The 247,703-nt window shown below is 41.3% G+C and overlaps 7 protein-coding genes across 11 annotated transcripts; 2 read left to right on the top strand and 5 right to left on the bottom strand.

The window, feature by feature from the left end:
• Positions 1–8,956: 8,956 nt before the first annotated feature.
• On the bottom strand, positions 8,957–53,317 carry trim44 (tripartite motif containing 44). Its single transcript, XM_083972953.1, has 6 exons — positions 53,083–53,317; positions 51,557–52,233; positions 49,470–49,547; positions 41,175–41,471; positions 34,543–34,565; positions 8,957–11,395 (listed from the first exon to the last, which is right to left on the bottom strand). Exons 2-6 carry the CDS (start codon positions 52,214–52,216, stop codon positions 11,320–11,322), a joined length of 1,134 nt encoding a protein of 377 aa, XP_083829079.1. The 5' UTR covers positions 52,217–52,233; positions 53,083–53,317; the 3' UTR covers positions 8,957–11,319.
• A 58-nt stretch (positions 53,318–53,375) lies between these two features.
• pamr1b (peptidase domain containing associated with muscle regeneration 1b) lies at positions 53,376–115,252 on the top strand. Of its 4 annotated transcripts, XM_083973275.1 has the most exons (15): positions 53,376–53,483; positions 61,100–61,298; positions 100,250–100,426; positions 102,221–102,346; positions 102,866–102,980; positions 105,597–105,814; positions 106,627–106,734; positions 108,928–109,098; positions 109,284–109,475; positions 109,676–110,560; positions 110,656–110,832; positions 111,681–111,747; positions 111,891–112,120; positions 113,600–113,958; positions 114,226–115,252. In XM_083973275.1, exons 3-15 carry the CDS (start codon positions 100,297–100,299, stop codon positions 114,805–114,807), a joined length of 3,360 nt encoding a protein of 1,119 aa, XP_083829401.1. In that variant the 5' UTR covers positions 53,376–53,483; positions 61,100–61,298; positions 100,250–100,296; the 3' UTR covers positions 114,808–115,252. The 4 variants fall into 4 exon arrangements, with proteins under 4 accessions (XP_083829401.1, XP_083829400.1, XP_083829399.1 ...); XM_083973274.1 differs by lacking the exons at positions 53,376–53,483; positions 61,100–61,298 and adding an exon at positions 66,105–66,202; XM_083973273.1 differs by lacking the exons at positions 53,376–53,483; positions 61,100–61,298 and adding an exon at positions 92,800–93,013.
• Positions 75,968–77,815, bottom strand: fjx1 (four-jointed box kinase 1). The gene has a single exon (XM_083972971.1). It carries the CDS (start codon positions 77,395–77,397, stop codon positions 76,114–76,116), a length of 1,284 nt encoding a protein of 427 aa, XP_083829097.1. The 5' UTR covers positions 77,398–77,815; the 3' UTR covers positions 75,968–76,113.
• A 22,387-nt stretch (positions 115,253–137,639) lies between the features above and the next one.
• Positions 137,640–148,426, top strand: LOC310986743 (excitatory amino acid transporter 2-like; the record flags this gene model as incomplete). The annotated part of the gene is made up of 11 exons (XM_083972803.1): positions 137,640–137,677; positions 140,135–140,274; positions 142,170–142,322; positions 142,668–142,918; positions 143,072–143,219; positions 143,703–143,829; positions 144,522–144,755; positions 144,886–145,080; positions 145,997–146,131; positions 146,264–146,528; positions 148,355–148,426. The coding sequence occupies 11 exons, from the start codon at positions 137,640–137,642 to the stop codon at positions 148,424–148,426; spliced, it is 1,758 nt and encodes a 585-aa protein (XP_083828929.1).
• Positions 148,427–154,628: 6,202 nt separating this feature from the next.
• Positions 154,629–169,132, bottom strand: LOC310986745 (uncharacterized protein). Its single transcript, XM_083972805.1, has 8 exons — positions 168,750–169,132; positions 158,603–158,768; positions 158,059–158,192; positions 157,885–157,932; positions 156,483–156,908; positions 155,728–155,805; positions 155,476–155,554; positions 154,629–155,264 (listed from the first exon to the last, which is right to left on the bottom strand). Exons 1-8 carry the CDS (start codon positions 168,811–168,813, stop codon positions 155,051–155,053), a joined length of 1,209 nt encoding a protein of 402 aa, XP_083828931.1. The 5' UTR covers positions 168,814–169,132; the 3' UTR covers positions 154,629–155,050.
• A 6,877-nt stretch (positions 169,133–176,009) lies between these two features.
• pdhx (pyruvate dehydrogenase complex component X) lies at positions 176,010–204,663 on the bottom strand. The gene is made up of 11 exons (XM_083972804.1): positions 204,294–204,663; positions 200,750–200,833; positions 198,303–198,403; positions 191,976–192,184; positions 190,492–190,590; positions 185,471–185,636; positions 184,663–184,810; positions 182,800–182,858; positions 181,328–181,486; positions 177,934–177,998; positions 176,010–177,007 (listed from the first exon to the last, which is right to left on the bottom strand). The coding sequence occupies exons 1-11, from the start codon at positions 204,427–204,429 to the stop codon at positions 176,752–176,754; spliced, it is 1,482 nt and encodes a 493-aa protein (XP_083828930.1). The 5' UTR covers positions 204,430–204,663; the 3' UTR covers positions 176,010–176,751.
• A 5,960-nt stretch (positions 204,664–210,623) lies between these two features.
• On the bottom strand, positions 210,624–218,187 carry ehf (ets homologous factor). Of its 2 annotated transcripts, none has more exons than XM_083972806.1 (9): positions 218,064–218,187; positions 215,266–215,380; positions 214,506–214,763; positions 213,349–213,393; positions 213,203–213,247; positions 213,063–213,116; positions 212,876–212,920; positions 212,586–212,781; positions 210,624–211,218 (listed from the first exon to the last, which is right to left on the bottom strand). In XM_083972806.1, exons 2-9 carry the CDS (start codon positions 215,339–215,341, stop codon positions 211,119–211,121), a joined length of 819 nt encoding a protein of 272 aa, XP_083828932.1. In that variant the 5' UTR covers positions 215,342–215,380; positions 218,064–218,187; the 3' UTR covers positions 210,624–211,118. The 2 variants fall into 2 exon arrangements, with proteins under 2 accessions (XP_083828932.1, XP_083828933.1); XM_083972807.1 differs by having other exon boundaries at positions 213,203–213,244.
• Between the last annotated feature and the right edge of the window lie 29,516 nt (positions 218,188–247,703).

Here is a 247,703-nt window from a genome sequence, read left to right as displayed (position 1 = left end):
GAGGAAAACAGAAGGAGAGACGAGAGCATCAGGGCCAGGAGGTCGTGTGATGGAGTGAGGCCACGATGAAAAGAGGCACCAGTGCTCCCAGCAGGCTCGGCCTGTTTCATGGCAGTCATTTTGATTTGGCCCACTGCTCACACCCGCAGGCTGCCTTCATTTAGTGGACCACCAACTGTCGCAGGTGTTTTTTTTTTATGGGCCAAAGTGGGCCACTCATTCCCTGCCTCCCCGCCATGCCCTGGCCCTATTCTGCATTTTTCATCAGACTGCTCCGTGCTCCAGGCTATATTTGTGTTAGATAAAAAGCCCCAGATTTGCAGGAGGGTAACATTGAAGGTAACCTTGAGAATATTACAGCAGTGCTGCGAGTCTACGGGATGCCAGAATGAAGGAATATACTTAACAGCAGTGTGTGAGTGACATGCGTGAGCTATTGAAGTGTGAATTAGAATAGAAGGAGCAGTGAACAGTATTTGAGAACAAAAGAAAGTTGGCGCAAACAGGGAGAAAAAAAAAGGTTCATACTTGAGATTCAGGAGTCAAGTGCATAAATATAGATGGGTGTTTAAAAAGGTGGTTAGAAGGAAAGGAAGCATGAAATATCTTAACTAAACTCAAAGTTATGGGTGTTAAGAGAGATTTTGTCAAGGGCATGACAGACTGCATCATGTGTGGAGATCAAAAAACTGTTCAAGAGGCTAAGACGGGTGGATGGCGAGAGGTAGCAGCACTGTAAGCTGTCGAAAAGGTTTCCACAAAGGCCAGGAGTGGAAGAAATTGTTTGAGTCCGGGTGCAGCTAGACCATGAAGATTTACCATGAGAGGAGGAAGTTGGGGTCGTAGGGGTAAGAGGTTGCAGAGAGAGTGGGCTTACCAGTCGGGAGGGACCAGTAAGATCAGCAAGACTCAGGGATAATAAGCAACAGTGCCATGGGGTTATAACTCATGCCTGGTTGCCCTAGGCTCTGATTGGAGCAGCACGGAGATGGGAGGGTAGGGAAAATGAGGGGAACGGAGAGAGGCCGGTAGGGGAGCTTGCAGAGAACCGGGCCTTTGATCACAGGGTGAAGAATTACCAGCTCAGTGCCGACTGCTGCTTGGACCCCAGCCTCAAAGCACCATGGGAAATGTTCACGTTCAAAAAATCAACCCCTTTCTCTCTGCACATCTCTGATTCCTTTATTGGCACACACACACACACACGGACAAAAATCCACACACATAGCCAACACATTGACAGACAAACACACACACACACACAAATAAATCGCTCTGTTCTCTTGCCTTGCCTTAGGCGACCTCTCATTAGAGTCAGTACTGTGGAGCTATGGGACTGTGACACACAGTAACACATGGGTGTCACCAGTCTGCACACACACACACACACACACGCACACATACAAACACAAGCACGCACAACTGCACACACATATATGTCAGCCAGTACTGACACACTGAGACTGCAAAAGAGGGCGGCCGTCAGACGCATCTAAACAATAGCAAGTAGAAAAGTGGAGCATAGTTGAAATATAGGACATCTTTTGAAGTGTGAAGATAACAGACTAAATATGTCTCCGACTGACTGACATGGAGGCAGCCATTCATATTCAAAACACGGAAGAAACGCAACAGGATTCACCTATAAATGAGTCCCCTGACAATCACAGGACATGGCAACAAAACACACTGCACAAGATCTTGAGAATCCACGAGCAGCAGTAGAAAGTTTCCATGCAGTATTCGGTTATGTATCTGCCTGCCCTCTTGAGTTTGCCTGAAGCTTAGCCTGCTGGCTGGTACAGAGGTATATGTGTGTGCATGCATGCGTGCGTGTGTGTGTGTGTGTGGGTGAGCCGATGGGGGTTTCCTGCCTGCTGTTAAGAGGGAAGGAAATGTGAACGTGGAATGAGCATAGCTTTGATCGCTTTTAATCCTCAAAGGAGGGATGGGGGGGGGGCTCAGCACGTCGGCAGGGGAAAGCCAAATCCAGCATTTAGGAAAAAGGGGGAGTGTCTGTGCATGTTTGTGCGTTGTACAGTGCTAATACAATGGCTTAGCTACACACACTCAAAGTGGATTATTTAAGCACTTGAGGTGTTTGTGATTTGGGAAGAAATTTGGGATGGTATCCATCCTCAGTGACATCTGATGGGATGACTAACTGCCCACTTAATTGCCTTTAAGACCCAGCGTGTTCTCTAAATGCCAAAGGGTGGGGGGGCCAGAAAGTGCTGACCTCTATCTTTGTTTCCCCTGTGGATAATTTAATTGAGAAAGTCTGATTAAATACCATTGCTTGGTGGCGCTGCGACTGACCTTATGAGAACAATTAACAAGACTGCATGCTCATTCAATCCGACCGCCATTTTATTATCTTAATGGCGACCTATATATCATGGTTAAAGTCAATCCCCCCCTATTCACCAAGTTGTGGCCTATGAGCATTGCGAGGAGGGCACGTGGGTTAAGTGGCCATTCTAATTGGTCAGCCAGATGCACGTAACATCATCACAGGAAGCTGAAAGTAGGCGGCTAACACAGGCTTTCATTGTACCCACTCATTATTCTGCTCAGTCATACGCAAAGCTTTCATGAGGAAAAGACTGTGTGTACAGTGAGACTGTGACTCAAGTGCAGTGTGGATAAACAGATACTGGCTGTCAGAGACAAGCTGGTTGTTTCTTTGCCTCCATGTTATCAGATAGGGCTCACAGCGAGCGTGTTCGCTTGCCATCTTTTTTGCCCATTATCTGCCATGCAGGGCCCATGGAAATAGAGTGGCTTCGTCTGATGTGATACATTTTCAGAGACTGACCTTTGTTGGTGGAGTCTTCTCAGGGTTGCTTGTACATGAGAGAGGAGGCAGAAAAAACATTCACAGATTGTGCATTTTTTGGTATTCCACCCACAGGTAGAGATCACAAGGCCACTCAGGAACAGTCCGAGCTACCATGGGACAGCTCTAGCTCTCACTTCATAGTCCTGCTGTATACTGTGAGACCCTGTGGGCCACTCAGAGGGGTGGTTAAAATTGGAACACATTCATCTCAATCCCCTGCCTGCCACAGCGCTAATGGATGTTAGCCTGTTTTGGAGAGACAATGAAATCGAAGAAAGACAGGATTTGGGGCTCCTGCGGTGTACGTGGACACGAGTGAAAAACCGCAAACAGGTTTAATCCCCTCGTCCTGCTGTGTGTATTATACATGATTTGAATTCAACAACAGCCTTGAAAGTAAAGCTCGTTGTCTCAGTAGCCCTGATGTGTCATTGTGCTGCTATCAATTTGGAGAGTGGAATTACTCGTTAACTCTGCTCCATCTCCACACTGTCTTCCATTTGTTACTACAAAAACCTGATGCATCAATAATGCTAAAGGATGATTGAATACAGCCTGCTGTGCTACCTGCAGAAATGTGCCGGCTTCAAGCTGGTGAGGTAAATTGAATAAAACCCGGTTCTTGAATGCAATAACACCTGCATTTATGCTTTTTCGGTTTTTCCTGCAACCTCATCTGACATTTTCCATCTGCAACAGCATCCCGATGCGGGTGCAGAATCCGCCTCATGCCTTGTTTACGGTTTGTTACTTCTCCACTTTCCATGCCTTTCCAACTGCACCTCAGTTCACACACCATTTATTATGTGTCTCTCTGCCTGTAATGTAATATAGCTCTGTCTTTTGCTGCAGAAAAATGCCAACCCCCGAGACCACACCTATTGTTTCCCTTTAAAAAAGAAGAGAGAAGCAACAACACAAACATTACACAGAAATATCCAGTTTGACAATTTTCCTGCACCACTTTAGGAGAAATCCATCAAAAAATTGCACGTCTCCCTGGGTAAACACACAAAGAAATCACCATTTCTCATTTGTTGCTTCTCATTTCTCTCATTGTGGCTTACATTTTTGTCAAAACGTAGTGAACAAATGTCTATTGGGAGTTTACGGCCTGCCCTACACTACCAACCGTCCAGAAATACAAAAAAAAAACATTGTATCGATCGTAGTCTCTTAGCAACACTATCATGAGCGATGTCTGGATTTCTATGCAGAGGAAGTGTTGATGTTGCTGCAGAGGCAAAAGGTTCAGTCTTGCTTCTCTCTCTGAATAGAGGTCATTAGCAAAGCTGCCACACCCGCAAGTGTAGCTCTGTACTGTACAGTATGTGCAAGGCGCCCGTGTATTTACAGCCACAGACGTGACAGAGACATCAACAGGAAACGGTAAAGTGAGACATGTTAGTTTGTGTGGTTATGGCAGAGAGACGGCCGGAAAGCTTCAAATGAATTCATGTTGTAATTCTACACAACTTCCAATTCAGAGGATGTTTTAGTTGAGAGAAAAACTTTTGTTGTGGGAGAGAGTTATTTTTGGGGGGCTGAAATACATGAAAGAGTGCATGTTTAGTTACAGTAATATCTTATCATCACTGCATCGAATTAGGATCTGATATTTAAGCTGCTTGTCATCTTGATTAAGCACTCACCATGGGGAGTCTGCAGAAGAAACATTTTTGTGTAGGCGGGAAGTACAAGGACACACTAATACAACATGTCAGTAAGAAACTACATGGATAAAATCTTGTTTTCTGTACAAACATTTTCCTGGTATTGACATCCGTGCATATATCTGCTTTCTAAACATGCTTTTCTTTTCCCTGTCTAAGCCATTAGGCCTGATAAAGAAATGAATACACATAGTAGTGTATAGCAATTTATGCATTACAGTGTATTTCCTGTTTGTTTTTCAACATTAAATGTGCTGCACATCTATTTCCGAAAATGTAACAGACATTTATGAGAGAAGTATTAGAGCACATTGTGCAAACAAATCTGATCTTACAAATCAGTATGTTCATGTTACACAATAAAAGCCTTATCATAGTTTTAAAATCACTATCGCATTTGCTTGGAAATTGCTCACATTAACTTCAAAGACCAAAGTGGCTGATTTGTGCAAAGATAACTACTAGAATTCCTGGCTTTATAGGCTGCCTTTTCTTTTCTTTTCTTTTCAATGTTTGATTACTCAGTGTAACCCATGAGCACTGGCTAATGAGGGCACACCCACAAAAACCACAGCCTGGATAGTGGCTGCATAAACAGCCATTGTACGCTAACAGGCCGCAAAACTGAGTCATGTTGAGCAAACAGTGTACCAAACTGGTTTCAAACCTTTTGATCTAACTCAATACCATGCAACACTTCTACATACCTGACTTTTTGCAACCTTGAGATGAAGAACCATCTATGCCTCTCGGTCTCTCTTTCTCTCTCTGGGTGGGTGTTTGGCAGATTCATCCCGTCTCGCTGAACAAGAACATGCACATTTGAGTGTGTTATTCCACATCGCAGGGGTGTTTAGAATTGTATAGCAGACTGTGAAATACAGCCAATTGTTTCTTTCTGTTTCGATAATGGTAAGGACATTATACCCTGTAATTTTACATTTGCATATTTAATTTTAAAGACAAGTATCCCAGAGTTACCTCTTAGTTATAATGAAGTGTGAGTGATAAAATAATAGCTTCATACATTCTCACTAAGCCTGGCAGCAGCTAAAGCAACACCTTTTATGTTATGCTTCATTAATCACTGGGAGGAAATTGTCCTCTCTATCCGACCCATGCAAAGTATTTAGCGGCAGCGGGCAGCTGTGTCGAAGCCCCAGAGGAACCGAATCCAGTCCTAAAGCCAGAGTGCTGGTCAAGGGCAAAGTTAGGCACATTCTTAATACCTTGTTATTTGAGGACGTGTCCCAGTTGGCCACGGTGGGGTTCAATCCTAGGCCCTTCTTACTGTGAAGACACTGCTAACCATGGAACTACTGCCAGGTCTCATTCACATCGCAGGAAAGTGAAACTGTGCCAGTATCCCAACTCGCCAGCAGCCTCATCCACATAGAATACATTTCAGCACACACACACACACACACACACACACACACACACACACACACACACACACACACACACACACACACACACACACACACACACACACACACACACACATATATATACAGTATGTATATATATATGTGTGTGTGTGCATTTCTTTTTTTGTTTTTCATAAATCAAACTGCAACATTTTGGGGTGTTTTATATATATATATGGTCGATTTATTTCACTGCTTTCCCTCCGATGCTGCTTTCGATTTATTTAGGATAATTTGCTGTGTAGAATCTACAGTCTTTCCCAGAACAGCCCTGATGAATGGGGGCCACTGACACGAAGCTACTAACTGCAAGAAAGCTATTTGTACAACAGCAGGCATTTAAGTCTGCCACTCTTGTGCATTTGGGTCTACAAATTATGCAAAGTGCTGCCATTTGATCTCGCTGTATCAGGGTGAAGAGAAACAATGGAAATGAACGGATAATGCAGTATCCCTGTTGTAATTTAAAGGTCATCACGGTATTGTACAAATTGTTTCCCAGGCACTGGTGAAGCACACGGCCAAAAAAACAAAAACAGACATATGGCACATTTATACAGCATGTGTGGTAAAGCAAACCTGATGAAAACAGCAGTACAAGTTCTGTCCCTGATAAAACTGCTAATACTATCCATCTCATCAAACATGGAAGCATGTATCTAATCTCGCAGCCTTGGGGCAGACCTTGAGGCCATACGGCCGCACCCCTTCCTCTTCTCAGGCCAGGCCAGAGCAATTACTACTGCTGCTTCACACACAGACCTGTGTCACCAACGCAATTAACAAGCTCGGGAGGAGCCTGGGCAACCAGAAAGAGACAGACTGTGTACACAGCATGAATGATGAGAGGCATGAGCAGGGATGGAGAGCGAGGAAGAGACGGGACAGAAAACAAGAGTGGATCAAGTGAGGTTGCCATGGTTTTTTAGGGAACAGCCAGCGTGGGTGGATGTCAAAGTTTTGGGAACCATAGAAAGTTGTACTTCACCTCTATGAAACAGTACATCTTATTTGGATGTCATATACACTCAAATACTTTTGTGTCAACAAAATGTAATATTTGGTGTGTGATATTACATTATGGACATAACATTATTTTCACTTCCACGTACCTCTGGGCAGATTTTGCAGAGCCAGTCTGCAGAGTGCTATATTTTGCCGCCCACTTCTCTACATTCTCCATTCATCCTTGTTGTGAGGATGATTCATCACATCTATGACAGAGGGAGCATAATGTGTTACAGCTCACAAAAAATGAAGAGCAGTGGGTGTTATCTGGGCTGGATGTTCATTTTATTAAGGCACGTTCCATTATCAGCTGGAGGAAACCAAGCATCCCGGTTCCTTTCCACCGCATCCAAACCACCGTGATCCCCATCTCTATTACCTTGCATGTGACCAGTTTCATGTCTCCCCATTGCAGACTTAATTCTAAACTCTAATCCTCATTCTAAACCTTGCTATGAGCCTGCTCATCTGTTGCTCTTTTGATCGCAACATCCCCTCAGCCTCCTTTTCCCTTCCCACTCTACAGTTTCCTCACTTGTCCACGTAGGAACGTTCAGACAGGAAAAGATTGCACAGAGGTTAGAGACAGAAGACCTAAGATGTCTTGCCTGACTCTGGGATGTAAGAGTGATGGGAAGCTGTCGAGAGGAGAGATGGATTCCCCGGCCCGTCTCGTCTCCACCCAGTCATTGTTCATGAGCTGGGGCTGCCAGACAGCTGTCTGTACCTGCCACCTCTGACAGATGCCTGCTGTCAGTCAGCCTGAGATGGTCCACAATCTGTGCCGCCGCAATCTGGATCTCACATGAGCCAAAAGTCGACAACAGAGAAGAAATTTCTTTTTTCTTCATATTTTGTATTCTTTGGCTTTAGCCTTTTGTTGAACATTGTAAATGAAATGGAGACAAGCTGGAGGTGGGTGTGCAGATTGTGACTAAAAATGTAAAAAGAGGGGGGAAACCAATCACAAAATGTCACTTTTTGTTGCATGTGCCTTTCTACTGATTTGTTTCTTTGCTGATATATATTTTTCCACACCTCAACGGCAAACAAATTGGAAAGCCAAGTAAGTCACCACATGGGATGAAAATGTCAAATTCAAAAGGTAACATCTATCTTAAAGTCTTTATACCACTATGAGTGGTGTCAGGTATTGTAATAGTCATCTCTGGATTCAGCAAGTGGTAGATCCCCAAGCAAACGGTGGAAAATGTAAAAATTTGGGGCTATTGTTCCTCGATTGTTGCCTATTTTCTTATTTTTATGCGTGTGCATGAGTGTGTGTGTGTTTGTGTGTGCAGAGACTAAGAGGAAAGATGAATAAGAAGGCACATTTAATGTGAGACAAGCAATACATTCCCTTGAATGGTACAAGAACATGCAATCTGAGCGAGGGCGGAGGTGTGGGTCTCTGCAAATAAACTGTCATTTTTCACAAGCTAATGCGCATCCTCACAAATACTTAGTACCACACACATACAGATACTCACATGCGCGCATGCACACACACACACCATATGTCTTAGGGAAATATGTTAGGTCTGTTATTAGAGCATTTTCCTATTTCTCTTGCAGCCGCTGCATGCTAATAAACAGAATCATTAAAGCATGTCATAGTGGGCTGATGGGTGGTGGAGCCGTTCCATTACTGTGAAACCACAGCCTCCAACTGTCTTTTAAATGATGGCGAAGAGAAATAGGCTCTATTAAAGGCAGCAATCAAAGCCGCATCACCACTAGCAAGCATGTCACGTAGCTAATTCAATCTCACAACCCATGAAGCAATTAATTCATGTCAATACAAATATACAAATAGTCTCTTTTTTGCCCATCTGTAAAGCTGAGGTCTGTTTATTTGCACATCTTTGTGCCCCTGTGTGAACCTGAGAAGAGAAGAGCAGGTGTAATTGGGTGTGGAGAAAAAAAAGGGAACCTTGTGGTCTCCCTGGCTAAATGAAATCAGACAATCTTCTCCTCTCCATTTCCTCCCAAGACAACAGGCACATTGTAGTTCCCCCCGCCTGCCTACCCCCTGCCCCCCATCCTCCCTCAGGTTTGTTATTATCTCTTTGATCAAGCTGGACTCCATGCGACAGATGATGGCATAATGATTATTTGCAGAAACCGGCTTCTTTTCGATAGCCCGGGAGCTGGTACTTGGCTATGCCCATTGCAGCTAGCTTAAATCAATTTAGTCCCAGCCGCACTAAAACATACACAAGGAAAAAAAAAATCTCTAAAGGGGTTTGAGTGCTCTGGTGCTTGGTCAGTCAGCAGTAGCTTAGAAAACGTTGAGGATCAATGCCTCCTGCGGTAAATCATTAAGCCCCATTATTTCTGTAAAGGGAAACTCACGAGAGAATGCAAACCCCAGATGTGTTACCACCCAGATAGCAATGACCACGGGCTAAATGAGTTTCTCTGGGTCAATATCTCAATGTGGAGGCAGTGGACATGCTGAGGAAGCATTCTTGGCTTGATGAAGCAGCTCAGGTGGAGAACAGGGTCTGGGACCAGCGTGTGCGCCGCATGGAGTGAATCTGAGAGGGAAAATGATAAAGAAAAATGAGTGGGGGTGAGACAAAGGCTTTCTGATTGTGGCTGCGAGTTGATGAAAAGTGGGTTCTGGCTCGTCGGGGTCCGTAGGCGTGAAACCAGTCTGCATTTAAATGCATCTTTAGAGAAGCACAGAACCTAAAGAGTTCTGCTGCTCCATCACCCCCCTTTGTTCCCAAACCTCCTATTCCCAGTCCTATCTGGAGGGGTTGTTGCTTTGAATTTTGATGAAAGAAAACCCGAATTCTTCTCCTTCCTGAATTCCCTCTTTACGCCACTTCATCTCCCCTCCTGTCTCCATTCATCGTCACATGCCTTTAAGGTTTTCTGATAATAGCATCTTAGGTGACTGATGGTTTTCAGGTGTTTGTAGTGTTTTGCAAAAGACAGATAATGCAGGAGTTGTTCTTAAAGTAGAAATATGAATTTTATCTTCAGCATACAATCTAAAAAAACAAAAAAAAACAGGCTGTTTATTTATAGATTTAAGAAAAAGTAGACAAATAAAAACAAAAAGAAAACATCAGACAGTCAGACTCCTGTCTGCTGTTACACTGGAATAACGAATGAGCTGTTTGGAGTTTTTTTCAATAGGCTGTTGACACACCAACATTTCCCTTGGGCAGGTATACAAGTCTCAGTGCATCTTAGTGCAGTGGAACAGTAGAAGTCATGTTGTTGTCAAACATGCCCCGTGTGTAATGGGTGACACAGTTTGCGATTTTAAATTTAAGGCAAACAGAATCAATCAAATTGCTGACAGAGACAGACTTGTGCTGGTACATCATATATACAAGCTATCACTGAGTAGGTCAAGGTAGAAAGTGCATATGCTCCTCCGGACGGTAATCCGTCATAATGCTGCAGATTGGCCAGGGAGTAATGAGCCTTTACATTACAGTACACAGGGAGCTGATACTGCGGAGTGCTATTTTGCACAGTCAAATTACAGTTCGATTTTCACCTAACAAAGACTCAGCAACATTCACCAATCAATAGGTGTCAAAATGTCCCCCGCTTCTGATAATAGATCTGACAAGCACAAAACGAAGTGTGCCAAATCTACAAGCATAAAGAGTCAGTGGGTAAGGCAGGGGATGTAGCGGAAGGCAACAAGATGATGGAAAGCATCAGAGACAACATAAAAGTAGCTAGAGACACTTAAGATTTCCTTCTCCTCCTCCTTTTTTTTTTTAAACAATAAAAATACCATACCCAGAACACCTCTTGTAATATATTCTCTCTAAGATGTAAGGCATTGAGGCGTCTGACAAATGTTCCCTTTCTATGTCTGCGTCCACAGTGTTTGTCAAAACAACAGAAGCAGAATGATATTCCGAATAAATGAAGAGTAAAGCGCACCATGTCACAGAATTTCCCATTCTTGACATCTGTTGGGCTTAACAGATGCTGCGCTCGGCTGCCTACCCGGGCTTTCTCTCTGAGTCAGCCAGGCTCACCAGTAAGCCAAGGATCTGACTGGCTGTGAAAATTGAGCCTGATGGTAATTGATTGCACATAACTTGTGTGCTTCAATTAAAGAAAGTTAGTAGCGAGTGAGGAATTAAAAAAGTTTGAGAGCAGAGAAGACGTGGCCATCCATATTTGTCGCAGCAGCCTCCTTCAAGGTCAGTTCACTGCCAGCGGGCACCGGGAGGGGAGGAGGTGGTAAAAAAGAAAAAAAGAAAAAAAGGGGAGTGGGGGTGGCTGACAGAGTGAGGGGCCAGCCTGACAGCTCGACGGGGCTGATGGCTCGCTGAAACAGACACTGGAGGACGGCTGGGGGCAGATAGTCTGGGGTCGGCTGGTATCAGGGGGCGTGGTCCATGGACGGTCCAGAATCATTGTCGTCAAAGTCCAGAGGGTCTGCCCTTGGCTCTGGAAGCCTGAAAGAGAGAAGAGACAGAGACCATTTTTCACTCCTTCCTTTCACAAACATCTGCATGATGCCACACAAAACATCACACACACACACTGTCATTTTGGAAATATAATAAACCTCTGTGAAATGTAATCAGCTTCAATCAAGCTACGCCTTAAGTAGAAATCATCCGTTCTGTCGGTTTTATATTAGCGGCTCTGCGGTGACAGAGACAAAGTGGTAGCTAAATTGCAGGGACCTGTAGCAATCCGAGCCGGGCTGATAGATTCATTTTCACTGGAGACAGTCTACACTAATCATATGCTCTAATTGGACAATGTCGTAAGGGTGATAGAGCACTACTCCTCCCTCAGAAGCAACTCTTGTCTAACTTCTCTTATTCCCCTCCTCCATATTTCTCATTACAATTTTCCCACTGAAACTTTAGCTCCACATCCATCCTCAAAAGACTGTATGTCAGCGTTTTGCAAATACACTCTGACTGTACGGGGATGCTGTTCAATTCAACGAGATTCAATGTGCTTTAAAGCTATGCCATTTAATTTTGCCATTCAAATGTGTCTTTTAAAACAATCACTTTCTATGACCTTGGACAGTTCGTTTGCATTTCTAAAATAAATTTACTGTCATCTATCAAAGTGAAACTCAAAAAAGAGATTATTCCACATAAATCGCGGATGTCATACAGTTTTACAGAGCACAAAATTGAGAAAGGACAAATTAAGCGCTATGACAGCCTGTCTGGGTTTTTTTGTTGTTCAAAATGATATTAAGGACTTTTCTACTTCAGGGTCAGATTCAATGTAATCATTACAAAAATAAGCAGTATGTGTATGCTGGTCTTTAAGCACCATTGTCTGACGCTGATATGATTAGTTATGTGTGTATTTGGTTATGAACCTCAGTATTGGGAGGTATAGGATCTCTGATTCATCCATACTGTTCAGTCAAAGTAATCATAGATATTGGGGTACAGCATCTGGGGACCATGATGGTAACATTTTTCTTTTAATCCAGACTGAAATATCTGACATTAAAATTATACAAACAATATACCTAAAAATGAAAGGTTTACAAACCAACTGTATTAAGTCTTGATAGGTTGGTGGGACTTGATGTGAATAGAGAAACACCTTGAACCTTTAAGCACACATACTCTTGTTGTATAAAAAGTAAACTTCTGATTGAAAACAATATCTATATTAATTTCTGTGTAGTTTCTCTGGGTCAATATCTATAGTTACCATTTTCTCCACTCCAAAGAATCCAGATTAACCTGTTGATTTCATGTGTGCTATCTGATGATATTCCATGTGTGAGGGGGAGGGGTTTCTATCTCTTATCTCTCATCCCCATCCATCTCTTGCCTCTCACACTCCTCTCACACACTTGCTTCAAACAGAACTCCACCTCTGACGTCTCACTTTCCCAGCTCATGTCACAGGCGTCACAATCTTTGACAAAAAATCCTACACATTGGGTGAGCGGGCGGCGATATCTTTCCAGAGCACTTGCTTCTCAACTATTCCTGTCTGACACACTTCTGCTGGCAGAAACAAAGAGCTGCTTCCTCTCTCCCTTCCTCCTGCACCTCCTCCCGGAGCACATCACCAGGAAACACAAAACTCGCAACAGGGCATCTCATCAAAGAGCTGCCACGATTGTGAGCGCACGTGGATGTGTATTGTGTACTATAGGACAAGTGTGTGTGTGTGTGTGTGTGTAGACCTGTGAGCCGGAGACTTGTTAGCCTTTGGTGTTTCACATTGATGGAGTAACTCCAAAAATGCTTAGTGGTCAAGCTATAAACAACACTTTTAGTGGCAACAACGGAATCGCACATATACACACACCCTGGCATCAAGTGTAAACTCACTGGCTGCCAAAAGAAATGATAATGCTTGACAGTGAGTGTACACAGGCGCACACACACACACACACACACACACACACACACACACACACACACACACACACACACACACACACACACACACACACACACACACACACACACACACACACACACACACACACACACACACACACACACACACCTAAACGCACAGGGTCAGTGGCTGTATAGTTTTATTATCTGCCAGATTAATTATTCAGAAGTGTTGTTCCCATTCACATTCTTGGCAAAGTTACCACATGCACTTTCATCCACCACACAAATTTTTACTCGGTATACAAATTGTCTGCAGCATCACACAGGCTGTTCACTCTTTGTTGTCAGCACAGCAACACTAAAGGCCGCGCTGAGCTAAGCCCCTGCTCCCTCCTGTCTGAGACCGGTGTTTGGGGGTAAAACGTTGGCAGACTTATTTGTATAAGGCAATTTCATCTTGCATCTCCAGTCAACCAAAACAGTCACCCTGCTCTTCGTAAAGAAAGTAATTACAAATATATTCATATGGCACAAAGCAAGGCCTCTACGAGGGAGGCAAATGAACTATTTATATTCAGACGGTCCTTGCTAAGCCTTAGGACACATGGATGTAATAACTTATTTATTCCAGCCGCAGGAAAAAGGCCATTACTTGAGAGAGGGAGAGAGAGAGAGAGAGAGAGAGAGAGAGAGAGAGAGAGAGGCAGAGAGAGAATGGAAATGAATGGGAGAGAAAAGACAGAGTGGAGCTTCAACTTGCAACAAAATGTCAGTGAGTAAGTGATAAATTCCCAAGTTAAAGTCCTTGCTTTGTTCTCTTTTTCTGTCTGTTCATCTTCCCTGGCCTAAGTAAAAGATCACTTTGCAATGTGTGTATATGTGTGTGTGTGCATGTGTGCGTCCAACGACTGGGTTCTTTCCGTCCATGACTTATTCATAAGCTTTAATGCAGTCGATGTATTATTGATCAGGACCGATCATTGCCTCCTCCCCTTGGTGTGACCATGGTCTGCGGACAGGGGGATGAGCTGGGATGCCTGCTGCAGAGCTGGCTGTCTGGGCTCCGGTGAAACACACTGGCTGTGCAAATGGGTGATGGATGGACAACAGCCTTGGTGTGGGGGAAATTTGGAGCCTTGCGCGTGTGTGTGTGTGTGAGGGAGAAAGTGGAGGAGATAAGAGTTTAGATAGGGCTGATAGAGCAGAACAAGGCTAATCTTACTAATGTATCCTCTCTGAGTGAGAAAGAAAAGTTTCTCCAATAGCCCTAAAATGAACCCATCGCTCAAGGGAGAAAACCTCTGGCTCCCCGGGAGGAAAACAGAAGGTGGGAGTGTGCGTGATGCCGCCGAGACTTTGACTTTTGTCTCTCTCATTCCATTCCCGTTTTGGCCTCAACCCCATGGAGCTCTCTGAGAGATAAAGGAGGGAGGGGTCCTCGCCCTGATTAAGTTTGAATTCCCTGCTCTTGGCAGAGAAGCTGCAGGACTCCTAAGTCATCATCTGGAAACACTCCCATCGCGCTGTGGCAGCCTTGCGAGCTTGAACCAGCCTCATTGCCGTATGAATAATCATACTGCAGTGGCTGGGATATGCTGAATGGGTATGCGCGTGTGTGTGTGTGTGGAAAAAAGATGGAGAGAGGGGGGAAAGAGGAGCTCAAATGCAAACTGGGGCTTGCTGATAGGGGAGTGAGGTTCTTCTTGATTAAGCAAACAGGTTGAATGAGAATAAGGTTGTGTACATAGCACTGGTGGCAATCATCCGCAGGGGAAAGTAAGTATTGCAATTTACATTTCCAAACAGTGGTGATGCCATCTAAGCGCACTCCATCACGGAAGATGGCAGGGCCCATTTCTCAAGCCCCGGGGGCCTATGAGGGTTGGTCTAATGAGAGAGGATCCTTAATGGTTATTGATAGAGCCCACGAGGACAGACTCTTACCCTTACTCTCCAGCGAAGCAGTGCACTCTGCCACAACTTAATGAAGTAAAACTTGTCGCTTCTGCAGGATGATTTAACACTACAAACAGCTTTGCGATTTGAGATGACTGTGATATGGAAAAATAGATTAAATAAAGAAGTGAGAGGGGGATAGAAAGGAGAGTGGAGTTAGTTGATGGCATAAGGAAGGGAGAGTCAGTGAAAAAAAAACCTGTGGCAATCAAATGTAGAGAGAGAGAGAGAGAGAAGACATATGATGGAACATGTTGAACAGTTAACCATCTCTGTGCTAATGCTCTGCTGGATATAATTGGCTGCTGTTCTGGAAAGGTTTACATCCATCTCTCTCTCTGTCTCTCACCATCTTGTCTGCCTTCTTCCATTCATCTATCTATTGATTTACGGTCGTTGCTTTCATCTGAGAGCCCTGTCTGGGGAGGTGTAATTTTGAAATATCCCATGCACACACCTTTTCATTAAGAGCACCCCTGTGATCTTTTCTGACATCTCAGATGATCATGCCAACTAGCATGTGAGATATGGACGCATGCTAATGAGTAGAAATGAGAAGGAAAAACTGAAGAGGGAAATAGGAGTGACTTGAGGAGGTGGAGAAAGGCTTAAAGAGGGTAAAGACAGCTTATCAGAGCTTCGTGAGGCCGGAGAAAGGACAGAATATGGAGGAGAGCAGAAGTGACATCATATTGATTTGGGATTGTTGTTGATAGTGCGAACGCCATGACTACTACTCCATTTTTCAAGCTGCTCCTATTAAAGCTCCATGACCTGATAAAATGTTGTTGTTTTATCTCCGGCTCAAATAACAAATAACTGTTTGTCGTATGACCCTTACTTTGAAAATGTGCAAACTGTGAACAATGTCCTGTAGCACCAGCTTCCTTTGTAAATATATCTATACAAATATTACAAAACACGAAGACTTTAATTGAAAAATAAGTCATTGATCATTGAATCTTCCATAAAAACATTTTATTTTATGAAAGAAAAGTCGCTTAAAGTTGATCACTTACATAAAAACAATTGATCCCTTTTAGTAGTTTTAATTAGATAATAAATAATATTGTAAACTGTCCTTCCTGTAAGTGATAGATGCTGAACCTGTTTCCCTTTAGGTGCCAAACACTTGTTGTAATCTAATCTTCAACACAGCACCTAATATGTTTACGGTACAGTTGGGTTTTCCTCTATTCATATTCAACCATGAAGTCACTGTGTGAAGAAACACTCTCAGGTCTCATTGTTAAATTGGATAAAGCATAAAAAATATTCTCCTAAGCACACTTCTCCAAAAATGTCCATGCCAATACAGTGTAGATTCTCATTGTAGATTTTGACAGCATATCTCATAATATTATCTCTGTCACGTTGTAGAAATCTTGGTGGTGCAAAGGCACAGTTAACACAATGGGGCAACATCTTGTGGATTCTCATTGTTCAAATTTGCGTGGAGTAAAGCTGCCCTATGCTAACAAAACATTCAAAGCATCCATACTGTTGTCTTGTCTTGTTTGTGGCTCATCATTCTGTGCAGTGGCAAAATATTCAAAACCTGCGAAAAAGAAACAAAAGCTCTTTGCCCTGACTCTTGTGATACTTCGCTTGTTAGCGGATATTTTAAGAATTGACTATTTTAAAATCAAAGCGATGGCTTTCAAAGCGCCTCTGCGTCAGCCCCATGCTACATCACAGACCTTTTGACTGCATATGAGTTGCACAAATTGTGATCATTAGACAAAGCCTGTCTGGTATTTTCAAAGTAGACTGACAACTAAAGGTAACAATCATCTGCACTCACCAGCTTTGAGCCGTCAGAACAAAGAACCACAGGAGAGAAGACCTCCGAAGAGGTTGGTAAAATATTTCAAATCACATCTATATTACCTTTTTTTCCCTCCTTGTTTATTATGTAAATTGTTAACGATGATTGTTTTTCATGTATTTTTTTTGTTCCTTTTATCCAACCACGTTGTATTTGTATTTTAAGACACCTTCTGTTTAATAACACCATGTTCTCCAGCTAAAAGTGTTTCTGTCCTGCCATGAGGGAAAGAGAAATCATGAGGTGTGACAGCCTGTATTGAGGAGTGAGGACTCTATTGAGATTCTGTGGTGAGAAGCTGCTATGTGGGCGCAGGTGCAACCAGCTGTGCAGGTGTTGAGGGTGTTTTATGACTGTTTCGGCGTGTTGCTTTAAAAACTGCCGACACACAGAATCCATATTTGACGCAATGATGCAATTCGATTTGATTATGTGACAGTCAATGTCAGAAAATGACACATAAATAGGTGACGCGCAGATGGAGGTTGGATGGAGGACACTCTCCGGCAAACACAGCTGGTATTATGTTTGGTGTTTGTTTGCAGTAGAAAATGCTGAGATTTGCTCAGATTTATGTTTACCAGCTTAATAATTCGCCCGGGGGTTTTAAATGCAAAACTAAAAACTAGATAGCTGTCCAGAACTCCAGATCTCCTTAAGCAAAAAACTGTATCCATGTCTAATGTTATCTAATGCAGTCACACACATACACACACCACTCTGCAAAGCCTACATGTTGGAATCCATGATAATAGTGATGTGTGCCTCGAGTCTAAGAAAACAACCACAACACTGCACTTCCTCCGTGAGACGGGAAAGAAAATCTACACGGGTGTCAGAGCTCCCTGGGCGTTTTAATGATAAATCTGTAAAATCTCTTCATAGCCCACGTCTGTGCAGCAACTCTGGTTGCATCCGCATCCGCACAAGCTTTGGTTTTGTTTACACAGTGATTTATTGGACTAAGGACACTGTTTTCCCCAGGAAATATAACTGTCTATGCTTATGATATCCAGGCTGACCACAGCTGCCTGCAAACACAATGAGAAAAGGAAAAAAAAAATACTGTTATGATTTAATATCTGAAACGACAGCCTGATAAAGCCCAGAAAAGTCTTCTTCTTCTTCTGTATTCGTTATGAAGTAAAGCAGGAGACGTTTGGAACATTTAATCTCATTTTGGGATTCTGCTTAAATAGGAACAAATCAACAATCTCAGTTCAGATCTACATGTAATGAATAATTGACTGTATCTTAATGCCTGAGAATTAGTGGGAGAGAGTCTAACAAACTGCCTGATCAAAGCAAGAGCCTACCATCCTACTGTACTATATGCAATCTGAGATGACTGAGTAATTGCTACCAACAGTGACAGTCTGCCTCTTTCAGAGTCACTAGTCTATTCATACTGTTCACTGGGACTGTCTTCCCCTGAAAAACAATGCAACACCCTGTGGTGTTTCCATGCTGTTCCAAAGACTTAATCAGTTCATGGAGGAAGCTTAGAGACAAGGCACAACAACAGGCAATGCATCATGGTACAGGGGACAGAGAGCTAGGGGCTGTTTCATATGACCCTTTGTGCGCGCCGCAGCTTATTCATCAGAGCAAAATGAGAGCGGCGCGGACAAATCCGTCTTATCATCCACCAGATGTATCGCCTCAAGTAGAGCCATTCAGACTCATGTTCATGCATGCCATTATTTTAAAATGTACATCAGGAAGTGCGGCGCGCACCACTCCAATCTAAGATTGCGTGCAGTCAACTCACTATATGATGCATGTATTATGCCGAAGATGCCTACAGTACATGCGCACCGCGCACAGTGAGCTGGAAAGGTCAGTGATGCGGAATAAAACAGTATGCCAATGCTCAGCCAATCAGAATAATCACACAGGTTTTTTTTTTCTTCCTCTGTGCTGCAGCAGGTGTGAGCTGTTGGATGAATATGGTTATCCCTTCATGAACTAATTCCTCCCTCACTTCGACACAGGTACTTCCTGTTAATCATACAGAGGAATTAATGCAGAGCCATTCAGATAAGAGCATTAGACCACTGTAAAGACTCAATCTTACATTGGCTCATTTAGTGATTTTACAGTTTCCGTGGCCATGGGGGCAGTGGAGGAATTAATTGAGGAGAACTGCTGCAATCCCATCAGTGCGATGCACAAAAATAAAACTGCTCATTAGAGCGGATGTGAAATTAACATTAACCTGAACATGAACGCAAGCATCCCTGTTGTCACCTGCTTTAGATAAATGACTGCGTGGACCACCATGAGGGGGAAAATGCACCGTAACACTTCCACTATAAGCTCCTCTTCACTGGGATGCAATCTGCCAATTAACAATTGCCCAGGACTGCACCCTCCCTTTGCAGGCACAGGTCTTTGTCTTTTCATTTTCCAGAGTCACTATGCCATTGGTCACAAATTAAATGGCAATGAATGACGTTAAGTAGATCCCTTAGAGGGAAAGCATTGAGGAGATAATGGAATCACCTTAATGCTTCCCCACTGTATAGGGGAGAGAGGACAGACATGACGTAGTCGGCGAACAGCAGATTTGATTTTTCAGCAAGTTAAGCTGTGTTGTTTTCTGCTGCTGTTCCTCATCTGACATACTTACTGTTATTCATTTTTGAAAACCAGAAATAAACCCAAAGGAGTGCTCATGAAACAAGATTAATGGCTGACTGTGGTCTAATACTACCACCTACTCGGTGAGAGAAAATGCTATTGTGTGGTGTTTGACTGTGGAAGGGACAACACCCAATCCTGAAATGGTGCAGCTCAAAATTAACAACCAGAAGTAACACCATCTGTTAATAACTGGGACTAAAATATTCATTGCCAAAGATTCAGTATGGTTCGGCAAAACTGCTAAAAGCTTCATTTCTTAACTGTAAGTCATCTAAAGTATGAAAGAAAACTTCTAACAACACTTCTGTTCCCAGCGACTGTGATAGAAAAACCCTGAGCAAAAAAATCAAGAACTCTTACAAAGCATGTGTTATGTTTGACCAATGCGATGGTAACTGCCGTATTACACAGCTACCTGCAACCTACACCTGAGCTACACTGGACTTTCTCTTGTACAGGCCAGGTACAGCACACAAATATTTCTGCTGACCAGCTGACTTGGGACATACAGTCCAATAATGAATAAATAAAACAACTTTTTCTATTTGTGTCAATATGACTTTTACTAAGAGAATCTTTACTGTGTTGTTATTTAACTAGTTTGATTTCATCCCATTCACAAGATCTATTGTGTGGTTGACCCTGAGGATACTAATATAAAAGTGGATTTTATTTAAAAAAACAACAACAACAACATACTCTCTCAAATCCAAATCCCACTCCTTAAATGTGTAGAAAATCTTCTTTGGTCAAAGCTAATAACCAGCTTGGTCAGTTATCTATCTGAGATCACTCACATCGGGCATTCTCACCGTATCTCAGGCGCACCACGTCGATCCTGCTTCATTATACAGGTCCCAGTTCTGGGGTATCTGATACTTGCCAAGGAGAGCAAAACTTCATTTTCCTGCATTTTTTTTCTTTAGAAAAGATGCACATTTGAAATGCAGACTATGTCTTAGGCTTAAATTGAAATTTTTGTTGTATCTAATACGCGTTTGAAGTTTGAATCTCAAGCCCAAAAGAGTGAGAGAAGGAGGAAAAAAAAAACGCACTGTGGAGATAAACTTTTATCTGTCCTTCGGAAAGCAGCACAGCATCAGCTTACAGGTAATGAATAGTGAGCGCCTATGCTGTCCTCCACTCTTCTTTTACTTAAGACTTCTTACAGTCTTCGCTCCCTATTCCCTCTTCTGGAACTTCAGCTCGGCTGTAGTTTTATTCCTCGGTCTATAGTCTGTGTGCCTCATTATCATGTCGCTCATCATACTTTCCTACTGTTGTAGTTTTAACTTTTTCCTTCACATCTCTCCCTTCATTCATCCACACCTGTAATGCCGCCCCCTCTCTGTCCCTCTCTACCCTTCATCATCTCCTCTGACACCATCGATCCAGAGTTACTGAGGGGAGTCCTTCCTAGCCTGAGCTGTACAGTCTGTCATGTGACCACTGAGCTGGCTCTGTCCCAGGGCCAGCCAGCCATTATGAAGACTGACTGGTCACAGCAGTGCCCACACACTTGGCAGGCTGGCAGAGCTGCCCCCTGTTGCCTCTTTCAAACAACTCCGTTCTCTAACAGCAGAACGCCGGCGCCACGTTAAATCAGTCAACCGCCCAGGTGCCCAGACGAGCTGTCCCGGAAAGCGGACGGCTGAAAAATTTTCAAAATTAAAAGCCTGTTTACACGTACACTTAGAGTAATGATAGTTACTCCTCCTCTGTCTGCGCCCTCCTCTGTCAGAGACCAAGGGATGTCAGAGACGCATATGGCCGGAGAAAAGGAGGAGGAGAGGAAAAGAAGGGTTCACAAAAAAATGTGTGGGTCTATGAGACAGAGAAAAACAGGCAGTTGGAGAACAGACTGGCTATTAGGCAAAGCCTTCTGTCACATGAAAACTCCCCCTCCCCTGCGTCCAGGCCCTGTCATCCAAGCCCTCAGTGTGAAGGACGCCCAGACAGACAGCCCAGAAAACCTGGGCTCCAGACTGTCACAACTCTCATCTCGCCTGATAAAAGTCTCATATGCCTCATCCATCGTTCCCTGCGTCTTCCTCTGCAGAATGTTAAACACACTGGAATAAAGGACCTCCCTCAGGGTGCAGCATGAAGATCTTCCTCTTGCAGCAAACAAAAAGATGAACCGTTATGATCTCTTACAGCAAAAGCAACTTTAAAAGAAAGAGTGCATGGAAATTGTGTACTACAAGGCAAATGTATTAGACATTCCAGACGGTGCTGGAAAAAAAAACTGAAACTAGTTTACGCTTTATAAGTGTGAGCTGAAATTCGTTTTTGTGTTCCTAAAGAAGCAGCACGGTTTGACGTACCACTGCAAAGCGGTGAGATGCAGTCATCGGCCTCGACAGCTCCCCAGTGCTGCCTGACTAATAAACTCTCATGCGTACTAATGCATCCTGTAAAACATCAGTCATAAAAACCTGCCTTCTCCTGATGATAACAGAGTCCCATATCGGAGATTTCATCATCAGGAAACTGGAAGCAATCAGTTTTTTTTTTTTTTTTTTTTAGAAAAAGAAATCCTGAGGCATGTCTATCCTTTGGAAATCAAATTGATCTTTATCTGTAACCACAGGTGAATACATCAGTTGATTTATCTCTAATTAAAACATGCAAATGTGTCTGTATGTGGACAACATTTGCCAAGATTAAAAGCAGTGATAGTTGGCCATTTACAAAAATCGACCAAACCACGAAACTCAGACATGCAAACGGGACCCCAATCGGAAAAAAAGCAATTAATTTTTCGCTCTCATCCTTCCCTTCACAGACCCACGCTGGATTAAGGTGATTTTGTAAAGTGCATGCTAAATCTCCCATTAGAATACCAGGGCAGTTAAATCCTGACCATCTCCTCATTCCTCTCTCGCCAATACTATAAATCTACATGGTGACAGGGCTTGTCGTGAGGCTGCTGAATTAAACATGCCACCCTTTGCCACACTCCTCCTTCCTCTCACTGGGAGAATAACTGAGCAGAGGGACAGACTGTGGGCTGGGAGAGGGAGAGCGCCCTGACAACTGCTCCCACTGAGGCTTCAGACACTTCCTGTGACGTTGTTGCTGTGCCGTGTCCAGCTCCAGCTGTGGAGGGGAGATGTGTGTGTTTGTGTGTGTGTGTGTGTGTGTCTGTTCACTAAAGCTGTTTCTGTGCTGACAACTCATACCTAGGGCCACAGGTTTGATAAGGCACTGATTCATTGCCCCTTGGTTCAGCCTGCCACTATCATCCTCCTACATCTCCACCAAGCTGAAATCAGACCTGCAATTTCACCTGAAGGGTAATGCACTCTGATGTGTGTTATGTGCGCGCGCGTGTGTGTGTGTGTGTGTGCATGTTTAGAGGAGGGTAGGAGGATGGCATCTATGTGTAAAAGCATCTTTCACTCCGTTTATAGAGGAGGCTGTAAATAGACCAAATTTTTCCTCCATTTTCTCCTTTCCACTAATTATCTTAATCATGCAAGTGTGTGTGTGTGTGCGCGTGTGTGATTGTGTGTGTGGTGTTTACATGTGGTTTTCGGATGAATAATGACTGTTTATACACGATGTGACATCTTTTGAGCGCTTTTCCATGTGTGTGCAGGAGCATTGCATGCATGATAGGGTGTGAGGCTAAGTCTCTACAGATCCAATATGACAATCTGCCTTGTGGATAGAACACAGAGAGAGGAAGTGTGCGTCTGAGGGAGGGAGACAGCGGGAGGAAGGGAGGGAGAGCATGCAAAGAGTTTTGAGAGGACCCATTTTGTAAATAGATATATAATTCCCTGACAAGATGCAGGACGGGGAAGGAGGGAGCATTAATTACACTTTCTGTACAGTGTGTCACATCAGCCGCACTCAGGATAAATAATGGTGTTCTCAAAAGTAAACAAAACCCACGAGCACCCGCTGACTGCCTACGGCGCGCAACATGTCCATTTAGTTTCCTAGGTGGATGAAGAGACATTTGTTGATCATGATAGTCCAGCTGTGGAACGTTCAGTCCAGACAAGCAGGTCAAAAAATAAGTAAAAGGTCATCAGTGATTAGGATTGGCTATACATTTCACATTTTAACTGATACTGTATGCAACAGTACCTGTTTTCAGTACTTTTTCATGTCTATGTGTGGTAACTGAAGTTATTTTGTTCACAAAAAATCAGTTAAATCTTGTGAATTTTGAATATTTTTTGTTATGGTTCGGTGTAAATAAGCTAAGTTGGCATAATGAGGGGTCTTCCTTAATGGAAATAGTGCGATCTGTGTTTAAAACTTCAGAGTGTGCAGGGAGAGGAGTGACTGTTCACAGACAGTAGAGTCCTCCACTATCTCACAGACAAGAGGGTGTGTTAGGTACCAAAATGTGGTACTGTTTGATTTGACATGAATCGATACTCAAATCCTACTCATCCATCCCTATCAGCAGTGATGGGAATAACAGCGCTACTTTTTTCCAGTAACAAGTAATCCAAAAAGTTACTGTTTTCCCCGCTATAACGCTGTTGCCATTACTGACAATAAAATCTGACGTTACTCACCGTTACTTGATTCAAGAAGAAGTAAAGTCACAAAATGAAATACACCTATTTAAGTGTACTTTTTTTTCAGTCCATCAACTAGTTGGAAAAAAAGTCATTTATCTGGAACTAACCAACTCGCTCAGTATTCCTGCGCACAGGCAGGCACCACTACGTCGCGGATAAGATAAACCAAATCCAGATAAACGGGAGGTTACGGTTGGTTAGGGGAGGCGAGTCCAAGTAATTTGACATATTTGAGCATTTTATAAAAAAGAAACGCAATAGTTACTTTTCCTGGTAATTAGTTACTTTTATAATGAGGTAATTCAGTTACTAACTCAGTTACTTTTTGTGGAAAGTAACTAGTAACTATAACTAATTACTTTTTAAAGTAACATGCCCAACACTGCCTATCAGTGACTGTATCTATCTATTGTTCAGATGGGAATGTGGCTCACCATTCATGCCAGTGCTCCAGCTACTGTATATTCAGTCACACTAGAGCTGATCTGTTGGTCGTTCCACCACTTTTAGTCCACAAAAGTTGGTATTACATCAGCTGGAGTAGTAATGGTCGTGCACAGAGCACTCACTGTCCCCAGAGGATGAACTCTATAGATTTTTGTGATGCCATGACTTTTTGAGAGGGACTAAAAATGTCTTGACAGCTCTTTCATGGACCGCTTTGAGATTTGGTTCAGACATTCAATGGTTCCCTGCTGATAAATTCATTGAAGTCACAGCTTTGGTGATGCCTTAACGTTTTTTTTTCTTTCTCCAGAGCTCTCATCAAGTCAGAAATGTAACTTTCATTTCCCATCAGTCTTGGCTGCACTTTGTGTTTGGTGCTCATTAGCAAATGTTAGGCATGTTAACAGGCTTAATTAAGACAGCAGACATGGTAAACATCTGCATACTAGTAGCACTGTGTCTCTCCCAAACTGTACTTCCTCTCTCACTTTACTCTGGCTTTCTTTTTGTCTTCTCACTTCTTTCGGATTATAATTGCATATGTGCATAAATACTCCTTGACATCCACACATACCAACACACAGACCCGCACACACACACACAGACACATGCAAACTCCCACCAGAAGTATCTGTTTTCAGAGGTGGGGGGGGGGGGGGGGGGGGGAGAGAGTGAGCTGTAATTAACACATTTGGATTTATTATTTCTGATACCAATTCCTTGCAGCTTCTCTCACAAACCGCAGAGACTTCTGTGACAATGTGATTATGAGACAGGACAGCCAGAGAAATATGGGTGGGTAATTTAATGAGCAGGTGCAGAGAGAAGGAATTAACAAGACAGGCTCGGAGAAAAAGAATTTGCAGCGCGTAGAAACATCATTCTGTATTCATAAATAATGAAGGAGATAATGACACATCAACACAGTTTATGACGTGACATAAAAATGACATGCTCCGCCTCAATTTACTGTCACTGAGTCAGTATGGGAATGCATGACCTGAAAACCTGAGTATGGTTTCCCCAGTCTAAGTGACTCAGTATGATGTTGAACAGTGAGCTACACGTTAGATAGCGCAAGGTTATCAGGAAGGGTATTTGTTGAGGCAGATACAACAAAATATGGACCACTGGAAGAGATAAAAACGCTCATACGAGAAAGCTTGGTGAAGTTTACCATCCTATTGTTGCTGTCTTGTGCACTGGAGCCTTCTGAAATATTATTTGCCACGCTCTCTTTCATTTTTCATGCCTTTCTCTTCTGTGTTACCAACCTACCCAGGAAGCTTACTGTAGTTTCCCTCTTTTCAACTCCCCCTCCTTTTCTTTTCTTTTTTTTTTCTCTTTTCTCTTCAGCAGTCACCCCACATCTTCCACGCTGGAGTGGAAATACATCTCTACAGGCTACACCTTATGCTCATCTCGTCTCAGCCTGCTTACACTGTACCTGTGCTCAGTTTCATTTCCTATTCACTAATAGGCACGGCGTCCCGTTAATAGTTTCCTTTCTTACCACTATTTTGTTCTTTGACTGTCTTTATAACTACTAGCTCAGAATGATGTTAAAACACAAATGTCTATTATTTTAAGTTGCTCAAAGTCCCTCTGGATAAGAGCATCAGCCAGATATCTGAAATATGAATTGCAAAGGTTGTCAACCCATTACTTTGTGTTAAATCTAGACTTTTTTTCATACTTAAAGGCAAAGTTCAACAAATATGAATATTTTAAGAGTCCTGTGGTGCTCCTTGTTAAATTGTTAAATCTCTCTCTTTCAATGTCAGCAGAACAAAACTGACAATCATTCCTTTTCTCAAGGTATAAAGACTCTATGCTGACAGTGATCTCTGGAAAAAAAAAAAGCAACTCAGTCAGTACAGACAAACACACTTCCTGACAAATGTGCACATGGACATACACACAAAAGACAATGTGTGTGTGAGCAACAACACAGCTTTGCACACATACAGCGAAAACAAAAGCAGAATGGCAAAGGAAAGGTATGTGGGACAGAGATGTATTTTACACACTTCCATTAACAATCCATTATTCATAGGTATTACAGGCTCAGAGCATCAACACAAACACAGTCCTAACCCGGTTCTGCTGCACTATAGCCACGGATGCATCACAGACACTTAATGCCGAGTCTCTGCTCTCTGGGATTACAGACAACACACACAGCACTCGGCACTGCTATAATATCTATCTACACAGCAGATCAATACCGAAGCACTCTTAAAGCTCTGGTCAAAACTCTATACATTGTGTCCCAGGCCCTCACAGGGCTACACTTTAGGAAATGGACAACTAAAAAAAAAAAAAAATCTAGCAGCAGTAGCAATGCAGCTTTGGTAAAACTTTAAAATTCTGAAACACATCAGGCTTATCAGGTGGAAATCCCACTGCAGTCAAATCCAATATCAAAAGGAGGAGTTTCTGTTTGAAAATGCACCTGTCATGTCTGTCTCGCTAAGATACATTTTTACCTGTCTGGTCTTTTTCGCGTCTTGACAGCCAGTATACAGTCATGATTCATACTCATCACTTGAACAGGATATTCAATTAGACAGCTTCCATTTCCCCACTTGCTCTTTGAACCATCGTATTGCACTGGAAGGTAACTGTACAGATGGAATTTGGAAATCCCCCGCACGCAAAAGTAATATAGATGGGTAGTGCCAAAGCGACGCTAACTCTAAGTCAGGCGCATTTTTTGTCGGTAAATTAGCTTATTTGTATTCAGGAGAAGTTTCGGGAGAAACAAATAACTGCCATTAGTCATCACAGGAGACTAAGTTAACTGACATGCACGCACGCACACACACACACACACACACACACACACACACACACACACACACACACACACACACACACACACACACACACACACACACACACACACACACACACACACACACACACACACACACACACACACACACACACACACACACACACACACACACACACACACACACACACACACACACACACACACACACACACACACTTTCCCTTTTACCACCTCTGCACACACTCTACTCCCTTACTCCCTATTCTTCCAAATAGTGTTTAATGTCAGCCCACACATATAGACACAGACACACACACACACGGATGACATTTTGAAAAAGTGGACGAATGTTGAGTATGTAGCATGAATTATGCATGCATATAGTCTCTTATCATCTAAATGCATGTCTCTCTATTTGTCAGTTTGGTTTGTGTGTGCTTTGCATTCATTTGGGACCTCAGATCCACCCCTTAGGGAATGGTGACGGCCAAGAGACGGGAAAGATGGGAGAGGGAGAAGGATAGAGAGACTAAGACAGAGAGAGGGAGGTAGAGGTCTATCAATAAAGAGGTATTAGATGCATCTGGCTAAAACATTCTAAGTTATAAAACGGGAGGGGGCATGTTGACACAACAAACACAGAAACACACACAGAGTGGCACAAAGGCAAGAGGCCCTGCAGAGGCTACTTGCATGGGATGTAAATGTTTCATTAGAGGAAATGCAGCTCCCTCCCTGGCCTCATCTCTGGGCTCTGCCCCGTGTCCTTTGACCACACAAGCCTGACACCTCCCTGCTTCACTCACCCCATCTATCTGACCCAGTGAAGGGCGAGCAGCTCAGACAGACAGATAAGCTTCGTCCCCAAAAGACCCGCCTTGCTTTACTGTCAGCCTCCCTTCTCCTAGGTTTGTGTGGTCATGCGGCTGTCCACTGTGATTGAGGGTGGTCTGCAGCCTTCTCTAGGTGGAGTGGCTGATTTCCCCCTATTGTTCCCTTCTGCCAGAGAGCATGAAATTATGAGATTTTACAAGCATGGACATGACACAACTCAAAATGGCGGAGGGCATGTGCACAACTCTCATGCTTTTAAAACATATCTGCATGGTTTAGACAATTGGTATAGGAACCAGCCGTCAAAAATAGCACACATCACAAAATGACAGAAGCCCCTGAAGTGGAGAAAGAAAAGATTTTACAATTTGTGCTACTTCCAACTGTTATTCCTTATTTCCAGCATTCAGATGATATGCCTGACACTACAAATTGACATCAAAGGATCAGGTGCAGATGTGTGATGTTACCACACAGTACCATTTTAAATTCAAAACAGTTTTTTTTTCTTCCTCTTTTGAATCACCAGTGAAAAACACCCAGGACAATTACCATATAAAATGTTCATTGAACTAATATGTGGGAGCCTGTGCATGTGTCTACATGGTGAATACAATGATAGTGCAAACCGCCCTTGTTCTGAACTTGCGCTGGCTGGGACACTCTTCCATTAAACCAGCTGTAGTACCTTAAAAACGACCATCCTATGTATTTTTGTCTCTGTTTTGGTCCCCACCAAGTCTTAAATACAAAAGATGCAATACACCCCATTGTTAAACATTAATGATTGTGGTACACTGAACTACAACAATGAAGTTGTGGGCTGGAAAACAAAACAATGAGCTAAAGATGCAGGCAGACTTGAGTTAATCACAGTGACACAATCACATGATATATGGTTAAAATAAATATACTGATTATAGGGTCTCTAAAGTTAAAATAAATAGACATCATAATAGACGTCAATAAAACTCACAATGCAAATGTGCGAAAAAAAGTTCTAGTCATCAGTAGCATCCTTAGTTAAACACATATAATCACTTGTGTGCATCATTACTATGTTTAATGAACTCACTTTAAGTCATTCAATTTCTTTTTCAGGATTTGAAAACTTCCCTGATTTAGTGTATATAGGGTATAAATATAGGGTATGTATGTGTGTGTACACATATAACTGCAAAAGAATAGGGAAGGGAAAAAAAGACAGGATAAGCAGCTTGCCAGCAGTGTGTGTGTCCGTGTATGTGTGTGTTGTGGGCCATGCATGCATGATAAAGTAGCAGAGCATGGGACAGGGGCTCCTGAGATACAGTAGAGATGTGAGTGATTGGAGCAATGAATAAGGGGGGGACCCTGCATTGTAATTAGAATTACTCCCTAGCGGGTTTTACCATTTTAGTGTGATTACACATGTGATTTATATGCTCAGGAAGCATCAATCGCTCTTGCTAAGCAAACTTGCCAAATGTTGCAAAGCCTTTCCTTATTCAGATGGTTTTCCTCACTGTAGATTTACTAATCATGAAGTGGTTTTGATTAAAGCTGAGCTGAGAAGCCCCCCACCAGCATGTTATCAGATTTGATTTTGTTTGGTTGCAGTCTCAATGAGAGTTACTAAATCTTCCAATTTACACGCATTGGTTATCTCTGCCATTCTATTTCCATTATTTCTCGTGTGTGCATTTTGCCGTTTTTCAACCATTCTCCCATACACCCTGGTACAGTTTACCCCTTTTTTTCAAGGTGGTATGTTTTTATACATTAAGCCCTGGGGTTTCATGGACTTCTATGCTCGTATTTCTTCCATCGTCTGTTTCTATCTTCAAATAAAATAGACCTCATATAGATAAACAGGCAGCTTTTTAATACATAGTATGACGCAGGAACAAGGAACAGAGTTAGCTGGTGTAATACTTTCATAGACATGCCCTGTAAAATCTAGACTTAAAGGGATAGTTCAATATTTTGGCAAATTGGCTCACTGCCATAATTCCTAAAGTCTTAGGAGTAGGTTCATTACCTTTAATTGTCGGTGCAAGCTGATTTTAGAACGGCGGAGCAGAGTGGCAATGGAACGGAACGTTACGAGACAGAGTTGTTTTCGAGGCAAATGAAGAGACTGCTTGTCGAAAAACAGCAATTTTGCATTAATTTACCTTGAGAACAACTATGTCTCGTAACGTTCTGTTATTATCTCATAGCATGGTGAATGTGCAGGTCACAACTTGTCCATGAGAGCGTTTTGGAGATGTTGTATTGTGTATTTGATAAGTTTGATGAGGGAAGTCCAAAAAGTTCATGAGCCTCCGTAGCGGAGCTCTGAGCAGCTCGTGGCTCTGCTCCACCGTCCTAAAAATAGCTTGCACCAAAAATTAAAGGTAACGAACCTACTCCTAAAACTATAGGGATTATAGCAATGGGCCAATTTGCCAAAATGTTGAACTATTCCTTTAATTCATTAGTTCGTTCATCTGTGCATTTAGGCACTTATGCATTCATAAATCTACCCAGCAGTTTGACGTGTACTGCATGCACATATAACTTTATCCTTATATACAGTACATATCTCTCTTTGACAGGTTTTTGAAAAAAACATGTCATCACTCTCCGTTACAACATTCTTTGTTCTTGCACCATTTTCAAAACAATGATAGCCTGGTATCAAAAGCTTCTACCCACTCTACAAATAGATAATCTTTCTTTCAATATTGCTGCCCAAAATGTGTAGACAAGATGGAAACAGTATGAGATAACGGGCACAGAGTTTTTACCATTGTACAGTGTTCATGTATTTCTTTCAAAATCTCTAGAATAGAAGGCAGTGACTTGAATCAAAATGAGAAGTCAGACGATCAGTGATGACAAACAAGTGTTGAGCAGTTTTTCTTCCCCCACTATTTTCCCTAGAAACGTCTCCTTTTTAGGGTTCTTGTCTTCATTGCTACGCTCTCTATGATCAAAATGACAGGGTATGAAAAAACAAGGGGAAGCTCACTGTAGGAGGCAAGGTAAACAACAAGCTGCATCTCCAACCAGGACCTAACATCAAACTGACACCATTTCAAAAAATACTTTGAATCACTGCTTTTGGATCATGCTATATCAAAGTTGACGGATCCCTAAATAATTTAAATTCCTCTGGTGAGAAAGAGAAAATGTCAAAACATAATGGATAGTCAAGGTTGATCCTATTGTTGTTCCTATGTTACCACAGATGTTAATGCTGCTCCAAATACAGTATGTGGCGTATAAGACAATCAAATTGGTTCTCCAAATCGACGGATGATGAATCTGAGAATGATGACTGTCAGCTATGACTGAGACTCCTGTCATAATAATCATACAGATAAGAGTGAGGAACTTTATAATGACCCTGTGAGCAAAAGTCCCAAGTTAAAGTGCTTTAGTTGTAGAATCTAAAAGATGGAGAAATACTCCTACACGTCTAGTACAAACAAATCTTCTAAAGTCCTGACACAAGAACAAATTTAGATCAAATTGTAGTGGAATTCCTTAGTGTGTGACTTCTTTTTTTCTCATTGACTGCCTCACTGTCTTTCCTTCTTATGCACCAGATCTCAGGAGACGACATAAAAGTGGCTTTCTGGAATTAAAACGTTACTGCAACCCCCCCCCCCCCCCCCGTCTTCTTATGTGTGTGGGGGTGGGGGTTATACATAAGCCAACAGTCACAGGCAGTCAGAGATGCTTTCCCGCTGTAATGATCAATCAGTGGCTATGGTGACTATTGATGTGGCTCTATGACATCATTGAGGGCTCATATTGCAAAATGTAAGGGCAGACAAATTGGCAGGCTTCAAGAAAGAAAGAATATTACTTGAATTGTTGATTTTAACAATTTCTACTCAAATTAAATTTACAAATCAGAAACACAGAATTATGATAACATGTGTTCTAGAATAGCTTATATGGCATCATTAGGCATATTAGTATGTGTATGTAAACGCACATCATTTTCAAAGAGGCTGACTTGCCAATTAGGATGGTTCACACACGTTAACAGATAACAAATATGTAGATGTGATGTAGGAAGTGGGGTTGCGAGGGAGGTGAGGGGGTTAAACCAGGGAGATGAGGGTGAAATTTGCAGTGCCTCACAAAGATTTGGGGCAAGAAGGTGCGACGTCTGGGCTGAGGGGAGCAAAGCAAGATTTGCATTCAGGGGAGGACACATCTTGGCAGGCTTGGGGTACCTGTGTTAAGAGGCTTGGGGAGAGGCGGGGATTGTATTGATGAGGAAGTCCAGGAAAGATGCGTGTGGGTGCAGGATTGTGCTCCTGTGGGGATGCTCTGTCTATGGCAGCGATATGGGGCTCAGACAGCGGATTAGTGTTTCTGCTCCATAATCAATTTGCTGTCTGGATCCCATTGCACATAACCCTAAACATCCACTCCTCCTCCTGATCCTTGTTTCCTCCTTCTGCTCCCTATTTCTACCTCCACCAATTTCGCTTTATTTCTCTTCCTCCCTGTTCGCCCCTTTGTTTGCTTCACCTTCAAACTCTAATTTGTCTCTATCGCTCGACCAATATAATAAACTCAGCATGAAGCCGTCCAGAATACACCTTCCTTGTCTTTTTCCCCTACTACCCTCTCAGAGCCTTCCCTTTTCCTTGTATTTATTTCCAAAATGTGTGTCATTTTCCACAAGCCACAGTGGACTCTGCACCCACTGCATTTAAGAGCAATATGAGGGGGCTTCTGAGTAATTATATCAGTGAGTGTGCGAGTGTGAGAGTGTGCAGACATGTAGAGGTTACCCTTGGCCAAGGACAAACTATTAGCTTCATTTCACCCTTGGGTCCAAGCTTGCTGCCATCTGCTCCAGAGCTTAGGGGTCATAATACTGGTTGACCAATCAATAATACATTACATGTTGGCACAGAGCGCCGGCCCTGGTTATGACTTTCTTTGCTTATTAAAAGTAAGGCACTCTGGAGTGGAAATACTGTGTATTTCCCAGTAGCAAGCGATGTCACAGTATAAAAAGTACAAAGTGAAATTAAAAATGAAATTTCTGTTCTGCAGAAAACAAACATGTTGGCCGTCAACACTGACTGTTTTTGTATTCCGCCTTCATTTTAAATAAAGTCTTGGAGAAAATAAGGTTATTTTCTCCGAGGACAGATGTGCTGGCATTTGCTCAAGGTGTCTGTTCCTCAGTTTGTGTGTGTGTGACATGTATATGAATATATGTGTGTGTGTGTGTGTGTGTGTGTGTGTGTGTGTGTGTGTGTGTGTGTGTGTGTGTGTGTGTGTGTGTGTGTGTGTGTGTGTCTGTGTGTGTGTCTGGGGAGGGGAGGAGTACTTTGAGATGAAAGCCCAGTGAGACAGCTTAGGGGAGACGCAGAGACAGCAGGTGGTGCTAGGTGCTCCTGTTGCGGGTGAAAGAGGCAGAGAGGTTTTTTTTTGTGTGTCAACAGATCAATAAGTGTGAGACTGGGAGACGACTATCCATTTCAAATTGTCTGACACAGACAGAGATAAAAGGTGAAAGATGTAGTCTCTGCAAAAAGAATGACAAACCCACTGTAATAGTGGCCGAAAACTAATACGGCTGCATCTGTCCAGTCGGGTTTCTCACTCTCCATTACACACGCCTCCAGGCTTTGGAACAGAAGAAATGTAAATACTGTGGCTCAATCAGTAGCCAAGACTTGACCCCACTAACGACACAACAGCTTGGCTTAGCGCGCGTGCACGCATTTATACAGTATGCACGCATACAAAGGCATACACGCACGTGCACGTGCACGTGCACGCAGCTCCACTGTCAGCCACTGTCCACGGCGCTCTTATTGGAGCAGGAAGACTGTCACCGCTTCTGATTCCAGCAGGCACACATAGATGAGAGCTACTAATTGCCTTGCTGGGGCACCGACGTGACTCGCATGTCACCAGGTTGGCTTAGAGGCCAGGGAGGGTGTGATGTGCATAGGTGGCTGTGGAGCATGTAGGTTGTTTGAGGGTAAAAGGTCCAAGTATAAGAGTGGTAAAAAAAAAAAAAGACATGGGAAGTGTGTATGTGTTTTTGTGTGCTTTTTATGCAAGATGAACACTTGTCAGCCTCGTGCTGGTTGATGGCGCTAGGACCTGAGAGAGGAGGCTTTGGAGGGTCCTTAGTTGCAGCTAAACTATCCTGCTATAAAAAGGTGAACATGAATCACAGTGGCAGTCTTACCTTGGCCTGGCTTCAATGTCGTGCTGAAAATGATGAGAAAAGAGAGAGAGAGAGAGAGAGAGAGAGAGAAAGAGAAAAAAGAGAGAGAGAGAGAGACAATAAAACATTTAAAAATCTTTGCACAGGTGTTGTGGATAACAAAAAAAAGGCAAACAACATTATTTACATCAACTTGGTCCACAGCTGTTGTGGGCTCTAAATCTGACCAATTAATTTTCACTTTCATCCGCCAGTTGTGCTCATGTTTATTCATGAGCTTTCAAAGAAGCAGTCTGGAACAAAGCAGCAAATGAGCTGCAAACACCATTCACATGCCGTCTTTATCGTTTCATTTTGAGTGGGACGCAAAAGATTTTTCAATGTCAAAATGATGGACATGACTCACTGACTGCCAGCACGAAGCGCTCTGACAGTCACTGAAAGCTACAGGTTCATTCATGTGCCAAATGCAAAAATTACTATTATTCTTTTAAATCATATTTCAAATCCTGTCAGTTCCTGAGAGATGTAATTACACCATTTCACAAGGCTTGCCCGTGACATTTGAATTATAGCTAGGAATTTTCTCATAGACCTGTAAACTCCTCACTTCGCATATCAAACACACAGCTCAGGTACACGTGTATAACACTTGAAATTGCCGTTACATACTAATGCCAAAGCACTCGCTATACCTTTCCTAATCTTAGTTGGTCTGTTTTCAGTCAAGAGCACCTTCAGCTTCTTCTGTTACCTTTCATTTTCTGCCTAGCACAGACTTCACTGTTCACTTCTACTGGACCTTAACTAACCAGTGCTAGGATGGCTGAGACAGAAAGGAATCTCCATGCTGTGCTCCTGGGCAGCACAGCAGATGAGAGGAGAGCTGATGAGTGGAAGCTGTGGAGTGCTGACTGGCTGTCTGCCTCACTGACTAAGATTTGGCTCTAAATTTAATTAGCCTCAGATCTGGACAAATACGCGATTTCAAATATTGGAACTCGGTGAGATTTTTCTTGATTTACCTTGTCATACACTTCAGTAGACTCGAAAGTCAATTTGTGAAATCAGGGTGCAAAACTGACAATCACCAAAGAAGCTCTTGAGTGGCTGCTGAAAGACTCACTCTACACAAAGCACACACCTGCAAACTTCTCTTCCACTGTTGCCCGTAGGTAAATTGGACAGTAGCAAATTTTACATTGAATTATATTCATATGAAAAAACAACAATGTTGAGTAAATGAGTTGCAGGTAAAACTGAGAGTGCACTAACAGAATCAACTAAATGTGAGAAAATGCAATGCTTTAGAGACATATTTATGTATTTATGTGTAACAATGGCATTGTAATATTCTCATCAATATTATGCTTCCGCTGAATCAACTACCCTATTCTGTCATTCATATTAGCAGGGTAGAATTCCTGGTGTTCAGATTGAGCGTAATAAACAGTGTACATATTTGTTCAGCATCAATTTAGCAGCATACCACATCGGCCAAATTTCATTTGGTTGATGATGCCGTATAAGTAAATGTTGAATTAGTTATGCATTCTCAATTTCTTTGATATTTATTTTGATTGCATTATATTACGGCAATGAAAAAAATGTTATGCTGTTATTTGTGTACTTTGTTTTCATTTGGTCTAATTAAGGAGTTTTCGTAGAGCCACTGCCCAGAAAGCTAAAAGAAATATGCTGCGAAAAAGAAGTTGACAGGCGGCTATAGAGCTTTGTAATCACCAGTTTGCAACACTGTAGAGAGAAGTCAGGCCTCGAGGGGCGAATAGTACCAGTTTCACAATTTCCTATCTTATTCACATGGATATGGACAGTTCAATAAATACCTGAACTGAACACACATAAAAAAATGGTATTTCAAGGCTAAACACAGTTACCAGGCTACCTGTCAACAGGCGCCAACTAAAACTGTTATATTTATGAATAATTTAGAATATCAATTTCATAGCACGATGCTCTTGAACTGTTTGAATGAGAACAATTTTTCTAAACGGTGTTGTCAACTTAACAGCTCAACAGAGGAGTGTCATTCACAATTGAATTAAGGTTAATTAAAATTTGTAATACACTCATCTTAATGTGTTTTTTGTCCGGCTTCTTTGGTGCAGGGTGTACATTTTAAATGATATTTTCAACATTGTGGAGCCTCATTTTTGGTAAATGACAGGAACAAAAAAGCTTTGTAACTTTTCCACTGCTGAGCAGGAACAGTACACCCAGCAACCACCACACTGCTGTATGTAATCAAACTGGGCATTTGTCTGTATCAAACTACATCTAAGTGCTTGTTTTTGCTATTGACATACTGACAGGTTCATGCTGTTATACGTGTCTGACAACAATGTCAGAACTTACAAGAACAAACACTTTAGTAACAAGTTGATGCCGAATTACTGAAAATTCTGCCTGTGCCTGTTTTTCTACAGCACAATACCATTTACTGGTGAAGGTAATTTAGATATAAAACTGATGAGGGCAGTAAGATAACCCTAAAGCACTATGTCTGGCTTTAGTCTGAGATAAAATTTGAGGAGAAGGCAATACACAATGTCTATAACATGTGGTACAAGTTATAAACCAAAGACCAAAAGCAGTACAAACAGTGCCAGACAGCATTAAAGGAGGAAACACCACAAACTTATCAAAGCACCCCAAAGACAAGCTTCTAGATCAATAACACAAACTAAATAACTGATCGACTGCTATTCTGTGAGGTTGAAAAAAAAAAAAAACCTTTTATGAATGGAGTTCTACCAGAGTGATACAACGGGTGTGTCTTATTAGACAAGGCTTTTAGTCTTTGACAAAAAAGGTTGTATCTCTGTAGAGAGCAGATCCATAATGATGCCAGGCACTTACAATAAACAATATGAACCTGTCAATTGCAAAAATAAGCACTTTTAGGTGATGCACTTTGATGAACAAGCACATCGCAGCAGCCATTCATCGAGCTGCAAAGATTGCTGTCCCTTACAGTCATTTATACCTAAAAACATGAGAAATGAGGCCGAGGTTTTAAACTCCTTGGAGTTATCCCCAGGAAATGGGGTTGCAATTAGCACATGTGGTGAATTATTGATAAATTATCTATTTGTACTTTTTTTTTAAAGGTATGAGATTAGACTATTCCCCAGCATACATTTATAAACTGCATGGAAAAAGGCAGAGTGCTTTCAAGGCCTGTCTCAGAGCAGTTCATTGGTGACCTGGGTCATGAGTCAGGGTTGGGTCAGCGGTAGAGACTTGCAGTGCCTGACTAATGAGGCATCTAGGCTTTGTTTTCATGCCATGAGGGCTTTATAGCTTAAACAGTGTTGAGCCTCCGCCTCCATGTTTCTAAACATAATCACTGACTGAGGGAACCTCACAGAACCTCTTCAGCCATACATGGGAAAATATCATCCGATACAATTTCACAGTAAGTCATGCAGACATAAGTGGGCTGGATGCACAAAGGGCACAAGTTCACTGTTGTTCAACTGCTGTTGCTTGGCTCTCTGTTTGTCTTTTGTACAATTATTATTATTATTCAGTTCATGCATCTCCTTCATATGTTTTTCATATGTGTTATATACTCAGTATTACCATCAGGGATGTATTGATTGTAAAATTCTAGGCCAATACCGATGGCCTACCGCTTGCAGTTTTTAATGGGAATGTGAAGAGTTTTTTAAGTTGAATGTTTTTTAATACATCTCCCCTTGCTCACTGGTTAAAGCTTTATTTTCCACCCCGATGACACTGTTCATTGTGTTTGGGTATATGTCTACACTTGCGTATTCCCGTGCCTAAATTAAAAGAAAGATAGGAGAATGATAACAGGGCTGGGGGTATTTTTTTTGCTTTGACCTTCATTAATAAGACTCACCTCAATTATGCAGTTTATTCTTTGGGAGGAGTTTAAAAGGATGGGTATTATTCAGGTGAGAAGTATTTCACACAGTGTAGCTATTCCACCCCGCAGGCTCTCTGCTACATGGCTGCAGTGCACTAGATTGATGTGCTTACAAAGGCAGCAATCGCTTCTCTGACTTGGCTCTGAAGCTGCTAGTGTTTCTTTTCTTGTAGAAAGTTGGAATAAAAGCACTACTTCTAAAAAAGTGCTGGAGGCTATAACTGTTGCTCTCTAGCAAACAGGATTAGATTGCGCTTTAGAGGAGAAGAAGTAAACACATCCCACAAACAGCAAACAGGGTCAACACATTCAAATGTGTATTTCCATTTGAACAAAGTTGAAGGTATTGGCTACGTTTCCAGTGTTTTATATCATGGCTTCATCCATGGATTTCAAATCCTCTACACTTCTTCTCTATGCTACAGAGAATAACTTTCAACACAGCTTTTGCTGGTAGCGGCCTGTGGTGCAGAAACAAGAGATGAACTGATTAACGGATCAACACAAAATTAATCTTTGCAAATATGAGCAGTGCAATACAATGTTTATTGCTTTTAAATACTTATTTTACCGTTATTGGAAAAACAAACATTATCTCAGCTCCGTTTGAGATTTTTTTTTTTAATTATGGAACTTCTTACAGACTATATTTATAAATACTCTGGCCTTGTATCACAAACATAAGTGTAGTAATGAGGGCAAGTGAAGGACTTTAGTTCAATGTGCCATTTGTGACCACAGCCACTATGAGGCAGACAGTGACAGAGAGAGTAAACAAGTAGAAGGAGAATGTCTGAGTCAGTTATTCTATTCATCTAAACTGTGTCCAACAAAAATGACTGCAGGAGTTGGTGGGTTCGAGAGAACTCCTCTCTGCTGGTAGTCATTCACTTCATACTGTTTCACTGGACCACATATTACTATACACTTCTGTCCAACTTGCCTCAAATTATGTGTATGCACATAATCACAATCAGACACACTTAAGTGTATTACTGCATAAGCACCCTCTCTACTCCTACACACATTTCTCCTGTGACCATGCATCTCCAAATAGCACTACCCATAATTGTATTACTCAATATAGTAATATACTATGTTACGTAATCCGGCAATAAGTAACACACGAGAACAAATAGGGTAACCGCTGGCAATCATTTAGGGCCTTAATGAACCTGGCTCACCATGGATTCATTTCTCAGCTAGAAAAACAATCCGCGACAATAACATTACTTCCACTGCACAGCATCACGCTCAAGAACACTCAGGCCTCCTTTTCTTAATTGTGGTGACTAAAGAATGGCAAGTAGCAAATACACCACTGGGATCTTTTATTTCAAAAAGGCTAAAAAAAAAAAAGCCGGCCCTTCAGTGTTGAAATGAGAAACGAGGGAGCGATACGCTACAGAATATAAAGTTATGTAAGTGCACTTCTTCTTCTCGTACATGCAAAAACAATAAACATAACTGCACACATGCTCTGGTGTGAACGTAACTTTGACTGGCAGGCTAATTTATAAAAAGAAAAGGAACCGTGCACCCAGCTGGCTGTGTTCATAGCTGGAAAATACCGTGGCCGGAGGAGAAACATAGTTGCTTCATCAGCATAGTAGCTCGGGATTTATTTGGATGCAGCTACCTGTAACACACCGACACAGGTGAGTGTAGGAAAAGAAAACTGCATCTCTATACATAAAAATAATGCATGCCTGGATAAGTACAGCATTTGAACCTAGAACAAAAGCTGTCTATGATGGCACCTGTTTACCATATTTGTTTTTGCCGTACTGACTGCACAGCCGGTGCCACAGTCATTAGGGAGATAATAGTTTAAGTGGAAGGCCTGGGATCAAGCCTCCATGGCACCCAGCCCTTTCAAACAAGCACCCCAGGCCACATCACAACCCGACCAGGACAGACTGAGATGCCACTGCTGAGCTGACTATCCTATGCTGTAAATAACTATTCACACCAGGCATCATATAGTCGGTGACACGCGATCAACAGCAATACAGCTTTGTATCCGGCTGGACAATTGTTTCTAATTGTTTATTGACGGGAGCAATAGCGCATGGTTTTAAACGGCTGCCCTCAGTCACAACGTTGGCACCAAACTGCTGCGTTCAAAGTTCAGATTGATTAATTATTGACCCTGCTTGCTTGTGTTCTCAGCTCTAACCAGACCTCGTGATGTAACGTGACGCTGTCGTTCAGCGGGTCAGTTTAGCTTGGATGCATTTGTTTTTCATATATTTTTGGCAGCTGCTTCCAATCCTGGTTCACAAGACGCTGTGAGTTTAAACTAACTACTCAGGTGGATCCAGTATAATTTGCAGACAAATTTTTGATAGTTTAAAAAGTCTACCTTAAACATACATTGTAAGTAGGATGGACAATGGACATCCCATTCATTTCTTCCACAAAGAAATCACCTCAGATTCAGAGGGTCATATTTGAACACCCTTGACTACATCAGATCGGCATAGTTTACTGAATTATGTAAAGAGTATGAGAATATGAAGATGAAACTTTGTGTTCTAAGTATCCAAAAGCTTCAAATATCACACTAAATAAATGATGGCACGCTGAATGTCAGTCACACTGGGCTTCTGTGACATTATCCGCTTGCTAACCTTTCTACCTGCACTTTACTGCGAGGCAGGCTCAAAGTGCTGATTGTATATAACCTGCAAGAAGCAGAATAAGGAATGATGGATGGAAGGAAGGTTCTTCTCACCAGCGCTCTGTGAAGTGATGCAGGAGCTGCTACGAGGACCTCCGCCACTGCAGCCGGACCTATTTCCTGCGCCTCGGCTTGTTCCAGCAGGCAGAGCTGGTGCGTGATGTTGGCCATCTCCTCCTGCAGCCGCTCCGTTTGGACAGTGATCTCTGCGATTTTCTCGGCGGCGGACGCCGTCAGGAACGCCTCCTTGAGGTCGACCAGGTGAAGGGTCCTCTTCTCCTCCAGGCGCACCAGATTGCGGAGCTCGTCGAACTGGCTGTTCACGTAGTCCTCCAGCTCCTCTGTGGACATCTATGACACATGGAGACAGAGACAGACAGGAGGGGAAGTGACTGGGTGGATTTATGAGTGAGGAGAGAGATAATGTCCTGCCATTTCAAATTCATCTGAGTGAATTATTTCATTATAGGTATGAATCACTGAGATTGATCAATAACACAGAGGTATATAGATATACATCACCAGGTCACTACAAAAGTTAAAATATGAGATAAGAAAATTGGAAATGAATTTAACATCCAGTGATGAAATATAGAGTTACATCGAGAACCACAGAGAAGAGGCAGAATCTTCTATTTTTCACTTTGACATATGAATATAATTTCAGGAAACCCACTGGCCTCTGTCATGCAATAGCTAATTGATAGCTTGAAGCAGATCCCCTAAACACAAACTCCATGCATCCCATCTGCAGATAGAGACCTCAGAGGCTCCTTCTACCACAGCAAGCCATCTGTTTGGCTTTCAAGGCAAGCGAACTGCTCACTGAGATACCCTTTTAATTCCTCTCCCTGTTCCCCCGATGAGGCTCTTTAAATATGACTCATTACGTTAAAACACCTCAATAAACAGACGCCGCCCTTCAATCCTTCCCACTGAGATGGCTCCACCTCCAGCGCAGATGCTGTCGTGAGGTAGAACACCCCCAAAGTCCCTTGTCATGATCTCTGCTCCTGAATATGTTATAATCACTTCAATCTACGAACATCAGCTGCTCGCTCTCTCTCTCTTCCCCTGGGCAGAATTTCACTTTCTTCCTTTCCGTCTATTTTATCTTGTTTCCCCTCAGCCTCCCTCTCTCTCTACTGAAGCAAGGAATCATCAGTCTTCACTGAGGTTGGCAGAACTGAGGCCCCTAGGGGCCCAAAGTTTTATCGTGTTTTTGCCATTTCTGCACAAGCAATCAGATTCTCCAAATTGCCCATTAAACCAAGCGCGAGGAGTAACATTTTTAATTTACTTTCTTTGTATGAGCAGAGAAAAAAACATGCTCATTGTTCATTGTAAAATAGACAGAGGGATTTAGGTAAGATCTAATTGGAAAGTTATTTTCTCTTTTCTGCAGCACAAAAATCAATGCCCTGAATACATGTATGATGGAGGATGAACAATGGATCACAATTGGGTTTGAAGAGCAACAGGTTCCGTATCTTGTTCAAATACACAAATGAAATCTGCAAATGTGGAAGATTGAAGAGCTTGAAATGACACTTTTCGAATCTATCTTTCTAGGCCTCTGGGATGAAATTCTTATACTTTAATATACAGAGCAATAGATGGAAGTACTTTGGATATAATAAATCCATACGAAATTACACTACAGGCTGATTAAATCTTCTAGAAGACTCATCATTTCAAAACGTGAGCAGTGAGCACTTAAAAAACACATTAAGAGATGAGAAGGCATTTACTACTTCATTTTGTGCATGGACTAGAATTTAATGCTGAAGCTGTTGCTCATTTTTTGACAGGGGTGAAAATTCATCACGGGTGAAATAGGTGACAAACACCCAAGGAATTTTGCTTTTGCTCTTTCCAGCTATTGAAACTTGGTAGATTAAAAGTCGGAACTTAGATATGGCATTTATGAAATGACGTTGCAATTTCTATAACAAAAAAAACAAAACAAGATGATTTCAATTGAGCTCATTTTCAGATAAACTCAGCTAAGGTACACAAATCACTGTTTTCGTCAAAAGACGTTTGTTTGCTTGTTTTGACATCTCTGATGTCTTACTCATGGACGCAATGTAATATCAGCAAATTAAATTAAAAAGTTCATTGATAAAGGTTGGCATCTGCAAGACTTAACAATTACAGGATAACAATTACAGGATAATCAATAAGTCAAAGTGACTGTATTGTTCTGTATTTTCTTGTCGGCATAGAACAAGAATAAGAGAGTGAATTCATGCAGCTTCTGAACTAAGAAATGTCATTTTGCAAAATAAGGAGTTCCTAAACTATATGTATACTTAATGTACTATGTATAAGTATCTGTTCAGTAAAGGCAAAACAACCTAAGTTAAAATATGTGGGAGGCTACAACACTTGTGAAAACCAATGAATACGTCTTTGTGGTACTTTCAGCGGATAAAGAAAAGCAGTTGGCATAAATCTTAAAGAACAATGCTTCCCAAAAGCAAAGCTAGGACATGAAAAGGGCAGCCAGAGGCCTATAACACGTATCATCTTTAGTGTCTTATCTGTCATTAATCTGACACATTCCATCACCACATCTCACAATCTCCAGGACCTCCTGCCCCTACATCGTGTGCCTGTGGCCTCGGTGGCAGATGGGAGCCGTGATCCTGGATCAGTGCTCTTTGTGTTTGTCGAAGCAGGATCCCTCTGCCCTTGGACCTCTCACTCAGTCACAGAGTTTCTCTGAGAATTTGTCCTGCTAGCAAGGAAGAAGCATTCATGCGTGCTAATCTTCATTTGCATTGCTGCAAGCTGAGGCCATGAAATGAGGCCTCTGGAGAGACAACGGCACACGGCTTACAAGGGCAGAGTTGGGGTAGAGACGAGGGATGAGAGAGAGAGAGAGAGAGAGAGAGAGAGAGAGAGAGAGAGAGAGCACAGAGGTAGGACATCAGGCCAGAAGATTAAGAAAGCTCATTTCTTTTTCAAGCAAATGGATGACGTTAGAAAAAGTCAGTCATGTCTCTAACATGCTTTGTGTTACTACTATACAACCTTTCTTATCTCAGAAAATGCTAGCAAAAAAAAATAAAAAAATACAGACCTCAAATATACAACATAATCTGCAGTCATTCCAAACCAATATGATTATTTCTACAAAAAACGGGAACAAGAACTTTCATTTCATTTCTTTATGAAAAGTTGGGATGGAAAAAAACAGTGAAAATGTTTCCTAAATAAACTGGAATCTGTCCCTTACTAAAAATAGAAAACTTCTTCTACATCCACCATTACATCACATACTGTAGCAAAACACACAAATGCAATTACCTCCACACACTTCTTTACTGTTTGCCTGGCTAGGAAATATTGTGCAAAATCTAGTTCAAAGCTGGACCATGATAAACCACTGTAAACAAATTACATCACACGTCCTTTTCGCATTCTGCCTAGTGTCAGCTGGTTTTAGCCCTGTGTTTGCTTCCCTCCTACTCTCTATTTGCACATATACAGTATTTTATTACAGGCAAATTCCCAATAAAGCTGTTCTCATTTAAGTGTGTTTAATTGTTCTGTTTCTGTTGTCAGAAAATGGAACAAGTATGAAATAGTAGCAGAAAAGCAGCCTATATTAAGACTACATGTAAACTTTACCTTTGCCTTTACCAAACTTCTGCTACGTTCCAAATTTTATACTTGCAACACTATTTAACAGACAGACCTCTGAAGACAGAGGGCTGTGTGCTGTGATTTTGTCTATTATCTATCAGTAAAATAATTGTTCAGAGATAAACACTGAAGCACTGTGCACAGGATCCAAAATAGTTTCAATTAGCAGCATTTCCTCAAAAAGTGATACTGACCTTTACTCTCTTCAACTGCAGCAGTACAAAGTCTCATTTCCTTGCTCCCATTTGCAAAGTTAAAGCTACCACCTTACATATTAGTGCAGCCTCAATATTTCCTGTAACTATTTTGGTGGCCAAGAACCCTTTATTTCTTAGCAGGCCTTTATTGCTAAGGTGACATGTTGCAGTAAACATATTGTCTCATTTTATGTTGCTGCTCTTTCTGTTGTTTACATGCAATTCAGATCTGCCTTTTTTTTTTTTAGATTAGCATTGACCGATGGCTCCCTCTTCTCCCCCTCTCCTGCACTCCCTTGCTCAGTTTGTCTTAATGTGTACTTATTCCTCTGCCTCATTTAGTAATAATAGTACATGGAATGAAAGTAGTTTATTGCAATCCAGCCAAAGAAAAGCTACAGAAGCAAAAGAGCCAAAGCCCTTGGGAAAGAAAACAGATCAATGTATTACTTTGGTGATATCTTCACTCTAAAAGAGAAAATAAAAGAAACCTGAAAGGAGACGACAATAAATATCAAAGTAGCCTCAGCTTTTAATCTTAACCTTTTTAATGACACATATAGGCCCATCAACACAAAAGCGCAAATGATCGACGGATGTATTTTAACTTCTATTTAACTCAGTTTTAACAAATACCACATTATTTGAAATTACGGTATAAGATAATATTATGCCTCATTGATACAATGGTCCATTGACCTTAAATTGAACTATTTCTCTCAATTGTACCACCCTGGTGCTTCACAGAAACAATATCTTTTTTTCTTTTAAATATGGAGATACAGGGGAAAATGTTTTATCTAACTTTGATGCCTCTGAAGAAGAGAGAGTTCAAAAGCTTCACTTCCTTTGAACATTCTTCCCACCAAAACAGACTCATTTCTGCCACTTGTCTCGGGTCTGTTGTGCGTGGTGTTTTTTTTTCTGAAAACAATTAATAGAACATTAGGAGTAAATGGATCTGAACTTGAAGTTGTCCTTGCCCTTAGCATTAGTGGCCCTGTTCCAAGTGAACACTACTCTTTCTCTCCCACGCTCTCTTTTATCTCCCCCAGAAATTAGATTCTCCAATTTGGCCTCTAACACAAAACAGTAATATAGAGAAAGTTAATTTGAAAAACACCAGGTCTTCAAAAGTCATATTAAGTAATATAAAAAAGGGGGGTTGTAAGATAAGTAAAAAAAAAAAAAGAAGAAAAATTAGACAGAATGTCTTTAGTTTTATAATAGCAGCATTTCAATATCCAGCACCTTTGTATTGGTTTTGAGTGAAGCAATGTCATCCAAGCAACTTTGTGGGAGAATGATACCTATAATTCAATTAAAATGCTGTGAGCAGCAATAGAAAAGGAACGACAGCCTTAAAGAGCAATAGAGGGGGGAGGGGGGGGGGGGGGGGGGACGTGAAGGCAGGCGGTGGGAGAAAGGGATGAAGGTAGAGGACAAGAAAAAGCAGGATGAATGAACCTAACAGCGGCGGCCAAGTCTTTTCATGCTTCTCCCGTCTGTTCCTCAGCCTCGGCTCCCTAAGACAGCTTTAATGTGTCTGCTGCTCTTGTAGATTTTATGAGGCGAGGAAAATGGATGTAGCCACTGCACACATGTACACAGTTGTGAGTGGGTCGACATTGCTGTGCTGCCTCCAGATATCGGACTCCTCTCTCTGTGAGGCTGCGAAGAGAGGCTCTCCGCAGGACGACACCCCGCGTGGTGGAAAGTGGGTAAATAAAACATGAGAGTGGGAATAAATATGCTGACTACCTGCTGTCCGGGTCTGAAGCCACAACATATCTTCATATATCCTCTCCAGCTCTCTCACGATAAGTAACGCCAGCTGCCTGGCTGACAGGCAGCCATCTAGGCCCCTCATGTTACGTTACGCCTCTGGTTATCCATTAATATGTATGCAGCTTCATCACTGCTTTTTGCATTATATTCCATTCTCCTGTGGAGAACGGAGATATGAGCTTTGAGAGATTAAAATCCCCACACCTGCGGCAAAGTATATAATTAAACGGGCTAGATTTAATAAGCAAACAGCAGCTAAGAGTTAAATCTTTTCATCCACCTCTCACCTCCTTACAGACAGTTGCTCACACCTCTGCCTCTCTGAAGTCCTTTAGGATGTCAGTACCATGCAATTTAACCTCCTCCAACTTCCACTGTCTATCTCTTTCTCTTTTAGCCTCTGTCTTTCTCTCTCACACACACTCACAACTTTTCCTCACCAGGAGCAGTCACTCTGATGGTTGCCTGTCATGCATAATAAGAGACGCTGACATTTGAGAGTGCAGAGAGGACACGCCGACAAATCCACATAATGGTTTCTAACGCAGTGCCCCGTGAGTGAGCAGGTAAGTGGTTTTTCGCCAAACACACTGCAGCTCTACAGTGGAGTTGCACAAGACTAAATGTCCAAGAAGTCCTCAGGGAAGCATTGATATTTCAGTATGATAATGGACATTATAGTCATTCAAATTAACCTCCTGCTTTATAACAGTGTGCTTGAGTCACACATCTGCAGGTGCTGAGGAATAAAATCCTGTGTGCCACTGTTATCTGTCAGGTTCAAAGACGGTTATAGAAACAGAACATAAAGCAGAAGAGGAGCTGCAAGGGTGGCTGAGAGAGCAGGTGCAACCAATGTCAACTGCAAATAGCCAAGACCTAGCTGTAGATTCTGCTGTCCTGTTGCTAACTCTCTCAATGCACAATACATAACGGTCTCTGGTCAGGTTTCATTTTCTGTGGTAAAACATGTCGCCACTATGGCATCTGTAATGGAAATACAGGCACTATTTTCAAGGTTGACTTGACATGAAAATTCAGTTTGAGTTGCTTTTGTTTTGGCTGATGACTGTAGCGACTCTGTGTGAAATACACTAGGCGCCCTTTCTCCTCGGACCGCAACCTGGTGAAGGTTAGAGAAAAGGGTTGAAATGAGGTTGTGAGAGTACGGCTTCGGCCTGTGGTGCTTATTTCAAGATTTCGTTTCATGCGACTGACTGAGACAGTCTGATTGGCACAAAGGAAAAAAAAAAAATCAATGTCACTTCCCCATCCCTGATTAACTACCATCACATGCTCCTGCACCACTGCCATCAGTATAAAACTGAGGTTTACCTCAGCAGCATGAGTGTAGGGGTGTGGGTGGATTTAAAAGGTGCACACAAGAAGTGAAAAATCTATTGCCAAAACAAAAACAACAGTAATGTAATAAATACCAGTGTTGTGAATGTTATTAATATTGATTCATTACTAAAAATATGACAATTTGTGAAGGTGTAATGGAGATTTGCATTGTACTGGGTTACACTTTATCGAAAAGTGTTTTATTTCTTCATAATTTATTTATACGTAGAAGAATATTAGAAACTGTTTACAATTTAACACGGTGTATAATACACTTTATCTACTTAGAGTGAATACAAGGAGTTTTTTTGCCAACTTAAGTTCAACAAGGGTTTAAAAGCAGCTAGAGGGTATTGAGTATTCAGTATTCCTCTCTATTTTATACATGACACAGTCACTTTCAAAACAGAAACCCCTGCCTTAGCACAGAAGTGCTGAGTCAAGAAAGTGACATCAACTGAAGCCTGAAAATGACATGACTCAGTGATCACACAATGATGCCATCACTCCTGTGCTTCAAACGGTATTATGTTTGCAGAAACCCAATACGCAAGATCTGTGATCTGTGAATGGGGTGGCATGAAAAATATATGGATTGAAATAATTGGCTCTCGTGTTTACTACCCAGTGCCTTTATGACATAATCTCTTTCTAATCCCTCTTTATCTCATTCTAGACTGCTGTGTCTCCACCGCCGCAGCGTCTATACCGCTGCAGTGCTTACTGCTATACACACTGAATTAGAAATGAGTAATTGTTCTTTTTTTCCCCCTCTGCTATGGCTCCCCACGGTTTGAAACTGGGTTCAATCAAGGTTTGTTTTTAAAACCTTACCAGGAACCTACAAAAGCTAATAAGGAGGGTCATTAAAGTAAAATAAAACAAATGGCGTATGAAGCCACTGAAAATTATTTTATACATATATACTGCCCTTGCTATCCCCTGTTGGTATATTTTGAAAAAAACAAAAATAAAAAACATCTCTGTGAAATGTGCTATTTGCAGCCAATGCAGCTAAACTGGTGGCAGCTTGCTACACATGTTCAGTTGCTCAAATGCAAAAAGGGAACATCTGGACACATCACTGGGAGATATCCTTTAAAAGAAAATCCTCAGTAAATTTAATCAAACCACATGGCGCAATCACACAATGAAAAGCAATGCAATATGCTACACTGTCACTCCTCGCAATGAGGTCAGCTCATCTTTTGTTGCTGCAGTGGAAATCTCATTTCATTTGATAAGAGTTAGTGGGAGCTCATTACTAAATGAGAACAGTTGAGTGCAACTCTTGTGGGAGTCACTGTCTTGCTTGTGTAGGTATTTCCACTCCCCTCTCTGTTCTAAATGCAGGAGTTTGACTCACCTCAGGGTTGGTCCACTTGGTCTTGATCTTCTCAGCCATCTGCTGTGTACAGCCCAGAAGGTCGTAACCCTGCCTGCTCTACAGGTGGAGCAGACAAACAACCAATAAACACAACTGAGTGTTCCATTACATAGGGCATCAAGTCAGATTACTCCTGTTTTTTTTTAGTGGCACAAAGGTACACTCACAGTTTGTTAGTTACTTGCTGTTAATGATTTTATATAGATATTATATATACTTTATAATTAATAGCAAGTAATGCTTATAATCAGAGATGTTCTATATTCTTTGTTATAACAGAGACGTTGTCATAATGAATGCTTAGTTTATGGCTCTACACCAGTGGTCACCAACCTTTTTAAGACCTGACCTCAGCCTTGGTGACAGGCTAGATCTAACCTATTGAAGCGTTGAGAGTAAACAACGGTTCAGATGTATTTGAGGCATTTTATCAAGCCTAACTGTAACACTTCGGTCTAGCTTTCAATTTGATGTCACCAAGAACTGTAAGGCCATCCCTGTCTTGTTAATATTTTCACATCATAACCTTCAGTGCATCACAAAAATTAACCCTCAAACCCTCAGTGAAACAACCACTCTCTGTGCAGCATGATCGACTCTGTGTGTTCCTCTGTGCAGCTTTTCTTATCTAATTTGTTACTTTAATGCAGCACCTGTCCGGTACACTGAAAAAAAAAAAAATCTGGATTGAAAGAGCAAGCCGAACATCAATCGGGCATAATGTGTTGCTGCGCTTATTTCTGTGGTATTTTCGAGAGCGACAGGGACAGTCTCCAAGATCAATGGGCTGGCGACCACTGCTCTACACAAAGACAGGCTCGGCACATTGGTAAAAAAAAACGTTTTGGGGATCACACTTTTATAAGACACAAGAAAGGCACAGTACATTTCTGACGGGTCATCAATCAATCATAGGGTTAAATTTGACATCATTAATGCTCAATGCGGTGAACTTTGTTGGGAAATCATATCACTGACTGCTCCCAGTGATAAAGGATTTCTTTCACATGAATACGCTGGCACAGGAAGCAGGATAAAAGCTAAAGTAGGTTTAGAGTAAATAATGTGGCCTCCGGCTGGGTGTGTCCGTTTGTGTGGGTGTGTGACCCCTTTTGTTTCCCGTCAATCCATATGCGGCCATGATGTAAGAGTAAACCAGTGTAGTGTGCTGCTCTACTTTCGTTGTCCACTAACACACATGTACAGTCAGAGAACCATTAGGGTTGTTACTACAGTAGCTAAATGTGCCAGCATTCAAATGAGGCTTTCTCTGACATTTTCTGTTACAGTTGATTTTAATGTTAACAAACAAAACCCCCTTGACTGCTCAAAATATTTAATCCAAAACTACGCTAAGTCCTGGTTTCTGATAATATCGTGGCCCTGTTAATTGGCCCTCTGTGCAATAAAGCAGTCCGGAGGTGTTCAGTGAGCTGATGGTATCTGACTCAAAACGGTATTATAATCATCACAAATGCTCTGCTCTGCAGAACTGAGCCCTTAGTGATGATTCTCCAAATCCGGCACAACATTAACCCAGTTTGCTGGACCAACTGCAGTGCTGCGCTGAATGACTGGTGACTCACAGGACCCATTACAGACACCTGCAGCAGAGAGCCATCAAGGAAATGAAGGGAAGGGCGCAGCCGTAATTGGTGCAGAGCCAAACGGACATTTAGGAGTTATTCATTATCTTTAATTTCCCTTTCACAGTTTTCATAGGAATTATTTATGTGGCTCCATAATTGAATCGATTTATTAATGATGTCATGTGGGTGATCATGAGACATTGTTATGTTTAAATTATTACACCAAGCTTTTAAGAGCCTTGGTGAGTTGACTTAAAGAACACAGGGCCTACAGCTATTAGCATACTACTTTCTGCTGAATTTGAAATACAAACCAAAGAGGTGACGCTCTGAATGCATTATGTTATACACTACAGTGCTGCAGATGTTGTCGAGCATGCCACGGTGATATATAGAATATCAGAGAGGGCATACAGTAAATCAAAGAGCATTAGTCTACTATATATAAACCTGTCATGTTCTGATGGTGTGACTCACCTTCTGCCACACATAGGCTTCGTGTAGAGTAATGATCTCATGATCCTTGTGCTCGCCCTGCACGGCACACACCACGCAGATTATCTTCTCATCTGGTTTACAGTAGAGGGAGCCTTCCTGCCCGTGCTCCTTGCAGCGCAGTCTCTCCACCGTCACAGTGTCCCTCTTTCCAGCCTCTCCAGCCTCTCCAGCAGCCATGGCCTCCTGCCCTGCCTCTGCACCCTCAGCTCCATCACCCGGCACAGCTGCCAGCGGCAGACCGTTCTGGGCTCCCTCCCTCAGCTCAGCAGCATCAGCATCCTCATCTCCATCAGCCACTGCCACTCCAAGCGGTGCCATCTCCTGATTTGCGCCCATTCCAGCTGCCCTCTCGGCATCGTCGGCCTCATCCTCGGCTCCGCTTCCAACTCTGGAGTCTCTGCTGGTGCCAGGCCCATTAGCTTGTGTTCCCTCATGGTTATAAGGCATTAGCGGATGATGTGTCCTGCTGGCATGTCTCTCAGCGTGCACAGGGCAGAAGGCAAAGCTGCAGGCGTGGCACACTTGTGTGGCTGGTTGGGCCTCGTCAGGCTCGCACTCATCACATGAACCGTCCATCTGTGGCAGCTCCTCCTGTTTCGCCCCCATGGCTCCTTCCTGCGGTTCCCCTTTGTGGTCCATGGCGGCGGATAATAATTCTTGGGATCAGAGAGAAAGTAAGTTATAGGAGACACACAGAGCTGAGGACAAAGTATTAATAGCTGTGACCTTTGGTGAACCGCTCTCATATTTGCACGGGGGGAAAGTCCAAGATCCTCAGGACTAATCCCATCTGATATAGTATTCCCACAACAGATGATATATGGAGGGAGCCAAAGTCCACAGGAAACAACATTCGGGGGAACATTATCACACATGCAATACACACACAGACAAATAAATGCATCATTCTGCAAGGGCAACAAACACGCAGACCCCATCTGCAGTCACTGAACTGTCTTTGTGTGCAAACACACTGGCTGTGTTTACTGACTCACAAAGAGAAGGCGCTGAGTGTGTACGCCTGCACCCTCAGCGTGACCAAACACTCACGCTCTCCTCCTCTCACCTCTCCCTCTGTGTCGTCAGGCCCTGACCTTTTCAAGTTTTGTTCTGTCTTAGTCTTTTTCCTCTCTCCACCTCCTCCATTCAGTCCACTCTGCAGGACTGAGAACGAGGGAATAACAGGAGATCGTGGTGCACACACACACACACACACAGACACATAAAGAAGTCTCTTTTTTCTCTTCACTTTCTCTTTCACCTCGGAGCCTTCCTCTCCTGAGCTTCTGTTTGTGTACTTCTCCCACTGCTGACATAAACAACCACCACAAAAAGTGCTGTAATGCAGAGAAAACTCCCCCTCTTCCCCATTTTCACCACCCTCTCTCTGCTCTTTCTCTCTCCCGTCTCTGCTTCTCACCTTCACACAAACACACACAGGCATTTTCTCCCTCTTCCTATGGGGCTGAACAGTTTGCAACTCACTGCAGTCAGTGTGTACTTACTCGTCTGTGTCTTCCTCTCCCTCTCCCTCTCTGCTTTCTCTGGATCTGGGGGCTTGTTTCGAGATAATGCAGAGTCAGTGGAGGAATTAGCTTGACGGCTAGCTTTCCTTAGCACAGCCGCTTTTTGCCTTGATTTCTATTATGGGGCTGTCGACTGATCAACTTTGACTTTACAGCACAAGAGAGGCTTCAGCTCCAATCCAACTGCGTTTACTTCCTTGTTTTCATCAGCTGCTCTCTGCCTTTTTTCTACTTCCTGCTTGTCGGGTCCTGTGTGTGTGTGCGACTGTGCGTGTGTGTGTGTGTGTGTATGAGATCGACAGAGACACACAGAGGCTGGAGAGAGATAAAACTCGTTTAACAAGCACAACAGAGACTGTGAAACTCCAAACCGGAGACAGGTACTAGACGCATAAACACAAAGACACACACGACTTGTGAAAGCTAGGGTAGTTCAGCATGTTTTAAGCTAGCGCTGCTCATTTATACAGGAGTTGTTTAAGTGGTACGTACGTTGATGTGACGCTATGTATGTACGTAACTTACCTCAAACTAAGCAAATGTATAATGGCATTGGTTCAACAATTCAGAGGAATAAACGGTGCGAATGTTTAGCTAATGGTGTAGCATTTTAGCTAACGTTAGCTTAATATCTTACCATTAAAAAGGGTTAGGATGCAATTCAAACGAATAATGCCCTCTCAAAACCTGTTGAAGAGCAGTTTCCTTTGAGGTAAATTAACCCACTGTTAAGAGTGCTTTAATCCTGTTATAAAGAGCCAAGGAGAGATTATTCACAGAAACTTGATGGGGGAAAGCCTTTAGCTACCAAAGGTATAATTTGAACCTTCCTAATGAAGAACAAGAAATAAGAATGGATAGAGTTTTTCTTTTTTTTCTTTTTTCTTTTTGCATTTTAAAGTCATCAAATGACGTGTCTTTGGATTATAAAACACAAAAAACATTAGAATTTAATTTTATGGGTTGCTAAGGAGAAGGCATGTGTCCCTGTTGACCATAATCACTTTTTCATTGAATTTAAAACAAATAACGAATTGCAATTAACCTTTTTTTATGGTTTAACCAAAACAACACAAAAATCATTATCATGTCCCCCAGTTTTGTTCAAACCCATAACAACAACAACTTTTCTTATATTTATTGTGAGATTGACATTGTCAAGCTGAGCTCAACCTTTCAACTCCATGATAGTTTTGTTTAGGAAAAAACTAACAACCTTCAACCCTGTAACAACATGCAACAAAACACACTGTTAGGGGACTGTCATTGTTACATGTTTTCTTTCTTCTTTTTTTTTCTCCAAAAATCAGACAACCCAATTCAGAGAATCACCCATAAAATAACCACTTTCACTGGAATAATAAAGCTGTGGTCGTCTGAACACTGTAGACATTTTACAAGGGCTTATTATTTTACTGTATTTTCCAATATTTCATTCAGTGTACAAAGTGTAAGCTCCCTGTCTTTAAGTGTTCCATTTGGTTCTATTATGATAAATGAAATCAAATGAATCCACCTTTCATCACTATGCAGATCGACCTTTGCTGGAAACACAGGGCCGCTCTGGTTGTTTTCTCCTCTTCTCTTTGTTTATTCGATTAATTCAAAATAGAGCAACGGTTAATGGCCCATAAAGGTGCAACAAAGGAAAAATAATAATTACAAATTGATTAATAAAAAAAAAAAAAAAGAAAATCAGGTTGTTGGAAAAAGGCCATTAGGAGTTTGTGTATTCGCTGGCCTTGCCTCTGGTTTGTTGTTGGTCAGTTTACTTTCTGCTGTTTTATTTTGGTAATTATTTCAGTATATCTTTTTTATCTTTGAAGATTGAACAAACATTGTCTCTGCCAGTGGAAATAGCTTTTAAGGTTCCCTGTAAACATTACAAAAGAAGCGTGGTCAGTAGTCAGAGACCTGATGTGACTAACAATTTGCCCCTGCAACAGAGATTTGAAACTTCTCCCGAAAGTACAAAATATTCAAACGTCCAAATTTCTTCTCTGTTTGAAAACTGTGACTTCACTCAGTGATCCAAACATAATTATCCATGCAGACATTGTAGCGCCATAACCCATAAAAGCAATATGTGATGCCTGAGAATGAGATGAAACTTGCATGTTGTTGTGGAGGATACGGTAACTTGAAAATACAAGCAAAATAGGGAAGCAGATATAAAAGCAGATTATTTTATTGACCATCAGTTTATATGAAATTACAACGGATTGAGTGACAACTACCAGATCATAGGAAGATGTGTTTATTATGAATACAGGAAGAGCAAGCAAATTGCGGATTTTAGCACTGGTGTTAATGGGGAGTTTCTAATTATACTGACTGCATTCCCCTTCTGTTCACATCCTTAACCTCCATAAACAAGCACTGAGAGACAATGGAGCAGGATGAGCGGATGAGAGGTCTGGAGAGGGAGAGAGACAGGGAGATGAGGAAAAACAAGCTGTTCTCTGTAGAGAGATCTAAAGAGGCTATTGAGCTGGGCTTCACACAAGCAGTATTTGGCAAATAGTGGTTGACTGTTACTCCGATTTCAATGGCATGCCATAAATAATCAGGAAAAAAAAATATTCCAAATAAGCCCCCGGCATCCACTTGATATGGATGTTGATGCTGTGTTGCCAAATATTTTTGAGCTGTTTTAAAGTGGTTTAGTCTTATGTAAAGATTGCCACCAGAAGATATGTACCATAGGACTATAAACAGAGAGGAAAAAACTGTGAATACATTGGCAAAATCAAATTTGCCTTGGCATGAGCCTCGCTTATGTCATGCTGATGTAATGATTCAAACTAAAACTGTGTTTCCAGAGGGCGTTTAATAGTAACAGATGTTTAATTTTGGTTGGAGTTGTAGATGAGAGTGAGCACAAACGGTTTCACCTCACACATCGCAGAAGGATCACACTCAAATATTGCTACCACTTTTCATAACCAGGGCAAAGTTAAATGGTCACCTGACTTTTAAAGTCTTTCACTGCATTCAGCTCTGCTGAACAGCAAGAGACAGCAGCATCTTGCACTCGACATAAAACTGAAAACAATTAACAGGCTCATTGACTTGCAATTCATTAGAATAAGCACTCAATATAAATCCAATATGTGGCTACTGATAGGAATTATTCTTTCTCTGCCCAGGGATTGTAGGGAAACAAAATGTGACAGGCAATAGGAGCTAAATTTGTTTACCCAAATTGTGTTTCTGCGGCTCAGAGAAGCCTTTGCATGGAAGCTGGCAACATAAAGAACATCAAGCTCTCAGAAATGCCCGCCAAGAGTTAAGGGGGGAGCTTTGGCAGACGAGCACAGTAGACGGAAAACACTTACCTAATGCCTCAGATTTAACATTGTTTTATTGGCATGAGGTCAGTTGTTGGTCTCAAGATAAAATGTCCTTCAGTGCAACAGCACCAGTCTGTCAGAGGGACAGTGCTTGGAGGAGTGAGCATCTCTCCCCACTTATCTGTTGATATTTTATCCTGTCTCCCAGTTCCTAATTTGCCCTCTGGATCATTCTCGGGATGATCTTGACTTTTCCACCACTCGCTCACTTGTCAGCTTTTCACAGCCGTGCAACACAAAACAATCAATATGTTGTTTTGTGTGGTTATTTGTGGATTCCTGAAGCCCATCCCATGAAGTAGGACTGGAGGGATAAACTTTGCTGAATAAAACTTTAAATACCACCAACCTGATCTGGATAGAAGTAAAGAGAGACACATCTGGACTTGCAGTTACCAATGGAATTAGTGATGCTGCTTTGTGAGATGGGCTGTTGGTGCTGCACATGCTTAATATTGTGTGTGTGTGTGTGTGTGTGTGTGTGTGTGTGTGTAGGGCAAGTCAGGGGAAGGACAGCTGTCAAGACTGATCAGCGGCAGTAAAGAGTTAGATGCAGGTGAGAGGAAGTTGAGTTTGTGCAAGGAGAGCACATAATATGAAGGACAGAGATGAAGGGCTTTGTCATTCAAAAAGTTTTCTCATCTAAAACCATCACCTTCAATCTGAAAGGGGAAAATATATTGTTATTATCATTATTAATTACTTGAAGCAATTATGCCAGTCAAGATACATGTAGCTACAAGTTTTGAGACTGTCAGGCATTAGCAAAAACTAATTAGGCTAAATGTAATGTAACAGTCCTTTGTTTAAAGACACCGTTCATGATAATGATGCTGTGGCGTTGCCTTACTTGCATTATACTGCCAATATGTTGTCTTTTCTCATTGATATCAATGAGGTGTCAAATTACTTAAGACAATTAAAGGTTTCAAGTTGACCTCTCCCAAATTTATTTCTTTTCAAACATTAGTACTAAGAATTCAAAAAGTCCTCTTGCTCCAGAGATGTTTTTTATTTTTTTTTTTACTGATCATTAAGTCATCTTCTTTGTCAGTCTTTCAACCCTACTTTAACCTGTAATGTCTGTCGTACAACCAAGGCCATCCATTTCAAAATGGAATAGGAATCTCACTTTCATATTTTTTTTAAAAATGGGCCCTGTATCATAGATACGCACAGAATGCATTGTGATATGGATCACCCAAAGTACCAACTCGTCACGGTCTACTGCCAAAGGGATATCTAGACTAAGCTCTCTTTCTCCACGTTGTCTTCTTCTTGTCGCTCTCTCTCTAATCGAGTAGGAGAAAAGCATATTCCGAGACGAGTGCTCCCTCAAGAAAACAGAAATACTCATGTTAGCGAGAGAGAGTGGTGACTGACAATAATACCCCTTCCCACAGTATTGGTGCGTCAGTCTCAGTTTAGGTTTGAAAAATTTTAAAAAGCCTATGTGGTTTCACACTTCTACAATTTGTGCACCCTTTTTTTCCTGAATTAAAGGAATTTTGCTGGTTCTTGTTTCTCCTATAGTGGGATTGTGGGTCTGGGGTTACGGTGTTAATGTAGTCAAAGTCCTTCATAAGAATGAAATGGGGTCAGTGTGCGTGTTTGTGCATTCATTACCGAATTTCTGACATTCGAAACAATATCGCCCTTCATAGATAATGGTACCACATTAGTCACAATCTTCTCTTAACCTCTCTAAGGCTATTAAGAGTTACAAAATCTCTTTATGGCTCTGTCCTCCATTCCCTAGAAACACAGAATCAATACCTAGCTTCGAGGCTGCAGCCTTCCATCAATACGTCATTTAATCAATAATCCCATGAGAGAGCCGCCTCACGTCTATTTTTGTAAACCCAGGTTCAGTTTAGACTGGATTGCTAGAAATGAGCAGTTAGAGTAAATCTGCAGGTTATCTGAACCAAACTGATGAATTATGACACATTCACTAAACTGATCACAAATACGTCAGTGGTGATTTTGTACTAAACTGACACAGAAAAAGATCAACAGTATGCATTTTTCTATTTTGCAGGTAAGATACTCACATTTTGTGGATATTTTTCATTCTTTTTTTTCCCACTGCCTTTTTAAACACAATATATTTCATGTGCACTTAAGTGCTTTTCATTTCTCAGCAAATTGAAACTTGAAGCTGTGTGACTTTTCTCAGGCACTGGAGTGTGAAATCAGATGGACAGACAGACATCAAGTGGGGCCAAACACACAAAGCAGATGAACCAGTAAAGCACCGTTGCTGGCTTGGCATACATTCTCTCTCTTACCCTTGTTTGATCCAAATACTGCTCTTATCAGCCTCTTACACACACACTCTGTGAACACGGTAACTGTCTTACACCGCTAGTTGTCGGGCAGTGATGTGCAACCGGCAGTTTCCATTGAGGGGCTCACGGTCCACTTCTGCTCAGAGCTGCAGAAACAGGGTGTCAGGGGGGCGACGGTAATAACGTTGTTCGGAATCAAACATCCAGCTCAGCTAATATGACAAGTTTGAATTCTCTCTGCACAGTTCAGTGTGCGGACGCAATTAAGCTTAGGCTTGTATTCCTCAAGCAATTTGAAATGTATCATACCTCGGTAGTCCTTTCATTCATTCCTTACACATGGGAGAAAATTTCAGGCAGTATTGATGGATTGCTATTTTTTTTTATTATTTGTTTTGAACATATAGCTTGGGTTAGAAAATGGCAGGCAACAGGGCACAGCTGCACCATTTTCTCCTCTCTTTTTATACGAATGGCTGGTTTATTTATATTTGTTTTATACAACTGAAATGGTGTATGGTATAATGTTCAAAAGCAACACTGTGACTGAATCAATAAATCATTACCACATGTTTCCAGACAAAAGAAGTGAAATGTCCCGCTTTACACCAAACAGCAGTATAGATTTTTAATGTAGAACAGGAATTGCCTTTCATTACTATCCAAAGAAAAATAGATATTGTTGTTTTTAAAGGTATTAAATAATGTATTTCTTAGGTCATTCTATAAAGGACTGTATAAGTAAAATTACACCAGTGTAATAACTTATACCATATACTGTATAACCATATTACCATCATATAGTATTTGTTTAGTAATATCCATTTTGACAGAGCATATTGTGCCTGGGATTATTTCATTAAATCTCTTTTTTCATAGTTTCATAGTTCACCCTATTCCCAAAGTACTGAACTCTGATGTCACCTGATTAATTCCTGATTAACTGCAGCTCCTAAACCAGAAGTAGGTTTTTGTGTCATATTTGTGGTTCTTTTATGTCACCGGGCACATGGGCATATAGGCTCTTATTTAATATTAATTTTATCTATCTATCTATCTATCTATCTATCTATCTATCTATCTATCTATCTATCTATCTATCTATCTATCTATCTATCTATCTATCTATCTATCTATCTATCTATCTATCTATCTATCTATCTATCTATCTATCTATCTATCTATCTATCTATCTATCTATCTATCTTTTATCTCAGTGTGTGACCATTCTTGAACACAGTGTTGGACTGTTGGAAACTGGCACAGAGCTGCATGTAGTCTTGTAAGTATGAATGTAGAGCACAGCAGTCCAAATATGAATATGTGATGGCACAAAAAAAACCTGCAACACTGAAGTAATGTCTCTTTTTATCTAAAATTTACATTTCTGGACTGAACCACTGATAGTTTACATGTTTAGCCAGGTCTTTCTGTGTATAATGATGTGATCTGGCTTCTACCAGCTGTCACTGAAATAGTACAGAGCACAGGTGCTCATAGTGTGAGCAGGCAGAGCATGCAAAACATTGCAAATCATGACACTAAAGATGCGGTGCACCTCTGAATTTCCAATTGCCAATTTTAGGTGGATACCAAAGGGCACATCACAGAGGCCATGGGGACAGAAACCTCTTACACCACAGTAAATGTTGCTTTATTGGTACAAAGCTGTACACATTCAGTATGCAGCGCTCCAGCATGGAAGTAAAAGCCTTTGTGCTGACAAGTCTTTATTATTTTCCGTAGTTTGTAACTAAATGTTACAGCAGATTTAACTTAAGTCACATGGGGATGTTCCTAAATACATTTTCCAATTTGTCTAGACTTTTCTGACTAAGGTTAACAAAAGTTTCTCTGTCTCATAAAGTGACTCGGTCCTAATCTGCTTAAGATCTGTTGGATACAGTTTGACACTGTCCTTCCCTTCTGAGACAGAGAAAACACAATGGGACGTTTGTCCACAACTGTTATGTCTTGATGTGCTCAGTCTTCCCTCTACATCTGTGCTTCATCAGTGCCAAACAAGTGTGTACATGCCACTGAGTCTGAGTTTGGATCATCAAAACTTCCCCAGTTCCTTGGAAATAGTATCCAATTTTTTTGCTGTTTCCGTAGATAGGTAAATATATATATGGCCGTAAAGTGAAATGAACATCAAATATACCTCACATATAAGCATACTCATACTTGGCTTTCACACACAAACCTATGAATAACAGACTTTTTTTCATGCATGCTTGGCCACAGCTGGACCACTAACTTACATGAGATCATAGCCGAGGAAACAGAGCAGATCATTGGTACTTTATAACAATGACGTTCACTGTTTTCCTCTGTGCTTCCTCTCTGCAGGCCTCTAAATGTGGGCGCTGGGTCACAATGCTCCTCTGTGCCCCCTGACATATGGATTCCTGGCACTGACGGCGTCCTGGAAAGTTCTCGTTGCCAAAAGCCTTCCAAGCCTCCGAGTCCCCGCATGGCATCCTCTGTGGCTCATGGTAGATTGTGGAGGACTCCGCTTACAAAACCCTGAAAGAGACACAGCTCCAAGGTGAGTGTGTTTAGTGAGATAGGGAGCGAAAAAGGAGAGAGACACTTTTGAATACTTTAAAAAAACTGGCTGCCAAACAAACCAGACCTTCACAATTTGGGAGTGTTCTGATGATGATTGAAGGGTTTCCGCATGCTCCTTGTTAGGAAAAGAAATTGGAAACACATTTCACAAAGAAAGCTGCCAACGAAAAGCAAAGCCTCTCACATCACAAACCTCTTATTATCTTTTCAAGTTGAAGCGGACCTTCTAAGTTTTACTTGTGTCCTCTGATCAGAGTCGAGCATTCCTCTCAAGGTAACACTGCAGCTGTCTGTCAAAAGGTGGGAAAATGAACCTTATTTCTGTTCCCTGTTAGAGTGGAAAATTGGGGGATGGGGGGATGAGATGAGGGAGCATGAGTGCGTTTGGCTCAATCGCTGTGGTAATTACAGATTTAAAGGCGAAAAAAGAATCACACAATGTTCACTCAAACAGCAATGCCCCAGGCTTACAAAATGGAGTAGAGTCTTTTGTGTGCATGCATTGCTGGTGTGACTGACGGAGTGCTGAGAAAGAAGAAGAAAGGGAGACAGGGAAGGCGAGCGAGGAAGAGGGAAGAGCAGGTTGATGGTGGTGGGGGGCAAAGAAGGGTAATGTGGAGGGGAGAGAAAAAACTTGAGTGAAAGGATGAAGATTGAATTTCGCCTTCTCAGACGAGAACACTGCCTGCGAGCAAACAAAGGGATGAAAAGTTGACCTGCTGCTGTTCTCTGACTGACGGTTGGACAGTCCCCCATCTTCCTGATGCTGGCCCCTCCTCTTTTTCCTCCCTGAAAGTCCCACACTGCCGGTGTCCAACATCTCCTCCTAAAACAATTATAAGACTGCCAGAGGGGGGACATAGCACTGAGTCAGCAAATAAACTGAAGACTACCTGTCTTTGAGCATGGAAGCAGCTTGGGAAAAGGATATAGGGGTGAACGGGGGAAAAAAGAGTTGGGAGTATAGGAAGAATGGATGAATCATTGTTTTTAAAATGGAAATCTAATGACGAGTAAGCTCCTTATTAATTTTGCTGATACTGGGTCTGTTTGTGTGTGCGCCCATGTATGCTTGTTTGTCCCCTGTCTTTGCGGGAATACAACACTAGTCACTGTAAAAGCAGATTATGAGATTAAGTGGCGTGCCTCTGGGAAATAATGAAAAAAAAAAAGTGGTAGATAAATGAATACAGTAATGGCGCTAGAAGGAACTCATTCTTAATTTCACTTTTGTGTATTGTGTGTGTCTGTGGAGGGGGGTGGGGGCTTTGTGTTGTGTTGAATACGAATGAAACGTGTTGTTTGGATATGCATCTCTGCGTGATATGCTACAGTGCATTGCCACATGTGATCTAGCGGGGGCAGAGGGGTTACCGTCACTTTGTAATGGCTTTACTGAGAGCAGGGAAATGAATCACTAAATCAGTAGGATTAATAATCGGCTCTGGGTGGGAAATAACCTGCAGAGAATCACAATGACTTTGCTTTTATCTCCTGTGCTTACAGAAGTGCCTGTCCCGCTCAAGATTGCCTTGCAAGTACATCACATAATCCCATGGGATTAAATTGTTTTTACATGGAACATGTGTAGCATTGCAGTGGAAGAATTTGTAAAGCATATATAAAATCAAGGCTTTGATGTGAACCACTGCAGGGCCAACTATATGCTTTTTTTTTCTCTTACTTCCGCCATTTCTACCCCCCCTCTCCCCGCCTCCTTCCACCCTCCTATCCGGTTCCTTCTGTGTGTTTAGAAATAGGATCTTATACCCTAAATTGAAAATGGGACTGCTCCACAGCACTCAACACATGGCAGCAGATGTGTGGCAGTATGTGAGAAGGGGGCAGGGCAGGAGGTAAAAAAATGAGACAGAGGTGGAGGCAGAGAAAAGGACTGGTAGGAGGGGGAAAGAGAAAGATGACAAAGGTAAAAGGAGAGAGCGAGAGAGAGGGAGGGGATGAACAGACAGGAGTACAGAATAGCAAGAAAGATGAGAGAAAGAGGAGGGAAGAGGAATGGAGAGGAGTTTAGAGGCTCTCAAACACTTTGCACTCCCAGCACAGCAGATGCCACATTCTGTCTGGCACAGTGATCTGTGGGCCTGCTCTATTTATACCCTCACTGTGTCACTTCAGGGCCAGCACAACACTCGCTACGCACGCACGCACATACGCACACACACGCACGCACACACACGCACACACATTCACACACACATCTAGTATAAGACTTTTGCAGAAGCTCTTTTGCAGTGACTGAAATCAGGCAGGTTAGAGAGGCTCCCTGCAAAGAGTAAAGATAGAAAACTATGGGGGCATACACAGAGACAAAATGGGAACATGAACTGTAAGGTTGCATTAAAGAGTAGACAGAACCCTTTACTGTTTGCATACTTTATTGTGCAGCAGATTTAATTTTAAACAGACTTCATTTAACTTTTAATGACACTCCATGACAAATTTTAGGCAAGTTTATAAGAACATCAAATCTATTATCTTATTTATTAAAGCAGACATTTTTGCAGCAGTTACAACTTAAATTCGTCTTGGGTCAAAGGACCATTAAGACACTTGTGTTGACTTGAAGCCACTCCAGCGTTGTCTTGGCTTCAGGTCATTGTCGCGCTGAAAGGTAAACTCCATTCTCAGGTCACTGGACCTCTTTGTATTTGGCCAACCCAAGGAATAGTCGTGCTGGTTCCAAGCTGTCCCTTTTACAATTACCACTGTGCTCCTGGGAACACTTAAAGAAAGCTATAGAAAGTGTTTTAAACCCTTGCCCTGATCTATACCAGACCACAGAGGTCTACAGAGAGTTCCCTGGCTTGGTTTTTGGCCTTATATGTGGTGTAAATTATGGGGCCACACAGCTATGTGCCTCTATAAACAATGTCCAATCAGCTCAGTTTGCCACAGGTGTACCGCAGTCCAGAACAGATTTCTTGTTGCTCACAGTGTGGAGTACCACAGAGGTTTCATTTTTCATTAATATGCAAAAACATATTTCACTTTGTGAGAAGTTATAGAGTAGAGATTGATGGACAAAATGTAATAGATTGAAGTTTAGTCTACAACACAATTAAGTGTAGAAAAAAAGAAGAAATTTGAATACTCTCTGCAGTCACTATGCAGTTGAGTCCAAAACTCTGATCACTTTCCTTCTCAGTGATTTTTAATGTTTTAATTTGAAATATGCCGAGTGTGTATAAAAGTTCACACAAGTCCATGTCAAAAAAGTAAAAAATCTTAAATGCAAGTGCCGACATTCCAGAAGATTTCATTAGATAAAGATGCAGGTTGCTTCTCAGTAATGCCCGACTGGTTTTAGTTGGCAAGCGAGACCATGAGAAAGGGGAGAGTGAACAAGCAGTGGTCTGATTAAGCAGCGGGAGAACTGGCGCCTTTTGGATTGCCTTGGTTACTGGGAATAACAGCCACAAGTTACATCACCTTACCACCTTAAAGTGATAGTTTGCGTTATTTTACATTTTTGTGAGATCCTGATTCATCGCCAACGTATCGTCTTTGGCACATTTTTGGAAAAGTAGACCAGATGAAACCTGTGCAGATGCTGCTGTGGACAGGGTCAGCAGGGAATTTCTTTGCCACTGTTTTTTTTTTTTTCCAAACTGGGAGCACACAGATTTGAACCTGCAGCTGGTCATACATAACTACCACTCACAACCCTGTGTCGTATAGCACAAATCCCTTTAACAGCAAATAGAGCTGGGGAAGTTAATGATGGGAAAAGTTTGTGAGTGTTCAGACAGTAAAGGAATGGCAGACAGGATGAGAAAAAGGAAATGAGACAGTTTGTATATTTAAACCCACAGCAACAAATACAGCTCTGTGTATCCTCTCTTCCATAAAAGTGAGTCGTGAACTTTTGGCTCTACGGTGTGAAGATCTAAAAATTGTATATGAATTGTGATATGTTGATCTCGGGTTATTACTCTCATGTGGGCTGAAGGAAAGCTTGATAGCATGCACAGCTTTAATTTAATCAGCAGCGTACTGTAGAGATAGGCAAGGTGTCTTCTCTCACGCTATGTGTGATCTCATCTGTAAAGCTATGTTGCATTGTTAAGAGGCAGCACCCCTGCATGTTAAATGGCCCTTGTTTGTAATCAATCACCCCAAATGTTACAGAAGCAAAGCAAGGTTCATTACACATCCGGCTCAGAGAAACAATACCACTCCACACATCCATCAACCCCACACACCGTGGGCCCCTTGCAGTGTAACACTAGCCGGTTGTGGGTTGTATAGGTGCGGTCATAACACCAAAATACAAACACTCCCACGCAGATGCACACACGCTCATGCTATTTTGTGTGACCTATGAAGTTATATGCAAAGGCACACAAACAAATTCTAATCGCACAGACGGAGGTGGCATTTAGGAACAAGGGGGAATATTTTATCCAGGCACAATAAGAAAAGCTTGGAGGCAATCTTCAAAGGGTCACCTTTGATATTATGAAAAATGAAAGGCTAAATCATGTCTGTAATAGCTCTCTGTGTCTTTCAACGTGTGAGAGTCAAACTTTCAAGACGCCACCACCCATATCTAGTCATGTAAAAAAAAAAAAGTAAAAAAAAGGCTCAGATTACTTTTTGTGTAACTGTGTGCAAACTAGTGACTGGAGCAATCTAACCGTCCACAGGCACAGAGGGAAGAGGGCCGTGCATATGTGTGCCCCACTGAGCACAGGAAAGAACAACAACAAACGCTTCCTCCTCTTTGAAGTGGACCCTATCACCTTCTCACGCTCCACTCCCCCCTCCCCTCCACTGTCCATCAGCAAGCCATAAATCCTGCCTCTCATCTGCCGATGTGCCTCTGAAGTTCAGGAATGCTTGCGTGGGATTTGAGGCCCGGTGAGTTATGGGAACACCTGGGAGGGGTAAAGGGAGGGGTGAGGGGAGGGCACAGAAAGAGAAGGACAGGGGGGATCATTCAGGCTTCCTAATATCTATGAAGGGCAACATGTTGACAGCCAACAAGGCAGATGGATTAGTTCGGGTGGTCAACTATCTGAGGTGTGGGTAACACAGCCTTTGATTCATGGAAGAAGCATGGAATACAAGCCCGCTGACGACGTGGCAGCGCCCACACACACCTATTGTTTTTACAAGATGGGAATATCCTAGCGTGTAATGCGGGCTTGCGTGTTCAGCGGCTACTTCAGACAGAAAGAAACATCAGAGAATTTAGGGATGGCAGAGGCGGGGATGTTTTTGAGAAGACTGAGGGTTATAAAAACAGAACATGGCCGGGGTCGTGGCCAAGCCTGACTCTGTTGTTCCTGCACAGCGAGCTTGCATTCTTTAACCCTGCACACTCAAAGTCATGCGTCTGCCTGGCCCTAGCCTAGTCACTACTTTGCCCTCCATTTGTTTGTGTGTCAGTGAGCAGAGGTTTGTTTCTATCTGTCTACCAGATGTCTGTGTCCTTGGATCACTTAAGGTCTCCTGCGACATGTTGTGCACCTGTACTGTACAGTGTGTTATGGCCACTGCGTTCGTCATTGATTAATCTTTCATTTATTTATTTGAGATCAGTCAGAACACTGCTAAAAAAAGTTTGTCTCCCACAAATCTCACAATTTTTATATTTGTGAATCATTACTACTCTTAATTTGTGAATCAATATTCAAACCCTTAGCACAAGACCAATGGATTTTTTTTTTTTTTTACATAAGCTTCTTGCAGGTATCATCTCTGAGACAACAGAAGTGTATCATACAGTACTTCCACATGTTATCCAGATAGACTTCACAAATGAACACCGCCTTTTTGATTTTTGAAGCCTAAATCCAGTCACCAGAAATGAAAACCTAACGTTAAGCTTTAAACAAACTACACCGCTCGCATGTCTTCGGAGGCACCATGGCTAAACTTTCATGCCTTAGTTTGAGTAAGTGCTTACCTCTTTTACAAAAACCTTTCTTCTGACAAAGTTTAGTTGTAGTTTGCACCCAGTACCCTCTTAAACTATTCAAATGCTCACTCAAAGCTACTGCACCCCACTTTGACATGTGGAAAAATTTAAACTTCCACAGGCAGGCTGTGTCTGTCATTTCAGGGTTGCTGTGTTTAAGTTGTGATTGGATAATCACTTATTGATGAAGGGATGTAGAGAATGAGGAAAATTGGTGGCAATTAATTTTCTGTAGCCCAAAAAGAATCTACTAATCATTTCAGTGTGTGTGTTCTTGTGTGTGTGTCTGGACTGGAACCATGAAAATGACATTACTATTGCTCCCTGTTACTTCTCCATGACAGGCAAAGTAGGAGGAACATAAAAGTCAACACACAAATGAATAAATCACTTTGTTGCACTCTCTTTGCCCTTGCCGGAGATGTCTGTTTTCTGTCTTAGTGCATCTCATAGCCAGTATTTATACCTTTCCATTACCTGATGGGAGGCAATATATTTTGCGATTAAATGGGCTCATATACAGTAGCTGATCTCAATGACACATTTGAAAGCTCAAGTGTCCAATAAACCCCCTCTATTCTCTTTAAGGATAAATGATATGGAATAAATGAGGTGGTTCAAAAATCGAAGTGGGTGAAGAAAAAAATGAAAGGAAACAAAATGAGAGAAAAGATATAGAAAAGAAAAAGATATTCCCCTTGTGGTAGACAGTGGTATATTACAAGGGCTTGTGGAACCTTAAAAAGATTTAGCCTCCCTTTCAGTGGCATTGATTTTGCAGAAGATGTCTTTGTAACTAGCCCGGATGATTTGCCCCCTCCATGCAATCAATCAATGCCTAGGGGATTTCACAATGGCAATATTTGCACAGGCCAAATAGATGTGAAGAATCAGAATGTGCATGGGAAATTAAGGAAAAAAGTGCGAGGGGAAAAAAAGAGAGGTGAAAAGAAAACGAGACAAGGACAGGAGCCATATCACTAAATCAAAGCCTCTTTGTTTTGTTGCCTTCAGCATCACTGATTCATAAAAATGATATGGCTCTCTGAATTTCCTGTAACCCCACCTTGTCTGTCAAGTGCTTTTTTAAAAATTGTTTAGAGTGGATATTCAAACCTCCCACATTCTTCTGCATTTCAGATGTGTTGCCAACGGATGTGTGCTGTCCAAAAGTATAAGGTTAAAACACAAAGGTTTGCTGCTTGAATTGCCTCTTAACCTGGGAGGAAGTGAACCACTACACCCTGTATTGTTTCCCCTTTGGTTGTTGTAATGCAAGGGTGTCATGAAGTTCTAGACACTAAGTCTCACCCTGCAGTCATGTCAGAGCACAGTATAATTGCTGTGGCTGCTGGTGCGGGAGGCCTGGGCGTCTCAGACTTGTTATTTGAGATGAGTCAGGTTACAGGTGTGAAAGGAAAGGAATGTCTTTCAAGTGTTCATAACATATAATTAAATTTATCCACATCTATTTTCTATCTATAAAATAGGAGCAAAACAAATGTGTCTGATCTTTTTAGTTCCCCCTTTTATTGTTTTTGCTCTTCTCAGTTTAGTCTCTGCCATATTCCCTGTCTTTGTCAGCCATTCTGTTGACCTGTTTGGGTGGAAGCTGACTTATATCATAGGAAAGTGTTAACGGATACCTTTTTCCCCTAGATGGCACTTTCATTACTAATAAAAGTTTCTCACCATGCACCAACATCAGCCTTCATTGTGGTGCATTGCTACACACGCCAGAAAGTGTTGTTGATTAGTGAAATACTCTGACTGTAGAATGTGTGTTGTGCTGACGTTGTGTGCATCTATTTCTTTATTTGGATCCGAAATATTGCTCCAGTAGTCAAAAACTCACCAGGATACCTTCAAGTAAAGTTTCTGCAGGCACAGACAGTGTTCCACAGTTAAAAGTGAGAGATTTTTTCTGATAAAAACGTGCGCCGCAAATCCACAGAAACTTGATTATTTTAGGATAATTCAGTGTAACAATGCCATCGAGAGATATTGTTGTCAAGGACAGAAAGGATAATAGTATCTGAGATTACCTGGCTTGCAGTGCTGCCAAGATTTCCAGTCTAAGTTTATAAAAATCTGAAGTAGTATAGCCATGAAATCACATAGGCTTCATTAGGTTATATGTATATAATTTTTATACATTGCCCCATTCCTCTGTATCCCATACTCTGCAGTCCCATCTCACCTTCACTAAGGCACGTCCGGTCTTCTTCAAATGGCTATGATACTGCAGAGTCAGCCATAAACCCCCCTAATATTTGTCTCTAGTGAGCTCTTCCATCTTCCACCCTCTAAAGAGTGAGGCCAGCACCTGGACTCAACCCAAAACGACTGCCTGCCTCTTAGAACCGTCTTCATCGCCGCATGCCTGAGTGCACTGCTCTTCTATCTTTGCTCCTGTTGACTTATCTGCTGATTGACCATCATGACATTTTCTCACAGTTAGCTTTAATCATTTCACTGTAACAGTGTACCATTATGGAACATTAAGGCATGCAGGAGCATTTGTGTGGTACAACAGCCAACGATGGCGGCACACAGTGCAATTTACATAGAAATGACCAAATTACTGATACCCAGTGCAGCCATTGGGTGCTATAATTCAAAAATACTACTGCAAGTAACCACATACGCAGGTCCTTGACAGGGTACAGCCTCCAGCCAACACTAACATTCAGAAAGCAAGTGGTCAGCCAGCAGGAAGGAATGTGCTGTTTCAGCAGGTTGTAGGTATTTTGTCATCACCAGTATCACACGTCCTCTTGCCCTTCTGTGTATCGATTCTCTCTGCACTTCAGGCATGGAGAGGACAAAGCTCTTATGACACAGCCCACTGAAAAAAAAGCGATAAACCCAAAACTCCGTTGCGCCAGCAAGTATGGCAAAAACTGACATTTTAATGCCGTTGAATAGGAGAAGGGTTTTTTAAATGCTAATTTTGAATCTAATTAATTAAATACATACAGATATAAAAGTTTTACAGTAGCCTGCTAAGTGGTGCAGCATTTGCATACACCCTTTCAGAATCAGAAGTCGTCCTTTCATCCTCGTTAGGTGCACATAACCATATGTCCAGCCAGTTAATTTGGACCGATCAAATGGCATTGGGGCTGATTCATAATCTGCCCTCATGACATTTGCATATAAATATCTTAATTATGACTGCAGTCTCAGCTAGGTGCAGGTGGCAGTGAGAGAGAACACATTCAACAGTAAAATGATAGATTATCTCCCCATGAATGTGATCAGTGATTCTTCCAAACAAAAAAAGATCCGGGGAAAAAAAACAAACAAAAAAAACTGTCATTTCCATAAGCATACTAATTCACATTTACATAGAGATGAACCCACATGCAAATGAGTGAAAAGGCATGTTCTTGAAACAGGTCCCCTGTACTGATGAATCAACAGGCATAGGGGAATATCAAAATCCATCAAGCATGTCAATCAAATGCTGTGCAACATTTCAGTTCAAGTAAGGAAGGGGGAAAAGCAAGGCAAAAACACTTGAACACAACAAGGTCCTTACGAGGGAGCTAATGTCATGCCTGAGTAATCCTAGATTAAATAAACAAAAGAGAGTTTTCAAGACGTGCTAGAATGCTGGAATAGCGCACACGCTGAATTTAGCTCTCTGACAAACATTTCATTTGGAGCTTTGACTTACAAATAGGAATTTTTTGTTGTTGATGTGGGGCCATCATTATACAGTTGAGTTAAGAAAAGTCTCTTTCATTCTGAATTAGAGCTATAGACCTACTCTCTTTGTGCTCAAAAATGCAAACGTTTTACATGAAATCAAACGAGGCTTATGACTTTCTGCAGGCTGTGGTCTGACATTTCGGAGACAGAGCTTGAGGGACGAAGCATAACAAATAGGATGGAATTAAGTGGGGAAATTAATCAGGATTTATTTTTATGTATGCAATGACTGGCATGAAGCAAATCGTATTAAGGGAAAATAGAGGGAATCCAAACTGAGGTTAAACAGTTCTTGTTTCAAAAACAGTTTAATGGATTATATGCAGATTTCTGTGTCTATTTGTATACATGCCATAGGCTATATTATTGCTCCATATCTAATAATATCATGAAATTATATAATGAGGTATTCAAAAATGCCTGTATTAGCCATAATATTTCGGCCAACATTAACTACATCAAGCATCTGACTCACTGGATGTCATGGTAGACTGGGAAAAAAATATGAAATAAACTGGCACAATGAAAGTAACAGACTTCTGTGATGGAAAGGGACAAGGAGGATGTAATCTGTTCCATAATCTGCAAGCCTGGCAGCCCTGAGCGCGTAGACAACAGCTGGACAGATGTATTAGTCTGTTCCCTGTGTTTGATGTGCTGTGGCAGAGCCCTGCAAAAAACAATTCCTCACTCAAGGATGCAGGTTTATTGGCTGAAGACATTGCCCATCCGAGTCTTAGTTTTAGATGGTCACACACGTGCGCACACACAAACACACATCTTATCATGTCACCTTCTCTTTTTATTTGACTTTTTTTTCTCTAATTTTTTTTAACATCTTTATTCACTCATTTATCAAACACTTGCATGCTATCGCTGATGACTTTAAACATAAATCCATTTGGCAGTGATTAACAGGGCTTGGTGTCCCTTGTGATGTTTTTCGGTGCACAGACTTGTTAAACACACAGCGTGTGATGAAATATGGCTGCATACGACAAATCCAAAGCTCACACCTATGGATAGTCACCAACTGAGAGTGTAGCTTTTTTTGAACATCAGCTTTATTGGTAAAGGAAGAGGAAAGGACAGGACATCTTTAGATTTAACTCAGTCTTTGTGGACATACACATGCTGATCGAAACAGAGGAGGCCAGTACACTTAACACATTCTCTCTCCTTATTAGCTGTGGTATGTGCATCCCCCCTTCTTACCAGCCTCTGTTACTCATTACCTTCTACTTTGTCTTGAGAAAGAATGCCCAGAGGCCCTGACCTTGTTCTTACAACCTCCGTTTGGACAAAGCCAGGCTTTATGCCAGCTCTCCAGGCACACCACAGCCTGGATGCGCAGCCCTTACCACTGCCAAACCCCTTCCAGTTGTTGCCCCGGCCCCCCCAGTTTACCCTTCATGGCCCGTATGCACTCAGCTGTGACTAAGTGACTCTCCCCCCAGTGTGTACCGTGTTTCATAATGAAATCATTCAGTCATGTGCAGGAAGTTCCCTGCGCTGTGTAGCCATGAAAGAATGCTGGTTATGTCCGTCCCCTCACACATGGCAGGTCCGTTGGAAAGGGACAGTCAAAGTCAGTCAGTCAAGCCTCATGTCTGGCAAAACACCCAGTTTTACTTTTAGTATGTTTTAATATTTAAAATAATGAAAACTATGTTTGGTGCAATTTCGCAACTGTTTGGTGATTTTACAAAGTACCTAAAGAGTTTTACATGGAAATGTATTTGTTTTTGGTTGTTTTTTTGATGAGATTTAGATGAGTCTGTCTAGTCAATACGACGCTATAACAGCCTATTTGCTTACCTTATTATAAGCTAACAGGCTGTTATAAAGCTGTAAACAGGGGACATAATTAGCCTGTTTCTGTTGGAATGAAACTAGATATCCACCTGCAAGCACATTTAAAAACTAATTAACAGGTGAAAACTCAGTTTCATAAGCAGGTAGATAACAACAAGCAGCTCTTACTGTTTGTGTGCTGAATTAATTGTGTGTGCAAACAGTTAGTTCCTGAAGTCTTGTCGTCACCATGATGTTGCTGGGCAACCAGGAAAGACTTTGAGATATTACCCCAGCCAATAAATAGTCATCAGGCTCACAAACCAGATTAATTTTTGTATTTAATTATTTGTGTGGATTAAAGAAACATGTTAGATTTGTGAGTTGAGTGGTAGGAATACTTCACCATCCATGGGCAGAGCCAGCTGTTTCCAGTCTCTAAGATAACCAAGTAGCCTTGTTTTGATCAGGCAAACATAAAAATGACTTTGATTTCTCATCTAACTCTTATCAAGAGAGCTCTAATAACTGTTTTATTTTAACATAACCTCCAAATGATCCTGGCTTAATTATAGTTTTTAAAATATATGAGCAGAGCCAACTTTGACAAGAGTTTATGTACACAGCTGGGACTCCTTACTCTTCCCCTGCAATGTGTCCATGGAGATGAGCCTCCCTCAGCTCCGCTGGAATGTTTGCAATGTGAACAAAGAAGAAGATCAGCTCGAGTACCTGGGGTCCGTGCCGGGGCCTGCTGCGGGCCCCTGGCTGTACGGCTGTCTAAGCTTGTGATTCAGTGTGCTGGCACATAAAATGAGCACATCTTGAAGAAGCCACAACGCTGGCATGTATGACTGGTGCAACAAGCAAGGACAAGTTGCCTTCATTAGACCATGTCTCAGAGGTATGTGTGTGTGTGTGTATGAAGATTTGGTTCCCTCCGGGTGAGAAAAAAAAAAGGGGGGGACTTGAAGGAATTTGTGTTATGATCTGAAATGAACCGGGCGAGAGAGCAGAGGAACATATGCAAACAGTTAAAAGGGTGATTCAACAACCCCTTTGATATCCGCCATTAGTGTGATTACAGCTGGCATGGTCCCTGGTTAAAAATTACTTTCTTGTGCAAAGGAATCCACGAAAAAACTCATTAGGAAAATGAAACTTTCATTTTCCATTTAGCTAACAAATGAAGTTGACAGTGATGTTAACAGCGGAGACAGATGCACGACAGGAAGAGGGAGATGTGGGTGAATTACAGAGGGAGGGAGAGCACGTGAGGCAGGAAAGGAGGAAGGGCTGTGAGTCTGGTTTAGACATGCAGACCCTAGTTTAGCATTGTGTTTAATCCCTGGTGTCTGCAGCGGCCTGTCGTAAATCTTTTTGCAGGGTTTGACATTAACAGACATGCTAAGAGCACCATGTCCAGCTGCAGGTTCGGTCTATGCAAACCCCCATGAATCACACATATTCATATACTAACCTTACACCCACAAACCAGCACATTAACATGACCTGCTTTTCCCTATACAACAGCCAGTGCACATATTGATCCCCAAGTCCCTATTACAGCCGCATCAGGCAGTTACTCTGGAAAAAGCCTCCAGTTACACCTGCTTCAACGTCTGCTGCTCATCTGCGACTATGTAGCGCCTTAGCTGCGAGAAGAACAAATCACTGACAGATGCATACGCGGTGCAATCCATTAAACGAAGTGCGACTACAAATCGAGCCACTATTTGTACAGGTTACACTCATTCTCTCATCCCACTCTCTGTGGAGTGGTACAAACAGTTGTGGTGTGACCTGGAAAGGGCTGTGTGATTAGAAAAAAATGATATAAAAGAAACCAGGTGAGGTGCAGGATAGTCAAAGGCTGGAAAGAATTAGCCTTGAAAACTTTGATCACAGACTTTCTTTGTGATGTTATATGTCTAGAACCATAAATGAGACACAGAGCTGGTCCCCGGGTGGAACTAATAAGAAAAGGGCGCTTCCAAAAGGGTCAAATTAAACACAGATGTCAAGAGAAAGAGTAAGACACAACTGAACTCCAGAGAATGTATCTCCACTTTTTCTTTCTTACCTTTCACAATTACTTATTCAACCTTGAAGCGGTTGCAAACCGGACTCCACTCTGAGAGCACAGTTCTCATTAACTGTGGGTTCGGCTTCTCAGACACCCACTAAGGGACTTCCTTTACTTTTCATCTGAACAGACTGAGCCAATAAGCCATCCAGCCCAGGCTGTACAAAGACTGTTTATATTACAAGTGTGACAAATATTCTGCAATCTGCCGTTTGGGTCTAAAAAAAGGATGAAGTGTTGATATAGCAAGGGAACAGTAAAACCCTTTTCAGAAAATGTCAAATTATGTCAGTTGTCTCCTTCAGTTCATCATTCTGGGTGAGATTGTAAAGGGGATTAGAGATTGCTGTGGTATCGTGCCTGTGGCTGACAGAATGGCTCCTGGGGAACAGTGTGCCAGAACAAAATATTTCTATAGCACAATGAAAGGCTGTGTAATGGGCATGTAAGGGCCTTGAGAAATCCCAGTGCTCCATACATGGGTAAATATTTGATGCACTCTTAACAAGGCAGTTTAGTGCAAACGGCATGTAAAACACAGTCTGACAACAGTTCAATTATATTACAGTGTATTTATCAAAAAGGACACGAGATTTTGGAATGTTACAACGCACGTTAAATTAGTGGAGCATCAAATATCCAAAACAGATTGCCAGGTAATATTTACAAAATACCTACAACATGTACAATGGGCATGATACACCGATGACTTTAAGGCTGAATATGCAATGCAAACACAATTACAAGAGTGCAGGTACTGCTATGACAATGTACTGTGCAAATGATCCTCTATAAAAAAGCGAGCCAGATGTCAACAGAAATACAGTATTCAAGAGTCAACTTATGTTAAGGCTTAGGAGTTTGTCATTAGGATTACTCAACACAAGGCAAAGATCCAAACACACACACATGAAAGGCTGCATTATCATACCCTATAGTCACAAATAGCCTAACTGTTTAATATTGATTCTTATTCAGGTGAGCATCAGTGGAGTGAAGTAAGAGGATAAACTGGCCTTAATCATTCCTCTGTGAGGCATACAGTGAAAATATGTGCAGGAGCTTATAAACGTGTGAAATTTACGTATTCATAAAGTAGGCAACACATTCTATTCACAAGAGGTAGTTCAGCTGGATATTCAAGACAGTTCTGTGTAATGCGCATCAGTTTGGCACAGGTGTGCCAATCGCGTTTGCAGAGCTCATTATACTGTGCAGACAACAAATCCATCACCAGTGCGTGCTGAACGTTCACAGCTGGCTGTACTTGCCTTTGCAATGCAAAATGTGTTTGTATAATCTGTCTATCCTGTCCTGGAGAACACCGGCGTGCTCATCTGAGAGAAATCCTAATTCCAGGGACAAAGGCTCGCTGTCTCTGTAGAGCTCCAGCAGCCTTTTCCTGGAGTCTCTGCGCCTGTGCAGCTCCGCCACGCGCTGCGTGGTCCTTTTTCTGAACACACACACGGAGCTAAGCACCGTATTGTGATATTTCTCCCACATGTTTAAGACCCGAAACCCGTGCACGAGTCCGGCCTCGTTATCGATGAACACAAGGTCACCATGAGACGTTTTAAGGAGGTTGTTTGTGTCCCTCTCCATTACGCGCGAGTCCCACTGCAGGCTGAACAGATTGCTGACGAGCCTGTCGAAGTTTGCAGTCAGGTAGTCGAATATGATCAGGTCTGTCCACTGCATTAGCTCCAACAGCTCCGCCGTCGTCTTGTTCCGGAGCTCTCCGAGCACAGGATGCAGCCCGCTGCTCTCCTGTCGGAGCGGTGCAGGTGTGACCACCCCGGTCAGGTTGGAGACCCACTCGGTGAGAGAAACCACGGCTCGGTCACTCCACTGTAAACCATCTATCCGCGTCCTCACAGCCGCCCATTGCTCACTGTCGCTGTTCAGCTGTGACAATATTAAAGGTGGCAGGTTTGTGATGCCCAATAAACTGGCAAGGTAATATGTCAAAGTTTCTCCTTGCACCTGATCCGCGTTTATCCCGTAACGCACACACGCTTTGCTCCCGTCTGCAAAAGTGGCGAGCTGATTGGATATCCTACCGCATCCAGGCTCCAGCTTCACTATCCGGTATGTCCGGGCTCTCTGTCGCCAATCCTGAGCATATTCCTCCGTGAAGCCCGCAGGGAGGAGATCTTCCAGCCATTCGCCCCAAAATATCCCATCCTCCACCGGGGAGCCTAACTTGACCGGGCCCTCCCGCCGCGTTGACCTCTTGTTATCCCCATTCATATGGTAATCTCGACTTCCTGCAGAGACAGTTTGATCGGTGAGGTTGTGAGCCTCGAGTCTGCCCCCCAAGTGGGGTCTTTGTGGCGCCGGGACAGCGAGCAATGCCCGGAAAGTTTTGGCGGAGAGGTCTACTGGGAGACCTTGGTGAAAAGCCCCTCCGCTCGGTATTGAGAACCTCCGTTTGTGCCGCTCCAAACGGCTCTCCAGTGCGCTCCAGACGTAGAAAACACTTCCAAGGGCGCACAGGAAGAGCAGAGCGAACAAGTTTGCTGAAACAGCCCTCATGCTGAAGACCACCTCTCCTCTCGGAGACCCACAGAGCTCCAGTAGATTAAATTAATAGACAGAAAGAAGCAAATTTCTTGAACCCACAGTTGGAGCTGGAGAGGCTGTGCGCCCCGTGTCCCGTCCACCCCCCGAAGCCCGAGGCTGAGGCTCACAGGAGGACTGCTTGAGATCACAGGATGAAGCGGGGCTCCGAAACAGTGTGAATCTCATCTCCCGTCCTGTTCAGATGTCTGGTCATATCCCCTCCTCTGCGGGAAACAGAGAGAGAGCGTTTCGTAGCGCCACAGCAGATATCCCTCTACTGAGCGTTCTCCATTGCAGCCCACTGGCGTCGTAGGGGCTTTCTGTCCCCGCACACCCCACCGTGTCTCATCCTCCTTTCTCTCTCTCTTCACCGTACGCAGGGTGAGTTTGATTTGTGGTTGTGTCGGTTCGCAGAGAGACACTAGGCGGTGAGCCACGTGACTCCAGTCCCGAGATGGTGGGCGGATCGTGGGAAGGGGGGTTCAGAGAGGAGCGGAGCAAGTGCACCGCACCGCGTTGTGTGTGTGTGTGTGTGTGTGTGTGTGTGTGTGTGTGTGTGTCTGATGAGAGAGGATTGCGTGCTGCTGGCATATACAACCATTATGATAATTGATACCTTAGGCAGGAATACTTTGGAAATAATGTCAGCATTTTAAACAAATTATATTTCTTGCCTGTGTACAAAGCCGGGTATCCATGTCAGAGGGGAAGGGATGAATGGAGGGTGACCCTGCTTGAACTACATTTTTCTACATGTGTGCTAATTTTCCCAATATAAGATCATTATGCATTACAGGAAGCATCACAGCCTAGTTTTTACAGTTTTGACTGTGTGTGGGATGCAGCACATTGGATTTGAGATGAAAGTATAACTGTGGGGTTATAGTGCTTACTTTCAGCTATGACACAGGAGTAGGCTAGTTCATGCTTTCCAATTTTAGGACACTGAGGAGTGATCCAAAACATACAGACAATGCAACCATTTATCCCAAATAATGGGAATATTGTTCCTGGCCAAGTCAGTCAGCTGACATCTGTCTAACTGGTCATGTGTTTCACTGCTTAAAATCACACTGTGGGCGAACAGCTCCTGAAACAAGCAAGAACTTGGGATAGTTACAGCAGGACATGAGGGAGTTTATCTATTATAGACTTCATCCTGTCCCTAAATTGAAACAGACGCAACTAATTATGTGATTATTTTAATTTTGTTCATTTTAATTTGTATGCTTGCATGTTATGGGTCCACCAAATTTGAGGGAGGCCTACTAGTTTTAAATACTATTCTCTCTGATGTTGGTGTAAGGCTTAAAATTCAAGATCCACATAGTCTTTCTTTCAACCATTTGTTTCACCAAACAGCCATGGCAGAGTGGTACAAGTGCCTTGTTTCAGTATTTTTTACTCATGCTGCTATTTTGTATTCATAAAGACCACAGTTAGCTTAGTTCCTGCTGCTAAGTATTTGATCATTTCCCTGCAAACACCTGAGGCTCAGCAAAGTCAACCCCTGCTTGTTTCATCCCTTTTGTTAAACCAAATGTAACATGCATGCACACAAACTCCTTTATACTCATTAAGTTATTCCTCATTAGCATCTGCTTGCACTCTTTACCATTCGCCTCGTGTTTTCACACTTTGTATCTTGAACCTTCGCTTCCTAATCAAATTAATTGGGTCATTTTTATTGCAACATACTGGCATGCTAAATTGCCTGAGTCGAAAAGACAGTCACAGACAAGAATACTCAATTACACCCAGTAAACTAGAGGTCCACAAATTTATGCTTTGAACGCCCAGAGCGCTGACACTGTCATCTCCATGTTGATATTCATGTTATTTTATAGCTCGCAGAGAGAACTGCACAAAACCCATCCACACTAGTTTGTCTGATAACATGCAGAAATAGAGGAGAGATGACTTCCCGCAGACAGGCAGGTGAAATGATTCTGATGTGGTCGTATTGCTCATGTAGCCTTCACTTCTGCTTTGTCAGATTGGATCTTTTAGGGTTTTCTTTTTTGTGTGCCATCAGCAGAATAATTTGTTCAATTCCCCGCCTGTGTTTTGATTCTGAAAATGCAGATTGACAGCAGTGGCAGTGCAGAGGGAAAGAAAAATCTCCGGGTTGTGTACGAGTTGAGAGGCATTTTTTTTTACAAGTCCTCCAAAAATCTCCAGAAATGGTTTGTGTAGCGGTGCATGGCTGAGCATGTTTTTCTAACGCGGCAGACAAAAGAGTGAGTCCTTGTGGAGGCGGAGTTTTACCATATGCTGCTTAAAACAAATTAGGTTTTGCAAATTGCATGCCGTGTTTTATCTCGCAGAGATGCAGATAGTCAGGCTTCCTAAATACTTACAAGGGAAGCATGGAAACAAACTTTTGTATTTATTATCATCTCATTGCTCAGTTTTTTTTTTCTCTAGGGGTGTTCCAAAAAATTTGGTTCACCCTTATGTAGTGGCTTTGCTTTCACTTTAAAGCTAGACTTAAAACTTGTGGTGTCTAGACATGGGAAATGAAGACGGCTTAAGTGCATTGCTGGAATTCTCTCTGATGTGTGTTGCTTTTTAGGAGTAACTGTACTGACCTGCTCAGTCTGTGGTGGTGTCTCTTTCTCTGAGCGCAAGTGTGGGCATGTTCACATATCAAACCTATCTGTTTCTCGCCATGTGTTATCTGCAGGTCAGCCAGCCCCTGAGTCCCCCCCCCCCCACCCCCCAACTCCACCAGATCCACCCCACCCCTTTGACTGCTGCATTCCTCCCTGTGCTTTCCTCATAAATCCCACAGCAGTCCCGGGAGGGCTGTAACACGTAAAGCTTTCCTCCACCGGTCATGGCTGTCTGTGGTCAAGCGCTGCAGTGACACGGGAGAGGCCCGGCCCGTCTGTCATTCTGTCCACAGCGACACAGTACACCCCGTCACTGGCCGTCTGACCACGACGCAGCTGTGATACAATCTCGGTGTCTCCGTGTGGTGCCCGTCTGCCCCGTTGCAGATGGACAAATGGACGCAGAGGTATAGACCGTTAAGGGATGGGGGACGGAAGAGGAGAAAGTGCAGTGGGCTTTCTGTCACATCCCTCGTAGTCTAAGGTTAATTCACGCTGAGCAATAACTCATAGGTCCCCTGACACTCTGCAGCACTCTGTTTCCTGGACTGAATAATGAATGTGCAGGGCTTCCATTAGCGTTGAAAGCTACGATTATTTCACAGGGCCTGACAATTACTCATGCTGAGGGACTCAGGGACAGGGCGGGGGAGATCCATTGGGATGAATTCATCGTCCCCTGGTTTGTGGGTGTGATAAAGATATCTGTAAGTCTGTGTGAGTTCTTTGGACATGTTTGTGTGCTTGTATGTGTTTATGCTCTAAAAAAAAAAAGAAGTGAGTGGAGCAGGTTATAAGAAGGGGAAATGGTGATTTAATTTGGTATTCTAGCGGTGAGGATATATGCACACTGAACTGTCAATACCTGCCTTGAATACAGGAATTGGGATATTGCCATCTGCTCAACAAACCTAGCATGCACTCCTCACTACACAGAACACTAAAATGTCGCTGCGGTAAACTTGCAGTGTTGCGGATGTACCATTACAATAAATACTCCAGAGACAGACCAGACATTTCTTTTAACTACTGGTGACAGAGACACAATCTTGTCGGCACTTATCGCAGCACTAGCTCTCCGGAATAGGGCATAAATTGCATAAAATGGACTTTACAGGCGGTACACTCGTTTCTTTGGCTTCTATTAGCAGGCAGATATTGCTGCCGTTGATTGTGAGACGTTAGACAGTTTCACCCTCAATCGTAGTATTTCCAGGGTGACGCAGTTTTTTAAAAAGCCCTGCTGGCTTTATCTATAGACAAAAAGCGGGGGCCTCAGAGGCAGGGAGAAGAAACAGCAGCCTATGAGGAAATCAAAAAACGAAGCCGTTGCTACAAGCAGAGATCCGCTGCACTGCAAAGACCTGAGCATGGCACCGAGCCACCAAACTGCTGCCCTTTTTCCACCATTCACTGCGGTTTCATTAGCCTGTCTTTGCCAATTTCCTGATATGCAGGTTCTTTGGTTTTTTTTTAGCCTCAACTGGTCGGTTGCAATTTGCTAATGAACGGGTAATTGTTAATGAATGCCGTATAACTGGAGAAAAGGCAGGAGGCCTGGCTTATTGATATACTGTACACCTTATTTCCATCTGGTTTCCATGCAGCAGCAGTTAGATAGAGGGGGTTTGAACCAGCAGAGGAGTGGGCCATTGAAATTCAGTGCTACACAAGGGAGACCCTCTTAGAAGAGTGAAATCGGGAGGGGAGGAAGGAGATGTACTGTCGAGCCACTCGATTAAAGAATCAGTGTCCAATCTCCTGGATTACACCCCCTGACCTGCAACACCAAATCCCCTATTAAATAAGTCAAGAATTGAATTCTTTTTACTTTCCCATCTGTTAACTGGCTTATTGACTCAAGTGTGCTCAGTGCTTTGTGGTGAGGCTCGCCTTTAAATTGGCTAAAGGGAGAGCTTAAGAACATCTGATCATTATTAGGAAAGTCATGACATTCAAAGCCCGAGTGTATGTTTTTCCAGATGAAATACGCCGCGTGCTGTGGATTTGCCACAGCGCTCGTAGGGGGGTCACACGGTCAGTTAAGATTAGAGATGGTGGTTGAATGTCCTCCTAACGTTTCAGCGAGAAATTTAGCAGCTTCAAGTTTAATGGGCGAGCAGCGTGAAGTGCTTGCCCTCATCACACCACGCTGGATTGAATCTTCTGCATGCGAGGAGGGAGCGCTGCGGTTTACATGAATCTTCTTTCTCAGCTCGTCCACGCCCTTTTCCAGATTTCAAAACCAGTTTGAGCAACCACTAATGAAAAACATTTAGCTTTTTCAGCATGTTGTGCTAGAGTTAACATTGAAGCTTTGGGAAATTTGCTGTGTAGATTGTAAATGTAGTGGTGTGAATGAAGACACTCTGTATTTCTCATGGCTAAATCCAGATTAACAGGCCAGTGCGGTGCAATATTATTATCTGCCCGTCATATGCGATGCACTGCAAACACATATTAGTCGACTTTAAGCTATAGCATCCTTCTTTTTACTTTTATTTGGCTTTGATGCTTCAAAGCCTTAAATGCTGCTTGGATGTAAGATGGACATTAGTTGGAGAAAGAAATGCAATATGCCAACAGAGAGCAGTTCACAGCTTGCCAGCAGTAATTATCAGCCTATGTGAGCTGCCCATATAGTACATTGATTAAATTTAAATGGTTGATTACACATTTAAAACATCTTTAACAGAAAAAAAACAGCTAGAGGCTTCTGAAAATGCCTCTGTTATTTTAACCCCTCACATTTCTTCCTGCTACTTTAACCCCATTTTACAGCTGCTCAGCTGCAGTAATAGCTGGTGTTGGAGGGTGAAGGGAGGGAAAAGGGCAGAACCCTGGACACGAGAGTGACCCCCTTGGCATCTTGACCTTTTCCTACCCATGAGCCTGGTGTGTTGACAGGACCCTGGTGGGGGAAGGGTAAACAAACGAGCCACATGGAAAAGACTTCTAGGCAACCGCTGCAAGTCAAACAAAAATTCAGAAAACCTCAGTTTACTTAGAACTCACTCCAGTTGAGCAGGCAGCACAGAGTGTTTGCATTCCTTGGACCTTGTGAAAAGTAACCAAGCTCAACCTGATTTAAAGAATTGTCAGGATTTGTAAAAGTTTTACTTAGTTTTACTTCCTTTACTCATATATTTGAATCTTCATTTGTCGGAACTAAATATCAACATCCTGCTTGTCTTCTCGGGCCAAAACTCAGCTCAGTTGAGTTTACATGTAAGATTTCAGCATTTAAAAGCCCGAGAGAAGCGGCTCAGTGCTGTGGCCATTTGATATCGGCTTTATATCACAGGAAGTCGACTAGAGAGTGAAAGTCTGATCATTTATGTCCGTGGCCTTGTGGAACAAGCATTTTCTGCGGGCCTTGATGTTGAGTGTATTTTACTTTTCCATGCTTCACTGGTCCATGGAATCTCTAATGTGGCAGATAGACACTCACCACTGATAGATTTGCGTCCCTTGGGACAGGTTTGTATCACTGTTGGCTGTCAGCGCATACATTATGCCGTTTAAGCAAGAATGATCACTGCTATTAACAACAAAGCAGGTCCAATTGAATAATTTAAGTAGTCGGTAGTGGCAGTGGCTCATCGCTGATAAAAGAAGGGAGTGGAGAATTGATCAAACAGCCAGCCCTCACCCAGCTATGAGAATATAAATAATAAAATGAGATCAGAGGGATTAGTCGTGGTGCCCTGTTCCAGTCCAGTGCTTACTACTTACATTCCTCTCCCACTGAGATTCTCGCTGTGGACAATTTGATTCCACTTTGCCCCTCACAATGGCAAATCGATATGTTCCATAAGAGATGGAAGTGGGAAGGATGGGGAGTGGCTTCTGTGGAATCCTAGAAAGTGATGTGCTGCAGTGCATGATTAAAGAAAAGAAAAGAAAAGAAAAGAAAGAAACTTCATATTTTCACCTCGATCTGAACAGGTTTTTGTGTCTTGGCCACAGTAAAAAGTCATCTTCTTATCCACATCAGACCTGTTTAATAAGTCTTCAGAAGCTGCTTAAGATTCATCTCATGTCTCTTTTGAAAGGCGTTTCATGGATTGGTAGGCTCTGACTCCCTCTAGAGGGAGTAAGGGTCCACAACAGAGGATAAACAACATGTTTCCCCCCTCTAAACATTCCCAATCACTTAAAATATAGATTTTTTTTGGAATTCCTATAGCTTCCACCGAGTTTCAGTGATCAAGTTTGAGAACACAAAATGTTTTTTGTTCTTTAATTAATATTAGTAGACAGATTGGTTGTTAAAGTCCAAACCCAGGCTTCTTGTTCCAAATGAGATTTGTTGGCAATCTGTACTCACTGATGAAATATGCAACTATACTTCTGTGTGAATGTTCATTTATTGTATGAATCACTGATCTGTCAGTATCATATTCCGCAAACAATTTCAACCACATCCACCTCTGTAATCCAGCCTGCAGAGTTATGGCAGAGGGTATTCATGTTTAAAATGTTAAAATGTTTTTTTAACGGTCATACTTATGTATGTAGGTCTCTCCCAGTTACTGATGGGAGGATGAAAATATGTATTTGCATCTCCAGATGAAGGCGGAGGTCTCCGTGTTCACCCCCCAGTTCTGTCTTGAGCTGCGTGCACTGTAGGAGGTTAGACATCAGTATGAGCAATGCATGATGTAACAGATCTGTAAGGGTAAAAATTTATAAGAGATGGAAACATCCTCAGCTATCAGGAGGATTTATCAGTTACTTGAGACCGTGATGCTATTTCTGGCAAATGTCTTTAAGTATCTTGGCATAACAGGTTTTGATCTTTGATAAGATTATTATTTTTTCAGCTTTGTGGATATTTTACTTGAGGATTGATCCCAGATAAGTGACCACTGCCCTCTTCCCTTTGACTATTACTAATTTAGTCCAGGCCTTTCAACATCATGGCTTTGACACTGAAAGGTTTGGAATATGAACCATGAATCTCTGAAGATCAAAGTGTTTTTTTATTTTTTATTTTTGTTAAATTAACTTTATCTTTGATGAAGTAATGAAATGCCAACAAAAATGGCAAGCTCAGAGCCAGTAATGTTGATACTGAGAGTGCATTTTTAATTTTTTAAGAAATGGTTAACAATTTAAAGGGCTTCAGAACAGTCTCTGTTCTTATTTAGTTTAATTTTCTGGTCCCTTTTTTGTCCTAATTGCCCCTTCTTTCTGAGTCTTTCATGGACTCAGGCACACACGCACAACTACACACACACACACACACACACACACACACACACACACACACATGGAAATGTTACAGCAAAATGCTCTTACATGAAGTGTTTCCTTTGAGAAGGGATGGAAACTGCTACTAAAACTTACTCAAAATGTGTTGTTTGATATCTGACAAAAGACGTTTGTTACATTCAACACAATATGCACATACTTTCCTCCTACCACAATTACATTCTGGATGCTTTCAACCTCCTGTGACATCTTGGTTTGGTGTATCTTTCCTCACTTTACCAGACATTTATGCCTTTTCATTATTTGCCACAAGAGGCCACTATGCACATGTCATCTCCCCTTTGTAGAACTTTGCTTTAAAGAACATTTAGAGCTGTTTTATGTCAGCTTTGCTTTTACTGTCTGAGCAAAGATAAAGGCGAAACATGCTACTAAAACTAAAGCGACAGGGGGTGGGAGAGGAAAGAAAATGAAAAACAACACATGACAACAAAGAACATAAACTAATGCAATCCAATACAACAGCTCTGCCATGAATGTTTTTCTTTTTAAAAGTTCATACATTTTCAGTGTTTACTATCAGAGCAGTGATAATCCTGCTTAGACTGTAGTTGGTAGTCGTGTAAGAGGAAAATAAAATACAAAGAGTTTTTTTAGGTCATCTTTATGACTGAATTAATGTTATATTCAAAACAGGATCACATGGACGCATATTTGAGTTTCTCGTAAACCACGATTATTATGCAAGTATGTAGATGTTGCAAGAGTTTGGGTTTTAACTCATACTCATGTCATTGGTGATTTTAAATCCAATACACATGTCATGTTGTTACTAATAAAGGACATACAGTATAAAAACAGTAATGTATTTGATATTGTCCTTGTTCTATCCCATTTAATTGCACTCAGTCATGCTACGTGGTCAGGCTTAATATTTTGCATGACAGAAGAAGAATAACACCCTAGATCCAGTGTTATTATGATGGCTGCAGAGCAACAAACCCTCCCATGAAACTAAATCCAAAATTAATGTGACTATAAATACGCCAGATCAAGCATCGGGAGGTTGGAGCGCCACGTCCACGCCCTACATCCTGACATGCAGCACAATGAGCATGATCCTCTCTCCTTGTTTGTTTTCCCCTTAAAGCCTCATTAACTGACTCTGTTCTATAAAACTGTGAGTTCTCCGAGTCAAGTGTTCCATTCCTCACACATAACGTCCCGGAGAACAAGTTGAGATCACCGGCTCCTGGCTGGACACTCCTCAAGACCTATAACCAAGAGAAATGAATAACACAACACAGAGATCAGAGAGGAGAGGTTGCTCTCAAGCAGCAAAATTGCAGGGGTGAGGGGGAATTGGAGCATGGAGGTGAAGTGCTGTACAAAGTTGGGTTTCTGTTAATGGGCTTTGGGGTGGCTGTTTTCTACTCTAAAGTAGCTTAGTGGTTCCAATTTTGGTCTCTTATACTGACCTCACTAAGCCCAATTTTCTCATTCTTTTTTCCTCCTTTCTCCCCACCTCTTCTCTATCTCTCTGACCAAATTATTTCCACCACTGTGGCACAGCCTCGGTTCTCCCCTGTGTATAATGATAGGAAGGATAAACTACAAAAAAGAAAAAGATCAAAACAGAAACCTTGTTGCCATGGAGCACCCCACAACAAACTCTCTGTGTGAGACGCTTGGTCTGGTTCATTGCCCGCGTGACTATCTCTCAGTCCAAATGACACAACGACAAGGGTCAGTTTATGATAAACACAAATGAAGGGAAGGAAATGCAATTACCCAACAAACAATCTCATGTCAGAGACCTCATGACTCCCTGTTGGAATCAGAAGTAGATGGAAAGTCTCCTTCCTCCTGCATACCATACTTTTCCTCTGTGTCTTCTTCCATGTCCTTCTGAGGTTTCCATTATGACTGTGACATTTTTTTTATTTATTTTCTTGCCCAGTGTGGTTCTGTCTCCAGAGCAGGGAGCTTTGTCAGCAATTACTCAAGGAGCTTCCAAAGCTACTGAAACCAGCTCCAGTTCCACAATTTAATTTTCAGAGTTTGTAGCTACGCTTATAGACCTCACAGCTGGAGTCTACAGTCTTCCTATTAACTTGCATGGGCTAGATGAGATTTATGGTCTTCAGAGCTGTTGGGATGACGGCATGAGACTATTCTGAGACAAATCCCTCTCACAGCATTGAAAGAGAAGGTGACTTTGTTCAAACACATTGTGGTCAGTTTCTGATTTATCTTCAAAGAAAGGTCACTTGTTTTATTAGACAACTATTGAAATAAGTAATTGGGCTCTCTGTGTTCAAGCTTTTGAGTCAAGCAGTTGAAAACCAAAGTAACATGTGTACTGTAGTAATGTTTCTGAAGTTTGCAAACATTTGGCTGATTTTACATTGAGCTCAGCATGGATTCACGTGAAAAGCTGAGCTGGCAGATATTTTGCATATGCTGTAATTTGGACGAGGCCGCTTCCTATTAAAACTTTGCCTGGCAATCATCAGCTATGGTCTGATTCAGAAAAAGAAAAAAAAACTTCAAAGTTCCAGATAGAGATTTTCAGGCGGTTTACATTATACTGACACTACATGCTGTGCAGACTGATTGCACTGTATAGGGTGTTCCTGGTAGGTACTGTACATATGGGCAAGTTCATGCTGCCTGCTGGATATTATATGGGTGTTGAACTCACCAGGTCACACATGCTCAGATATGCATACCATTTCACTTGCATCCTATCTATAGATGCCCTTGAGAGTGCTATAATAATCTTTACTTTAATGTGGCTCCTTGATGTTGCCATCTCCTGCAGATGGACTTTTTGCTGTGGGATTAACAGGCTGTAATATGATGTGAAATCCAAGTCATTGTCATCTCCAGCCAGGGCAGCCATAGCTGCATAGCTTCACTGGGTGGGGACCCAGAAGGACAGATTTAGAGCATCATACAAAGTCAAATGTATTTGACCTGATTTACTTTATACATTTAGGTAAATCAAACACAGGCAGGGACAATTTAGAGTGTGGCTTAAAAGCAAAGAGCAAGGACATGTAAGCCAAACTATGTTAGATATCTCTGAATTGATTACTTGAATATACTATGCATTGAGAAATGCTTTGAAGTATTTGGAGTTAGGTGGGTTGTTGCAAAAATGTAATGCAATTCTAGAGGCACTGCATCTCTTTTAATTTAGCCTGACATACCTATAGGCATATAGATAATGTCTTGCAGAAGTCTGATCATCATATGTAAACAAGACCGTTCAGAGTGACTTATATGCTTAAGTCAATTTTAATGTATACTGTACATCTTTTATCATATTCAGGCTCATTTGGACTCATTTTCTGTTTCATATTATATTGTGTAATTATCACCATGTCTATCTCGCCTCTTTTTCATTTCTCTTGCTCTTTCAAGTAATAAAGAAAATGACTGGTGAGGTAAAAGGACAGACATGCCTCCGCTCCTCTTAAGGGACACATAATTATGCATAAACACAGTGGCTGAGTGCAGAGCAAGTAGTTAACCTTAAAAAGAGTTCATAAAAACAAGCTGTCTTCATGAGTGGAGTGCTCTCTTTAGAGTGCTGCACATAAATGAGAGCATTTTTGCCGTCCAGTTTGACACTTCCTTGCACTATTAAGTTACTAAACTGCACATCGTCATGGCACTCTGCTGCAAATCTGGCAACAACAGTTGTCTTTGGCTTTGAAAAAAAAAAAAAAAAAGCTGCTGCAGGCATCTGTCTTACCTGTGAAAGCAGACGGCCTAGTTTCCATCCGCTGCACCTAATGGAGACGGCAGGTTGTGCCATGATAGAGTGAGACCATTAACTTTTTTGGGGAAAAAAAGAGCTCACATGTTTACTCTGTGTCCACTGTGTAACCATAGAAATGGAATGAATGTGTTGCCATGATTAGATGGTGTATTGAAACCACATGGCTCCATCGTCAGACACCTTCATTCCCCTTTCTGTAAGAACCCTGGGATTTCAGAGACAACACAAACAAGTCAAAGCTATTAATAATGAGCTGATCAGACAACGTTTTGTAGCTACTTGCTTTTATAAATAGCCTCCGAAATACTTTCTGTAACGAATGTGCAGTCAACAGTGGATTCATTCTTGCTCGCCGTTAAGTGTAATGGCTCCTACTGTAGGTAATTTGTTTTGCCCCTGCAATACCACTCCCCTCATGTACTAGGTAATGAGATTTTACTGTGCACTGTGGGCAGGGGGGCCATTCTTTTTGACCAACCACAGTCACTGTGGTGCCAAATGAGAAAGCTCTATAATGCAGCCAATGATGAACATGATCTGTGGGTCATGAGAAAATGTTTCCCTTTGGGATAATGTGGCCACTATAACAGTAACATGATGGATGAAGGTCTCAGCAGGATTCTGTTTGTGTGGCAAGGTAACCAAAAGTACACTCTCCCATAGAGCAAAAATACTGATGATAATAACATAAGAGAATCGAGTTATATATTGAATCCAACATGCTACGACCTTTGTTAGACATCACATGCATTCATATAATTTGGTCACTTTAATTTTTTGAAACCAATGGTGAAAAATTGCAGCCAACGAGGACACTGTGATCACAAATCCTGGTATCCTCGTCCTTTGTGATTTTTATGCATGCTTGAGATTTTTCTTACCCAACCCCAGTATAATCACTGTGTAGTTGTGCAGATTTACATAGCTGTGGGGCTTCAAAGATGAACAACTCTCTCACTGTCTTCTTTACTGTATAATGGTCACTTTCATGACTTGTGGTTCCCATCAAAGAAAGAATCCCACTGGACACATTTTCTGGAGGTCAGGCTACTTAGGCTCAAAGTTCTATTTAGTTAAACTTAGTTGCTCTCTCCACAGGAAATAGTGCGTTAGTACTCAGTTATTTCAGACATGAATATCTTAAAGAATATTTCACAAATAGACCAAAAAATATACAAAGATGTGCACAGAAAGCCAAGTAGACATCTTTGGGTGTTAAAGGGTGCTGGAAAGGATGTTATCTCAAAAGAGATTAGTCTTCAAGCGATTATTGAATAAAGGGGGATACCCCTAGCATTTGGTAAGGAACCATAGACAAGATCATTTCTGACTGCGACTGCCTTGTGTGGAGAAATGGCATTACAAGATGACATTCCTTGGAGGAACGCAGTGGCCAAGAAGGAGCATAAGGCTGATTGAATATGATTGAAAACCACACTCAGAAGTTACTCTGAAGCCAAGCCTTAGTGAATTTGATGGGTAGCCAATGTAGACTGATGAGGAGCGAGAGGAGTGACACATGCCCTGTTGGGTTGATCAAAGACCAGATGGGCAGCTGCATTCTGGACTGCTTGAATAGGTTTCACTGTGCAAGAAAGGGAACCCATGCACCTGAAGGCTGTTGCAATCTCAGATGATTAATTGGGAGCTTGTTCAAGACACTGCGTAGAAGAAAATCAACAAACGCAACGCTGAAATTATATAAATAGTGAGACAATGTGTAAAAAGACACCAAAGGATGCATGCAGTCTACACTGTGTAGACTGCAGCTGCTGTTCCTCTGAAAATACTAAAGCATTGTCCGCATTAACCTTTAGTCTTGGGTTTCACATAATAAACTATTAGGCATCTGGACAAACAGTAGAGAGGTGGTGAAAGGTGACTAGAAGCTGCAGCATGGCAGGCAATATTTCCTTTCCCCCTCTCTCCTGCTTGTTTTTTTCTTTTTTTCCCCCCATATCTTCATAATAAACCCTTGATTTCAGTCTGTTTTTCTGTTTCCCTACCAAACACATGCACAGGCTGGAGAACTGTCTGCTCATGTGCCCCTTCTATGGTCTAAGTCCTGCTGTTTTAGGAAACTGCCAGGGATATTTGATTCTCCTGCTCTCAGTCGTTTGATCTGTAGTCCCTTTTAGCTCTTGCATGCAGCTCTGAGTCCCAGTGGGCAAAGAATAACAAATGAATTAATTCCAGTGATGCATCCAGCTGAAATAAAACACACCCAGGAGATCATACGAAATAGCAAAAGGAAAAAAAAAAAAGTATCTTGAGCAACTGTGTTTTCCCTGGCTACTTCTCTGTTGTTTTTGTAATGTCTTCAAGTTTGAAAGCAGGTTTGCAATCAAGAGTAAAACTATTTAAAGTAATTTACTCCTACTCTAATTTTGTTGCAATTTGTTTATGTAGAGCATGTGAATGAATCTATGACAGTTCAGTTTATGTCTGATGGAAGTTAGGAGAACAGAGTCATCAGGAAAACACAATATTTTGTTGATACCATATTTGTATATAATGTTGCAAAGTGGTTACAGGAATGTAAATACACTTTGGGAAGAGTATTTGCTTTCTGTGGAAGATGGTGATGAGAGGACTGATGTCAAGTCCAAATTTGGTGTATTCTTAACTGTCATTGACAGTGTAATGGCTGAACCGAAATTAGATGTTTTGGCCCATTAAGGAGTTTTGCTTTGAGTCACCAGCTGTGCCCATGCACCCTTACTGTTAAGTCACAAAGCACAATTCCTACTGCTTAGCAACCTTGACGAGATGTAACCGTCTTTCACAAAAAGATGAGGTTTTAACCGTTGGTTTATCATGAGGTGTTCTTGTGAATTCTTGGGCTTTCTGTTGCCATATTATTACAGAATAGGTTGGGCTTTAACAGGCAAGGCAAGGCCATTTTATTTGTATAGTTTGTCTCAAAGGATCCACTTATTGGAGCCTTTGTTTCCCAGGACAAGAGGGCCACCATTGAAGGAGCCTTCAACATCAGACGGCCTAGCATGGCTCAGTCCTTTTTACAAAATACCTGTAGTGAAGAAAAAGTCTGGCACATGTTGTTTTGCTGGTGTGAGCGCATAATCTGGCGTGCAGTTTTAACTATTTTTCATTATTTGTCCTAAGCTAGAAGTCTTTTTACTGTGCCAATATTTTTCACATATTGCAAAATATCAGAGTATTACTTTATATCTTCTAACGACCTCTCTCAGATTGCTATTGTTAAGCACACAATGCCTTCTCAGACTTCACACATCTGCTGTTTTCCAGCTTAGCTAGGTGTGAACTTGAATAACACTGACCTCAAGATTTTTAAGACAATGAATCCATAAGTAATGAAACACACATAAATTCTATCACCACATCGTTGGCACCAAAAGTGTGGCTGGCACATTTCGCCAAACATAAACTGATTGTTACGCGCTTTCCCTCATTGTGTGTTTATGCCTGTATGTGCGTGAGTGTGAATGTCTGTGTGTTCATGTGTGTGTGTGTGTGTGTGTGTGTGACACCATAATGAGTTAAGCATAAAGTGCTGGAGCCTGCTTTCATTCAAGAGTGGTGACGTCGTCCTCTGAGCGGACTGAGGGGAGTTTTGGGAGACCACTGCAAGTGGAACTCCTTGCGAGGCTGGGCTGTAACTTGAAGCCAAAGAAAAGTTAGAGAGAGAGAAAGAGAGAGAGAGAAGCTGAAGGAGGAAGGCAGAGAGAGAGGGAGAAATGGAGGGCGGGGGAGGGAAGGACTGAAGGGCCGAGAGAAGGTGATGTCAGCTGAGTTCAGAAAGTAAACAGAGTTCCAGACTGCAGCATGCTGTCTGCGGGACGGGAACTGCAGCTGGGGCAAACCCACGGGGGCACCAACACAGTCCCCTGGACCATCACCTTTATCTCTGGGAAGGAGGGCTGGTTCCTCTTCATCTCCCTCTTCATCCTCATCTCCTTACCCCAAGCGAGAACCTGGCCTTATGGTAAGACACTGACAAAGACTTTACCTTCACTGATCTTATTTTTCCTCCCTCACCGTACCTCACCTCCTCTTGGTTTATGTCCTTTGTTCTCAAAAAGCCGGCATCAGCACTCTCTCTCCATCCCCTCTTCCCTTCTATCGTTTAAGAGCATAACAGCACTCAGCAAGGCTTGTGAAAGAAGACCCACAGAGAAGCAGTGATGTAAAAACCTTTCCTCTTACAGAGGCAGCAAAGAGAAACAGCACTGACAAGTTTGTGCAGCCTTTGTCTTTACAACTTTTATTCTTATAACACAGAGTATGTGATTGTCCCATGTGGATTTTTTTTATTGTCCCATAAAAGAAGATACTCATGATCTTCACACTTTTTTCATCTCATAGCAGTTGTACTTTGTCTTTGTGAAATCAAAGTGAGGTTGTTTTTGTTCTCTTTAAAAAAAGAAAAACCTTGGATGCTGCCACACATTCCTTAAGGTAAAATGAGGCGGTTGGAGTCCTAATGGGGCTGTTGAATCTTGGCACATAGTCCCATTTGTGCCTAAGTGTTGTGGGTGAACTCGCTAACAAATCAACATTAACTCTGCCTGTTTACCCTTAGTGACCACTTGATCTCACAGGAGGAAGACATGAGTCATGTTTGAGTCGATCACGTTGACTGTGGTAATGTGTATACCATACCCCATCTCCAAGACTCCCAACCCAACCTCTGCCCTCTGTCTGATTTCCCTCCGCACGGTTACCACATCATGTAGTAATACCTTCAATTTGTAATGGTGGTGAATGTGGAGAAGTGTTGGGTAGAGTACAGCTGTGTTAAAGTTCCGGCAGATTTACTTACTTACGTTGTCAGCTGAGTTACTCTCAGCACAGCTTGTTTTGTTGTACTGTATAATCAGCTGATGATAGATCTTTTCCACGGCACAACCTAAAATACTTTACATTTTCAAAGCCTATAGCGAAGGTGTTTATATGCAAATCCTACCTTTATGGAAATGTCTGTTTTTGTGTGTGCCTGTGTTCATATCCATTTGTGCATGTTTGAGGCTTTTTTCTTTTTTGACCCATGTAAGGTTTCCTGTTCATGCTCCCCCACCGACATGACTCCGGAGATCCTCTGGTCTTCTGACACTCTCTTCATGGTGTATTTAACTTAAGTCCACAGGGAAGCAGTCGGAGAATGATATTAGAGTGGAGAAAGTGAAATCTTGGCACAGAGTTTTGTTACGAGTAAAAAAAAAACATGGCCACATTAGGAAAAACGAGTGTATCAGACACCGGACCCAGCCGTCCATTCCAAGTTCAGTGGCTATATCTTGAAAACAAGTGTGCACAGCTCAGACTCCTGTTTGACCTACATAATGTGTCTGTGTATGGACAATTTGTGGATAGGATATTTCAATGGGTTTGTGGTTTCCTACCGGATGAAGGTTTATTTAAAGCAATCTGCAGGACGGACACTTGGGAGCAGTGCTTGGGGTTGGACTGCACTCAGATACGCGCTGCCCACAGAGCTCCCCTGGGAGTTTCCCTCTTCCATGATGGCTAAATCACTTCAACCTCAAAATACCAGACAGCTGCTGTGGGCAGTAGGCAGTAGCCCATACGTGTGCACGTATGCACTCACTGCTGCTGTAAAAACAACTATGTTTCCATGATACACAGCATGAAATAAGCACCATGTAGTCAGGAGGAAACTATTCATTCAGTACTGGACTAAAACTTGTTATTTTCATCACTTTCTTTCCAAACATTTTCTCACATGGGTTGTCACTTCATTACAGCAGAGAACAAGTATGATCTAATGTGTGACAATGGCCAAATACAAGTGAAATTGTCTGACTTACTGGATACCACCAGGGATAAGTGAAAAATGTGTTTATTGTGTAATTTGAGTGAGCTGAACGTGAAAGAAAAACTTTTTGAAAAATATGAAAAATATTTACTTGCTTGCAGCCATGGCTTATTTCTTTCATTGATATATTTTTGATCATACCTCTCCAGTAGCCCAGCCTCAAAAACATGAACATTGTTGTCAGACCATTAGCCACTTAGTAATACGCTTGCACCATTGGTTGTCCAGCCAACTATTTGCATTTCCTCTCTGGTTATTTGGCCTAAACAAGTAGTGTTGCCAACTCAATCACTTTGTTGCTACATCTACTGACTTTTCAGACACCTTCAGCAAAGTTTTCAAAAAAAAAGTATCCTCTGGACGAACCTCACCTATTTCCCTATGAAGATAGTCACCAGAATTCCCCCCATGAGTGCGTCAGTGGACTTTCCCTCCACTGGCACACCTTACTGTGCTGACCACAGGGCAGCTGACGTGAATGAGATTCCAACTTTCTCTCAGAGTGATCATTTTACAAGTAAATATAACCAAAAACAATGCAGCTGTTGTTTCTGGTGACTCTGTTAGATGTGACCGCTGGTTAACAGTGTTAATGAGATGCATTTAAGTCAGCATTTCATACTTATTCCATTGGCTATCAATATAAACAGGAAAAAACAGAGTAGCACAGAGTAGGAGAGCTGCACACAGATAAAGGGCTGAAACTGGCCAACACTAGGATGCAAATAGCCTGTGATGCAGTCCAGCCATATACTCAACTCTGAGCATATTGAACTAATCCCAGAATTCTCGCTGGAATCCACTGCATTGTATGTGCCTGTCCAGCTTTGTTTGGAGTTAAAAATAGCTTGGTGCTGTCAAACAAGACAATATACAAGCTGATAAGATACAGTGTCTGAGCAGTGAGCGAGACAAAGACAAGCCAGGAGAATAATTGGTTTAAATGCCACAGACAGCAGTGTGCACGGCTGCATTTCTGATAACACATGGATATCAAATTAGAGCCTAATTTCACAAGTTATCTGAGAGTCTGAAGGCAGCGCTTGGATGTGAATGTGAACTTGGTCAGAAGCGGTTGCTGACAAAAAATCATAACAAACAAAAAAGCAGATGTCGACCTTTGGGATTTATTCTGAGCTGAGTTCAGAGGAAGTTTCCTCCTGAAAATGATGACAGTGAATGAAGTGGCTGGAGCTGATGCAGGCTTATGAGGCACATGCAAGGTCAAATTCAGCTCCTGCAGCACATTTTGAATGCATATCTGCAAGCTTGATATTTGAAAAGTACATTAATAAAACAGAAAAGAAAAAAATAACAACGATAATGTGGATGTTTCCTGTGCTCAGCAGAAGCCAGGGTTTGTTGTGACTCTTCTTCTACAGGTTATAGTGGGTCAGCAGGGTAATAAGGTCAGACTCTAGGTCACAAGATCTGAATTGCCATGACGACCTCTGTATCCAAGGTGATAATTATGTCCATTAGCCACATCAATGGTTTGCAGCCGAGATGTGGCCTTTACTAAACTGGACCTGCGGCTTTTTCTGATTACAAGGAAGCAGTTTGTGACACATTGTGGTGTCCAACAAGCAGAGCAGCGGGGTGTCTGTTAGGATGTTTGACTTTCATGTCTATGGCTTCTTGACATTCATGTTGAGGTGTACATGTAAGAGCACAACATCTGGAATGGAAAAAAGGACATACCACTTACATAAGACCAGAAAAGCCAAAAACCCACACAAAACTCTGCACGCTTAGATACAAAATCAAGGGGAGGGGGGAGAAAAAAAAGAAAAGAAACGTTTGTGATCTGCTGTTAAATTGTTTTTGTGGCTTAGTGCCAGTGCTCTCTCTCTCTATTTCTCTCTTTCCCCCTCTTTTTCACACACACATACACACACACACACACACACTACAAGAAGTTATGTGTGCTCTGTGGAAATATGTAGACACAGTCACATACCAAAAACACCGAAACGAGACAGGTTAGATAGTTGGATAGGAAGGGTGCTAGACAGAAATGAGGCGCAATAGAGAAGCAAACTTTGTTATCGGATAAGAGAGTCACCTTTCTGACAACTGTCAACACTTCCAGCTTGTGATTAAGTATACAGGCCAGGGGCACACAGCGCAAACTGAAGTTTTGTGTTAAATTGCAGGTTTGTGAAACAGAAGATAATGATAATAATGATGATGTGTGACATGAGCACGGCGGTGTCATTTTCCTCTCTCGCATTCAAATAGTTTTCACAGTGCCTGTGCTTTCAGAATTTTATTTTTAACACAACATTGTGCATCTCGTAACTTCTGCGCAAACGCCCCTTCGCTTATGGGTTTGGGCCTGTGCATGTGCATTCCCACCACACCTGTTCGAAATTTCCCCAAACTGCTGTAAAATCCCACGAGAAATCGGCCCTGTCCAGTCTGTAGTTACCTGCAGGTACAGATGTGTGCTCACAGATGTGTGTGTGTGTGTTTTTATTTTTTATTTTTATATGGCAGTAAACTTTATACTCGAAGAAATGAATAAACTGCTCGGATGTGAGCCAGAGCACTGTTATGTAAAATAGATCCTCAGTTGCGTTGTGTGTTGTGAGTCAGTAAACACTCATTAAGGAGTGGAGATACTAGTCCAGCAAAATAGAGATGCATTCCAACATGCACACAGCACTGGGGGAGAAACCTCTGAGTCACGCTTCAGAGAAGAACATAACAGCTTTATCAGCAGAACACGAGGTCAGCAAAAATCTGTACACTGTGTTTAAAGAGGCAAAAAGCTGGTGCTTGTGTTTATTTACCTCTACAAGGAGCATAGAAAAAATAAGCTTATGGCAATCTGAAAACTAATCCTATCACATACTGGAGGCATGTGCTGTCATGTCACTGACTGTCTGAGGTCCAACTAAAGATCACTCTCCAGCCTTGCCTATTCCACTCTGAATCATCTTCTTGAGTGTGCTGAGGGCAACCACAGGAAGTCACTTCTCTGTCTAAGGAGTAGACACACAGCAGCGATCCATGTAATGGCAATACCAGACCGGCACGTAAAGTCTCTTGACCCTTTCATGTTTATGTCCTATAAATCAGCTTTCACAGTCTCTGCGGCCAGCGTCCTTAACAGGCCTCAGCGAGGAAGCAGGCAAGCTGTCCCGTAAGGACTGAAGTCCGGTCAGCACCTCTTAATCCTCCATGTGGCAGGCATCACACCTTTTAAAACACTGTTTTCATCCTGCACTAATGGTCACAGCAGCACAAAGAGTGGCAGCAGTTTACAGGCTGAGGAGTAAACTTGGCTAGAAACACTGTTGACAGTGGCCTTAGTCCATCCAGAGTCTCTTGTTTGACATTCAAGTCCGACTTGTGTAATTTCGGTCATAATGCAATCATAACAGACGTAGTTGTTTGAAGGGCAGTTGCTTCCAACTACATTTTAATGCATGTGAGTGAAAGCAGAACAGTCAGGCTACTGTAACAATTACGAACTTTATAAACAAAATAATCCCCAGAGTCGTTGCATTGATTTAAATATTATTATTATTATTTCCTAAAAGGGCCCTCCTCAGTGGATTGCGACTTTTGATAATTGATTTTTACTGACATTACAGAAAAAGAAGATTATAGGCTTTTATGTACTTTGAAAAAAAAATACTAACATGATTGTATTTATGCCTATTTGTACTTTCCTCACAGCACGGTGCATAATACCAACCAGTCTTTGCCCTGTGTCTTCCTTTTTTGTCAAAACAGACTAAACACGCACGCCATGCCCATGCTGTGGATTTTTGTGGTTCTCACTCGTGGTCAAAGTAAATCCACAAAAATGACAATCTGAATAGAAACCATGAACTTCTCTTTTTCTCTCTCTCCCACATGGAGACAGACCAAACTAAACAAAAGACAACTTTAATTTCAATAACAAAGCCAAGAGGTCGTAAGTTTACTTTCATTTTTAACTGGGGGAATCTATCACTGCTGGGTAGCGTGACAGGCTGGTCACCGTTTAAGCGACTAAATAGGCCAGTGACTTGATATCAGTCCTGAGATCTACCACAGGGCCATGGCAAAAAGAGAGCAGAATGACACCCTTGTTGTTACAGACATGCTGCATCTGGTTTGAGGTCAGTGCGAACAAATCAAGCTGAGTCCATTTTTTATCAAAACAGTAGATGACCCTATACGGGAATCATAAAACAGCCTGCTGCAGCTTTGTGAAGCACAAACCGTGTCCTTAAATAACCTGTATTAAAGTTGACCTAGTGGCATTCCAAAACCCACCTCTCTGTTTGATAAATGAATGTGTATGTCATATTTCTAGGACGAATAGCTGAGGTGAAGGCCAGATTGAATCTGGACCGAGATACAATTTATGATATCATTAATGTGGAAGGGCGTCAGGACGACTCCGTCTTCATTCCAAGACATCTGTTCTTCCTCTCTCTCGCTGACCGTCTGCAAACTACCACTGCTTGTGTGTGTGTGTCAGTGCATTTGTGTGCGCGTCTGTGTTTTAAATTCTTGGTTTCACCAAACTAATATAAACAGTGAATAAATCTAGTGTGCAACTACGCCTTTACAAATAAAACCAGCATGCAAGTGTGTCTGTGTGTTTTCAGCGGGGAGCCAGCAGGAACAATAAATGGTGGGATTCGAGCATTGAAGGCAGAGAAGTTATTATGATTGCAGGGCTGGTGGGAGGGTACGGACAATCTGCTGCAACGATATGGTGCCAAGTTTAAAGTGCAGCTTGTGTTAGTTCTCTGTTCACATCTGCCACAAGAGAATTTCCACTTGTCTGTTTCAGCTTTTAAATCCACTGTTACATAATCATAACCACTCAGACTCAAAGGTCCCTGAATCACTGGTTTCCAGTCCAATCAAACATTGTATTTATTGGGCAGAGACTTAACAAAGAAGAAGGCCAGTGTTTACACTCTTAGTTTGCACAGCTTTTTCTGATTAATGATTTTAATTTTGTTTTCCTTGACGGTGACTTTACTATTGTGGCATCTCATCTGAAGTAAAATAGTATGAGAGCAGAGAACACAGAGGAGGTAAGTAAACGACTGGGAAAATTGCGGTCTTTTAAAGTGGAGCTTGCAGCCATATGGTGGTGAAAATAACCAGAGAGCACAGCAAAGAGCAGCAGCTTGGATAAACACTGAATTGGCCAGAATCCTTCCACTGTTGTTCAGGCGTCTGCTGACCATAACCCATGTCTTCTCACATTTTCCCACAAGGCCCAATGTTTCATTTGATATACTCTCTTGACTCATCCTCCTCCCTGTCTCTCTCCGCTTATGTAATAATGCTTTGATAAATAAACATTTCCTGGTTGCTTCGTTGTGTGATATTACTGAGTTGTTGACTGCAACCTCTTGTCTTCTTTAGATTACAGGCACTTGTACAACCACTGCCCGGGCCCAGAGTGGAACGTTATGTGCAGGGGCTGCTGCGAGTATGACGTGATCCGGTGTAAATGCCCACTTCAGGGGACTCCAGTGGGCTATGCCGTGCCCTGCTGTCGGAACGCCATCAATGAGTGCGATCCCTGCATCATCCATCCAGGTAGACACTGTCGATATGGACATAATTACTCCAGTTTGATAACATTGGAACGTACTCTTATACTCTACCAAAGGAAGAAGTTCTTGGAACTGAGTATTATCTGTTGAAATTATCCATATCATTTTATTTACCTATCAATCAGTCAGTATATCAAACTTTATTTCTCGAGCACCTTTCATACAAAAAAGCCCTGAATGCTTTACATGGTAAAATAATAAACAAAAAAGGACATTTACACACATACACATACATGCGCATTTGCACACACACACACACACACACACGCACACGCACACGCACACGCACACGCACACGCACGCACACGCACACGCACACGCACACGCACACGCACACGCACACACACACACACACACACACACACACACACACACACACACACACACACACACACACACACTTTACTTTTAAAGTAAAATTAAAACACAACAGAATTAAAAACACAGCCTTATAAAGTCATAATACAAACACTGCTGGAAATTCATACTGAGTGAGGAAAAACAGATTTTCGAGTTCATCTCTTTAGTGCAGCCTGACGCAATGCAAAGGTTTAGTTGACTGTAATTGTAATTTGATTTTCATACCTCTAACGGTATTAATCATTTATTGGTCTTATTGCTTACATCTGCGCTTCATGATTTTCTCTTACAGTAATGTGTTTTCCAAGGATTTAAATCAATGTTAATGATGATGATATCATTTGTGCAATACTAAGGCCTGCCTATCAGCTGCACAGCTGTTTGTATTGTAGCACGACAAACACTAAGATGGAAAGACTGAAAATAAGTTCTGTTTTTGTGTCTGATCTAATTTGTTTCTGGGCCAACTTCACATTGGCACCCTTTCTAGACTTACTGGCAGAATCCTCTTGTTTTGGCAGAGTGCTGGAGTGTATGAACACACTTGGAACTTTGATTTGTGAATGAAGTGGTTGTGAAGCTGTGTGTGTGTGAGTGTGTGTGTGTGTGTTTGTTCTCTGAGATAAGCACATCAATGTCTGTGTAACATGTATGCAAAGTTCAGGAGGCCACAAACCAGAGATGTCTGCACATGTGTACTGCAGCTTACACACATACCATTTACTCATAGAAGGATGTCATGTTTTCCTCTCAGCTTGAATGTGGTCATGTTTTCCTTTATTGGAGAAAAACATCTGTTGAGAGTTAAATGCATACCTGTACATTTAGTTTTACTGTTAAACAAAAAAAAAAAGCAGTCCATCCTCTGCAAATGAACATGAATCATCTTCCTGCCCCTTCTGCTACAGTGAAAAATGATCTTAATGAGATTACCAACCAAAGAAAACACATATTAAATCAACATCGTCCCAACTTTGACAACTCTTTTAAAAGATTTAAAGAGACAGTTCAGGTTATTTGACCTGGGGTTGTGTGAGGTAGTCCGGCACAGTAAGTGTGTCACCTGCAGTATATTTAGGTCAGTGCGCCACGATTTACGAGAGACGACCGGAAGCACAGGCACAGAGCGGTTACATTTTTAAAAGACCTTCACCAAAACAATCCATTTTCCAATAAGACTATTTTCAGCACTTCATCTTCCCATGAAAACAAAGAGAAATTTTGCTCTTTCTGATTCACTCAGCTGATCTGCGGCTGTGGTGTAAGTCTTGTCCTTAGGAATACGGACGTTCAGCGGCAGAGAATGATGAAGCACCAAAGTACAGTGCTGTCCCTTTGATGGGGGCTGTTTGTGTACTTTGTATTCAGTCTGACTCCTGCTTTCCTGTAATATTTCTCCCGGCTCTGTTTCTTTCAGGTTGCAGTGTATTTGAGAACTGTAAGCGCTGCAACAATGGGACATGGGGCCCAAGGGATGACTTCTTCATTAGTGGCCAATACTGCGCCGAGTGTCGACCCGGCTGGTCTGATGGAGATTGCCTGAGTGGGTCTCTTCATTCTCCTTATTACAAATCCTACATGGCTTCATTATAGATGTTTGTATGTTTCCCCTATACTGTGTACATGTGTTTTGCTTTCCTGTTTATTTAACTTCTGTGCCAACTGGGAAAGCTGCTGCATGCCCAGGGGCCGTTATAGCCAAGATTCAGGAACCCCATAAAACAATTTAATATATAACAGTTGGACGTCGACTATAGCTTTCTCAATATGCAAATGCTCCACCAAAGGCTACAAGAGGCATACATTTAATTAAAAGGCTGCTGAATGTCTTTGTTGCTCCTGTGTGTATTGTGTTCACACTTCTTTATGCTGTTGAGAACAACATGGGGCTTTTAAAGAGTCTTTGGAAAGTCAAGTGTAATTACTTTTGGTTTAAATGGCATCACAAACAGCTGAATGACCCCCAGAATAATAATTAAGCTGTAATTAACATCCTCTGAAATTTAAGTGGCAACCTATTTCTACACAACTTTCCAAAATGGAATTCCTCATGTGTTTTCAGAGTGTGGGGGAGTGATCCGTAAACGACAGGGCCACTTGGTGCTGGAGAGTTATCCCAACAATGCTCGGTGTGAGTGGACCATACAGGTGGACCGTCCCTTTACCATCGAACTCAGGTAAAATCATCAGGGTCCTGAGTTTCTTGTAAGATTAATAATAAGCAAAGCATGTTAGTACGTTAAGGATAACCAACTTTATTAGGATTCATCCTCTCGGGGATCATGAATACTAATACAACATTTCAAAGCAATCTATGCAGAATTATAACCAAGACCTAAGTGCTGGATCGACCGAGAAAAAGACATTACCATAGAAAAAGCCACTCTAGTACTTATGAGGCTAAAAGAGAAAAGGGTCGACTGCAGACAAGTTATTCTGAATAATTCACAGACGTTGCTGTCAACAGTTTTCATTGGAGCTATTTTCTACTGAGGAATCTATTTTAAATTATGGACAAGTTCTTAATTTCAGCCAAAACGTAAAAAGACAATAGTTGATGCGGATACACAGCTTACAGAAAAACGCAGATAGGTTAAATGTGTACAATAAAGAATACAGCAAAACTTTGTCTTAATAAAGTCCAAGTCAGCACAGTTTAATCTGGCAATATTAATGCTTGAGTTTTTGCAATCCTCATTGTCCATCTGCAATAGTTATTAAAAGCCCAGCTCGTTGAAGTCATATTTTCCCTCTGTTCAGATATTTCTGCAAGATGTATGTTGGGGACCGGTGGCAAGTCTACAACAGAATTTGGAAACCACACAATCTCTTTTTTGAGGAAAGTTATTACTTTTCAGTCCTGTGATAGCTTTCTATTTCTGTAATGTTCTCCATTACACAAAACACATTTTATAGATGAGCATTTGTGCAGGGCTTTAACAGACCAAAAGCTCCATACAGTCAGATTCAGACAGAGCATGCAGTGCATATGGCAGTGGTTTGTTGTGTGCATAAAAGACATTTAACGATTCCATGTGTTCAATATGTTTTTTTTTTCTATAAAGCTTTGCATTAAACTTAGCAACCGTGAACTGTGACATACGCTAGACTGCAACTCCAAATCTATTCTGTCAGGACAAATGCCAATATAGGCACAGCTAATGTTTAAATGTCATATTTTATATACTTAGTATGTGGCATAAATCCAAGAAAGCCTCTAAATGAAATAGCGCTGCTGTGCTCAGAGATAGACTAATGGAAAGTTATACCTTTGTGCCACTGGGGAATTCCTGGCAGGCTTCTCTTGTATATTTCTGTCTTTAACTACTGTTGCTCACTGTACACTCTCATCACAAGCAACATATTTACTGAATTACAACTGGCATTAATTATTTGGAGCTGCTTCAGGCCACCATTAAGCATTTCCGTAAATCCCATTAGTCTAAGCTTCCCTGACCCAAGGGTCTATGATAAAGGATAAAATTAGAGGATTTGGGTGCATGCCATTGTCCTATACAAAGTTCAACAGTCCTTCATGTCTGTTCCAATGTTCGGCTGGGGAGATTACATCTGAAATGGCCCAGGAGGGGGAACGAAGACTCCTTTGTGTTTTTTCCTAACACAGCTGGCAGTCATCTCAATGTCACACTCACTGCAACCAAACCAAACAGCTCATGAATTGAAAGTGTCTATTTTAATGTCCTCTAAAAGTCATTATAGTCACATATGTAAACAGGCCACAACTTCTGGATGTCCTGACTGTTGAAAGCACACAAAGGATGTTTTGGAAACGTTACCTAGAAGTTTTGCACCAGGAATCCTCGGCCCTCTTACTACTTGTTTTGGAAACAAGATTGTGCAATCAACATGTTCAGTAGGAGTAATGAATATATTTAATAGACATTTACCGGCCGCAGATCTGAAATAACGAGAATCCTGTTTATAGACTGGGATTAGCAGTGCTGTTTATCAACATTTTTTATTGCCAGGGTAGGTTACATAAATGTAATGGCAGTCACATGTGCTCATAGGCTGTTTGATAGGCACACTGAGAGTGTTATGGGTAGCTCACCTATTATGGGAGTGAGATATTTTTTAAGAAGTTCCCAAAGCTTGCTAAAGTCAAAACTCCAAAGATAGGAATCTGTCTTTGGTTTATTTTTGTCTTTTCCATTTTATTTTGGCTGCCAAGTGAACTTGATACTGGGTATTTCATCTTTGCTTGTATAATGTTGGAACAGAGTTGGTAAGTACAGTAATTATAGGATCTTACTTGTCTATACCTGCCTTAGCCATGATCTCAGGTGTTTTTCTTCTTTACTGCTGTAAATGAATTAGCTCCCATGAGTCTTTGTTGCACTGAAAGCAGAAGAAAAAAGAAGAAATGTAAATCTTTGACTCCTATAACTGCTGTGGTAAAAAATGAGACACATTTCACACAACATTAAGAACCGTAATCCGTGTAATAGTGGGCAAATCACCTTTAGCAGCTGTTAATATATTCAGTTGCTGTCATTACTGTTCATTACTTGTTTGCTGGCTGGAGATTTTAAAGCTTCAGTGCCATGGTGCCAGGGTTGATGTGGCACTGCCAGGGAACACAGGTGCTCTCATAATCCAGTAAAACATACCCAACCCTTTTCCTACAAAGAGTCTATTGTTACTTTTCTTCTCTTCTCTATCACATTCATAAAACGGGTCAGGATAAAAAGTAGTATACTGTACAATTAGGGAATGTTTTAGTTTGTGACTGCTTTTTCTTTTTTTGTTTATGCTCTTCTTCATATCAACAGGTTTATGATGCTCAGTCTGGAGCATCACCATTCTTGTCGTTATGACTACGTGGAAGTCCGAGATGGCGACAACATCAACTCAGGTGTTATTGGACGATTTTGTGGAAACAACAGACCTGCCCCTATCCACAGCTCTGGCAACAGTTTGCACATACTCTTTGTGTCTGATGGTTACAAGAACTTTGATGGATTCTTTGCCATTTTTCAAGAAAGCTCGGGTAGGTCAGACTCCTGCATCAGGTCACAGCAATGACAAAAGTACCACTAATATCCATAATAAATCTTTTTTAGTTCCACACTTGCGAGGATCTGACGCATTCCATACCCCTAATCTCACCCCCGTTGTTGCTTTATAGAGTACACCTCATCTCATAAAGGTATAATCAATGAACAAAGGGGCCTTTTGGGGTCTAGGCGCCAACAGATGCAAACAGTAGACGAAAGAAGTTTCCACACCTCCTTATTTCCACTGGTCAGACTCCAGTGTAAAAATATATAAGCTTTGGCTTTGACTGACACCTTCACAATTTGGCAAATGCCTAAATGGGCCGTTGAAAAAAATGAGGTCTGACCAACATGTCCGCACTTTCCAGAAATGTCCTCATTCTCAAGGTTTAAAACTTACAAGCGGACATGCACACACGCACACACACACATACGTACGCACACACACACACACACACACACACACACACACACACACACACACACACACACACACACACACACACACACACACACACACACACACACACACACACACACACACACACACACACACACACACACACACACACACACACACACACACACTTTACCAGTGGCAAAGCCAGAACTAGTAAAAGTAAACAGAGGCTTTCTGTGTGAAATGACATTTAAATGGCACCAGCTTGACTATGAATCCCTTAATATAGTTTGGTGTGAACAGCCATTCCCTTTGGCATACAGATAATGTCATTCTATTGCTGATAATACATTAATTTTTTTCTTTTTCTTTTTGCACCCTAATACCTTACACGTGCGGTCACAGCTTGCAGTTCCTCTCCTTGCCTACATGATGGGACTTGTATCCTGGACACTTCTTACACGTACCACTGTGCCTGTCTGGCTGGCTACACAGGCAAGAGGTGTGAAAATGGTGAGTTTGTAACATGACTACATCCCTACAGTGTGATCATCCTTGAAAAATACTGATATTATATATTTTAGGGAAAAATCTAAGTGAGGAAAGACAAAATCTTCCATCTCACATGAAGTATCAGAGAGACATGCATAATTCTATTGACACTTACGAAATCCCATAATTATTTTATTAGGTTTCTTCTGAAATCAGACACACCTAGTTACAGTAAACTTACTGAGAATTGACTTCTTCCTGTTGTTGCTATCCGGAGATTGTCGGTGATTCACTGTCACGAGGGAGGGGTCTGTGGTTTGGACTGAGTTCAGGCCAGCTGCCTCCTTGTCCATAGTCAGCTCCATCTTTGGTTTGGGCCAGTCACCTTTCAAGAAATATTAACAAATTTTCAGCAGAAGGGCTGCAAATCCAGATTACCACCCAAACAAATATGTTTGCATGACATTGTGTTTTTTGAAAATACTTTACCCTACCCTAAAATGCCCTACTCACAGTACACCCTCTGCAAGATCCTGCAACCCCATTCACTGTTTTTGTTTTTCAGATGGTGTCGTTTTTACTGCTAAATTTCAGTCTATGAAACCAATGGTGAAGCAATTCTACTTCTATAACACAAGGCAGCTTTTCCATTGGAGTAGGCACCCCCCAATAAAAAGACAGGCGTTTCATTCCACACAGTGTGCATTCATTCATATTCCCATGAGGAATCCTCAGATGTTAATTTTAATGGAAAAGAGCTGGAATAACACTAATCTCTCAGATTTTGAAGGGGAAACATAGAAACATTTTTGCAGCCAATGGAGAATTTTAAGTACAAACCTGACATCAACTGTATTTTATATCTGCACTAATCAACCTGTCATCTGCTGTAAGGCTGTGTTAAATCTCATTGGGTATGGGAGAATGTGACATATTATTGCAGAAACTCACAATAGGAAATAGGTTGTCTTTTTTTTTTCTTGCTCCGGCACAGTTTAATCGATTTTTGAGTCTAATCTGTTTTGGAGTGCATTATTCAGCGTACAGTAGGTTCCAGTGCATTTATGAAAGGAATGAAGATTCACTTACAGCATGTGTGTGATGAACACAGTGTTAGCATTCCTCCATAATAAGCCCAGACTCATCTCATTCTGTCTGTGGACACAATCTGACATGGAAGATGGATCATTTAGCAAAACACAAGAATGCGTACATCACCTCAGGGTGCTTCTTTTTTTTTCTTTTTCTTTTTCTTTTTGAACAAAACAAACACATTCAAAAGAGGTCAGCTACAGTTGACTTTTCCACTATTGGTTAGCCAAGAGCATTCTCCATTGCCTAAGGGACTAAAGGTTGGAAATGCCGTAAGGCCCAAATGCCAGATTATAGGGAGGGTTCCATGGTTTTGGACCCATAAAACCACAAACATTACATTTCATAGATCTGACCTAATTCAAAGTCAACAACACAGAAAAACCCCTGAGGGACCATGTCACATGCTGTAATAGTATGATGAATGTGGTGTTAATATGTGTGTTTGAGCTTCTGCTAACTAACACATTTGTGAGCACACTTGCAGTTTGTCTTCAGTATAGAAATACATGCTTCATTCACAAAATACTAAAGCAATTACACAATAAATTCCCCATTTGTGACATAGATAGTTTTTTTTTGCACTAGGTTGTCATATAACAGAGTTACACATGGTATTCCACAACCACATAACCAATCTTTACTATCCCACTTCATAAAACCCACTTTTACAGCACTGGAAAATTGAACAGTTTGACTAAAGCTCTTTTATTGCATCTATTTCTTCCTCATTTACAAGCAGTGTGTGAAAGTCTTGCTGTGACCTGTTCACACTTTACCACAATTGGTGAAATTATTCATTAATAGGCCTCAAAGGTATCAGGCAGTGCGTTTAAAGCTCAGGACATCTTTAAATCTAGAGTAATGAGTGTGAGAGCTGAGACTAGTTTGTGGGTTACCTGTCTGACCTACGAACGCCAGAAGGCATTGAATTCATTGAGGGTCTATTTGTGTGGTCTTTTGCAGCAGAGAGGGACAATAAACTGATGTGAAGGAAATACTAGACATGCCTCCTAAATCTTCTACGCATCCTGATCTTGTAATTCAGCCCCCCCAAAAAAAAGAAAGAAAGGAAAATAGTGCAACCTGTGTTCATACATACACGCCTGTCTTTCCACTCAGTGCTGGGATGCCGCCGGCCTCCTGTGCCTACCCATGGATCCACCGAGGGTGTGTTTCACTACTCAGGGGCACGGATCACTTTCCGCTGTGATCCTGGGTTTGAGCTGCGGGGCTATCGTACTGCCATCTGCCTGAGTGATGGTACTTGGAGTGCACCTGCCCCAGAGTGTGGTAAGGCAATGATGCGAATTGTTGTTTTTTCTATCACATAATAATAACTTGTGTTTTGGGAAAGTTATATGTGTCTCATTTGCTTGTATTTGGATGCCATTTACATATGCTGCTCATGAGATGGCAACGATTGTGGAAAATGTCTTTTCAGCATCTAAACGTCTGATTTTCTTTCCGGTTTCCAGTGCCAGCGGAAAGAGTCTGTTCCCTACCTCCCAAGCCAGCACATGGGAATCACTTCTTGGTTTATGGACCTAATGACGTCCTGATTGCGCTACAGTACCTGTGCGACCAGCCCTATGAACTCAGTGGGATCTCCCAGAGAACTTGTCTTCCTAACAACACTTGGAGCGGGATTCCTCCTGTTTGCACCAAAGGTCAGACTCTGGAATTGCTGTTATTCCAGAAAATAAAACTGTTAAGTCTTTTGCAAATAGTTTATTTAGATTTTGCCTTAATGATGGTATCAGTTTTTAATGGATCATCAATGCCTTGAGACATCGAGCCACGGGACAACTTTGAACAAAAAGCTATCTGACAATTCAGCAACAATCTTTTTTTTTCTCTCTACTCACAGTGAACAACACTCTCACTGAAGCAGATAAGGAAAACAACAAAGCAAAAAGCACCGAAAGTGGCCAAGAAACCAAAACATACAGTGACAAAGATATCAACACACCTAAAGAGAAGAGTCAAGAGAACACTGCTGGAGAAAAAGAAAGTCCTAAAGGGAAAGATATAAACACTGAGCATGAGAATACAACAACAGTTGACAGGGAAGATAAATACACTGGGACCATTCCAGAAAAACCTGTGGCTGAGGATAGGAATGAAGAGGAAATAAATACTCCATCAGAGAAACCTGGTGGAAGCACCAAAGATAAAGTGGATAGTAAAGACACAGATAACAGCCTGAACACAGTTGAAAAGAAAGAACCAGAGGCTGTAACGCCACCTGAGAAAAAAGAAGACAGTCCAGACATAAACGTGGGCACAGGAAAGACTGATATCACAGAGATAGTTGTGATAAAAGACAAAGGGCAAGAAGAGCAGGGAAGAAAAGAGGGTCAGGTGAATGGAAAAAGGGATCCAGACAAAGTGGGCCCTAATGATACCAAGCTGAGGACTGTCATATCTGAGGGTGAAAACACAGTAGAGATATTTGAACTGGAAATGACAAAAAATAACACTGTTACATATGATACAAAGGACACAAAGAAAGAAAATAATACCATTGGTTCTCCAGAGCCTGGGAGGAAAATCATTCCCACTAGAGTCAACATTACACAGTACATCCTGTACAGGGGGGGAGGTGAAGACGACGGGAAACCAAAGGAAAAAGCAACAATTGAAGAGGATAAGACAGAGAAGGATCCTGCTGAGAAAACAGAGGAGGAGTTGGAGAGAGAGAAAGAGGAGAAAGACAAAGAAAAGGAGAAAGAAGTGAACCAAAGCTTCAGTGGTAAGAAGCTTATTTAGAAAAAACTAATTAAAATGCACAGTACCCCAACTTTTCCCTGCCGTTTACCTCACCTACCGTCTGTTCCCCTCCTGCAGAGAAAAGCTGCCCTCCTCTCCCGCGACTCTACCACGGCTACCACCAGGTGGTGCCAGGGTTGGAGCCTCAAACAGTGGAGTTCTTCTGTAACCACTCTTATGCTCTCAGTGGTGATACCCGACGTAGCTGCCAGCCAGATGGTACCTGGAGTGGCAAACAACCCCTCTGTATCCGAGGTACTGCCATCTGTTTTGTCACTGATTCTTTAATTTGCTTAATTACTAATGAGCATATTAGCTGGCTGCTGGGAGACCTGTGGAAGCAACCTGCATTATAACATCCCACCAGCCTTTTTTTCTTTTTCTTTTTCTTTTTTTTTAGCTAATATGTATAAAGTTCTTAAGCACTAAATGTTAAATAAATGCTAAATGCTAATGTTAAATGGTGGAGAGTAAAACCTTCTTGCAGTACAGTAATCCATCAAGCCTGGGGCTGTAAATATTAATTAGTTCTTAATGGATTTTGGCCTGTCTGCACTGCAGCTCAGTGTGCCAAAATGTAAGTGGTTGAACCGTCTATTAGCTTGAATTTAACAACTAGGGATGAAGCAGCCAAGGGTTTTTTTTTCAACCTGGCAACCCAAAAGTCGAACTTTTTTAAGGTAAACAGCTTTTATAGATGACGTCTTAAAGATTATGTCAAACTTTGGCAAAATGCTCTCTCTCTCTCTGAATGTGTGAAGAAACAAGCAAACAGTTTGACCTTGTTTCCAGTTTATGCTAAACTAAGCGTACAGAAATCAAAGTGGTACCAAAGTAATTCTTGGCAAGAAAGCAAATACACAAATGTCAAACTAATCATTATTAAAGCCATTATTGGCAGTGTCTAAAACCCTTGTAAAGTAGCATATGTCTTACAAGACAGGACAGTAGTATCATTAAATACATTTTACAATTCCCCTCAGTCAAGTCACAGTTCCACTCTTTCTGTTTCTTGAATTTCCAGTAGCTCCATTCAGAACACATGAGATTTAATGTGTATAATGTTCTGTATGTGTATGTTCATATGTATGTTATATTTGCAGCATGTCGGGAGCCCAAAGTGTCAGAACTGGTTAAACAAAGAGTTATGCCCCCTCAGACACCATCCAGGTAAGTTTACAAATGCATATAGAAAGTTCCAAGTGGCTGAATAACTCCTCTGTGTTTCTTTTTCTACACTCACATTCAAAAGAATGTACTCAACCTAAGGGGTATGTCTACTGTGCACACCCCTGGTTTCTTCTTTTCCTCAGAAAGACACCCGTGCATAAGTTCTACTCCTCTTTGCTGGGCCGACAGCTCCAGTCTGACGGCCCCACCAAGGGCCCCCCTGTACTCCCCCAGTTGTCACCGGGCTTCCACCACCTTTACACACACATTGAGTATGAGTGTGCCTCTCAGTTCTACCAGCACTCCGGCAGTTCTCGTCGCACTTGTTTAAAAACAGGAAAATGGAGTGGGCGCCATGTCTCCTGTTCACCAGGTGAGGGCAGCAGAGGACTATTACTTAAATGACTACTGCGAGTAACAGCAGGATAAACATGCTGACACTTATTTCAATTAACATCCGCATATCTACAGTGAGATGTAGATACAACATTAATGTCCATTATGGAGACATAAAGCAGCGCCCTCCACACATATACTCACTGCCTCTAATTGCTGAGACTGAGTAATACCATGTCAGCTTCTTCACCCGTCTCTTAGGAATTCTTACTAAGCCACAGAGCTGTAGCTCACTCATTACTAAGTGAAAGTCCCATTAGCCGTCTAGTACAGCAGAGATATGAGACTGAGGGAAGAGTTCAAAGCACAAGCATCTTTGATAATAGAAGAGATTTTGTCCTGGCTATACCACATGTCTCCTCTTTATTCATGAACAGCAACAGCACCTCTGGTCAAAGGTTTAAACACAGTGGTGGCAAAGATTCTCACAGATGATGAAATAGTTACATCATCAATGTATCATTGATTCCTCTGTGACGGCCCTTGTTGACAAAGCAGCCATTCATGCATGGAAAGATTCACTCAAGTAACTTGATGATACAGGATATCCTTGTAGGGGAACCAAGTAGACAGGTGGAGTTGGTCATACTTGTTCGACATATTTGGAGCATGAGTTCTCAGTTTACATTAGCCTTCATTTGTTGGTTTCTCTAAAAAAAGCAAATTAATGATACTGCTTATTATACTGTGTCTGAATTGAGTCTACACTCTATCAAGAAATGTTACATAAATATCATCCCATAAAACCAGCAGTCTGCATAAGCTTGTTTTGCTCAGATTGTTATACATCTAGTATTTTACCACCAGGACTTATAGCTCAAGGTGAGAGACACTTGCATCTCTGAGTGGAATGAAATAAAACTGGACCAGCCACTTTAATTAACATATATAGGAATCATTGAATGGACTCATCATGAAAAGACGTTGTGTCTGTAGGCAACTTTAATAAAGGAGCTTTGGACAATCTCTAAACAATTGCAGTAGAGTCGTCACATTCTAGCTGCTCATAGTATTAAGGGACAAAGTAGCAAAGGCATCTTAGAAGTAAAAAAAAGTCTGTTTATTCATGGCTGTACTTAAAAGGGATAAGACGTTCAAATCCTCCCTCTGTACATTTTATGCACATTTTGTGGAGGGTAAGTAAACGAATATACTATGTCTATGCTGATGGACCATTTAGAGATTTTCTTTAAAAAATGATTCAGTGCACTAAGGCTTCCTTCATGAATTAGAGACTCTCGCATTTGACATCTTTGCCACTGCTTAGCATTTTGGCAAACCATCTTTAAAATAGCAGCTTATGTGCAACTTTAAAATAGAAGCTCAACAATTCATAGACAATCTCCCAGCAGTAAATGTTGACACAGTCTCAGTTCAAGTCTAAGTCTCTTTCCTATCATCCTGCCCTCCCCTTCATCACGGTCTCCCTCTCATCCTGTCACCTCCTCTTTGGCAGTGTGTGGGAAGCATCCCACCTTTGACCCAGAGAGGCCAGAAGAGGCTCACTGGCCTTGGCTGGCAGCCATCTACCGCCGTTCCACCAACGGCATAGAGACCAAGGTGACCAAGGCAGACAGCCTGGCAGGGTCCCTGAAGAAGGATGGCCGAGCAGGAACTGGCAACCACGATGAGGCTTCTGACTGGCAGCTGGTGTGCAGCGGGGCTCTGGTGAACCAGCGGAGCGTGGTGGTGGCAGCTCACTGTGTGACAGAGCTGGGGAAGGTGTATCCTCTGGATGCAGCAAAGATCAAGGTGGTGGTGGGGAAGCATTATCGTGATGATCGCAGGCAAAGTAAAGGTCTCCAGCACCTGAGGGTAAGCTACTATACTGGATGTCTCCCTATTAGTTTACTGATGAAGGCAGTTTATGATATATACAACATATATGACAAATCCAAACTACAGTATACAGCCCACATTTTACATTTTATCTATAGCAAACACTATAGCTAAGTAATGTAAAAGCAGGCTAAAACACGCAGAATATTTCCTGGTTCAATAGTTAGTCCTTCCTCACATTTTCAGCTTGTTTTCTTATATTCCTCTTTATCAAACATATAAGTCAGTGTCTTTCATTTTTAGGTTGCCTCCATCGCAGTTCATCCAAACTATGACCCCAATATTCTGGACTCTGACATGGCTGTGGTCAAGTTATTGGACAAAGCGAGGGTTGGGGAGAAGGTGCTGCCCCTCTGCCTCTCAGAAAGCCAGGCAGAAGAGGTGACCTCTGGACAGGGACTTGTAACAGGCTGGTCTCCGCTGCCTGATTCAAGTTTAGGCGGCGATGAGAGAGCGAGGGTCGGGGTGGTTCAACTCGCCGACATAGTCCCGTGTGAGCAGCAGTATGCTCGTAACGGCGTGCCAGTCAGTGTCACAGACAATATGCTCTGTGCCAGCCAGAAGCCTGACTACGGATCCTCTAACATATGTCCGTCTGATACCGGGGGAATCCTCGTCCTCTCTGCCACAACTGACAAACGAGCCACCAGCAATCAAAATCCCTCTCTCGGCTTTGCACAGGGGCAGGGGGAGAGCAAAGGGCTGTGGAGGCTGCTGGGACTGGTGAGCTTTGGTTATGACCAAGGGGAGTGTGACCCCGACCTCTACACAGTCTACACACATGTAGCCAACTTCAAAGACTGGATAGGGAATAATATGAAATAAAAATCTACTGTCTGACTCACCTTTTACCTACTTCAAAAATATTTAAAAGCCTTTGTATCGTATTGTCCTCTCCCTTATGTTTGTCTGCTTTCAATCTTTTTGTCCTCTCTAAGCTTTTTTTTTTTTTTTCATGCACAAGGGCATTTTCTTACATAATGCAGAAGCAACACTGGACAATGCAGTGCTCTAACTGAAGGGGGTGCTAACACATCAGATGTGCCGGGCATCAACCTTTTATCAGAAGACTTTAACTCCTCTTTTCAGGTCCCTCAGCCTGAGGTTACAGACTTGAAAGTGACCAGAAAACCATGTCAGTCCTCTGGTGGACTCTGGTTTGTATTGTAACTCATTGGTCTGTATATATGTTGTAATGTACTGAGTTATTCTATCAATTCATACGACTCCAGAGATGTATATATTGTATTGAAATACTGAAAAATGAAGACGTTTGTAATTAAAGAAAATATGGGGGTAAAATCTTGTCATGAGTGTGATTGATTTTCATTATAGTGAGAAACTTAGCATGTACAAATACTTTTACTGAGATGGGAACAAAATTGAATCGTGAGATGTGATGTGTGATGTGAAAAGACACACCTTATATTTGCTCCATGGTGCGCACAGTGGGTTTGCGCTGTGAAGCAAATGAATCCAGGTCAGATCAGTACCGCCAGAGACCATAAGCGGAGCATGTTACTCACAGATCAATTCTCTCTGCTGTGCTCAAATTAAATCAATTACTTTCATTCTGACCCTCTTCCATTATTCAGAAGAGAGTTTACATAGTAGCTGTGCAGGTTGTATCAACTTCCAAAAGGGGGCAATAAAGAATAATTTCACTATGATTAGCAGTGTCACTAGAGATGCTGGGCTCTGATTGTTGGTCCATTCATTCTTCATTTCAAAATAGCTGAAATTATAAATAGCTTTATGTGAGCAATTAAGGAAGACAAAACACAGTACAATAAAACAAAAGTGAAACAATTACATACACTAACCCAGAGAAGACACCCTATGAAGATGTAAGTCAGCAAGCCTCAAGCAGGAAAGTAAAAACCTTAACATATGTGAAGGCAAATCATGGACCCATGGAAAAACATTGGCATTGTTAGCTGTCATATCTCTGATGGGTCAATTATGTTTCTATCTCTGCAGATAGGGTTAAGCGACAGAATGGGACCAAATCAAGTGTGTAAGAAAGAGAAAAGCAAGGGTGTAATTGTTCAGATCCATGTGGTGGATAAAAAACAGCAGTTTTCAAGGACCATGCTTACAAATATTTTTTAGTTTTGGTGTAGTTACAGGGCTGTCTCTAGCAATCCAGCGGCACACTGCAATTTTTGTGTCACAATTCCATGTTTTACATTTTTCTGCTCACCGCTTCACATAATGCTGAAAGTTCTCTATCATTTTTATCATAACTATAACTGGTGGAGATTGTAAAAAGAAAAAAAGCATTACATGACACCAGACATGTCATTAAGATAGCAATGATGGTCTTAAGAGCTTTTAAAGCCATCACAGTTAAGGGCAACTACATTAAGGAAAGGTACACATTTCTATGTAGGCTACTGTAAATTGCGGCTGTGCTCACACTCAACTGAAGCCTTTCGTCAGTGCATCTGAAAACCCACAGTGCTCTGTCGATAATATTTTATCCCCAAAGTAAACCGATGTAAACTCATGTCTCTTGTGAAGTCTTTCTTCAGAGAAAACCTGTCTAGATCAGTCTCCCCTGGGCAAACAGCTGGTCTGTGACTTTTTTAAAAGATATGCCACAAAACGTATCACATTACACCTGTCACTCATAAATATTCCATTCAGTTTCAAACTGTGATTTATTTCTAAAAGCATGACTTGGACTGCGCCCAGAATATATAATACATTTCTTTAAAAACCTTATGAGCCTGAGCATAGCCTGAGGTCATGCTCAACATTTTCCCTGATCTAATGTTCTTACCAGAGGCAATCCGCACTGTCAGAGCCTTCGACTGGGAGAGCAGTATTTTCAAGATTCAAATTTTAACGTAGCATTTTGCAAAGCGTTATTTTTTGTTTTTATTGTACTTCCTCCAATTAATTGTCAATCGTTTCTTCTAAAGCCTATTTCACTTTATAATGTTACTTCCAAACATTGTTTTGTGTTTCTTATAATTTCTTCAATAAGCACCTTGTAAGATGTGATTCATAAAGTGCCTTAGAATATAATTGTTCTTTTTCTTTGCTTCATATTATTATTGCAAAGAGATCCAAGCACTTATAATAATTAGTGTCACTAATATCAGATAGGAATGCATTGAAATTCAACTGCTACAGTGGCTTTTTTCATTCCACAGGAACAATATCTATCAAAGACTTTCTGTCTTTCCTTTACCCATTTACTAAGGTTGAACAACAGCATAGATTTGTTTCCCAGAGGAGAGTCCTGTCCACTCAGTCTGGGAGACTGTCTTGTTCACAGGCCCCAGTTAGCTCACAGGGCATCATCAATAGAAACATGGGCAGCACTTAACCGAAAGCTGACTGGCCTGGGAATAGAGATGTAACCCTGAGCAAAGTACCTGGATAATGATGAGAAAATGCAACCATGAGAACTCCATAGTTGATGCTGGAGAGGCGGAGGGGCAAAATACTTAACACCAGACTTACACAAAAATGTTTAGGTTTGATTCCAGTTTCCCAGTTCGGCTGATGGGCCCTCTGTGCTTTGTTCTCAGTGTGAGGAGAGAAAAGCCCTTTGAACTAAAATAACTTGGCACCAAGGATCTGCACACAACTCTGTATTCTAGTCCGAAATCACAAAGTGTGACTGCTAATGCAATTCCCATTTACATTCAAGGGATACATGTGGTATTATTGTAATTAGTCACTCATTTTTAAGACAAAGTTGGGCACTGTTTAAATTTTACTTCAGTGGGGGTAAGTGGTGCATTTTAAGCTAAACTATTTTAAGCTATGGATTGATACACATTTGCTGCGCTAGTAAAGTAATCTGCAGTTCCAATACTTATTGTATTGAAGTAGCATGTCACCCATGCAGCGCATGGCATAGAAAAAGCAATGTATTGTATATCAAGCATTTATTATAAAAGCATGCTTCCACTCAAACAGATCAATTCATATATAATGTTTATCTTTTGCTGTGATGAGTGAATAATAAATGATAGATTATCATAAACTACATTGTTTAAGCATGTCCATACATTTACATTTTTAGTGGCTTTAGCAACCTGCCATGCATGCTGCCTCCATAAAATTCCTATTGTAGCCCTTGAATACAGAGTATGGACCTAAACAGAGCAGTGCATCATTCAGTCATTACCTGCCATATATGACAGTATAAAATGGAAGACAGTCATTTAAACACATCTACACAGCTCTGAATAAATATACAACACACTCATGTTTCAACATACAAAGCAATTTTGCAGTATCGATGCAAAGCCCCAGCTGTGTTTTCATCTATATGCAGGCGTGGGGCTGAATTGCACAGCCAGAAGTGGCAGTATGATTTATTATAGATGTGATTGTCTAACTCCGACAGCAGCTGAAGAAAGCCTGCATGAAATCCGGCTGCTGCTACTGAACTGAGAAAGAGTGTGTTTATTTGAGAGAAAGATAGAGCGATAGAATCTTTGGGCATGAATGCAAAAATAGACAGGGAGTGAATGAAAGACACAACGGGAAATAATGTGTTTAGTGTATGTGCATGTGCAGGTGTTGTTCCCTCGTTTGGATAGCCAATAATGTTCTCTCTACTTGAGTTCATCTTGTAAACATGTACCATTCCCCAGCACCAAAACCAATCTTTCAAATATACAAGGCTTAGCACACACTTCAATACTTGCATTAACCTCCTCCCCCCAGGGTAATGTCCCCGCCTCCCTCGGGTATTACTGAAGACTTGCCAGCTTTATTGGACCTGAACATCCTCGTAACACATTTCTATTGCACATTTTCTCCTTAGAGGTCATCGCCACTGCCCCAAGCCCTAAGGGGTATTGGGGCAGGTGCAAATTCAGATAATTTTTTATGCTGATATAGCTTTTTAAAATACATCAAATTTCACAAAATTATCAGAACTAATATCTGTGCAGAGAGACATGTAGACCTGCCAAGCACCAACACATCTACACAGCCTGCATGTTACATTTCTTGAGCCAAAGGAATGGACCCCACACATTTGCTTCCCTGTTTTATCTGTAATCTGTTTGTGTCACTCAGAGGACACAGCCAATGAAAGGGTGAGATAAAACATCAACAACTTGCAAATCCAATGAGTAAAACAGGTAAGTAGGCTACCTTGGTAAAGGTGAGGTAACTTGTTACTGCCCCTGCTCCTTGCTACTTCCCTTTAGTCTACTTGCCAGCCCATAGGCCCCATTGTGAACCCGGAAATGTTGAGTACCCCAAAGTTTTATGTTAGAAATATATAGTATGGGTCCCCAGTATTCAGAAACTGCCGGATGCTAACTTATATATATTGGGCAATTAGCACAATTGACATAATTAGCATAAATTAGCATATTTTGCCTATATGGGCAATATTTCAACAAAATTCACTTGGCTGATCTGGGCAATATTGGAGTGGTTTTAGGGGTTATTGATGATGCTGAATCCATTTCTGACATTTTCAAAATTCAAAATGGCTGTCTAAACCGGAAGTGACCAGATTTTAACCGCCAGTGGGCTGATTTTGATGGATTTCACTTGGTCACTTCCATGAATTATGGTTTTATCAAGCCTAGTTGTATCTTGTTCTATGGGACAAAAGTAGCCACATATATTTTCCTATGGAAATGTATTTATTTGATGTCATATCGTGAATAAATCATCAAAAAGTAGAGTACATGTTTAATAAAAGTTTTTTGTATTGCAAATTGTTCTATTCTTCTTGTCTCACACTAAGCTATTGAGTTTTAGTAACCTCTGCACATTGACTCAAGGCCTGTGTTCTATGCAAAACAAAACTCCAACTGTTCTCTGATAAATATAAATAATACTATAGTATTATTGTAAGACAATGCATATTTTAGGAATACTATGCTCATTGAGATAAAAATAAAAAGTTAATCAGTGAAATTTAATGTGTTTTTAATATGTTGCAACCATCCCTGATCCGTGTTGCAACTGGTTTGGGGTCAGTTGCAACGTCTAAATTCTTCTATTCAAATGAATATTGTGATTGATATGTCCTTTGTAACCATCTTTAAATTGTATGGCTAATTAGCAGACACATCAAAGTTTGGTGAGCTTAGTCCAAATAGTCTCTGAGTAACTGAGAAAAATGTGAATAGTGTTGCAACTGTCCCCAGTCCCCCCTACTTGTTGTAATAAGTACATTGTAGGTTAACAGGTGGAAAATTAGTAGAATGAAATAGGAAAGTGCAGTGTTTCCTCAACATACATTGCTGCTGCTGTAATTTCATCTGAGGCTTTTAATTTGAAATGACAGATACGGGAGGAGGAGTAGATGGCGGAGAGAGGTAGGGGAGAAAAAGAAAGATGCGAGATAGTTTTATATAACCTTAACTGAAAAATAAGAGGGAAGTGATGTACAATCCCAAAAAAGGGACTGCATATTATGTATCACTACTCATAATGATGACTTACAAGTTTCGCCTTGTTTTCTTTCTTCAAGTGGTGTGACCTGATTACCTGAAACTAGTTTGCATTGCTGAATATCAGGGACGTACAGTGTATGCACTCATACTCAAACGTTATTTGTTACTATTATTTTGTAGATCTATACAGAAATGATGGGCTATCACCTTTGTTTTTTATACTGCTGAGATGTTAGGGACTTATTTTTAATTCCTACTAAAAATGTATGAACTTGAAAATCTGATGTATGGACAATGCATTTTGAAGGAAATCTTACTCTGACACTCAGGATTTATTGATACAAATCAGTATGCAGTCAGACTTTTAGCAAACTTACCTTGGCATCTCAATGTCCACCACCAACTCCACTTTTTTTGCTGAGTTATACTGTATGTATAACTGTGATTAAGACTTTTGAGGGAAACATGAGGTGCTGAAACAGCACACCCCATGCTTCATTGAACTCTTCAAATTTAAAAAGGGAACTGGTGGGCAGAGACTAGCCAATCGACTTTGTAAGTATATTACAGTTTTTGGAGGAATCCTCACCTGCCAACACACTATGGCATAACTTATAAAGACCAACGTATTTCACTGCCTGTCTGACTTGTACCTTTTTAAATTCTTATTTTAACTGATCTTTTCCATCTCTGTCTCATTAGTCATCAGAAGTGACTGCATGGTGCTGCCTTGTCATCAAAGGCCTTCCCACTGTTGGTGACAACCCAAAGACATGTTTTGTAAGTACAACACAAAGAATATACCCAGTGCTAATACAGACATCAATCAAAGATATATCTCACAGTTCTTCTACCTATATTTAATAATATAGTTATTCCTGTACTGTATCATAAATCATTTTGTTTCAAATTTTGTGTGTAAATTTCTAAATACTTCCAGTTCTGATAACAAAGTGTTTTACTATATTATGTGTGTGTGTTTTTTTTTTGCAGGACACAGCAAGAGATGAGGCCCTAGTATCAGACACAGTTGGTGTACTGACTTGTCTGAAGAAGAAGACAGGTCAGCACCCCTTGCTTAGGAAGAAGACAGTCCTAAGATGGTATACACCTCCAGCCCATTTTCACGACCATCATCTTTGATGAAGGAATTATCATGGACAATATCAGGCAGTTTGCCTGGACGCTTTGGCAGATACATTCAGGTTCTTTTAAACTGTACTCAACTCAGGTAAAGTAATAAATCAAGTGAGGTTGTAAAAGATGGTGCATGTGCAGACTCGTATTTTGAAAACCTGCTATACTGCCCTTACAAGCGTAAGTTACATTCAAAAGGTTATAAATGAGCCTCAACATTTTGAAATAAAGTGAATGCAGAAATTAAGTGTTAATGCAAGACACTCAAGTAATTGTTACTCATATCATTTTAAGTTCAGTTTACTCAATTATTTTAAAGAAGTCAAGAGTTTCTCTCTCATATCTTTATCACTCAGAGTCACAAGTGAGGCATATAGAGGAATCAGTGCCAAGTCACTACAGACTTGTGTGAAAATGTTCCCATGCTCCCTTGTTTTGACTTGCATTGATCTTATGCTTGGTGCTCCTATTCATTATTAAAGGAAGTCAGAGAGGCTAAAATGAAGTTATGTGACATCATAGAAGATTAGAGAAATACTATAGAATAATATCCATAGAAGTCATTGATTGGGCTCACAATCTGTGGACAGAGCCACAAAATAAAGGTCAGAAAAAATGTCAAAGATCATGAGAACCCACAGCACACAACCCTTGTAGTTGCCGTTGGTTAGGAAATCCGGATCTCCACGGCTCACCTCCTTTTGGTCTTGCATCCATTTATTGTAGCCCAAATCAGTGTGCGTGAAAGAGAGAGTGGGTGTGAGAGAGACACAGAGAGAAAGCGAGAGGGGTACGGTAGGCTATAGGCTGCGTCTTCAACCAACGGGAGTTGGCATTCCCATGCAGAACAGACAAAGAGGGGGGAAACGGGCGGAGGTGGGTGGGGGAGTAAAGCGGTGAGGAGTGAGGTGAGGCAGAGCTCATTCAGTGGAATCGTTGAGCGGCGGAGCTACTCGGATTTTACTGAGAGAATCCCTCCGATCGGTCTGTGAAGCGCTCCTGTCCTGGACCGCTGTGCGCCCTGCATCTCGCTGTGGCTCACCCCCACCTCTGAAGCGGATGAGACAAGACCCGGCAAGGGAAGAAGACCAAAAACTTTTTTCATCGTGCTTATCAACAAAGGTGAGATGCTCTTTGTTTTTTGTTTTGTTTCCATTTTTAATTTAAGCCTGCAAACAAGGAGAGATGCCTACACGCTTCTGCATGGTGGATGATGAGAACAAGAACTAAACTCATCTTAATTCTGGATGTGTTTTAATTTTTTTCATTGACAATCTCGAGTTTTCATGGAAGTTGAAATTATTTGTTTAATTGAGAAATAACCGCAGGTGCAACAGGGTTCTATATGTATTGGTGATCAATTTCAAAATTCAAATCGAACAGCTGTTTGCTAATCCCCCTTAAATCACCGATTGACCCCCCCCTCCCTTTTGTGCAACATTTCTGCTCTTTCTCAGCGATTAAGACATGAAAGTGACAGCCTGCAGTGAAAAGTCCCGGCAATAGTCAAGCGACGCACACTACATCACATTAAAACGGCTGAATGATGATAAATAAATAAACACCTACATTTACTCACGCCTTTCTTCGCGTTTTACAAATGACAGTTTGAGGCGTGCAAGCATCAAAAAGTGCATTGCTTTGCTGCAGGATAAATCAACTGAGTTCAATTATGCCCTGTCAGTTTCAGTCAGATCACAGGCATGTTGGTTAAAACAGCAGTAGTAGGCACAACTTTAGTGACAGTACTGAATGCATAAGCTTTTTTTATTTTACTATTTCATTACTATTATTTTTTAATTATTTTTCTTTTGCGTCTTGACACCAGGTGCTAATGTACCTGTGTTGATTGGTGAACTGTTACCACTTTACTTTTGTTTTGTGATTTTGATGCTAAATTTGTCAACACCTTGTTGAGCTGACAGAATGGCTTAATTTGCTGTAATAATTTTTGTTTGAATCTGCCCCATCAGATTTACTAAGAAATAATATAGCTTTGTGGACTTGTTTTACTCTGATTGAGAATACCTGAACACTGGTGAATTGTGTTTTCTACTGGTTGGTTTGTCTCTCCAGGAAAATGTTTGAAGATAACCTATAAGCTTAGCTGAACCTAATTGTGTCTATCTCCTGCTGAAAGCTCTACATAATGGGAGGGCCTCACTTTTGCATGCTCCCTGGAAAGACTGAATGTTCACTCCCTTACAATCGCCACCCACCTCTTGAACCAATCGTTGCACACCACCATGCATGCATGCACACGCACACACACATACACAAGCACAGTTATCCAATAGGACCACCAACGTCACCATGGAAACCAACTATCTTGGCAGCATCACTATTACTCTTGGCTTGTCACTTGAAAAACGTGTGCGTCAAACACGGGGTGTTTGTGGGTTCCTCTGTCAACAGCATGTTGATGGTTGCAACCTGGAGAGATGGTGGTGCATCTCCTGGGTTCAAATGAGCGTATATCCTATATGTTTTTTGTTTTGTTTTTTTCCTCATGGGCGCGTTGTCTTCCACTGGTGGTCGTGGTGAAAGGAACGGAACTGGCAGCTCCGTGTGCGCTGTGCAGAGATGTGATCTGAAGAGAGGCCTTGGGCTTCTGTGTAATTGCTGGGAGAATCTGTAAAGGAACGTGTCCATGCAGTTAATATGTTTTGTCCTTTCTCCCCCCCAAGGCTGCTCTCTACTGTACTGTGCTACTGTGGCATTTTCTGCTTTACATGAATGGACATAACAGACATTCAAGGCAAGCTCACACATGCTGAAAGGGAATATAAGTCATTTGATATGAATCTGGGAGAGTGGGTGTTTTCTTTTGCATGTGTTAGCCTGTATGCTGCCATCTCAAGTGGTTCATATGATTCAGTGTATTACATATTCCAATGTACATGCATATATTTAGCATTTGTCTGAAATTTCTGAGAAGACTGGAGTAGAGACCGGGGTGGTGAAGTGAACAAAAAGATGTATTCACTTACAAAACACGAAGGCAGGAAACAGACGAATACACCAGGAGAAACAAGTCACAGGTGGGGAAATCAACACAGGTGAGGCACATGAGGGTGAGCACATGAAGACAAGACAGGAACTTTAAAATTAAACAGGAAATAAGGACAAACCATTACAACATTCACTTAAGATTATGGCCCATTCATACTTTTTTACCTGCATTTGTGAAAAACAACTATTTCCCTGGATGTTCACATTTTCCGTGGGACATATATTCTATGTAATATAATTTATTCTGTCTGGTGAAAATAATGACAACATTGTATGAGATTGAATTTAATTGATTAGATGTGTGAGATCACATCAGCATTGTCTGATGGTGACGATAAATTTCAAGCAAAGTAAAGATAAACCGATGTTGAAGTCTGATGTTAAGTTAAGACACCACCAACCTTTCTGAGCGTAAATGTACAGTACACACACACACACACACACACACACACACACACACACATGCACACAAATAACATACAGAGGCACTCACACGACCAGACAAGACCCTGCAGCATCGCCCATCTCCCACTGGATTTGAATCGAGTCAAAATCATATTTCTCAGAATCTGGTATGTTAACCATCTGTGAAGCTGTTACTTTAATTAGGGTAGACATTGCCTTGGGTACTCAGGGCGGAGTAGATATTTACAAGAACATGTGTGTTTGTTCCTTTATGTTTGGTGTAGGCTGCTCTACTGTGAGGTACAAACACACACACACACACACACACGCTCATTGGCATAGGGGGAGGGTATGGCTGTGTAGATATGCAAGCCAGGGGTAAATAATATGAAGAGGAAAAGGAAGTAACAGCACTGGTAAAAGAAAAAAAAAGATCAATATGCTGACTAACTGATAGCCTCTTTATTGACTCTGAAAATTGATCGATCTTAGCAGTTTTGTGGATTGATTATGCTGTGCTTGAGAACTATTAAGAAAATCCACCAAATGGATTTATGTGGGATACTCATTTGATGACTGGGAGTGGTAGACCAGATGGCAAATGAGCCATCACCAGTAAGCAGGCGAGATGATTAAAAGAAAATTGCATTAACACTGCAGATTGTGCAGAATCGTATAGGGTGTTGAGAGAGTGCGGTTTTAGTTTTCATATTGAGAATTTATTATATATGTACACACATGAGTCCAGAGAATTTAGAAAGCAACGAGACTGCAGATGGGGCTTGACTATTTCCTTTTTGCTTTTGTGTTTTGTTCATAACAACAAAATTCAAGAGCAGTGAGGAAGCACTTCAGGTTCTGCCAGATAAACTGACATTTTACACTGCCAGACGTGTTAGAGCAGGAGAGTAAGTTGAATACGTGGGAGTGACAAAGAGAGACAAAGACAAGGAGGACACATTGTAAAAATATTGGTGTCTTTCTGTGGATAAAAAAAGAGATAGATGGCCAAAAGATGGAGTGAGTGAGCAGAGTAGAAGGTGGAGGAGTGTCTCAAAAAGAGCTGCTCAAGCAGCCTGAGGATGCAACATATGTTACCTGTCTGGTGGTGGCCAAGCCAAGCCTCTCCTTCTCCCTTCTGCTTGGGGCGGCTGCGGAGAGAGTGAGAGGGCGATAAAGATGGAGTGAGAAAAAAATAGGCGGAGAATAGGCTGGGAGAAGTGGAATGAAAGCAAAGGGAAGAGGAAAGAAGAGTAGAACTTGGTAAAAGAGGGAGGACAGGGTACAGGTGAAACAGACATCAGAATACGGCAGGGGAGACATCTAGAGCAATATGTTTGTGTGTCCCTGTGCATGTTTGTGTGTCTGTGGTTGTGTATCTCCATTCATGGGGCTTCTCTGTGGCCTTGCTGGCAGTCTGCGGTATGTGGTGCTTGAGTAATCCTCCTGGGAACACGCTGAAGCTGCCAAAGTGCCATCTAGCTCCTCTTTTCACTCTTTACCACCCTCATGCTCGTCTATCTCTGTCTCTCTCTTTTCTCACTTTCTCAATACTCCTCTTTTTCTTCTCTTTGCTGTTCCTTTCATTTCGGTCTTTCCTAATTACCTTAATGTCTTCCAATTCTGTTTAATTCTGCGCTTGATTTTCCCTGTGTTTCTCTACCTGCCCTTTGCTTTTCGGGCATTGAATTGTGATTTGCGTCCTCCTCATCACGATATTCCTCATGTGAATCTTCCCTACGAGAGATTCATGCTCTTTTTTTTTCTTTTTCTTTTGCAGTCTTGTAGTCCTGCCTATAGAATCAGTGTTTCTGCTCTCAAAGATCTGAACAGAGTGAGGCCTTTCCCATGGGTTGACCAAACAAAGAGCCTGGCTCCCTTCACTTCTGTATGACTGCACAGGAACAGAAACAGAGGCATTCACTGAGCGAGTCTGCTGCTGGGCGGCAAAATGATAGGTCTCTGCTGGCCATGGTCAAGGCATGTCTTCAGTTATGCTGTGAAACAGAAGCAATTGTCAAACTGCCTGAATAATCTGCTTATATCTGCAAGGGAAGGAATACAACCTCCAAAAGTGGAGCCATGTGTTCATGAACAGTTTTCAACAATCAATCTCCATTTTTGATTACATCTTATTTATAAGGTGTCCATTTTCAGGTCTATTTGATATGAGAATTATCCTGTCTACTTTCATGAATACAGACAAATTCAATCAAGTTGTTGTGCTTCATAAGGAAAAAAACTGATTTCAAAAATTTGAAATAAGATTTTATACAATATTCTCGTAGTTTATCAGGTGTGAAAGTGTAATAAGGAGTTTACAAATTGCTGTCTACAAACAAAGACCACATGAGAAATGTTTTGTTTGGTCACATCTGAAAGATACAGGTCAAAGCTCGAGGTCAGTTCATCCCACGTGTGAATGAACAACCTGACACTTCCAGTTGAAGAAATGTAAACTAAATCTAAGAGCTAATGTGTAAGTCCATTATATCCTGAAATCCCTGCACACATTTTTCAATTACTAATGATTTTATTTTCAAATTTCTTTTCTCCCGAATTACGCAGATTTAGTGTTTTTTCTGCATTAATAATTGGATATTGGACATTAACATACTGGCTTTGGGGTGGGGGCCCGGAGGGGACTGAGTCAGTGTTTACTGGTACAGTGAAGGCCTCATCCCACCCACCGTTTCACCACTGCCACCGTCCTTCCTCCGAAAAACCACCCACATCCCATTGGCACCTGCTACGTCGGAATTCAGGTCAGCAGGGGGAGTCACACGAAATCGCGCCGAGAGCGACTGGTAAAGAGAAGAAGGGGATGGACAGGGGGGGTCTCATTTTTGTTTTGTTTCTTTTTTCTCTCTTTCTCTCTCTCTTTCTTGGCACTAAAGACCATGCCACTGAAAACAATCAGCCCATTGTGTGACAACAAAAGAAACATAATTAAAGCGCTAAATCATTCGTTCAAAACAAATAGAAGACTTCATCTGGAGAACTGTCACAAGATTCAGTCTGACAGATTCACACTGGTTATCAGATGGAGGCACTCTGGTTTATGACATTGCTCTGTGAACCATATGCCTCCACACACAAACAATGATATCTTCATATAAAACAATGAAACCGTTTAATAGTTAGATTTCACTGAAATTCTAGACAGATATTCACTAAAGCTCTTAATGTTTGACAGAATACTGGAGCACTTGACCTTAAACAAACAAAAGAACATTCAAAACATACTTGACATGTTAATGAGAGTTGTGTTTATGTAACTGCTGTCAAAGTTTGGAAAATTTAATTGTGTCCTGCAGGACCCCCCCACACCCCACCCCCACCCCTCTTTACTAGGGTTAAGCTTTTATGACAGTTTCAGAATGAGGATAATGGAAGGATCAGCAAATGGGGAATAAAGAGAAAGCGGATATAAAACAAGGATTTGATGATGCTTAGAGTTTCCATATGGTGACAAAGATGTGCCTGGATATTATATTCTACTGCTGTCCAAAGCTGAGTGGGAAAACAGACAAAAAACAAACAAACAAACAGAACAACCAACTAAAGACAACAAAGTTTGAATTTAAATAAAACCACTTCACTATCCCTCCCCATCTCACCCACCTTCCTCTTCCTCTGCCCCTTTTTACTCTTCCACAAATCCTCAATTAGGTGCGTAATGGACCTCTGAGGCAGGTTTGTGTGCTTCTTTGTTCAGCTCTGGGGGATCGGCCGGCAATAATGTTCCTCTTGAGTATGTAAATGGCCTGAGCTGTGGGAGCGCAGTGCGGAGCTGCCACTTGTCCGCTTAATCGTGGAGAGCTCAATCACTTTCGGACATTTTGGGGGAACTAAAACAGGGCATGCATGAGAACTTCAGCACCAAATACAATGCCCACACTCGGAGGAGTAACCTCAGCACCCACGTCCACCTCCTTCCGGAATAACCCCCCCTTTTTTTTGCTCTCCCTCACTCTCTCTCTTGAATCCCTCAGGACCCTTTACCCTCACCCCACTGCCCACCTCTCCCTCAAAACGGCCAGTGCCCCCTCTCTCCTCCTACTCCAAACAAGCCCGACCAATCTTCCCTCTTCATATGTGCTGCTCCCCACTGCTCGGCCTATCCCATCCCGACCAGCCCAGCTGACAGACCCTACAGTCTGGTTTTGTTTACCTCACCCACTTGTCCAGCGGAACACACAACAATCCCCTTCATTGCCTGTTTGTCAGCCCCCTTTTCAGAACTAAAAGGGGAGAAAGAGAGGAGGGAGGAGGGGGACTTGGGGGGGTGGTGGTTACAAAAACAAAAACGGAGGAAACAATTAAATTGCCCCTCCTCCCGATGAACCCTGTGCTTGCGGTTTCCCAGCTCTAGATTCTGTGAACTAACTTGGAGGCCTGTAAAGTGGCCCATTATTCTGGTAAGGGTGGCGTGTTCCAAGAGCGGCTTGCCTCAATGGCTGATGAACACAGAGAGGGTTCTGTTAGAGGGTTTTGGCTCACCACATTATGCACTGGTTAATTAGGAGCTCTATCTATCTATCTATCTATCTATCTATCTATCTATCTATCTATCTATCTATCTATCTATCTATCTATCTATCTATCTATCTATCTATCTATCTATCTATCTATCTATCTATCTATCTATCATCTATCTATCTATCTATCTATCTATCTATCTATCTATCTATCTATCTATCTATCTATCTATCTATCTATCTATCTATCTATCTATCTATCTATCTATCTATCTATCTATCTATCTATCCATTCAGACAGTATACAGAAACTTATGTATACTATCTTTAAGTGTTTCTTTGTAGTGATTGTACCTTTAAAATGCAGTATGTTTGAATCCCTATAACATGTTGCATGTTGGACATGATCCGGCTTGTTCATATGGATCCTGACATCACTAGGAATCCCAGTTCCTCTCATGGTATGAGGATTACAGTGGGCCGGGATTTCGGGGAATTTGTGTTGTATGCCTTAAATCTCGACTGAAGGGGGTTTACCATTCTCTGAGCAGTGTGCTCTGGGGATTTGGTCACGACTGGGATCAAACTGTGGAGACATGTGGAAAATACGTTTGCCTACAGCCTCTGATAGTGATTGACTGTGACTATAGGCAGGCTGTCATAATTAGGCAGCTATAAAAAAGCCCAAGCGGGTGTGTTTTCGCTCTGAATGGCATTCCAGTGCTGCGTGCGACTGAAGAAATATTTACATAGTTCCACAAAGTATGCAGTGAATAATGACAGGGAAAGAAAAACAATGAACTGAGGAACAGCAGGGGTCCCCATGTGGGATTTCACGTATAGCAGTACTCAGTAATAGACAAATGGGTAGCTCTTATTTTCACAGCATTTCAGGGATATGGAAAAAATCACTGTGTACATGTGGCTCCGTAAGAACAGTGTCTGTGAAATGGTCCTGAAAGGAAAGCAGGCTTACAGTGTGTAAATGCTTCAAGTCTTACTTCAGCTTACCGCACAGACTCAAGTTCTAAGAGGGCAAAAAGTTAATTGTTTAAAGACATAACAGATGGATTTCTTTGGTCAACTTACTGTTATCTGCAGGTTTGCTTTGTCATATTTTCACTTCATGCACCGTTGAATTTGTTTGATTTGAACTAACTTGTGTGGGCTGCTCTCAAACAGCTGGGCCAACACCCAGGTCTGATTTTTCATACTTTTTCACATCTGCTACCGCCGAAAATGTGTTGTCTGACATACTAAGCAGCTGAAGGCAGTTTTTTAGATGACACAATGTTGTACTAGCAATGATGCGTTTCGAGGGAGAGAAAGAGAGAGAGAAGATAGACAGAGAGTGTGTGAGAGAGAGAGAGAGAGAGAGAGTGAGTGAGTGCATGTAATGAGGATGAGAGATGGAGTGAACACACACACAGACACACACTCAAACAAAATGAGATACTGACAGCTCTGTCACACTCTCCTGCTTCCCTGATATGCTTCCCCACTGTATTGTGGTCATCCTTGATGTTACTGTTTTCCTTAGTGCAGATACACAGACAAGTCGGAACAGGATCAAATTATAAATGAATGTGTATGAATGCATAATCACAATAGAGTGTGTGTCTACATGTTTCAGCTAGTGTTCACAGTAATAAGCATAGCATGACACAGTTGGTATATACCATATGGCACCATATGTAGAAACCATAGCTGCTAAAGTCCTTGATTCAAGAATTACTGTATGAAATTAGTTGCATGCATTTCTAGGAATTTCTGGTTGTATAAATAGCAGTTAGTACAGTGTAAACCTACTGCATTTTTAGCACTTTCGTCTATGGTGAACTGTAATGAATATAGCTCATTAGTTATTATGAAATATGTTTACATTACACTTTCACGTACAGTACAGTATATTTAAATATCTGTAAATGTGCCACTGAAACATTTTTAACCACATGAGATGGACAGGATATAATACACTCAATGAAAAATGTATATTGAATTGCAGCCGTTCGGAATTAGTGAGTAATGTGTATGCATGTGCGTCCGTGCGTGTGTGTGCAGTCCTCCGGCTTAGCTGGCTGATGTAATGAGCTGTGTGTGTGTGTGTGTGTGTGTGTGTGTGTGTGTGTGTGTGTGTGTGTGTGTGTGTGCAGGAATGCCCTTTCTGTCAACACTGCGGGGTGGTGTGAGGAGAGCGGGGCATGGCTACTGCTGCAGGCTGTTCTCAGTCCCTACAGACTTCAGTGTTTAATTAGTGAGAGAACATCCATCCTCCTTAGTCCTCCTATTGGCAAATCTTGAGTGAGACTGTAACCTCCTCACCCCGCCTCCGATACCACAGGACCGGACCAACAGAGATTTATGACCACAGGCAACAGTGCAATATTTTGTACGCGTGTCTGGAATGTGTGTTGCGCTCACACTAATGTGAACGAAAAGAGGGAGAGGTTGTGGCAGGGGGTGGGGGTTCCAGTGAGAGTTAAGTGCGCTGATTGTCTACGTATATTTAAATTTGAGAGTGTGGCAGGTGAGTCTAGTGATGTATGAAACATGATTTATGCACTAATCCCATTTCACGGGGCCAGCTGCCCAACACAGATGTCAGCTCTTCATGTATCCACATATAACCTGATAACACAGAAGCCCTTGGTATTACTGTTAATGTAGAGGCATGCTCAACCTCATTCTCCACTTCAATTGATTACTTTAATCTGACCTTCGTCCAACCCTTTCTCTCCACCTTATTTTCTCATCTGTTTGCCATCCCAATCCTTTGTCTCCATCCCTACCTTCACTGGCCACACCTTCTTTTTTCTAGCCCCCTCTTTTCATTTCCTTTGCCCTTCCCCCATACATTGTTACACATCTATCTTTATCTTGCATTCTTGCCGTTTCACCCCTCCCACCCTTCTCCCTGTCTACTCTACACCTCTCCCTCTCCCTGTTTCTGTCATCCCCCTCTCAGCAATATAGTGGGTATACCATAGCGGCAGTTATAGTAGGGGGGTGGGGTGGTCCTGCCTTACTGGCTGATTTAATGAGTTCCTGTGGGGATCGGACTGAAGCCATCAAAAGCTGCATGCTGCTATACAGCCAGCTCTGTTAAACAGATGCGCCTTTGCTAATGATAGTACTGTAGCGTTGCTTCAAATGCAGCCGGCATGAACGCAGTAGCAGCTATAGGAAGAGAGAGATGAAAGATGAGCAATAGGTGTGTAACCATTCGTCTGGTACGGGAGGTTGTACGGAGGAATCTCACATGACTATGGATGATCTTCTTTTCTCTGCTGACCTTTCATCTGAGCAGCTTTATAGGCATACGATGGGGGGCAGGGGATAGTGGGGAGTGGATGAGCAGTAACAAAATCCTTTTGGTTGCAGATTTAAAGGACCTGACTGAAAAATAGCATCCCAGTCCCCCTAGGTCTGGGAATAGTTCACTGGGAAAGTAACAGAAAAATAGAGTAGAAAAGCCTGAAAGGTGAGGGTGGAGTGCAAGAGACAATTATGTGATTATATTCGAGTGCCCAGCTGTATCTGTGGCTGTGAAGTGGGTTGGAGTTTGATTAGATGTCATCAAACTACATCTCTCTGCAGATATTATCCACATGGATGGGAATCACCAAATTCAGTCCTATGACAACCACTCGCCAGCATAATGGGCAGTTAGCACATAATTACAGTGGGACTGGTCACATCTGAGAGACCTATGCAGACTACAACACAAGGCCTCAGGATTCCCAGAGGCTTTCTCTAATGACTGCCTCATTATGGACACAAAGAGTTGTGCCAAACAAAGGGAAACCTTAGAGGATGCTGAGGGACAGGCACGTATGGTTCAATCATGCGTTGCTAGGATGCTGATGCAGCCTGACTGTAAAACAGAATGGTACAAAAATGGTCTAAATCTGTGTTGAAAGCAGGAAAAAATGGGTAGCGACACAACTGCCACATACATGGAGGCATTTTAAAAAATTACACAGCATGGGAAGTAACTGTAAAATGAGATTGGTACTTGAAAAACACAAAAGAGACAAAAGTCTGCCAAAGATGTTTGACTGTCAGAGGTCAGTGTGTGTGTGAGAGAGAATTTCTGTGAAAACTCGATCTCCATCTGTCCACAGTTTGTAGAATAGTATTCCATGCAAATCATTTGACAACACACTTGTGGTGTCTCCAAATGGCCCATGCTAAACTCAAGATCAGTTCTGGGCAAATGCAGTCCTTTCAGCACTATGGAGAGTTAGGTTGACCTGAGCTGAGGCCTGAGGCTGTGTCACTGACCGTGGTACTGAAAGCATGCCCTGTTAGCCCATATCTGCTTAGAAGGGTTAACCCTTCAAGATAAGACTCCAAAACAACTCTTAAGGTAGCCTTTTATGATCACTTGAATTGTGACTTGTCTTGAGCCATGTCTGACACAAGCATTTCCAACTGGTTAGTAAAGTAGATACACATGTATATAGAATTTACATAGTAAGTTATACACAAAAATGGTGTCTTCTACTTTCAATATTGAATTGTGTATTGTGTAGACTTGCCAGTGGCTCTAAATGGTTAGATTCTGTGGACATTATCCAGTCAAATATAGACCTACGCAAGCACTGAGTAAAGCATTGTGGTGTCACTCATTTGATGATGTGAAGTAGGACTGTAAAGGTACATGTTTGGTGTCGGAAGTTTATGTCATTCAGGGTCCATTATATGCTCTCCTGTCTTTGATTATCGACTTGATTCAATCTAGAAATAGTGAGTGGTAGCATGGGAATTGACTTAGGTTAATATCAGCATAACCTTGCATCATTCATTGTTCTGCTCCACTGGCTTCTTGCCAGTCTTTGATGGGACTGTATTCTCACTCCAGGGTTCACTTGGAAGCAGATCAAGACGGCTTTCAAGTGGACTACTGAGTGACTTGGCACACCTACAGGAGTCATTCTCTTGAATTAACCTAATCTAGAAGATAGATGCTCTGCAACACTTACTGTACATATACCAGCCCAAGGAACATCAAGGTCCAGTCAAGGGGTGTTGTGTGCTTTCGATATCAGATCAGATATCCATCCAGGCAGTTGTTGGGAGACAATTAAATGGGAAAAAGGAGGAAGCACAGTGTTGACTCGGGTTTGGAATTTGGTGTTGAATTAATGCAAAGTTGTGAGGCATCTTCCATCCAGTGGGACAGTGGGAAAGTTTGTTTTTTTCCCTTTCCTTTTTCCCCACTAACAAGAGGTATTTCTTTTTTAGCAAGCAGCGCTCTTTAGAGCCCTTGTGCGTTTTCTGGAGCTACTGAAGAACAATAGGTTACACTGCTGATGGAACAAACCAGAGTTGCATGACAGTCCACACATCTCTCTCGATCACTATCTGTCACTGAATGTATGCTTCCCACCAGCCATCTAGGGATCTATAATCAAGAGATGCAGAGTGACAATGCTTCCCTTTCTTCCGATGCTGGAATTTATCTCCCACTTCCTATGCACAGCACAACCTGAAGTGTTTGCTGAGAGCTTCATTTGAGGTTGGGTGTGGGGTAAGGGAGGGTGGAGTGAGGGGTGCTTTTCAACAGCTCCTAGGCAGCTACTATGTGTGAGCCTATTTCTTCCCACTGCATGGCAAGTGGCTGTGAGGCCCACAGGGGCCAGATATATCCGGAGCTTGGCCCAGCTCCAGTTGTCTTTACCTCACAGTATATTGTGATGGTCCAGTCATGAGAACGGGCATCGGGCCCCACGGGAAACCAGTGGGAAACTGGTATTCTCATTTACATCTCCCTCCGTTGTATCACATGGATCCCAACAGCCTGAATTAGACAAGTATAACCGCACAACCGGTCTCTGATGCAAACTTGTTAATTATTATGTAAACTCATGTTGTGCTCATGAGTGGCATTGAATGGTGTTTGACAGCAGCTCATTAATTATGCACCACAGATACCAAAGAGGCACTTTTTAAAAAACATCCTGTGAAGTTTTTATTAGTGTCTGAATGATTCTATTTGTCTAAAAAATAAATTTTCTTTGTAGAGTTGAAAAAACATATAAATTGACTATCAGCAAATCTTTCAGGCTGCATCCCATCTCTTTATGGTGTGTGTGCAGGCGATGTGTTTGTGTGCCGAGTGTGTGTGTGTGGCTTTGAGCTTCCTCTCTCCCCTTCATCCCCTTCTCTCTAAGCTGCAGAGTGTTGCCAGGACAACCCCTTGTGGTCCTTGCTGCATCGCGGCGACCCTCAATGCCAGCACTCAGGGAACCTCCTCGCACTGGGAAGGCAGCATAAAATTGGGATAATCGCCGTCGATTATGGGACACAATGGGTGCCGCTTCTGAAAGATTCATTCATCCTGGAAAAAGAGACTCTGGAGGGGGAAAGAGAAAGGGGCGCCTTGGTCCCTCCGCTGCTCTCCCACGGTGGGCACAGGCATGACATCAGTGGCCTGAAAGAGCTGGCATTCTGGACATGCCCACTGCCCCCACCCTTCCCCTCTCTCGCTATACCCTTATACCCCCCCTCTCTTCCATTCGTGCTCCCTCCCTCCTTTTTTCCGCCCCTGCCAGTTTGGATGCAGCGCTTGGCCGGGCGAGTTGGGGCCACTGCTGCTGTTTGCGTGTGAAACAAAGCCTCTCAGAAGGAAGAGAGAGGAAGCAGAGAGCTTCACATGGTACCAGCCAAGAGCAGGGATGGCTGCCTCAGCCTTCCCCTCACAGGCCCCTCTTTTGGCTGAGAGGTGCTGGTGTGACCCCGGTACCCCCTTTTCCCCCAGTGTCCCTCTTACACCCCCTCCTCCTGTAACCCCTTCTTCTCTGCCCCTAGTCCCTCACTCTCATCCTGAAAATGCTCCCGTTTCCCTGAGAGAGTCCTTTGAATGAGTATGACATGTCAAGGGATTTAGGATGAGTGATTTCTCATGACACAACCTTTCCCGACAGAGATGGCATTCCTCTGGCTTTTGTTGTGCGGTTGGTCATTTGTCTGAAGAGGAAACAGCCTTCCAACACATTTCCCTAATTAGAATAATGTGATACTGCTCAATACGATGTGAAGTCCCATGCTGCTGGGATACTGGAGGGAAATCACTGTGACACCATCCTCACATGAATCACATTGGCCATTTGTGTTGTGGAGCTCAGAGCACTGGATCTGTTGAATAGTGGGGATATGTAAATCTATATGTAAGAGGTCTAATTGAATGTGCCAACCATACTCTCGGTTTCTGTCTTTTTTTTAATGATTATGTATTGGTTTCACCAAGGGACACATTACATGCTGTGCACCTTTTATACCTTAATTAATTTTGATGAGGGCTCTTGTGTGACATGCCCCTTTGCAGACAGTTCATAATATACTGTAATATAGTGCTGTTATAATAATACACAGCTGTTGGACCAGCATGGCTCAAGTTTGACATAATAATTTGTTTCATATCAACCACAGAGAGGAGTACACATTAACCACTCATCTGCCATCGGCCACAATGACTACAATGACCTCAAAGGCCTAAAATGGCAACATTATGTACATTAAATCTTACCAACGCCACTCCCTTTGTTGTCATTCCCCTCTCAGCAAAAGATGCTGCTTGCAAAGCACTGTTGTCCACATGGTGCCATTAGTGGGCATCATCATGCTCATCTCCAGCAGCCTTTACCTCACTGTCCCATGTAGCTGGATGAGTCTGGGAGCGTGATCCCTAGAGGGATTACAGTGTCCAGGGAATGGAGGATCCCTGAGGGATTTGACTCTTAAGCTTAGATATTGACCCCCACCCCTCCATACACACACTTTTTCTTTTAGTTTTTTTTCCCCTATAGGTTTGTTTGTTGTGTGTGTGTGTGTGTGGGGGTATTTGTGTTTGTGGGGGAATGTTTCTTGGTGTGTAGCTGGCTTGTGTGGGTAGTGGTGATACTAGTGAAGTCACGGGGTGGGCTGAGTGGGGAGGGGGGGTTGCAGACATCAGGATGGGGCAATTCAGGTTGCTGTGGCTGTGAATGGGTTTGTCGTCAGGGCTGTGTTTGACTCGCTCCTCTCTGGATGCTTTGGACTAGCTGGTGGACAGCTAAGAGCTTCTAGCTGTCAGCAGAGCCCTGCTGTTTTGTACCTGGGACCTTATCTGCTGACACCTGGCACATTTTATTTCTTCATTTTTATTGGATGGAGCAGCCGTGATCCTACTAACGGTTTCTTGGGCTGATTCACTCTTAAACACCAAAGACTGGAGGCTTGATCCTGGTCAATGTATATAGCACTTACCTCTGCTCCACCAGAAATGAAGTAAGTAATCTGTTGTACACTTATAGGCATAGTTTCCTTTTACTAATCTTTCTTGCATTGATTCATTAACACTTGTGTTATCTGCATCAAAGTGAGAAGTTGTGATACATCAGCAGTAATAGGAGGGAACTTCTCTGTACAAGCAAGCAGTTTGACATCAGGTGTGCTTTTATGAAGACCCCCATTAATACTTCATGGTTTAACGGTCTGTAATGCAATTAATCTGATTAAGCCCTTGGCCAAGATTAACCGGTTTATAAGATGATCCTATTAGAGACTGGGAAGAAGGAACGTGTGCTTGTGTGGATGTGTGTGCATGTGTGTGTCTGTCGTGACTTTTGAATTATGATGTTCCACTGGACTTTTTTGTCAAATCCAATTATAGTCATAGAAACTCACTTTATGAGTGGCAATTAACATCCCAGTGACATCTTTTTTGTGTTCGGTTTCTAAAAGAGGCAGTTCAAATCAATTTTAGAATGGATACTGAAAAAAAGGTTTCATATCTCAGAGTTATTCTTAAGAGAGAGAATAAATCTGAGCTCATGTCATATTAATGATAGTTGAAATTACGTATAGCGAGGAAGATTTTCCATCTTCTAAAATTAGTGTCTAACATATAAAAAACATTTTTTTTCCTGCTGGTGTGAAATGATAGTTTTTTGATGTAGTTAGTTACTCTTTGCTGTTCATTTTCATATTCATCCATCACTAGGTTGCACAATCTCTCTCATCTGTCTCTGACTTGGCGAGAGAAGTGCTAATGAGAGGATCATGACAGAATAATAACCGACATCTGTGACGTCGAGCATCTGCTTCCTCTGTCTCTCTCACTCCTCTTCATGCTAAAAATAATGAAAGGGAGAGAAAAGGGGGAAATTCAGTTAACAGCAGTCATCAGTCTTATGGAATGGGATTACATGGTCATTTCTCAGTGTTTTATTTCCAGGCTTTCACTAATTTATTCAGCTTTTATCAGAGGTATGAAATAACACAGAAGCAGAGTGTGGTGGTAGTTACTGTTTGTTTGCCTGCTGCTTCCATGCATTTTCTGTGTTTCACACTTCACTTTGAAATTAATAAGATGAGACACGACTGATCCATCTGTGTGCCTGGAAGCAGACCAGGTGGTCTTCCTATATAGCCAAGCTTGCAAACCAGCAATACATAAAACCGGGGGTGGTGTGTGCGAGTGCAAGTGTGTGAGTCTCTCTATGTGTGTGAGTGTGTGTGTGTGTGCTCACATGGAATTATTAGCGACTACTTACACAACAACAATAGCATCATAAAGAGCCTTTGGTCACAAGGAAGTTCTCTAAATGGAGCCCATTGATCAGAGCTCCCTGTCTTGCCTTTGATCAAGTTTCAGCTTTGAAAAAAAAAGAAAGGAATAAAAAAGGACGACAGCCAGTATGATTAATATCTATGAGGTGCTCTGACTTCATAGTAGACTGCTGGGGGAGGGTCCGAGGACAAAAAAAGTTGACTTCACCACTGAGGCTTCCGTTTGTGAGTGCTAGGCCATGAACCCCAGGGGTTAGGTAAAGGGTCAGAGTCACATTATTTCTTCTTTGCTTTTCTTTGTCGTCCATCACAGCAGACATTTTCATGGGTTTTTTGGTGAGTGAATAGAAACATAGAGACACATATTTCCTCCCAAACAAAACAGACAACAAACCCAACAGGACAATTTGATAGATTATTCCTGCAACTTGAGATGATGAATAGAAAGCTACAGCTCTTCTTTCTTTCTTTCTTTCTTTCTTTCTTTCTTTCTTTCTTTCTTTCTTTCTTTCTTTCTTTCTTTCTTTCTTTCTTTCTTTCTTTCTTTCTTTCTTTCTTTCTTTCTTTCTTTAAATAAAGGCTCACAACAGAATCACACCCATGACAGAGAAGTCTTAACAGGCCCTTCTCTTAGTAAATAAATCATTTTGTACTGTCAACTTATTATTTAACTTGCGTTGTTTTTTTCTCTCCAGCACTTTGTTTGTTTTTTAAATGCTGCTTCCAAATCTGTTAGTAATTTATTCCAGTCAGCCATGTTATATACAATCCACACATTGGCACTTTATATTTTTTAACATATGAGATGCTTCATGTCTGAAGTATTGCTTCAGAGGAGAGATACATTACAGACAGCAGCTTGTCGTCAGATTCCATCTGTTGGATGCTATAGTAACCATGATGAGCAATGACAGCTTAGCAACACACTTGAGTGCTTAACATTTTCCTTAATGATCCTGTTTTTAGGTCTGATTTTGAGCTAAAGAAAAATCTGATATCAGTTTTAAGGGCTTTTATTTTGTCACAATCAATCGATCCACATGTGACAGATGTGATGTGTACTGATTTATAATGCTATACATGTATGAGCAAGAGTGTGTTTCTGAAGGGGTTTGGCTTGATAGTTTTGTATTCAGTAAGTGACCATTTTTTAAATTTTTTTCTCTCCCACAGTGCCAACAGTATGCCTAAACAAGTGGAGGTGAGGATGCACGAGAGTCACCTGGAGCCCATTGAGGCCAGGCCTCAGTCCAAATGTGCCAAAATATGCTCCAAGCTGTTTAAGAACCTTCTTCTTACGCTCACCGTCCTTGGTAAGTCGCTTCGTCACTGTTCTTTGTCTTTCTTTCTCTTCTTTTCTTTTCCCTTAAGGACATGATATGTAGCAAGACATGCCAAAGATGGGCACCACCACTGAGCTCAGTCTTCTGTAAACTCAGAGCTCGACGATGCAGCTTGCTTGGTAATATGAGGAGGAGATGCCATCTGTGCATCTCGCTGTGTACCAGACAGTAAGATCACTGGGTGTCCTGACCTTCCCCAGCTCTGTGCCACCTGTTGCTATCAAAAGCTCTCTGCGGCAATGGACAGGACACCCAAACAGCCTCTGGTGGTGCATGAAAAATATTGTGATTATGGAGGTGGCTCACTGCACCACAGGGGGAGATTTAATGAAAAGAGGAAAGGGCATGAAAGTAGTGGTGCAATTTATCGTTATAGACTTTCAGTCAGATTTAATCAGTTTATCCAGCACATACTATACATTTATTCTTTGTAGTTTCTGACAGCTGTGTGGTCGCTTTCCAGTCTTCCCGTTTCATAAGCAGAGGCCATGAACCTGCAAGAAATATGGATGCATATTGTTCATTATGTGTTCCTGTGTGTGTCCTTTAGCCATGCGCCTGTCTGCCTATCTGTATCCTACTTGTATGTGTGTTTGTGTGAGCATTGGTAATGTGTACATCTCACCCCACTTGGCAGGACTCCTGCTAAGCAAGCGAGCCAGCATAATCATTGATCATCTGTCACTTGGCAGATAAGAGGCTGAAAGGGAACTTGTAAAGAGAAGGCACAGGAAATCAAGTGCCATCCAAAACCAGAATCCACAGGATGCTGCTAAACGAGAGGATAGATTGAGGCACAGAGGACAGTGTACAATTGTTTTTTTTGTTTTTTTTCTGGAGGGCTTTTGATTCCAGTGTGTGTTATTAAACAACGTCTCGGGCTGTGTGATCTTTGGCAGTGGTGTGGTAGCAGAGGAAGTGCAGCCCCGGGGGTGGAGGGTGAGGGGAGGGTTGCTGGAGTTTTGTCTGGCCTGAAACGGACAAATACAGAGGCCAACTGCTGGGCCTGGTAGGCAGGGCTGCAGGGTGGGTGGGTAGTGGGTTGGGGTGGGGCTTAGAGCATACAGAGGTCATCTTTACTTTCTGCGCAGAAATGCCACATCGCAGAAGAATAATTGTTAGTGGGAAGACACATACTGTATATGTTGCAGGTCAACAGTGGATTTGTTAGAGAGGGGCTGGACTTCCTATTTTCTGGCTTCTAGTGAGTGAAATGAGGACAGATGATAGGTATGGATAGAAAAAAAACATCCACTTGACATCACAAAATATCAGTGAGGCACAAAGTGTCTAAGATAAGGGTCAACAGCCTCTTCTTTCCTCCTTTACTGAATGCTAGTAGTTGTCTTTTTCACCTTCCCTGTCACAAAATGGTAAAAAAAAAGAAAAGAAAAATCCTTGAAAGCATTTTGGGTTTGCAGAGATTACACATGCTTCAGCGGGGAATCTGACATGCTGCCTCCTCCCTGCTGCTTCAAAGCGATCCAATCTTAATCCTCCATGAGATTTACTCTCACTTACCAGGTTTCCATTTTATCTCCTCAACCCACTGTCCTCCCTGAGCATGCAGCGCACAGCCTCCTCTACGGCTCTAGACTAGTGAATTGACAGGATAGGGCTAATTTATAAAGGCGTCTTTAAAGAGAAAACTGTTGCTTGTTTGTCATTTAATAGATTACATCTTAGATCCTCTCAGAAGCAGCCAATACACCCACAGTAATGTCTCTCTTGTAATGTTTTATTCAAACGTAATATGTGACTCCTTTTGCTCTGCCTTCTCAATCTCATTTTGTTCCAGATTGTCTTCTGCTTTGCCATTATATGATTTTTGCGGTGTTACTCACACACTTCTCCTCGCACTTCAGGTGTGATCCTGGGAGCTGTAGCAGGGATGTTGCTACGTGTTGCCTCCCCAATCCACCCAGACATTGTCATGGTGATTGCTTTTCCTGGAGATATCCTGATGAGGATGCTGAAGATGTTGATCCTGCCACTCATCATCTCCAGTTTAATCACAGGTGCTGATATCAAATGCATTACACTATTACAAGAATACCTGATTAGGGGAAACTTTATTGAGGGCAAACAAATGTTTAAATCCTGATCTGCAACTTTCACTTTCATTGCATTTTTATAAGGAAAGTAGTCCTGTTGTCACTGTAATCCCGATTATGAACTCGTAATTGACAACATTTCATTTCAGTCATCAGGCGCAGAATCATGCACATGATCAAACACCATTATGCAATCCCCTAATGGTCTTTGCATTCAGCTTTCATGCCCCACAGTATTGAGTCAATATTTCCATTCAATAAGGCCATGTAATTACCAAGTAAACACGATCTTGCTTATTTTGGCTGCAGGTCTGGCTGGTTTGGACGCCAAATCCAGTGGTCGCCTGGGCACCAGAGCTATGGTCTACTACATGACCACCACAATTATTGCTGCTATCCTGGGAGTCATCCTGGTGTTAGTCATCCACCCTGGCAACCCCAAACTGAAGGAGAATCTGGGCCAGGGCGAGAAAAATGATGATGTATCAAGCTTGGATGCCTTCTTTGATCTAATTAGGAACCTGTTCCCAGAGAACCTTGTGCAAGCTTGTTTCCAACAGGTAAAGGCGGTAAAAATGTTTCAAGTTGCCAATAACAGTTCAATCTGTGAAGTGGAACATTTCCAAAGTCAATTATCCACAGTTACAGTAAGTGTCAGTAAATCAACATAGTCATCAAACTCAACACTTCTTTATTGTTCTTTGTAACCACAGATCCAGACAGTCACAAAGAAGGTGGAGGTGATTGTCAATGAAGACGTCAATGCCACCACCATGGAGGGACTGGTGGCTAACATCACCAAGGAGCCTCAGTTCATCGTCAAAAAGTCCCTGCAGTTCAAAAGTGGCATGAATGTTCTGGGTGGGTGACTTGAACTACAGCCAAGTTAATGGCTGTATGATGGGCTGTACAGCATGCTAACATGCTCACATAAAGAGTGCTAATGTACTGATACTAAACAAGTATCATTTTAAGCATGTTCACCATTTTTGTGTAAGCGTTTAGCATGCTAACGCACATAATAGTGAATATCTTATGTCAATTTTATGGGAATTCATCCAATAATTTATGAGCTATCAGTATGGACCAAAGTAGTGGCCTTCCTACCACCATTATCAAAGCAATGCTGCCAACATGGCTAAAAATAAAGAGCAACTGTTACTCTTCATTTTTCAGCGCTACATTTACATAATTTGACATCAGCAAACATCTGGAAATGCCTGATGTTTTTTGTCTGCAAATGTAAAACATCTCACCTCCTAACGCCAGTTGCTTCATGAAGTAGTCATTTCACCTGTCCACACTGGGATTTAAAGTTGAGGGTTTTTTTTTTTTTTGTCACAGGTCTGATTGGTTTCTTTATTGCATTTGGCATCTGCATGGGCAAGATGGGAGAGAAGGCCAGACTCATGCTTGAATTCTTCAACATCCTCAATGAGATTGTGATGAAACTTGTCATCATGATCATGTGGTTAGTATCACTTAAGAATCTCATTGACTCATAATGGCAATTCATTTTGTTCTTCTGAGGCAGAAATAACTGCTTATTTGAAGTTAAGTATCATGTCATTGCAACATTTAAAGGTTCAGTGTTTAATAATTGGCAAGGTTTATGGGCGAAAATATATTAGTATAAGTGTATAATCGTTATAAAATAAAATTTGTTTGGTTTTCGGAGCCTTATAATTCTTCGTTTATACATCTAAGGTCTTGCTTTAGAGAGTGTCGTCATCTTGCACCGCCATGTTTGTACGGCAGACCGAACGGACAATCCAGCCAGCCAGAGAGCACGTTTCACAAGTTTCGCGTTCATAAATAAACCAACAAAGAAGAAGGAGGAGGGAAAGAAGAGGTAGTAAGAAACGACAGACATGTCATAAAATGGTTTAGATCTTCACCTCATCGCTCCATGCTCCTGAAATACTCCCAGCCGTCCCAGTCCAGGTAAACACGTTTTTTTGTCCTCAGAGGCCACCGTCACTTTGCCAACGGGAGGGGTGAGTGCGAGTAAGCGAGTAAGCGCTGTAAACTAGAGTCTGAATGCTCAATATCACAGTTTTACCCCCATATTACACACTGGACCTTTAAAACAATGCCAATATTTAAAGTTGGATGTGTCTGATAAGTCTGTAAGTCATGAGAATGTCTTTTTCATCTCATCAGGTATTCTCCCTTTGGTATTGCCTGTCTGATCTGTGGTAAGATCATTTCCATCAAGGATCTGGAGGTGGTAGCCAGGCAGCTGGGCATGTACATGATCACTGTCATTGTTGGCCTCATCATCCACGGAGCCATCTTCCTGCCCAGCATCTACTTTGTCATCGTCAGGAAAAACCCCTTCACCTTTTTCCTGGGTATCTTCCAGGCCTGGATCACTGCCTTGGGGACAGCCTCCAGGTCAGCCTCTGGATGGATGGATGGATGGATGGATGGATGGATGGATGGATGGATGGATGGATGAATAGATGGATGCTTTTTAAATATTCATGGAGTTAAAATGATGTACACCTTCTGCTTTTCCCTTCAGTGCTGGTACACTGCCTGTCACCTTCCGTTGTCTGGAGGAAAACCTGGGTATTGACAAAAGAGTCACTCGTTTCGTGCTCCCCGTTGGTGCCACCATCAACATGGACGGCACTGCTCTATATGAGGCTGTGGCTGCCATCTTCATTGCCCAGATGAACGGTATCCACCTTGACCCAGGCCAGATTGTCACCGTCAGGTCAGCAGAAAGTTTGTTTTTGTTCTTGACGTGTTTCAGCCAATGCCATTTGCAGTGTTAAGTGGTTAAGATTTAGTGTTGTTTCCTGTCCATGTAATGTGAACATTAGGTTTTCGTGAAAAATGTTATATCACCACTGGGAAACACTGAGACCTCATATGATATTTCAGCAAGTCCTCTTTGACTTGGCTTCTTAAATGGACTCAGTCTTCCCTAGAAAGATTGATTTGACTGCACACAAAAGTCAGAAAAGCTATTCATAGTCATAAGCAGAGTCGGAATCATAACTCACTCTACTTCAAGAGGGTTTAAACGGAGCCCAGAGGATGCAGTTCAGCAAACACAGTTAGCTCTTAATAAATGAGGACAAACACAGCAGGAGTGTAGAGACATTTAACAGCAAACAGAAAAGCCTCACTTGATCAAAGTGGCTGTAACTTTAGAGAAGAAATTTACAGGGGAGCAAACAAACCACCAGGAGGAAGCAACATGTGCCAGGGCCATATCTCACGCTAAGTAGGAAGATAAATACAAATCACTTGCTGTTTCTCGAGTATCTGTAACTAACTTTGCCAAACACTCCCTTGTTAATAGAGCGTGTCGAGGATGGATGACCTTCAGCCTGACATTTTTGCGGCATATCAGTCCATTGATTTAAACATCCTATCTCGCATATAAAGCTCTCGTCATGTGCAATAGAGAACCCACTCCAGTGGTCCTCAGCTGCTGCTCTTTACACAAGCACCATAGAGAATGAGTGTCTTCATCTGTGGCAGCGTGCTGCAGTCATTTCACTTTCATTGGCAGCCAAGGAGTCGAGGCAGGGTTTAGAGTAGATATTGTGGAGGATGAGGTCAGGTTGTAGTGGGGTTCTGAAGTTTGTGACTAAGCGCTCCTTTGCTGTGTCTTCATCCAGTCTGACAGCCACCCTGGCCAGCGTTGGAGCAGCCAGTATTCCCAGTGCTGGCTTGGTGACTATGCTGTTGATCCTGACTGCTGTAGGCTTGCCAACCCAAGATATCAGTCTGCTGGTTGCTGTTGACTGGCTGCTGTAAGTTTGATGGAATACATATGCATGTTATATTTCTACATCTTAAGGTATTTTTTTTGCATTTCCTAGTATTTCCTTCATTAAAGGAATACACCAAACCATCTTCCACTATCCTGGTTTCTCTCTGTTCAGGGATCGATTCAGGACTTCAGTGAACGTGGTGGGTGACTCCTACGGTGCAGGCATCGTGTACCACTTGTCCAAGGCAGAGCTGGAAGAGCTGGATGCGCATACGGCTAAATCTGACGACATTGAAATGATGACGAAGACCCCATCTTATTATGACGACATGAAGAATCACCACGAAAACAATTCCAACCAGTGCGTCTTATCCGCCACCGCTTCTACAACCGCTACCACTACTGCTAACAATTCTGTCGTAGTAGATGAATGCAAGGTACAATTAACGCTTACGGACATAGAGACTTGTATATAACCCTCTCTTTTGTTGCATGCTAGCCCTGCACCCTTTCTTGCCTCTGTTTTATCCAATGCATGAGCGTATGATAATGTAAATAGACCCATTGTTATTTTCTGAAGCGAGAGAACAACAGATGCATGTGTGTTTATATGTTTCATTCTTCTGGAATAGCAGCTTTTGTGTTAAATGAACATCCAAAATTTCAAATTCTTAACAAAAAGGAAATAGAAATGAACAAACCAAAAAGTGATTCAACTTGTGCTTTATGCAAATGAAGGAAAAATCAGCTCCTCCTCTACAGTTAGTTGATCTGATGACTGTAACCTTTGGGGGATTGACTCTAACTCATAATCCTTATTATGAGCCTGAGGAATTATTTAGCAGCTTTCTTTTCTTTCAAAAGTTCACACTACATACATTTTCTAAAAATATTTTACCTTTTCTATGACCCTTTTTTTTTCTTTTTTTTTTACATTTACCTTTTATTTGGCCCAATGTCTGAAAAGATCATCGTGCTTTATCTTAAGGATGTGGCTGATTTTAATTGTTAAAGAGCTTTACTTCCAACAAGGTCACCCGTTGCTGTAGCTTTTAAAAATCTGAGAGGGAAAGTGTTACAGCTAATTAGCAGTTCATATATTCCACATACGCACTTCCACCATGCTGTCAGTGACTCATTCCCAGTCAGGTTTTTTTCATTTTGACACCATCTATTTCTGCTCTTTGCAAAAGCAGTGTTGTGAAATCTAAAGCTGTGAACGAGCTCCCATAATGTAAAACATAACGCACTTTGAATCCCGTCTTTGAATGTATTCCAGCCTTTAGAATAATATATGGGGGTTCAGACAGAGTGCCTGTTCCCAGACACACACACACACAAATGCCCTGGCGGAAAAGGTCTACTGATGAGCCTATTCATTTATTAAAGGGTGAAAGGTGTTGCTTAGCAACACTGGCAACCTGTCACAGAAGCAATCTGTCCATAGGAAAAAGTTATATCTTCCTCTCCATTTATTAACAGACATTTACATATAAATGTGATACAAAGGCTTGCTTTTTCCAGTATCCACCATGACTATTTTATTTTCTGTTTTCTCCTTTGTTTGCCTGTAAATAGATTGACTCACATTTCTAACTCCATTTTCAAAGATGCATATCGCTGTAGACTGCTTGCAAAGTAACAACAACATAACAATGCATTCATTCTGTAGTATTTGTACCTTGTTTTATATGTTGTATCTTAATTAATTCATTTGTGCATGTTTCTATTTTTTCTCTTTTTTTGATGTTTTGTTATTGGTCTTCTATGGTCATCATAAATGTGTGGTCTGTTTGCAGGTCAGTAAAAGAAACTCTGCTCTTAGGACTGCCATCAGCATGATCATCAAACTAGCTATGATACCTAAGACGCTGCGTTTTTATTATTGCCAAATATCATCACTGCAGCATCCAAAAGTACAGCGGAGAATGTTTTAAATGGTTTTCTGGCTTTACAATAACAATATGTTTACAGTTCTGTACTATATAAAACAGCTACCTTAACAAATGGTTTTTTGAAAAAACAAAAAAACAAAAAACAGGATAAAGCGTTTATAGGTTTAGTTGTTTTTGGATAGCATAGGATGCTTTATTAGCTGCAGAAGCCAGACTGACCAATCAGATTTATTGGCTAAAGCTAAGTGGGAGTTTTTTTTTCCCTTTTTTTTTTGATCCAAGGTTTTATAAAATGAAAAAGAAAAGTTTGTGCTGTTTTATCTGTGCCTTAGACCCACTGTTTAGATCTCCTTGCTAACTGCTTGCAGGTAACCTCAGCCACTAACGGCTCTGCTGCGGAGTGCACGCTTGTTGAGGAGGAACCATGGAAACATGAATAATGGCAGCACAGAGATCCCCTGCTCCTGGGCTCCACAAGCTTTCCTACCTGGTGATAAAACAGAGTGAATGAAAAAAGTCACATGAACAGAACTACTAATTGTTTTTTTTATATAGTTAAGTTTTCTTTTCTTTAATTAGTCCCTTTAAAAGTTTTTGTAACTGTCTATCTGACTGATATGTAATACTAATTCACTTAACCGTGAAATGATAACAGAGGTATACCTACCTGCTAGAGCACAATTATGTCCTATATAGCAAATACTTGCACAACATACTTCAAGGCTTGGGGAGGGAAGGGAGAGAAACAAGTTAGATAAGATATTCCTAGCAATACATCCTGGTTCTACATTATAAGATGAGAGAAGAAGTGGCTCTATGAGTTTAATACAGGTAGGAAGTAAGAGCATTAACCATGGCAACTGGTGTAATGTTTGTACTGAGCTTATTTGCTTTACATCTCTGTCGGTACCATCACATATGTGCAGAGGGCCACTGCTTTTCACTTGTAGCTCAGTCTCTTATCTTAACTGTCAGAGCTTCTGCAGTGCACCTGACCACATCTGCATTTGCCCGAAGCTGATGAAAGGGAGGGGGAAGAGAGAACAGTAACAAATGAAGGAAAACCACACCGAGCCTCTAAAACCATTACAAACACAGTCACAGTGGAATTATATAGCACAAGTCATAAGGAGCCCACATTCTATTCCCCCTTTTGTTTCCTTTATATTGTCTACTGTATAAAAAGGGGATTTTTTTTTCTTTCTTTGAGTCACCTGCTGAGTGAGATATAAAACTTGTGTGTGTGCCTGTGTGTGTGCGTGTGTGTGATAGAGAGAGCGAGAGAGAGAGCGAGAGCTGGGGTTAAGAACATGACCAAGTCAATTATAGGGACCAAACAGGCAGAAAATCAATCAACTCACAGAGGCCTTTGAACTGCCTCCGTGACGCAACACATTTTACATCAATGCCCATTTATTTGTGGCTGGCATAGCAGCTAATATTTTCTTCTTCTTCTTCTTCTTTTTGTCGCCAAAGCCTCAAAACTTTAAGCTAAGAAAATCACTGCCCTAAATATGAAACTTAATGGTACTTTTCCCAAAAAGGGAAAAAAGTAAAAAACAACTTTGTAATGTCTATATGATTGTTACAAAAACATATGGCATGAATAATAGACATATCTCAATGAAGATTTAGCACAAAAAAGAAATGATATAGAGCACAAAATGACAGAGCACAATAAAGCCAAAATAAGGATAATTAAGAGTCAGTGATATAATCAAAAGTCATGCGCATTGTTGTTCCATGTCAACACTGATCATATCCCAAGTTTAAAAGAAAAACACTAAGGGAGAGCAAAAGATACTCAGGCTTGTATGTTTACTCTTTTACAGGGAAATATATTGTATTCCTAAAATGTTTACTTGCTCACTACTGGAGCGTTTCACCTCACAAAAACAGCCTCTTAACAGCAGGATGGTCTGTCTGTGGACAGTTTTGACTACTGCAAAGGACTTTGTTTGAAGATGATAATTTTATAATGTGGTAAATATAACAGGAAGGGAAGGTTCCCAGCACATACAGCAAAAGCACACACAAATATATACTCTATTGATCCTCGACCTATGTACTGTCTGAAAGCAGACATATGGTGAAACATCAGATAAAATGTGGGGGGAAAAATATATATAAATATACATATATAAAAGAAACAGAGGAAGAAGTAGCACAGCATTCGGCTGTCAGATGGATTCTTGGCTTGCACAAACAGAGACAGATCATTGATATAACACTCTACGGGGAAACTCGCCAGCTTCTTGTTTAGCCAGACCTAAAAAGGTAAACAACAATATATTTCAGCCACAAGAGCTCAAGACTGTTTCTACAAACCCTAGATGCTGCAGCTGTGTGTCCATATTGGCAAGAAGTGGTTTGATAAGGAAACTCAGAACAAAAGAGTGGACACATATAGTACAGTAACACGCATAATGCAAGAATGTTCCCAACTATCAGGTAATAAAAATGTATTCCTCTCTTACAACCAAATGGCTTAAAAAAAGATGTGCAAACATACAAACTAAGCAGGACAACTGGCTGTTACTATTTTTTTTTAGCCTGTGTGTGTGAGAGGTGAGACTTCTGTGATGTGGGTGCGGATTTGATTCCTTTATCAGTGTTAATCGGCGTCCTTCTCTCCGGTCTTGTTTCTTTTCATTTAGTGCATATATCGACAACCTTGCCTTGAAGATGTTCACTTCAAACCACACATGCCACTTAACGTAACACTAGGAAACTTAACAAAACACATAGTGCAGCACTCTGTCCTTTTAGTTCCTGAGACACACTCTACTCTTTTGGTTTGTTTTTTTAAAGCTCAGTTGAAGTGAGTGTGCTTTGATACAACATAGTGCACACTTGGTGTTCTGCTGTACACTCTGCACACACTGATCTATACCATACACATAAAAAACAAGCATGCACATACACTCACTCACACAAATTCACATATCTTTCATAAACACACAAACACACACACAAATTCACTTTCATTTTTCTCAAGTGCACACACAAACACACATGCAGACACACTAAAACGCAGAAGGTCACTACATTTATAATTGTAATCAGTGGGCTGCAGAGCACAGCACTGACACCCTAACAGGGCCTTTGGGCCTCATCTTTTGACCTTGTGATCTTCAGGACAAAAAAAAAAAAAAAAAGAGAGAACACTCCTCTGTAAAGGAGATGATGCAGACCATAGTGTCACCGATGGGGATTGAGTGTTGAACCACTATTATGTTCAAACTCACGGTTTTAGAAGCATGAATAAAATAAAATGATAATTATTTTTTGCACCACTATCTTAAAAGCATGATATTTTGAAGTGCCTCCTTGCACTTTGTGTATATATTGTAGGTAACAGATTGGTTTTTTTTTGGTCCTTTATTTTCTTTTGAGGGGGGCGTTGAAATGATATGTAGGAATATAGTTTCATTACTGTGACATTTTTAATGTAATCCTCTAGAAAAAAGATATCATCTATGTCCTGAGTAAAATTAGATTAGACAAATTGTATAGAGAAGAAATTGTGTAATAAATTGCTTGTTTTTTTTATTCTCTAATAGCTGTTAACTAGTTGTTTTACTTACCTGTCACACACCAATATATAAATATCTTTTTTTTTGTATCTAATGTAAGCGTTTTGAATGTTTGTTCCATGAAGATATAAGCAGTGTGCATTCATTTTCATTTTCATTGTACATAAATAAATATATAATTGTTCTGTTCAGTGGCAATGCAGAATTTTCCGGAAATTACAGTGATCCTGAAGCGAACACAATGGTTTGCATGACAAAGAGAAAAAGAAAAGAGAGTGAGAATGAGCGAAAGAGAGAAGACAGACAGAAAGAAAGAGAGCAAGGGGAAGTTTCTGCTTTGACAAAGGGAGGGGGCCAACACGAGTTCTTTTGGTGGGAATTACTGTGAAAAAGGCTGCTGGAAAGAGAAACGAGTAAAGGTCCAATTTGCCCTGGATGTAGAATAGAGTGAGAAAATCAAACACGACTTAGTAGCCAATTTGAGCGAAAGAACAAACATCAGATGTATCCAGATGCCTGTTACAGTATAGAGCAACATTCCTCAGGTGACTCATCTGAACCACTTTGTCTTTTCAGTGGAGAAAACTGACTTTTTAGTCTCAGGCATCTTTGTTTACCTGGTGCATGTGCATTTAAAGCTACAAGACATATATATCTAGTTCTTTTAGAGTCTGTGATAGCCTGTCTACATGACACATCCTCATACATTTTGCCTAATGAGACTCTGTCGTACCATCAACATCCTGGAGATTGATAGGAATCCCACCCGCTCAAAAAACTGCCTTTACTCCGCTTGCCTTTTATTTGCATTCTACACAGAAAATATATGCACGCACAAACACCTGGAACCTGCTGAGCTAAACGGTATGGATTACACAGATATTGATTGACACATGGTATTTCAATGAAGAGCCAGTATATCTTTGAGCTTGTCCTTTTCTACTGAAATGTGTCTTTTTTGGAGAAACTCCTAGCTGATAACCTGTCTCACTCCTGCCTATACAATGTGCTTTCCTGACTTTACTTTTCTAGGCCTTCCCTCTTTGAAAAGTTGTTGTAATTCTGATGTAAAAGGCAGAGTGTATGTGTGGGGGAGATACACTATCAAGAAATATAAAAAGACAAAAAAAATACATGAATTATTTCCTCGGTCTATGGTATACATAAAAAAAAATCTGTTTCTACATATCAAGTGTTGTACCTTTGGTGTACATATACAAATATAACTAATAAATGTTGATTCATAACTAAATTTTGGCTGCTTTTTGATTTTTTACATACACATGCACAAATACATTTTTCTTGTGACTGTCTATATGTAATTTTTAGAGAATTCTACAGTAAAATAAAAGAGAAAGAAACTTTACAAAATACACAATGATGGTATTTACAATCCTTTTTGAATAATCATAATGGTTCAATAATTTGAAAGGGACAATATTGATTATTAACAATTTAGCGTCTCTAGGCCCCCAGGCATCCTGAGTCAACCTCCCTATCCACAGAGCCACTCCGGGAATAATCAGCAATTTCAAGATGAAGCATGTGCTAAAGAAAAGCTAGAAATGTTTCTCATACTCATTTTGATCACATGAAATGCATAAATGTAATATTATACTGAGATCCTTAAAATATCACACACCACCTGGAAGAAATCAAGTTTGACAGAGAGGAAATAGATTCATGTTCATTACAGAGGTGGCGCTGCAGATGCAGTCTGACAATGTACCACCACTATTGATTGTTTTTGCCATTCAATCATTCCCCTTTGTCTCAGCACATACTGGGTAATCAGTGAATGAGTGAACACCACATTCCAGAACATCTCTTTCTATACACATTTATTTCATTCATGACTTTACAAATCTTTTCAGCAACATCTTTTGTTAATTTTTCATAAAACCTGCCTAATCTAGTACATTTGCTACTTCCCCCTCAAAGTGAATCATGTAAGAGCAAAAGCAGGAAAAAACAACGGAACAGGTCAGGAACAAAAAAACAAAACAAAACAAAATCTCTTTACAATTGCTGTATATAAATCAGCTTAAAACAGAAAGAAATTAGCTGTCACACTGGGAATAATATTGATATGACACAATGCGTGATACATTTCACCAATGACAAGGTCATTTTGTTTACATGTGTGCTTGATGGGCACATTGAAGCCTGGGAAAGCAAACAAGCTTCAGTCCCCCATTATCATAAGTGATATTTAGTTCTATATAAATTAAGCTGCTGTCTCACAAATCTCATGTTAAAAAAAGACCAATCTGCTCTTTTTTCTTCTTCTCATTATTTAATCTCTTATTTAATATACACACTGTGTATATATAGTATGACATCATTATTATATATCATCCTGCTCTATCCTCAGGATAATATCAGGGACTTCGTATCATCATATTCCCAACTACATGTAAATGTATAGAATGTAAACTGATGTCAGTGGTGCATGAACCAACAGTTTTGGATGCTATACATTAAGCTGATTCATACAATATTCACTCCACTTTGACGACTGCAAAATCCATTTGCAATTGTTTACCTCAGTGGTTCTGTTGCTAATTAAATAACTCTCAAAAGTGACACATTCCTGTATTTAAAAGGGATATAAAGCCCTTTCCTGCCAGAAAAGAAACAATAGAACAAATAGCACTGGCAGCTATTGCTAAGGCATTTCCAAAACATATACTTTATATACAGAGCTCAAGAAAAAGGGACTCAAAGCTGCATAAATTAAGGAAATTACATCCCCAGCTTTCTTGAAAATGGAAAACGAAAAACTCCAGTCCACAGGCAATGTCTGAAATATACACAAGGTTACAACAATAAGCAAACAAATAATTATAAAATGAAACACATGGAAAACACCGGAAGCTGTTTGTTTAAAATTCTTTTTTTTTCTTCTATGTTGTATCTCAAAGAAAATAGACCAGTTTTCATTGTCCTATTTAGGCTGATTGGGCCCTACATTTTTAGGATTCACCAATTCTATTAAAAAGTGAAAAATCTGTATTCAATATGTTCTTCGCAAATTACAACCTCAACGCCCACCCGCCCACCCGCCCGGCCCCCCACCCCCTCCCTTTTAAACCCATGCCTCTCCAGCCCCATCATCAACAAAGCCTAATAGCTCACAAACACAAAGAACTGACACAAAAAACCTCATTCACATGTACACTCATACACGCACCCTGCTATGCATGTACGCATGATACCCTACCATGCATGACCCCCCCCCCCCCCCCCCCCCATTCAGTCCTAACTAACCTGGCATACCAGACAAACACAATGCTGCACATGTTGGTTTGAAAGACCCTGGTCCCACTGAGAGGCAACAGCTTCACACACCAGGAAAACATTATCTGTCCAAGTATCACACACATAGACCGTTCCTCAGCCTCCATTCATTCCTGACCACCAAAGCAGTTTATAACCCCAGTGTTAAGAGCCAGCACCCCAGCCTTCCTACGTCTCCTCACTGTATCCCGCCTGCCTTCACCTTCACCCATACTCTGCCCTCCCCTCTCACGGCAGCTGTTCTTTATCTGGTGACTCCTCTAGCGTGATGACGGTGAACTCCTCTGTGTTGCCGTTCTCCTGGATCTTCTCCTTGGTCATGAGGGTCACCATCTCCTGCTCTCTCTCCTGGGCGTGGGAGCTGGATGCTGATGCTGCCGCCCCGTTCCCCTCACCTCCATCTATGGATGTGATCATCAGGGTCTGCCGTTGGCCGCACAAGCTGCAAAAAAGCACATTCAGGCACAGTTTATTTATTATTGATTTTTTTTTTCTCCATCCCCTAGTGTGCAGCAAAATATGTGAAAATTGGAACTGTAACTATTGCCCACTGTGTGCAGTATGAAGGTGGGTGTTCATGTCCAAAAGCATGTTACATGACAACTTTATTAGTGCAAAAGAGTAACAAAAGGAAGTAGCAATAGAGGAAATACCTTTTCCTTTTGGCAACAGCTGCACATACAAGAAGAACTGCAGCAACGGCCACAATCACTCCAACGATTACCAGCCAGTCTGAAGGGAGAAATGACAAAATAAAAGTCATGAGCTGACAGTATAAAGCTTAGTCAGTAAAAAAGTAAAGAAAAATCACTGTTGATCAACCATGGGGCTGAAGGGGGAGTGTGTGCTTTTCTTATTCCACTGTAATCACTTTCAATGATTACAGGAGGTATGTGACCGCTTACTTGATGAATCGCCTTGTTGATCAGAGTCAGATCCCGCAGGACCAAGAACCCGTCCTTTGCCATTAGCTGGTTGTGGAGCTGCATGTCAATAAGACAAAAGGTACATATTTACTCTCAAATACATATCATTCACTGACACATTGGAATATAAGAAGGTTTAAGACCTATAGGTTAAATAATTCAATATATTCCTGACTGTGTCTTTATGATAATACTAATAATTTGATTTACGGACATTCTTTTAAACATGGGATGTGTTTGGGTAATACACCTTGTTATTCTTCCTGTACCACAAAAAAAAAAAAAAAATCATTGAGTCCTGTTTTGTAACAAATCCACTCCACAGCTCAAACTAACACAAGAGGGCGTCCTATGTTCTTCAAGTTACTTCAGTCCTGCCAAACCTGTTGAATCAGGATGTGACACACTAAAACCAATTCAACTTTTTTTTTTCTGTTTTCCACTATATCATTAGTATATTTATATACAAGCAGATACGATACTTTCAATATAATGTTCTCTGGAAGTTATGGAGATGAACCAGCACTTATTCTCTTTGACAGGCTCCACAATAAAATTAATATAATTTTGCACCACTTTTGTGTGTTATTGTATAGCTATTATACAGGATTACATTACACTGGCAGATGTTGTTATTCATGTAAAATCCTGCATGGAATTCAGTAAGCCAGTTATTATGTTAAGGGTTGATTTTTTGTTTTTTTTGTTTTTGTTATGGCATGAATTTTTCTTACGCTCTGCTGGGGAATCTGCTCCCTCCTGCGGCTCAATTTCAGTGGGAGGTTGTGTTTCCGCCGGCTCTCCAACAGGGGCCGTTGGAGAGGCTTTGTCTTTGTCCTCCTCAGAGGAAGGTGGCATCATCCCAGATCCAGTGGGCTGGTCAAACTCTGTGACAGTGGACACCACACTGGTTTTCTCACCCCCTCCGAGTGGGATTTCGTCATTGGCAAGTGTAGTAGCCTTTGGATTCTCTGCACTCATTTCTGTGGGCTTATTGGTTAGGGTGAATTCTTTTTCCAAAGAACCATCTTCAGCAGGTGTTACTGAGTTGTCTCCATCGTCATTACCAGATGCATCCGAGGGTGGTGTTTTTGGAGTGGGCTCTGGCTTTGCCTCGCCCTCTGCCACTGTTGGATCCTGAGGCGATGGTTCTGGCTCAGCTGATTGGAGAATAGAGGCACACGTGGTTACAAACACTCATCATTTGACCAGCCTTGTCAGAAAAAGATGAAACCTCTTAGTGTTGCTCTTAGTAGTGTTACAAAGCCTGACCCTTAGACTCATTTTCACTTACACAAATTTAGTCAAAATTTATATTGCTATGACAAACAACATAAATGCCATACATACTGTATTTACATACGAACCACAGCGTGACATTAGCTGTAGCTGGTAGATGAACACAAAATGAGTCAGATCCTGTTTGTTAGTCTTGGTGTTTATCTGTGCTCTGGGTTTTGAACACAAATTATTATGCTTAGCATTCCATGGTATCATCAACAGTGATATTTGTTTTACTACACGGTGTGATTTCTGTTTTCAGTTTGGTGTGACATCCCAATGTTATCCTGTGCCATGTGAGATGCAATTTCAGTCTGTAGCATTTTTTTTTCATACTAATAACCTGCAATGAGCTGATTTAATATGATCCCACCAAGAAATGAACAGTCTTGGCTTTACAGGGGGAAACCCTGTGGTTTGGAAACTGATCCTTCATTAGCACTTCAGGCGGTCGTAAAAGTAACCGCAGCTGTTTTCTAGTTGAAGTGGATAATTTGGGTTAACTGCATATCCCACCTTGCATCGCCAGGAGCTGAAAGGATGTTGGTGTCGACTTCAGTTATGAGATCATTTAGCAACAAGACTGAGGTGATGTCAAGGAGGTTTCGTTCTGTTGTTACTCATATCAGTGTTTGTGCATCCTGTAGCTTGGATTTCATTTTTCTCCCATGTCAGTTCCATGACCTACATAATCAACTGTGTTTAATAACCTGGAAATTCAGCATGTCTTTTAAAATGCTGACCAACTGTAAATTCAGAGAAACAAAGTGTGCTGCTGTTAATTAATCTGTGTAAAGCTTTGGTTGCCAAATATGCACAAAATAAGCCAAGGGTGAATGGGCATATTGTACTGACCTGGTGCATCTGACACAAATTCTTCCTCACAGTTCTTCTCAAGCCCAGCTAGAATGTGCATGGGGGAACAGGAAAAAGATGTTACCAAAAGTGAATAACAGGTCTTTGACATATTTGAATATCAGCAGAAAGGATTGTACACATGTGTAACAGACTATTTCTTGTAGTAATCACCTTTTTCATCGTAGCAGAGGGCATCATTTTCATCACTTGATCGAAGATAAATGAACCCAACAGAGGCATTGGCACAGTTAACGTGTTCCGTGTGTCTGAGGATGGCAACGCTCCCATTGTTCATCCAGCCGTGCCTGAACAGGAACAACAATGTTATTATTAAAATATGTATTTTGGCACAATTTGGATACATGTTGTCAATGTAGAATGTAATCTGTCACCAAGCAGACATGTCTAAACCCATTGCATCATACCAAGAACTGAAGTACTGCACAATGTTCAGAAAAGGCAAACACAGTTGAGGAACAGATGGTAACTTCCTTTATAGGATTTTTTTTTCTTAATTCCTACCACATGACACCCGTAATGTATCCTTCATGTAAAACAGAAAGACTTTCTTCCTCTTTTCTGGTCTCCACAAAGTGTGATCATGATAACCCAGGAAACTTAAAGTTGCACAACAGAGTAGTGAGTAAAATGGCACTGTGGCCTCATAACTATAACTATATTTTTGTAGTTATAAGACAAAGGCTGGTGGTTTCACCTGCAGGTTTCCATGCCCTTTTCATAGGCTTCCATCGCTTGTTCTGGACTTGCCAACGTGCTCCCGAGCTGCTCACACACCTTTTCAGCCATGGAAAAGTTCAGGGAGTGACGTTCTTCTCCCTCGACCAGATATACCCCCGCATAGCTGCAGCCCCGAGAACTCACTGCAGAGAGAGAGAGAAATAGAAAAATTACAACTGGTTAAGTGTTGTTCAAGGATCACTCTTTTTTTTCACTATAACAGATTAAATAATAAGTCCAAATACTTCAGTGATAGGGAGCTCTCTGAATATTTAGATGCAATGGAAAATTGTTTTGATTCATTAGAGAACAATATAACTTAATATAAAACTACAACAACCAAGCTCTTGAAATAAATAAATAAAATACATGTAAAATCAAAATGTCATGGCACCCTGACCCCAACAGCCCACAACCACATTCATAACAGGCTGAGAAAGAGCTTAGCTTTAAGAGCCATGTTTCATTTGGCTGCACACCACAGAATGGAGAATTCAGACGCTTTGGGAACACGGTGGGAAATGAGTTTTGATTTAAGTAATACACAGTGGAATCAATATGAAACAGCTGAGGATTCATTCAATAGTTGTAAAAGAGGAGCTTTTTAAGCTTGTTCTGAAAAAAATTGAGATCGACAGTGTTCTGTGTTTTCTTAAACCTTCTTTTTTCCTGTTAGGGGAAGAAAAAAAAGCAGTTTCTTACTCAACTCAATTATCATATCTTTCAGTCAGGAGATTCAGTCGCTGATTTCTCTGCAACATTGTGATGGTGCACGACACGTGAACGCTTATCACAGCCATATAATGTACAATCAGTAAAAATCTAAGTTTATGCATGCGTTGTGTGTTGTGTGTCGATATTCAAGTGTGAGTCATGAGATGTTTGTTCTAATGAGCTTTCTGGGAGAGAAGAATCATGGGACAGGCAGCATACCCATCCAGTGTTTGGCCCTCAGGCCTTTCTAAGATATTCATTTCAGTATTTCATGTATTTTGTGAAAACATATTGTGTATATGTCTGTACGCTGTTCTCTACATTCTCTGACACCCTCTTCAGAAAGACAGAGGTTTAATCCAAATATTATGCGGGGAAAGAATTTCACTGACAGTGGTGTTTTATGGCAGTAAACATCCACAGTGCACAGTTTACTTGGCCAACAAGTAAGAAGCCAACGGAGCTTACTGAACGAACTGACACACCTATGTAGAATTAAAACACACAACGCATAGCACTCCTCAGATGCTAGATTAGCTCTTTCTAGGCTATGCCATATTAAAATGAGTCAGTTGTCACTATTGTCTCTACATCAGGACCCTATACTTTATGATTGTTTGCCAATAATCAAAACCATTTTTTAAACAAAAGATCACATCAAATCTATAGATTATTAAAAGCAAAACAAAACAGCATGTACAGATATGCAGCTCACGTCATTGATTTAGCCACAAGTTAACACCCCACCCATAAACATAGGCACTGGTTTCAATAAGCAAGAATTTGGTTTCAGCTGGGGTTTTCCTGTGAGCATTTGCATTAGCAATGAAGAGCAAAGACACCACCTGGAAGGAAACACACAACTGCCACAAATGATTTTCTGCAAGTGACTTCAACATGGTTCCCCTTTCCACAGAAGCTTCAGTGTAAGAAACTTTCGATGGAAGTACATTAAAAGCATTATGTGCAACATTATCAACATCTGCAATCTGAGTATTTTGAGTATTTGATCAGAAAGCTGATCGTTTTATGTTGAAAATAGACACGTAGACTCAGAAAATATATAAGTGCAGTGAATTGTACAGTTTTTATATTCTGAAATGAAATGAAATAAAAAAGAATCCTTTATCACCACAAACACCATTGACAACCACATTAAATTTGCATATGCAGAGGAAATAACAAAACCTACATCTGCACTATCTGTTTTCTGTTTGTTTGAATACGCTACCATGGTGATACTGTAGATAGAGGTGTTTAACACTAGAACCGCCAACTGCCGTTCATTGGACGACTTTGATTTTCATTTGTGCATAACTTTATTTAAAAAATACATTGAAGTCCACCAGTCTGTGACTTTTCCTAAAATGATGTTGGGCAGCACCCCGTTTTGTTAAATACAATCAATATTACTCACACAAAAAAATATCGATCATGTTTTCTCATTTTTACCTATAACCGCCACGTTCGTTCATTGGACGACCAGGGAATTCACCGATTTGCGCCGGCATTATTGGGCTTATGCGCTCTCTCTCTCTCCCTCCCTCTCTCTCTCTCTCTCGCTCTCTCTCTCTCTCTCTCTGTGTGTGTGTGTGTGTGTGTGTGTGTGTGTGTGTGTGTGTGTGTGTGTGTGTGTGTGTGTGTGTGTGTGTGTGTGTGTGTGTGTGTGTGTGTGTGCGTGCGTGTGTGTGTACGTGTGTCTCTGTGTGTACACGTGCGCAGGCTGCGCAGATGCACACTCACGGTGCAGAAATTATTTTCCAGACTGGACAGACTGGTTGTAGAAGAGGTGTAGCCTACATTCAGGGGGGAAATATCAATATGATATCAAAAGAAAACGAAATTCGTTTTATAAAGCCAATATTTAGGAGCAAACTAGTGTAAAAACAGAGTCGCTGTGCTCTTCATGTAAAGCGCCGACGTTAGCGCACGCGGGGGGGGGGGGGGGGGGGGGGGGCGCAATCCTGCGTCGGTATGATGGGCAGCAGCTCCACCTGACATATCAAACAAAGATCACTAAGGACTATGGATGTTGCTGTAAAAGAGAAGGAAAAAAAAGTTGTTTATACGGTGGAAACCCGGCTTTACAGGCGGGGGCGGGGTTCCTACGGTATCCCCCCCCCCCCCCCCCCCCCCCCCCCCCCCGACCCCCCCTGCCTCGCGGAGGCTGCGGGGTGCAGCCTACTTCATGGCCCAGAGTAGAGCTGTTAAAAGACTACGACAAATGTAACACCTATACAGCACTAATTAACGCTTTATTACAGTTCGTCCAATGAACGACTCATGGCGGTTATAGGTATATAGTGTGCAACGGCGGTGCTAGTGTTAAAGTGTGAAAGTCACTCAACAGCGCAACTTCAGACTTGTAGAGGAAGATCACGCAAGACACACAGCGTCTCTCTCTGACAGCTGAGCTTCCTGCAGTCAGGTCGTCAAAGTTGCACATAAAATTGATAAACAGACATCTAACCCTCAGCCACACCTAATGCTGCAAAGAACAAAGATAAACACAGATCCTTCAGATAAAAGATTCCACACTGACTGTGAGAATATTTGTGTAAATATTTATTAGTGTTCAACTTATTCATCATTTACAAATTGACAAATCGTTCAGTTAGACCTCTCAGGCTGCATATTGAAGTTGACTTCATTGCATCATACAAACTCTTCAATGTTGTGACAAAAAACAAACAAAAAAACAACAACACTGATGCACAGTGAAAGGTTTCATACATGCATCATCAGGTGCTGCAAGGACAACCCCACCTCTGAAGTCTCTGTAATATTTTGGCTATGATTACCTCCTTATTAAGGAAGATTATCTCTATAAGACTAGATATGATAAAAGGGGGGGATTTAGATTTCCACTGGATGCCATGAGCAAACAGAGCACAAGTAGCAGCAGGAAGATGAACTCTCTGCTGTTAGTGGCAGCTGGGCAACAAGAGACAGTGCCAGCACTTGTTCTGCGAGGCAGTTTCAGTTCTTTGTTATCTCTCTCTCTCCTTCTCTCTCTCTTTCTCTGTCACACACACTTGCACACATATACCTGAAAGAACCCCAGACACATGCTGCCACATGGCACAGTGTCCCTGAAAGTAAAGGGGTGAAAAAACAAGACGACTGTCCTGGCCTTGCAAACCTGCCCAGAGAGATCAAACAGCTTACCATCAGTAAGCTGAAAAGGCGGCTGACATGAATCTGAGGCATCATCATTAGTATGCAGAGGGAACAGCCAAGGGTGTCTTTATACAGTCCAGAGGCCTGCTATGCCAAGGCACTGACTCTCCCAAAGGCTCCATTGTCACCTAATAGAGTTGAAACCAAGGAAACTGCAAAGTCTGAGCGTAAAGAACCTGAGAGAAAGAGGGCTCTAACACTGCGTCTTGCCAAAACCTCCAGCCGCTCGGACTCTTACTTCACTTTCCCCTCTCTCTTTTTGTCTTGTTTTCTCTCATTACTCTTTGTTTGTTTTTTCCATGCCAGCAATAAAGTACAAATTACCCCCTGCACGCAGGTGCTCTCAGACACTACAGGACAGAGCGAGAGGAGTACAGCAAGAGAGCAAACATGTATATGCTCGGTATCCTGATGTCATAACGACTTACACAATCTTGTCTTTCTTCGAGACACCTTGCCGAAAATATTCTCACGTTTTCTGTAAATATCATGAGTGCGTGATCTGATGCTCGAACAGATCATCTACTGTATATTCTCTCACTACTACAGCAAAATGCCTTTGGCCATGGTTCCTCAGCTGGTTTGGAGCGAGACTGTGTTAACGTCGCTCTCACAATGTGTAGCAGTGTCCTCCATCGTCACACATGTGAAACAGTGAAGTTGTTCCACCAGCTGGCACCTCCCCTGGTCACAACTTTGGTCCACTGAGTCAGTAGGGACAGATGAAATGAGATCTGATGCACATGTATTTGCACACACACACACACACACACACACACACACACACACACACACACACACACACACACACACACACACACACACACACACACACACACACACACACACACACACACACACACACACACACACACACACACACACACACTACCAACATTACCTGAAGGTCACAAGGACTCCTCTGACTATCTGATTTCTTTCTAACGTGCTGTTTCCTTTCACAACTTCTGTTTTCCCAACACCTCCACCCATTACACACACTGCTGAAAAACAACTCAAAGAGAACAGGAAGGTGCGTTTGTTTTAGCCTTTCAGCAATTCAATCGATAACCGTTGATAAGAATCTATTAAAAAAAACCCTCAACTTCCTAAATTGTGTCAGATGGCACGCTATAATTAGTGTGAATGCTTTCAGCATTCACACTATTGTTCTTCCTCTCCGCCATTTTCTTTATACTTATTATTAGTGTGAATGCTGAAAGCACACACTTGCTGTTAAGTGCTTTTTAATTCATTTTAATTCACCAAAAAATAGTCACAGGTCACAAAAAATCCTCTTCTTGCTTGGTGTGGCTAATTTCTGCACTTTCCTTACTTTTTTTTAAGCATCATTGAAAAATCTCACATTCTTGAAAGTCTCAACCTCTTCCCCATAACTCCACTGTAGTGTAGGGGGTAGGGTGGCCGCTTACCAACCCCAAGGTCACTGGTTCGAATCCAAGGGAAGAACTCTTGTTATGTTATGTTGAATTCTGCTCTCCTCCCCCGCCTTCAATTGGTTACAGGTGTTTGTTATCTCCTTGATTACTCGTACCAGTTTGCAGCACATCATCACATTACAATGAATGACAACAGTCTTGAAAGCAGTGTGCTCTCTGTAGCCGAGTGGCAGAGTAAAGACTTAATGATCAGAAGGTCATGGGTTTGATTCCTGCCTCAGTCATTTTACATCATTGCTTGACTTTTGATTCCAATTATTCAGCTGTCATTGAACAGTCTTTGATTCCTCATAGTATAAAGCTCTTTGTAACTCAGGTTCTCTGTGGCCATATGGTTAGTGTGTTAGGTTACCACTCATGAAGTTGTGGGTTCAATTCCTTCCATGGACATGTTTCTTGTATGCCATGCCGCATGTCTTTGTCAATTTATTCTGCTAATTCAGCATGGTTCAGCATTGGGTTTCAGCATTCACACGCATGTTCCGTTAGGAAATGCTGTTTCTAGTGTTTCTTGCAATACGTCAACTGGCTGATTTTGCAAAACACAATTTACAAAGCAAAGAAGTAGTTTACTGTTGTAGACCTATCTCCCATGTTGTTGCTCTTCATATATAAGTTTTAATGTTCTGTATGACAATTTTAAACACTGCGAAAATGTTTGAGGTATTCTCTTCTGTTATTGAGAAGAAGGATGTTACCCTTGCTTAGCAAAAAAATACTGAAAACAGATATAATCAACTTTAGCTCTCTCCAAATGAAAAATAAAATATTCACAGGCACAATTAAATAAAATTAGACGTAAATATGGCGTTTTGGACCTTGCCAAGCAACTGTTTTCCTCTGCTTGCAGTTTCTATGCTAATAGCTAAGCTAATCAGCTGGGGCTCTATAGCAACCAGGGATGGGATCGTATTGTTGTTTCGCATTTATTGCGCTCATTATCACCTAACCCATGATAAAAACTTAACCTTTCTCTGGTGTTTGGGTCACCAGTGACCCGTTTTCAGGTTTTAAATGCATACAAGTACCACATACATTTGTTTATAGCATCAAGGCTTTTTGACTTTGTCAGGAACCACAATTTAAACAAAATAAAACTTTTTTTTTTCACAAAATTCTAAAATACTCTGGTTAAAATTATTACATTTGTGGTGTTAAGGTCAATTTTGACCCGGTTATAACGATAAGAACAATAATGAGAGTTCAAACTGAAACCATAAGTTCAAAACCAACCTTTTCATGGATAAGGAAGTCTAACAATGTAACCAAGAGATGAGAAACAAATGGGATGATAAATAATTGTTTTAGTGTGTTTTACAGCTGATTTAAAACACGGGTCAAAACTGACCCGAACACCATAGATGGCAGTAGAAAGCTAACACAAGATAAAGGTTAAACAATGCATCATTATTTGGTTTGCACGTGTATGTTTTATAATGTTTTGTTGTCAAGGCTGTTGCTAGCCTATGAGACAGAGTCAATGTCAGAAGCAATGACGCTTGCCTGTGTCATAGTAAGCGTCATTGGTTATGAGTCGATGCCGGTACCACATGCTAATGGTTAGCTGTCACTGCTGTTGGAAGATTCTTCTTTTGCAAGATACCCAGCAAATAAAATGCAGCGATAGTGGCTTGCATGGTATTAAAAGGTGTCCCCTGTAGGTGTGCTAACCTATGTTGTACATAGCCTACATGTAAGTGCATGGGGATGAAGGTTAAAGCAGAAGTAAGTGATATATTTGTGTTAATATAAGTCTTAAATAGTTATATCTTCCGACAGCAATCACTTACATAGAGTGTTTGGACTGAAACACGGGTCTCTCAGTCCCTCTGCTCTGCTCTGAGCCGAAGAGAAAACATTTATCGTATCCTACAGTTTTTATCCAATGAGGAGAGAGAACGGCATGCAGGGCTGTGTGTGCAGCCAAGGAACGCCGTGAATGTGGTGACGTAGCGACGAGGACTGTTATGGTGCGTTCAAGGAAACTCGTATTTTTCCGACCGTGAAGTGGTACCAGTTCGATCTGGTACGAGTTCACCGGTCGGAAGTTACGAGTGGCCGTTATAGTGACTTTCACCGGTAAAACAGGTCGGAAAAACACGAGTGGGTTGCCTGAAACGCTACAAAGTCGTAAGTTGTGACTTGAAGCTGTAATTTACGATTTCAAAAGCCTGCCTGGAACGCAGCATTAGCGAAAACGACCGGACCACTCACTTCTGCTTTAAGTAGACTTTACAGTTTGGAAGAGTTTAACATAGGTAACCTCACTCTAGCTTCACAGTTGACTTACCAAGTAGGCTACATTATGGTGATTGGAGAGAGTTAGAAATGCCTCATGCTATACATTACAGAGCTCTTTCTGAGGATTTTCCACAGGAACACAAAGTCTTTAGTGTGTAGCCTATGAGGAAGGAAAACAGACAGGAGGAAGTACGTGTAGACCACGGACCTTACAAAATATTGTTAGAAAGTAATAGGTTTAACAGCACACAAAGACAAAGACAGGCTTGCCCTGGAACCTGAGGACCCCTTAACCATTTAAGACAAGTTAGTTCAATCAGTGTCAAAGGCACTGGGTAAAGTAGAGAAAATAAGAAGACGAGGTTATATGATGAAGCATACTGTAAATGCAGGGATATTCAGCTTCTGGTGGTTGGTTTGTAAAGAAGGTAAGCTACAGTGATCGAGGAAGCAAACACGTGTCTGAGAGTCTCAGGTGGCAGGAGATGGTACTCAGAGGCTGTAACAGGCACAAGCCTTCTTTGTTAGGGCCCTGTACCAGTCCACAGGGCCCCTGACCACCCCTCACCTTGAAACATGACACGGGCACATGCAGGAGGGGTCGTTAATGCCAAGAAGGTAAATACAGCCACATTTGCAGGAAATCCAGTGGTAAGATTGGAAGTGCAGGCATTTAAGTTTACAAGTCAATGTGTGTGTGTGTGTGTGTGTGTGTGTGTGTGTGTGCATTAGAGAGAGAGAGAGAGAGAGAGAGAGAGAGAGAGAGAGAGAGAGAGAGAGAGAGAGAGAGAGAGAGAGAGAGAGAGAGAGACTGATCCATTACAGAGAAACAGCAGGACTCATAAATATGGTCTTTATGTATCTCCCCTCTGTCCATATGGAAACTCAAAAATACCACTAAGCTTAAACATCAAATTAAGTTTGACTGATGTTTGGATGTGCTCAAAGCTCTGCATATCTTCCTGACATTCACATTCACATCATCAGACCATCAGTGTTTCATTATCTAACTTTGTGTTAGTGACAGGAAATTGACAAATAATGACATTTGGAAGGTCTTTCAGATTGGTGATAAGTCTCTCATTGCTGACTGAATTATTGAAAGGAAGTAATACATTTGAATTATTCTACATTGGAGTTTTATTACATTCCTCCCAGAGGTCATACAATTACATATAAATTTAAATGGATGAAATTTAGCTAATTAACTACCAGGGATATATATATATATATATATAATAATCTGAATCCCTTCAGGACAATTTCAGTGGCAACTAGAGATACCAGATACCAAATGTGTTCATTTCTTTTTCAGACATTTCATTGACCCATTCATGCCTTAAACTGCTGCTGGTAGGCATCCAGAAACCATTGTAAAAGCCCTCCATAAATCTCATCTTGGTTTACATGGATGTCTGGCCTGGCCACAAGTCCATGAGTCCGGCTCTTAATGATGTGCTTAAGGTGAAACGCAGCCACAGGTTTAAGGTTCAAAGACGACGTCTAGACCAAGACGAGCAGTAACCACTGCGGGACACTTCTCACCAGACACCAATTACCCTTGACACTCGCAGAGGTACAGGCATCTGTGGATATCCACCCCCCACCCTCCTCTACCCACATACAGTGCATATATAAGATATTTAGTTGGACTCTTATTTGCCTTTAAATACCGGTCAGATTTACAGCCTGATGCTGATTGTTCCTCGGTGCAGTGCGAGCAGGAGCCTTTGTGAACATCCCCACCACCACCTCTTGAGGGAATGAGCCAGACAAATCCCTAGACCTGTTTGATTCAGAGGCAACTTCACCTCCAGAGATATATATCGCTCCGAGCAACAAATCCAATCAAAACCGTACAGACAGCACATGTGAGACAGAGACAAAGAGAAAAGAGGGAGACATTGAAGGGGGGTAAAGCGATTGCTGAACATCCTTTGTGTGAGAGAATAAAGCATTAAGCGTGGCAGCACAGACTCCAGCTGTAGCAGTAAAAGCAATAAAAGCCTCCGTTTCTGCTTTTACACTCAAAACAACAAGTGATTCTGAAAGATACACTGAAAAAAAAAATCCAGTTAAATAAGCTTCACTTCCCAGAGTGCGAATGCATGTGAGACAGAGAGTGAGCAAGAGCGCTTGTCTCCTTTGTGTCTGTCAGGAGTCTCAGTCTGCCAGACGTAAGCCTGTCTGTGCTGGTGTAGCACGCGCTCTCTTACCGGCATCCACTCCTCCATTCTACAAGCAGCAGCAGAAGCAGCAGCAGAGTACAGCCTCTTTTCCCCCCCCCAATGTCTTGTTTTTACATGAACACTCAAATTCTCAACTAGGCTCAAGATGGAGATAAAAAAAACAACAACAAAAAAAGCAACAACAACCCCAGACAATGCTGTCTTGTTCTCAAATCTGGTGACAAAGGAGGATAGCCAGACAGTCAGCCAGGCACAATTTAGGCTTAGAATAAGGTATAAAAAATAAAATAAAATCCACAAACAAAGAGCCATCCGCTGGGCGAAGGCAGAGTCCTCTCACCTTTAAGCTCTGACCTGGAGGAGGCCAGTAATCCAAAGGTGACCCCCAAGAGAAGCGTCCACATCCTGGGCAAAGCGTCTGGCAGTGGCTGGGTGAGTATCTGGTGGTAAAGGTGTGTAACAGTTCTCCTGTGGTCCTGTCTTCCCTCTGCCAGGAGTGACGGGTGGTGTGGGTGTGTGTGTGCGCGTGAGTATTTGCGTGCAAGTGTGTGTGTGTGTGTGTGTGTGTGTGTGTGTGTGTGAAAGGGAGAGAGTGAATGAGTGAGAGAGCAAAAAAAAATTAGAGAGAGAGAGGGAGACAGAGTAAGAGAGAGAGAGAAAGAAAAACTGGTACTGTGGAGGGAGTTGCGGTGAGTGTCTGGTGGCTGCTCGAGCTGACTCAGACTTTGCTCCAACTTTTCTATTCTGCCTGAGAGACACAGAGGCTAGTGGCACACATGTAGGAGGGGTAGAGTGGTTCATGTGAGCACACACCCTTCTGCCTCTCCCACACTTTGCCCCACCTCTCCTCCCGCCCCACCTCACACAACCCCCCCACCCCCTCCCACTCACCACCTCTCTGTCCTCTCCTTTCTGCCTGCACTAAGAAGGCAAGAGAAGAAGGTATGATAAGAAGAAGGTGATCTCTCTCTCTCTCTCTCTCTCTCTCTCTCTCTGTCTGCCTGTCCCCCCCTCCTTCCTTTACCTCTTTTCAAGTTGCTGACAGCTACAGTTTCCGAGAACCCATCTGGTCTTTTGTTCAGTCCTCACTCCGTTTTCAATTCACCCGATTTCACTTTGTCCCACTCCCCGTGTGTGCGATGATGTGCCACCAATTGAAAGAGGTCACATCCATTTCATAGAGATCCACCTTCATGTTTTCACACAACCACAGAACAGAAAGGTCGACCACATTTCTCTCTGCTTTTACCTGTCTCAGCCAACATACATGAAGTCATTCATAGAAATATGTCTAAGATGCAAAAGCAGAAAAAAAGGAGGAAGACCATGTCTGGTCGAAACGTTGCAATTATCCAATAAATGGGAGCCTTAATCCAGTGTGCAGATATTCCCCCTTTTTTCCTTTTATAAATGCAAAAGCAAACACCAGTAGGAGTTAACCACTTATTTATAGAACAACTATCAAGAAAATCTCTTCTAGTTACACTTCTACTGAGGAAATCCCAAGACTACCGGTATCTGCAATATCTTAAAATCAAGAGCGTTTCCATTTCCCATTATAATAAACATGGCAACATTTTTTAGCTCAGGCTTCATGCAACATCTCACTTCACGACATAAGAGTTGGAGTCATCTCAGGTTTCTAGAATGACCTTAGTGACAACATCTCCTGTGCTTTTTCCGTGTGATTGTGCAATACCTCAAATAAACAACTGTGATAAGAGAGCATGACTATTCGTCTGTAATTCTGTGACTTCCTTACCAACGAACCATAAAGAATGTCGAATGGCTCAGCATGGCCAGTAACTTTGTAGTCATGGGAACAGGACTCAAATAAACTGATGTGACCTGGAGCCTTCAGTTGAGGACCGTTATTAGACTGCTACACTCAACAGCTTGTGGCACTCAGAACATTTTCGCCTCATTTATATCAGGATGTGGCAAACTGGGATTTCTGGGATGATTGACCGAGACCAGTTTAGTGGTTGGGACCATGGGGAGACCATGGGACTGATTGTTCAGTCACTAATGTAAATATACATAGTAATTGAAGCCATCAAACTATAAAAATTAAACGAGTTACTTGTTTTTTTTAAGAGACATGTTGACCCTCAGCAAGACAGCAGTGCTAATAGTTTAGAGTAGTCTTTTGGGAAAATCTTGATTCTCATACTCATACAGATATAAAAAAGAAAGAAAGAAAGAAAAGAAAAGCAAAATCCTCATAGATAAACACAATGAAATTCTAAATGTTTAATGTTTATCATGTTCACCATCTGTGTTTGGTTTGTTAGCATGTTAGAGCTTCCAATGTAGCACTAAACACAAAGCATAGCCAAGAATGATGTTGAATTGTGTTTATAAATCAAAGTATTGAAGTTTGTTCTGGTTTTGAAAGTGGCTTGTTAATGTCACCAAGTGAAACTTTTCATTAAGAGGGGAGGACCCTGTTATAGATAAAGATAAGAGATATTTAACGCCAAATGACAAATGACAACCTCATAGGCTACTGATGTAAGATGAAAAACTAAGGGTTCACCTAACATATCACCAGGGCAGCATGAAGATCTGCACCACATTTCATATTATAACTGTGATATTTCAGACTGCACTGATGGGTGCAGCTGTCTATAAAGCCACACTTAGAAATGCCAGACTGTACCTGAACACAAAGAGTGACATCATCAAAACCCCATCGCACACCTAATAATGATCTATAAATATACATCCAGGAAGAGGGTCAAGTGGAACTCAAACAATACTGAAGAAACTGAGAACAATGTACTTCCACAGGATCTCTGGGACTAGCCCCTGGACTCCCTGTGACCTTAACTGACACCTGGTTGGGGGCAAAACAATTCAAGTGGTTTCACATGAGACTGATACTAACAAGTGTGGGGTTTTTTTGTTGTTGTTTTTTCTAGTGGCAATATTCACGCACACCCATGATTTCACCTAAGAAATAAAGGTCAAAAACAACACAGTATGCATATGATTCACACTTCCTACCCCTGACATACAAGGCACATCCTGTTTTAAAGGTTGTCATAGTGATATTTGCTTATAGCAATAACATCAAAGAAAGTAAGGATGTTTACCCCATATACTGTAGATAAAACCATGTAAGGTCGTATTTAGCTCATGGTTTCTACTTTTTTCTTTTTCTGTGAACCACAGTAAAAAAAAAAAAAAAAGCCCTGTGTAGGACTGAATATGAATATGTTGAAAAAAAAAAAAACTACACTCCAAACTAAGGTAAAAGTGCACATAGGCAGAGAGTGACAGAAAAGCTTTAAGGACAAATAACTATCCAGCCCTAGTTTGTTTTCCCTCTCTGTCCTAATTTCTTACTCAGGAAAAACAACATTAACACAAATGACAACAATCATCCATTATTCTAATGAATAGATGAGTCAATGTGTAACATTTGCTGTGACTGATAAATCTCTTTTCAAACAGCTGAACATATATGCGGCCCCATGCAGGCTAAGAAAGGCCGAGTCGGTCAACACTACAACGCTACAACGGAATGCATGAAACTCTCGATCACTGTCAGTTGAAACAAGTAAAATATAAGTTCACCAAGTTGAACTTAAACATTGATGTTGAAGAGTTTGTATGGACATGAATATGGCCTAAAGTGGGTCATATACTAATTTAAGTTTGAAGTGGCTATCAAAAAAGACCGTTTGTCAGAAAAATAAACCGTTAACCCAGACTCCAGGGATATTATCTGGCTATGTTTGCTGTATGACATCACAGCAGCAGGAAAAGGAAAGAAGTAGAAGAAGAAGAAAAAAAACGCCAGAGGTGAACAGCTGTAAATGGGACATGACTGAATCCTGAATTAAACATCAGACTGCTGAATCAGCCAGCAATGAAAACAAAATTTCCATGATGGTTACTCAGCGAGGACACACACATACACACACTCTCTCTCTCTCTCATCAGACGTCCTTGTGGTCAAGAATCCTTGTGGTTAATGGCGCTAATGGCACCTCCTCAGCATTCCTCTAAGGCAACGTGCCTTTTTCCTCCCAACCAATGCAGTCACTGGAATGTGAGTAGAAGAGATTGCAAGATGTCCTTATACGTACAGATGAAATCCTCCAATCCCTATCCAAACATTCACTGAATATGAGTGTTTGCACTGTTTGCCTACGTGGTGCGGTGATGAGAACTACAGGGTGTACAGTAACCAAGTTGAGTAACAGACAACATGAGGTTTTTGTTTCCTCTTCCTTTTTTCCTTATGGCGGTAAGAAAAGCTATAGTGAGTCAGACTGTCAGTGCTGCAGCCTGTGCTGGGATGTATCTGAAGAGGTGAGGGAGGTTGCCAGGAGCACGTCCTTACTGTGTATATTTGGCCGATGGGCGAGCACGGCCTCTCCCTGCAGTGTCTCGGGCTGGATGAGCTATCCAGGCGTCATGGGAGCATGACTGGACTGCTTCAAAAGGCCGGGCTTTGTGCAACAACAACAAAGCAAGGGCCTCGCTTGTGTTTGGGTGCTGGGACAGCAGAGCGGGCGTGTTTGGACAGTGAGTGTCACAGAGTACTGTATAGCCAACTGGAATGCCCTGTGTCATCCCCCATCTGGGTCATAGTTTCAGTCAGCACGGTGAGGATAAGCCCCAGTAATCTCACAGGTGAAATGTCTGCTGATGCCACTCTGGGTAATTCACATGTTTTTTAACCTTTTGAAACCTGTACGTTAGGGACAGTTTGGCCTTGGTAGTGCTACTTTTTGGTGTGTTTTGGTTTTTCCCCACACAACCTTGACATATTAGTCATTGTTTGGAAGCTCTTAACATTTTAGGAGTCCCTTATGACTGTAGCAGCTGTTGATATAGAAGTGGCTCAGACTTGAGGTTATGGCTTAGTGTGCACCAAAAACAAACGAAACAGAAACGTTATTGTACCTTTTCCGAGGGGAGAACACAGTTATGGCAATAATCAAAAGGGCTGAAGAACATTTATCTTTATCACTTTTCATGACCGCGCAAAAAACTGGAGGTTTTCTGGTAAGAGGCTGAGGAATGAGATGAGCGTTTCAAAGAAATGACATAAGGGTCCAAAAGTAGCCGACATGGCGCTCAGACGGTAGAAGGAAGTGGACACACAAGTTTGCCATATGACGGCTGGCTTTGCAAGCGTTAGTCTACAACCCAGTTAAAAGGTGAATGAATGGAAAAGTGCTGGTAGTAAGGGAAAATGGAGAGACCAGAGGAAATCCTGTCAACAATGGTTGAACAAACTTGAGCGTGAGATAATGTGGATGAGGACAAGCCACTCCCCAACCCTGGTGATCAGTCACAGAGCTTATTCACACACAGATGCTTGTCTGTGCGAGAGAAGCTGTGGAAAGAGATAGGGATGGATTCCTGACACAAAGCATTATTATTAGATAATTCTTTTGTTTTGTTTTTGAGATATATAAGTGGGGAAATGATTTATCAATGATCCTCATATTATCCTCCAAAACACTGCCTTCCTTGAGAAGATATATCAATAAGAATACACTTGATTTTATTTGAAAGCCTTGCTCATACTGTACATTAAAGGTCCCAAGCTTTGATACAGCCTAGGAGGACTGGGAGGGGCAGGTAGCGGTTTAGAGAGTGGGTGGGGAGCAGACTCCAGACTCTACCACACCCTTCCACCCTGTTATTATTATTTTTTTGACAATCAAGATCTGGTTCCTGCTTCTGAAATGTAGTCACTAGGACCACTTCTGCTATTTGGACCAACATAGTCATTAGATGATGTATCTGAAGGACATCCAAACATTAGCTCAACATGAAACGCACACTAGCCCACTTTGGTCTCCATAGCAACTGCCACCATCACTCTGCACCATGCTGTGTGTCCAAGAGTCTGACCTACACGTCCGCCCCAAGCCCCCGCACCATCTTCAAGACCCTGCACACAGTTCATCAAAACCTCTGCGGGAGCAAATCTGATTCCTTCTGTGCGGTGGCTCTCTTTTCCAGCTGTTACACATAACAAGATTGGTGGGCAGAGATTGGCGGGCAGCACTCAGAGTAGTAAATGTCAAACTGTGATGGGAAAGCTGAGGAAATGTCAGAATCTGTTTTTCTGCATTCACAGAGGTGATATTTGGAAAGGCGTTGTTCAACTGCTCCAGCAGCTGTCAAGCTAATAGGAAAGAGACACACTGTATAGCAGGAACATCTAATAAGGGAAAATGATTTCACCAGCAGACACCGCTGCACTAACAGATAAAATAATAACAGAATATAAAAAGGTATAGAGAGCAAGAATGGTCTACTCCAAAAAAAAAAAAAATCTAAAGCCACAAAGGCTAGCTTCACATAGTCCACATAGGTACATTTATATTCACCAACTGTCATTCAATTCTTGATTTGTATGTGCTTTTATGATAGCTTACACAATAGCTTCTGCTTTTTAAGCAGTTACTCAATTTCTGCTTTCGACTTGGTCTGATCTTGACTTGCACAATTGAGTGGCTGGATTATGAGCACAGCTCACCAAGCAATACCACATTTATATTCAATAAGGAGGAGATAACAGCGGGATGAAGGCAGGGATTAGTCTGTTTGAAGCTTGGAAGAGATGATGGCAGATGGTGGAACGTGGCCTTCGATATATTCAATATAATAACCAAGGTGTAACATCTCAAACTGAGGGAAGAACGTCAGGTAAAAAGTTAAGGAAAATGCTAGTGCTTGTGATTAACATGCAGTGACATTTCACGCTTGTTATGACCACAATGACGTGCTAGACGTGATAGAAAAACTGGATACATCAGCGAGTCCTTTCCACATTAGGAGCCCCTTTTCTGTCCTTGTGTACCCTGCCATGTCCAAATGCAGAATGCACACATCTCTATTTAATATCACAGTAACCACAGAACAAAATGCTCTCACTCAGTCATTGAAGAGGTCATTAAAGGGTTGCAGTAAAAGCTGGATAGTATAGAAATAGACCATTATTGGAATTACTGTCACATTAGATATTAATGCTCTTCCTGTTCTTTTGCTGCCTGTATTATCCCCAAATCACCACAGGTAATGTATATCCTGAATTAAAAATGTAGAGAACCCACCTTGTAAATTAGTTAATGTTGCACATAAAGAAAAGCCACTAATTCATGTGTCTCTGGAGCTGCATCTTGGTCAAATGACAAACAGCATTTTTATTTTCACTTTCAGACCTTAGTTCCTTAGTAGTAATATATGGTTTGTAAAATTGAAGTCTACACTGGTCACAAAAGGAAAGTACAAGCTTTTCCCTCTTCTGCAATCTGTAAAAATGAAACAACACCAGACTCTGCCTACACATGTCTCAGATAAGCTCTGCCTGGTGATGATACATATGTAAACAGCTGTTCAGCCCACGCTTACAGCAAAGATACACATCTGCTATCAGAGGCTGACCTGTATATTCAGCCCAGCAAATTATCCTAATTGGCTGGCTTCTTTGAAATAATTATTATGTAATCTCTTTTTTTAATTAAATAGAAACACACAGAGACACACATCTGTGGTTTCCCTAGTAGTTATGCTACATCATGTAGGTGGGGAGATGGGGAAGTTTTTAATGAAGCACGCAGACATCTGAAGGTTGAACGGTGTGTTTTATTGGCATCTAAAGACACCGAAACCTACATGATTGTAGTCTAGTTAGACTTGAAAGATAAGTTTTCAGGGATGTCATAGCATCTGTTTCAAATAAGTTAAAACACATTAACATGAACAATTAATCAAATCATTAATTTGGTGGATTTCATAGCAATAGGAAATGTATGGTATGAGGGTTTCATTTCATTAGACAGTGCATTGCCAGTGATGGTCAGTAATAAATATCGCAGACAAATGTAAAATAGGGCTTTTACGCTGCCGTGTACTATTGCATGTGTGGCACAAGATAGATGCACTGGTACTGAAAATAGAACATGAACTCGAATAACCACTTTATATATATACGTATATACACACACACACACACACACAACACTGGTGTGATAGAACAACCACCCCTATTGCAGTGTGTGGGATGCACCCTGCTATGCCACTTCTGTCTTGGTAATATTTGGCACCACTGCTAGAATCCTGTACCAGTCTAGCAGAAGCCCACTTTTAACTCCTCCATCACAAAGCCTGGTATTCATCTGTCAGAAGCAAGCCATAAACTTGAAGTTTATACTATGTACAAGACTAAATTAAGCCTAAATCCAAGCCATGAATGGGAATCAACTTTTTGGGAGCTCTCTGCTTGTTAAAGCATGAAACAGGCTTTGTCATGCAGGGGTTTCCTGCTATGTCTTTCCAATAACTTTCACAGCCGTGTCTTCTGTTTCTCAGGCTAGGGCCATGCGTTGCGGTTGTTCTAGGTTGACGCGGAATTTATCGAGAAACCGTGAGGCTAACTCGTCGTCCACTAGCCGTCCGTCGCTGGACAGCGTGACCGTCATCAGCTGCTGAGTGCGCAGGGTCTGGTCATCCTCGCACAGTCGCAGCTCTGCCCTGGAGGTCCCGATGGCGAGGATACACGCCTGGGGAGGGTTGATCACAGCACTGAAGCCACTGATACCAAACATCCCTAGGTTTGATATACTGCAGCAGGGAGAAATGGAAGAGGGAGGGAGGGGATGGGAAGGAAGAAGAGACGGTACACATATTACATCATTAGTCAAGCTCAGTTGGGGAGAAAATGCATAAAAATGAACTAAGTGGACATAACAGTGGTTCCAAAACCAGCTCCTTGATGCTAAAAATGAACATAACCACTTAGAGAGAGTGAGTAAAAATTACAGGGTAAATTAAGTCTATAAATATAATTGGCTGTGAACATCTTGTTTCATAAAATAGAACATTGATCTGTTAAGATGAACAAAGCAGCACGAGCCTCCAAATCTCTCACTAAATATTGCATATGGTGAGTAAGACTGACCTGAGGGCAGTTTGCTGTTTGCCTTAATGAGAATTCTAGCTCAAGGGGAATGGAGAAAAAAAAATAGAGAGGAAGGGCATACACACATATCCTCAGGAGGACAAAGAAGTCTGCATCTCTATAGGAATTCATCGTTTCTGCCTGACACAGAAACCTCATTTATGTCTCAATGACACCATTAATTCTAATGAGCTGAAAAGCCTCCCTTCCACTTTTCTGCAATTGATGGCACAGTAACTAATGGGCCTTGTCGCCCCAAGACCACATTCACTTCAGGACCACATGAAATGTAGAATATGCATAATATACTGAGTCTTTGTGAAAACCGGATTTCATCCATAATAGTGGACATTTATGATAGCTATCTTATCTCTGAGCTTGAAAGGAAATTGAAGAGATTGAATTAGGTGGTAGAGACAAAAGCGACTCTATTCCAACACATAAGTAACAGAGATCAGTTTATCGGATTGAGAAAATTTAAAGACTCGTCGGAAAGAAGAAAGACTGGAGAATAACATTACGTTTTATGGTGTAATCTCTTTCCATACACTTCCCTTTGCCTGATAAATGATGTGTGTCTTGAGTTTACCTGAACGAGCCTCCCTGATACTCCTCGGGTAGGAGTTTCCCATCTCGAGCCTTCTGGGCCAACGCCTATGGAAGAAACATCACTCATCAGTCATGAAATGTGTCAACATTCTTCTGATTTGTCCACATAAGCACACATGTGGCAGAGGCTAACAGTTGTTTAATACAGCACTCTGAAGCTTATCATCAATGTATCGTCTTTGGATCTATCTGATCTGTACCATGTCCAAGCAAGATTCTTTGCCTGTCTCTCAAACAGATGTGATATCTCACAGGATGTCCTATTCCATCCAATAGTGGAGCAACGTGATGAACCATCGCACAACAGACATCTCACAGTGCCATCCCTTGAACCATTGTCACTAGTCAAAAAGCCTATAATGCTGAACAGGGCTATATGGATTTACTGTACACAGTTCACATCAATTGACAATAAGGGTGCTCTGTCTTATTTCTGGAGATAATTTCCCTTCTCACCATTGCTCCCTGTCTTTATGCTGTATAGATAAGGTGTACAGTTATATAAATATCTATTTTTCTTTTATGAAAACATTTTATGGAGCTAATTTATTCCCTCATTCTGGGAAAGATGTACTGGTGTGGGCGGAGTTGTGTTTTGTTTTTCACTTTGGTTCATCTGTTTGCTCCACAAATACTGAAATTATACCATGATTGTACACAATTGTGTTATGACCTCTGCTAATCGCTAATTTACATGTCTGACCATGGATCCATGAGTCTCACCAACGTTTATCACCGACACAGTGTTAAGCAGAAGTTGAAACGCAATCAGAAAGTGACAGCATGTTTCCCCAAACCATGTCTAGGGTTAGGGTCAACAAGCCACAACAAACTTGTATTCGATAAAACTTATTTTCCACAGCCAATACATCAGATGGAGAGGAGCCTTTCAGTCACAGTTTTGAACCATAATAAGTTTTAGATGAAAGGCTTCACGGGTCAATTTTCAAATATCATGTTCAAGAATGATTACATGTCCACGAGATAAATGGAAACTATCAGACTGTGCAATGCCTACATGAGAAAAGGGAACTGAGAACTCCCTGGAGTAATATGAGGCACCTTACGAGAAAAACGAACGCTTTGCTGCAGCCGTGTTCTGTGAATCCTTGTTGTGTCAGAGCATGAATGAAAGTGACAGCCTTGAAAAAAACAAAAGATATCTGTCGTATGAGAACGCGGTGGAACGATGGTATTGTTTCTGTGCATACTCGTGATCCACTTCACCTTCACCAACACAGATTCCTGTGTGTCTAGAAGTACACACAGTCAAATCACTGATGCAGCCTTTGAGACTGTGTGTGCATTATACTGAAGACTTTCCTCAAAATGTACCGGTAAACTCATCTTTGTCCAATATATTGCTCTCAGTTATAGGTTAAAAAATACTGGATGGCTCTTGTTTCAACATGAACTGAACTCCATTCAAATGTAAATGTACTTTGAGGTTAATGTAGGGACACGACCAGCACAGAACATTGAGAATGAGTCACAGGACCTTTGACAGACAGTGGGACACGGTGGGCACATCTGCGACAAGTACAAAAACAGTTTTATGTTCTGCTCCATTATCAATAGCTTGCAGCGACCTCACCGTGCTTTATTCAAACCACATGTTGGTTTTAATTTGAGACCAATAAGAACTGAGCTCAAGGCAGCAGCGGAACTAAACTGAATAGTGGTGGGTGGCAAAGTGCATTTTGAAAGCTTCAGAGGACTGAAGTGTCTTTTAGTGTAAGAGCCTGTGCCTTCAAGCACATATTGGGGTTAGAGTTAGTACACTAGCACATTTCAGCCATTAATATGACCTGCAAATTAGAATGATCTAACTTGAATTAAACTTAATGATCCAATCAAAAACACCCAACAAATAGCATAGAAATGCTTTTCAATTCACTCAAGAAACAGCCTCAAAAGCAAAAAAAAACCTACATCACCCTGCTTAACATCCATAGCAATAAATGGAACAAAAAATGCATTTATCTTTTTTTAAAATTATTATTATTAATAATAAAGTATGGGGACATATTGTAGCAGTTCCATCTAATTATGGACACAGGAACATGGTAGAAATGTAAAAAGAGGTTTGATGAGAATAGAAATAATTACGATGTGGTTATAAAATATCCTGTGCTGCATTCAGCTACAGCATATCAAATAATACTATTAACACTCATACTCCATAATATCTTAAACCAACTAACTACTGATCTGCAGCACGTCATACTCACATTCGCAGCTAGTTTTTTGCTAACACATTATTTGCTTACACTACAGTTTAGCATTTATGTGCTAAGATGCTATAACCTGTCCAGACAGACAGCACCTCACAGTGTGAGGCAACCAAATCTACTGCAAAATCTGATTGCATGGATTTACACCATTGCAACATAGTCATAAATGCTGGAATTTGAGTAATAGCATGTCTAAAACCTAATTACACACCCACTGACTCCTCACTCCATCAACACAACCTGCAACAACTCTCACTGATAGGCACAGATGTTCTGTGTATGTTTTCCAAAAAAAACTACCACACATATTCTCACCCCTGCAAAGCTGAAATTGATATTGTCACTACTACAGAGATGCGACCGCTGCTACAGCTGACACCGAAAAGAGAGGGGAAAACTCTTCAGGCAACATTGTGTCACGAGGATAAAACGCAGTCTGACAACACTGTTTTTGTGTTTTATGGAAGCACTTCAGAGCCTTCCATGTTTGGTTGCTGATGGTTGATGAGTCAGGATTATATTTTCACAGGGACATAACATGCATAAATATGAATATCAAACATTTGGGGAATGTTAGAGCTGGATCTGTGTGTCTCCTTAATGAGAAAGAGATTGAAACATGACGTGAATCATCCCGAGTGTACTGTACATGTGTATCAGATTTTCAGAGCATGTTCGTGAGTTTGTGAATAAATGTTGCGCATCCTCAGCTGCTGACTGTGAGCAGGAGAAAGGGCCGACCATTGTTGCTCTGTACTCCACCCAGTGACAGCTAAGAGCTGCAAGCCTGCAACCCAAGAATCAACTTGAGCTGAGTCTAAAGGGGTCTATACTGTTGAGAGTATTTCGACTACTGGTGGATATCAGGGGAAAAAATGTACCAGCCAGAGGGCCTTAGATGAATAAAACCCTACAGATGCCAATACTTTGTTTTTCCATACTGCTTAGCTACAGTCAAGTCTTGACTCCTTATATATTCCCACATACAGACAAACAACAAACCTTAGAAACTCGACGCCCCCACAGCCTGAAGTTATGATTAACACAAAGAAAATTCCTTGCAACACAGCATCAGGAAAACAACTTTCACATTCAAGTTTATGAAAAACACACTGTACCAGAATGGCAGATAAAATCTACCTTAGCATTGGCTGAGATCTCCTGGACTCCTTTGACTGCAGCATCCTTGATGATGGGGGTAATGAGGCCCTTGTCTGTCGCCACAGCGATTGCAATGTGGATGGAATCAAGTGCACGGGGTCCATCACCAGACCAGGTCACATTTACTTCTGGCATCTCCTAAAATAAAGAAGTCAGAGCTCAGCCCAGAATAACAGAGACAGATAAAAAGTCTCCTGCTTTGGTTTCACGGGTGTTTGCATGCAGTTCATAAGTGTGGAATAATAAATCAAAGCCAGTTTTCAATGACAAGCCCTGTAGCATGCCATGGACTCAATTATGATACTAGTCAGAAAAGATTTATATCATTTATATTATGTTGAATGTGGCAAATTATTATTATCAGTTTGATGTTTAATGTAGACAACTGCTTTAAGGCCAGCTATATTTACTATGTCTATAAAGAAACTGTAGATAACTCTACTAGAATGAAACCTCTGTGGTAGAGCATCAATAACTGGGTTACTCTAAATCTTTGTTGGGTTATGGACATCCGGCCACAGATGCCACTTCCTGATTTACGTAAGTCAACTCAGGAGAAAGTACATTATGTACTTATCATGTATCTCAGTTTAAAGCAGAGGCCAAAGAGGTATTTTGGTCATGTGGAATGTTGTACAGTAAAACATGATGTCTGGACTATCTTGTGGTGCATTTTACACTCACATTAACTGGGAAATGTACACATTTTTGTTCCACATTTCTCACATGTCCTGCATCACAGACTCAGTTGCTGCTTCATATATCAATGTGTCTACATGTCTTCCTGCAGTCTTCACAGAGAAATGCGGAGCTCCCATGAAGTCTAGTAGATGTGAATGCTTTAGGTTGACACATATTCACTGAAGCAGATGTAATACTCCATGATAAGTGATAAAAAATATGTAGGTTGATAGGCAGTGCTGTCGTTATCAGATGCTGCTGAGACATTCTTCGTTGGAATAACCACATTACCAGGAAGCAACATCTATTTTTAACCTGCATCCCCCCATACATTCCATGAATCAAAACGACAGTGAAACAGTAGCTTTCTTTACAGTACCCCCTCAAAAAAATAAAGAAAAAGTGCAAGCAAACATTCATTTTGGAAATTCTTACTCTATTTGTGTTTTCTTAAATCACTCAGAGAGGTGGACGTTTTAGGAATTTCCACATGTTTTCCATAACGAAACCAAAAATGAACTAAGAGTTTCCATCTATATTTAGTTGCGTCTTTAAAGGGCAAAGCTGTTGTTTCACCATCTGAGTAAGTTAGCAACAGGAACAACAGGGACTGATTAGGAAATCATTTACAGTACAAACTGTGTGACACAACACATCCCTTGACAGCAAGTTATAACAAATAAACAAAAAGCTTGGCTTTAAACTTAAACATGATGCTTAGGGAAAGAAAAAATGACAGCAAACAAAGAAAGATTGTAAACAATACTTACTTTAAGTGCGACAGCGACTGCCTTGATAATGAAATCATTAACGGACACTTTGATCTGTTCTGAAAAGAAAAAGAAGACACAGTGTGTGAGACTGATTCAAGCTCCACTGAGAATCAACAGAGGTGGTTTGTGCTTGTTACAATGGACAGATAATAAAGCCGCTATTGTAGGCAACATGTAAATATGTACATGTGCATGTATTCTGTACAAGACCTGTGATGTGTGACACTGTACAAAGCAGCTCCTTTAGGAGCAATTTCTAAATGGAAAACATTATCACAGCATGTCTCCATTTCTCAGTTGTGGAAATGAATAATACTGCACACTCCCTTGGGTGGAAAAAAAAAATCAAATCAAATCAAATATTGATTTGACCTGTACTCCAACTGATCAGAATCAGTCCCTCTATATCTGACTCAGTCCTCAGGATTTGCTTTGCTTACCTCTCTGTGTCTGACACCAGGAAACCAGGCTGGCTCAGCCCGCCATCGCTGCCAACTTTTACTAGTGTCCATTAGTGGTGTACCAGACAGTTATGAATGCTGTGAGCGGGATGATTAACGAGCTAACCGTGAAATTGTGCTGCTCCTGAACAATGAGAGTCCACAAAAACAACCGGAGAGAGAATCCCTCAAACACACACAACCTCGCTAATAGGTCTGGAATGGCCGTCCCGTTTACTCCATCAAAAAGACACGACCCAGAGAGATTTACTGTTTGTTTGACAGCTAGGCAAAGTTAAGCTAAATAAACCCAAATATGTGATAGTGTGTTGAACTAAGTGTTTAAAAATAGGAAACTGACCAAGTGCTCTTGCTGTATCAACATGAAAAATGGCCCAAAGTAAGCAGAGGGTTAGATTTAAGGAATCCATGAAAAGCAGCCGTTGAGGATAAATGTTCTCTTTGCTGAATATGGCAAAATGCTGAAGGGTGGCTGCTGTGACACAACTTTATGTTAAAAAACACACACACAGCTGTGTGTTGCACAAGAAGTTTTACTAAATACCAGGTGGCAAGCAAGAGGGAGATATGGAGCTGAGAAAGTGAAAGAGCTGCTTGCAAAAACATGAAAAAAAGAAAAAAAAACTCCAACTAGCTCCTGCTGGTATTTTATTTATTATTCAAGGTCTACCAGATTTCCACTATCCATATAGTACCTGCCTTATTGATAATGTATGGATGGGTCAAGCTTATTTTTCCCTCCTGCACACATTGCCCTCATAAATCTATTTCTCTTGAGTCTTTTGATGCTCATCTTTGTCATAAACACTGTAATTTACCACACAGAACAAAGCACAGAGGCATGACTTAATAATCCATCTGAAACACTTTGAACCAAAGAGAAATAATTCACTTTGGTAAAATAGTTAACTCTTCTGTAAACACAAAGAAACAACTATATGAATGAAATCTCAGTGCTGTGGATGAAAACATCTTCCGCCCCCCACTAGTTTTTGAGAGTGAAAATGTTTGTTGATATCATTTGCTGCGAGGCATTTTGAAGTAGCAGAAGCAACCACTTTCAAAATACCGTTAAGAAGAACTATGTGCTAAGACAGTACAGGCGTCTTATCCAATTATGATCAGCCTCATGTTGATGATGTGTGGTGTGAAGGAACATCAGATCTGAAGAACATGACTACCCTGACTGAGAGGACATGTACCACAGGTTCTTTCAATGACTGTGGCCTTTGTGAAATGACAAGTCATGTGAAAACCGTGAAATCCACATCTTCATGGAAAAGTTCCCTTCTAGATGTTATATTGACTGAAGGAAATGTCACTAACGTGCACGTAAGGAATTGTGACGATGCTTTAACGTGCGCTAATAGTATACATATAAGTATATATTTCTTTTTACCTTTGGCCATGTCACTGCGAAGCTTCATGACGGCAGCCATGTCACAGTCAACAGAGGCGTATGCGTGGGGGATGGTGGTCTTCGATTGCGTTAGTCTTTGAGCAATCACGCGGCGGACATTTGAGGCGGGGATCTCTGTGAAAGTGCCCTGAGGAGGACAAGTGGGGGGAAGGAGGGGTAAATAATCGAATGAGGACATTTTGAGACAGACAACAGGGGAAAATGAGGGACAAGAAAAAAAAAAGATGTTGTCTCGCTCGCCTGCTATAAAACTATCACTGAAAACATAAGTAGTGCTGACAATGTAAAGCCTGTTCCAGTGAGTTTATGGAAAAAGAAAATGTGCCCTATTGGTTATTTATAGTTCATGCCCTTTAGATCAGTGGGTCTTAAAACAGTCACACCCCATGATAGTTAAATGACTATGGTGCTGAAAAATAAGCCAAACTAAAAAGGTCAACAAGATAAAAAGGAAAGAGGAAACCAAGATAAAACCTTGTTGGTCGATTATGATGCTTGTAGTGTGCAGCGCGCAAGCCAAAAGAAACCTCTGAGCTATCAGAAGTTACATAACAACAGATGCACTTTATGTGCTCGCAGGAAACAAACACATAAGGAGAGATGACGACGAGAGTCAAGATACCAACTACAGGTGTGGTATACTCAAAAGGATCAATCATCTGTCCCTTAAGTGCCCTGACACAAGATAAAAGTTTGAAAATGTGTTGTGTATCACAAAAGTGATGCTATACTGTGTAAGTGTTGTTGTGTGAGTGGTAAAGAGTTGATGTAAGTAAGGAATGCTTACTGGTGCTCCTGGCTTCCCTGGTACAGAGAGAGGAGGTATGTTGGGTCTGCCGCCTGGGGGTGGAGGGGCAGCTGCTGGGGTGGCAATAGGACCTGGGGCAGGCTGGGCAGCCATGGCTGCTGTTGGTTTGACAGCAGGAGTTGTCTTCAAAAGATTCAATGCATCTCTGTGAAATAAAATACATCATAGTAAGTAAAATGTAAACAAAACCCCAAATTAATTGCACACTTTCACAAAAATGTGATCAATCATATTACCATGACAACAAATGCCTCCTCTGATATTTTGCAGGCTTAGATCATGCTTTAATGACAATTTTATCCGGGTCTGCTGTTGTCGAATTGCACCAGCTGATTCCCTGTGTGCCACTGCTTAGGAGGTGAACTCTGACATTTCAATACCAATGGCACACTTTTTCTTTTCATCAAGTTTCTTTATTTCTGATATTTACCCATTGCAGCCTTGTATTGTATGTATTGTAACTATTTTCTTCTGCATTAAATGCTGTATAGAAGAACAAAATAACACTGACACAGATAATGATGTACTGATACATTATTAACCCATACACTCACACTTGGGAAGTACACACGTAGCTCTTAGTCAGTTTTGTCTGGTTTCTATTTGTGTCAGACTTGCAGAGATTCAGGGATAACGTGTGGTTGTCCCCTGGTGCATGAGTGTCATGAGAATCATTTGCAAGTCACAAACAAACCATCAGGCCAGGAAGGATCAGGTGACAACTGCAGCGAGGGACCAGCTTATTCAAAACCCTGGCTTCATTCCACCTGCCACTAGAAAGGTTCAGCCACACACATCCCTACTTTTCATACAGCATCTTTTTCCAAAATAAACTAACACAGACTTCTTGGTGAAGAAGCTGTTTCATAAGATTGTGTGTGTGTTTCATAAGTACAGTACTGAGTGATTTGCCCTAGATTCTTTTTTTTCACCCATTAATTTTAGTCTTAGCAGCAAAAGCATTGGGAAGGGTGGGTATCAGGTGTGCCCGCTTGAAGCTCTGCAGTTTCAGTTCAATGCACTGGGGTCCACCTACCCACATGCATCCAGCCTTTTGTCTGGACCAGCTGCCTCTGACCTCACCATGTAGCCAGGAACCGTCTGGGCCCCACAGCTATTTTTCTCCCTGTTCCTCTCTGAGCCGTTTCTTTCTTCTTTTTTTTTTTTAAATTTCCTCCATCACACTAGTTCCTTCTTGTCTCACACTGATAGGGTATTTGTTTGCAGAGGGACTGAGGCAGTTTGGAAATCCCCCAGCAAACCATACTGACATTTTTACAGACCACCACAAACTAATATATCAATAAAATGCAACACAGAGATTAGATATGACTTACAATTTGAAAAAAAAGTACATATGCAAGGAAATAAAAAAAATGTCATAATGAAATTAAACATTACACAGCAGATTTGTTTTTTTTTTTAAAGTACAGAGAAAGGGGAAACAAAGATCCAGATATCTGAGGATTTAATCTGTGTATAAATTCAAACAATGTTTCTATTAGGAAACAGGAGGAAGCCGTGTCAACAGCAGCCTTACAGTGACCACTTGACGGTGACACAGATACCTTTTGTGTAGCTGGCTGGCATGTGCTTTTCATACCCACCATGTACACCCCTACTGACAACCAAGGCAAAGGAGCCTCCGAAAGACTGGGGGAGAGTGACTGGAATATTAAGAAGGGGGTGAGGCAGTGCTCACATGCACGCTGGCACACATGCACGCACACACACAAAATGAGCATCAAATGTACGCAGACACACAAGTAAACTTCGTCTTCCACTGCCTCCTAAGACAAGCCAAGATTGGAGAAATAGTGTTATAGTGACAACTGCTCCAATGGATCAATGTGCAGTCTGCCCTATTTTGTCCACATTCAACAATCTCAAATAAAAATGCTTGCAATTAAAACAATCCAAATTGAGTCAGACAACAATGCTGTTTGACATTTAATTAACACTAGGGAAGAATCAAACACACAAAGTAAAAAATGTTATGTATCTGCACAGCAAACATCAGAATATAGAAAAATTGGTCCACATCAATATAGCAGTACTTTTACAGTCTGCAAGGCAGTGACATTCTTTTGCAAGACTCCCTTTTAAAACGTAGTCACAGGTATACTCCAGTATAGTTACACTGCGTTATTTTCAGTTCATTCTGCATCTATGGTCTCAAGTCAGTTTGTCCTTTATGCATTCTGAATAAAATCCAAGGTTTGAGCTTCAGCTAATGACAGAGAGGGCCAGGGAACAAACAAACCTCTTGTTACTAATGATTACCTGTGTTGGTCAAGGTCAAACATGTCAGAAAAAAAAGAAAACTACTCTCTTGGGCCAACCTCTATGCTATTTAACCCTTTTTTGTCAGTTTCACCATACAGGATACTACAATGCTATTCTGTACACAGTAAGTGAAATAAATACAGTATAGGTACCACAGTTCAGTAAGCCTGAACAAATATCAATTCATTATACATATGTTAACAAACTCATGTATCCCTTCTGAATCTTTACATTGAAGCAAGACTATATTAAACTTACTGGCACAACCATAATAGCTCCTTGTAACCAGTAAGGGAATGAGCTGGTGGTTTAAATGCACAACTGTGTCCTTCTGAACTAATGGAATACTAATCATTGAAATCATAATGGATAGTGATTAATGTATTCTCCTACTTATCTCTGATTAAAATCAGTGTGGTAAAAACAAAACAAAACACTGAAGGCTCTACCTGTTACTGTGTTGGCCTTGCCTCAGGTAACATGGCTATTAATGGCACTGATGAATGAAGATAATGATGAAAGATAAGAGAAAAAATGTAGTTTCTCTGTACCTAATCTGTTTTTAAAGCCTGCTGTGTATTATGTAACATGTTATGATCTCATCTCTAGGCTGCATGACCTCTGCTATTCATGCCCACTATGGGGCCTCACTAGAGCAGAGGGTGGAAAGGGGGGGTGGAGGGGGTTACCTCTCCCTGGTTTCAATCTTATCTGATGTGCCAAAGGACAAAAGAAGGGAATTCAGGTCCGCTTTGCCCTCTCTTGAAGGAGCTAAGCCAATGTGAAACTATTCGCACAAGGAGATTCGGTTTCCGACAAGAACAGAACTGTTCAGTCTCACTACATACCTGATGTAGCCTGTGCTGTGAACCCACGATCAGTCATTTTATCTAAGTGTCCCAATGACATTGGCGAGAAGGAGAAGGGGCTAAATCACACCACCTTTGGCATCAATTGGTTACCATATTTGTTCTTCATGTTATTTTTCCCTAAGCTTATGCTAAACAAACATTTCCAACAATCCTTTTGTCTTTCTCATCATCACCACTTGGCTGCTGTCACTGGCTAAACTGATGCCATGACCATTGCATCCAAGGGAGTGGCACAGTTTACCTACAGAGTTTTTGTAAAAAAAAACAAACAAACATAGAATGACACATCAAAAATAGGGGAAATTCTCTATTCCAGGGAAGCCAGTGTGGTGACTTAAGAGTGAAGGTTTGCAAATGTTCTGTTCACAGCCCATCGCTCCGTTCGAGAAGGAGTCACAATAAAGTGGTACATTGTTTTTGCTCAGAATTCTTTGCTTGCATGTACTTTCATCTCCTGCTGAACCCCCATCTGCCTTCTTTCAGCATCAGCCCTCCTGTCTAAAGACATTCGGAGCTAATTAGCCAGTTTATGTGCCAATAAGCAAATAGGCAAACCATTCATGCGAGTCCCAACACATCGTTTAAGGAGAGCCGACTGAGAAATCATGTCAAAGCAAATCAATGGGACATAATTAAATGGCATTACTAAAACAATCTAAATTTCAAAACCTAGAAATCATGTTGACATTTATACAGCGAGGAGCACGCTTGTGTTTATTTAACCCGGTCAATTAATTACAGCTTTTACACAGAAGGAATTGGCTTCTCTCAACAGTGCTCCCTTCTTGCTAGTTAATAGCTTGTATTGTTAATTTTGATGTGTACTTTTCTTTAGGCAGGTACAAACTTGGCACCAGAAATTAATATAATATAGTATTTTTTATAAATATTATTTTTGCAGTTCTACCATTCAGCTTTGCATGAGACAGTTTGCTACATTTAAACAGAGTATGGCTAAGAGGAAAGCTTTTGCTGAAGTCCTATTTGTGAACATTTGTTTTACAGGCTTCAATTACATGTATTTCTCTTTTCTGACACACATCCCTGAAAACATATGGTCTGCGTTTCTATGGTCACCAGTGGGTCCTGGAGAATGGGTTGCTATGGCGACAGAAGTTCTTAATGAGATTCCCCAGCAGGGTGTTAGGTGGGTAACGAGAGCATTCAATCAGGTCCCCACTGACAGCAGGTAGCATTAGAGCTGCACGTTTGTTTGTGTGTGTGTGTGTGTGTGTGTCTTCACAGTTTTCTTTAGTCTGAATTTACCACTTAGCAGGATTAATGCACCTCAAATCTTATCCACCTCTTAGTCACACTTTTTCACTTATCTAGTCTTCCCACATTTTCATTTTCATTCACACTGCCTACACTGTGGCTACGACCTGCTTGCTCTGGCTGACATCTCATCCCTGCAGAGATACTATGATAGCCACAAGGGAACCCTTCCAATCTGCTGGGCCTATTACAATGCTGAACAAGCACCTACCGCTGACACATCACTTCCACTTTAAACAAATGACAGAGTGTTGGGAAAATATGAACCCAATTTATTTATCCTGGCTGAATTTAATTCTTTTTTTTTTACCTAAACAATTGATCTGCAAGGCTTTTCCTTCTAAAGCTCCATTGCATGAAGCAAGATATATGCCTGCTGCTGAGCTTATTTATATCTAGGTTTCCATCTGAGACACACCAAATTCCCCAATGTTTTGGTCCATCACCATCAGGCTGCCAGGCTTGGAGTAAATGTGTGAAAACTGAGATTATATATATCAGAGACTGTTGCGTTACAAAGAGCAAAATGTGCATGCACTATGACTTAAAGCTAACACATTCACTCACTCCTTTGTGATAAGTCCTCTTGGTCCAGTGGGTGTGGCCAGTTTTGGATCTATACCATGGGTGTCCAGGATGTGTCTTGCTGCCGGACTCAGACGTAAACTGAACAAACAAAGAGAAAGTATGATACAATTAGAAAATAGTCACAGGTAAAGATTTATGCTTTTTCTTTAAAGACTTATTATTCATCCATATAAAAATATCACACCAACCTTTATTGTTTTACTTTTAAAAATAAAAGTAGATAATCAGAAAATGTATTTATAAACAAACCAATGAAAACACTGTCAAAGTTGTGTTTACATCATTAAATCAATTCTTACTCCTCAGATCAACATGCTTCTATGAAGTATATTACAATCTGTCACTGTTGTTTCTTTTTCAGTCTCAATTAGAGTGAACACAGTTACTGCCAAACTTTCCATTAGTGTTACTTAGATAGACTGCCTTAAAGTGACCCATTTCTGCATCTATTTCCTCATAATCATGCTTGCAGCACTGCACATTTCATCTTTCACCCTGTCAAAGTGATGCATCCAAGGTGCAAATCTGAATATGTGGACGGGTTCAGCATCAAATGTTTGCATAACAAATAAGCCCTGTTTGTTCTGTGGCAGCTCTTTTGCTTTCTATGACAGTATTGTGAAAACAGCAGGGGGGAAGGATTTCACAAACGAGCAGAGGAAGATAATTGTATTCACTAAATGACATGGTAGTGGACAAAAAGCCTGAACATACTGAATCTGTTTAAAGGTTTAAAATACTGGCATGACCCCTTGTCTCTAGCATCAGCTCATTTGCTAATCAGATGGTTTAACAATGACAAAGAGCTGACTCATACTGAAGGTAATTGGACAACATGCTGACATATGAGTAAAGTCAAACTTATTTAAAAGTTCAATATTACACTGTTTTTCACCCATTTCACACAGATCTAAGTGGTCCAACCACATTGTATTCGGAGTGTATTGCCCCCAAATCAATCTGTGGTTCTAAATCTCAGTAATCTAAAAGTAGCTCTCCAGAGCTCTCCTGAGAACAAGCTCTTTCTGTGTCTGCACCTTGAAATGCAAATAAGATGTGTAAACCACGTCTACACCCGTCACGGGGAGAGGGTGTGGCTTTCGCTACCTGTACCATGTGCTAATGTTGACATTTGGAATAGGGATGGGCAATGATTTCCGAATGTTCGAATAGTAGACACCTCCAGGCGTTAATAGAAGAAACAAATATAACCGCTACAAAACCAGAATAAAGTGGATTTAGGCCTGAGCAGTATATCAATCTGATTTATGTTTACATGGCTAATTTTTAAATGTACATGTCCACCTCCACCTCCGCTGCAGCCCACAAGCTTATGACCCTCCATTATCACCACCATGGTGTGTTCCTAGACCTCTTTTCACTCTAATTTACTATTTGCGGACAGTTGATTAATAGTAGACAGACATGAGGTAGAACAGTTTGGAACAGTTTAAATGACTCACGGTCCTGACGTGGCTGGTTTTGGTGGAGAAGGTGGAGAGGGAGCGGCAGGGGGCATGACCGGGGCAGCGGCTGCATGTGTAGCAGGTGCAGCTGCAGATGGAGGGGCCGCATCTGGAGGGGGGATCTCAACCTGCTTCCAGTCTTGCCCTTCCTCCACCATGAGGGCAATGAGAGTGCCCAGGCGCACATTGCGACTGCCCTCCTCCATCTGTAAAGAGGGTGAGAGAGGTACTCGTACATTATGGGGGTCTCTTAGCAAAACAGATTCAGTCATTTTATGTGCAAGCTGAGATTATTATAATCAGGGTGAAGGTCTACGGTTGAATAATTTTAAATGAACAAATAAATGAAGGGAAAGTGATACTGAAGTTTAATCAATTTGCCAGTGGACACTGAATAGATAAACCTTTTGACAGCCATTATTAGAGAACCTCTTGAAAAATAACACCGACTTCTCGGTCGCATCAATTTCCATCACTTCTCTTCTGCTGCTATCATGACAAAGAACCTGACTGTGCTGGAATAGGTTCTTAGAGTGCAATAGATGTGTTTTCATGCTGTCCAAAGCTGTCAACCATTGATTCACTATCTTGTTACAGCGTACTCCAAATCCACTGCAAGCCTTTCGATACTTTCCCCAAGCTGTGCAAGGTGTTGTTCCTCAGTCAATATTGATCAGTGTAAATGAAAGGCCAGGCACAGCACACAGGGCAGGTCTGCTGCACTTCGTCTCCTTTCAAAAAGGCATCCACTTAGTGAGCTGCGCAGCTCAATACAAGGAGAAGAAGAAGAGATTGGAAGGACAATGGCAAGAAGACACCTGATTCTAGCTGTGCTGTGTCATTCATCCTCCACCCACACAACTCATCAGCAAGGAGTTGACAACCTCCAATAAACTAAAATATAAATGAAAAGGAAATGAGACTGAATTTCACAATAATATAGTGCAAAGTGAAAGCATTATTAGGGTTAGGGTAAATCCACAGTTATCATTATACTATGATGTCATCCCCTCTTTCTAGCAGATTTGCAAAATCATAGGTGCAACACTCTTAATAATCATATTCACCAAACTAGCAAGGAAACTAAAATATATAAACACCTGCCAGGGGTGGGAGAAAAAATCGATACAGCATACCATTTGGGTATTTTGCATGGCAATATTGTATCAATATATGGACGCCAAGTATCAACCTGAACAGACTAAGACGTTTATCTTATTAAAAGAAACAGACAAAGTTTTCATTTGGAGATATCATTTGCAGTTGAAAAAAAGCTTATAAATTACCATTTATCGCAGCTCATTGCAATATTTTGGATATTGCAATCTTATCAACACACAAATAGCGTGATAATATAATATCGCATCTCAGGGCCTCTGGTGATTCCCATCACTAACACCTGCGCTCACTGGTAGAAAGACATGCAAACACCTGCGCTCACTGGTAGAGAGACATGCACTTTTGCTTATTCTGTGCTACTTTAACTTTAACTGAGATGATGGAGATGACAGAGATAAAAAGATGATCCTGTATATATTTTTCTAGCAGTGTTATGCAAAGGACTGTCCCAATGAGGCCGGGCAGACGATTTAATCAGCAGATTATGCTTCCCTTACGACACTGAAATTCACCTTGAAATAATCTCTCTGCAGCACACGTAATAACAATAATATCTAAATGACAGTTAACACAAAACTGTTTGAACCTACTGGAACCGTACAACAGTCAGGACAACAATATGCTCCAGGTTGTAAAATGACAACCTGTCATGTGTGTTTTATCTGTATCACTTTTTTAAAATTTTGATTATCATACAATCATATTGATTATCATGGGCTTTTTTGTGCATGCGTGTGCGTTTGTGTGTTGTCTTACGCCTCGTTCTTCATGTTTAATGTCTCTGCAGCACCTCCCTCAGCTAGTGGGAGGTGATGGATGAGGGTAAAGCCTAAGGGCTACTCAGGGAAATCCGGACTTCGGTAAATTTCCACAGAAAATCCTTCGTTTCAGTCGCACAGGGGTTTTTCCACCTGGTAGAGACTAGCAATGCAACACATTTCCTACAATAAGTGTGGTACCCATGTCACAAGCGACTAAATAAACAATATGTGACATATTGTTAAACCATACCCACAAAGAGAACAAAGGACCAAGAGAAGGGACACCTAATACCGGTATACTGCATGTGTTAAATGCAATGTGAAGTGCTTCCATGTATAAAAAAACAACAGCATGTGCTCGTGCTTCATCAATTCACAACCACAAAACAGCAAAAGGTCATAAGCAAATGCGTCATAATTCTTCTCCAAGTGAAGCAACACAATATGTTTTAAAAAATGACATATCACATTATGCAGAACGTATTATTTACCCCGCGAAAATCATTTGCAGCCTGTCATTTGCATGGAAAGTTTGTCAAATAAAGAGAATAAGTACAGACCGACTGGGTGGCCTTAATGGTGATGTTTGGAATTACCAGTTAGCTTGTAATTTCAATCCTGACTCTCTATGTTCACAACTGCACAGTAGAGGAAAACTGTTCCAGAGAAGAGCAATAGACAGAAAGTAAAAACAGAATATAACCCACATTTAAAACTCAAACTACATCAGAAAAACCAAGAGTGGTTTCATGGTTTACCACTTTAGGAGTAGTTTCACTCTTTCTCTGTCTTTTACTCACTCACTTGCACACACGCGTGCACACCGCACACACAAACACTGAGTACAGAGGGTAGCTGCAGAAACAGTAGACTGTAGTGGTGTGGGGCTCAACACTGCCATCAAATGGTTACTGAACACAGTGGAACCTATGGGAAGTGTAGATAATGGTTAAACCTCAACATCTCTGCAATGGTTCAGATATTCACAGTGTTTTTTGGAAAGGCTAGTTTCAATAGTGCCTGAAGAAGTGTTGCTGTCAGAGGAGAAGATAGATGTAAATTCCCATCTCATATTAGAAGAAATATTCAACCTTATCTGTCTTTTTGTACTTACATCTGGACATGTACAATGTTGTGCGAACCTGCAAAATGCCAAATGTAAAAGGTAAACTGTACCTTCAAAATGTACTAATTGGAAATGTGTGCATGATGCAATAAGCATGGGTGGTCACCTTTGAATGAAATAAGTGGGTATATGCATGACCTACGATCTTCATGTGTTGTCCACACAGCCATCTCTTCTCTGGTGCCCAATGTAGTTTGAAAGAAAGACAGTCTTCAGGTCTCATTCAATCGTTTGCCATTTTAAAGGCAACATTCTCACTGTGAAAAGTCAAACCGATCTCTGAAAGGGCTCTTAAGGGAACCTCTTCAGAGCCCATCAGCAAAGCTAACGACATTATAGTCAGACTACTAGACCATTTAGGAGGCCTAACCTTCTTATTACCAAACTGTTATCATGCAGCCATACAAGCCCCCTGAGAGTATAAACAGCTCACTTACAATAAACCAAACCTCAATAGTTATCAACATTACTTTTAACTTCAACGAACTGCTGGATGCTGTAGCCATGAGGCTTTTGATAACATCCCAAAAAACCTTCATGGTAGTCAGTCAGTTGTTCCAGAGACAACCGCTCATGGTCAAATAGCATGCAGTGAAGGGTTTGATGGATTTAGCCTCAGCATACACATAAACAGAGGGGAAAGAATAGAGATCTTGTTTTTTGGGAGTGAGACATGATTTTCTCTGATCAATAGAGCATGACAGATATTGCACAAAGAAGACTGCAGCAGCATCCTTAGTCATAGCAGCAATATGTCCAGATCAATGTAATCTAAACAAACAAAAAAGGCAACTGACACAAGATGTACAGCATTAATCTCCTGGTCTCTTTTTTCGACTCATACTTGAGCTTTCTAACCATATTACTGTGATGGTTTCCAATTAAACTGTCAATGAAAGGCATCACCTCTCCAGGTTTCAACAATGTATTGCTGATCTTTCTTGAAGAAAAATAAAACATTTTGTCACCATCTCACAAGTTATGTGCTCTTGTTTTGACCAAAACACAGGCCTCTCACCTATTTTGACCTTAGGAGGTTAGAGAGTGATTTACACCAACTATTGATTTAGAGGACAACACATCTGTTGGTGTTTAAATTGATCTCCTGGAGGGCAGTGTGTGGAGATGAAGAGAGGAGGGAAAGGGAATGACGAATGGGAAACTGACAGGCCAGTCTCACAGAATGTGTTGGACATCTTCATCAATTTAACAGTCTAAGACACTATCTATCAGTCCTAACTGCCATGTAAGTCATTATATCAGCAACCAATTCATCCACTTGTATCTGCCTATCAAGCCATTTTTAAAAAGACGTTCTCTTTAACATACGTCTGAACACAGAGGAGCAATGTGCATCTGTGGTTTTGCAAACGTGTCATTTCCCACGGGCAATGATTGATCGTACCCAAGGCAGATTTTCAGATTGAAGCCCTCAGGTCAGGGTAGAGCAACGCAGTAAGAGTATGATGAGATACAGTAATCTGTGCTCATGGTGCTGGTGCTCCCACCCCCAACCCTTAGTTCCCAATATGAGCTGGATCCCCCCCTCCATTCTCTTAGCCCCAAGAGCCATGGCTGGAAATTGGTAGAGGGCCATAGCGGTACTTGACCCCCATAAATAACCCCTGTGGAGAGCAGGAAGTTCCACGTCTACTGCAGCCTTTCCAGGCATTTGGCCACAGGCAGGTAATTACAGCAGCCTTTAAATTAGAAACCTACAGGGCGTTAGGAGCCACAATTACACCATTGAGGGCTAATGTAGTCTGATCCAGACAAAGTGGATGCTACATTGCCAACGCCATGTTAAGGGAGTGTACAAATCTCCCGAATTATTGCCACAAGCTGCTATTTCTTTCTTAATAACAACACATATACTCTCTATCGAACAGAGCGAGAGAGAGAGAGAGGGATCTATGGGGCTTATCTAATGCAGACCATCTTTCTCTGCCAGCTTCAGCGCTAAAGCCCTTACCCCCAGTTCTTGGGTGGTTGCTATGGAAACTACCTCATCCCCTCTGCATCCAAGATGGATGGAGTAAGGGAATGTGGAAGAATGGAAGCAAGTGAAGTGAAAGGCAAGAAAAAATGAGATATACGACTGGTTTGTAGCTGATACTCATCCCTCTGATTATTAATTCATTCATTTCATTTCTATGTGTGTGACATTGTTTTAAAGGAACCATATATTCTTAATGGACAAAAGGGGGGGGGGGGCGGGATCATGTATGAATTTGCTGTTGCCCAAACAGACACGTCGCGTAATTAAAACCTGCTCCGCTCAGGCTTCACCAGAACATGAGCATGTCCAAAATTACACGGCCGAGGAACATGTCGTGTTATTAGCTAAGACACTCTGTGTGACATGGAGCAAGGCTTTTGGCTTGTTGTGCACACATGGGAAAACAGAACAATGCCTCACCATCATCCTTTTTAAGATTTTAAGATGGTAAAACTGAAAAAAAATCTTTCATCTCCATCCCCTTCCAAGTGTATTTAGATCTCTCACAGATAAGTCAAAAAGCAAACATAATCTTAATTTTTCTGTTCAAGGGAACAAATGTGGCTGATAGAAGACAGCTGATCGCTCAGTCTTTGGCAGCTGATTAAAAATTCAAACAACAAACAGCACAATGGGGGATGGAAGGAGGGACATATTTGTCACTGAAGAAGCCCCCTCAAAGCTTTGCTTTCTCTGTATGGGGAAAACAGATTTAACAAGCATGGCCAATTACTATAGGCAACTAAGGAACCCTGAAAAACTTGCACACAAATGTTAACAGAACCATTATCTATGTGAATATAAACTCAATTTAAAAGTGTCCCTATAGCTCTTTCAAATTGCTGACTTGACATATTTTCAAAGTATAATAACAGAAGAACTGAAAACCAAAGACCAATCTTGTCTAAAAACACAATTTAAAATCCTGGTGCTGACACATAATTAAATACTAAGAATTTAAATACGCCCTCAACCCTCTGCTTTCCTGGGCAATTCACCAGAGCCATATTCAATGTTTAAAGGTACAGTGTGTAAAATGTGGGGAAAACAGTGATATCTAGCATTCCGATTCTAGATTGCAGTGCTCACTCGTTCGCTCGCACCTACCCCTCCCGTCGGCAAAGTGATGGTGGCTACGAAAACCAAACAAATGTTATTTTATAGAAATTATACACTTATACAAATATATTCAGATTTTTCCAATAAACCTTGCCAATTATTACACACTGGACCTTTACATGTGTCTGTTATTTGGAAATGAATTGCCTTATCTAATCATCTCCTGCAGAGGAGGTTTATGTGTGTTTTTGCTCACTCACCAAAATCTTTGCCATGACGCCGTCATCATTCGACTCCATGGTAACAACAGCCTTGTCAGTCTCAATCTCACATAGGGCATCGCCTGCTGCCACAGGTTCACCTGATTGGAGTAAAGAAATACACCCTTGTGATATAACATAAACATTTATTTGGCATTCCAGGCAACAATTTACCAAACTCATACACACATAAGATTGGAAATACATGGATAATATTGGAAATACATGAAACATAATTATCAGCAGCATGTTGAAAACAACCGCTTTCTCTGTGGCTTTTCACACACAGAGAACAAATTAGTAGCTATAGAAATGAAAGAGATCCATTGAGGGGATGGAAAGGTTATGCGGGAAGATATATGCTCTGGCTTTGGCTGACATGAGCCTAATCAATGTTTCATGGGAAAGAATGAAAGATACTGAAATGCAGTGTGTCTGATAGAATGAGAGATCTTTACCCATCCCTAGTCCCAGTCCCAGTAGATTCCCACTGGTCTACTACATGAGAAAGCTGGAATATATTAGCATCTGCTTAGCAGTGAGAGTGGATGGCAATTAGGGGCCACTGCCTCAGTTCTTCTTCCATGCTCATACAGCCTTTCTGTGCTACACTTGTTTGTGCAACAGCTCAAATGGGCTTCCAGTCAAAAAATGGAGCTTATTGTGTCCGCTGACAAAAAGAAGAGCAAAACAAAAAGTACTGTTGTCAGTGGCACAACTCCTTTGGACAGCTTGCTGGAATCCCTCGTTTAATGTTGAAGTTAAAGCATGTTTTCATTACAGATAATCAATAGACAGTGTCATTGAGACTTCTCTGTGACATGTGTCCATGTGTTAAGATGCAATAGAAAGGGTAGAGTATATGAAATGAAGGTCAAGGGTTATCCAGATCTCACATTTGGTCATGTTTCTATCTCTTAACAGAAAATATCTGTGAGAGGGGTCCTTCTGGGGATACGGTAAAGAGGAGGAAAATCAAGGGCAGTGCCATGACAAAGGCAAAGAGTATCTCATAAAACCTCACATTAGAAGGTACATTGAAAAAGACATGATTTCGTGGGCTGTGTTTAGGAACGGGAGACGTGTGGGAAGGAAAAGGGGGCGGGTCAAGGGAAGAGTATGGGAATGGGTGAGGGGAAGGTTGAAAGAGCACAGGCAGTATTGACGTCGGAAGCCCCTGAGAGCGAGCAGTAGTAGAGTCAAGATTGGATTTGTATGAGGCTTTAACACCATATGACCCCAGGGGTTAGGTGTGATGTGCAATATTAAAGATTAAACAGGCAACCCCGAGCCTTTTCACCTCTGCTCTACCATAAAGGCAGTGGGAAAAACAAAAAAACACACCCGCACTACTGTTCTGTCCTCTGGTTTAAGTCTGTAAAAAATAGTTGATGCACATGTGATAAAAAAAAAACTCATGCAGAAACAGTTTATACAGATGGATGCATCACATTGGTTTGCACTAAACACGGCTACGGTAGCGATATGCAATGTATTGAGTGGCAGAGAACTCCAGTAGTAAACAAGAGCATGATGCTTGTGGTGACAGCTTCTCCCATGTCTTACACTTTCCTCAGCCCCTTAAAATACTGGCTTAAAGTTTGTGGGTTGTTTAATACCTTAGTTAGAATGTATAGGTAATCTACATCAGATTTACTTTGTATAGTGTTAGGCTGTTTATTAACACAAACAGTTATTCCTTCTGGTGCAGCAGTGGTGGTACAATACAATTTACAATACACAAGCTAACGTTACGTATGACCATGTTAACTCATTATTCTTTTGATGACAAGCCTTTCCACAAGATCACGTGATGGATTTGGGGACATAAAGTAGCATGTGTTGTTGCTTGTTGCTGAGAATTTATATTTCCTTCTTTCCCTCTTTCTCTTTTCCTCACTTATACACACACGTACGTATCTCGCAACAAGACACAAGAAGCACATGGCAACACAGTAGAGCAGCCAATCAGAAATCGGTGTGCTGCTTCCTGATAAATGAGAGTGTGGCTGAGGCGCATGGGTGAGCAGAGTTGCTAAGCAGTGATGAATAGTGACTGCTGCGCTTCCTTGAGCCAATTAGCCACCAGAGGCCCTCAGGTGCTCCCCCTGCTCACGCCTCCGCCCTATAGAGCAAAGTGATGTCACTGATTAAATAATTAGCACAGCTGTTGGTCTATCGTTTTTGAGAAAGAGAGATGATCAGCTTTTGGATCTAAAGAACACAGAGTACTTATTACCTTTAGAATTGCATGTGTTTTAATTGGGAGCAATCGTGCAAAGGGAGAAATTACATGTGGAAGTAAAAGAAGCAAGCACTCACTTTGGATTACAAATGATAACACACAAAAGTTTTAACATGTTAGTTAAAAAAAAAAAGAGTCAAGCAGAACAGTGTGGTAATGAGAGCTTGCAAAGAAAAAATTAAGTCATTTATTTTTCTTTTACCTTCCTTCTTCAGCCATTTGACTATGTTCCCCTCCTCCATGGTGGGGGAAAGAGCAGGCATTTGCACTTTGAGTGCGCTGACATCTAGAGGATAGAGTGGAAATAACATAGTTTACAATGAGACAATGGCAGTGTCAGGTCATCATGCTAAAAGAAAATTAAAAATATTTCCAAAACTATCATATTCAGAACCGTTCTACAGCTTGGTTTTAGAGCCTTAAAGCAGAAGTGAGTGATCCGGTCGTTTTCGCTAATGCTGCGTTCCAGGCAGGCTTTTGAAATCGTAAATTACAGCTTCAAGTCACAACTTACGACTTTGTAGCGTTCCAGGCAACCCACTCGTGTTTTTCCGACCTGTTTTACCGGTGAAAGTCACTATAACGGCCACTCGTAACTTCCGACCGGTGAACTCGTACCAGATCGAACTGGTACCACTTCACGGTCGGAAAAATACGAGTTTCCTTGAACGCACCATAACAGTCCTCGTCGCTACGTCACCACATTCACGGCGTTCCTTGGCTGCACACACAGCCCTGCATGCCGTTCTCTCTCCTCATTGGATAAAAACTGTAGGATACGATAAATGTTTTCTCTTCGGCTCAGAGCAGAGCAGAGGGACTGAGAGACCCGTGTTTCAGTCCAAACACTCTATGTAAGTGATTGCTGTCGGAAGATATAACTATTTAAGACTTATATTAACACAAATATATCACTCACTTCTGCTTTAACTTGGCTGTGTGAATGTCAAAGTAAATCATGTAACAGGCCCAGAAGAAGCAGTGTTTGTCGGCAATTTGGCCTCAGGGTTTTAAACATGTTATGCTGGGCAGGGAAGAGACACTGCCGCTATGATAGAGGAATGCTGGCAGGTCACTTATGTAATTGTGATTCTGGCTGACACAGCACCGGAGGCTGCAGAGAAAGTCCTGCTGTTGCAGGGGATTCCAGCTACCGTCAAAGACCCCTAGTGTCACCAGCTGTAGCCACTCACAAGGCCAGGGTTCAACTAGCTCACAGCTCTGTGTTGGACACTGGATCGTCAGACTGCTGGAGGAAAGCACAAATCCAAGCGGCTGAGGCATCACTGTTGTACTACAACTAGCCTGCGGTGCAGCAGATGAAAAGGCAGCGTGGGTAATTTCCCCCAATATCAAACAATCAACAACGCTTTGTTCAGAGTATTCTGCACGCTCAGTTAACTACACAGACTCGACATTTAGGATTTATACTTATAGCCTAAGGGAAGGTGATATGGATGCAATATACAGCCGGAAAGAGTGAATGTCTTAAAAATATGGTGCTGCTTGTGCCGGAAGATATTTCTCAATTATCCATCATAGAATCTCAATGAAATCACTGTAAGAAATGTGATGTGTTGAATAAAAAACTGACGTGGTTTTGTGAACCCAGTTGTATTATTCCATGGCTTTATGTACTGAATGAATGATAAAAAAAAAACAACAACACACAAACAAATAAAAACACATCAAAGTAAAGTATAATAAATGCTGTAGGGTTTGCTGCCTGTGCCTCACATCAATAAAACCACCTTTCTAACAGGAGCTGTGTGGTGTCTGGTTGTGTTGTGTGATGCTGCCATCTGCTGGATTTCTGGACATAACTCAACACTTTTGAGAGGACAGAGGCCAGGATATTCCTATAGATGTTATTTCTTCACTTGTTATTACATTTTGCAAGATCAATCTGATAATTAAAAATGTTCAACCTGTTCTGTGAACTTGACAAATATGATAATAATAAATATAATAATAATAATATTAATAATAATAATAATAAAATGTTTAACAAACATTTCATACTGATCTATTCATCGGTCATGATGGTGCCATTTTAGTGAATCACCATATAACAACATAGTGTACGAGCTCTGAAACCGGCTCACCTACATGGAATGCAGCCTTCATTAATTCTGCTGTGGAAAAAAGTCAAAATATCTGCCATACAAAAGCACTATTGTAGTAATCCGAGCACTGCATCAGATCACCCCCCCCCCCCCCCTCCCAATCAAAGGCATACTTATGTGTCACAGTGAGAAAAGAACAGGTTTAAGTACTAGAATTAATGATGGCTGAATTCTTTCTAACTGCTTTCATTTCACAGTTGAGGTACAGTGTGACCTGAACTGTCAAGGCTCACTAGGGCACATAGAAAGAAAGAACAGAGCCATTGTGATCATTATTAGAAACACCTGCAATTTCAGTACAATTAGAAGTCATCATGTGTACTGTGAAATCTCTCTTTTAGTTTATATACTGTGCCAAGAATTCAGTTCTGACTTTCCTGTAGGGCAACCTCTGATTTAAACATTATGAATGCAGAATTGCAGATTCTTCCATACACAAATGTGTAGATGACATTTAGTCATGCTATAATGCAGGTATAGAAATGCCGAGGAGGCCGAGCTGATTCTGAATTGTGTTAAGATAGCAAGAGATTACAGCAAACAGTTTCTTGTTTTAAGAACGATGCAGGATGTGATCTGGCCATGTGTCAGCAAAGATTATCATAGAAGGGTTACACTGTAAATCAGTAGAAGTTGTTGTAAAGACTCCAGTGACCACAGATTTACCCTTTGACGAAACATTTCAATCCTGTTCAGTGGTTACTTGGATAAAGGTGTCAATAAGTGCTCCGATCAGTATGAAGATGATGTGAATCATATGTTATTGCCTTTACATTCACCAGATCTGAATTCCTACGGGCAGGGTTGTTTCTAGGAATTTTTGGCCCCAAGAAAAAATACTGCCCCCTGACTTTCAATCACCATATTTTTAATAGGCTATTGTCTTTTCTTTTTTATATAGGCTATCAACTAGGTCAACGATGGCAGTGAGAGACATTAACAGACAACTTTAGTCAGTCGGTTATGTTGAATAATTTAGTCATAGAAAGATTAGGTTACCTTTCTCCCCTATGAAACGGCCCTGCCTATAGGAGATTAAGGACTGGCATGCCAGCGCCCTCCATCACCATCATCAGATCATTAACGTTAAATGAGGAGATGTATTTTGGGACGATGTTGTTCATCCCTTCAACAGTCTTGGAGATAAACGCCTGTGAGGACGGAAGCTCTTCTGGCAGTAGTGACCCGACACAGACAGCTAGCCTACTTCATGTTGTTTTTTCCTAATGTGTCACTCGTCCGTACATGTTTTAAAGGTTGAAGCTGTAGGGTTACCGTTGCACACTCTGTTGCAAGTGATAAAGCACCATCGGGATAAAACCCTCCGGCTTCCAGACTGACAGATCAGAGACAGGGAGCATTGCTGAAGAAGCTGCTCCTTCACCTCGCATAGCTAAGTCACCTACAGTCTACCAAATAAGCCGTGACAGTTGAACCTGAACCCAACAGAAACAATCTTCTGCTCTTTGGTGACACGTTACGTCCACTTTCCTTTAACAACACTATTATTTTTTGTATCTATTAGCCTACGTTAAGAGAAAATGCCATTAAGTGACCGATGCACCAAAATAGAAGATGCTGCTAGCTAATGTCAGCGTAGCAATGGACGACTGCACTCACCGAGATGCCATGGTGACTGAAAGAAGTGTCTGACTTGCTCCTGACACGGGTTAGTTGTCCACAAACATTTATTTAATTTAGACAATCTGAGGCCGAATAAAATTCCTTGACGACCCAGACGCAAGGAGGCCGCCATGTTGTCGTCCTCACCGTCGGTGAGCTCTGTCCTTGCTGGCGCCTGATGACAAATCACCGGGAATGGAGGGAGGAGAGCGCCGTGTAAAAAATAGAGGCAATACTGGGATTACCTTCACACCGGGAAATATTGAGACAGACACGGTAAGTTTTTTAAAATGTTCACATCGCAGATAGGATGTTGTGCTAGTTTTAGGGATACAGACGACCAGGCTAAAAAGAAGTAACATCTTGGGTCCTTAGTTCGAGGACGACGCTCTTCTTTTGCCTCTCAAATGCTCCAAATCCCAGTGTTCAGTCAGTGACCTACTGCCCCCTACTGGTATAAGGGGTTTAAAATACACTGCCTCCAGTTCATGCCAGAAAAAAACTTCCAAAAAGAGAGGGACTGCTTGGCATATTTGACGTCTCATAAAACATAGGCTACTTAGGCATCTACAGCCAGGAATGATTGATTGGTCTCTTCATTTTGGTCTGTACCCACTGATTAGCCTATACATCAGTCACATAGTTATACAATGTAGCTGCATGAAGTGAAGGCAGCAATCTTTTTTGAAAGATGTCAGGCTGTAGTGAAAACATAACAGATTTTTCTTCTTACAATTTTTCACATTGTGTCATGGATAATATGACTTTAGAAAGACTATTTTGACTTGAGATAAGCTTATTTAGATATGTTCCACTCCCACCGAAACATAAACCATAGGCCTAAGTCCCTTCACACATTACAGGACATTTTTATAACTTGGATAATTTTACCTACAGTAAGTAATTTACAAATAGACCATGCAGATTGAGCTGATAGCCTGAAAAAAGTAAACATGTTAGCTTTCAGTGTCTGATATCATTATCTAGCACTACACTATGCAATTGAAAACTCCAAAGTTTTAATTAGCTCTTTATGTAGTGCATGACTGTATGACTGACAGCTGATCCAGCTGTGATCCAGCTGAGCTATCATCATCAGAGGCTTCTGTTGCTTCAGATGAAGATGTTACATCTCCTCTTTTGTTGGGGACACGGTACAAGTAAAGGGGAGTGAAGTGGGAACATTTTGATATGAAGAGAATCATCGGCTATTGTTTGTGTGCCTAATAGATTGAGTATGTTTCCCTGTTACCTAATTTCACCTTTCCTTTCTCATCTTGCTCTTGTAGTGTAATTGTCATTTCCTGTCACCTAATTGATATGAACCATGAACAACTGCTGCATTTTGAAAATACTTTCAGAATAAATTTACATCACCGTCACCCTGATTTCTTGGCTGATTGTAATGAGTGAAATCAGCCATGTGTTACGACCGCAAAAACACATATAGAATTCCTCTCTAATATAAAACCAAGAACTGCATGCCTGTGGGGAAAGGCGTGTCATCAATCAATAACTATGTAACAAAGGATGTATTAATCCTTTGCTCCCCTAGACACTTTTTAAAATAAGTTTCTTCCATGTGACAGGACTTATTCAAGCCAAGATGTGAAAGTACTGTGTGGTGAAGTGAACTGAATTTTGTTTGTGAGTAGGAGTTTTCCAGACATGTGGAAAAAAACAATGCCCGGCATGGAAATCTGCACATGACATCACACAACAAGGAAATCATTAGGCGAGTTAAAGGTCATGGGGTATGTGGGGAAACTAATATTAATAGAAAGCATACACATCTGAGCAGGAAATTGGTTTCAGAAGAGGCATGACAAAACATCCTTCCATTGCCATGAACACTTCCTCATATTTTGGCCTCATCAAAAAAAAAAAAAAAACTGTCAATCACCCATTTACTGTGAGTTGTTTATACTAGTACTTTGACACCTGGGTTTGCCTATATTACATAAATGCAGAATGAGTTGTACGATTCCCAATTGTTAACTCCTCATCAGTGCAACCAAACTTTGGTAATCTTGTTAGTTTTACCTTGATGCCTTCCCACACTTTTCCATAGATACATATGTAAAATACACACACACACACACACACACACACACACACACACACACACACACACACACACACACACACACACACACACACACACACATACACACACATTCACATGCAGATGATTCATCGGGGGCAAAGAGACAAGGACACTTTTGACATGTTGACCAGTACAATGCAGTTCCAAACCACTGACTTTCTGATTAGTGGACAAACTGCTCAGCCCTGAGCCATTGCTACACACACAACTTTTTATTTGTCTTGTTTTCTAAATGGGCAGTGAACTGCAACGCAGAACACCCCACAAAAAGCAAAACTGCATCCTTGACACAGTTTTAATCTGTCCAGCTCACAGTTTGGACTGAATGCCTCATAATTCCATTTGAGTGTGAAGTGAAAATGATGAGGCAACCTGATAAGCCTGGCCTGTATATCTGCTGAGAGAACACAATAGGGCCACTGAGCAGTCATGGGATGGGCACAAAACCTCAGCTGGTTGTCTTTATGCCCATGCTTAGGCTATCTTTCATCACTTCCTTGTTCTCCCTCTTTCATCTATCTGATTGAATTAATGTTTCCCCTTTTAAATAATAAAATAGGCCTTGCGTGGCTCATTCAAATCTGAAAATAATTTACTGACAATAGGAGATAAAGGCACTTGTGGACTGATACTGCATATTGTTTCTGGCAAAACAGAGGCAACCATTGTCTCATCTAGCCTAGTGTGACACACCACACAGGTGACCTTTTTTTTCTCCTCATCTACCCAGATACTACTTGGTCTTCTGAGGTGCACAGGTTTTATTTTTTTCTCCCTTCCTTCACAGATCTATTATAACCAGTTTGGGTGCATGCTTGCTTACGTGCCATCAATGCCTGCTGCCAGTGCCCTAAAACCAAATGTTGTAAATACCAGTCATGCTGGTTTAACGGTACTTATTAAATCATCTCATAATTACAGATAACTTTGAAGAATAATTAAGGTCAGACACGTCAATGAATCACACACCTTGTGGCATAAAGTGCCGTGCATGTTACAGTGTCATGATTTCAATCAAATGTCAGTGGCTGACATGGAAGCTTGCACACTGCAGACATGCCAAGTTTGCATTCACAGGGCAGTAGCTGGGTAGGAAAATCAAGCACCTGTCTCTCTGAGCCGCCAAGACCAGATCAGTCTAGGTGATTTGCCTAACTGTTCACTTATCTTCAGTCAGTTACATCAAACATGCTCCCATATTGCAGCTCAGCAGCATTTGCACTGTTAAAAAAATAAAAGTGAGACCAGATTGCATTCTTTAATTTCTAACTTCCCTTCTGATTACTCAATCGAAACTACCATTAATATCCATGGCTACTTCTTTATGTAATATTAATGTTCATGGACAATGCACAGTGTCTCAAAGCTATGGCAATGCAATACAATGAAGCATTTGAGCTAATGGTTAAATAATATGTTTCCTGTCTGTAAGAAGAACACATTTTTTTTAAACTTAAAAAAAAAATTAACTGTCAGGGCAGTTGATTGAGCTTGAAAATAATAAGTTTTGGTGATTTTTGAACAATATAAAATATATAAATTGTTCTAGTCAAACCTACTTGATATCAGTTCAGTTTTAGGCCTACTTAGATGATTTACGTAAGTTTCCAATTCTCCAGCTGAGTCACCGCAACCTAATTCAACATGTGTTTTGAAAAATATTTAGGTTAAGCTGTCTGCACTTGAGGGCATGAGGCCATGACATTTCTACAGGAAAGACACAAACTATTAACTCTCAAACAATGTATGCTGGGAATGCTGCTGTAATATGCTAATGTGTGTCTTTCAAAACATAACGTAATGAGTTGAACAAATGCATTTCATTTGAAACCCAGACATCAAGTTAGAGCAGCTCACATTTTATATAAATTGGCCTCATCAAAAAAACTAAAATGAAAATTTGACTGTCAATCACCCATTTACTGTGAGTTGTTTACACTAGTACTTTGACACCTGGGTTCATAAATACAGTACAGAACGAGTTGTACAAGTCCCAGTTGTTAACTCCTTATCAGTGCAACCAAACTTTGGTAATCTTGTTAGTTTTTTACCTTAATGCCCTCCTATACTTTTCCATACAGATGCATATGGGAAAATGCATACACAACATCAGTAACTTGGAGACAAGGACACTTTTGACATGTTGACCAGTACAATCCAGTTCCAAACCACTGACTTTCTGATTAGTGGACAAACTGCTCTGGCCTTGAGCCATGGCTACACACACAACTTTTTCTTTTTCTTGTTTTCTCAATGGGCATTGAACTGCAACGCACAACACGCCAGAAATAGCAAAGCTGCATCCATGACACCTAATCTGCCCAGCTCTGTATCTGTGATCTCTTTTCTATACTTGTGTAATGTTAACAAGAAAAAAACAAACAGATTCCACCGAAGTGTTTTGTATATGAACAAGTGAAACATTAATCACAGTACCATTTAATGTTGTATATGTTTCAAACTAAAAGTACATGTTGGTAATTTCAAGTGTGTCTTCAGAGAATCTAAAAATTGCTCCATGTGAATAATGCAATAATGTAGAATCTGAACAATAATGTTGAGCAATTTGATTTGAATTAAAATTCCTGTTTTTTTCATGTTGTGTAACAATATGGCAATCAGCAGCTATTATCTCAATCTAAGCAGAGGTAGGTTTCACAAATTCCAAAACAACAACTAGCAATCAAAATTACACCAAAATCCTCTAATCATAGATGATTTTCTGCCACCAGTGAACAGTTCCCTTAGGTTTGATAAGACAAGATCAGTATCTACTTTTTACTAAAGACGTGATCTAATTTTCTTCAGCTCACATCACAACATTGTTAGTTTCTGACAATGATGTGTGTGCGAGCAGAGCGACAGACCTGGGATTGGTACAGCAGTGCAGTGGGCAAATTTTGAATCCATTTGGAAAGATGATAACAGAACATTGTGTCAATCAGTGCCACGATATGTAAAGAAGGATCACAAACGTGAGATAAGTCAGAGTGAAGATTAGACACGGATTTGCCTGTGAGCGCAGGTCAGAAAAAGGAGCCGTTTATTGACACTGCCTTAATCTTGTTGGCCATCGAGGCCCAGTCATTCATCCGCTGCCTGTAGGAACCTGCATACCAGCTATGCACTGGCGAACAATGAAGTGTGTGGCACACACTGTCACACACTGTCATGGTAAAACAGAAACCACCTGTACTATCTCTAAGTGCATCAGAACATAGTTTAATGGGAGCAAGGTGTACAGCAGTAGATTTATGTTGCGCTCTGTTGATAGTCTGACCACATTTGTGAAAGAATAGTTGCAAATTGTGTTGTAGATTGAAGTCAAAATACTGATTGATATAACTGATTAGAATAACATTAGAATGAAAAGTCTCAGGAATGATTTTCAAAATGACACCCGAAGTGTAAGTGTTCTACAAGACTAGGTCAAAACTAAAAACAAAACAAAAGTAGGCTATAAGTCTGTTCAAATTCAGATTTTGTAACTGACATGTTGTTTGATAAAATCTCCCAACAGACAAAGACTGTGATGCATTTACAAACACAACACAAGAAACTTAGGAGACTATATTTCAGGCCTTTGCCTTTATCAGAGTTATAGAAGAATCTATGCTAACGACAAAGCCCATTGTGTGTGTGCTGTACCAGATGAGTGACCAGCGCGACCTAAGATAGACTATATTTTCTATTTTTATCTCACACACAGAGCACAGAGTAATTCAGCCTTCATTTACGTAGTTAGTATAACGTCTCTTTATTGATGACTTAGTACCTATCCTTTAGTTATAATAATACATAATGAACGTAGTTAATTTGCTGCAATGTTGTGGAGGCTAAAGTGCTCCTCTGTTTCCCAGCAGATCCCAAGCGACCAGGTAAACCAGGGCAACTTGATAACTCAGTGGTTGAAGAACCATTCAGTCAGTCAGTCAGTCAGCCAGTCAGCCAGTCAGGGATATTGGTGTTCAGTCAAAAATAGCTTTCATAAAATAAAAACAATCACAAACTTTATTCTTATTAAACATAAACAAACATTTACACACTTATTTTACATGTCAGTAAATGAAAACGATGAAATGAGCCAAATAAGACAAACCACAGTGTTATATTGCCATAAATATTTGCACCTTATCACCTGTTTCTGTATCCTTTTTTAGTTATTGCTACATTTTTCTAATTCACATTTTATGTTCATTATTATTTCTTCTTCTTTTTTATGTAGAGATCAGGCATTCTTTCTGCAGGATACTTCACATTATCAGTGTCAACACTAAATATACATCTGTTTGCTACTTGTGCTTGAACGTTATATGAACATGTGCTCCTGTGGGATGTATGTGATTTAGATAAAAAACAAACAAACAAAAAAAAAAAAAAAGCAAAAAAAAAAAAAAAAAAAAACATTCATCAGGTCGTGTTTTGGTTTTGTGTCAGTTTTGATATTGGTTTCTTCAATAAAGTATTTTCTTAACACGTGCCTGTGAGGTTTCAGTGCTGGCATGTACATATAATAAGAAAATGTATTTTAATAAGGCACAGAACAGCTCAGTGCAGTGTCACAAAGAGACAAAGTGAAAGGGAAAAAAATAATGAAGCAAACACACAAGTATCAACAAATGTGTAAACATTTCAAACTTTTTTTTTTTTATCAAAACAGCAAATAAAATGAAACATCACGCAGACATTAAATAAAACATAAATTAATGAAACTGTCACTTCTCTGTCTCCCTCCATCCTCTTGCATTCCTTCCAAACTTGTAAACGAGTCTGCGTCCATCTACCCGTTCTAGGATTTCCCTTTTGTAGTAATATCTGTAACAAAGGACAGATGCCATTACTGGTAAATTGATTTCAAAATGAACTCATGAAAGATAGCCAAAGCATATTTGATTTATACCTGGCTAATGCAGTAGTTTAAACTGCTTTCATGTTTTTCACCTGGCAGTTTAATTGCTTTAAATGCTTATTTGTTAAATGACATCTCAGCTGCTTTTATTTTGTCTGTCAGCATACCTTTACAAATGAGGCATGAATTGACAGTTCAGCTTCATTTGGTTATACTTGAGGAGGTTTCTGTGTGAGTGACACAGCCTCTTCTTATTCGTTTATATAAAAAGTTGGATAATTTGATTATAATTACTACATCTGAGTATTTGATGGAGTATGTGATGAAAGAATGAGAAGAAGGACATTGGCTATTTAATCATTTTAAATCACTCTATCATCCAATCACAATATCCTTTTAAATATATTTTTTTTCTAGTTTGGTCATTAATTATCCCTGTAAATGGATGTTAATAGGTTTTTAGAGAAAAAATACACAAATGGAAAATGATAACGTAATCCTTCGTTAACAATATCTTTAAGATTTCCTTTAGAGATAGGTCCAATAATGCATTTAAATAACTTTTGGATGGTGCATGTTTCTTGAGTTAATGGAAGTAATTTAAATGAAAGGAATAGTTTGAAACCAAGTTAGAGTGGTTGTTATGCCTTTGCTTTTGTTATTCATAACTGAGAGGACCAATCTGTTCAGTGATGCCATCAAGCTGCAAATCATTTTGCCGCATCGCAGTAAATAGAAAATCAGCTTTGTGGTCACAGTGACAATACCTGTGGGCACATTTTGTAGTTCCCAGTGGTTTGCACTACAATGAAATTAAGATAATTAGATTAGCTAATTTGAATGTAACGCTGTGTGACTATTGCAGCAGAAAGGAAGATTTTTGGAGGAGAGATTTCAGTTTATTTGGAGAAAAAAAAGTGAAACTTGTAGCAGTTCAAAAATGACTCCATTTAGGTAATCAGGATGGTAAATATGTGTTTTAAAGGCTAGAGTTCTTTGGTTTTAGATGCATAACTTTTAATGATGTCACCAACAGACTATTAGGTAAATAGGATTAGGAACAATGCAGTGTGAAATTTATTCTTCATCACAGTGTTTACCAGCTATTGCTAAACTGAAGAAAACCCCAATGTAAATGGAGGGTGTTGACTTATTAAAAGGGCACGGAGCTTTATTTGTCCCACTTTCACAACCTTGACGGGAAAAATTACAAAAAAGCTGTGTCACAGCATTTGGTGGCTACAGTCTCGGTGCCTGTGTGACTGTATGTTTATGGTATGCAAACCTGAGGGTTTTATATTTGTGTAACAGTGTGATAGCTGTTTGTGTGTACCTCATTGCCCGACTTAGTTTCTCATAGGTCATGCTGCTGTTATTCTTCTTCTTGCCCCATAACTGTGCCACCGCTTCTGACTTCAGGAAGCGGAAAACCCCCTCTGTTCGATCCTCCCACTTGATCAATCCTGGGTTTCGCTCTGGGTTCAGTAGAATGTCCCTGATGAACTCCCACAAGTGGGTTCCTCGTGGGTCTGTGGGATTAGGGGAGTAGGTTCAATAAGAGGATTATACTGTATACATATAAATTCTGGAAAGAAAATGCAATTATATATGTGTCAAACTTACTGTGTTTTTTGACCTGATGAGGGCGGCTGTAAGATCTTTTTATGTCTGAGGAACAGAAATGAAATTATTTTTGAATATTGTTGTGGAATCCTTTTATTTATCCCATTTGAAGTAGGATCATGTGATCAGGCTTTAATATGATAGCATAGGAGAGCACATTTATGTTGGATGTATCATAATCCCTCACCAGGACTAGATGGGGTGGAAGAGGCTACAGGGTGAATTGCTGGATCGTAGATCTCTAAGGAAAAAAACAAGTTTATCTGTTATATGATTTTGAATACAGCAATAGTTGTACAGTAGCAATGACAAAGACATCTACAATACCTCCAGGTGGATAGCTGACATCTGGAAATGGACAGGAGAAATCTACTGTAAAAGAAAAAAAATAAGGGAAAATTAATATTTTAATATTCTTTACTGTCTGTCTGTTCTATTTTATTTGCTCATAAAATGAATTGAGAGACTCTTACATTCTGGTTTGAGTTCCAATTGACCTATTTCCACATGGTACTGGCCTGTGCGGAGACGAGAAGGAGAAATATAACACCAGCAGGAATGAGGAAACTAAAATCATCAGTGTTATGAAATACTTGAAGATTCATCGTTCACATTCACATTCATTGTGAGACATCAAATATATGAACCAAGCCATTGTATAAACCACTAAAAGTCCCTCTTTGGCCCTGCGTTGCATGTTAAACTGTGAGGCAATCTGGGATTTCTTTCTTTATGTGAAATTCAGACACTGTTTCAGAGGCTTAAACAAGTGGACATTGCTACACCTACAGCCAATGCCAAAATATCTCACTAAACAGGGTAATTTATAATAGTGAGAGTAATTGAAAAACTACACATCAAACTGTTCTTCACCCTTTAGAGAATCAGAGGTACAGTAGTCACAGTTTACAGTAGGAAGTAACATAGTAAATGTAATTAAAGTTTTGATTACCACTGGGTCTAATAATTCTGGATCTTATCTGCAACACTCGCTTAATTTACCCAGATATTAACGATCAATTTGACTATTGTATTAAATTTACATTATATAACATCTTGGCCTAAATTCTCCAGCTGGCTCCTTACGGACAGCAATAACAATAGCAGCATTGTGCACTAGTTTGGTTTCCCCTAACCTGGAGGTTAAACCTGTAATGCCTGGTCTACTCTAATGTTGTTTTGAAATGCCAAATTCTCAGAAATGACATGATGATATCATTTACTACATTTGTATTCCTTTAGCTTCTTCTAGGTAACATCTACAGAATTACAAAGGTGAAGCCTCAGGCCTGTGAACTGCAATAAACCTCAAACTCTAATTAAAAAAAAACAGTGGATGAACCAGTTCTCAGCTTGTTTCCTAGCTTCACACCCCCTCTGTGCTTTGTTAGAAGATCCACTCCAGTAAGAGCAAACAACAAATCCATCATCTCCCTTGCTTTAAGCAGTCCTTCACCCCTTTACAGCACCATGCAGTGCGACCCCTGACCGGCTCTGTGATCCCTTCTCAGCATCACTTCATCACAACTGCTGCAGACCCAACTCGAATCACACAGCTCCTCTTTTACTGGGACTAATCACCATCCTTTCTTTCACCCCCTTTTAGCCCCCCTCAGACTTTCAGACGCACCGCTCCACTTGAGCTCTGTGATGCTGTGGAAGAGAATGGGTCCCATGCTGCCGGCAGCACGGATGAAATCCTGGTAGCTCAGGCTGCAGAGCTGATGGCCGTCCATGTCAAAGTTTTGGAAGGGAATGTTGGAGGCATCGATCTGGTGCATGTCCATGACTTGCTGCAGCCACTCCCACACCTGGTACTTACTCCAGAACTGAGGCTGGGAGTCGTGAGGCCACAGACGACTTGTGTAACCAGACATCATCATCGGCACTGGAGAGACACACAACAAGTGAATGAAAACATCCTAAAGACCCCATTTGTCTTCATCAATGAATTAATTTAGTTTTATGTAAATAGCATCTGATGAGGGAAACATGAATTCCACTACCTAATCTATTTATCAATAATTTATCTAAAGAGCAGTTTACAGGAAGAGCTGTTGAACTGCTTCTCAGCTGGGAATCCCTAATTCATGCCTTGTGTTACTGAGCTCTGCAATCAGCAGGTGAGCAATACATCAGCAGTTAATTCTTGAATGATTTTCATTTTACATTGCAGTTTCACAAGCAATGAGAGAGCACTGGATTGTTGAACAGAGAGCAATCAGAATCCTTCAGCAGAACAAATTAGCATATTTTCTTGAGGCATTTTAGGATATTATTCAGACAGTTTAATTAACTGATTCACGTCGGTAAAGAGTGCATACATAATGCCTACAAGGCATACAGAAGGATTCATGATGAGTGTGTTTGTGTGGGCATAAAAGCCTCACCATCAGGGTAGGAGTTGGTTGGGCCCCAGGTTGTGGGCAGTTGGCTGTCCAGGGTGGTGGATGGAGTAACACTCATGTTGCAGCTTCTACTCTCTGATGTACCATGGCCCAGGGGCTGAGACAGGAGAGGAGTAATTGATTGTTTGTACAGATTAAAAAGGAAACAATATTCTTCAAAGACTTAGGTCATCATCTGATAAAACAACAAACAAACATGTTACATTATGATTTTGCTATAAAAAAATATTTTTTGAAACTCATTTGATATATTACATGTTTCCCAAATAAACTGAACTGAAACTCATTACACTGTGTCAGCGATGTATAAAATAAGTGCTAATGAAACCCAAATATTGCGACATCACAATGCATTAGCAGCTGGCTTTTGCCGTGTTGTTGTCTGTCACTGCAGTTAGCACTCGAAATCTGCAAAGTAGAAAATCATTGGGTGATGTTTTTACAGTAATCATAGGTGTGGACCAATTAACCAACCCTGAAGTCATCACGATTATGAAGCTAAACTGCATAAATGAGTTGATTTCATCAATTTAAAACATTAGCCATGCTTAATAAGCCACTAAAATGTAATAAATCTTAGAAACTCTATGCGAGCACAGTTAATGGGTTGTTTGAGCTGTCCATCGGACGTAGAAAAGTTACGGATGAATAAATCATCTGGATTTTTACGCTTTAATGGAGGTTTATTTGTTTTTACACAGTGTAAAATTGCAATTTCCATCTGTTTGTCACTTTTATAATTGTAATATTATTATATAATAATAATATGTCTTTTGGACTGCTTGTTATGTCTTCACTTCAGTAAATGCTCAAAGTGCATTATGTAACAGAAACTAGCAGTACATGTTTCTGATGGTGTTATGTTTTCAACACAACGATTTCAAATAATTAAAGCTGCCTAATCCCTTGTGAGGTGATTTAATGTTTTGCAAAGGCTGCACTCCCTCTCTCGAATGCTTCACACTTGCAATTACTGTACTACTGAGAGGTTTGCAGGGCTGTATACATATAGAAAATAAAGACATGTTTCAGACTCAGCCACAAATATATTTGCATCTCATGTAAATAAAGCCTGTCAGAATTATAGCAGCTCCAGTGTTGTGCCCAATTGGAGTGGGAGAAGTGTTGCACACTCACACACAATAGCTGAGTCATGTCTGACACTGCCAGGACCTGGTTTTATGTATCTTTGTGAAGTTACATGGAAATGGATTCTGAATGTGTGAGACATGACACATAGTTTGCCAAAGTGTTTAGTTTTTAACATTGCTGCCAAAATAAACAAACACGTTCCATTCTACCATCCACGTTCTACTTTTCATTTCCTTGTGTTCTATCATTAATTCATTCGCTCTATCAATGCCCCTTTGTGTGTGTGTGTCTGTGTGTGTGTGATGGCTTTGTAAGTTGTGCTTTAAGATTGTGCTTTAAATAGGACATTATTCCTATGTCTAAGAAAAAAAATTGGTTTGTGACAGTTAGGTCAGTGTCATAAAATATTATTGTGTTATCATATCATTGAACTCAAAGTTCAACATGAGTGACATCTGTTTCCAACTAATTCTTAACACAGTGACCCATACTGCACCTGCCCCCCTTACAGGTCTTGGTTATGCCTTTATGGTGGGCTATAAATAAACTGATGCCAAGCCTTGTCACACATTTCAACAGTAAATACTTTGCTGCCAGTTGAACAGATCCATGACATGCTGACAGGGTACTGATCTCCTTAAAGGTCTGGTGAAGCAGTTTTATAAAAACCAAAAGTCAAGATTCCTGAATAAGATTTCCCATGGCGACAGGTGTCACATGCCATCATGCCAAAGTAGATCAGCTCCTCAACTGCCAAGTCTGCTCACAGGCTATGTGTGAACCCTCCACAATGTCTCCCCCTGCCAAACAGGTATCTTATCAACAAGGCAAGAGGTTTCTGAGAATACAACGATCACGTAGCAGCCTGACAGGAAAGGAGAGGAAGACATAATCACAGTAATCAATCTATACTCTGTTTGTGGAGAAATCACTCTGAATATGCTTTTGTTATGATGTGACAAGATAAGCATCTCTCATCTATAAAATTTCACACAGTCCAAGTTCAAGTGCTGTGCCAACCCTCCAGACGACTGTTGGTTTCATTTCTGTGTTACTGCCCACACAATAGCACAGGAGCTAATTTGATACTTTTGTTAGAATACTCTTTCCTTTTTTTCTTCATTTTTTTCATATTTACCTTTTTTTTTACTGTAAATATTGCTTGGTGACATTAAATACGCAAGCTTTCTGCAACACCAGCAGACTGACGTAGGAGGTGCAGTGTTGCTAATGTGAAAGTGTGCTCAAAAATCACAAGCACGGGTTATTAGATTCAACTCAGTGCATTATTGTGCATTGCACTCCATTAAACTTGTTTTAGCAGTCTGGCAATATTGGTAAATGTGAGGTAATTGCTGACATACATTTAGTCTTTTAGCTATGTCATTATTATATAATTGCGGATTGTTGCAATAAGAGGAATCATGTGTAAGCCAGCTAAACTGACTAGAAAAGAAAACAAGGAAAGCATTTCTTGCTATACACACAAAAAAAGAAAAAAAAAACATTTTCCTGAATATCCATATCTGCATGAATCACAGAGAAGCAAACATGCCAATAGAAGCATGTCCTTTAGATTTAAATTGCATTAAAACACCTTAAAACAGCCTTTTAGACCAGTCATCAGTTTGATCATAGCGTGAACTGAAAAGCCCTGTTGGTTTCCCAGCACCAGTATTACAGCTTACCAGAGCAGTAGAATGGGGTCCAATCAGGCCTGAAAGAGGTCTCACGTAGATCCACTCTCAACACAGGTGAATTGAATAGAGTAGTTTCCGAAGATCCCAGTCAGCTTGACTGGACTAATGTTTACAATTAAACAAGATGAGTCCCTTTGCTTCTCAAATGTTTGAATTAACAGATGAAAGTATGCAGGCACACTAGGTGCTGCCCCACCACAATAGCTGTTTTATCCTCCTAACTTCCTTATCCTGCTCCAATTGGTTACCTGTCCAGGCTCATACCAGGTGAGTATTTGCATAATGCACACCCACACACCAACCTCCTACCGTGCACACAACCCACACTGAAATAAAACACACTCACCTGACACATTTTTACATTCCCTGTTGGCACCGTTCTTTCAAACTTATACTCGCAAACACACAAACAAATGCTTACTCAAGCAGAAGGGCACACACTTGTGATGAGACTTGGATCCAAACACTCTGGAAAAACCCACAGAGGGAGCATTAAATTGCTTAAAGTCACTGCTCATATAGTCGCTTAAAATAGTGTTTAACCTTTAGAGAAATGTTCCCTTGTGTTATTATGTAGTGCAACATTTGTTTTCCTTATTTCATCATGATAAACGAGGTGCTGACAGTTTAGGTAAGAAGACCTAGGAGAATTTGATTCTTTTCCTTTTTGAAAAAAAAAAAAGAAAAAAAAAACATTACCGGTTGTCCGTGTGCTTGAAAAGACTGCAAGAAAATACCCTCATTCCTTTATTGCACCTACAAAAACATCTCTAATTTCCAGCTGGGTTACCGTAACACAGTGGCCTTTTTGAGTTTTGCATTTGCAAATCAAGATCATACTTTATGTGATGATAACTAATTAGGGTTAAGCTTATTTTCCCTATGAGCTAGGGATGACCTTGCTTCAGTGCATATCAAGCTCTGATTAAGTCTTCAAAGAGCTTCCACCTGCATGCAGTGATCTACAGGCATCTCATTGCAGACTGGCAGTTGACAATTAACTGCGGTATGTGGCCTACAAACAACGACAGAGAAGCAGAGCAGAGAATCACAAACAGTTTTGTCGTGCGTGGATTCTTTGGCAGCACTGATATATAGTGAACTGGTTACTTTTCTGGTAATCATATATTTTCCTCTATGAAGAGGACATGAAATACTACAATTGACATGTTGCACTGAAACACTGCAAATGCTGTCAACTAAAAGGAGAAAAAGAATTCATGTCATTGCTCAGATGAGGCACTGTGCACTGCGAGGCTGCTCTAATGAAGAAACTGAATTTGGCACAGATCGCTCTTTTTAAATTCCTCAGAACACGTTTGTCCTGTTTTGTTTTGTTTTTACAGTTGACATCAGTCAAATGCAGAGTCCTTCCAAACTGAAAACGGATAGATTAAATCCCATACATGCTGAGGTAATGTGTCAAAAAAGCATTTTTCCTGAACTTTGCAACCCTTTATAGCTGTTGTTGCCCTGTACTGACAATGATCTCAGGGAGTTCAAACATTCTATTTTTTGCTTGACGCCAATTAGGGTTTGGGCAAAATGTAACATCTTTGATCCGAGATCTAAATCTGATCTGTAGTATTGTACCACTACAAAACCTCTTGGGACCAGAGGCACTAACAGTATGATCTTGATAATTGAAGTGACTTTGAGCAGGGTTGAACTCAATAATAGGCTGCAGCAATGGAGAGGTCTATGAGGAAAGTAAACCAGCTTTCACACTGCCTCTTCAACACAGTCTTGAGGAGGGAAACATGAGGTAAAACTAAACAGATCAACTCAATGAATGTATTCTTATATAATATGGCTATACCCCAGACAAATAATTACATAAAAGCAATACCAAGTCTTACAACTCAATGAATGTATTCTTATATAATATGGCTATACCCAGACAAATAATTACATAAAAGCAATACCAAGTCTTAATAATTTCAATAAATTTTAAGAAAAATTATATAACATGCACTGTATTTTTAACCAGAGTATCTTATTACCCCATTAGACTGACATTAATGGTTTTCCTCATTCCATAGATTCCTATGATCAACATGCTCCCTTATGTAGTCCGTACAGTTCACACTGCGCTCACTTTAGAAACTCACTCTCCTCCTCTGCGCGTGTGACTTGGACTCCTGCCCACAGCTCAGCCTCAGAGATAATGAGGGAAGTCAGTGTTAGCATGATTATCTCTGAGAGTTCCCCTCATCTCCCCCTGCACGCTAGATCGCAACAGTCCTAATGCTAAAAACCCACCACTACTGATCTCCCTGCAACTCTCTTTGACACAAACGTACCTGCAGAGATTACGGATAACTTGCCTGTGGCCCTCCCCATGGCCTGTATGCTACCTATTTGTAATACAGGTGCTATTTTCTGGATTTTTTTGGAGCAGGTTCCCATCCTCTTTCTAAAGGGTAAACTGCCTCCAGGGTGTAATTTGGGAACCTAAGCTGCATTTGGTGCCATCCCACTGTGAATGCCTGACCAGATTTTATTGCAGCAAGATTAATACGCCCATCTGCAGTGTACTGAACTCACACTTCTCATTATGGCCGACAGTTTGGCCTGTTTCTCTGCTTCTTTTTTTCTATTATTCTTTTGTTTTGTTTTTCTCTATCACACTTTTTTTTTTGCCATGTCACAAAGAGAACCTTGTATTTGGCATCTCATTTCATGGATCTTCGTTCTGCTTTTTCAGGGTGGATGTGGGTCGACATATGCAGAAGTCCACTGGGGGAATAGTAAAACGGAGAGACAGAGTGGGAGAGATCAAAGTCTGTCATATCAACTTCACTCTGTGTGAGTCACCCCGCCAACATCGTGAGAGGCAGTGAAGACATCCTCCCAGACACAAGAAAATGTCATCAAAATACTGGCATTATAGACAGTGTCATCTATTTTTGAATACAGAGTCAAGTAGAGGCTTATGACACCCTCCAATAATAGTACACTACTGATCCATTTATAAAGAGGCTTATAACTTGCTTAGTGCCACTGTGGAACATTAATGCTTTATTTGTGGATGCGGTCAAAAGTTTCCCTTTGACAGGAAAGGCTGTCAAAGCTGTCAGTCACAAGAAACAGACAAGACAGGAGGAGGGTACAGTTTGCATGCTCTAATGAACAGGAACTTATTAGCAGGAGTATGTCTATTACTGTCCCGCTTGCCTCCCCTCTTTCATTAGCTGCTTATCACGCCCGTTAGTGTCATCTTTAATACTTCACATTTTGATTAGCATATGATCCACAGGAAAAGAAGGAAAAATCATTTTATTAGTGTCAATTACAGCTACAAATTACGATTTCACTGCCTAAATTGTAATTTTACGTTTCCCCCCTGTCAAAGAACAATGACTGTGTAATTACAGTAATGAGAAGTGCAACAGAAAAATGAATTATTCACAATCCTCTTCCTTTCCCATTCTTTTGAACTATGCCATTTCTATTTGCTTGGTAAATGGGTGGCTGTATTATCATTCAGCTCAGAGAGCAAAAGTTCTTTATGTCTAACAAGTGATATGTGTAGGTGTAAAAGTGCTAGGGCAGTATGGTAAGGTGCCTTTTCACCTGTACAGTGTCCAAGAGCTTTACTGCTCTTTTTGAGGTGAACTGTAGGTTTCTCCTTGGCCTGTAGGTGACACTGTTGTCTCATAAACTGCTGGGCATTTGGAAAGCAGGGATTTGTGAGGAGCGAACAACACAGATGTGATATGAGAATGTGTAGCCAATGAAACATGCTTCCTGACAGATATTGACTGCGATACCTATGGATGTTGCTACTCATATGGATTACAGTAAGTTACATACATTATCAGCTCTAACACAGAGGGATAAGAAAGGCAGGCTATGAATGTGTGTGTGTGTGTGTGTGTGTGTGTGTGTGTGTGTGTGTGTGTGTGTGTGTGTGCGTGCGTGCGTGCGTGTGTGTGTGTGTGTGTGTGTGTGTGTGAGAGAGAGAGAGAGAGAGAGAGAGAGAGAGAGAGAGAGAGAGAGAGAGAGAGAGAGAGAGAGAGAGAGAGAGAGAGAGAGAGAGAGAGACTAGCTGTACTGTATCTATGCTTTACCATGGGTTTGCCAAAGCTAGAGACAACCCTTTGTGCTTCAATTAACACATCACCAAGATAGGCCATCAGCACAGTTCTTTCCTGGGCATAAATGATTGCTTGCCTGTCAGTGTCCTAACTGCAGGTAAACCACATCAATCAAGCAGCCTGTGTTTTAAAGCAAAGACAGTGAAACCTACCCTGTAGTTTTAACTGCAGACCAGTGTAAATGAGCAGCATCATATTATAGAAAGAGAGTCTTGATCCACAACTACAGTTATATGCCATTGACCACAAAACTATAATGATTAACAGGCTGTTATAATCAATGTTTCTATATTAGGTTAAGCTTTCACAAACTCAGAAACAGTTATGGAATGAATTTCCCTTTCCCCTCAGGTCTATGGAAAACACAGCTATCTAATTCATGAATTTGGTTTTATAGTTACTAATCTTAATGTTTCTTTTGTTTTATTTCACTTATCTCATTATAGTGTCAGTTGCAGGTGCAGCAGCTATTTTAAATCACCGATGCACTATATGCTAGACCTGTTGGCTAACCAGTCAACTATGAACACTGATTGACTCGAGAGTTGGTACTGAGCAAACAGAGAGGAAGGGAGAGTGAATATTGGACAATTTGTCAGGCAGCCAGAAACAAAAGGATGTTCATGTTGATATGTGTCCACTAGTTTGTGAATACTGTAAGAGAAGGATGATGCTATCCTGTTTGCTGAATCTACTCAAGGTGCAGTCAGCAGGATATTAGCCTGCCACACCTCCAAAGGCTGCATATCATCTGTTTGATCAGTAGAATGAGGTGAGAGCTCAGTAAGAACCCTATAAAAATAAAAATAAAAAGGTAATCTCCATGAGCAGTCTAATGATGATCTACACAAATACACATACCTGCCCATTAGCATTAAGACCAACACCAGTGGGAAAGCAGTTGAAGAAACAAACAACAAACAAATAAAACATTAAAAAAAGTAATTTTAGATCGCCAAACGTCCTTCCCTCTTTCACTCCCTCATCATAATGCATGCTAGCTTTATAATGAATCTAGTAATCACCTGGCACACACTTGCTGAACTGAAAAAAAAAGAGTCCTTATCCAATTAGTCTTTTAGGGCAGTCAATCAAACAATTAAAAAAAAAATGCGTCAAATAACTCCACAACTTGACAACTTGATTTAATTCCCGATAACAAGAACACATCCTGAGCATATGATGAGCTTTGAGGGTTATGTGAATGATTTTCTGGAGACCACAGAGTAATCAATTTTAAAATAATTTGTTTACTAATTGGCAAATTGAGGAAAATGAGAAATATCTATTACCACACATAATTGTGAAGACAAGAATGAATCATAAAGACTACATTCAACAACATACGGTCAAATGATTAATGCTACAGTAAATCTGTATTTAATAGTGATAATGAAAACATCAAAGAGAGATGTGCTGTGAAGATTTATGAAATGGAATGATTAACTGGCTGGTAGCTGATTGATAACAGCTTGTGTAATTAGTTAGACTTTGATAAGGCTTATAGCAGCTGGCATGGAAAGTATGCATCTCAACTTTTTTGTCCACCCCTTATAGTGAAGCACCTCTTCTTTGTACATGTTGGCAATCGGGAACTGGCTAGTGATGAGTGGCAAAATGTGTAAAGATCAGTTGTAGAACCAGGATATTACGTGACTTACCCAGCTCTGAAGGTTGAGCAATACTGTCAGCTAACCACCTGCGTAAGCAGGGGGTTGATATTCTAGTTTAGTGAATTAGCTATAGTGCCTTCAAAGCTGTCAACCTTTCCCTGAAATGACTAGATACCCCTCACTGTGTGCATATGATTCTGGTAGTATGATAATTCAGTGACACCACATGTTGCAGGGCAGATTAATCAATTTTGACCCTCCCCCGTTGAGTAAAAGCTGCTGTCGTACCTCAGGATAATGCAGGATAATATTTTTCAGTTTCACACACTTTACAAGTACTTTACGGGTTCCAGAAATAAGAAAACAGCAGGCTTCCATAATAATGAGGCATAATATATGCAGGTTGCCTTATTTTATTGGCAGAGGAAGTGGCGAATGTGATTTTAGGTTTCTGAATAAGTGGTACTTGTATTTATTATATTGTGGGAAATACTTTTACACAGTTGCCTTGTAAATAAGCAAAGCTTTAATTATATAGTCAAAGACACAGTTACAAAGTCTTCTCACATTAAAAAATAAATCTAAATGAATGAAGAAATAAATAAGGAAAAATTAAAAAAAAGAATACATTATAATATAAATCACAGCATACTAAGACAGAAATAAAACCAACCAAAATTATAGCTGCTCTGCAGCAATGGTCAGGGCCGGGAAATTTTAGGCACAATTAAGCAATTTGAAAGTGAAATTTCCAAAGCTGTACCACATATGGTTGATTTGTTATGAATTTTCAAAGTTTTGAAATTTTGCTGTAGTGCCGCCATCAGGATTATTGTCTTGTGTTTCCAGATAAGGACATCTGGTATGGGACTGGACCTTTGTGAAAAGTATGGGTAGACTTCTAATATGGAAATGCTGCACGAGCTGAAGCTTGAACTCACAATTTTCAACACCAACAACCATCCTCTATCTCACTGAGCTAATTGGCAAGTGAAAATGTCACATATGTCATAAATTGACTAAGCCAGTCATTCACCTGTGTGCAAGACAGCAGCTGTTAGTGTGTAAAGACAGATTTCAAACGGCTGTCAAAAGTTCAGTTATTAAGGCAAAAATCCGAAAATACACATATTACATCTACACAGCATGGAGATGTTGGTAATTTGTTTTTAACAATGATTTATTGGCTCCATAAGTGAAAAAAATGAAATGCCATTTTTGCATTGACTCTGATTGTTCACATGAGAGTGAAATTCAAAATGCTGTAAAAAAAAAAATTCAGTTTTTGAGATAAAATTCTGATATTTTCCAAACAACTCCAAAATTGTGTCTGGTTTTTAATGAACACTGAAAATGTATTTAGTAAGAATTTGCAAGTATATGTTTACAATACCGTTCACAGTCAAACATTATGATGCACTGTAGGCTCAATTTCCAATAAATCAAAGATCTGTGTGGATCGTTTATGTAGGACAGTCTGAAGATGCTCTGTAGCAAGTTTGGGGTCAATTGACCAAAACTTGTGGGAGGGAGTTTTACAGACTTCATAATTTGCAAAAAGTTTCTTCAGTATTGGGGCTACGTTTTGGTGAAAGTTGCAAATCTGTAGCACATACTGTAGGTTGATTTGTTGTGAATTTTCAAAATTTTGAACTTTAGAGGCTTGTTTTAGCGCCACCATCAGGACTATTGGCCTGTTTTTGCAGCTGAGGCAATCTGGCATGGGGCTGGACCTTTGTGCAAAGTTTGGTGATTTTTTACGCATGGGAAGTAGGATTTCCTCGGAAGAAGAAAGAAGAAGAAGAACATGCAGGATTACTAGAAAAAGCATATCTATAAGGAAAATGTGTGTGAATGCTGGCAAGTCATTGCTGAAGCCATCCATTAGCGGAATAAACTGACAAAGAGAGGATGTACAGGATTAACATGCAACCAACACAGACAATTTAAAGAGAAAAGTTCCAGTTGCTTTTTTGGCTCTCCTGCACTCTGATTATGATGTCACTCACTCTGGCCGACGCAATACAGACTCATTGAGAAATGTGAAATTGGTTACTCATGTACTTTGAAAGGCTCAATAATGGTAGAATGTATGCAAAATCTGTATAGAATTTTAACACTGTAAAAGTTTGTGAACAATTTAAGATTTTAATGAAGGCTGTAGGTGAAAGTATGTGGAAGCAGTTGATTAAGTAGAAGCAGTACTTTAAGATTTTGAGGACCATTCCAATGCATTTCCTATGGGACAAAAAAAAAATCTGAAAAAGTTTAATATTAGAAAAGAGTATAAAGAGTATTACAAAAAATAAAAAATAATAGCCATTATTTCCTGAAAAAGCTGCACAATTTGATGTTTTAATTGTTAAAGTAGCACAAAGTATGTGGGACTAGTTAGACTGCAAAAAAGGCCAGAAGATGCGAGAATAATAACTAGATAAAGTAGCATTTCCTGATGGAAATGCGTGTGAATGCTGAAAGCAGCTGAACGCTGTTGCAGAATTAGCAAATAGTGATCACCATTCAAATGGTTGACCGAGGTAGGTATCGAACCCACAACCTCATGGTCAGCAGACTTTCACTCTGCCTCTAGGCCACAGTGTACACACAGTTGCAGAGACTGTTGTCTGTTGATGAACTGCACTCTGTCTCACTCTGAAGTTAACGAGCCCAAAGCTGTTGGATGGCAGGAACCTTATCCACTAGGCCATTCCAACACTTCTGATGAAGTAGAGGTTGAGACTTTGATGAATGTGAGATTTTTCAATGATGCTTAAAAAAGCATCATAAATGAGCCATTAGAAGTTTGTCTACAAATCCGAATTTGAATGAAGTCTCTAGCAGAAAGTACGACATGATTGAGGCAGGAATCGAACCCATGACCTCATGATCAATAAACCTTTACTCTGCTGCTTCGCCACAGAGAGCACAGACATAAGTATGTTGCCATTGTAATGTGATGATGTGCTGCAAACGGTGGCAGAAGCAATTAATGTGTGACTTAACGAACACCTGTAACCAATTGAGGGTGGGGGAGGGGAGCAGAATTCAACATCACATAACAAGATTGCTCAGCCTGGATTCGAACTAGTGACCTTGTGGTTGGCAAGCGGCCAACTTACCAACTGGACTACAGACAGAGTTGTGGAGAAGTTACAAAGTTGAGCTACTTCTCCTGCTGCTGTGAAAAAAATGCATTGGGCTGAGTGAGAGCAGAGAGCTCCCTGGCTGCATTTAAAAAATATTTTAAATTATTATCTAATGCCCTATTCGCACGGGATTAGTATTACCTGGGGACGTCTGGTAATTTGTAAATTACCCCCCCACGTCTGTGTTTCTTGCGGTGCATTCGCACGGGATAAGTGATGTCTGTATTTTTACTCGAATTTACTGACATGAAGGCTCCGATATGACGACAAAGCTGTGCACGTCGTAACATCCGCTGCTGCATGGACCGCGGAACGCATCTGGACAAGGGGGGGGCATAACTTCAAGTCAAGCGGGGGGGGGGGGGGGGGGGGGGGTCCTTGTACCAGGGGTTACTGTTACCAAGGATACGGAAATAAAAGTAGCGAAGCTCCGGACAGAGTTGCGGTGATTGTATCCAGTTTATGAAACATTATGAAAACACATGAGTCTATCACAACAACAGATTTTCCGGGATCGATAAAATCTATTGGATCATCACGCTGATTATCCATACCAGAGGTAGGCTGCCGGTTCTCACAGCCCGGACTTCTGACAATAGTTTTTTTTTGTTTTTTTTTGGAGGGTGTGTGTGTGTGCGCCGAGCGGACCTGTCTATAGAGACACGCGTCTACTGTATATGGGACAGGCTTTTATTTAATTTAGAACAAACCTTTATATGCTCAGCAAAGATGGAAAATATAGGTTATAGCCTAATATAATAAAATGGTTCTGTTGTTTGGCCACTGTTTAAAAGAGTCAGAATATAAGGAAAGAATCGTATCCAGAGCAGCATCATTTACAAGTTTAATCAGCACCAATTAAACTTCTTCTAAATAAACGTAAACATTTAATAACTCGGGTCAGGTCGGACCGCAGGCTTCTTTTTTTTTCTTCATCACTGGAGAAATAAGGCGTGCGCTGCGCTCACATGGCTACTCTCTGCGGTGCTCTGGTTGTGATTTGTCTGCTGCCTTGAATCCGCCTTTTATACGTGCGCCTTCACAGATTCACAGGCATGACGTATTGATAAACAATGCACTTGATAGACTCACAAATTCAAATCGAAATGCAGCAGTTCGCACGGGACTAGTTTTACCACGGGACGTCGGTCTTTGGTGAAATATAGTAGGTAATTTGCGGGGGAAATTTTACTTACTTTTTTACTGACATGGCGCATTCACACGGGATTAAGATCACAGACGTCCTCCGCAATTATTACAAATTACCAGAGGTCCCCAGGTAAAACTAATCCCGTGCGAATAGGGCTTAAGTCTCTTTGCATTTTTGACCAGAATTTTAGCCAGAAGACAAGTGTGGCTAGCCAGGCTAGCGCCGCCTACTGGTTCCGGCAAATTTCATTTGCCTCAACAATGTAGTCAGGACACTAGCAATGCGTTTCGGTTTACCAATCAGCGAACAGACGGGTAAGTGAAGGCGATGACGTTGAACTCAAGCGCTCAAGATTAACCTATGAGCTTAACCGGTGTATAGCACACGTGACCACCAAGCAGCAGCGATTAGTTGAAGCAAATGTAAGCAACCGCCTCCCGGAAGCAAACGAATCCCTATGGCTCGTGTTCAGACGCTATATGAAATGTAATGAAGTAAGCGGCTGATGCATCAGGCTAAAGTGTGGCTACAAAACTGGAGAAAATAATTTGTCTAGAGTTTAATTTGCAGAAAAAGTTAAATATTTTAAAAAGTATAAATAGAGAAAAGTAATGCTGATAAAGTAAAAAAAAAAAGCTGCACGTTTTGATATATGAATTGTTGAAATAGCACAAAGTATGAAGGACTAGAAGAAGACCGTAAAAAGGTGGAAGAAAGATGGCCGACACAAGAGGGGTCAATCGGGTCCTGGTCCTTAGGCTGCCCGGCCCCTAATAAAAACAGAGCTTTACCAAGACTTAGATGTATAGATGCTTTTTCAGAAGCTAGTTAAAACTGTCGAAATATTCCAAAAATTGCGGGGTTTGCGGCTTACACAGCATGGGTGCAATCACCTTTTTTGCAGCTGGAGTAGGGCATGGATAAAAATCTGATATTTGAGAATCTCTGGCTTTGTCGAAAGAGGAATATGGAATAGGGGGATCAGAAATGAAACAGCTGGCAACAATAGCAACCAAGTCACAACACCATGATACCCTGAGGGACGGTTCAAATCAGCTGCAGCAGGGTGGTGCCCGTGGGCAAAGATATGGTTGCGGGAGCCAAATCGATCCTCTGTAGTGCTGGAGACGGAGGGTGGAAAGTCCACAGCAGCGAAGAAGCCATCAGCCGGCTCGGGAAATGGAGGCCTGGGCAGATGATAGATGGTCACTCAGCTGGAGCCTCAGCGAAGAGCAGAGCCCATCCACTCTGGCCAGTGCTCAGTGCCCACTGGTGATTGACCACAGTGATAAGCCCCTTTAAGGGGGGATGGGGGTGGGGTGGTGTTTTACAGTTTGGGCTCACTCCCAACTCAGAGGTACATAGTTGATAGAAAAAGAGCTGACTGTCTTTTTGTTTACCCTTTTACTTTTTACTTCAATTCGGCACTTCACTTCTTCCTTTTTGCAGCATGCCTTTATTTGATGCCACTCTGTCGGCTCTTCTTGTTTTTCCCTTTTTTGCTTTTTGCCCTTCAAGATTTTCTTGTAATTGCTCACTAAGCCTCATCTTCAGTCTTGTTGTTGTATGCATTTCAATATTTAGCTTAGGACATGGTTTATAATTCAATACCAAACAAATTAGGCAAACAAAAGTTTATTCATCCTTTTTTTGTATATTTTTGTGCTGCACTTAGGCCGTGTTCAGACTGCAGGCAAAGCACTGACTGTCCACACTGTTTTTAGCAAGTGTCCAAATTGGATTTGGCTGTGTTCAGACTGGGCCACATTATTGACTGATCTGACAGGTTGCTGTAGCAACGACGTCGGAGCGTTGTGTGACATCATATAATTGCAACAGCGACAAGAACAAATACAACAGAGCCATCTCCCCACAGATTAATGATTACTTTTGTCCTCTGTCCAAGGACTGATGTTTTCGACATCTTCCGTTGACTGCTCCATTCTGTTGCTATCGCTCCACCACTCGAAATAGGCGGGCGGTCAGAGGGTTGTCAGACGCGCTGTAGAGTGACGTCATGGACAGTCAAAACCGATCTGAGTGTTTGGAGCTGTTCAGACTGAGACGTATCTGTCCAAATGTGATTTGAAACTACCTCCCAAAGGTGGTTTCGATCCTGTTTCATGTGATTTGTGAAAGAGCCATCCGGTTCCAATTTGGATTGGCTAAAAATTGGATTTTGGCTGGCAGTCTGAATGTGGCCTTAGTTCTGCTTTCATTGTATTTTGAAAGTTTTGTAGTCTGGTTGACAAAATATACTTTCAAGACTATTCAGTGAGTTTGGCTAAAGAATGTGAAGTATAGCATACAATGTGTAGGTTAAAAGTGGCACCAACTCAACTTCTTCAAAGTCTCATTGAGACCATTCTGTAAAAGTAGACTGAACTTTTCTGGTGCTGTCTGTGATGAGCTGATGTCAAATAGTGCTCTGAATTATTAATCGAAACTTCAACAGAAGGAGATTGTCCCTTAGAATCCTGCCATTCTCTGGTAACTCTGATTTACACACTTGATTTCACAGATATGACTTAATTCAACCATCTGATACTGACCTCTATGTCATGTGTACATTATTAATATTGCATTTATTTAGTCACTTATGAATTTACAGTGGCATCAGGAAGTTTGGGACGACTTTGGTTTCAGAATTTTGGTCTTTTTTAAAAAATAAATGAATCAAAATCCATACTTCTGCATTCCTTCATAGCAGGCAGAGATCACTGCATTGACGGGTTACATCGGACTGTACTAATTAATTTGGTATTACTATTTTCCTTCAACAGAGGGAGATGCTCCAATTTTTAATAAAAGCAAATTTAAATTCAAGCGTGGTATCTTCTACACAGTACCATAGTTCATTATAATGTCATAGTTCATTAAGAATCAATTAATAGAGATTGAAAGGGTGGCTGCAGACAGCACCAAGCATGAATTTTGGACACAAACAAACAAACATTAGATTCATAAATGAGTCCACGGCTTGTTTTCCATTCACTATTACTTAATGATCCCTTTCCATGCTCTGCTGTTGATGTCTGATGTTTCACTGTGGACTTTTAGCTTCCTGGCTTCAGTAATGGCAAACAGTAGGCTATGCAATTACAGTGACCCCTTCCACTGACCAACTCATCAGCAAATATGTTTTGCTGACCTATTCCCCTAAACGAGCAGTCAACAATGGATGATGGAATGAGGGGGAGGGAATGAAGGGGAGTTTTTTCAGCACATGTGATTCCCCAAAAAAATGGACCTAAGCCATACAGCCCTGCCATTCATTTGCTTTTTGTTATCACTATGTTACCATATATTATTAGCAAGGACATTTAAACTGTAATTCGAAAGTTTTTCTGAGCAACTTGAACAGACAATCTAAAAAATCTGCCACCTGCTGAGCAAACAAATGAGGGGAAAGAAGAAGGATTTGTGAAACTATACTGAAAGAAATGAGCGAGTGAGGGGAGGAGAGCAACAATTAGCATTCCTGGGGCTGCATGTGTAACTAATTATGTGTGAGCATTGTGACAGGGAGGCTGTTGAGTGCGGTAATGGGATCCCTGCTGCTTAATGAACATGTCGCAAGCTTTTGTCTGAACTGAAGGAAAGAGACTATGTTTGATGACCACTGGCTGCAGACATTGTGTGTTTTGCATGTGTATATGTGCGTGGTGCCACTTTGTGTGTCTGCATGCCTTTGAGGCTGCTCTGCTCGGGGGAGTGGCATGTGATTGCAAGCTCAGAACTCATTGTGATAGAGAGAGAGAGAGCCGCCACTTTCTCTTGCTGACATTATTGGCATTCGACATATTGTGTGAGTGTTGCACATCTGTAGTTGTGTTAGACCTTCTACATGTTCATACCATGAATTCATTATCTGTGAGAAGATTTTTGTCTGTTAGATTTCCATGGCTGCATCTGTTCTTCTCCTGATAATCAGCTTCATTTAAATGTCTATCACAGCTAAAACAAAAAACAGGAAAGCTTTTTTTTTTTTTTTTGCAGAAATTGAGCAAATTATGGAGGGGGAATATAGCTGTAGCTTTGAAAAAGAGGTCTTAGGTAGAAGAGGATGTAATGAGCTGTTTATGAATGAAAATTTTGATTTGAGTGCCAAGCTTTGAGTCTTTACCTTTTATAAATAATGACTGTTAATTTGCATTTCATGTTAATCAATATTTTTTGCAAAAAAAATATTGTGTGTGTGTGTGTATATAGTATATATATATGTTTAAAAAAATGACTAGTCATTTTCTTCTAAGATTTTCAGCTGTTCATTATTCAGTGGTTGAAACAAAGAAACTGAATTGGGCCGTTCTAGCCATACCATTGGCACAACTCTGTGGATGACATGTTCATTAACTGGTTTGTCTGCCACTTTCTGTCAGACTGAAAAATAAATGAAATATTATACAGATTGTGTTCTCCTGACTATTCCTGTTGTGTCAACCTGAGGTAAATGTTTTCCTGGTGAAATATCTCAAAATTACAGAATAGCCCATAATTCTGCAGACAAGGCACCCTATAACATTTTCTTGTTATAGACTGTTCTGTTCTGTAAAATATGGTTAGTACCATCATCAAGTCAAAACGTACATGATAATATTTTATCATGTATGTTTTGACCCACTGACCCACTGTCCCAAATTTCACACTGAAGTGTTAGATGGCTTTGGAGGACCACTGCTAATCTACATTTCCAATGTTTGACAAGTGGTTCTATAAGGTAAAATATATACAATGTAGAGAAACTCCCAAAATACAATTAAGTCACCATAATCACATTCTCGAGACGACAGCGAGAAGAGAAAGATTAATGGTGTGGGAGAACTGTGAGGGAGGGGACGTATTCTTCACCATCTTGCCCCTCTCGCTCACTTCCTTTCAGCCCCCTTCCCTTTTGAACAGCTGAAAAGTCTAAGATACATTATTGGAGCTAATCAGAGTTGAATGAGGAAAGCGGTGAGGTGAGACAGCAGAAATTACCTCTCTCCTCAGCCTGCCTGTTCTCTGTGCCCTCTTTCACGGAGCCTCTGTCCACATGTTTGCTGATAAAGGTGGAGGGATGAAGGTGGAGGAGGGAGATGACGGCATGCGGGTCACAGCTGAAGCACAGTCACAGAGCTGCGACTGTTGTGTTCTGAAGTGAAGAGGGTGATGAAATGATCCTCTAAAGTGAGAATGAAAACTAAATGAAGGTTACAGGAGAGGATGATTAAGGCTTAATGTAATTAATTTTTTCTGGTGGCAGTACATGTGGCAAAGCCAACATACAAGTGATTTAACAGAATTTACTTTAACAAATGATGTGGAAAAACATCCTCTCACAAAAATGATAAGAAATAACATCAAAGGCTTTATAGGGACTTCAATTCTCAGTTGGCTTATATGTGCTCATGTAGGTGCCATGTCTTTCTGCACAGTGCGGGAAATGGATCACTGCTTTCCTCTCTGGTTTGGGGGTGGATGTCCAGAGGGGTTGTAGAGGCAGGTGGGAAATAATTGAGTCTTTCTCCTGTCAGATTCCCATAAGATGACGTTTGGCACCAGGTAGTATCAGTAACCTTCTACGTGCTTACAGTAAAAAAAAAAAAGAAAGACTTCCTCTTAACCATATATATCATGTACGGAGCCCCTAAAGGGACATGTGTGTGTGTGTGTGTGTGTGTGGGGGGGGGGGTTAGGCCCAAGGGAACATAGACATAGATAGACGCCTCATTTACTGCTGCTGTGCGTACAACATAACCAGGACTGTTACTATCTGCATAAATTATTTTAGGATGAAAGCCTGTATTTTTAATGTACAAAAGCATTCTGTATCATAACTACATGCCTACTGTTTCTAACAAACCAAACCACATGAAAATTGTTTGAAAATTCAGTGAGTTATGATTATTTTACTTGTGCATACACCTCCTCGCTCAATAGAAGTGAATGCACTGGAGGCGAAGCGGGTGCCCATCGAAAATGGCAACCACGCTGATAACGTGCAGCAGCAGTTCCCATGGGCCTAACTGATCCGGTAGCACATTGCCCTACATGTTAACCGAAAAGTTTTGCGAATCTTTTTTTCACCCATTAACACAAAATCTTTACTTCCTCATTCCCTTCATTTGTACAGAACTCTCTTCTGCTCAGAAAATTTGCCTTTCTGATAACTGCAGAATAACCGTAAAACTGGAGCTATATCTGTGGGTACAACTCTCCTCCAATCGCATACACGTGATGGCCTACTGAAATTTGCATGTACGTAGCAGGCCAATAGTGCGTGCCTACCTGACCCACCCCTTTTTGCGGGTATATAAGCAGGTGCATCGCCAGCTGCCCTAATTCCTTTTACTTTCAGCGTCAGGGAGTGCCCACTGACATATCATCTCCAAGGATGGAGTCGCCACTTCAAGAACAATGCCCCTGCCCGGCCTGGCCCAGTGGTATCATCGCCCCGGCAGACCTGCATCTACTCTGCTTCAAATGTCTCGGGACGCCATCGCAGAGCGGCGCCCAGCCTGCTGAGACATCCCCTGTGTCCGCCACCAGCGTCTGGAACGCCATACTGTCGGTCAGATAAACAACCTTATACAGGGAGTTGCTACTGCTGCAGGGTGCGTGATGTCCCTGTTGGTTGCTGGCTCCCGCCACGTCTGGCTAGGTCTCACCGCCCGCCCGTGAAGGGATCGAGAGGATCAATATTGTAACAAAGGTTACGACATTGTAACCCTAGTTATATTAACACAGGCGGAGCCACCTACATAGGGCCTTGCCGCTCTTTCGCCTTAGGCTGAAGTTTGGTGGAATGAGGGCAGCTAGCAATGCACCTGCTAATATACCAGCAAAAGAGGTAGGTCAGGTAGCCACGCCCTATTGGCCTGTGTTAATATAACTAGGGTTCCAATGTTGTAACCTTCGTTTTTACTTGCCCATTACAAGTTGCAATGGGTTTTCTGAGCTCAACTTCAACATGGTTTTCCATGTTTATGAATCAATGAATGTAGCTCATTGGCTGGCTGTCATATGATGACTATGGATTATAATTTGATAGAAATTTGGGGAATTGAAACACCTACCCACTCATTCATGCTCACACAGTCATTGGCTAGTGATATGTGCACCAGTATACTGTCACCTCTTCAGCATCTGTCACCTCAGAGGATGATCACCAGGTTTTACCAAGCAGTGACAGCCTATCTGCCTGCTCTCATTGTCCCTGTTGGCAGACGACTTTTCCCCTTGTCCCCTTGCATTATCTATTTACACATGGTGCTCCTAGCCTACGGATGGATAAGAGGGCTTAAAAGGTTCATTAGGATTTATTTTTGTTCATTTTGTGGTCTGCCTATGGAGTGTTATGGTGACTCCGCAGCAGGACTGACCCTGCGGTTCAAACACTCTAACAACCCATAAACAGAGACAAGGCCTGCAGATGACAACCTGCCACTGCCCGGGCTCCATCATCTGCAGCTCACCAAGCCCTTTAAATAGGTGTCTGGGGTGTAATCGTCTCTGAGGGCTGCCTTATGGGGAGGTGTATAATAAAACCAAGACTATAAACCTGAGTGTAAGTGGCATAGCTTTGCCTGTGGCTCATGCTGCAACTTTTGAACAGAAGCAGAATGTGGACTGTGTTAGTTGTCTGACAGAGGGAGGCAAAGGGGGGAGAGTGAGGCTATATGACATTAAGAGATGAAGGCACTAAATCAGCATTAATGTCAGACTGATGCACACTCTTCACATTCTTCATTGCGTTGGCGTTTTGTCATTGCTGTGAGGTTGTCCACCTGTAGCTGTTGCACTTATTTATTTGTTTCACACATACAAAGCAGACAGTAGTAGTGGTCGGAACTATGATCTAAAATCTAAAATTATAAGATATAAAATAAGATTATGATGACATAAGATTATATATCATTACAATAGGTCAGAATGTGGATAGGTTAGAGGGTCCATTTGCATCCAAGTGAAAATAGTGTTGTTATTTTGCTGGTTTATGAAAAGATCATGGCTTAGGTACAATAAAATAAGTTCACAATGTTAGGTTTGTGTTAAACATAATTTCTGCCAGAACTTCTCATATCATGTGACAAACTTAAGTGTTTAGTGCCACACTGGCTTTCCAGCGTGCTAGCTAGCTTTGTTTGCTAAAGACATGTGAGTGTTTCTGCTATGCTATACATAAGTGTAACTAGCTACGTCAGCTCCTCAACCCTAGAAATGACATCTGCTTTTATTTAATTTAACACCATATATGAACTAAAACATAACTGACAGGTCCTGGCAACCTAAACCTGAGAATTATGGGTTATAAGTACCAACCCACTTAGCTGATTTCTCTCTGTGAGGTTTACTTGTTTGAGGTTGTATTCCACCAAAGTCAGAGAACTTGGCAGCTCTCACAGTCTGGCCAGTAATGGTGTTTGCTCTGTTTGCAGTGTTGAGAAAGAGATGGTGTGTCCTAAGCCTTGGATTTAAAAAGGCTTGTGTTCCAGCAGCTATAGCGGTATACAGCAGTAATATCCACCAAGAAGAATGGCAGAGAGCCATCTGCCAAAACTTGAATATCATAAGCAGCTGCTGTGCCTTTACGCATGTGTTGATATATATTTTTTTACATTATGTTGTTGATGTCTTGACCCTCAGATCCAGATGGAAGCACTCAAGTAGCAGGGGAAATAATAAATAAGGGAGTAGAGGCTATTCACAGTCGTCCCTCTGATTTATGAATGCAAATGTTGTAAAAGAGCTGGGGTAGAGATTTAACGAGGTATGTGTATCTGCGAAGGATGAATGACTGATGTGGTTTCTCCATGATGTATAATAGTGATGGTGGTGGGGGGGGGGGGGGGGGGGTGGCTAGTGGCTGAACTTGTTTTCTTTGAGCTTCTGTATTGTAGACTATTGTTAACCATCACATGGATGGCTGATTTGTAGCTCTTCCACCATATCTGCGTAATGACCATCTTCCTGTAAAGGGTCCCTGTGAGAGTCATTATCCCTGAGCCAATCGTCAATGACAGGGAAAGGGGATGGAGAGGATGGATGTAAGATGACAGGAGCTGTGCTTTCAGATGTCCCCCTCATGTCTCCAGGGGGAAGACTCACAGCCCCTACTCGTACAATGAATCCACAGCGCAACAAAAGTAATCAGGCCTCTTCAGCGTCAAACTCGGGGATTACATTTTCTTTTCTGGGAAGCCACATATTTACTCATTGATGCGCTCCTTGAAGGGCAGCGTAACAGTTGTGTACAAGATAACAGGTCTAGGAACAGCCTTCTCACACACCAAACGTTCAGTGACATGAGGCGATGATATACAAGTTGTGAATGGGCAAAATTCCTGCTTGAGACAAGGAATGTGCACTCTGATATGCCTTGTTTCAGCTTGGTAGTATTGCTTTGATTTGGTAATGAAAACGTCCCCTTTATTTTTTAAAGGAAGAGCAACTAACATCAGCACCAACATGGAAATAACAATTCATAATTAATAATTAATTTCAAATTGGGTGAATCCGGCATGGGACTGGACCCTTTGTGCAAAGTTTGGTGATTTTTCAGCCATGGGAAATATGACTTCCTCGGAAGAAGAACAACAAAGAAGAATTCCCAGGAATACAACACGCTTCTGGCAGGTGAAGCTGCCTGGACCCTAATTAATACACAAAAAATTACAGCATAGGATATACATTGGGCCAGGGATCTTTTAAAATGTTGATTCATGCTAAGTTGATGGTAGATGATAACATATTTATAAAGTAGTCATTTATTTTACCTTTAGATGTGTTGAAATAACCATAATAAAATCATGCCTAAATTAACATTTTTTTGTTGTTGTTTTTGGTGAACATTTTGCAGACTTGAGTTGGACCGTTTTGTTTGATGAGACGATAAAGTGTAATCCAGCAGGTATTATGTTTCCCCAAAAAATGCATTTTACATGACGACTGAGAATTCCTATGAGGAAAGACTAAAGGAATTATGCCACATTTGTGAGTGCAGCTGGAGATGTTTATATATGAATTAGCCAAAATATTTTGCTCTGACTGACTGAAATTTAGTACATTCTGTTCAAAAGTTGTTGCTGTGTCTCTTGTTTTCTCTTTACAGCTGGCTGAGTTGCTCTGCTGTTGGGAAGCTGTGTCTTTTTGCTGCACAGCCAACCCTACCCGTGCCTGCTGACTCTGTACTTTGTCAAAGTGGTTCTGTATTTAATGCCATTCTCTATAGTCAGGTAATCTGCCACTCTGTTTCTGTCTCTCCAAGGCTGCATAGCACTGCATTTTGTTTTGTGCTTTTTCCCCTTTGTTAAATTATTGTTGAACTTAAGTGAAAGTGTTGTAATTTGGTTCAGTCTCATTGGTTTCGGGGTCCTATTGAGGCCAAAAAAGTGATCCGATGTCAGTTATGCTTAAGAGAAGGGGAATGGTTTTGTTCTTTCCTCTGTCCATTTCTTGGTTTTGGACAGTATAGTGAGCAGAGTGATTTCTTTTTTGTTCTGTGATGTAGACTTTTTTCCTATATTTGTTTGAATCCAGTTCACTAAACACAAAAACAATTTCAACTTATATAATATATAATAATATAATTTTAAACCTTCAATAATATAGTTTGCTGCAAAACAATTTAACACAATATGCTTCAATGCCTGTTTTATTCAGACATATATTTAATAGTGATGAACTGGTATTATTGATTATAGTTGACTAATTATTGTCCCCATTCTTCTCTGAGGTTATCAGTTCACAGTCTGAAGAACAAATTATATCAAAAAAATATATCACTGCAGGTTCATTCAGGATTGGCCCAGTTCAAACTAACATTACAATAGAAACTGTCAGGAATTCCCTACGTTCCTTCCCTTTAAGTTCATCAGCTGTTTGGTACAGCTCTCATTACATTTTAACTCAATGCAAACATTATGTTACTGTGAGGATGGTTTTTACTTGTAACTGTTGTAATTTGAGTGTGTGCAATTTAAAAGTAAGTTTACCCAAGAACTGGGATCTCATTATTTTAGTTCTATTTTTTTTGTTTGTTTTTTTTACTTCTTTTTACTGCCACCAAATTCTCACTTTCATTTCTCTCTGCAGTAGTGCCAGACCTCATGCAGTTATTGTATCGATTTTGTGTGTGCCTCAATGTGTGTGTGGACTGGGGTGAATGCATAGCTCTCTATCAGCCTAGTCATGTTTGAACTCTTATTAAAGTCCCTGCCTGTAAGTAGTGGTCCAGCTCTAAAGAGGAAAAAAGTTTTGTTATAGAGAAAGGTTACCTCAATTGGGAACACAAGCTAAAAATATAATTTAGGAGAGCAGCTGGATATACATTATGAATTCTATGAAATTCAGGAGTGAGGGGGCAATAACTCATAGATGGTATCCATAAATTACTTAGTTCAAAAGCAAAGCATTATGGGGGATTGTTTGCTCACTGACCTGGAATTGTTTAATTACATGCTCTTTTTTGCCCCCTTGCCAAGCCATTATCTTGGACTGTGTTAAGAATCTGGAAATAACAACAATTAATTTGAATCATAACAAAACATAAATAATTAGCAGTGGCAAGGCAGTGACAAGAATCTACAACCTGATTATTTCTCTGTACGGCCTGTTTTGCAGCATGATTAGACAGTGAGTGCAGGTTGTTGATGATTGGCTGGGTTTGGCTCAGCTGACTATACAGCAACACTTATCTGATTGCCATGGAGATGGTTCTATCAAAGGCACCAATCGGAGGAGCTTTGCCCTGCAGAAATCAAATAAGATATGTATGCTTAGTAGCATCTCTGCAGATTAGGCGGCTGAATAAAGAGAGAACTATGAAGGAGATATAACATGTGTGAGATAAAATGGCACACTGGAGGAATATCTCCTGCAGGCCTTGACAACACTCCACACACACACACACACACACACACACACACACACACACACACACACACACACACACACACACACACACACACACACACATGTGCACACACGACTTACACATTGTACACTGTTATTCAGTCTACAGTACCTGCATGGAGTGATACAGTAATGTAGACTATGAATTTTGTGTGTATATATATATATATATATATATATATATATATATATATATATATATATATATATATATATATATATATATATATATATATATATATATATATATATATGCCCGGTAAATGACTGGAAAGTACAAGATGTTAGCAGCAACAGAGATGAGGGAGGGTGGTAGGAAAATGCTCTTTATTAAAAATTAGCATCTGAAGCTTTGTTTATGACCTTGAAAATGACATTGCTGCTTCCATTTACACACACATACATGCATAGAGTAGGCTACTGTAAAATCTCCATCCATCAAGCCATATATATCAGACGTCTTGTAAACCATTCCAAGGGTACGTCTATATGAAACATTAAACACAGCTTGGCTAGCTTTTGGTCTCTATTTACCTGCCCTTCAAAGTGACCCCAGTTACATTAGTTAAACTGCTGACTCAAACAACAGACCTTGAACAGGCTATTGACACAAGTGGTAATAACCCTAAATGAGCTGAATGAATCTGAAAATAACAACGATTACAGACCACTCTGATGTAACATAATTAAAACATGCCTCATGTCTCTTCCTGTTGTCTCGGTCATGTTGACGAGCAAATGATTTGCATTTGCACCTCTAAATGTTGGGAAATATATCACTGCATGTTATTGTCAGTCATCTGAGATAAACACACTCAACTGGTAATTTATTCTCATCCTGCAGCTGGCTACAGGTTATGGTCAGTTATTCTTTCATATAGAAAACTGACAGTGAGCTTATTCCACAGGTAAAACACATTAGGGGCCGATATAGGGGCACAGTGGTGATGTGCAATGACAAACTTAGAAAAGGATTATGCAGGGAAAGGGTCACACAAGTCCGTGATGATTTATTACCCTTTGTCTCTCTTATTGTGGCACTGAAGACTGTGTGATGTATTACGTTTTATTCTCACTGAGAATTTCATTGTCTTCGAGTATGGATGATTCTGCGTGGGTCGCACAGGACGGCTCAAGTGCTGTCAAGCTGTCCTTTATTTCACACATCAGCGGTCTCTCTTCCTTTAGTATCATAGACATGTCATGAATGCTTTTTGGATGGTTGATATATTGTAATACTCACAGAGTATTATAAAGGCGCGGCGAACAATTGGCTGAACATGAAATATGATTTACCTATTATGATATCAAGAGCAGTGAGAACAGTGTGTCATATCAGGTCCTCCATCCCATCTACATGCTCTAGAAAAATGCATCTGTGTCAGTTTTTATAGGAAATATGTATTAGGCTGAGATAAGTGATTGTAACACATCGCCTGTGTTGTGCTCTCAGGGGGAATACAACCAATAAATCACGTTTTATTGAATGTACCAGACTTTGTTTAAGGCCATGCTGTTGCTCATTATGTGATTATAAAGGCTAAATTTGTTACTGTGTGCTTTTTCTCATGTGCACATTTTCAGCGACCTTCAAGCTGGAAATAAAGTCGGGGAAAAGAGGAAAAGAAAAACAACCTCTGATTCCCCCGATGTAGGAAATATACCTCTTTTATAACCTTGTTTTTTCCTGACGTGCAAATCCGAAATTGTTCGACAGTCACTTCCTTCACACTCTTCACTCCTTTGTTGCCCCTTCCGTGTCCACCCCACTGCAGACACCTGACGCCCTTTTCCTCCCCCACACGGTGTCCTCACACATGACCCTGCCCTTGAATGGTGATGTTGCCACTCAAAATCCATCTAACGTCAGGTATGTCTGCACTTCCCAAATCACTGGTGCCAACACCTATATGGTAACAACACAGCATTATTGGTCTCCAGTCAACATGTGCATTTTCACAAGGCTGGCAAGAAACTCCACAGGGAGTAATCCACTCTTGATGTGCGTGTGTGCTTTTTTTTCATTCCCTGCAAATCCCCTGGGAAAGCATTCGCACCGAGCACAACACTGAGGTCTGGTCACACCTCATTTATCAAGCAGAAATCCTTAGTTTTTGCAGTTGTACACCTATATCCTTTGTGCACAGATCTATCAACATATGAAGAGGACACGGAGACAGGTGTGTCTGGTATGAGTGCACACATGTTATAAAGTGAGACAGGCATGATTTAACCACAGCCTGCACATTCCTGTCCTTCCCTATGTGTTCTCCTTGTGACTTCAGTACAGGCCAGTCCAGATTTATAATTGGGTCCAGGGAGGGGGACTGGGTACATAGGTAATGGGATATCCCCATCACACACACACACAGACACAAACCCACCTTCACCTATCATCCATTCTCTTCCTTCAAGGCTGCACACAACCTTTCTGTGTGCCTATGAGTCCTTTACACCTATTAAGAGGAAAGTTAATGTCCCATTATGCTCACCAGCTCCATCACCTATTAGTTATAACATGGTGAAGTGAACTCTGACCTTGACTGAGAGCTTGTTTCACGGCTCCTTCTGTGTTCATGTTTGGTTTGTAGTGAAGCTGTTCATACTATTTTGTATCCCAGAGCTTTCAGCAGATGCACAGTCCTCTAGTCCAGCCACTGCCACAACCACAAAAGAAGAGAATGAAAGCTGAGTGTTTGTATTCACCTTCGGGTGAGGTGGCACTTCATACGAGTGTGGGAGTGTGTGTATGTATGTGTATGTGTGCTTTCTTGAGTGGTCCTCTCTGTGTGTTTGTGCTTGTGTGACTGAATTATTAATACTTGACAAATGACAGCCATTTTGAACAGGGCCCTCCACTCGACATCGATTAAATATAAACAATGCGCATGTATGAGCAAATGTATTTCTACCACTGCCACAGGAGCTGCAAGCCACTTCTAGCTTTGGACAGGGAGGCAGAGATTGTGGCTGATGGCTGGGTTGGAATTTATAGTGCCAGACAGTTACTTGGTATGCAGGAAAAGGACAGGCAAGACTGTTTTCACATAATTGTTCTGTCATCATCCTCTCAGAGATATGCTTTTATTTTGTAGTTTTTTCTCTCTCTCTCTTTTCTCTCTTTTTTCATTTGTGTGTATCTTTGTGTGTTTGTGAGGGGCAAAGAGAGGGTGGTGGCAGCGAAAGGGGGACTACAAGGTGAGAATGGAATAGAGGAAATGTATGAGTGGAAATGTGTGTTTGCACGAGAGAGGGATGAAGTGGCAAGAGTGAGTAAAAGTGGAATACAGAGTATATGACAGCACCTTGTGTGTGTGTGTGTGTGTGCAGGTGTCTGCGTGTGTCCATGTGTTCACCTGTCCACGTTCACCTGGGGGGGAGAAAGCTGAGAATGAGATCAAAGGCAAACAACTTTATTGGCAGTCTCCATAATTCAGCAGCTATACCAGGGGTCATAGTCTTTCCTTTGAGGTTGAGCTGCAGAGATGAATCTTTAATGCACTCCTGCCTGGGAATAATGGATGGCACGGGCCAGCTACTACCTAGCCCTGCTGCAGGAGCTAGTAGCGGGGGGAGAAATGAATGGTGGTTAAGAGGAGAGTGTATATATGTATGGACATATATGGAGTGTGGACAGAGAGTGGAACAACAGAGAGTGTGGACAGAGAGTGTTTTTTAAAATATGCCAGCTCTTGTATCTCGGTTTGGCTGTATGGATGCAATAAGTGTGTCATGTGTGAGAGCATGCACTGCATGCTTTATCACATGCTTTGCTGTCCATACATACACACACACACACACACACACACACACACACACACACATAGATACTGTATATATATGACTGCGTTTCCCTGGATGAGTCTTTTCACAGCTGCATAGCTCTGAGAAGTCCTTGGGGTAGGGGAATGATTGAGCTGCACCACCCTTCCTACTGTGACCCACAAAATCCTCTCTGCCCCCTGTAGTCCCCTGGCAGTACCGCCCCTGTCCACCTGCTATCCCTGCACCTGGACTGGAACGGCAGGCTCACCAGCGAACTATCTCTGTCCACCTGGAGGACGGGAAATCTTCATGACCTCCCGGGGGACAATGAACAAAGCTGCAGCACAGCAGGTAATGCGGGGCTGTTGGTTTTTGTGGCTAGGCACAGCAGACGATACCAGAACAAAGCTAGTGAGTTAATGTTACTGATATTCCCTTAACTACGCTGACTTTTATAGCTTCCTCTAAGAAAATCATCTGTGTTACTGTTCTATCCTGAATGACATAAGAAGGTTGATCTCTTTAATACTAATTCAGGAGGGACATTTCTGCTCCTTCCAATGAACACTGTCAGTGTCACCATGTAGCAAGAAGAAATACGAGCGCCTACAACCATCTACTACAGAAAAAGGACAAGTTGATGTTTATGTTGCGCTACCCATATGTTATCTTCCATATATGCTTCTCTGTACCCATAAACAGGCCATCTCTAAGTTTAAGCACCCCATGTTTATATCCCTGACGGCCCAGATGAGATTTAGTCCTTCTGATGTTTAGAGTGCTGTCAGAGTGGTGTCACACACTGCACTAACATGCTAACATACTGCGCAGCTGTGCCTGAGGGGACAGAGGAAAAACTATCACAGTGGAATAGCTAGAGTTTGTATTTTTCCTTTCAGTAAACTAGTTTGTAGGTATATTGCATTAAATCATATCCACACAGTGCAGCTTATTTACTAAACGTAATGTATTAAAAGGGGAATGTTATATTATTAGAGAGAGAGAGAGAGAGAGAGAGAGAGAGAGAGAGAGAGAGAGAGAGTCATACGGTGTTGTGAAACTGGGTCACCCGCAGCTGGAATGTGGAGCCGGCTCGTCTGAGCCGAAATGAGGTATAAAATACAAACAAATGAGCTTGCGATGCAATAAACCGAGCATCACACATTGCCCCAGCCCTTTCCCTCTCTTACACACACATGCAGCCACGAGCACACACTTCACATTTCAGCTTGCACAAGATTACATCTCAGCACCTTAGTCAATCAAAACCTCCCATTCCCTCCCTCATCTCGATCTCTAACCCAGCACAGGATGGAGGCGGGGTGAGGGTGGGGAGGGTGTGGTGGGAGGAGGAGTAACCAGATTTTAGGATGGTGACAGAGAAAAAGAGGGAAAAGGAAAGTGACTGAGGGGAGGAAAAAACACTTGCCTATAACCTGACAAAAGAGAGAGAGAGACAGAGGGAGAGAGGGAGACAGACTGAGACCCTTACCCCCTGCTGCAGATCAACATATAGTCCACATTCAGTGGGTGTGAAAGCTGGCAGCCACACAGCAGCCGAACACTCAGAATAGTGGGGGAGAGTTCATTATGGAATGACATTGACTCAGGCTGATTTGCTGAGACGAATCAGATTGCAAAATGAGACATATGCATTTTTTTTCTCCTCTCTATTCCCATTCCCTGGCGTGCAATGAAATATTAACTCGTCCTGTATGGCAGCCCCTTAAATTGCATGCACGGCTCACACAAAAGGCCTAGCAAATGTGCCATTACCTCATTTTAATCTGGACCATTTTCTCGGCTGCCTGCCTGCTCTCGCCTACCAAGAGGACAGATTGTTGATCTGAGGGATAGAAATGGGGAACAGAAAGACAATCCTATTCTAGAGACTTAAATTCCACTCTCACCTCAATTTAAGGACACCCATCAACAGATGAAGATCACATCTTTCATCAAAATCTGGGAGATGAGCTGTCAATGAGCATGTGGTGACATGAGGGTCTTCACTCTGCACAGCTTGACTCACAAGACGTAGACGACTGTTGATCAAATCACTGCTAAGATCAAATCGACGAGTGGAATCTGTTGCAACTCTGTATGTGACATTTCTTTAGCTCGTGTATCCATCCACACTGAGCTACACAACACAATGGAACACAAAATTCTGTTATATGCAGGGTGTATATGGACATAATTCAGTTTGCACAATAAAAGTGGAATTTCTGTGATATGGATAATTAGAGACATTAGAGATAAAGGTAAAATTACTTAAAAGCAGCAGCGAGTGAGTAATTAGTTTTTGATATGCACATACACTGACAATGTTAAGACATACAACTGTGATATCCATAATAAAGTTTTGCTTTTGGCACAAATACAACCATATCATGTTTACCTTTCTGTCATAGAAAATGAACCGACCCATTGTGCCACATACAACTCCTGTAATTTCTACTGTGCAGTGTCAAACCACTGATTTATTCCCTCATGTTTTCTTCATGCACACATTTAATAATGGGGAAACATCCTTCTCTTGGTCTCTGAGTTTGTCTTCTTTGCTGACCACCTTAATGACCAGTATAGTTTGTTAATTCCCACTCTTGTATGACCTGCAGCTTTGTCGTCATGGTAACAATGATAAACTTATAGTTAAGCTCGTGGAACTGCCACAGTGTGGACAGTATTGGGGCACAAAAAACATCCTGGTTAGGTTTATGAAAAGATCATGGTTTGGGTTTAAGTGAATACTTGATTAAGGCTAGAGGCCCTTCATCATCATCATCATGGTTACAATAATGAGGATGCAGTTAAGGTTGTGCAAGATCCTGGATAACAGAAACAACACTGACTTGGTTTAAAATTCATTGTTTTGTCCTCCTCCCAGTGACTGAATAACACAGTCCCCTAACTACAAGACATAACTATAGGTTATAGAAGGCTGCTTGCGTAGACGACTGACCCGTTGTTGTTTTTTCAGGTCTCAAAATGACACACATTTGCATTCAAGTGACAAAGCCCAAAGTTCCTACATTGCAACAATAATGACTGCCATCAAGAGGATGTCAGCACCTATGCATCTTTTCTTGACTCTCACACTCTGTCTTTTCTTGGCTGATGTTCATCCTTTTCCTGGATGAATTGTATGACTTTGAAAATGGGATTCTCACAAACATACTGGAGCACTTCAAAGGATCCCCTGGTGTGAAAATAAATATTACTTTGGTGGTTCTCTTGGATCAAGTCTGTTCCCTTAATAGATTCAAAGTCAGATAATTTCCTTGCAGTCTTAACTTTATTGTGTTCTTATTATCTCAACGATAGTACTATACCACACCTCTGGTTCCCCCTCCTTATGTGTCTCTCAGGGATTTTTCCGGGGCCTAATTAGCCATGTTGATGGATTGTATAGACCGTGTGCTATGCTCTTTACGCAGGGTGGTGGGCTGTGGGCTGTGAGAGTCTCAAGAGTCTACGTTAACGCAGTAGTCCCCTTTTGGAGAGTGCTAGCCATTAGCAGGCCTCTCACCCATCCAACACAGGGGATTATGGGAATTAAAGGAATGAGACTGCATGACCTTGGCCTCACACAGCCACTCACACAGCCACTCCGGTGCATCACATTGGGGTCGTGTGTTTGTCTGCAGCATGTTATTTGCGTGTGTGTGCAAGTGTGTGCTTATGTTGGGAATGCATGTGCTGTTCTCTCAGCTGTAAGGAAAAAAGAATAGGGACTGAAGGATTCACACATAAACACTTTCTCCAAGTGCAACCCTTGCAGCGCAGACCACCAATTCTCTGAGACCTGCGTGTCATCTTTGGCAACCTGTTAAACAGGAGAACAAGTGAGATCTGAAAATCATATGAAAGCTCACCGAGACACTGACATCCTCCACAGGATGAGCTGAAATTTCAAGAGAGTCGCTAGCGAATGGGGAATTGCACCTCAGACTACTCAG

This window comes from Trachurus trachurus (genome assembly GCF_905171665.1).
Source record: "Trachurus trachurus genome assembly, chromosome: 6".
Lineage (NCBI taxonomy): Eukaryota > Metazoa > Chordata > Actinopteri > Carangiformes > Carangidae > Trachurus > Trachurus trachurus.
Note: the sequence above shows the minus strand (reverse complement) of the source record. Positions and strands in the feature narration are given on the sequence as shown.

Coding starts and splice junctions, on each gene's coding strand:
- trim44 (XM_083972953.1), bottom strand. CDS start 52,216: ATGGACCACAAAGGGGAACCGCAGGAAGGAGCCATGGGGGCGAAACAG. Junction 34,566..41,174: donor CATCACTTCACAGAGCGCTG/GTGAGAAGAACC, acceptor CATCATTTTCAG/CACGACATTGAAGCCAGGCC. Junction 11,396..34,542: donor GACATTGAAGCCAGGCCAAG/GTAAGACTGCCA, acceptor TCTCTCTTTCAG/GCTTCCAGAGCCAAGGGCAG.
- fjx1 (XM_083972971.1), bottom strand. CDS start 77,397: ATGAGGGCTGTTTCAGCAAACTTGTTCGCTCTGCTCTTCCTGTGCGCC.
- pamr1b (XM_083973273.1), top strand. CDS start 92,854: ATGCTGTCTGCGGGACGGGAACTGCAGCTGGGGCAAACCCACGGGGGC. Junction 105,815..106,626: donor CATTTTTCAAGAAAGCTCGG/GTAGGTCAGACT, acceptor GTGCGGTCACAG/CTTGCAGTTCCTCTCCTTGC. Junction 106,735..108,927: donor AGGCAAGAGGTGTGAAAATG/GTGAGTTTGTAA, acceptor CTTTCCACTCAG/TGCTGGGATGCCGCCGGCCT.
- LOC310986745 (XM_083972805.1), bottom strand. CDS start 168,813: ATGTGGACGCTTCTCTTGGGGGTCACCTTTGGATTACTGGCCTCCTCC. Junction 158,193..158,602: donor AAGGGCATGGAAACCTGCAG/GTGAAACCACCA, acceptor GTTCCTGTTCAG/GCACGGCTGGATGAACAATG. Junction 155,265..155,475: donor GCTGTTGCCAAAAGGAAAAG/GTATTTCCTCTA, acceptor GCTTTTTTGCAG/CTTGTGCGGCCAACGGCAGA.
- pdhx (XM_083972804.1), bottom strand. CDS start 204,429: ATGGCGGCCTCCTTGCGTCTGGGTCGTCAAGGAATTTTATTCGGCCTC. Junction 190,591..191,975: donor AAACCAGCCACGTCAGGACC/GTGAGTCATTTA, acceptor TTGTTTGTTCAG/TTTACGTCTGAGTCCGGCAG. Junction 177,999..181,327: donor AGATCTCAGCCAATGCTAAG/GTAGATTTTATC, acceptor TTTCTTCCATAG/GCGTTGGCCCAGAAGGCTCG.
- ehf (XM_083972806.1), bottom strand. CDS start 215,341: ATGAGTGTTACTCCATCCACCACCCTGGACAGCCAACTGCCCACAACC. Junction 213,117..213,202: donor TGTCAGCTATCCACCTGGAG/GTATTGTAGATG, acceptor TTTTTTCCTTAG/AGATCTACGATCCAGCAATT. Junction 211,219..212,585: donor AAACTAAGTCGGGCAATGAG/GTACACACAAAC, acceptor CCTTTGTTACAG/ATATTACTACAAAAGGGAAA.